The sequence below is a fragment of the Enhydra lutris genome, unplaced genomic scaffold, assembly GCF_002288905.1.
Source record: "Enhydra lutris kenyoni isolate GAN:26980312 unplaced genomic scaffold, ASM228890v2 scaffoldscaffold10, whole genome shotgun sequence".
NCBI classification, from domain to species: Eukaryota; Metazoa; Chordata; class Mammalia; order Carnivora; family Mustelidae; genus Enhydra; species Enhydra lutris.
Window position 1 is genome coordinate 6,127,125 of NW_019154094.1, and position 256,005 is coordinate 6,383,129.

General features: G+C 43.0%; 2 protein-coding genes across 5 annotated transcripts; both read right to left on the reverse strand.

Moving 5' to 3' along the window:
* Positions 1-45,494: 45,494 nt before the first annotated feature.
* Positions 45,495-58,157, reverse strand: LOC111143826 (chondroitin sulfate proteoglycan 5). Of its 3 annotated transcripts, XM_022497750.1 has the most exons (6): positions 58,055-58,157; positions 56,280-57,393; positions 53,369-53,557; positions 51,394-51,530; positions 47,466-47,488; positions 45,909-46,070 (listed from the first exon to the last, which is right to left on the reverse strand). In XM_022497750.1, exons 1-6 carry the CDS (start codon positions 58,155-58,157, stop codon positions 45,909-45,911), a joined length of 1,728 nt encoding a protein of 575 aa, XP_022353458.1. The 3 variants fall into 3 exon arrangements, with proteins under 3 accessions (XP_022353459.1, XP_022353458.1, XP_022353460.1); XM_022497751.1 differs by lacking the exon at positions 47,466-47,488 and having other exon boundaries at positions 45,495-46,070; positions 51,455-51,530; XM_022497752.1 differs by lacking the exons at positions 47,466-47,488; positions 51,394-51,530 and having other exon boundaries at positions 46,019-46,070.
* Positions 58,158-65,718: 7,561 nt separating this feature from the next.
* LOC111143825 (SWI/SNF related, matrix associated, actin dependent regulator of chromatin subfamily c member 1) lies at positions 65,719-237,948 on the reverse strand. 2 transcript variants are annotated; one of them, XM_022497748.1, is made up of 28 exons: positions 237,737-237,948; positions 228,835-228,954; positions 210,943-211,028; positions 201,263-201,344; positions 199,885-199,977; positions 196,406-196,475; positions 184,695-184,764; positions 178,823-178,898; positions 173,940-174,065; positions 171,434-171,555; positions 167,310-167,434; positions 163,137-163,196; positions 161,776-161,813; positions 157,618-157,739; positions 152,896-152,967; positions 150,629-150,742; positions 149,855-150,008; positions 149,265-149,378; positions 143,296-143,355; positions 138,010-138,268; positions 136,517-136,678; positions 114,984-115,039; positions 112,455-112,569; positions 111,192-111,346; positions 94,486-94,620; positions 83,503-83,764; positions 69,027-69,203; positions 65,719-66,764 (listed from the first exon to the last, which is right to left on the reverse strand). In XM_022497748.1, exons 1-28 carry the CDS (start codon positions 237,932-237,934, stop codon positions 66,661-66,663), a joined length of 3,327 nt encoding a protein of 1,108 aa, XP_022353456.1. In that variant the 5' UTR covers positions 237,935-237,948; the 3' UTR covers positions 65,719-66,660. The 2 variants fall into 2 exon arrangements, with proteins under 2 accessions (XP_022353456.1, XP_022353457.1); XM_022497749.1 differs by lacking the exon at positions 65,719-66,764 and adding an exon at positions 66,799-67,325.
* Positions 237,949-256,005: the final 18,057 nt, after the last annotated feature.

Below are 256,005 nucleotides of genomic sequence, written 5' to 3' on the forward strand. Positions count from 1 at the left end.
CCTTCTTCCCTTCCTTCCTTCCTTCCTTCCTTCCTTCCTTCCTCCCTTCCATTTGTTCGTTCTTTTCAATAGACTCCATGCCCAGCATGGAGCCCAACGCTGGGCTTGAATTCAGGACCCTGAGATCAAGACCCGAGCTGAGATCAAGAGCTGGATGCCTGGGGTGCCTGGGTGGTTCGGTTGGTTAACCGTCTGCCTTCAACTCAAGTCATGGTCCCAGGGTCCTGGGATTGAGCTCAGCGGGGAACCTGCTTCTCCCTTTCCTTCTCCATGTGTGCTCTCTCACTCTCTCTCAAATGAGTAAGTAAAATTGAAAAAAAAAAAAAAAAGAGCTGGATGCCTAACCTCTGAGCCACCCAGGCGCCCCTCTATTCCTTTCCTTAATGAGAATTCCTCTCTCCCGTTGTATAAACTTCGGGTCCCCAGAGAGCTGGATTTGCTCCTGGTCATAGTTTATGCACATGTTGAACAAACAATGCAAATCTGGAAAATTCAAACCGAAGGATTTGATGCAGGAAATTGGGTCCAAGGGTGTGGAAAGGACTGGAGAAATAAAAGGGAGAAGATAGATGCACCCTCTGCCCCACTTCTGTCTCTGACCACCCCTGGTAGAAAACATCACACAGTCCTGCTCCAGTTCCACTCCAAATACTGTTGCAATCACACCATAGTTTCCCTTTGCCTTCCTGTGTCTAACCTGATGAATTGTTTCTGCCAAGTGCTGCCTGGCGCTTCCAGGACCTGTGACAAGAGAGTTTTTACAGCCCCAAGTTGAAGATGAACCCGCAGGACCCACAGACCGCCCGCTAAAGCAAAAACTGGAAGTGGGCTTGGGCAATCTCCCGCACGTCCACCAGAGGGCAGCAGACACTGCCTAAAGAGGCAGGACGCCCGAGTCCCTCGCGATCCCGAAACCGCTGCAGTCCCGAGCCTTTCCAGGGTGCCCGCGGGCTGACAGTCCTTAGCTCCCCTCCCTGGAAACCTGGCGGTGGACTCTTCATGGGCTCTCCTGCTCCAGAGTCGCCCTCCCTCAGTAATGTCCTCGCCTCCCTACCCCTCCCCCGGCCATAGCGCCCCTCCTGCTCTGAGTAAGAGAGGGAGTCCTCACACACCCGCGGAGCTGGCCCAGTCCCGCCCGGACGTCCTCTCCCGCCGCTCCTTCCGTCCAGCCAGCCCGCCGTGCTTCTGGAGGCCGCAGAGGCAAGCCCACGCAGGGCCTGTGCTTCTCTGTTCCCTGTAAGTAGGGCTCATTCTCCACGCGTCTCAGCTCCTCGTCCCTGAGCTCGGCCCGTGTGTTTACGGAGCTGCACTAGGCAGACCCCCCTTTCCAGAAAGATCTGCAGGAAGAGCCATCAGGTGAGGACCTCCGGCTCTCAGATCCAGCAGGCTCCGCCTAGGCTGCACAGGGCCTCCCCCAGTGATACAGCAGGTGCTAAACGAATGGGATGAATGAATGAATGGGGAAGAGAGGGAGAAGCAGGCTCCCCGCTGAGTAGAGAGCCTGAGCTGAGGGCTTGATCCCAGGACCCTGGCGCCTATGCCTGTGGCCTAGACTTCTCACGGCTCCCCACTCGTCATTCCTCCAGCCTGCACGGCATTTTAAGATTTCCCCCTCTCGGGGCGCCTGGGTGGCTCAGTGGGTTAAGCCTCTGCCTTCGGCTCAGGTCATGGTCTCAGGGTCCTCGGATCGAGCCCCAGGTCGGGCTCTCTGTTCAGCAGGGAGCCTGCTTCCCCCTCTCTCTCTGCCTGCCTCTGTGCCTACTTGTGATCTCTCTCTGTCAAATAAATAAATAAAATCTTAAAAAAAAAAAAAAAAGATTTCCCCCTCAACCGGTCCTCACGGTCAGGCCTGGTTCAGCCCCCACTGGCCTCCTGCCCCCTCCCTCTAAGGCAGCTGCACCCCACGTCCTCCGAAGCCACACTTGGAGGGCATCAGTCCCACCTCCTGGCCAGCGTGGCTCCTGAAGTCCCCGCCTTCAGCTCTCAGCTCAGCTGTCACAGCACCTCACAGACGCTCCTCCAGCTTTGGACTCCCTCTGTGTGCTCAGCCTCTCACCCCAAGCGGTCTCACATGCCCTGGGGCCCCTCCAATTTCAAGAAGGCTCAGCAGAGGGCTCCAGGGTGCAGGCAACCTGCACTCCCCCCGATCCTCAACCAGTGAGGACAGAAACCGATGGAAAAAGGTTCCAGTCCCCTGTCCTGCAGGTGCACATTTCTGGGGAGGGGGCACTCTGCATGCTTTTCCCCCGCAGACTCCTGCCCCTAGACCACATGGCCCTGCCCAGGCTCCCCCACTTCTGTCTCTCCCTGCTCTGGGTCTCCTTCTCAGTAAGCGACCTCATCTCAGCTCAGTTTCTAGGGAAGCCCGGCGAAGAACGCTCCTCCTTCATCTTCTGCAACCTTCTAGAAAGCATATCATCCAGCTATACAAATGAGCTACAGGTCCTCTTCCCTGCCTGTGCTCTCTCTCTCACTGTCTCTGTCTCTCAAATACATAATAAAATCTTTTAAAAAAGTAAAAATAAATGAAAGACACACGTGTACACACAAAGGTTTAGAAGTAAGAATTGGTTGGTCAGCTTGAGCAGGTTCCTGACAAAGGCTGATTGGGATTATTTTCTGGTGGGACCAGCATGTTACTAAAGCGGGCCTTTTGATATATTAACAATTAAAACAAAAACAAGAACAACAACAACAAAAAACTGAGTCAGACCGTAGCACTCCTCTGCTACAAATCCCTCTATGGGTCCCCTCACGTTCTGAGAAAAGCTGGGCCCGTGCAGTGACCTGAAGGCCCAGATTACATTTCTTCTTCTTCTTTTTTTAATTAAAAAATATATTTTTATTTATTTTTTTGTCAGAGAGAGAGAGAGCAAGCACCACAGGGGGAGCGGCAGGCAGAGGGAGAAGCAGGCTCCCCACTGAGCCGGGAGCCTGATGCAGAACTCGATCCCAGAACCCTGGGCTCATGACCTGAGCCAAAAGCAGACATTCAACCAACTGAACCACCCAGGCGCCCCCCAGGTTGCATTTCTGACCTCGCCTCTCCTACCAGCCTCCCCATCACTCACTCCTCTCCACCCAATTAGCCTTCTTGGTGGTTCTTGAACACGCCAGATAGTTACCTCCAACTCTTGCTGGTTCCCTCTGCCTGGAACACGCTTCGCTCAGGAGTGTGATCTGCCTTTGCCTGCCCCTCACCTCCTTCGGGACCCCTACACAGGCTGTCTTCTGGGGCAGGTGGGAGCTCTCACACACCAGTATAGATCCTATTCTGCGTGATCTTACAACACGATGCTGACACTCCACGGGGGGGACGGGGGCGATGCCTGTGTTTCCGTCGCTTGAACCCAGATGGAGTTCTGTAATGGCCTTGACTAAAGTGATGGCAGAAGTGACCCTGATTTCCAAAGCTGGCTCCAATAAGGCAATTCCGTTTCCTCCTGGCTCTCTCCCACTCACATGCTTCTGGAGCCCTGACTGTTGGAGAGAACAGGAGGACAGACAACAGAGAGACAGAGATGGCCAGAGAGCCCCCGCCTGGGCCAGTCTGCAGCTGCCCCGGTCTCATCCAGGCCAGGCACCAGGTGTGTGAGTGAAGGAGCCCTCAAGGTGATGGTCCCAGCCCACCCACCCCCTGATGGCAACCTCATAAGACACCCCAAGTCAGAGCCACCCAGCTGAGCGGCTCTCGAATTCCTGACCCACAGAAGCCAGGAGAGGCGGTGTAGGATTCTTGTGTATAAGCCACTTGGTTTGGGGTTGGGGTTATTTTTTACGCAGCCATAGAAACTGGTGGGGCCTTCTCTAACGACCCAATTTAAAATTTCAAGCCACTCCCCTACCTCCTCACTTTGTCTCCCTTCTCTTGATTTTTCTCCCCAGGCCTTACCACTAACATGACATACGATATATTTTAATTAGTTAATGTCTCCCAAAGGCAGGGAATTTTGCCTGTTGGGTTCATGGCTGCATCACCAGGGGCTAGATCGGGGTTTTGCACATGGTAGGTGCTCAACATTTGTTAAGAGGAATGAATGACTGCACCTAGTAAAACTGCCAGCTGCGTACACAGGAAATAAAGCTGAAGTCTGGCTGTTGGTTATATCTGGGGGAGGGGGCAAAAGGGAGGACATATCAGGGGCCTTCACTATATGTGTATTTTCTGCTTAAAGGAAAAAAACAGAAGCAAACGTGACGAGATGTTTACACTTGATTAAAAAAATGTGTTTGCCACAATAGTCTCTATCTTTTCCGTGACAATTTTTTTTTTTATAAAAATAAGACTTGTACCTAAATGTTCATAACAGCTTCCTTTGTAAGAGAAAGAAGCTGGAAACAAACCAAGTGCCCATCAGCTGGTGAGTAGATAAACTGTGGGATATACTTAACAATAAGAAGAACAAAATACCATCAACACCCGAAACCATCATGCTGAGAGAAGGAAGTCTTCTCCAAAAGAGCACGTACCGCTGGATTACATTTATAAGCAATTCTAGAGCGGGCAAAACTGACCAGTGGTGGGAAGACACTGGCCTCGGTGCCTTTCTGGAGGGTAAGGCCTTCTTCCAGGCCCAGCTCGGGCCTTCCCTCACTGAGTGACCCTGGGCAAGTCACAGCCTCTCTCTGGGCCTCAGTTTCCTCCCTGTAAGTTTTAGCAGAGATTGGGGCAGGTGTCTGTTGCTTCCTCCTATGCTGATGTTCCAGGATTCTGGGATTCCCTTGCGAGCCGGGGCTGCCTCGGGGAAATCTCCTGTGCCAGCCTGTAGCCGGACATGTCCCTCGGGCTCTGGAGCTCCTGGATGGAGCTGGAGGCCAGGCACCCACCATAAGCGGGGCTGGGGCCCCCTGCACTCCTGCAGGGCACAGGGCTTGGAGGGCGAGAGACCTGGCAGGGCCCCCTTGGCTTTTGTTCCTGTCTCCAGGGCTCTGCAAGCCAATGACGATGGAGTCCTGAGAATAAAAGCCCATTGTCAAGAGTTCTGAACCCTAATACTCTTCCATGTCACCAGCGGAAAGCCGGAGCCAGGGGCAGAAGGGCCGCTCTGATTTCCCTGCCAGCCGCCCCTCGAGTCCCACACTCTGATGCCAACCCGGTCCCCACCACACAGCTCTGGCACCCTGGCCAGCAACTGTGAAGCTGAATGTAATCATCGCTCTAACAGTCTCTAATGCTGGAGCCGTCAGACTGGCCAGCCCAGGGGAGGGTGGTCCAGGGTGGCCCGGCCCAAGGGTCTGCCTCCCTCCCCTGGGGGTCCAGATGGCTCCTTGACCTTGATTGGGTTGTCACAGGGTCTCTCTGGGCTCACCTGTCCCTTCAGGAAGCACAGTCAGAGCCCCTGTCAGAGGAGTAGAGGAGCAGACACGTCCAACCAGGCAAGAAGTGCCACAGCACCGGTATGGCCACCGGCAGGTGTCTCCCACCTGCCGGACCCCAGGGAAGCTCGGCAAGATCATGCTTACTCTGAAGGGAGAGGAGGAGGCAGACAGGGCACTGGGATCAGGCTGGGAGAAGAGAAGGAGATGGTTTGGGAGGATGGCTGTCTGAGGATGTGAGGAGGGTAGCTGGAGTTCACAGCAAGGGTCGCAGGGACATAGTAAAATGTAACCCGTGCTGGAGGCCTGGGCATCTGTCATGGGGCACATATACCCCAGGAAGACAGGACTTCAGGAGGCCAGGGGACGACCTGGGCATTGGTTTTACTTAAATATTTAATTGGGGGAGGAGGGCCTGGGAGGCTCAGTGGGTTAAAACCTCTGCCTTCAGCTCAGGTCATGATCCCAGGGTCCTGGGATCGAGCCCCGAATTGGGCTCTCTGCTCAGCAGGGAGCCTGCTTCCCCCTCTCTCTCTGCCTGCCTCTCTGCCTACTTGTGATCTCTGTCTGTCAAGTAAATAAATAAAATCTTTAAAAAAAAAATTTAGTTGGGGGAGAAGAATTTAACATGTGAGCACTGCAAAAGTCAATCCTTTAAAACTGAAATCAACAGAGCCGTGTAATAAATGAAGTCCAATGCAAATGTCATGTGAATTTTAAAGATGAAAGGAAGAAACTTAAAAAAAAAATATATGTGTTTGTGAAGACACTTCAGCCTCTGCTAGTAGACCCAGGGCCCTGGGCAGGGTGGGACATGAGTTAGGTTTACACTTGGACAGACCATCGTGCCAACCAAGTCCATCGGACGAGACTCCCACCCGCAAGGCGCCACTGGGACATGGGCACGACCGCAGGCAGGTATTTCAGTGTGTCTTGGTAAGGGGAGAGTCAGGAGGCTGTGTGTGTGTCCTCTGAGTCCCGGACAAGGCAGGAGCTGTGTGCGTCCTGGGAACCTGGTCTGAAGGAAGGCCCCTCAAAGTACCGCAGGCCTGTGGGCAGGAAGGACTGGGAACCGAGTCCGCGGCAGGCAGGAGACCGCAGCAGCCCAGGAGAGGGGCTGAGGTGGGAGGGGCGATGCTCTGGGAGCGGAACCCAGTGTGGAGCTGGGGCAGTTGAGGCCTCACGCCCTGACATGCACACGTGCAGCTTCTGACCCCCAGCCTGCTCTGCCGTATTCCTTTGCTGCAGGCAATGGTGGGGAGGCGGGGAGGCTACGTGTTGGGGGCAACCCGGGACAGGAGTACAGTGAGGTCCCTCCTGAGCGGGGTGCCAGATTCAGTCTTGCCGGGTCCCAGAGGTGATCCTAAGGGAGGGCAGGGTGCTCCAGCACCAGGTGGGCGGGGTAGGGTTGGGGGGGGGTGTTCTATTTCAACATTGCCTTGGCTGTTTGGGGTCCTTTCTGGTTCCATACAAATTTTGGCCTTATTTGCTCCAGCTCTGTGAAAAATGCTGGTGGTATTTTGGTAAGGATCGCACTGAATGTGTAGATTGCTTTGGGTAGCATAAAAATTTTAACAATATTTGTTCTTCCAATCCATGGGCATAGAGTGTTTTTCCATTTCTTTGCATCTTCCTCAATTTCTTTCATGAGCGTGCTGTAGTTTTCAGAGTACAGATCCTTTCCCTCTTTGGTTGGGTTTATTCTTTGGTATCTTATGGTTCTTGGTGCAAATTCAGAAGGGATCGACTCCTTGATTTTTCCTTCTTCTGCTTCATTGTTGGTGTATAGAAATGCAACTGACTTCTGTGCATAGATTTTATATCCTGTGACTTTGCTGAGTTCCTGTGTCAGTTCTAGCAATTTTGGGGGTGGATCTTAATCCCCAAACCTGTGGCTTAGAGCTGAAAGATTCAGATAGCTATCCGAAGATTTCTCACTCTACCTAACACTTGTCATACACTTGACACCCCTGCTGGTCCGTTCAGTAACTGCTCCATCATTCCTTCACCCCCCAAGGACTCACTTCTCCTGGGCTTCTGGGGAAACATGCGAAACATGATGAGGAAGAAAACTGTTTCACCGAGAAACAAGAAAATAAACACTGCACCCTTAGATTTTTTTTAAAATGGAAATCTCAAAATAGCTTTCCCTAGAGAATTAATAAAAGCATAAAGATATTTGAATGACTATATAAGACAGTTAAGAGGTTAAAAAAAAATACTGGTCTGAAAAAAACCTTGCAGAAATATACTATTGAACATTATATGCCCCTCTCTCTGTATATTTGGTAAAAAAAAAAAAAGAAAGAAAGAAAAAAAGTCTAAGTCATATTGGGATGAGGGGCATTATTGTAATTGTGTACTTGAGAATAATGTGACTTAGTGAAGGCTTTTTTTTTTTTTTCCTTTCCTCTTAAAGTAGGCTCTGAGCCCAATGTGGGGCTCGAACTCATGATCTTGATTTCAAAAGTCACATGCTTTTCCCATTGAGCCAGCCAGGCATCCCAGTTAAGGGGTTTTCTTAAGAAAAAAATGCACAGTTAAAAAAAAAAAAAAGCACAGTTGTGGCAAATTAATAAACATCAAAAGAAGTGGGGCAGGGAGAAAGATCGGTCTGGCCCTATGCTCCCATCCTCGATGACTAACTTCGCGGAGCTTCCGGTAGCTCCTTTTGAAGAACAGAGTAATGCCTACGTGTATCTGAGTGTTGTCACAAGAATTAAATGAAGTAATGCTCTTTGGGCACCTTGCCTGGTACCTGACCTGAGGGTAGCTAGTATTGAGTTTACGAATCACAACTCAGTAAAGCGTAAGGAATCGAGGGTTACGGCAACCTGCCGTCCACGGCCCTACTGACGGCTGGACAAGGCAGCCAGCACCCTGGAAGTGGAGCTCGTGTGGGAGCTTCACCGTTCCCGGAGTGCCGTTCACGCTCCCCGTTCGCCACCACCCCCGACCCCCAGCCATCGTCAGCTGGCCTTCAGCGCCACTAACCCTACACCGTGGGACCCCCCCAGAGACAGAGAGGGACTGACCCCAGGGGAGAAAGCCAGGCTCCGGGGCTCCAGGCTGCGCGATGACCTACAAAGGGCTTGCTTGGGGTGCTGGTGGCACATTCAGCCTACATGGGTGGCAGAGACATGGGCAGTTAGCGCATCTGTATCTCTGGAGGACAGAACTGTGGGGCTCAAAACAAGCCGAACAAGTTAGAAACAGGAAACTTGCTTCTGACAAAGGTCAAGTCCAGGACACGGGTCCTCCAAACCAACTGAACAGATAGAGCCGTTACATCCCTCGGGACAGGAAAATGACATAAGGGAATGCATGGGTATCGGTTCGGGCTGATTGTCACTGAGGACCTCAGACCCAGGCAAGAAGGATCCTCAGGGCCAAGGTCATGCCTGCTCAGGATCCATACTATCCCCTTCCAGACCACACTCAGTACCTGGAGCCTCAGAATCTCTTGCCCAAACGGCCCCCCAGCCTGCTTCCCTGGACCTCTCCCTGAAGGATGGGGCTGCAGAAGCCAGTGGCTATGGGCAAACCTGGACCACGAGGACTCACGTGTCCTCGTGTATGTTCCTGGCATATCTTGCTTTGAAGGTGAGGCAGACCTACTGAGAAGAGGACCAGGCGGCAGGACCAGGCAGCCGGGCTGCTCCCCCAGCCCCGCCATGTTCTGGGGCAGAACTCCAAGTTTAGGAATCCTAAATGCAAGCTTAGCCTTCCAGGACATCAGGAAGGTACGGAGATCAAAGTAGAGCTTATTGAAATTCTAGCTCGAACGGTGACTTGTAAACTTGCAGACATGGATCCGCATTGGCACTCCAGCTCTGGCCCTGAGGGTGCTGGGGTGGGCCTGGAGCAAGTGTGCCCTCTGGGTTCACATCTAGAGTACAGGGACCCCTTCTGGACACACCTGGGATGTCCAGAGAACAGCACGCGGGAAACCAGGGGCCCGGAGAGCTGTCATAGGCAGGATGGCAGATGGGCTGAAGACACTCAGCTGGGAGAAGAGAAGTTGAGGAACAGCATTCGGGCTGTCCTTGGGTCCTGAAAAGACCGTCAAAGCAGAAAAGAGACTTCCTGAGTCATTTTAAGTGCTCAGTGAATGGAACGAGGCCCAGGGGGTGACTTGGGGAGGCCAGAGGGCTCAACAGGAAATGACCCGTTTAGCCGGAAGGTCGGGAAGTTGTCAGAAGAAGAAAAATGGACTGCGGTAGGAGGTCATGAGAGCCGTCTTGCTGATCCTGCAGGATTTCTGGAGGTGATTTAAGCCACAGAGAGGTGACCAGGACTTGCCGATAATTAAGCTTTTCCCTGACCTGAGTCTGGCCGATGAAAGGCACCTTGCAGGTCTCTCTCGGAGAAGGCCTCCCCTGGTCCTGCCGTCAAGTGTCTGAAAACTCTTTTCGTTTTCCAGGCAGGGCGAATGTTGAGGTACAGAGCAGGAAGTCACAGTATCTGGGTTAAATAACTTTCTCCAGGTCCAAAGGAGGACCTAGAACTGGGACTTGAACCACAGGTACCCATGTGGGCAGCCCAGCTTTACCCCACTATGCGTCACCGGGGGACCTGCCATCTTCTTCCGATGGCCGTGCTCTCGTCTGTTTCTTGTGGGTTTGGCAGGGTCTCTGGGGGCCGGGGGTGCGACAATTCTCACATAGACACATCTTCATGGATGCCGCTTGGCAGGGCCTGGGTGGCCCTAGGAGGTGAAGGGAGGTCTCTTTTCCTGTGGGAACTCATTCCACTTGCCAGCAGGGTGAGGAACGGAGCTGTGTCCCTTGGCTCTCTGGTGGTTACTCCTGGCAACCTTGCTTGGCCTTGCCTTGGCCTTGGGCAGGGACCCAGTCTACCCCAGGGCTTCTATTTCTCCATTTGTAGAACAAGGATGAACTTCGGCCTGGCTGGCCGTGGAGCCAGCCAGACCAGGAAGCGCGCTGTCCTCCTTGAGAGGGTGAGACAGCAGCCAGGGCAAAGACAAGTGAGAAGCAGGACCTGCCGCCTCCCGAGAGAAGCCCAATTAGGACAGTGAGCAGTTCCCACCAGAGTCTCTGGCCAACCCTCAAAGCCGGCCGCGTGGGCAGCCAGCCGCGGGCCGTGTGATTAATGATGGCCACTTGGGCCGCCCCCTGGGCCCGGCCTCAGGAACTTCAAATGAGCGCGTGTGGTGCCAAGGGGGAAGCCGGCCAGCTCCCCTCCCTCTGCAGGGAAGAGACGGGAAGGGGGGGGCGCGAGAGCACCCCCGTAACAAGGCAATGCCAAAGAAAGGGTCATGCTTTTGAGGCCTATTGGGACTTCTGCACAGACTCCCCCGGGGCCCCAGAAGATGGGGCATCCATCAGGGATCCAGAGATGGGTTTGCTCCACAGGCCCCGGGTAATAAACCCTGAGACGGCTCAGCCCTATTCCAGACCTGGGGCTCTGTGGCTGTGAACAAGGAGCTAGTCTACATCCGTTTACTCACACACACGCAGGAAAGCCTGCTGCCGGCCTACAGGACCCTGGAGCCACTGTTGTGAACAAGAAAGAATCTCTGCTCTCAGAAAACGATTATTCCTTCTAAGTTGGACAGAAAACAAGTCCCCACTAATGGCAAACCAGAGAGGTGACAGTGGTGATGAGCACTAAGCACTGAGTCTGGAGTCGGAGGGCGTAGGTTCAAGTCCCAGTGCTAGGTCCGCCTTCAGACCTGGAGTAAGCCATTTAACCTCTGTTCCTCAGCATTCTCCTCTGGAAAGTGGGGACAATAAAACCCTCTATCGTATGGCGTGGTTACAAGGGCTAAAAGAGTTAATGAAAGAGTTAACATTTGTAACGTACTTCAAACTGGGTATGGCAGACAGTAAATACCCCAAAATATTTGTTAAATAAAAATTAAGAATAGTGTCCAACAGTGATAAATATTATGAGGACCCTAAAGGGGTCCTCAGGCTAGTGACCCTCACGGTCTCAAGGTGGCTGCTGCAGGGCCAGGCATCACACTCAGGCACGACATATTCACTAAAGAGATCATCGTTTCCTGGCAGTAGGGAATTTCCCCCAGAATTCCTCCAGCAAACTTCCCTCATTTACCAGAGCAGCGTCACAGGCTCAAGCTTCAAACCAACCAGTGGCAAGGTGGCAGGGATCACCTTGTCTGGCTTGCCAGTCAGGAGCTACTCTGAAGCACGGGGTCTCTCAGAGGAGGCATAACGATGAAGGTTCTTAGGAACGGGATCCCACATTGTAGTGGGATAGGCAGTCAGCAAACTATGCAGTACAGCGTAGGGAAGGCCTCAAGAGCGTCCGGCTGAGCGGAGACCTGAACATGAGGAGGAGCCAAGCTTACAACCACATCGGGGAAGGCTGTCTAGGGCAAGCGTCGTAGCAGAACAGCAAGTGCTGAGGTGAAAATGAGCTTGCAATTCAAGGAAATCCGAGGAAAGAAAGGCCAGAGTGGCTAAGAAATGGACTGAACAAAGGGACACAGTGTAAAGTGATAACAATAATGTCTTTGGAAATTGCAAATATTTGGAGATAATGTTAAAATATTGACTGCAGCATGTGTATCAGGAGAGGAACAAGTGAGTTCATGTTCTAAGGCTTCCGCGTTGTCTGGGAGAAGGGTGAGAACAACACCAGTACCGGACTTTGAAGAGAAAGTAATGCGTGTTGCAATTTTGAGAGCTGTGCTATCTGACATGGTAGCTGCCAGTCACGTATGGGTGTTTAATTAGGTAAAACTAAAATACGATTTGAAATTTGGTTCCTCAGTTGTTGTTTTTTTTTAAGACTCTTTTTTTTAGTTCTTTTTTTAAAGATTTTATTTATTTATTTGACAGAGATCACAAATAGGCAGAAAGGCAGGCAGAGAGAGGCAGGAGGGAAGCAGGCTCCCCGCTGAGCAGAGAGCCCAATGCGGGGCTCCATTCCAGGACCCTGAGATCATGACCTAAGCCACCCAGGTGCCCCGTTAAGATTTTTTTTGTGTCTAAGTAATCTCCATACCTAACATGGGGCTTGAACTCACAACCCAGAGACCGAGAGTCAGGTGCTCTACCCACTGTGCCAGCCAGGTGCTCCCAGGTCCTCAGTTTTATTAAGCTGCATTTCAAACGTTCAATAGCCACTTGTAGCCAGTGGCTACTACAGGACAGCATAAATGTAGAACACTTCCAGTGAGCACAAGATGGGAAATTGGTCAGGAGTGTTCTAGAGAAGCTGCTAAATATACAGAAAAAGAGTTAATAACTTTCATACTGAGAGTGGCAAAACATGGAATGATAAAAATAACCACTTCATTTTGCAAACTGGGCAAATGATAATGAAGATAAGTTTGAAGCTCTAATTCAACACTCAGATTTTGAGAGGAGATTGTTTAAAAACATCTTGTCAGGGGTGCCTGGCTGGCTCAGTTGGTAGAGCATGTGACTCTTGCTCTCAGAGTTGTGAGTTCAAGCCCCATGTTGGGTGTAGAGTTTAAAGAAGAAAGAAAAAAATATATTTTGTTAGATATTAGAAAGAAGCATAGAGTGTTTGGATGTAAAAAAATTAAAAATTGGGAAAATCTAAAAGATGAAAAGAAGAAAAAAGAGGAACAGAGAATAAAGATAAAGTTCATAGTAAAGTGGGAGGCTTAAATTCAAGTTTATCAGTAATTGTAATTTAAGTGGACTAAATCTTTCAGTTGAAAAAGAAAATATTTCCAGCCTGGTAAAACCACCCATACGCTGTTTACAAGATAAATATCTAAAACAAAAGGATACAGGAAGGTTGAAATTGAAAAAGAAAGAAAACAAAAGAAATGGAAAAGGAAAAGAAAAGAAAAGGAAAAGGAAAAGAAAAGAAAAAAAAGAAAAGAAAAGAAAAGAAATAATCGTTCGATATAATCGATATAATCATTCTAAATCTGTATGCATACCGTAACATGGTCTTGTATTTTGCAAAACAAAATTTGATATAGCTATAAGGAGACACAGACAAACCCACTATCACATTGGAAAAATTTTAACCCATTTCTCACAATCAATAGAAAAAGCAGGCAAAAAATCATTAAGATATAGAAAATGTAAGTAACAGGGGCACCTGGGTGGCTCAGTTAACCATCTGCCTTCGGCTCAGGTCATGATCTCGGGGTCCTGGAATCGAGCTCCACGTCCGGCTCCCTGCTCAGTGGGGAGTCTGCTTCTCCCTCTGCCTTCCACTTTTCCTGCTTGGGCTCTCTCCCTCTCTGTCAAATAAAAAAATATAATCTTTAAAAAAAAAAGACTGATAATATGTATCGTTAAGCATGTGAAGAAATTGGAACCCACATAAACCGCTGGTGGAAATATAAAATGGTGCAGCCGCCTTGAAAAACAGTCTGACAGTTCATGAAAAGTTTAAACATGCAGTTACCATACGACTCAATGATTTGACTCTACTTAAGAGACATGAAAACATAGGTCCACACAAAAACCTTAGGCACGAATGTTTATAGTAGCATATTCATAATAGCCAAAAAAATGGAAAAAACCCAAATGTGCCTGTCAATTGATACATGGATAAATAAATAAATATTATGTGGTCATAAAAAGATTGAAATACTGAGACACGCTACAACATGGGGGATGCTAGAGAACAAATGGTAAGTGAAAGAAGTCGGTCACCAAAGGATCGTGCATTGTGTGATTCCATTTAGATGAAATATCCAGAATAGGCAAATCCACAGAGACAGGAAATAAATGAATGGCTGCTCGGGACAGGGGGAAGTTAAAAAAAGGGAAATAGGTGTGGAGTGTCTTTTTGGGGTAATGGATATGTTCTAAAATTGAGGTGAGTGTTCATAGCTCTGAGTTTATACTAAACACCATTGCATTGTACTCCCTAAATAGGTAAGTAGCATGGCTTATGAATTGCATTTCAGTGGAGCTCTTATAAAGAAACTAAGGAAAGAAGAGAAAGTAGAATTGTAGAAAATGTTCAGTGAAACAAAAGGCAGAAAAAGAGAGGAAGACAAAAATAAGAACAAAGAACAAAGGCTACTAACAGAAAACAATACTGAAGTAGTAAATATTAACCCATGTCTATCAGTAATCACTTTGAATGACAGTGGTCTAAATGCAGCAATTACAAGAGAATGTCAGGGGTGCCCGGGTGGCTCAGTCAGTTAAGCGTCTGCCTTCAGCTCAGGTCATGACTTTGGGGTCTTGGAATCAAGTCCCGCATCAGGCTCCCTGCTCAGTGGGGAGTCTGCTTCTGCCTCTCCCTGTGCCTGTTGCTCCCCCTGCTTGTGCTCCCTCTCTCAATCTGGCAAATAAATTGATAAAATCTTTAAAAATAATAATAAAATAGAAGAGACTTTCAGAATCGATCAAAACATAAGACCTAGGGCACCTGGGTGTCTCAGTCCATTAAATGTCTGACTCTTGGTTTCACCTTAGGTCCTGGTTTCAGGGTTGTGAGATTGAGCCCCGTCCCTTGGGCTCTGCAATCTATGTGGAGTCTGTTTGAGATTCTTTGCCCCTCTGCTCCTTCCCCTGCTCTGTCTCTTAAATAAATACATAAATAAATAAGTAAATAAAATATTGAAAAAGAACCCAATAGGACCCACATATATGTTGTGTATAAACAATCTACTTTATTTTTTTTTTAATTTTAAAAAAAGATTTTATTTATTTATTTGACAGACAGAGATCACAAGTAGACAGAGAGGCAGACAGAGAGAGAGAGGAGGAAGCAGGCTCCCCATGGAGCAGAAAGCCCAATGTGGGGCTCCATCCCAGAACCCTGGGATCATGACCTGAGCCAAAGGTAGAGGCTTTAACCCACTGAGCTACCCAGGCGCCCCAACAATCTACTTTAAATATAAAGAAACATATAGATTAAAAGTAAGTGGATGGAGAAAAATATACCATGCTAACAGTAACCAAAATAAAGCAAGTGTAGCTGTATTAATTTCAGAATCAGCAGGTTTCAAAGTATGGAAAGTTTTTATGTACAAAGTAGGTCATTACATAATGACAAAGAGATCAACTCTAAAAGGACATAAAATTATTATTTTTTAAAAAAGATTTTATTTATTTATGAGAGAGAGAGAGAGCGTATGAAAAGGGGGGAGGGGCAGAGGGAGAAGGAGAAGCAGGGACCCTGCTGAGCAGGGAGCCTAACACAGGGCTTGATCCCAGGATCCTGGGATCACGACCTGAGCCCAAGGTATACAATTAACCAACTGAGCCACCCAGGTTCTTCAACATAAAAATTCCTGTAATGTATGTATGCACCTAACAACACAGCACCAAACTGTATAAGGAAACAACTTAGAACAGCAGAATACACATTTTTTTTCCAGGTTCACATTAAAAATTCACCAAGATAGACCGCATTCTGGGCCAGAAAACATACTTTAACAAATTTAAAAGAATAGAAAGTACACAATATCTGCTCTCATACTACAATGAAATTAAATTAGAAATGAATAATTGAAAGAAAACTGGAAAACCTCAAAATACATGGAGATTAAACAATACACTTCTAAATAACACAAGTCAAAGAAGAATCTCAATAGAAATTTTAAAATATTTTAAACTAGGTGAAAATTAAAACATAAGTTACTAAAATTTAGGGGATTCAGTGAAAGTAGTGTTTAGAGGGAAATTTATATCATTGAATGCATTTATTAGAAGAGATGAATCAATCACCTAAAATCGATCATCTGGTTCCACCTTAGGAAACTAGACAAAGAAGAGCAAATTAAATCCAAAGTAAGCCCGGAGGCCTGGGTGGTTAAGCATCAGTTGGTTAAGAGTCTGCCTATGGCTCATGATCCCTGGGTCCTGGGATTGAACCCCACATCAGGCTCCCTGCTCAGCAAGGAGCCTGCTTCTCCCTCTGTCTGTTGCTCCCTCTGCTTGTGCTCTCTCTCTCTCTTTCAAATAAATAAATAAATAAAATCTTTAAAAAAAAAAAAGTTTAGGACGCCTGGGTGGCTCAGTAGGTTAAGCCTCTGCCTTCGGCTCAGGTCATGATCTCAGGGACTTGGGATAGAGCCCCACATCAGGCTCTCTGCTCAGCAGGGAGCCTGCTTCTCCCTCTCTCTTTGCCTGCCTCTCTGCCTACTTCTGCTTACTTGTGATTTCTCTCTCTGTCAAAAAAAAATTTTTTTTAAATCTTTAAAAAAATAAAATAAAAAAATAAAGAAAAAGTTTTAAAAAGTTCATTACAAGTAAGCAGAAAAAAAGAAGAATTAGAGCAGAAGTCAATGAAATTGAAAACAGGAAAACAACAGGAAAAAAAATCAGTTAAACCAAAAGCTGGATCTTTTAGAATACTGACAAAATAAATAAGCTTCTAGCAAGGCTAACTAAGAAAAAAAGGACACAAATTACTGATATTAGAAATGAAAGAGAGGACATCACTACAGATCCCATGGAAATTAAAAAGATAACAAGGGAATAATCTAGATGACAGGGAACAATTCCTTGAAAGACACAATCTGCCAAAACTCACACAAGAAGAAATAGGTGACCTGAATCAGCCAATATCTATTAAAGAAATTGAGTCAATAATCAATAACCTTCCAAAACAGAAAACACCAGGCCCAGATGTGGTCACTGGTGAATATCACCAAACACTTAAGAAAGAAATGACACAAATTCTTTACAATTTCTTTCGGAGTATAGAAACAGTGAGAATACTTCCTAGCTCATTTTATGAGGCCAGCATCGTCCTGACACCAAACCCAGATACAGCTATTACAAGGAAAGAAAACTACAGATCAAGATCTCTCATGAACATAGATACAAAAGTCCTCAATAAAAATTAGCAAATTAAATCCAACAATGTATAAAGAGAATTATATATACCATGACCAGCTGGGATTCATCCCACACATGCAAGTCTGGTTCAACATTTGAAAATCAATTAATGTAATCCATCACATCAACAGACTAAAAAAGAAAAATCATACAATCATATCAATGGATACAGAAAAAGCATTTGTCAAAATCTAATAACTATTCTTTTTATTTTTTTCTTTTTATTTATTTATTTTTAAGATTTTATTTATTTGACAGACAGAGATCACAAGTAGGCAGAGAGGCAGGCAGAGAGAGAGAGGAAGGGAAGCAGACTCCCTGCTGAGCAGAGAGCCCAATGCGGGGCTTGATCCCAGAACCCTGGGATCGTGACCTGAGCCAAAGGCAGAGGCTTTAACCCACTGAGCCACCCAGGCGCCCCCTTTTTAAATTATTTTTTTAAGATTTTATTTATTTATCTGACAGAGATCACAAGTAGGCAGAGGCAGGCAGAGAGAGAGAGGAAGGGAAGCAGACTCCCTGCAGAGCAGAGAGCCCGATGTGGGGCTCAATCCCAGGACCCCAGGATCACGACCCGAGCCGAAGGCAGAGGCTTAACCCACTGAGCCACCCAAGAGCCCCATAATAACTATTCTTTTTAAAATAATTTCTATTTTATTAAAGTTTTCGAAATATAATTGAACATTTTATAACTTAGTAAAAGAGAACTAAAATTCTCCATACCACCCTTTCATAATACCTAGTTTGTCTCTTTCTATTAACTTGTTTCAAGTTTTATTTAAGTTCCAGTTAGTTAACATTAGTGTACATTAGTATTACAATAGTGTAATATTAGTTTCAGGAGTAGAATTTAGTGATTTATCACTTATATATTACAACACCCAGTACTTAGCACAACAAAATATTCTCCTTAATACCCATAACCTGTTTAACCTATCACCCTGCGCACCTCCCCTCTAGCAGCTCTCAGTTTGTTCTCCATAGTTAAGAGTCTCTGTTTACTGGTTTGCTTCTCTCTCTTTAAAAAATTTCCCCTATGTTCATCTGTTTCATTTCTTAAATTCATGAGTGAAATCATATGGTATTTGTCTTTCTCTGACTGACTTATTCTCCAATAACTCTTCTTGATAAAAACTCTTAGTAAACTACAAAAAGAGAACTTCCACAGCTTGATAATCTACACAAACCCTACAGCTAACATCTTTTTAATGCTGAGATATTTGAAGCTTTTCCACTAAGACCAGAAACAAGACAAGGCTATCCCCTCTCACTGCTCCTTTTCAACATCATACTGGAAGTCCTTGCTAAGGCAATAAGGCAAGGAAAGGAATTCAAAGGTATACTGATTGGGGAACCTGGGTGACTCAGTTGGGTAAGCAGCTGACTCTTGGTTTTGGCTCAGGTCATGATCTCAGGGTCCTGGGATTGAGCCCCAAGTCAGGCTCTGTGCTCAGAGGGGAGTCTACTTGAGGATTCTCTCTTTCTCTCTCTCCTTCTGCCCCTCCCCCCACTTACACATGCACCCCCTCTCTCAAATAAATAAAATATTAAAAGAAAAAGATACACTGGGGCGCCTGGGTGGCTCAGTGGGTTAAAGCCTCTGCCTTTGGCTCAGGTCATGATCCCAGGGTCCTGGGATCAAACCCCACATTGGGCTCTCTGCTCGGCAGGGAGCCTGCTTCCCACCCCCCTGTCTTCCTCTCTGCCTACCTGTGATTTCTGTCTGTGAAATAAATAAAATCTTTAAAGAAAAAAAAAGATACACTGATGGAAAGGAAGATACACAACTGTCTTTGTTCGTAGATAATGTAATCACATCTGTAGAAAATCTGAAAGAATCAACAAAAAAGCTTTTGAGACTAATAAACTATAGCAAGGTTGCAGGATAAAAGGTTAATGTACAAAAGTCAATTACTTTCCTATATAGTAACAATGAGCAAGTGGAATTTGAAATTAAAAACATAATACTATTTATATTAGCACCCCCCAAAATGAAATACTTAGGTACAAATCTAACAAAATACATGATATCTATATGAGAAAAATTATAAAACTTTGATGAATAAAATCAAAGAAAAACTGAGTAAGGGGCACCTGGGTGGCTCAGTCGATTAAGCATCTGCCTTTGGCTCAGGTTGTGATCTCAGGGTCTCTGGCCTTGGGTTCCTGCTTAGTGGGGAGCCTGCCTCTTCCTCTCCTTCTGTCCTGTCTCTCTCTCAAATAAATAAATAAATAAAATCTTAAAAATAAAAGAAAGGAAAAACTGAGTAAATGGAGAGATAGTCCATGCTCATGATAGAAAGGCTCAATAGGGGCACCTGGGTGGCTCAGAGGGTTAAGCCTCTGCCTTTGGCTCAGGTTGTGATCTCAGGGTCCTGGGATTGAGACCTGCATCAGGTTCTCTGCTCAGCGGGGAGCCTGCTTCTCCCTCTCTCTATGCCTGCCTCTCTGCCTACTTGTGATCTGTCAAATAAATAAATGAAATCTTAAAAAAAAAAAAGAAAGGCTCAATATTGTCAAGATGTCAGTTTTTCCCAACTTGATTTATAGATTCAATGTAATACCACCAAGTTATTTCACAGATATTAATAAACTGATTCCAAAGTTCATACGGAGAGACAAAAGCCCCAGAATAATCAACACCATATTGCTGGAAAAGCACGAAGTTAAAGAACAGATGTTATTCAACTTCAAGAATTATCATAAAGCTACAGTAATCAAGACAGTGAGATATTGGCAAAATAACAGGTAGATCAATGGGACAGAATAGAGAACCCAAAAATAGACCCAGATAAATATAATATCTCTGACAAAGGAGCAAAGGCAATACAAGAGAACAAAGTCAACTTCTTTAACAAATGGTACTGAACCACTGGACACCCACATGCAACAAAAAAAAAAAAGAACCCAGATGCAGATCTTACATGCTTCATAAAAATTAACTCAAAATGGATCATAAACTGAAATGTAAAACAAAACTATAAAACTTCTAGAAGATGGGGCATCTGGCTGGCTGGCTCAGTTGGAAGAGTGTGTGACTCTTGGTCTCGGGGTCATGAGTTCGAGCCCCATGTTGGGTGGAGATATTACTTAAAAATAAAATCTTAAAAAAAATCTCCTAGAAGATAACATAAGTGAAAACCTAGATGACTTAGGGTATGGCGATGCATTTTTAGATACATTACTAAAGACATGATCTCTGAAGGAAATAACCCATAAGCTGGGTTTCACTGACATGGAAAACTTCTGCTCTGCAACTGACAATATCAGAAGAATTAGAAGATAAGCCACAAACTGGGAGAAATTATCTGCAAAAAAACACGAATGATAAAGGACTGTTACCAGAAATACATAAAGAGTTCTTAAAACTCAATAGTAATAGGGGTCGGGGGCTAGGAGGAGTTAAAAAAAAACAAACTCAAAAATAATTTTTAAAAACCTGATTAAAAAATGGGCCAAAAACCTTAACAGACACCTTCACCAAAGATGTACAGATGGCAAATAAGCATATGAATCGATGGCCCATGTCATGTACCATCAGGGAGAGGTGAACTGAAACAACGAGATACCAACACACATCTATTAGAATGGCCAGAATCCAAAGCACGGACAATGCCAAGAATCGACAAGGATGTGGAACACCAGGAACTCCCATACATTGCTGGTGGGAATGCAAAAATGGTCCAGCCACTTTGAAGACAGCTTGGCAGTTTCTTACAAAACTCAACATTCTTTTACCAGATGATCCAGCAATAGCACTTCTGGAGACTTACACAAAGGAGTTGAAAACTTATGTCTGCACAAAACCGTACACAAGGTTGTTTATAGCAACAGGAGGGGGGGGTGCTGGAGATTGGATCAGCCAATGGCCAGTGACTTAGTCCATCAGGATTATGTCATAAAGTCTCCATAAAAAAGAGAACAGCTTTTTGGTACTTTTTTGGAGAGCGTCCATGCTTGGGGAAGAGGAACACTTCCACATGCCACCAAGCCGGGGGCCGGGAGCTCCACTGAGGACAGAAGCACCTTTGTGTGGGACTTTGCCCAGTGTATCTCTTCATCATCTGGCTAGTGATTCATGTCCTTCATCATACCGTTTAATAAACTGGTCAACTTAAGTGTTTCCCTGAGATCTGTGAGCACCTCTAGCAAACCAGTCAAACCTAAGGAGAAGGTCGTTGGAACCTCCAATCTGTAGCCAGTAACCAAAGCACAGGTGACAGCCTGAGACTTGTGACTGATACCTGAAGTGGAGGTTGGGGGTTAGCCTCATAGGCCTGAACTCTTAACCTGTGGGATCTGATGCTATTGGCCAGTAGATTCTGTCAGAATTGAGTTGAATTCCGGGATGTCCTGCTGGTGGTTGAGAATACTTGGTGTTTTGTGGGAGCCCCTGATCCTCACATTAGAATTGGACCTGGGGTTGCCTGGGTGGCTCAGTGGGTTAAGCCTCTGCCTTCCGCTCCCGTCATTGTCACAGGGTCCTGGGATCGAGTCCTGTATCGGGCTCTCTGCTCAACGGGGAGCCTGCTTCCCCCTCTCTCTGCCTGCCTCTCTGCCTACTTGTGATCTCTCTCTCTGTCAAATAAATAAATAAATAAATAAAATCTTAAAAAAAAAAAAAAAGAATTGGGTCTGGGAACTCTAGAAGACTACCCAATACATTTTATAAGGCTGAAATAACCCTGATAGCAAACACCTAACAAAGATAGTACAGGAAAGGAAAGTTACAAGCCAATCTAACTCAGGAATCTATATGTGAAATTTCTAAAAATATATGTTAGAAAAGACAGCCTGGCAACAAATTGAAAGGTTAATGCATCCAACCAAGTTATAGTTACTCCAGAATTCCAAAATTGGTTCGACCTTTGAAAAGTCAATGTAATTTTATGTATTAAGAGGATAAAAGACAAAAATTACATGATTATCTCAATAGATGTCAAAAAGCTTTTGATAAAATTTAACATCCATTCAACGTAAAAACTCCCAGCAAAATATAAATAGAAGGAATCTTCTTTAATTTGGTAAATGATGTCTGCAAAAGGCCTATGGAAAACATTATCTTTTTAAGTATTTTATTTATTTATTTGAGAGAGACAGAGACAGAGATAAAGAGAGCATGAGCAGGGAGAGGGGCAGAAGGAGAACAGGCAGAAACCCACTGAGTGGGAAGCCTGACTCAGGACCGTCCATGTTTAATGAGTTCCATGGTGCAAATACTCCAACCCTGGCTGACACTAAGTAACCAATGTAAGATCACTGAATGCAGACAAGGAGGAGGGGTGCCTGGGTGGCTCAGTGGGTTAAGCCTCTACCTTTGGTTCCGGTCATGATCCCAGGGTCATGGGATCGAGCCCTGCATCCAGCTCTCTGCTTAGAGGGGAGCCTGCTTCCCCCCCTCTCTCTGCCTGCCTCTCTGCCTACTTGTGATCTCTCTCTCTGTCAAATAAAAAAATAAAATCTTAAAAAAAGAAAAGAGGAGGAAAGAAAATGTGCGGTAGCAGTACAGACGGTATTTCTGACATGTAGAGTCAATTGACACTAATAACCTCAAGAGCAGAGATAATAGTAAAGTGAGTAGGGAGTGATGAATTTTGAGTATTTGGGGGTTTTTTTATTACATTTGGTTTTTTTTTAAGATTTTATTTATTTAAGAGAGAAAGAGTGAGAGAGAGCATGAGAGGGGAGAAGGTCAGAAGGAGAATCAGACTCCCCCTGGAGCTGGGAGCCCGATGCGGGACTCAATCCCAGGACTCCAGGATCATGACCTGAGCCGAAGGCAGTTGCTCAACCAACTGAGCCACCCAGGTGGTCCGTTATTACACTTGTTTTTAACATAATCTATTTAATTGAAGTTTATACAGGTTAATTTTTAATAATTGCTGTATTTAACAATTGGCTCACAAAATACATGAGAAGTGAAACGCTTTCTTCAACTAGTATCAGTCACCTCTGGCATACCGCTGATTACAGACCTGGATGTGAAAGACAACACATAGTTTTTATTTAAAAATATGGAATTATTCCATAATTTTAAAAGTTTTTTTTTAAAGATTTTATTTATTTATTTGACAGAGAGATCACAAGTAGGCAGAGAGAGAGAGAGAGGGAAGCAGGCTCCCTGCTGAGCAGAGAGCCCGACTCAGGGCTCGATCCCAGGACCCCAGGGTCATGACCTGAGCCGAAGGCAAAGGCTTAACCCACTGAGCCACCCAGGCACCCTTAAAAAGTTTTTCTTAAGATTTACTTTTAAGTAATCTCTACACTTGACAGGGGGCTCGAACTCACCACCCCTGAGATCAACAGTCGCATGTTTGACCTGCTGAACCAGCCACGCACCCCAGGAAAGTGCTTTCATCATCTCAAGGAAGAGAACAATTTTTTTTCTTTCTTTTTTGGGGTTAGGTTTGTTGAGATATGTGTAGAAAAGAGTTAATATAGCCGCGCTAAGAAAGGACTGCTTACAGGGTTGGTCCGTGGCGGGCATCTCGGAGTTCCAGATTTCAGAAGGGTTCTTACCACGCGCTCCAGTAAGTGGCTCACTGTGTCTACAGGGTTTCTGCAAACAATGTGGTTTACGCTGAACACCTGCTTGACTTCTGGGAGACTGGAATCTTGGTATGTGCTAAGCAGTGGGTGCCTACATAACCAGTTCTCGGTAACAACTCTGGCCACTGAATCTCTTTGAGCATCCCTGATAGACAACGTTTCAAATCTGTTGTCACAATTCATTGCCGGAGGAATTAAGTATGTGCTCTGTTGACTCCACTGGGAAAGGATTCTTGGAAGCTTGCTCCTTGATCTCTCTAGACCTCCCTCCCCATGCCTTTGCTCTTGGCTGATTTTGCTTTGTATGCTATCACTGTCATAAATCTTAGCTATGGGTAGGACTACCTGCTGAGGCTTAGAAATCCTGCTAGTGAATCCTTATGACTGGGTGTGATCTTGGGGACTCCTGACACACGGTGTAAAATTCACCTTTTTAAGATTTTTTAAAAATTAAAAAAAATTTTTTTTATTTGACAGAGGTCACAAGGACGCAGAGAGGCAGGCAGAGACAGAGAGAGGAAGGGAAGCAGGCTCCCCGCTGAGCAGAGAGCCCGATGAGGGGCTCGATCCCAGGACCCTGGGATCATGACCTGAGCCGAAGGCAGAGGCTTTAACCCACTGAGCCACCCAGGTGCCCCTCACCTTTTTAAAATATACAGTTTGATGGGATTTAACGCATGTGCAAGTTGTGTGGCCATCAGCACAAGCAAATTACGGAACATTTCCATTGGGGTGAGTTTCCTTATTCCTGGGCGGTCAATTCTCTCCCTCTATCCTCAGATCTTAGCAGCCACTGATGTTATTTTCTGTCCCTACAGTGTTGCCTTTTCCAGAATGTAAAATAAACAGATCAAATATGTAGACTCTCTCTCTCTCTCTCTTTTTTTTTTTTTTTAAAGTGAACTCTACCCTCAGTGTGGGCTCGAACTCACAATCCTGAGATCAAGAGTCACATGCTCTACTGGTTGAGCCACCAGGTGCCCCAGGATGTAGCCTTTTGATTCTAGCTTCAACTCAGCCTGTTGTTTTTCAGATTGATCCATGCTGTGTGTATGAGTAGTTCATTGCTTTCTGTGGGCTGAAGAGTATCCCACTGTATGTCAGTTAGATAGATGTACACAGTGGGTGTACATTTTTGTTGTTTTCTAGTTTTGGTGATTGTGAATAAAGCTGCTATGTACATACATACACAGGTCTTTCTACGGACATATATTTTATTTCTGTTGAGTATCTAGGAATGCAATTCATAGGTTGTAAGTATGCTTACCTTTATAAGAAACCACCACCCTGTTTTCCAGAGTGCTTTCCCAGAAGCAATGTTTGAGAGTTCTAGTGGTTCCAACAGCCTCTCCTGCATTTGACAGTCTTTTTCATTTCATTTCATTTCATATTTTTAAAAGATTTTATTTATTTATTTGAGAGAGAGAGTGTGTGTGCAAGAGAGCACAAGTCATTGGGTGGGGGGACAAAGGGAGAGAAAGAAGCAGGCTCCCTGATAAGCAGAGAGCCAGACACAGGGGCTCGACAGGACACAGGCGCCTGGGTGGCTCAGTGGGCTAAAGCCTCTGCCTTTGGCTCAGGTCACGATCCCAGGGTCCTGGGATCAAGCACTGCATCAGGCTCTCCATTCAGCAGAGCCTGCTTCCCCTCCTCTCTCTCTGCCTGCCTCTCTGCCTACTTGTGATCTCTGTCAAATAAATAAATAAAATCTTTTAAAAATTAAAAAAAAATCTCCCTCTAAGTATTGCTTTACCTGTGCTCCCCAAATTTTGATCTGCTATGTTTTCATTTTCATTCAATTAAAAATATTTTATTTTGCTTGTGATTTTGAATGATGGGTCAAAATGTGGGGTTTAATTTTCAAATGCTTGGACCTGGGGGTTTCCAGATATCTTATTACTGATTATTAGTTTAATTCTATTTTAGTCAGGACATGCTTTGTATGATTTCAATATATTTACATTTTAAGGTTTATTTTATGGCCCAGAATATCATCTTAAAAGCTTTTTTTTCTTTTTAAAAAAAATATATATATATATTTAAGTAATCTCTACACCCAGCATTGGTCTTGAACTTACAACCTGGAGATCAAGAGTTGTATGCTCTACCAGCTGACCAGCCAGGAACCCCTATAGCCCAGAATATCATCTATCTTGACTATGATCATTATCTATGCACTATCTATGCACACTTGAAATATTGTGTATTCTGCTGTTGTGGGGAGGACTATAGAAAGGCCAATTAGATCAAGTTGATAGTGTTATTTAGGTCTTTCGTACCTTCAGTGATTTTGGTTTCCACATATTGAGGGAGGAGTGCTGAAACCTGCAACTATAAGTGGAGTTTAGTTATTTCTTCTTTGGTTTCAACCAGGTTTTGTTTTATACATTTTGAAGCTGTCATTAGGTTTATACACTTTTAAAATTGTCATGTCTTCTTGATAAACCATCTTTGTCATTATGTAATGCCCCTCTTTATCCCTGTAAAATTCCTTGTTCTGAAGTTTATTTTCTATGTTATTAATAATATACACGAAGGAAGGTGCCTGGGTGGCTCAGTGGGTTAAGCCTCTGCCTTTGGCTCGGGTCATGATCTCAGGGTCCTGGGATGGAGCCCTGCATGGGGCTCTCTGCTCAGCGGGAAGCCTGCTTCCTCCTCTCTCTCTCTCTCTCTCTACCTGCTTCTCTGCCTACTTGTGATCTCTCTCTGTCAAATAAATATATAAAATCTTTAAAAAAAATAATATACACGAAGGGACTCTTCATTTCTGGTTTTGTGGTGATCTTTTTGCTGTTTACTACTAGCATTTTTATGACTCCTTTTTTTTTTTTTTTTGTCGTATTCATGTTCCTGCTTAAATTCGCCATCTGTTTATGCACACTGCTCACCTTTTCCACCAGATCCTTTAACAGATTAGTCTCCCATAGTTCCATTACCTGGGTCATCTCTGGGTCTGGTTGTTTTGACCCCTTTATCATTTGACAGTGGCTTGCTTCTCTTTTCTTCTTTTTGTTTCTAGGAATGGAATAAATGCCAGATATTGTGTGTAAAAGAATGGTAGAGATTTAAGTAAATAGTGTTGATGCCCAAAGATGGGCATGTCTCTTTTTCTGTGGGGTTGTCCATAGAGGGACTGGGACAGTCAACTCAGTAGTACAGCTGAGTTCGAATTTTGCTTTTGCTCTAACTTCTTCAATGGCAAACAGCTGCTACCTTTTGATTCATGTGAAGCCTGGGATGCTAGAATGTTTTTCTCAGCATTTCTGAGTTCCACTTTCAGCAAGCCCTGTGTGCCTGAACCTCAGAGAAGGAGGGTCTCTTCATGCTTTTCCCATTTTGCCAGCAGCAAACTGCTGTGGCTTAATCACAGAGAGACCCATGATGGGGGCAGTTTTTCTCATTTTTCCCAGTTCAGCGGCACCCGTAGATAGATCTTGCAACTCCTGAGTCTCAGGATGGGGTTTCCTTCCTTTTTTCCCTTGACAGGTATCAGAAATGAGGCTTATAGTGGGGAAAAGGGCTTCCTGCCCCACCTGCCCGGGCAGGTGCCCAGGCAGGTGGCTTTGCTTTTACCCTCTCTCAGAGGCAGTTCATTTTTCCTGGCTGTGGGAACAGCAAGGTTTCCAGAAGCTTAAAGCTTTTGCTTTGAGTGATAGAGGAGTCTGGGAAGTGGGTGTTGTTTTGTTCCTGTGCACCACGAACTGGGGTGCTCTCGGGTCTCGTGCTTCCCGCCCCCAGTTTTTCTTGTGAGCACCTAATTGAGGTTTGTGGAAAAGAGCGTGTGAATGGCCATAGACAACCCTTGTGTCTAGAGCTTTCTGAGATTCTGAACTGTCAGACTAGCTAAACTTTGCCTTTGTGAATTCATTAACATATGGCTGTCTCCTTTCCCATTTTTATGACGCTGCCTCCCCCTCCAGGGCTCTGTGCTGTGTCTCTTGGAAGGGGCTTGTCGCCCTTTGGAATTCAATTTATCTGGCTGCCTTGTGACCTCAGCTCCCAGATGAGGCCAAGAAGTTGCGATTGTGCAGGTTATCTGACGTTTTTCTTGCTATTAAAGATGTTAGGGGTGTCTTCATGTGACTTTGAGCACCCTAGGTGGCAACAGCTCTTTGGGAAGGATTTTGTAACGGGAAAGGAGGGTTGATAAGTTTGACTACATAAAAATTAAGTTTAATGTTACTTTAACATCAGGTGTACGAAATTGCAAGCCACAGAGGATGAAAAGGTATCTGCGACACATATGACCTATAAAACAGCTCATAAATGTGATAGAATATAGTCAAATAGAAAAACGGGCTAAAGGGTTAAGCAGATGCTTCAAAAAAGTAGAAATGTAGATGACTAATAAACATATGGGGAGGGACGCAATCACCGATCACTAGAGAATGCCAATTAAAATCACAATTATATACCATTACATGCCTAAAGAATGGCTAGAATTGAAAATGTGAGAATCTCTCTCTCTCTCTTTAAAAGATTTTATTTATTTATTTGACAGAGAGAGATCACAAGTAGGCAGAGAGGCAGGGGGAAGCAGGCTCCCCGTTGAATAGAGAGCCCGATGTGGGGCTCGATCCCAGGACCCTGACATCATGACCTGAGCCGAAGGCAGAAGCTTAACCAACTGAGCCACCCAGGCGCCCCTTCTTTCTTTATTTATTATTATTATTATTTTTAGATTTTAAGTAATCTCTATTCCTAACGTGGGGCTCTAAGTGCTGATGAGGAGACGCAGCAAAAGCAACTCTCATCCGTTGTTGGTGGGAGCTGTTCATTGACTGAGCCACTTGGGACATTATCTTGGAAAGGTTGAGATAGGCTGAATCCTAGCAATTCTGCGCCTCCATACAGACCTCTGCACTGCACGCAGTGTAGGTGCAGGGGCCGACTCTGGTGACTGACACATTTCTGCCTTTGGCTTTGATAAGCCCTTGGCCAAGGTGTTGCTGAGGCTGGCTGGCCATCAGATACCTCAGGGTAACTTTGTCTATCTTCTTTGCTCCCACATACTTTGTGTAATCTCATGGTTACACACTCAGGAAGCATTATAACTTCCACGTTCAAATTGGCAGAGACCCTCACTTCCCCCAAAGCCTCTCACGTACCTGTGGGAGCCCCAGAGCTGAGGGGAGAGGCTATGCTGTCATTCTCAGCAGTGGTGGTGTTCACACAACTCACTGCTTGCTTGACCAATAAAGTGGCCCTTATGCCCCTTTCCCTTGGGTTTGGAGGGTGGGTTGGTATAGCCCCTTCCACTTCTCAGAATATGTTCACATACCTTGTATGAACATCATGACACTGGGAAGTAAACTCCATCAGGCTGGGCTTTTGGTCCATTCTGTTCTTCGCTTTATCCCTGGTGCCTAGGTAGTCCTGTGAAGAGGTAAGGATTTTTACAGATGAAGAACCTGAGGTTCCGAGAGTTCTTTTGACTCCCTCAATGAAGAGGCCTTCTAGCTCTGAGTCCAGTGTTAGGGCTGCTTTTCGGAGCCCAGACTAACCTTTCATTCCTATAAATTATATGAGAAAGGACAAGGGACTGTGTCTGTGGTGTGATGTCACACAGAGGAAAGGACACCAAAATAGAAGTTTAAAGTCTGGGTTCTTTTTTTTTTTTTTTTATTTGACAGAGAGAAAGATCACAAGTATGCAGAGAGGCAGCACGGGGGTGGGGGAGCAGGCTCCCTGCCAAGGAGAGAGCCCGATGCGGGGCTCAATCCCAGGACCCTGAGATCATGATCCGAGCTGAAGGCAGAGGCTTAACCCACCGAGCCACCCAGGTGCCCCTAAAGTCTGGGTTCTAATATTGTCACTGATGCTTTCCAGTCTTAAGACCCCAACTCCAGGCTCCGGTGAACCTGTGAGAAGAGCATGGATGTGAAATGTATTCTAAATAGAAAGGTGTGTTCATGGCTGCATCTCACCAAAAACACATATTGAAGTCCTAACTCCCACTATCTGTAAGGATGGTCTCGTGTGTAAATAGGGTCTTTGCAGCTGTAATCAAGTTGAGAGGAGGTCCTACTGGATTAGGGTGGGCCTTCAACCCAGTGACTGGAGGTCCTTATAAGAAGGTCACAGAGACACAGACACAGGCAAAGGGAAGATGGCCATGTGAAGATAGAGGCAGAAACTAGAGTGATGTAAGTATAAGCCAAAGAATGCTGGGGATTACTGGCAGCCCCCAGAAGCTGGGAAGAGATGAGGAATGATTTTTCCCGGGAGCAGTCAGAGGGAGCTTGGCCCTACTGACACCTTGAGTTTACAACGGTGGCTTTCAGCACATTTCCGTTGTTTTAGCCATTGAGCCTGGGCTCATTTGTTATGGCAGCCCCAGGACACAAACACAGGTGTGGCGTATGTGTCAAGGAAATGCCTTGTGGAGACAGATGGCTCAGCACCACATGGACACTTCTCCAAAGTGAAGTGATCCGTCAGTGCTGGAAGGCCCCCAGACAAATGAACTTTCTTCCACGATGCCTGTGTTTCCCACATTTTCGGTTTGTCCTTTCTTTAGAGAGGAGGACACAAAACGAGCTATGGAGTGGTGTGGAAAAAGCAGACAGAAGAGATCTGGGAACGTCACCTGATAGTGCTGGGGTGTCAAGAGGGACCTCTCAAGCATAGGTAATCCCTGAGGGGCAGAGCTGAGGTCCCCAGAGAGGATGCTGGCTGGGCTCATGGAGCACGGTCACTGAGAGGCACAAACGCCTTGGCAGGAAAGAGGGCCAGCACAGAGAGACATTGATATATCTGATTCTAATATGGTGGCCTCTTCATAGGGCCAAAGACTCTTGGCAACATCTGGTAATTCCATTCATTAGGCCTGCATTGTCTCCTGTTCCCCTTCTGATCTGGGTTTTCCTATCCCTCCTGCATGTGTGGTGAAGATGGGATAGAGCCAAGGGCAGTGATCTGCATCCCATAATACTGTTGTGGGAAAAACAAAACACGATACTGACAAACCCTTAGGTCTGGATGGGATTTAGAACTTACAAAGTACTTTCACATACAATCCCTCTTGATTGGGCCTCCTTGTGAAAGGAGCCAGAGGTGCCTAGCCATGAAAGACGGGTCTGTCCCCTGATTCAGAGAGTACAGGAAATCCTAAGTAAAACCATGCCAAACCCCCCCAAAGTGGATAAGCATCAGGTTAGGAAACCGTAATACACACAGGCCGTAACCCAACATCCTAATTTGCAGCCCTATCCGATAGCAAAGAGCAGACTGAGCTCACAGAAACAGCTGAATGTCGTCTGGGCAAAAGTCCCAAGATGAAAACAGAGGACTTCTGTTGTTAGGAAATGGGAGACTAGGTAAATTTAGACCAACCCTTTCACTAAGGACACCAAAAGATGTACAAATATCTGAAAAGCATCAAAGAGCTAACAAAATACTGCAGAATTACAAGGCTGACATCCCAGAGAGGACAGGAACTCAGACAGGTGAGCCCAGCATTCAGGGCCACTTCTTCCCCGGAGGCACTTACCCATTTGGAAGAGGGGGCTAGAACACTAAGTTGTGTTTCTGAATGTCTGGGGACTTGGGGGGGGGTGCTGCAGCGTTGGAGTACAGGGCCCACCAAAGGTGGAAAGCTGGTAAACCAGTGCCTGTTTGGGGCTGTGACCCCAGAGAATTGTGCCCTTAAAGGTAAGGATGAACCAAAAGCAAACCAGCTCTTGCATAGTCTGATAAGTCTACGGACTGGTTTCAGTGACCTGGGACTCTCCAACCTTGATCTGGAATAATAATAATGTGATTCCAGAATTCTAGTGCCCCTGGGCACTTGCCTCTGTCTTCTCTAAAGAAGAAATCATCCTAGGCAAAATATTTCAATAAATATAAATATTTCAATAAATAAATAATGTATTTTATAAATACCATGTCCAGCACAAAAAAAAAAAAATAATAATAATGAGGCACTTGGAAGACCGATCAGGGAGAACTAGCCAAAATTAGGCAACAGAAACACGTTCACAGGGATTCCATTTATTGGAATTATCACAGACTGAACACAAGCAAAGTTCTAGAAAACTCTTCCAGTAGTAATTCTGGCCATTTGGACTCCTAATTTTCTCTCTAATCCATCCTCATTTATTGCCTGCATTTACGATCTCCATTCTGTCTGCATTCACCGCTGTCTCCAGAGCTATCTTCTTAGAAAACAAATCTGACCTTGCCTTAGCCATGTTTCATGGTATTCAAGGCCCTTTGCAATCTGTCCTAACTTGCCCTTTCCAACCTCATCACTCAGGACCCCTCCCTCTCACAATTTCTGGTCATATGGCAAGACTTTTCCATGAATATCCTCCCTCTACCTTGAACATCCTCTCCTCCCACGTTATCCTGAAAAACGCCTCCTCATCCTTCAAAGTCCAATTTAAAGCTCTTTCCTTGAAGCCTTTCTGAATTCGAAACTCTAACTCCCAGTTTTGTAATACAATGTTGACATAATGTATTATATTTATTTTTAAAAAAGATTTATTTATTTATTTATTTGAGAGAGAGAGAGATTGTGAACATAGGGTGGGAGGGGCAGAGGGAGAGGGAGAGGATCCCAAGCCAATCCCCTGCTGAGCGTGGAACCCCATGCAGGGCTCAATCCAGGACCCTGAAATTCAGACCTGAGCTGAAACCAAGAGTGGGACGCTCAACTGACTGATCCACTGAGGTGCCCCTATAATTATTTGTTTATAATTCTGTTTCTCAAGTACATTGTTAATTTCCTGAGGTTAGGGTCTGTTTTATTTATCCAGAGTTCCTGGCATTTAGCATAATGCTTGGCTAAGTGCTCAACATCTATTTATGAAAGAAGGAAGGGTATTCTTTCTCTTTCTTTCTTTCTTCTTCTTTTTTTTTAAATATTTTATTTATTTATTTGACAGACAGAAATCACAAGTAGACAGAGAGGCAGAGAGAGAGAGAGAGGAGGAAGCAGGCCTCCTGCCGAGCAGAGAGCCCTATGTGGGGCTCGATCCCAGGACCCTGAGATCATGACCCGAGCTGAAGGCAGAGGCCTTAACCCACTGAGCCACCCAGGCGCCCCATCTTCTTCTTTTTTTAAAGTAAGCTCTATATCCCTAGTAGGGCTTGAATTCACAATCCTGAGATCAAGAGTCACATGTGCTACTGACTGGGTCAGCCAGGCACCCCTAGGAAAGGGTATTCTTTTTTTTTTTTTTTAAGATTTTATTTATTTATTTGACAGAGAGAGATCACAAATAGGCAGAGAGGCAGGCAGAAAGAGGGGGGGAAGAAAGCTCCCCGCTGAGCAGAGAGCCCGATGCAGGGCTCAATCCCAGTACTCTGAGATCAAGACCTGAGCCGAAGGCAGAGGCTTAACCCACTGAGCCACCCAGGTGTACCTAGAAAAGGGTATTCTTAATATATAAGGCACTACAGACTCATGGACTGAGTCGTGTCACCCCAAAAGTCATATGTTGAAGCCCTAACCCCTAGTGTGACTGTATCTGGAGACAGGGTCTTCCTAATCCAACAGGACTGGGGTCCTTCTCAGAAGAGGAAGAGATACCAGAGACCTCTCTCTCTCTCCACATGTGCACAGAAAAAAGGCAAACAGCAAGAAGGTGGCTGTGAGCAAGCCAGGCAGAGAGGCCCCATCAGAAACCAGCTCTGTTGCTACCTTGATCTTGGACATCCACCCAGCCTCCAAAACCATTAGAAAATAAATTTCTATTGTTGAAGCCACCTAGTCTGTGGTGTTTTTGTTACGGCAATCCAAGCCGATGCATAGAGCACCTCTGGGATTTCAAACATGTATAAATCAGAAGTTTTTTATTCTTATTTCTTATTCGTATTAAGAATTCTTATTAAGAATTCAACACAGAGGGGCGCCTGGGTGGCTCAGTGGGTTAAGCCTCTGCCTTTGGCTCAGGTCACGATCTCAGGATCCTAGGATCGAGCCCCGCATCGGGCTCTCTGCTCAGCAGGGAGCCTGCCTCCCCCCCACCACCCCGCCTGCCTCTCTGCCTGCTTGTGATCTCTCTGTCAAATAAATAAATAAAACCTCTTAAAAAAAAAAAGAATTCAACACAGACTGACAAGGATGGGTAGGGAGTGGACACAATGACTTTCAGAAAATGGCTTTTTAAAAAGTTTTATTTCAAGAACTTTGTTGTTTACTCTTATTTCAAAAAAAGGTGGATCAAAGTACAAAAAAAAAGTCAGTTGAAATAAAAGCGTAGGTTTAGAAATCACAGCGACAGAAGCAATGTACAGACAGCACAGACAAAACAACCCAATGTATGCGGTTCTGTTCAGGTTCTTTGCTTATTTTGTGTTTTCTCCCTCCTGTACAAAATACATCAAGGCATGCCATGAGACCAGAGAAAGAAAGCGTTTAACAAATGGTTACAAGAAATAGACTCTGTACAAGAGGAGGTCACGTTTCTTCCCCCACCCCCCGCCCCCCATGCCCTCTCTTCTTGCTCTGCTTCAGGTGAGGTCATTCTGAAGACAGTTCACCTCCAAGTCCGCCTGGTCACCTTTGCCACCCTCGAGCTTGGGTGACATGGAGTTCTGGATGTTAAATGACTCCTCCTCTTTCAGGCAGGACTTGAGAGCTTCCTGGATTTTGTGGGGAGCACTGGGATCATCCTGGAAGAGGGAAAAGGGTGAGGGAGGGGTGGGAAGGAGACGGCGGATAGAGGGGGTCAAAGAACCACCCCAGGCTTTGGAGAGAAGAAAGAAAGAGACTCTAAGACTCGAATGAACCGAACGGATGCCTTTGCCGCCGCTTTCTAGGAAGGTCACCCTGAAAACTACACGTCCTCTGACGGGAGGCCTGAGTGTGTGTGCCCCTTACTGGCAGGGGTTTATCTACCAAGAGATGCTAACTTGAAAGGTGTTTCCTCAATCCACGCCTGGGTGAGTCCCGCTGCCTCAACAGGCCTGTCGTCCTTCGTGTCGGATGGGACTCGCGCTGCTGGTTCACCATCCGTTCCTGACGGGCACCGAGCCCTCCTGCCTACCTGGGTGTGTGTGCTGCCCGCAGCCCTCGGACCGGCTCCGGACCCAGACCTGAATTTGCTTGTTGCCGGCTTTCAGGAAACCCACAGCGGTCCACAGTCCCCCAGTTCTGCATTCTGGGCATTCTGAGCCATGCCCTGCCTTCCCACGGCTCTCTTCCTTTGGGCCGTCCGGGCCTTACAGGCACGCCTCATTTTCTTGTGCTTCATAGACACCGAATTTTTTTTTTTTTCATACAAATTGAAGGTCGGTGGTAACCCTGGGTTGAGCAAGTCTATCGGCTTCGTTTTCCAACACCGTTTGCTCATTTCCTGTCTCTGTGTCACACTTTGGTGAGTCTCACAATATCTTAAACTTTTTCATTATTATTGTTTTGTGATCTGTGATCAGTCATTACAACTCGCTGGAATTCCGCTCAGATGATGGTTAGCATTCTTTAGCAAGAACGTGGTTTTAAATGAAGGTATGTACACTGTTTTGTTGGCCACTTACTACACTATAGTATGGTGTAAACCTGACTTCTGTATGCACCACAAAACAACAACTTTCCTTTTATTTGCTTAATTTTGCTATTTATTTGTTGTGGTGGCCTGGAATGGAACCCACCATATCTCGGAGATGGGCCTGTACACCCATGGGATTGGCGGGCCTCAGCTCTTTCTCAGGCACCCCAGATAGCTACTGTGAGTGCTTGGAGGTCTGCTGATCACAGGCACAGGTGGTGAGAAGGGTAGGGAATGTTGCTCTCTGACCAGCTAGCTCAGACTTTTCTGACTTTAACCACTTCTGAAATCGAAGGGAATCATCATGCTTTGGGAGCAGGACCTACTCCGTACAACTGTGGTGAGTTCTTACCCATACTGACTGCTACCGAGTTTGACCCATTATGGCACTGGGTCGGGGTAGTGACTGGTTGGAAAGAAAGCAGAGAAAGTCTCCAGGCTCACACAGGACACTATAGGTATTCAAAAGGACTGTGTGCATACAAAAATCACTGTCGCCTCTCCCTGTCCCCAGCCTCACTTGGCACTTTTCCAGAAGACTATCTTCAACCGAGCAGTATAGTAGAGTTTCAAAGACCTCAGGAATGATTTCCAGACCACAGGGGAACACATGTTCCCCATTCCCAATGCCACAAGGGCCAGAAGCAATGAACTTCATACGGTATTGAGGCAGATTTTAGGCCCTTGGCATTTTCTATTATTGCTGGGAGAGATTTAGAAAAAAAACTTCAATGACCCACATACAGATGTAGTGAGATGGAAAGATCTCCTTGCTATGTTCAGTATGTATATGCACTCATACACACACACACACACACACACACACACACACACACACACACACACACACCGCTGAGCAGAGAGCCCGATGAGGGGCTCGATCCCAGGACCCTGGGATCATGACCTGAGCCGAAGGCAGAGGCTTTAACCCACTGAGCCACCCAGGTGCCCCTCACCTTTTTAAAATATACAGTTTGATGGGATTTAACGCATGTGCAAGTTGTGTGGCCATCAGCACAAGCAAATTACGGAACATTTCCATTGGGGTGAGTTTCCTTATTCCTGGGCGGTCAATTCTCTCCCTCTATCCTCAGATCTTAGCAGCCACTGATGTTATTTTCTGTCCCTACAGTGTTGCCTTTTCCAGAATGTAAAATAAACAGATCAAATATGTAGACTCTCTCTCTCTCTTTTTTTTTTTTTTTAAAGTGAACTCTACCCTCAGTGTGGGCTCGAACTCACAATCCTGAGATCAAGAGTCACATGCTCTACTGGTTGAGCCACCAGGTGCCCCAGGATGTAGCCTTTTGATTCTAGCTTCAACTCAGCCTGTTGTTTTTCAGATTGATCCATGCTGTGTGTATGAGTAGTTCATTGCTTTCTGTGGGCTGAAGAGTATCCCACTGTATGTCAGTTAGATAGATGTACACAGTGGGTGTACATTTTTGTTGTTTTCTAGTTTTGGTGATTGTGAATAAAGCTGCTATGTACATACATACACAGGTCTTTCTACGGACATATATTTTATTTCTGTTGAGTATCTAGGAATGCAATTCATAGGTTGTAAGTATGCTTACCTTTATAAGAAACCACCACCCTGTTTTCCAGAGTGCTTTCCCAGAAGCAATGTTTGAGAGTTCTAGTGGTTCCAACAGCCTCTCCTGCATTTGACAGTCTTTTTCATTTCATTTCATTTCATATTTTTAAAAGATTTTATTTATTTATTTGAGAGAGAGAGTGTGTGTGCAAGAGAGCACAAGTCATTGGGTGGGGGGACAAAGGGAGAGAAAGAAGCAGGCTCCCTGATAAGCAGAGAGCCAGACACAGGGGCTCGACAGGACACAGGCGCCTGGGTGGCTCAGTGGGCTAAAGCCTCTGCCTTTGGCTCAGGTCACGATCCCAGGGTCCTGGGATCAAGCACTGCATCAGGCTCTCCATTCAGCAGAGCCTGCTTCCCCTCCTCTCTCTCTGCCTGCCTCTCTGCCTACTTGTGATCTCTGTCAAATAAATAAATAAAATCTTTTAAAAATTAAAAAAAAATCTCCCTCTAAGTATTGCTTTACCTGTGCTCCCCAAATTTTGATCTGCTATGTTTTCATTTTCATTCAATTAAAAATATTTTATTTTGCTTGTGATTTTGAATGATGGGTCAAAATGTGGGGTTTAATTTTCAAATGCTTGGACCTGGGGGTTTCCAGATATCTTATTACTGATTATTAGTTTAATTCTATTTTAGTCAGGACATGCTTTGTATGATTTCAATATATTTACATTTTAAGGTTTATTTTATGGCCCAGAATATCATCTTAAAAGCTTTTTTTTCTTTTTAAAAAAAAATATATATATATTTAAGTAATCTCTACACCCAGCATTGGTCTTGAACTTACAACCTGGAGATCAAGAGTTGTATGCTCTACCAGCTGACCAGCCAGGAACCCCTATAGCCCAGAATATCATCTATCTTGACTATGATCATTATCTATGCACTATCTATGCACACTTGAAATATTGTGTATTCTGCTGTTGTGGGGAGGACTATAGAAAGGCCAATTAGATCAAGTTGATAGTGTTATTTAGGTCTTTCGTACCTTCAGTGATTTTGGTTTCCACATATTGAGGGAGGAGTGCTGAAACCTGCAACTATAAGTGGAGTTTAGTTATTTCTTCTTTGGTTTCAACCAGGTTTTGTTTTATACATTTTGAAGCTGTCATTAGGTTTATACACTTTTAAAATTGTCATGTCTTCTTGATAAACCATCTTTGTCATTATGTAATGCCCCTCTTTATCCCTGTAAAATTCCTTGTTCTGAAGTTTATTTTCTATGTTATTAATAATATACACGAAGGAAGGTGCCTGGGTGGCTCAGTGGGTTAAGCCTCTGCCTTTGGCTCGGGTCATGATCTCAGGGTCCTGGGATGGAGCCCTGCATGGGGCTCTCTGCTCAGCGGGAAGCCTGCTTCCTCCTCTCTCTCTCTCTCTCTCTACCTGCTTCTCTGCCTACTTGTGATCTCTCTCTGTCAAATAAATATATAAAATCTTTAAAAAAAATAATATACACGAAGGGACTCTTCATTTCTGGTTTTGTGGTGATCTTTTTGCTGTTTACTACTAGCATTTTTATGACTCCTTTTTTTTTTTTTTTTGTCGTATTCATGTTCCTGCTTAAATTCGCCATCTGTTTATGCACACTGCTCACCTTTTCCACCAGATCCTTTAACAGATTAGTCTCCCATAGTTCCATTACCTGGGTCATCTCTGGGTCTGGTTGTTTTGACCCCTTTATCATTTGACAGTGGCTTGCTTCTCTTTTCTTCTTTTTGTTTCTAGGAATGGAATAAATGCCAGATATTGTGTGTAAAAGAATGGTAGAGATTTAAGTAAATAGTGTTGATGCCCAAAGATGGGCATGTCTCTTTTTCTGTGGGGTTGTCCATAGAGGGACTGGGACAGTCAACTCAGTAGTACAGCTGAGTTCGAATTTTGCTTTTGCTCTAACTTCTTCAATGGCAAACAGCTGCTACCTTTTGATTCATGTGAAGCCTGGGATGCTAGAATGTTTTTCTCAGCATTTCTGAGTTCCACTTTCAGCAAGCCCTGTGTGCCTGAACCTCAGAGAAGGAGGGTCTCTTCATGCTTTTCCCATTTTGCCAGCAGCAAACTGCTGTGGCTTAATCACAGAGAGACCCATGATGGGGGCAGTTTTTCTCATTTTTCCCAGTTCAGCGGCACCCGTAGATAGATCTTGCAACTCCTGAGTCTCAGGATGGGGTTTCCTTCCTTTTTTCCCTTGACAGGTATCAGAAATGAGGCTTATAGTGGGGAAAAGGGCTTCCTGCCCCACCTGCCCGGGCAGGTGCCCAGGCAGGTGGCTTTGCTTTTACCCTCTCTCAGAGGCAGTTCATTTTTCCTGGCTGTGGGAACAGCAAGGTTTCCAGAAGCTTAAAGCTTTTGCTTTGAGTGATAGAGGAGTCTGGGAAGTGGGTGTTGTTTTGTTCCTGTGCACCACGAACTGGGGTGCTCTCGGGTCTCGTGCTTCCCGCCCCCAGTTTTTCTTGTGAGCACCTAATTGAGGTTTGTGGAAAAGAGCGTGTGAATGGCCATAGACAACCCTTGTGTCTAGAGCTTTCTGAGATTCTGAACTGTCAGACTAGCTAAACTTTGCCTTTGTGAATTCATTAACATATGGCTGTCTCCTTTCCCATTTTTATGACGCTGCCTCCCCCTCCAGGGCTCTGTGCTGTGTCTCTTGGAAGGGGCTTGTCGCCCTTTGGAATTCAATTTATCTGGCTGCCTTGTGACCTCAGCTCCCAGATGAGGCCAAGAAGTTGCGATTGTGCAGGTTATCTGACGTTTTTCTTGCTATTAAAGATGTTAGGGGTGTCTTCATGTGACTTTGAGCACCCTAGGTGGCAACAGCTCTTTGGGAAGGATTTTGTAACGGGAAAGGAGGGTTGATAAGTTTGACTACATAAAAATTAAGTTTAATGTTACTTTAACATCAGGTGTACGAAATTGCAAGCCACAGAGGATGAAAAGGTATCTGCGACACATATGACCTATAAAACAGCTCATAAATGTGATAGAATATAGTCAAATAGAAAAACGGGCTAAAGGGTTAAGCAGATGCTTCAAAAAAGTAGAAATGTAGATGACTAATAAACATATGGGGAGGGACGCAATCACCGATCACTAGAGAATGCCAATTAAAATCACAATTATATACCATTACATGCCTAAAGAATGGCTAGAATTGAAAATGTGAGAATCTCTCTCTCTCTCTTTAAAAGATTTTATTTATTTATTTGACAGAGAGAGATCACAAGTAGGCAGAGAGGCAGGGGGAAGCAGGCTCCCCGTTGAATAGAGAGCCCGATGTGGGGCTCGATCCCAGGACCCTGACATCATGACCTGAGCCGAAGGCAGAAGCTTAACCAACTGAGCCACCCAGGCGCCCCTTCTTTCTTTCTTTATTATTATTATTATTTTTAGATTTTAAGTAATCTCTATTCCTAACGTGGGGCTCTAAGTGCTGATGAGGAGACGCAGCAAAAGCAACTCTCATCCGTTGTTGGTGGGAGCTGTTCATTGACTGAGCCACTTGGGACATTATCTTGGAAAGGTTGAGATAGGCTGAATCCTAGCAATTCTGCGCCTCCATACAGACCTCTGCACTGCACGCAGTGTAGGTGCAGGGGCCGACTCTGGTGACTGACACATTTCTGCCTTTGGCTTTGATAAGCCCTTGGCCAAGGTGTTGCTGAGGCTGGCTGGCCATCAGATACCTCAGGGTAACTTTGTCTATCTTCTTTGCTCCCACATACTTTGTGTAATCTCATGGTTACACACTCAGGAAGCATTATAACTTCCACGTTCAAATTGGCAGAGACCCTCACTTCCCCCAAAGCCTCTCACGTACCTGTGGGAGCCCCAGAGCTGAGGGGAGAGGCTATGCTGTCATTCTCAGCAGTGGTGGTGTTCACACAACTCACTGCTTGCTTGACCAATAAAGTGGCCCTTATGCCCCTTTCCCTTGGGTTTGGAGGGTGGGTTGGTATAGCCCCTTCCACTTCTCAGAATATGTTCACATACCTTGTATGAACATCATGACACTGGGAAGTAAACTCCATCAGGCTGGGCTTTTGGTCCATTCTGTTCTTCGCTTTATCCCTGGTGCCTAGGTAGTCCTGTGAAGAGGTAAGGATTTTTACAGATGAAGAACCTGAGGTTCCGAGAGTTCTTTTGACTCCCTCAATGAAGAGGCCTTCTAGCTCTGAGTCCAGTGTTAGGGCTGCTTTTCGGAGCCCAGACTAACCTTTCATTCCTATAAATTATATGAGAAAGGACAAGGGACTGTGTCTGTGGTGTGATGTCACACAGAGGAAAGGACACCAAAATAGAAGTTTAAAGTCTGGGTTCTTTTTTTTTTTTTTTTATTTGACAGAGAGAAAGATCACAAGTATGCAGAGAGGCAGCACGGGGGTGGGGGAGCAGGCTCCCTGCCAAGGAGAGAGCCCGATGCGGGGCTCAATCCCAGGACCCTGAGATCATGATCCGAGCTGAAGGCAGAGGCTTAACCCACCGAGCCACCCAGGTGCCCCTAAAGTCTGGGTTCTAATATTGTCACTGATGCTTTCCAGTCTTAAGACCCCAACTCCAGGCTCCGGTGAACCTGTGAGAAGAGCATGGATGTGAAATGTATTCTAAATAGAAAGGTGTGTTCATGGCTGCATCTCACCAAAAACACATATTGAAGTCCTAACTCCCACTATCTGTAAGGATGGTCTCGTGTGTAAATAGGGTCTTTGCAGCTGTAATCAAGTTGAGAGGAGGTCCTACTGGATTAGGGTGGGCCTTCAACCCAGTGACTGGAGGTCCTTATAAGAAGGTCACAGAGACACAGACACAGGCAAAGGGAAGATGGCCATGTGAAGATAGAGGCAGAAACTAGAGTGATGTAAGTATAAGCCAAAGAATGCTGGGGATTACTGGCAGCCCCCAGAAGCTGGGAAGAGATGAGGAATGATTTTTCCCGGGAGCAGTCAGAGGGAGCTTGGCCCTACTGACACCTTGAGTTTACAACGGTGGCTTTCAGCACATTTCCGTTGTTTTAGCCATTGAGCCTGGGCTCATTTGTTATGGCAGCCCCAGGACACAAACACAGGTGTGGCGTATGTGTCAAGGAAATGCCTTGTGGAGACAGATGGCTCAGCACCACATGGACACTTCTCCAAAGTGAAGTGATCCGTCAGTGCTGGAAGGCCCCCAGACAAATGAACTTTCTTCCACGATGCCTGTGTTTCCCACATTTTCGGTTTGTCCTTTCTTTAGAGAGGAGGACAGAAAACGAGCTATGGAGTGGTGTGGAAAAAGCAGACAGAAGAGATCTGGGAACGTCACCTGATAGTGCTGGGGTGTCAAGAGGGACCTCTCAAGCATAGGTAATCCCTGAGGGGCAGAGCTGAGGTCCCCAGAGAGGATGCTGGCTGGGCTCATGGAGCACGGTCACTGAGAGGCACAAACGCCTTGGCAGGAAAGAGGGCCAGCACAGAGAGACATTGATATATCTGATTCTAATATGGTGGCCTCTTCATAGGGCCAAAGACTCTTGGCAACATCTGGTAATTCCATTCATTAGGCCTGCATTGTCTCCTGTTCCCCTTCTGATCTGGGTTTTCCTATCCCTCCTGCATGTGTGGTGAAGATGGGATAGAGCCAAGGGCAGTGATCTGCATCCCATAATACTGTTGTGGGAAAAACAAAACACGATACTGACAAACCCTTAGGTCTGGATGGGATTTAGAACTTACAAAGTACTTTCACATACAATCCCTCTTGATTGGGCCTCCTTGTGAAAGGAGCCAGAGGTGCCTAGCCATGAAAGACGGGTCTGTCCCCTGATTCAGAGAGTACAGGAAATCCTAAGTAAAACCATGCCAAACCCCCCCAAAGTGGATAAGCATCAGGTTAGGAAACCGTAATACACACAGGCCGTAACCCAACATCCTAATTTGCAGCCCTATCCGATAGCAAAGAGCAGACTGAGCTCACAGAAACAGCTGAATGTCGTCTGGGCAAAAGTCCCAAGATGAAAACAGAGGACTTCTGTTGTTAGGAAATGGGAGACTAGGTAAATTTAGACCAACCCTTTCACTAAGGACACCAAAAGATGTACAAATATCTGAAAAGCATCAAAGAGCTAACAAAATACTGCAGAATTACAAGGCTGACATCCCAGAGAGGACAGGAACTCAGACAGGTGAGCCCAGCATTCAGGGCCACTTCTTCCCCGGAGGCACTTACCCATTTGGAAGAGGGGGCTAGAACACTAAGTTGTGTTTCTGAATGTCTGGGGACTTGGGGGGGGGTGCTGCAGCGTTGGAGTACAGGGCCCACCAAAGGTGGAAAGCTGGTAAACCAGTGCCTGTTTGGGGCTGTGACCCCAGAGAATTGTGCCCTTAAAGGTAAGGATGAACCAAAAGCAAACCAGCTCTTGCATAGTCTGATAAGTCTACGGACTGGTTTCAGTGACCTGGGACTCTCCAACCTTGATCTGGAATAATAATAATGTGATTCCAGAATTCTAGTGCCCCTGGGCACTTGCCTCTGTCTTCTCTAAAGAAGAAATCATCCTAGGCAAAATATTTCAATAAATATAAATATTTCAATAAATAAATAATGTATTTTATAAATACCATGTCCAGCACAAAAAAAAAAAAATAATAATAATGAGGCACTTGGAAGACCGATCAGGGAGAACTAGCCAAAATTAGGCAACAGAAACACGTTCACAGGGATTCCATTTATTGGAATTATCACAGACTGAACACAAGCAAAGTTCTAGAAAACTCTTCCAGTAGTAATTCTGGCCATTTGGACTCCTAATTTTCTCTCTAATCCATCCTCATTTATTGCCTGCATTTACGATCTCCATTCTGTCTGCATTCACCGCTGTCTCCAGAGCTATCTTCTTAGAAAACAAATCTGACCTTGCCTTAGCCATGTTTCATGGTATTCAAGGCCCTTTGCAATCTGTCCTAACTTGCCCTTTCCAACCTCATCACTCAGGACCCCTCCCTCTCACAATTTCTGGTCATATGGCAAGACTTTTCCATGAATATCCTCCCTCTACCTTGAACATCCTCTCCTCCCACGTTATCCTGAAAAACGCCTCCTCATCCTTCAAAGTCCAATTTAAAGCTCTTTCCTTGAAGCCTTTCTGAATTCGAAACTCTAACTCCCAGTTTTGTAATACAATGTTGACATAATGTATTATATTTATTTTTAAAAAAGATTTATTTATTTATTTATTTGAGAGAGAGAGAGATTGTGAACATAGGGTGGGAGGGGCAGAGGGAGAGGGAGAGGATCCCAAGCCAATCCCCTGCTGAGCGTGGAACCCCATGCAGGGCTCAATCCAGGACCCTGAAATTCAGACCTGAGCTGAAACCAAGAGTGGGACGCTCAACTGACTGATCCACTGAGGTGCCCCTATAATTATTTGTTTATAATTCTGTTTCTCAAGTACATTGTTAATTTCCTGAGGTTAGGGTCTGTTTTATTTATCCAGAGTTCCTGGCATTTAGCATAATGCTTGGCTAAGTGCTCAACATCTATTTATGAAAGAAGGAAGGGTATTCTTTCTCTTTCTTTCTTTCTTCTTCTTTTTTTTTAAATATTTTATTTATTTATTTGACAGACAGAAATCACAAGTAGACAGAGAGGCAGAGAGAGAGAGAGAGGAGGAAGCAGGCCTCCTGCCGAGCAGAGAGCCCTATGTGGGGCTCGATCCCAGGACCCTGAGATCATGACCCGAGCTGAAGGCAGAGGCCTTAACCCACTGAGCCACCCAGGCGCCCCATCTTCTTCTTTTTTTAAAGTAAGCTCTATATCCCTAGTAGGGCTTGAATTCACAATCCTGAGATCAAGAGTCACATGTGCTACTGACTGGGTCAGCCAGGCACCCCTAGGAAAGGGTATTCTTTTTTTTTTTTTTTTAAGATTTTATTTATTTATTTGACAGAGAGAGATCACAAATAGGCAGAGAGGCAGGCAGAAAGAGGGGGGGAAGAAAGCTCCCCGCTGAGCAGAGAGCCCGATGCAGGGCTCAATCCCAGTACTCTGAGATCAAGACCTGAGCCGAAGGCAGAGGCTTAACCCACTGAGCCACCCAGGTGTACCTAGAAAAGGGTATTCTTAATATATAAGGCACTACAGACTCATGGACTGAGTCGTGTCACCCCAAAAGTCATATGTTGAAGCCCTAACCCCTAGTGTGACTGTATCTGGAGACAGGGTCTTCCTAATCCAACAGGACTGGGGTCCTTCTCAGAAGAGGAAGAGATACCAGAGACCTCTCTCTCTCTCCACATGTGCACAGAAAAAAGGCAAACAGCAAGAAGGTGGCTGTGAGCAAGCCAGGCAGAGAGGCCCCATCAGAAACCAGCTCTGTTGCTACCTTGATCTTGGACATCCACCCAGCCTCCAAAACCATTAGAAAATAAATTTCTATTGTTGAAGCCACCTAGTCTGTGGTGTTTTTGTTACGGCAATCCAAGCCGATGCATAGAGCACCTCTGGGATTTCAAACATGTATAAATCAGAAGTTTTTTATTCTTATTTCTTATTCGTATTAAGAATTCTTATTAAGAATTCAACACAGAGGGGCGCCTGGGTGGCTCAGTGGGTTAAGCCTCTGCCTTTGGCTCAGGTCACGATCTCAGGATCCTAGGATCGAGCCCCGCATCGGGCTCTCTGCTCAGCAGGGAGCCTGCCTCCCCCCCACCACCCCGCCTGCCTCTCTGCCTGCTTGTGATCTCTCTGTCAAATAAATAAATAAAACCTCTTAAAAAAAAAAAGAATTCAACACAGACTGACAAGGATGGGTAGGGAGTGGACACAATGACTTTCAGAAAATGGCTTTTTAAAAAGTTTTATTTCAAGAACTTTGTTGTTTACTCTTATTTCAAAAAAAGGTGGATCAAAGTACAAAAAAAAAGTCAGTTGAAATAAAAGCGTAGGTTTAGAAATCACAGCGACAGAAGCAATGTACAGACAGCACAGACAAAACAACCCAATGTATGCGGTTCTGTTCAGGTTCTTTGCTTATTTTGTGTTTTCTCCCTCCTGTACAAAATACATCAAGGCATGCCATGAGACCAGAGAAAGAAAGCGTTTAACAAATGGTTACAAGAAATAGACTCTGTACAAGAGGAGGTCACGTTTCTTCCCCCACCCCCCGCCCCCCATGCCCTCTCTTCTTGCTCTGCTTCAGGTGAGGTCATTCTGAAGACAGTTCACCTCCAAGTCCGCCTGGTCACCTTTGCCACCCTCGAGCTTGGGTGACATGGAGTTCTGGATGTTAAATGACTCCTCCTCTTTCAGGCAGGACTTGAGAGCTTCCTGGATTTTGTGGGGAGCACTGGGATCATCCTGGAAGAGGGAAAAGGGTGAGGGAGGGGTGGGAAGGAGACGGCGGATAGAGGGGGTCAAAGAACCACCCCAGGCTTTGGAGAGAAGAAAGAAAGAGACTCTAAGACTCGAATGAACCGAACGGATGCCTTTGCCGCCGCTTTCTAGGAAGGTCACCCTGAAAACTACACGTCCTCTGACGGGAGGCCTGAGTGTGTGTGCCCCTTACTGGCAGGGGTTTATCTACCAAGAGATGCTAACTTGAAAGGTGTTTCCTCAATCCACGCCTGGGTGAGTCCCGCTGCCTCAACAGGCCTGTCGTCCTTCGTGTCGGATGGGACTCGCGCTGCTGGTTCACCATCCGTTCCTGACGGGCACCGAGCCCTCCTGCCTACCTGGGTGTGTGTGCTGCCCGCAGCCCTCGGACCGGCTCCGGACCCAGACCTGAATTTGCTTGTTGCCGGCTTTCAGGAAACCCACAGCGGTCCACAGTCCCCCAGTTCTGCATTCTGGGCATTCTGAGCCATGCCCTGCCTTCCCACGGCTCTCTTCCTTTGGGCCGTCCGGGCCTTACAGGCACGCCTCATTTTCTTGTGCTTCATAGACACCGAATTTTTTTTTTTTTCATACAAATTGAAGGTCGGTGGTAACCCTGGGTTGAGCAAGTCTATCGGCTTCGTTTTCCAACACCGTTTGCTCATTTCCTGTCTCTGTGTCACACTTTGGTGAGTCTCACAATATCTTAAACTTTTTCATTATTATTGTTTTGTGATCTGTGATCAGTCATTACAACTCGCTGGAATTCCGCTCAGATGATGGTTAGCATTCTTTAGCAAGAACGTGGTTTTAAATGAAGGTATGTACACTGTTTTGTTGGCCACTTACTACACTATAGTATGGTGTAAACCTGACTTCTGTATGCACCACAAAACAACAACTTTCCTTTTATTTGCTTAATTTTGCTATTTATTTGTTGTGGTGGCCTGGAATGGAACCCACCATATCTCGGAGATGGGCCTGTACACCCATGGGATTGGCGGGCCTCAGCTCTTTCTCAGGCACCCCAGATAGCTACTGTGAGTGCTTGGAGGTCTGCTGATCACAGGCACAGGTGGTGAGAAGGGTAGGGAATGTTGCTCTCTGACCAGCTAGCTCAGACTTTTCTGACTTTAACCACTTCTGAAATCGAAGGGAATCATCATGCTTTGGGAGCAGGACCTACTCCGTACAACTGTGGTGAGTTCTTACCCATACTGACTGCTACCGAGTTTGACCCATTATGGCACTGGGTCGGGGTAGTGACTGGTTGGAAAGAAAGCAGAGAAAGTCTCCAGGCTCACACAGGACACTATAGGTATTCAAAAGGACTGTGTGCATACAAAAATCACTGTCGCCTCTCCCTGTCCCCAGCCTCACTTGGCACTTTTCCAGAAGACTATCTTCAACCGAGCAGTATAGTAGAGTTTCAAAGACCTCAGGAATGATTTCCAGACCACAGGGGAACACATGTTCCCCATTCCCAATGCCACAAGGGCCAGAAGCAATGAACTTCATACGGTATTGAGGCAGATTTTAGGCCCTTGGCATTTTCTATTATTGCTGGGAGAGATTTAGAAAAAAAACTTCAATGACCCACATACAGATGTAGTGAGATGGAAAGATCTCCTTGCTATGTTCAGTATGTATATGCACTCATACACACACACACACACACACACACACACACACACACACACACACACACAGGGCTGTATGGAGAGGGAAGCGGGATGAGGAAGAACTGTACTTTTCATGCCGCGTAATTCTGTGTTGTCTGGGGAGAGACAATGGGCTCGGAAGCTTGAGAGCTGTGCCTTTAAAAACCCCAGGCAGAGCAGACTTTGCATCACAGCAAATCTGGAGTAGGACAGGATGGCCCATACTTGCCAAGCCTCTTACAAAGATGGGACTCACTTTCCTGTTATTCAACACCACCTCCCTCTGACTGCCCCACCCACCGCCATCACATAGTCTTTGGGGCAAACAGGCTTCGTGTGAGGAAAAGTATATTTAGGGGGCCCCTGGGTGGCTCAGTGGGTTAAAGCCTCTGCCTTCAGCTCAGGTCATGATCCCAGGGTCCTGGGATCGAGCCCCACATCGGGCTCTCTGCTCCGCGGGGAGCCTGCTTCCTCCTCTCTCTCTCTGCCTGCCTCTCTGCCTACTTTGTGATCTCTCTGTCAAATAAATAAACAAAATAAAAAAAAAAAAAGAAAAGAAAAGTATATTTAGGGGTGCCTACAGACATGGGCATCAAAGCTGTGAGGCCATGAAGGTGGGGGCCCAAATTAAGCGTGGCTCCTGGGATCTAGACAGATGAGAAAATGGACTTCTGGGCCAACAGGTGGGATGAGTATATTCTAAAAATAAGGAACGCAGGTATCCAAACAATGCTATTAGACAAGCTAAGTACTTCCAACAAACAGGGCAGGTGAGGGAGTGTCTGAACCAAGACAGAGCTATGCTAGCCTGAGCGTCTCTCCGCCAGAACTGGATCCTAGCAAGCCTAGGGTTGCTGATTCCTCAGCAGAAGACCCATCTGCCTTTGAAGTGCCAGAAATCCCTCAGGGCAAGGGAGCTGGCCCTCTAGTTGGCCTAAGTCCTGGGAACTGCTCTGTGTTCCCTTTCCTGGCATTCCACCCCAGCCAAACGGGTATCCCTCAGGCCAGGAATGGTGTGGGTTCAGGCCTGGAGTCCCACTTTCCAGACACAAACCTCCCTCAGCAGGTGGCACGAAAGAAATAGAGCCTCAGAAGGAAGAAAGATTGAAATGGGGAGGGAGTGCAGAGAAGCACTAAGGGACACCACAGAGATGCGCCAGTAAGGAATAAACTGAAATCCTGGAAGGTCTGTGGAATCTTGGGAAGACCGTGTCATATCCGTGACATTCTATGGACAGCACGGCTGTGAGATCCACCGGGGCGGTGCGTGGCATTGGCCTGTGGATTTCAGGTGACATTAGCCACGCTGCGCTTCCCACACACTGGCCATTGGTCCTGGAGAACTCGCAGGCCTCCATAGCCCAGGCAGAGGAGAACAGGCTCTCCCTTCCCTCCTGATGCTCCTTTCAGAGGCTGGCTGTTTGGCTGCACACAGGCTCACAGGCTTAAGCAGCCACCGGTCACCTGCTGCAGAGCCCAGGTGAGGAATAGCACTGGGCGACTGCAGGTGGGGAAGGAAGCGCCCGACAAGGCTTCACTTCGAACTAAAGTGGCAACTGTCTGAACCGTCAGTGCCCACAAGGTCTTGAATTTGATCAAGTCTGACTTGTAGGCTGGATGGAGAGAATTAAGAGCTGAAGGGAGGAGATCCGGGGGTACACACCCTGCTGGATAGGAGAGTCATCCCCTCTCACACTCAGAGCTTTGGCAGAGAGAACAGGATGTCCCCTGGGGCACAAGTGGAGGGCAAGATGCCAGGCTGACACAACCTGTAAGATCCAGGAGGGGCGGGAGACCACCAGAACCTCATCTTGCCCCTCCACGGAGCGATGTCCTGAGCACTACCCCGACCGCCCCTTCTTAGGTCCTTCTCAGGTCCTTCTCAGGCAGAGTCCCCCATGGTGGACCAGCCCGTGCTCTGCTCCAGTTTTAAGCCTTGTGGTATTCTGAACTCAAGGTCAGTGGGAGCCTTACTGGACAAACGCCGTACCTTCTACAAAGTCAGGTCAGCCAAGGAAACCTCGGTATTGGCTCATACCACCGAGACCTTCAAGAGGAGCTATTTCCTTCCCCTCCCTTTTTGGGAAGAGGAAAGTTGTCTGTCTATACCTGGGATGCCAGAAGAATGTATGCATCAGAAACTTTCCTAAGGACCCTTGCTCTCTGGACAAGGAATACCCTGCCTCCAGAAACCATAGTACAGGTCTGGCGGGCTGCCCCACATGTACAGTGGAACCAGGAATCACCACACAGGTCTGGCAGGCGACCTCACACGTACAGTGGAACCAGGAACCACCATACAGGTCTGGTGGGCTGCCCCATGCATACAGCGGAACCAGAAGGCCCCGCTAGGCCATCTTTTGCCAGCATTCCACAGATGGCGACCACACGTGTACTGCCACGTGGGGCTGAACGAGGTAGGGATGGAGTGTATGGAGACGAGGGAGGCTCTTCCGGCCCTCAAGGTGCCTATCTCGAGGGCTGGTTAAAGTGCTTATCAATCTGAACGTTTATAAGACATCTGGCGTCCTGGGTTATTAGATGGTCTTGAACGTATTAGTATCTCGGTGCATACCCAGTAAAATCGTATCTGCTTCTCTACCCTTTGTATCAAAGACTTTAACAAATTATCCTAAACTAACCTCTTTCATTTCTTCTTTAAAGTCGACCCTTTTCCTCCTCCTCCACCAGGCCAAGTTCTTCCCTGGGGTTTGGTGAACAAGGTCACGTTTACTGTTATTCTCTCTTTCCCCTCCTGGGGCTACACCATCCCCACCTATCAGAGGAAAACAGTGGTCTAGTTCCGTGCCGTCCCCACAGCAGCACAAGCTGCTCTTCCGCGAGCTTCCCAGCCGCAGGTAGCTTGTGAGTCTGAGTTTTGCTCCCTTATCCGCGTATTGATGCCTTCACCGTGTGGTACGGGGCCTGTGTCACGTGCCGAAGTCCCGGGCTCGGATGTGACGTGATCTGGAGGAGCTTGGGCGGTTTCTGCTTTACTTATGAAATTTTCTCTCACAGTACCCAGTACTTTCTTTACCGGTTAGTGTGGTCCAGAAGACATACTAGAAGGCCAGGATCTTTAGAAACTGCTCGACTGGGACCTTCTCTTAAGTCTCAACTGATACTTATGAGCCCATCCTCCCAAGAACAGAATTTACCCCTAGACTTACTATGACACCAGTGCTCTGTGCCCTCCTCAGCTTTCACCAGCGTAAATATGCCTCCTTGGACAGAGTAAAGGACACTGGTCCAGCCATCCCGAAGAGCAACCGCCATTCACTTCAGTGACCACAAGGACATCCCCTCACGACGAAAACAGTCTTTCTTCTCCATACAGAGAGCAGAAAGACTCGGGGAAGGAAAAATCGGACTTCTAAAGTCTAGATAAAGCTAAAAATCCCGAGTCATCCTGGAAAAAGATCTTTGGTACCACCTATAGCTGCCTGTCAAGGAAGTGGCGCGCCATCCCTGTCCTAGCCACGTCACCACCCAAACTGGTCTCCCCACGCTCACCTCCAGAGCTGGGAGGAGCTGTCCCCAGCTCGGAAGTAGCCCAAAGACAAGAGCAGTGGCCTGGGCAGGCCTATGGATAAGGGAGAGGGTGGGAAAGACGAGTCACAGGTGACAGACAAGTCATCACGGGGAGCCAAGGTGCAGGCATGTGGAGTGGGGAAAGGAGGTACAGAGACTGTGGCAAAGTTTCCTTACGTTTGGGTGAGAGCCTTCGGCAATGGTGGAGAGGGAGAAGTTATCGTTGTGGAGCTCAGACGGGGTCCGGAATTTGCTGGTTGGGACAGAAGAGAGCAGGGAAAACGTGAGTGCGACGATCATGGCAAAGCCTGCCCAAAGCGTCGCGGGTCAAATGCTTATTTCACCAGACACCATGGACCGTAATAAGGAGTGCCGTTATTTGATGCACCGCGGAGGAAAAAAACTTCTGCCCCTTAAACCGTGACCCAGGAACTTTCTTATCACCTAGAGTTTTTATTATATACTGGAAGTGGCTCACGGAGACTTCAGATAAAGCACTGACAACGATATGAACAGCTCTGGCCAGGACCGTGACTGCCAGGCGGTTACAACCACATCGTGACTGCCATCTGGCCAACAGTGATGATAAGATGCCAGTGATTGTGAGACGCAGTCCAATTTCAGAGACGCTAATATGTGGGGGGAAATGCGTGTCTCAGAGGCAGTACACTGCAGCAGTATCTGTAGCACACGGAGGACGTGGAGCGTGAGCCCAAAAGCAAGCAAGCACGCGCCGGGAAGTGAGGGTGGCATGTTCGGAGGTAAAGGTGCCACGGGGGCCAGGCTCTGTGCAGAACACAAAGCCTGCTGATGGAGGAAGGCCTAGAACATGGTACTGTCTCTGGCCGCCACTCTTGTTTCTCCACTGCCCTGTCAGCTGCTCCTTCTCTCCCCTGGCCTCCTCAGCAGCTACCCTGGTAGGTGGTCGCAGCGTGGCCTTCTCCTCCCCCTGCCACCCAGGGTCCTGGCTGATGAGGACATGCACGGATCCGGCCCGCCTCAGCGCACAGGCACAATGGAGAGGCCCCTGCCGTGCCAGGACGGGTCGCTGAAAGGCTCCCAGCGGCCGCACGCATCTGCACAGTGCAGGAGTTCACCCAGCAAAGGAGCAACAGATGGCCTTTTGTCCTTCTCCCAGGATCCCAGGGAAAGTACTTCAGGAGCATTCTCTGGAGGGAGTCTTGGGTCAGCGGGGGAGGGGAGTCAGGGGGCAACAGGTCGAAACGGGGAGGGGCAGTTCTGCATCAACTGTCTCTCGGGCCCCCAGGAAGCTGAAACGCAACCTCCTCCTTTTGTGACTCCCGTGACACTTCAGAACATTCCTTACTTTGCTCAGGGACAGAGTGACTCTCTCACAGTGCGTAAGGCCACGGCCAAGTGTGCAAGGCCTGGACTTAGAGGGAAACACGTGTGGATCTCACATGCACACAGCAGTCACTCCTCTGCTAAGAAAGAAGCCTGAAGGAGACTCTATTCCCACCTGGCCCTGAAAATCCACCACAGAGGAAGCCTAGCCTAGGCCCTTCCACCCCCAAAATTCTACTTAGGAGAGGTCAAGAGGACTTCCCTAAATCCCTTGCACTTCTCTCTGGACCAGGCGCCGACAAGCTGGGCATGGCAATGCGCTGCCCAAGCCCTTCTCTCCAGCGTTCAGTCAGGAGGAGTCGGGCCTGGGAGACAGCAGGTCTGAGGGAGCTGGGGTTACTCCTCGCAGTCCGTGAGCGAGATCCTCACACTGGCCGCGGCCGGCAAAGAGCCAGGGAGCAGGTGCAGTCCGCTGTGGGAGGACTGAGCGCAGTAACGTATATGGGGGACCACGGCCAGGAGGGCGCTGGGTGTCTTTTCCTTAAGCGCCCTCTGTCACGGGGTGGGAGGCACTGGGGACGGTGCCGGACAGTGTGCCCCAGGGGCTCAGGTCCTGCCACAATGCCAGCAAGTTCCGTGCAGGAAGGGATCAACCTGGGAGCCTCTGGGATGGACAACACAACTAGGGAGGCACAGCAGGTGCCAGGAACCCCCGTGGCCAGATCCCCGGGTCAGATGGCCGGGGCAGCCGCAGGAGCGGGGTGGGACTGGCGGACTCAGACTCACTTGGTCCTTCGCAGCTTGGTGTTCTCCGTCTTGAGCAGATAGAGCTTCTTGGCGAAGAACACGGTCATCATGAAGAGCAGGAGCAGGACGAGGGCAGCTGAGCCGACGGCCACGCACATCACCTGGAAGTCGGTGATGATGGACTCGCAGCGCATCCCCTTGTGCCAGATGTAGTCCTGCGTATTGCACCTGGGGCAGCGACAGAGTGAGACTGAGGGGGCGGGCTGGCGGCCACGGCAAGGGCCTGGCCCCTTCGCCCCACATTCACCTCAGCAGCCTGTTCCCGTGAGGGTCTAGAGCACTGGGGTGGAGGTTCTGCGTGGCCACCCCATGCAGTGGGCAGGACAGCGCTGGGGTCCAGGACATAAATGAGACAACCAGAGTGCCGAGGGACGGAGTGAACAGGTCACTCACGTGACTGTTAAGGGACTGCGTGGAAGGCGGGTGGGAACTCTGGTTTTCTACCTCGCAGCCTCAAGGAGGACAATCATAGGATTCTCTCAGCTCCCCTGCCCTTGGCTCTGGGTGAAAAACAAGATTAATGGGACCTCTGGCTACAAAAGTAGTCAACCCACTCTACCCGGGAAAACCTCTCCTGGTGTTCTGCAGTCCCGTCTAGTTCACGAGGCTCCCCAGACGCTGAAATAGAAGGAAGTGACAGACAAGGACGAACACAAAGATGGATGTGTAGTCTCCTCCTCTCTCTGCAGCCCCCCAAATTCTGCCCCTAAAGCTTCCTGTCCTATTACCATGAGAACAGTCATGAAAGCACAGTGAGAATCAACCCTCTGGGTGGGTTTCAGTCCTTTTGTTGAGTGACTTTCTCTTGCCCTTGGGGACATTCCCAGGCTCCAACTCTTCCAATGACATTGCTGTTTCCATGGGAACCAGGCTGCTTCAAAGAGGAAAGATGTGGAAGGATATAGAGGCAGGCAAAGGAGGGAGGACATGAACCTCAGGGTGAATGACAGACAAGAGAAAGGGGTCCAGAAAAGGGGAAATTACGCCTCGCCTCAGAGAACTGACTACTCCACACCCGAAATAGTGTGCAGAGACATGACTAACAGGAAACTCTTTCTTTTCCAAAGGACGCTCTGCAGTCCTGGGAGGCTATCTGTCTGAGCGCAGTGGGCAATGAAGATCCCACTAACCCACGGTTCTAGAAAAGTTCTGCCATAGCTCTGCCCATTTCCCTGCAGTGGGTCAGGGTGACAGAGACAAAGGCGTGCTGCAGTCTGCAACGGAGGGCTCGGCAGTCTTCTGTGAGTGGAATGCAAAACAGTTTCTGAGCCACAGCAGAGCCTGGGCATGCACAGCCTGAGGAGGGATCTTTGGGAGGGAGGACCGAGTGTGCCCCTGGGAGGGAAGGTGAGCAAGGGGAACTGGTGGGGGGACTTGTGGAAAAGCCCTCTGAGGCGGGACCCACTGGAGGATCCCTGGTCAGCACAGCCAGGCAGCTTACTGAGGACAAGCTTGCTTTCTCACTCTGGAGTCCCTAGAGCTCCAGGAGCTTCTGGGAACTTTGCTAGCTCTCCAGAGGCATCCAGGGCTCTCCGTTTCATGCGGTGATGGCAAGACTACTTTGAAGGTGAAAAGCCAGGCCTCCAGCAGGATGAAAGACAATGATTTCACACAGAGATTTCAGAGCTCCCAGGGTAAATCCCACTAAGCATCACTATCATCCCACTAACCAAAGCTTGAGGAGCAAAATCACAGGGTTCCCACATACTTCTGGTAGCCCTTAGCCAACTAGCAAGGTACTGTTGCCATAATGTCTTGATGACAGTTCCTCCTTTTAGCAATGACTGGACAACTCCAATCAGAACTGTGTGGACACATTCTATATGACTGACCTTAATCATTTCATGATCGCTTATAGGAAAGAAGGAACTGGAAGTCAGCTTTAATGCCAAAGGCACAACATTCACACTTTCTATATATTATTTTTCTATCGGAACATCAAGACCTGCAGAATTTGAATTCTTCACATACCTCCAAAAAGACCAAGAAAAAGAAACATCAGGAATGACACTTAGAGAAACACCTAGATCCCAGAAATGTTCCTCCTAGGACCAACAGAAACAAGTCCCAGAGCAATCTGGGGGTCCTACCCCACTTCCAGGGTCTATAAAGGATGGAGACAAGCAAACCACCCAGATCACTGCTGACTTGGGATTCTTCCAGAATAAGCCAGTGAGCTTTTCAGCAGGTTAATGACCTTGCCACGAGGGCAGGTGTATGATGTATTCCTGATGAGGCATGGGATACTGGCTGCAGACGACGTCCTTAGAGACACTAAACTCTCAGGATCTTTAAAACATTCTGCGCTGGAGGACAAAGATCAAGTAGAAGGGGAAAAGGCACTACCAAAGTCAAGGAACCCCATATCTGCTATGCCAGGAAAGATACTCTGCCTCACTTGACCGACTTAAGTGGCTGCTCTTGGGGTCTGCTCCTCACTGTGACTCTATAAGTCCTCCCCCTACAGGTGCCCTGTGGATAGACAGAGTTCACCTCCTACCACACATGTGTCTCAGAGGGCATGCTCAGAGGCCTTCTTTCCTTCAGAGCAGGCTTATAAGCCTACTCTTTGTGCTACTGTAGCCAAAACTCTCCCATGGGACCCCTTGAGCCAGTAAAGGCTGCTTTCCAAAACCCTCAGAGTAGTCCCTTCATTTTGCCTTTATAGTTTAGTGCTTTGGTATAGGGCACACACAGGAAGTACATTTAAGAAGTAACTTCCTGTGGAAGATATTGCGTGAACATCTCTTGACCTGGGAATCCCAAGAGCCTCTTGGCTTGGCAACTCACTACCTCTTGGAAGTTGTGCCCACCTCTTTGCTGAGTAGGCCTCACATATGCCTTTCAGTTCTTTTATAAGTCCCTGTGTACCTGCCTGCCACACCCTTACCTGCAGAAGGCCCCTATGTTCTCCACCAGGTAGCACTGGCCGCCATTGTGACAGTAACTTGGGAAGAGGTCGCACACTGACCGGCAGGAGCCATTATGCCGCACAAAGCCACTGCGGCACTCGGTGCCATTCTCGCTTGGGGCCAGGTCCCTGCCTGGCTCTCCTGGGCGGGGCCTGAGGGCGATGCTGCTGCCAGGGACCATCCCCAGAGTATGCTGTGGGGGGACGGCATGCCACCGACTGGTGGGCTGGCCAGTCCCGGGCCCCAGACCAGGCTTCTCAGTGGGCACCAGAAGGTCACTTTCATCTTCCAGGTCTCCACCTCCTGCTGCATCCTTGTCATCCTCCTCTTCCTCCTCCTCTTCCTCCAAGTCATCATAGAAGGATGTAGTGGGGTAGAAGTCAGATTCATCAAAGGGGGTGAAGTCATCGTATAAGTCAAGCAGGCTCCAGGAGGGGGTCTCTCCCCCACTATCGGGGTGGTGCTCTGAGGTTCCTGGCGACCCCGGGAAGCTCTCCAGGTCGGCGCCACGGCCCTCACCATCCAATCCTTCGAAGTAGTCGATGTCAATTATATCTGACGCCGGCTGGGGCTCCAGTGTGCCCTGAACGGGGAACGTGGGCTCTGGCCCATGTGGGTCATGTGTGCTGCCTCCCAGGTTCAGCCAAACTTCTAAGGGGCTCTCCTTGGGGAGTTCGGGGCCTGGGTTCAGCTTGTCGTCAGGAGTGGGGGAGGGTGGTCCGCTGGCCTCTGTAGCCTCGGGGGTAACATGGGGCATCAATGACTGTCCCAGGGCCTCCTCAGGAGCCGGGGGCGTGGCTGGCAGGGCCTGGGTGTCGCCGCTGCCCGCCTCTGCGGTCACTCCACCCAGGCCCGGGCTGTCGGCCTCCAGCCAGGCGGTGCCGGTCACTGCAGCGGACGCCTCCAGTGCCTCCTCTGGCCCGGCCCCAGGCCCCACCACAGCCGGTTGGCCGCCAGGTGCAGTCCATGAGGTCTCATCCACCCCAGCAGCTGGTGGGCCGGCCTTCTCCCGCGTGCTGTTGGCACGCGGCTCCCACTCCAGGACGCTCTTCACCTGCTCTTCGGCCTCGACGGCGCTGCCCGCCTCACGCGCTGTGGGCGGGAGGGAGAGGGCACCACGTCAGGGCCCCGCCCCCTGCCGCGGCTCGCTCTCCCGGCCTCCCCGCCCACCCGAAGACTCCAGGACCAGGTTTCCCAAAGCCACGCCCCACCGTTTAGGCCACGCCCCCAAGGGCGCGGAACACACCCGACCCGACGTTTCCCGCTCAGGCCCCGCCCCTCAGGCGTCAGGCCCCGCCCCCGAAAGGCCCGCAGTGTAAACGGGGCGGCCCCCACCTTCGGCCCCAGGCAGAGGTTTGACCCTCAGGACTCCACCCCACCGCCAGACCCCGCCCCGAAGTCGCACCCTCAAGCCCCGCCCCACTCCAGGCCCCGCCCTGAGGTCGCATCCTCAGGGCCCCATCCCCTCCAGGTCCCGCCTCGAAGTCGCACCCTCACGCCCCGCCCACTCAGGCCCCTCCCCCAAGCCGGCACCTCTGCCCACCCACCCGGGTCGGGGCCGACCCCCACCCCTCGGCCTCCTCCAAGTACCCCACCTCCTCGCGCGCCCCTTCCACCGCCCCCGTCGCGAGCAAGGCGCTGCCCCGCCCCCTTGCCATAGCTCGCGAACTCCGCCTGTACCCGAGGCCAGCGGGACCCTGGCCCAGGGTGAGGTGCGAGAGCCACTGGGGTCCCGGTCGCAGTCGGTACCTACCCGGCGCGGCCCCGGCGGCAAGGACCAGCGTGGCCCCCAGAAGCAGCAGCAGCAGCAGCGGCGGCGGCCCCCGGCCCGGGCCCCCGCCCCCGGCTCGGCCCATGGCGCGGCGCGCCGACCGCTGTCCACGGTCTGCCCGGCTGGCTGCGCCCTCGGCTCGCCGGCCGCCGCGCCTCCCGCCCGCGCTGCGGCCGTCTCAGCCCACGGTGGGCAGCGCGAGAAGCCGCATGCCGCCGCCGCCGTCCGCCGCTGTCCCCGGCGCGCCGCGCCTCCCCGCCTCCCGCGCCGCCGCTGCCGCGCTCAGCGCCGCCCCCACCCCGCCCGCCGCGCCCGCCCCGCCGCACGTAGCTCTGACGCCTGCCCGGCTCGGTCCGCCTGCGGTGGACAGACAGACCCCCCGGCTCTGGAAGCCGAGACAAACGGACGTGGAGTAGCGCGGGTGGGTGCGGAGCACAGCGCCGCGCGTGGCGTTAGCCGACAGGTGCACGGGCGGGAGAGCTGCGGGGCGGGACAGCCCTCCCGGTGGAGGGCTGGCACGGGCTCCCCCCCACCTGCGAGGAACCCACCCGCCACGCGGCGAGCACGGAGGCGGGGGCCCAGACACCCGCAAGTTTGGGGCGGGGCTCGGGAGGGCCGCAGGGGGCGGAAGCCCGACCTCGCGCTGTGGAAATGAACCGAGTCCGGGGCGCACGGAGCCTCTCGGATTTCTGCGCCAATGCCGTGTTCGTGGCGGGGAAGGGTCTCGGGGACGTCTGCGGGTGCCCACGGGGGCGGGGCAGGCGCCGGCAGCGCCAGGCAAGGTGGCGAAGCCGACCGCCCAGGCTCTAATCGGATCAGACCTAATCCGTCCACAGCCAAAGCGCAGACCTCGCACAGCCAGGCCCTCCACAACGCATCCCAGGGGCAGGGGGCAAGACCCTTCTGAGACTACGGCTACTCCCGCCTTTCTTCTCGTCTCCTCGGGGTAGCCTGGGCAGCACCCTTTAATCCTGGCCCCTTCCTCCCAGGATCCATCACCACCACCCTCCCAACACACATGTGTCCCAGACCAGCAAACTCAAGGTCCTGGGCTGACCCAAGGAGCCAAGATCGCAGCCTAGGGACGCGCGGGCTCCAGGAGCGATGTTAGACTAGTGTGCGGGCTGACCGAAGTTCGGTGTTCAGCCAGGGACCCCTCATCCCCAGAGACATGCTTGGTGGGGAGTTGTGGCCTAGTCCTGGTAGCTTATCCCGCAAAGCAACCACCCACCTCCTGGTGTGTTATTGACCCAAATGACATTAGGGCTCACCACCTTAGATGTGACACCCATGGTATTTGAGAGACACTCCCATTTCTGTCTCTAGGGAGCCACATAGGTAACCAAGTTAGAGAATCTATCTCCTCACGTCCTAGTGCGTGTCTCTGGATGGCATTCCCTTGGTTCAAAGTGGGTTCCTTTCAGACAGTCCTGTGACAGGAGCCTCTTAGGCAGGCTGGTGTTCCCTGCCCTCCAAGTCTGCCTGGAAAACGGGCTCAGAAAGCTCTGTTCCATTACCTGTCCCTTCTGCGAAGCCTTCCCAGCCTCCCGGTGATATCGTCTGTCTACAGCAATTCCCCACTGGACTGTGGAGCACACTGAGTGCACAGGACCAGGCGCTGGGAGGTTCCGGAAGGGCGGCAGAAGCAAACATGCACCAGTGACAACCAGATACTCCCACCACAGAATGTGGGTCTGGAGCTTCCTGCAAAGGGGCTGACTTTGTGAGGTTCTTTCCATGGCTTCATGCTGCCTCTGGGGACAGTAAATACCGGTTTGGAATACAGTCTTCTCCGAACAGAGGGCCGGGCTGGGCTTTGCACTTGCTGGCTGGCCACAGAGGCACTAACGCACCCCCCAACCCCATCTCTGCTTCCCTTGTCTGTGGCTTACCTCTGTATTTTCTTTTTTGGCCTATGTACAAGTCTGTGTTCCTCTACTTGGGTCTGACTCTTGGGTGATGGTTGTGAGAGTGGAGACGTGACTACCTCCTCCTTCCCCAGGCGGGTCTGTCCGGGAATGAGGCCTCACCAATGGGGCCTTGACAGCTGGGGCATGAGGACCACTCCTGTGTTTTTCACTAGAAAGTTCTGAATGGGACCCTTCTCCCATTTCTCTGTTAAAACTCCAGCTACTCCGGTTTCTCATTTTAATATATTTTATTGAATATTTAAATATATTCTTTTAAGTTCAATTAAAAAAACAATTTTTAGGTAGGCTCCATGCCCAATGTGGGGTCTGCACTCACCACCCCTGAGATCAAGTCACATGCCCCACCCTCTCAGCTGGCCAGGCTGGCTTCAATTTAATTTTTGAATTATAACACGCACATTGTATAAAATAAAATATGAAACGTCGCCTTCCTCAATGACCTCCTTCCCTAACTTGGGGACAAATTCTTTTAACCACTTTCTTCATTTGGGATCCTAAACCAATGGTTGCCATTCACGTTCATTCTGATTCCCCCTAGACCTCCGAATGGAGCACGGCACACCAGGTTTGGAGACGCCTCGAGATGAATGGAGAAGCTCATCAGGCAATGGAGTGTGACAGGAAAAGCAGGATATGGCATCAGCTCTGTGTGACCTTGGGAGTCAGTAACCCATCTCCTTTATGAGATAGTGGTAGCCACAGTGTCCAGGGACTGCATTACTTTTTCTGGGCACAGGGGTTAGGGTGGGCTAAATAAGAGAGCTAAGACATAGGAACTACAGAGTCGAAGAAAGGGAGATTAACCCGTCTAGAGCCCACACCCATGTCCCCACATCCAAGTCTTGTGCATTTGGGCATCAAGGATGCTTTTGTGAGGCAATGGCTTCCACATGCCTCTGAGGTTCCTATTGGGTTTGGCAACCTGCCTCCAGCACCAAGGCAGGCACAAGGCCCATTGCCATGGCTACAGCCTGCCTCCTTGGGCACAGAAAGCCTCTAGCTTAACCAGGGGCTGCTGTCCAGGGCAGGAGCTGCTCCAGTTGCCATGGTTGGGGCATACTTCAGTCTGAACAGGAAGCTGCGTGGTTCCAGGTTTTAAGTCCTTAGTAGTAACTACTAACATTTCTGTGAGTTTTTAGTCTTCCTAGTACTCTGATTTGTCAAATCTTGTAACCATTTTGCACATTTGCAAACTGACACTGAGATCATGCTAATGATGTGGTAAGGCCAGGACTTGAGCCAAGATCTTGATTTCAAACCTTTTCATCCTTGCTTCTTAATTTCAAGAGGAATCAGGATGCAGAGGTCGGGCCTCACTTGGCAGAATGGAAGCCTAGTCTCTCTCCCCAACCCCTGCACCTACACCTAGGCATTTAAGAGTCAATGCTATGATTTCTTACGGGGTACGAGATGGCAATAATCCCAACTCATGTCCCAGGTCAGTCAGAAAGGGCCACCTAGTGTGGCCTCTCAGCTCTGACCATTTTTGGTGATGGGCTGCTACTGGACCTTCTTGCAGCATTACCGGGAGGAACGGGAGAGCCAAGAGTCAGGGGCCCGGGTTATGTGCGCTGACAAGCCCCTGCTCGCTGTAAGAACTCTGGATTCTCAGTTGCACAAGTACTCTCCTAGAAAGGAAGGCCTGTCCCAACCTGGAAGTGGTCATCTTGTCCAGGCAATGGGTCTGCTGCAAGATTGGAGAAGCCCCTGAATTTCATTCCCCCAAAGCCAAGTCAGCTGGGAGAGAGCTACACAGCATAAGTCAACACAGCCTGAGACATGCAGCAGCTAGGCTGGTCTGCAGAAGTCCTGCTGTCTCAACCAGCGACCTCACCAGGTGATTCTCAGGAAACCCATAGGTACTACACAGTAAGCAGACTGGAACAAGGAATGCCAGTCCATTTGGATGACTATGGGAAATCCTAAATGTCAGGGCCAAACCACCCGTTGAAATCAGCCTGTGCAAAGAAGCTATTACCTTCCAGTGGCACTGCTGCTTCCTAACTCCCTCTGGGACCATCTGGCTGTGAGGGCACCTGAGGTGGTACGTTGCCACAGGAGAGAGTGGGAGGGATTTTCTTTCCAGTCTAAGTCGTCCAAAGGTGTTGGTCACTGTACTGTGTGAAGGCACGGCTATTCTGTAGAAGTCTGCAAAGGCTGTACCCTAAGGTTCTGCAGTGGTAAGGTGGCCATTAGCAGTCACCTGACGGTTCTTTGTGGGCTTGGAAGGGCCTGGAAGGACAGCAAGGTCTGGGGACAGAAGGGAATGAAGTTGGCCCCAGTTCTCCAAGACAGGCCAGGAGCAGGAAGAGGGGATCAGACAAGTCTCTCTCCCCTTACGGTTCAACGGATTGGAAAGGGCTGGGGGGCTCGGAGAGAACTGGCTCTAATTGCTTTGAGAACCTCTGGTTAAGTTGATTCACAGGACTCTCTCCTTTTGGTCATTACTGTTTAGCTCGGTTTTAAATTCAGGGTCAAAGGTGCTTCCTAAGAAGAGAGGAGGCGGGCCTAAAAACAAGCCACCAGGAAATGAAGTCCAGGGGAGCCGTTTACAAGGACATCCAACACTGAGGGTCCTGGGCTTCCATCCCATCCCGCAAGGTGACTTCCTTAGATGGAGAACACCCATTCACAGGGGAGCAAGGAGCTTTCACCTTGTTCCCAATAAGTCCTCCTTCAAGGGACCAACTGGAGTGCAGCTATGCTCCAGGAGCAGCAGAAGAGAAAGCAGGGGCTTTACACTAATGGCCACAGGCAGAGAGGTTTGCAGAAGGAAATCTCAGGGCTGGCACTGTGTATCCAGACAAAGGGTGCTTGGATTATTCAGATGAGGTCTTCCTGGAATGAGGGGGAACCCTCAGGTTACCGCACCCAGCAGGACAGAAATCATGTAAGCACACCCAATTCACAGACCATTTACGTTATCCCCAGAAAGCTCTTGATTACACTATTTTTCTTCATGACCACTTAGCACTATCTAAAATCATCCTATTTCTTATTAATTTATGGTCTTATATCCCCCATCCCCCACCTCCCACCCCACAAGAATCTAAGTGGCCTGGAGTGCAGGAGCCTTGCCTACCTTATTCATAACTATGACTTCACTGCATGCAGGGTCCAGTGCCTGGCAAGTAAGAGGCCCTCAAATGTTTCCCAGATGAATGGAACTCATAGAATCAACTGTAAGGAACCAGAGATCTTGTTCTACCTCGCAACCTTCCTAACTAGTGGTTCCCCAAGGGTGGTCCCTTGCCCAGGTACATCAGGACCCCCTAGAAATCTGTTAAAAACATAGTATTTCAGGGGCGCCTGGGTGGCTCAGTTGGTTAAGCATCCAACTCTTGATCTTGGCTCAGGTTATGATCGCAGGGTGGTGAGATCGAGCCCCGCATGGGGTTCCGTGCTGAGTATGGAGTCTACTTAAGATTCTCTCCTTCTTCTTCTGTCCCCCACTCTCTAAAGAACAGAACAAAACATGGTGTTTCAGAACTCCAGAACTGCTCCATCAGTTTTGAGGGTGGGGCTGAGCAGCCTGTCTCTGAACAATGCTTTGGGTGATCCTGATCTGTACTGAGGTTGGAAGACTACTGTCCTTAACCACATTTGGGGGAACCACTCCACAGTAAGGATCCCAGGAACCTGTGAGAGACTGATGGATTACACATGTCCTGTTACACTTTCTAAAGAGTTCACCCTCAAGTTTATAAACCAGTCTTCGGTTAGTCTGGGTCAGGGCTTACTCTTCTTTGTCACCCTTGGGGAATACAGAACTCTGGGAGACCCCACCGGTCCTAGCACCCTGTGCTAGAGGTGAGTCCGAACAGATCCGGCAGCAAAGCACAACCTGGCCGGCACAGCTCCCCGAGGAGCCGGGTGCTAACTGCTCGCCGCAGAAGCCCCCGCTTTTGCTTCACTGGGTTCATAAATGCAGCTCGAAGGCAATGGCCCTTTCCTGTTTTCGGCACAGGGTTTGCACCTGTGGATGCTCAAAGGCTGTCCTCAAAAGTACATCAAGGTGCACGGAACCAACTGCCCTCAAGGTCTGCCTCCAGCTGGGGGCTCTCTAAACGGCATCCTGACAAACATGCTCTAGCTTGCCAAACAAAACTATTCATTCCCTTGAAGGTGCCAGGCTTTTGGCCACACCCCTTTCTTCACTTTGACCACGGAAGCAGTGGGCGAGGCACATTTAACTGTATGCTCCTTAAGCATCATCCAGGTGCTCAGTCAGGAAGCCCCACATCCCTGAACTCACTGCGGATCAGGACCAGGTGGGGCTGAATCTTTAGACTCTTCATAGGACACATGAAGAGACTGGTGTGTGAATGCAGAGAATGGGACTAGAATCCAGAAATGTTCTATTTATTCACTAAAAAAAAAGAGGGAGATGAGGTCTTCTTGATCAATTTCCTCCAATCTCCCAAAACTCCCTCCCTTCATTTTTCCAAAATAACACACTGAGAAACACGTTTGTACAAAAACCACGTATTATTCCCCCCCATCACAAAATTGGGTAGGTGTATTACAGGAACGAAACCAGATCAAAGACATGAAAAGAAAAGTCACCGCTTATAGTGAAATATAACAGTGTTAAGAATTCAGGTATTTTGTAGAATTGTTACCGGCATAGTAAAAGTATTTCCACCTGGATCTCGTAAATTTGAAAGCGATCACATTAAAGACCTGAGGTTAACAAGGGACCACAGTATGAACCAGAATTCCATTTTCCTTCTAAGACCCCAGTGGAAAAAGTATTTGGAAGGAGTTTCCTTTGGGAAAGACTGGCGGGAATTAGGGAACACCCTGGCCATTGTCAAAAGGCACTGGGATCTTTCTGGAGGCAAATGCATTGGAACTTAACTCCAGCAGGAACAAGCTCATTTCCACTCCAAGAGTCCAGAACAAACACACAAAAGGAACAAGGTCTCCTTGGTTCCAGTACTCGGATGGTGACCAGGGCCACCTGGTTAGAGGCAACACCTGAGGGTTTGAAAGGCAAATCTTAATTGTGGTTTTATTTAATATTTTGCTTTCTGATACTAAGGAAGACAGTTCTGAGGTGTTTTATAAACACCTCCCTACACCCTCTCGTATGTAAAGCTTTACAGAATATATAGAAAAGGATATCCAAAAGGTGTTCCACTTTGCATTCTAAACAATGAAACTGCCACTTAAGAATGTGACATGAAGAGGCCAGGCGCTTTGGAAATCAAGATCCACCAAACATACCCTGCCCCCATACATGGAAGGATAGAGGGGAGGGAAGAAGGACAAGAAGAGAAAACCAAGAACTCTCAAGTAATTCATCAGCAGGGGTCAAAATGGGCTCGACTTAAGGCATCTTTGTGGCTCCGCCTCTGGAATGGCATTCTGATCGTTCAGTCCAAAAGAGAACCCCAACCCCAAAGCATGATGCTCTGATGGCCAACTGCGTGCCTTGGGACCCCCAGCTTCTCCCTGACAACCCTGCGACAGATGGAATGCGAGATCTCACCAAGGGAAGCGAGAAGGGACAAGAGCCCTTGATCCTGCCCCACTTCTCCAATCCAGCCCCAAACCTGAAGTACCGCTTCACTGAGCCCCACTCACCCCGGACTGCAAGAGGTAGTTTGGGGACTTGAACCCCCAGCCATCCTAACCAAGTTCCATGAGCTAAAATGTTTAGCACTATCTAATTACTTTTTTTTTCTTTTCCTTTTTGAAGGTGTTTTTTTTTTTTTTTTTTTTTTTTTGCTTTTTTTTAAAGAGGGGAAAAAAAGAATGAGTACAAAGCAGTGACTAGTGGACTAGACTCGGTGGAGAGTCATCGCCCTAGACTCCTCAAACGCTCCTGGCTCGTCTAGGGAATGAAAGAATGCCTCCCCAAATCCCACCCCAATCCAACAAATCATCTGCATAGAAAGCCAGAACCGGTGGGCCCAGGGAAGGAGTGTGGGTCTGCTGTACTGCTGGGCGCTCCCCTACCAGGTACTAAAGGGGCCACGCAGCGGGGAGGTCCCTACGGTCCAGGAATAAAATCAGTGGGGTCCCGCCCCGTCCCCATCTCTTTGAATTCTGGTGCATCTATGTGAGGCAAAAGTCTCAGGAAACTTCACCATCAGCACCAATCTTAGCTCAGATTAGCAGAAATAAGGTCACTTATAATGCCTTTAGGTTCGTCCCCTCTGGCTATTCCCTCTGCCCATCACCATTTTTTTTTTGGTTCCTATGAACTTAGGATGCTCTCATTTAAAGCAATGACAAAAGGAAAAAAAATAATAAAACATAATGATTATAAAGCATTAGCCATGTAAGCATCAAAACCAAACACTGCAGGAGAGCACTGAGACAACAGACATAAACTTCTCATGTTGACAGGACCTGCAGAGAAAGGGTCAGTACACCCCACAGCAGGACAGGGGGACACAGGCTACCATGAGGATGACCAGGACACACTGGCCCCACAGGCTTCCCCTCGCGTGCAGGCGGAGGACCTGACACAGGAGGTGTCCGAGCATGGAGAGGGCCAGCAAGGGGGATGGGGAAATATGGGATGCGTGCTTGGGGCTGCGAGAAGAAAAATCCTAAAAGAAACCCAAGGAAGCCGAGGAACATAAGTCTCGTCATCCCCCCTGCAGCTGCTGGCGCCGGGCATGGACGCTGCCTGCCTCTTCCAGGCTAGGGGGCGGCAGAGGCTGGTGGGCCTGGAGCAGGAGGTGGAGGGACTCCGTCCGCGGGCGGTGGTGGCGGCGGCGGTGGCGGCTGCGGCGGCGGCGGGGCATCTGCAAACACATCCAAGAGGGACTCGTCATTGCTGGAAACACAAGGGCTGGGGAAAGAGCCCCTTCCAAGAAAAGTGACTTAGGAAGTGATTTTCGTTATGCAGGCAATCAACGTGGCCTTCGAGGTGCTGGTGCCACCGCAGGCCGGGCAGGTCAGGTCCCCCCCGAACACCCAAGTCTCGGCTAGTGTGCTGAGGTGTCTGCATCTGTCCCAACCTCCTCCGCGGCCCAGCCCTTCCAAGAATCACTCCAGACCTTTGCAGAACTTAATTATAGTTTCATTTTATTGCATTTTAATGGTTCTCTCTGCTAATTTTAACTTCTTCAGTTAAATGATAAAGCTCCTTCCTGGACAAGTTCTGTGTCTTCTTTTCTTTCTCTCTCAGTGCCTGGCCTAGGTGGGCACAAAACAGATTATCAATAACTTCTTGCTGATTAAGTGTCTCCACCAGGGCCAGAGAGCTTCACTCGAGGCAGCTGCTGACAAGCTGGACAGTCCTGGGAGGCCCCACAGCTCCTGAACTGCAGTCCTTGGGTTTTTGGCCAAAACTAGGTCAGGTCCTGAAGGGAACAATTAGTATGAGTGTCTGGGGCTCTTTCCTATTTCGACTTTAGCTGCTTAGCGTACAAAGGAACCCTAGAGATTATTTAATCCAGGGTTTTTTAAACCTCTTGATTTGGTCAGAAATGAAAACATAGGAAACAAATAATTCAAGTACAGCCTTGCTTACCAGTCAGTTCACCCAACCTTCCCCCCACCGCGCCCTGGCCCCAGGAGATTCCCACCAAACTGCTAAAGCTCTTCAAAGCATTTTGAAGGCCACTGACCTTCCCAGTGGAGGAAACTAAGACCTGAAGAGCGGAACCACCTTACCCAATGAGGCCTGCCTGGGACCCTAGAGCCAAGTCAGCAGCTCAGAATCCCAGAAACACTCATCTGTGGCGGGAAGTTGGGGGAGCACCTGAAACCCTCCACATTCTCAAGATGATCCCTTGAGGGCCCTTCAGGATGAAATTCTGGCCAGTGTAAAGACCAAGGATATCGTATCTGTAACTAAATGGCAAACTGGTCAGCTGTCATGGCAGACCGGCCCTGTAAGGCAGCGAGGTGCAGTGTTTTCTTGCCAAGGAAAAGAAGTATCCGCTACACTGCAATCGGTGACCAAGGACCCAAGGGGGAGGGTTTTCTACTGTCACGATCTTCACATGTGGCCAAACTGCTGTCTTTCTTCCATGCACCTACTCGGTCCTAGCCCCTAGGGGTCCAGAAACATGCCTCTGTGTAGCCTGCCTCCTGGCCCTGGGCAGTCTTCCTGAGCATTACAGTACACTCAAAGCACTTCAGAGTCTCGGGTAACCTGCAAATCTTATAGACTACTCTCTACTCACTCATTTCTTGTTTTCCCAACTAAGGCTCCTGGAGACCAGGAATTCTTGAGTCCTAGCTCTCTGTACTGTGAATAGGAGCTAATTCCTTGGCACATACATGAACTGGTAAATGAATCAGGATCACAGATGTGGCTGGGGCACCTGGCCACCACTGGCTGTATTTGGGGATCATTCTGAGATCGACAGGAGTAAAGGACAGGGCAGAGCTTCTGAAGCAACCCTCTGGAGGCCAGGATTGGGGGAGACCAGGATCTACTGGAGAAAAGCCCTGGCTTCATACACATGCCAGACACTGCCCAGCAGGACCTGTGCCTTCTCCACAGAGCCTGCTAGGACCTCCTATTCCTTCTCAACATAGCCCCTCAATACTCCTTCTTGAGTCTAAGCCGCTACTAGCAATATCCCAGAGGAGCTACAAAAGACTTGTGATTTCTGCCTTAAGCTGGTTCTTATTTTTCTTTACACCCTCTACATTTGAACGCCATATCCATAAAAGGCTCCTGTAGGAAAACCACCAGCAATTCAATACGTCTAACAAGATTCGAGCTAGAGCAGCTTAAAGATGAGTGGGTGAGGAATGTCTTTCCGGCCTCTCCACAGACCTCAGGGTCAAGAGTACAGGCCACAAAGGCTGTGGCGCACAAGGCCAAATGACCGTAAGCATCTGCACTCATCACCTGTGTACCGGCTCATCAAGGGTGCTGAAGAGCATGGGCCACACACCGATCTTCTGGAACCCACTGTCACAGGCTGCACTGTCCATGGACCTGCTAAACTATAGATAATCTAGAGAATAAAGCCTTCGTCCCTTGCCTCCAGCCCACCCAGAGAGACCCCACTATGGTGATGAAGTAGTAGTATCACGCTACTTACACATGCCATTAGGTGCCGTGAGGGGTACCCGGGGTCCTAAGATGTTTCCTGGCATTGGAGGCATACCAGGAGGGGCTGGGCCACTCCCAGCGGGGTGGATGTTGGCTGCAACGGTGGGGATCATACGGCCCGGCATGGGCTGCCCAGGGATCATGGAACCTGGACCTGGTATCTGACCTGTGGAAGGAGATTTAAAGTATGAAGGTAAGTGTACCGGGGAGAAAGGGATCAAAGCAATGCACAGGACTGCTAAATACAAAAACCTAACCCTCCGAAGCTCTGAAGTACCAACAGAGCAATAATCTATAATAATCTCTATGTCTAGATTTCTGTTTTTTGGGAGGAGGAAGGATAATGGGGCAGTCTATGGAGCGAATGGCCACTCTAAATCCTGGTACAGGTAGGTAGCCGTGAGAAGCAATTACAGGAAAAGCACCCTACAAGAAAACATTCGTTTTGGTTAGTGGGTGGACAGTGGCTTGTCCTACATCTTCCTGACGACACAAAACACCAAGCACAGGCCACAGGGGATGGAGAGGACTTTTACTGCACGTCAGCATGCAGTCCAGTCAAGACTGAGCTTCCCACAGGGGCTTCGTGGGAGGGTATGTGTGAAAGGATATTGGTCACAACTGTGAAATCAACCTTATAAAGGGATTGTGATTGGAAGTTCCAAGTCCTGTTCACAAAAACGCCTCTCCTTCTAGCCCCCACCATGAAGCACTGTGGTCGGGGGTGGGTGGGTGGGGGTGCACAGCGAGAAAAACAGACAACCCCTTCACCTCTTCCTATTGGTTTGAAATTGACGAGAGGAGACACCAGACACAGGAACAGTCAAACACCTCCTGTCTGCAGTTTCATGCTGAGCCTTCAGGACGTTTAGCGAACTTTTTCTGTAGACCCAGACAGTAAATATTTGGACCTTGCAGACCATATGGTTTCTGTCACAGCTATTCAACTTTTATCACTGTAGCATGAAGGCAGTCATAGATGACATACACGTGTCACAGATAACAAATTTGTGAGACTGTGTCCCAATAAATCTTTATTTATGGATTCTGAAATGTGAATTTTGTATAATTCTCAGGAGATATAAACACTCTCCTTTTGAGTTTCCCCCAACCATTTAAACTGTAAAAACCATTCTTGGCCTGCAGTCCATACAAAAACAGGAGGTGGGCCAGAGCTGGCCCACAGGTTGTAGTTCGCCAACCCTGCTTTAAACTCAGTGGTTTGGCTGCTGGGCTTGGTTTTAAAGAGCTACAAACAAAGGAGAATAGTTCAATGGGCACAGACCAAGGTGGAAGTGCATGCTTCTCTCTCTCGGCACATGATACTCTTTATGGAATAAGGAAAGAGAATCTATGGTGCTTTGTTTTGTTTTGAAATCTAGGGACTTCAGCATGTCTGTAAGGTCAGTTGTATGAAACTAAATACAGGTTTCTAGGCAGTTCCGAGACAGGTGGAAGTAAGAATGCTTGAGGTCCGGGCTTGTATATTTGGGAGATGGGGCTGATAGCTCCCGATCAGTTACAATGTAGACAGCAGTACTGGAGATAACCTGCTGGGAGTTCTTGGTTACTGTCTAGAAAAAGGCCTATCTTAAGAAAGACACACACAGTTTCAAGTCTCACACCATCTATTTCTAGTGTCTGTTCCCTGACCCAGGGACAGGAGGAGGCCCTCACTACTGGGGTGTCAGTGAAGAGCACTCCAGAGGTTCAAGAGTCAGGGGAAGAGGTGGTCTACTATCTTTGAGGGAATAATCTTTAGAAAGCAAAATATATCCTTATGTCTCAGAATAAAAAGGACAGCAAGTTGGGGGCTCTCAGGCCCAGCTTTCTGAGCTCTATAATGCAATCATGCAAGAGCCCGCCAGAGGAGTCCCCCAGGTCCATCCACTGGAGGACAGCTTCGTCAAACTGCTTCAGAGAGGGCAAGGGCAGGCACTGCACTCACTGCGGGGCTAACACGGCCACCCATTCTTACACCAACTGATCATCAAAGTCAAAGCTGTTGCGTGCATGGGCCACGGCACTAGGCCACATGCAGGCAGAGATGGAGAGCTATCAATCTAGGGAGGGACATGGAAATTAAAGCACTACTACCAAATATGCTGCATGGCATACATTCCACAGACGTGCAGCGTGGAAGGCACATCTGGGGAAAACCACGAAAGGAGCAGGCCAAAACCCTGAAACCGTCCAGCCAACTGAGACATACCTGTGAATGACTCGGGTTTTGGATGACGTGCAAAGGAGTGAAGGAGGGGATTAGAGACAGGACAACAGCAGACTATCCTAAGCACAAGGCCCAGCTGGAGTTATGCCATCAAGAAACAATACAAGTGTCACCCCCGCTGTTCCCGAGAGCTACCACTCACCGGCAGCACCTTCACACTTGCCACTCCCTGAGGTACGTGCATCACCTTATTAGCCGCTGCTGGCACTGCCTGAGGAACAACTGGCTCAAAAAGGTGTGTTTAAAAAAAAAAAAAAAAAAAAAAAAAAAAGTGCTCAAGTAAGAGCCACGTGACCCACGGTCTGTCTGACAGGACTCACAGCAAAAGGGCTATGGGGATGACACGCAGAATGGGGCCAGGTCTTGGTGACAGGTTTTGAAGGGAGTGTAAGGCTGACGGCCTGTGTGACAGCTTTGAGAACAGAGGAGCTCCAGAAGAGGAGCTGGAGCCTAGAGGAGAAGAAGAGAGCTTTTCAAGAGAAGCAGGGACTGCGTGAGGGCAGGCTGAGCAGACAATGGCAGGAGCTGAGGGGTGAGAGGCAGCACCCACAGGCGGCCTGGGAATAGGTGAGAGAGCAAGGCAGAGGGCAAGCGTGCAGCGGGAAGGAGAGAGAATTCAACGGGCAAAGCGCAGCAGGGACGAAGTAGGGAGGACAGGCAAGGACGCCTGCTCTGGCAACGGGAGACACGGGACAGGCCACCCACAGTGAGAGGAGCGCGCTGAGGCGGGCTGCAGGGGAGATACGCAAATCCCAAAGGCTCATGTGGGCAGCGGCCCATGGAGCCAGTCCCCTGCCACCGGTCAAGAGGCTCCCGAGTCCCTAAGTCTCTAAGAGTGATTCTCTAAAGGTATTCTGGTGGTGTAATAGGGAAGAGAGCAGATACTTTCCATTGCTGGAGACACGAGGCCCACTTTTAAACCTGGAGCTCTCATCTCCCAAATGGAGATGAAAAGAACTTTTCATGGACTCGTGGCCAATGGAAACCATGAGCTAGACCAGCCAATACAGCCTGTGCATCAGTGGGTACCAGCCACCTCCTTCTTCCAAGTTCAGTCTGGACAAGAGGCCTTGAGCAAGTGAGGAAAAATATGTTGCCAGTCCTTCTCAGCTCTCTTCAGACAACTGAAGAGAGTAAGGCACACCTTTACCAAAAAAGGCCAGAATGACTACTGGTGGATGGAAGAAGGCAGAAGGAAGGGCACAGCAGGTGAGTGCTCACAGAAGTGCTAAGGCACACAGCTGTGCAGTCCCACTGCTGCTCGCTTCAGCGGTCAGACAGAGGTCGTCTACGCTTGGACGTGAAGAGCAATTGGGGGCTGCCCCAACTCCTGGCTCACCAGTAGGGATCCCTGTCAGCAGCCACTCAGTACCATCTTCAACAGGGCAAGTATGGGGGAACTCATCAGACTGGAAAACTAAACAGCATGATCTTATTTCCATGTCATCCCAACCAAGACCAAGTGTTCTTGGGCAAGTCACTGAGGGTGCCCAGAGCCTGGGTTTCTTGAGATTATACAGAGTGAAACTAGGTGTCTGCCCCAATCTCACCCTATGGCTTTCTGTCTGACGGGGGAAACTGTTTATTTGTTTCAGTGCCTTATTATGTCACTGGCTCCTCCAACATGCTGTGAGAGCAAATATTTTCATTGTACAGAGAGAAAACAGAAGCTCAGAAAAGTTAAGGGCCTTCTGACAGTCACAGAATTTGTAAGAGGTATCAGATCCAAGTCTTCTAACTCTAAATCCAGTTCTCTTTCCACCACACTATTCTATGCCCAAATGAAATAGTTCATGCGAAAGATTTAATAGAATAGACAGCACTAAAAAAAAAAAAATCGGGGCACCGGGGTGGTGCAGTCTGTTGAGCGTCCAACTGTCAGTTTCGGCTTAGGTGGTGTCTCAGGGTCATGAGATCAAGCCCTGCGCCCGGCTCCACACTTGCGTGGAGTCTGCTTAAGATGTTCTCTCCCTCTTCCTCTGTCTCTCCTGCTGCTTGTGCTGTCAAATAAATAAATAAACCTTCCAAAAACAAAACAAAACAAAACAAAAACCCCCCTAAGGTGTATACTTCAGTTCTAGCCACCATGTTTTCTTCTTTCCTGTATCAGTTGTAAGACTGCCCTGCTTCCTGCAGTAATTTTTTATTTTCTTTATTTTTTTTTTTAAGACTTTATTTATTTGACAGACAGAGATCACAAGTAGGCAGAGAGGCAGGCAGAGAGAGAGGAGGAAGCAGGCTCCCTGCTGAGCAGAGAGCCTGATGCGGGGCTCGATCCCAGGACTCTGGGATCATGACCTGAGCTGAAGGCAGAGGCTTTAACCCACTGAGCCACCCAGGCGCCCCTCCTGCAGTAATTTTTAAAAAAATATTTGTTAGAGAGAGAGAGAGAGAGAGACACAGAGAATGTGCACGAGTAGGGAGGGAGGGGCAGTGGGACAGAATCTTCAAGCAGAGCGCCCACAATGAGTGTGGTAGCCCATGCGATGCTTGATCCCATGACCTGAGACAAAGCTAGGAGCTAGACACAACCAATTGAGCCACCCAGGCGCCCCTGCAGTGAGCAATTTTTTAATTTACCAAACATATGGTACCCTGCAGTGGGCTGGATGGTGACCCCCGCCCAACAGATATGTGGTACATATTCTAATACTCGGAACCCAGTAAACGCAACCATACTGGGAAAAAGGGTCTTTGTGGATGTGATTAAGGATCTTCAGATGAGGAGATCATCCTGGATTATCTTGGTGGAATCTAAATCCAATGACAAGTGTCCTTCTAAGAGACACATGGCTGCTGCCAGCCACCAGAAGCTGGAAGAGACAAGCAACAGACTGTCCCCTAGAACTCCGGAAGATAAGCAGGTCTGGCTAGACAATGAACTTCTAGCTCGCAGACTGAGGGAGCCCATCTGGTGTTTCAAGTCACAGAATTTGTAAAAGGAGAAGATGTAAAGGTGGAGTAACTCGCCAATGTCCTCAAGTGTAAACAGGGAGCCTGGAAGGGCCATGGGTCCTGTGGCTCCAGAGACGGTGCTTGCGACCACAGTGCCCCCTGCAGGTGAGCATCTGGAGGAGGGTCCACAGACTGTGCGCTGCAAACCGGGCTGCCACTAAACTGACAGGTCACTTCTTTGACCCACACCCGGCTCCAGAGAGGAAACAAGTCTCCAACCAGCAGCTCAGTGTGGGGGTTCCAGCAGGGAAATGAGCTATTCACGAAATAATCTGGCAAAGAGGAGAATCAGTTGCAGATCGACCCAGACCTGTGAGGTGATGCCTATGCAACAGGCACTGGGCTGAGGCTGATGGCTCTTGCTGGCAGGGCTCAGTGGTGCCATTTCCAAAGCTACCTGCTCAGCGGCAGTGGCCTGTTTACCCGTTTCCCTATATTTTTATGGCAACAAGCTGTGACAGGGCAGCCTTACGGTTTTCCAAGGCCATAAGCCCAATAGTTCCAAGGAACTTCTTTTCCTCACTATAAATCCTGAATGAAGTCTTCTGAAAACCAGTTTCCCCACCTTCCTATAGTAACAGGGCAATAAAGCCACTGGAGCACGGGTGTGAGGGAGAGGACAGTGGCTCCTTTGGAGAGGTGGCAGCAAAAAGGAAGAGCTAGAGAAAGAAAGAGATTATTTCTGCTTATCGGACTTTGCACAAACACTTCTCAGGACAGCAAGGAGCACTAAGAGTGGGCGATGTCCCTGTGCCATCCGGAGATTAGTGCTGTTACATGCTGTACGACTCACAGTGCTGGGTATCAGCACAGTGGATTTAGGGAACAGATAGCGGGGAGACCAGGATATCATCCTAAGTCAGGGCCTGCCATTTGCCAGGCAATGGCAGTTACTTTATCGAATCCTCTAGGTTGTTGGCTAGATTGCGAGACAGAAAGAACCCAGTTTCAAGGTAAGGAACAAAGTCTCAGAGGAACTGGGTAATTTGGCTCGTGAGTTCCCTAGAAGCAGAGACAGAGCTGAGGTTCAAACCCAGATCTGTCCGCCCTCGAGGCTCATTCTTTCTTCCTTAACACCTATACCACCGTGTCTTGAAGGAGCAGCTCTCTCCTTGGAAAAGCTGATTTCTAAGGATCAAATTTGAAATGGAGCAGAATTTAAAAGAGGACTGAAGAGAAGACAGAATCAATTTCTTGTAATGCAAACTCTGTCTTTTTAAATTTACATATTCCTGTGTTTTTTCTGGTGTCCGACAAAGGTCTTCCCACTTTTACAAGGATGACACTGTCTGAAGGCATTGCCATGACCTCTTACTATATATGAAGAAAGCCATGGGAGTAGCCTTACCACACAAAATGAAGGGTGTGTTTGTATGTTTTGCTATTAAAAAAAAAAAAAAAATCAGGTATTTCCCTCCCTGGTAGAAAGGGAGCTGAAAGGGAGAAAGAGATGAGACACGGCTTCAAAACAGTAGCATGAAAGCAAAAACTGGTGGGAGTTTGACCTACATACAAGCTTAAAAAAAAAACAAAAAACAAAAAACACAAAACACAGCAGGCATCTGAAGCCTGAAAAATGGAAAGGTTTGCTAAAATTAGGTTTAGCCTAGTGGAAAAATCCCTCACACTCTCTCAGGTTTATTAGATCTTTTACTAAGGCATGATGCCCGTCATGCCTAGTGCAATATTATTTAAGGATTTCTATTCTTTGGGATGGAAGAGGCAGGTGGGGAAAGAACATGAAACTAGGAAAGGGAACTTGTGAATTTCCAATCTTGGGCACATTTCATCACTCCCTTTTCTAACCGTCCACAGCACATCCCCTGGCTGAGTGCCCTGGAGAACGGAAATAACACAATCAGGGCCAAGTGAGGGGAAGCCCAGGCTCCTCCGGGAGTGCTCCTCCTGCAGTGGCTTCCGGGGGCGCCCAAGACAGACGCTCTTTGTTGAAGACTGGGCCCTCACTGTTCTCTTTGTGAGGATAACCTGCTAAGCCGGAAAGTGGCTCAGCAGCCTTGTTATCACATGATGCGAGCAGGACCAAAGGCACCGAAGATAGTAAAAACTTGGCTTTTCCCTTTTCAGTGTGGGGAGTCCAGGGAGTGGGCTGGGCAGAGATGACTGGATGGAATCCTTTCCTGAGCACGGTTTCTCACGGGTAGAAATGCAGAAGTGGGTCTAACTTGGGGGCTTAAAAGCCAAGTGACTAACGCCTTGGTTGAAATTTCCTTCAACAACCAACATGTCACTAATTTTAGTTTTGTCATTAAAACATCATCTCTACCATGTCTGAGTTCTCATCCATTCAGATCCATTCCTACTTCGGCTTTTTTAGGCACTTCCAGAAATCATTCTACTATTAACCACAAGGAAACCACAAGGGTACCTAAACCAACATGTCCTTTTCCTTCTGCTTTTCACACAGAGGCTTCCCCAAGGCAGGCGGCTCATTCCAGATCCACAAAAACTCCAAAGTGCCTAAGTGACTCTAAATGTCCAGCGGAGGGCAGAGCTTACGCTCACATTTCCTTTTGACTCAACTCACTGACGGGTTGTGTTCCTGTAAGAACAGGCTGAGGCCCTTGGGAGTGCTGACATTAAGGACCTCCAGCCATCAGAGGGGTCCTCTTGGCTCAAGGCAAGCTGCACAGTCAAGAGCACCTCAGGAAGCTGCAGCTGCGACCCAGGCCCCTCTCCTTGGTTCCCCACGTGCTGTCACAGGTACCACAGGCCAGGGCGCACTCAAAGGATGCTATGCGTGTGCTCCAGAAGCGGCTGCTACCAGGGCCGTTCACCTGTGCCATCCTCAATGGCAGTCGTACGGGCAGAACGCAGACTTGACTCTAGAAATCACTTCATAAAATCACAGTTTTCCAGTTGAAATGTAAAGATGAAATGCAGTGGCACGTACTTTATCAAGAAGAACAAAACCTAAGGGCGGTCCAAAGATGCCTGTGGCCACCTCTAGGTCTCCATTTGCTCCATTTACTCCCTATACACCAGAAACATACTAGAGATACATCCTTTGCCTTTTTGTTTGGTAGGGAACGGACCCATCTGGGACAGAGACAGGAATGAAACGAAACCTACACAAAGCCGGACTTCCCAGGTTCAGAGCAGGACCAAACAATAAGCACCGAGGAGGAGTGAGAACAGCATAAAGACAGTATTCTCTACACAAAATTCTAAGTATGTGAATGAATTAAGGAGTGGTAGAGGAGGACAGGTGTTGGTTTATACCAACCGCTCTGGGGCCCAGGCTCATGTGTTTGACAGCCCGGCAGATTTGTGACATCGAGCCACTATTGTAATGGGCTCTACCGCTAACTGATGGACAGTTTTGTGGAGGAAAGATTATGGAGGATTTATCTACATAATTATATAAACCCTAAGTAAGAGAGCTGGACAAATTAACCACCCAGTGATAAATCAGTCTTGACCTTCTCGCCACTTCCCCAACCTTGCTGGCTTTTCAGAGGCTCCTTTCCCTTTCCTTCACACACCATAAATTCTGGCCAAATACCAAAAGCTAGCCAACTGATCTGGATAATTATCCTCAGCTCCCAACACTAAGGCTGTGGCCTGCAAACCTTTCTAGGACTTAGGAAACAACAGTTGGAAGGACCAAACTCAAAATTCTTTTTTTTTTTTTTTTTTTTTAAGATTTTATTTATTTATTTATTTGACAGAGAGATCACAAGCAGGCAGAGAGGCAGGCAGAGAGAGAGGAGGAAGCAGGCTCCCTGCTGAGCAGAGAGCCCGATGCGGGACTCGATCCCAGAACTCCGAGATCATGACCAGAGCCGAAGGCAGCGGCTTAACCCACTGAGCCACCCAGGCGCCCCCAAACTCAAAATTCTTAACTGACACCTGTATTAAACAAGGGACTGAGGATGAACTTCACCCAAAACACTACCCACTTCCTCACTGGCCCAGCTTTAAAAAGGCCCCTTTAGCTGATAACAAAATATGGCGCCCTAGGCTCATCTGTTAACAACCAGCTTTTTCGGAAGTGGTGATACTAAAGCAACTTTTAACTAGTGGGTTCAATTTACTGTTGTTCTTAATTTTACTAACACACTTGATTTAACTTTACATTTGAACTCCAAAGCACCCTCACAAAAGGGGCAATTAAGAAAAATGATTACCTTGAGCTGCTAGAACTCTCACACACAGCCAGCATATAAATCCATGTGACCATTCTGGAACAATCTTGGCAGCATCTACTAATGTGAACATATGCATAGCCTATGACCCATTCTAGGAACTTTGGGGCACACACAACAGAAGCGTATACTTATTCTGCTATTGGTGGGAATGCAAGCTGGTGCAGCCACTCTGGAAAACAGCATGGGAGGTTCCTCAAAAAGTTGAAAACAGGCTACCCTACGACCCAGCAATTGCACTACTAGGGATTTACCCCAAAGATACAAATGTAGTGATCTGAAGGGGTACCTACACCCCAATGTTTATAGCAGCAATGCTCACAACAGTCCAACTGTGGGAAGAGCCCAGATGTCCATCGACAGATGAATGGATAAAGAAAATGTGGTATATATATACAATGCAATACTACTCAGCCATCCAAAAAAAGAGAAATCTTGCCATTTGCAATGACATAGATGGAACTAGAAGGTATTATGCTAAGTGCAATAAGTCAATCAGAGAAGGACAATTATATGATCTCACTCACATATGGAATTTAAGAAACAAAGAGGATCATAGGAGAAGAGAGGAAAAAACAAAACAAGACAAAATCAGAGAGGGAGACAAACTGTAAGAGACTCTTAACTCTAGGGAACAAATAGTTGTTGAAGGGGAGGTGGGTGGGGGGATGGGATAACTCGTTGAAGGACATTAAGGAGGGCACATGATGTAATCAGCATGGATGTTAAAAAAGACTGATCCATCACTGAATGCTACCTCTGAAACTAGTAATACATTATGTGTTAGTTAACTGAATTTAAATTTAAAAATACATTAAAAAATGTCTACCTATGTCTATCAAAGACATGTGCACACCCATGTTCACAGTAGTAGTTACTATGCGTAATAACCAAGCCCTGGAAACTAATCAATGTCCATCAACAGGAGAACAGACCAATACAATGAGGTAGAGCTCCACAATGGACCACATACAGCAAACAGGAGAAATAAGCTTGCGACCATTGACACCAACATGGGTGGGTACCAAGTGTTGAGTGAAAGAAACTGGACAGAAAAAAAAGTCATGTTTTAAGTCCCTCCAGATAACATTCAAAACCATCCCAACTATTCACTGCTGTTAGGAACCTGGATAGCTGTCGCCCCCAGGAGAAAAGGAGGTAGAAAGGAAGATAGTGGAGGATTCTGGGTAATGGCTGCACAGGTATCTTCTCTTTGTTAAAACTCATTGAATACTCATGATTTGTGTCTTTTTTCATACATACATTATATTTCAATAAAAAACTAAGAAAAGAGATGATCTCATCACCGATTTTAGTCTCATCATACATGCAACGATCCTTTTTTTTTTTTTTTTAAAGATTTGTTTATTTATTTGACACAGAGAGAGAGATCACAAGTAGGCAGAGAGGCAGGCAGAGAGGCAGGCAGAGAGAGCGGGGGTGTGGCAGCGGGGGGAAGCAGGCTGCCTGCTGAGCAGAGAACCCAATGCGGGGCTTGATCCCAGGACCCTAAGACTATGACCTGAGCCGAAGACAGAGGCTTAACCCTCTGAGCCACCCAGGTGCCCCAACAATCCTTTTGTTTAAAAAAATCACTGAAGAAGAGCTTATTTCTGTGAGAAAGTAATAAGAGAAAAACGCCCTATTTCTATTCTAAAGGCTATTTTAAAAAATCATTTATTTATTTGACAGAGAAAGAGAGATCACAAGTAGGCAGGGATGCAGGCAAAGAGAGAGAGGGGGAAGCAGGCTCCCCACTGAGCAGAGAGCCCAATGTAGGGCTCGATCCCAGGACCCTGAGATCATGACTTGGGCCAAAGGCAGAGGCTTAACCCACTGAGCCACTTGGTGCCCCTCTTTTTTTTTTTTTTTTAAAAGATTTTATTTATTTGTCAGAGACAGAGAGAGATCACAAGTAGGCCGAGAGGCAGGCAGAGGCAGAGGGAGAAGCAGGTTCCCCGCCGAGCAAGGAGCCCAATGTGGGACTCGATCCAGGATGCTGGGATCATGACCTGAGCTGAAGGCAGCCGCTTAACCAACTGAGCCACCCAGGCGTCCCCACTTGGTGCCCCTCTAAAGGCTATTTCTATGAACTCTCATTTCTTTGGCATGGCCTCCCTAAGAGAATAGCTGTATTTGAATCTGCTGTACGTCCCCTCTTAGTCTGGAGTCATGGCGCAGTGTGAAGTTATCACTTTGGAATCGGATGGAGACCAGTACAAATCCTGGTCCATCAGGCAGCAAGGCCACGTGGTCCCTATCACACATCGGTTCTTCAGAGGTAAAGTAAGGACAATGACAAGTGAGCAGAACAAGGTGGGTGACCGGCCTAGCCTGCAAAAACCTATCCTCACCAGGATGTAATTTAAGAATATGTAAATTTAAGGGAAAAGGCAAAAGCATCTCTCTTCCCATCTTTTACAAGCTAAATGCAGATGTTGGAGCTCCTGTGAACAATTACTACAGATTCTGATGCTTAACACCAGCCAGAACCAAGCACCAAGTAGCCATAGGGAACTTCCCCATTAAATCCCCAGTAGTTTTAGGAATAAATTTTAAAAATAAGCACTGTTTCTGAAAAATCACTTTGTGATCTTCACTCGGTTAAGCATCTGTATCTTTTGGAAGTTTAATTTTGAAGAAAATTCAATCTCATACAGAGAATTTAAGATCTGTTCAAGCAGACAGAAAGACTAAGGAAGAAAGGATCCTATGTTGTGAGGAGGGGAGACTGCTAAGATTATATCCACAAACATCACTTAGATCAAGTGGCAAGTCTGATGGTGGTTGTAAATTCCACAGCTGTAATTTTTTTTTTTTTACATATTTTATTGATTTATTTAACAAAGAGAGACAGAGAGGTCACAAGTAGACAGAGAGGCAGGCGGGGGGTGGGGGGAAACAGGCTCCCCACTGAGCAGAGAGCCTGATGTGGGGCTCGATCCCAGGACCCTGAGATCATGACCTGAGCTGAAGGCAGAGGTTTAACCCACTGAGCCACCCAGGTGCCCCCCACAGCTGTAATTTAACAGTCGTGTATGTGTGAAATGAATGCTTCCCAATCAAAATCGACCTAGCCCGTTTTGAGTAAAGCCCAGAAAAATTAATACATAAAATATGTTTTGGGTGGCGAACTGAAAGATCCATGTTGATAATACAAGTTGTCAAGATCACAATTTTCTCAGTCATGGCTTTCTCAGGCTCACATCCCTGGCTATTTCCATGAGAGTTAGAGAATTTGTCATTTGAGGCAGCCAGGCTAGCTGTTATCATCACGTTGGGACCTTCCCTGGCTTGCAAGGGTCTCCCAATATTACCTTAGTTCATTTGCACGAGCCGTGGCCAGAGAATTTGTATCCCACCCCAGGAAACACAAACTTGGGCTCTGCTAGACATCTGGCACATGACAAGAGAGTAATTATGAAACTCTTACAGGATGAGTGTTATTAGATCAATGTAATCCAGAGCACACACCCATATACATCGTTCTCTACAAAGGAAAGGAACATGGCGGGAAGAAAAGCTACAATTAAAGGTATGTTTTAGGTTTTCATGATGTTGGTGGGTAATCTTTGTTTAGGGAGGTAGTTAAGTTTGAAAGGACTGTGAGCTCAACTTTCAAGGTGGTTGAAATGTCGTGGGTAGCTGCCAGCTTAAAAGGGCTCCCATGAGCTACAGACAGGAACATCTGAGCATCAAACACAATAATGTCCATAATGGACTGAAACACATAAAATAAACAATACATAAATCCACAATACTAAACACACACACACAGGAGAGCATACACACTCCCTTCCTGGTCACCTCTGGTGAAGACAGTGGTTAGGAACCCATTATTCAGGTAACCAATAAAGAGAAAGGATGAAGCCTTTATCCAGACTTTCCTGTAAGGAACTCATTTTCAGGATGAATACATGATTGACCAAGGTCTCTTTGATTTTTGTTTTTTAAATAAAAGAATCGCTGTTAGGAAATGAATAGAAATAATGACCTGATGGAGGGAAGGTCAACTGAGATCAACTGAGACGTCTCACCATTTTGCAAGGCCTGATGAAAGAGCTCATCTAGAAGCAATTCTCAAAAGCAGAAAACCTCTGGGAAAGTCTGCTGGGGAACTCTGTAGCAGACGGATCAGCCTAATACTAGAACCACTGACCAACCTTAATGTCACCAAGAGAGACGAAAAATGTCAGCTTCCAAAAAGTGAACCTGCACCTGGTAAGGTATCCAGAGCAAGCCTCTGGTTTATGGGAGATGTGTGGGAGAGGGAGGTGGGTGAAGAACATGCAAAATGACACCATGCACCTCCTGGGCACACTCAGGCAGTCACAGGTGGATGAATGGCATTAAAAAAAAAAGAAGGGGAGGTGAACTGTTAACACATTAAGACAGATTTAAGAGACCTATCAGCAAATACAATGCGTGGACCTTATCTGAACACCAATTCAAACAAATGAAGCATCCGAGGACATTTAGCTAATGATACTAGGAATTATGGGTGTGATAACAGTAGTTCTGTTAAAGAATAAGATTTCCATTGGCTAGAGATATATCTTGAGGTCTACCTCTTGCCCCAGGGTGAGGAGGAATAAATAAAATACTGGCAATTCTGAAGCCGTGCAAGAGATATATATGGGGAGACTCTTACACTATTCGCTCTCCTTTTGCCCATGGTAGATTCGCTAACAAAAAGTGAAAAATGGTGGGGAAGTGATGGGTGTGGAAGCTGGGTCATAAGAGTTCATTGAGTTTTTATTTTTGTGTGTCTATCTTTAAAAACACCTGTAAGTTAAAAAAAAAAAAAAAAAAGAAGAAGAAGAAGAAGAAAAGCGCAGACAACCCAAGAATGAATTTTTAAGGAACTCTGGGATATACCGGCTAACTGGAGGCTGACTGACCCAAGGAAGGGCATCATACCGGGAACAGAACACACCCAGCGTTGTGTGGTGATGGCTATACAAGCAGGTCTCACTTGCCTACAATTACCTAGACGACAACAGGCATCCTAGTCATGGTCCTAGCTCCAAACTGTCACAGGTGTGGTTAGCTCCTCTGCTGCTGAGCCGCAGGGATGACTGCGACCTCACCCGCGGGCGCGGCCTGCCTCTCACCTGGCTGGGGTGGGTGAGGTGGCGGCATCTGGTGGTGCATCAGAGGGTAGGGAGGGGGCTGTTGATGAGGCATCATGCCAGGGTGCCCCGCTGCTCCAAGCGGCGCCAGGCCAGGCCCTCCTGAGTGCTGGTGTGCCTGCTGAGGGTTCTGCCCGTGCTGCTGCTGTTCCATTTGCTGTCGGGCTCGCAGTTCGGCATATTTCAGCTGCTCCATGTGGAAGTTCTGGCGTTCAGTAAGCAACTGCTGCCTCTGTTGTTCTAACTGTTAAGGAAAGGAAAGAGATGACACCAAGAGAGCTTCTCAGGAATGGATGACACATAGGACATCGACCCAATGCCCGAATTCTGTGTACCACCTCACAGGCACACAGCCACCTCGCCCCCTGCAACATTCACGGCGTTACTTCTCGAATAGCTTATTTCCATTTGGACACCTGTTACCAAGGTCAAGGTCTTTTCTATGTTATGTACAAGGTCTGCCTTTCCTGTAACCTTTACCCAGTGGGGTTCCTGTTCTCTGGGCCCACTCAGTACACATGGAATCCTGTCTGGCAGGCTTTCAGAGATGTAAAAATAGGTTTCATGACTGCCCAAGTAAAACAAACCTCCCCTCTCCTTTTAATAGTCCCTCAGCTACTAGAATTTCAAGTTCACACAACTTTCCCAGGTGTTCACTTCTGGATGTGATCCTTTGGTTACTATTTTAGAACTGACACAGAGTTAAATCCTCGGGATGAGTGGACGTGGCCCTAGCTGCAAATACACACATTTTTCTATGTGGAGCTTTGGCAGTGCCACCGCAAATCTTAGCTTTCAACTACCCAAAATTATACTGGGTGACACATTCACAGAATATTTTAGGTGACTAAATAAAGATGTGCATGAATCTTGGTTTGAAGAATATAAGTATTTCAATATTCGAGATAATCTTTCTGGGACCCAAATTAAAATAAAGAGAAATAAGCTATTCCACGTGCCAGGAAATCCAGAAACCATATGCCTGAGAATAGTTCAGAGGAGGAAGCCCACCTTAAATGCTATCAAAATTAATTTAATGCAGGCCTGGAAAAGAAAATCAACTTCACCATGAAGGAATATAAAAATCCAGATTTTGGAAATAAGAATTATAAAGATCATAAGGACCGTTATCAGATCTTTTTCTTGTCAATTATGTTCGAGCCCACCACTTCCAGCGGCAAGATCCGAGTCACTAGGAGATATTTTTAGAGCTTTTCCGTCCAAGACGGCAGACAGAAGCCACAAATGGCTCCTGTGCACTTGAAATGTGGCTAATCTGAAGTGGAATGTGTTCTAAGTACAAAACACACACCAAACTCTGAGTACTCGGCATGAAAAAAATTAATTTTTCATACTGATTACGTGTTCAAATAATATTTTGTATGTACTGAATTAAGCATTACAATTACACCTTTTTAAATGTGGTTACTTAGACAATTTTAAGTTACATATGTGGCTCACACGGTATTTCTGTTGGATAGCACTATTCCGAGGCATTAATAGATTAAAAAATGTAACATTTTAGCTTTCAGAAGCAGCCAGTTCTACAGATAAATACTATACACTATCACCAGCAAAAACTGGTTGGAAGACGCCTAAGAGTTAGCCTAGGAATATGGGTTCTCAGCAGAGGGCTGTCCGAGGAGAAGACCCTGTGGAACCAAGAGGGAAGCATACTGGTCATCAGGAGTGGCCGCTAGGGAGTGGCCATGGATGGGGTGCAGGAGGGTGCGAGAGTGACGAGAACAGGTGTGACCAAGTGAGGAGGAAGGGGAGTGGAGGCAATAGATGGTAAAGCTCAGGTCCCACGCTGGTTAGCTGGCCTGCAGGGAGTCTCCTAGGGAGAAGGAGATCTTCTGAAACAAATGACTTTGTGAGTGGCTGAGGGTCATGGCAGGGTGCTGCCATGGTCCTAACAGACTGGTCTGGGCTTTTCATTTTCTGAGGAGGGTGACCTGAAGAGGTTAAAGCCTGGCACGGTGTCCCTCCTCCTTGTTTGTATAATGAGCAGGGAATAACAAGATGTAAAAATCAAGGGAGTCCTCGGTAAGTCCAGATCTGCAAGACATTTAATCAGTGATGGAGAGGTAGACTGCGAAAAAAGGGATCTAAAAATTCTGACTACAGGTCCCAGGATTTGCTTCCTTCTAACGATTCTTTCTAGGAAACTCAGGACTTTGCTGAAGTTAGACATAAGAGGTTGCCAGAAAAGGACCTCTTATCTATGTTCTGGACAAGCCACTATTGGTCTGGATGGTTTGGCTGAAGTCACACAGTTATATAAGAACTATAATTTAGGTCAAGATCTGTTCTGTCAAGAAGCTGGAAGAGATCTTGTGTCTCTAAAGGGAAACTGTAGTCTCTGCGTTACCTGTCTCAGTGGTTTGGTTTGGTGTTTAAACCAAACCAGTCCTTCTTCGGGAGCTGACCTTACCCTCAAGTTATTAACCTCGGAAAGAGAAATTTGCCCAGTTTTCCATGTCCACAAATGTACTAACCTTAATTACCCTATTTTTCCCTGAGCTTCACTTATCATTTCAAAACACGGAAGGTAATTAAAAGAAAGTAATTAGAAGAATTAAAACAGATGAGTGATTAAACACATATATCCACATACACACATTCCTGAAAGAGAACCCAGTTTAAACTAAAACTCCAGTGTGGGCTAAAAAGGTCCTGTGGGGTGGGTGCAGTGCCCGGACAGCAGGCCACGGCGTGGCTCCGAGAGGACCACCTCTGCTCTGTAGCACACGAAGCAGAGCTTCCAGATACATCTTGGCCTCATCATGCAACAGACATTCTTCTCTTGTTGTAGATACCTTATTGCTACTGAGTTCAATCAGAGACAACGTCAACTGGCAGTTTTGAGGAGAGCTCGATGATTCTGAGCAAATTTTAAATGCATAAAACCAGTGATTCTACATCTGAGAATCTGTCCTAGAAAACTCTATGTATGTGTGTCTAAGGACTAAGTCATTAAAGTACTGTTCTATTTTTTTTTTAAGATTTTATTTCTTTATTTGAGAGAGAATGAAAGTGAGAGAGATCACAGAGAAGGAGAAGCAGACTCGCTGCTGAGTGGAGAGTCTGTTGTGGGGCTTGATCCCAGGACCCTGGGATCGTGACCTAAGCTGAAGGCAGTCACTTAACGACTGAGCCACCCAGGTGCCCCAAGTACTATTTTGATGTACACTGAGGAAAAAAAGCAAGTTGCAGCAATACTTACTAACACAATCCTAATTCAATTAAGAAAAAAAAAAACAAAAACTTTTTATTCACATATACACACATTATATATTTGGTGTCTTAGAAGACACCAAACTATTAGGTGATTATTCCTAGAAATGAAATTGAGGGTAAGAGAGACTTTTTAATTTATTCATTTCTTTCTTTATTGAAAATTATTTCATTACACATAATATTTTTGTCAAGAAACAAACCACTAGGGAGCCTGGGTGGCTCAGCTGGTTAAGCATCTGCCCTTGGCTAAGGTCATGACCCCAGGGTCCTGGAATGGAGCCCTACATCAGGCTCCCTGCTCAGCGGGGTGTCTGCTTCTCCCTCTGTCCCCTCCCCACTGCTCATGCTCATGCGCTCTCTCAAATAAAATCTTAAAAAAAAAAAAGCAAAAAAACCCACAAAAAACCCCACACTGAAAAAACAAAACAAAAAACCCAACACTAAAAGCGTGCAAGTCATATGCTATAGATAGTTTGATTTTCTCCTGTTTTCCATTTCCTAGAACTGTGGACAAAGTCCCAACAGCTAAAGCGAACCGTGTATGTACTTTCACGGACACAGAATGTTAATGAACCTGTCCATTTCCTCTCATGGCTCCGATCTGGCTCAAGGGCAGCGGGTTTCACACAAAGCTGCCTATAGCCGGGCTCTGAAGACACATCCCCCCACCGCATTCAAACTCTGCCTTCCTCTCCCCCTTCACTGCTACACTGTGTACGCATCAGAAGCTGAATCCAAGCGGAACCGGAGCACAACAGAGTACTTTTCTGCACCAAGACACCAAACGCAGACACAGCTGCGAAGTACAGCCGTGGCTCCCACAGAGCTCTCTTCCCAGCTTCACGGGCTCAGAGCAGGGAGGAGGGTGGGAAAGAGTACAAGGTGGGGGCCGCACAAGTCCACCGACACTGCCACGGGCTGAAATACCGGCTGAGACTTGAGCCTCTGATGACTTGGCCTCAGAACTAAGTAAATAATCACACACCTTCCTTTGAAATGTTAGGGGTCAGTGACCAGACATCACTTATAAAAAACCAAGTCCCAAACAGACCCATTCATTCCTTCTTACACCTGTGGAAAGCAGAAGACCACAACTATGTCCCGTGGTTTCCCTGTGTGCTTTGGGAGGTGAAAGCCACGGGGCAGCCGCACATCGTGGTGACTGGTCACTCTGTCTTATTGCCTTCTGCCTGCCACCTGAGGCCACGCATTCGCGATCCAGAACTATACCCACAACTGAGCACAGCTCTCTTCAACTCAGCTAAAACTACCCCTCACGTAATGGCACGCATCTGACAACAGGTTCCGTGACAGGACAGGCTGCATCAAAAAGCATTACCCCAAAGACACAGAACACCAAGTGCAACGTGCTTCTCCTGGGGCAGTATGAACTTCACTTCTGGCTTTTTGTTCTTTCTTGCTTCGTCTGTCCTAAAGTACAATGAACTTTGCTGAACCTACATCCCGTGTGTGATGAGATCCTGTTATCAGCAACTTGACCATTTCGTCCTGGTCCAGGCCACCATCATCTCGTGTGGGCTACTTTAACAGCCTTGCCACCAGTCTCCCCTCTCTGGGTCTTGCTGCTTTGTCACTTCCTCTCTACAACACAGCCGGCACACGGATCCCTGCGAAACTGCAAGGATTCCAGCCTCTGCATTTACTATATGGAATCCATAAAATGGGATCTGTAGTTTTCCCACACTTTAATCAGAGTAAAATGAAAAGCCTGTGGGTGGCTTACAGGACATCCATGATTAGGTCACCAAATCTCTGACTTTATCCTCTCACCTCCTCCTCATTTATGCTCCAGCCCAACCATCACTCCTAAGTTCCCAAACATGCTCCTGCCTCAGAGCCTTTTCGCTGTTTCTAGGCCTTAGAAGGATGCACCTGTGAGTTTCCCAATAAGGCCCACCCAGAGGACACCTCCGCAAAGTGCCATCTCTCCCCTTCCCCTCCTTGACTCCCTCCCCAGCCTGGAACATACAGTTGTGTATGCATGCGCAGCACAGAACATCTCCTAACACCCTTCGTGAATTATTTCAAGCTTTACCAAGGCAAAGAGTTTGGTTGGGTTTTATTCACCACTGTATCCCCACTACCATATCATGCCTAGAACAAAACAGGTGCTTAATAAGTATCTGAGGAACGAACAAATGACCTTAATCTTACATCACCTAATGCAGCAAAAGCCAACAGCTCTAGGCAGGCTGACTATTCAGTCTCCTCTGAAAGTTCTGGATTTAGGCCTTTTAAATAGCTCAGATCAGTCCCTCCTCCACTAGGAAGCTCTCCTTGATAATCTCAGCCAACCATGGCTGAGCCCCCTCAGGATCCCCCCTCCACTGGATTTCCACTGCTCCATCACCCCGCAGTATGCAGTGTCTCTACGTCTCGAGGTCTCACTCACCCTCTAACCTCCTTGAGGACTGAGCCTGGGATTCCCACAATGTCTCTCTTTACTGAATGTATTCAATTTCGACACCTAGCCAAATGGCCTGCAAAAATGCAGACAGCATTTCGCCCACCAGATCAGCTCACAGATCCATTCTCATGGGCATCAAATTTTTTTTTAGTCCAAATGGGAATGCTTTAGACAGGGCGCACGGCCCCCAGTTCTCTCCAGGTGGCTCCATTCCCCAATATAACCCACGTTTGAAACCTGTTCTCTCGACTGCTGTATGCTATCCACCTGGCATGGAAGGCTGCTCAGGCGGGCAGGCCCTCTGAGTTACGAACACAGCACCAGCTCAGCATCCTCATCCGAACTGGAGTCAATACTTCCTATCACGTTATTTCTTCGATGGGCTCTATACATTTCATAACTGCCTTCCGCCAAAACCAGCACTTCACAAGAGAGTGTAATAATGGCTTCTGAGTCTAATTACAGCTGTATGCATAGTATCTACAAAAGATTAACATTTATGACCTTTGTTCTTAATTATTACATACTTTAAGACTCAAGAGAACTGATTTTAAGTCATTAGAGAAAAAAAAGAAAGTTCCTGATTCTTTTTTTTTTTTTTTAAAGTAGGCTCTACACCCAGTGTGGAGCCCAACATGGGGCTTGAACTCACAACCCTGACATCAAGACTTGAGCTGAGATCAGAAGTCGGATGCTTAACCAACTGAGCCACCCAGATGCTCCCATATCTGATTCTTAAAAGTCTAAGAATAGATTTTGACATCTATTGCTATATAAATAAAACCAAATGCTTAATTCAAAAAAAGTATGTACTGGAGCTGGTAGGTAAAGAAGTACACCTAAAAGGGAACAGAGGCAGGGGCACCTGGGTGGCTCAGTCATTAAGCGTCTGCCTTCAGCTCAGGTCATGATCTCAGGGTCCTGGGATCGAGCCCCGTGTCGGGCTCCCTGCTCAGAGGGGAGTTTGCTTCTCCTTCTGCCTCTGCCTCTGCCCCTCCCCTCACCAGCTCATGCTCTGGTTCTCTCAACTAAAGAAATAAAATCTTTAAAACATAAAAAATAAAGTGAACTGAGGCAATGTGGTGGGCAGAAGAGCAGCAGGTGGTTAGTACAAGGCTCTGCTCGCGGCTGACTTGGACTTTCTAGTCTCAATTTTAAGTTGTAACAGAGGGATGATAAAACCTTGCATATCTCAGGGTCACCTGGGTGGCTCAGTAATTAAGCGTTTGCCTTCGGCTCAGGTCATGATCCCAGGGTCCTGGGATCAAGCCCCGCATTGGGCTCCCTGCTCAGCGGGGAGTCTGCTTCTCCCTCTCCAGCTCCCTGTGCTTGTGTTCCCTCTGTCACTGTCTCTCTCTGTCATAAATAAAATCTTCAAAACAAAAACAAAAACAAAAAACCCTTGCATATCTTAGATTCTCTTGGTTATAAGAAAATGAGAATGGTTTATTTCTTTATAAAGTGTTAGATAAAAACACTAAGCTGAACAAACAGGTTTAGCACTTGGCTCTGTCCCTTTTAGACTGTGATCGCAGGTACATAATGTATCCTAGCCAAGCTCCAGTCTCTCCATCCATAAGAGAAGTGGAACAAAGATAGGGCCTTATGTGCCCATCCAGCATCACTGCTGGATTCTTGTCCAAGGAGATTCAAAGCAATTAGTATTTTCTTGTTAATGGCTTCCTCACAGATTTTGAGGGATTAAATGAGAAAATCCATATAAAGTGGTTTAGCACAGTGACTGGTCCGATAAATGTTTATAAAGCCAACAAAGGCTTACAAATAATGAATTTTAATATATATGTGCCTAAAGAAAGGGAGGTGTGTAAATATTTACCGAACACCTACTATGTGTCAGAGGCATTGTGCCAGGCACATGCCACACTTCTGTCATTTAAGTCGCACAACAGTCCCGTGCTGAAATCACTGGTTTGGAAAGTAGCCAGGGCTTTGCCTGCCCACATGGAAGGACAGGAGAGCAGGGCCCGGCAGAGAAAAAGAGGTTATGCCATCACTGTATACAACATGAATGGGAGACATTTTGAATGTTGCAGGACTCTGGTTCTGAGAGTGAGCCTCTGAGCCGGCCTCCACACTCCCACTTCCTGGTATTTAGCCCTTCTGCCTCCCTGAACCATGTCTAAGCCCAAGCCCGGTCCCAGAACGACAGCTGGCCTGGGTGACTGAGAACACAGCAAAAGGAAGGAATGGAGACTGGGAAGTTTAGGCGACAAGCAACAGGGTGACTTCCATTCTGGGTGCTCATTCACCTTCTTTCTCTTTTTAATCACCCACCCTGGGGGAGCCCTTTCATGAATGGCACCCTGGAAAGGCTGGTGTGGCAGAAGCTTACCTCAGGGGTAAGCTGGGAGCCCTAACCCTGCTGATCCCAGGAAGCCTGCACCCTCATACAGCCCCACGCTGGAGCCACCCAGCCAGGGTGCCTGGCTCCCAGCTCCCAGAAGCCATGTGAGACCTGGTTTGCTGTTTCGGTCACTAAGGTTTAGTGTGATTTTTCCCACAGCAGTGAATAACACAGATGTGTTACTGACAGTCAGTGGCTAGGGCTCAGGACTATCCCCCATGGAGGATTTTCCTGCCCAGATGCTGACTGAGAGAAGGCAGGCTGACCACTAAAGGCTCTGAGAAGACTGACCTGATGTGGTGCAGGCGTTTCCAACATTTTTGGTTGTGCTGTTTTATTCAGAGACTAGTCCCTAAAATGTTTCATGTGCTCTGATTAGAATTTAACATAACAACAAAAAAAGATTCAAGTAAGAAAACCACAGTGCAGTTCTGTAATTAGAGGTAGTAACTGTTACAAATCCATAGCATGAGGGAAATTCTGAAGGGCCAAGAGAAGTGTAGCCATTACACTCGGCCCCTGGGTGTCTGGGACTCCGGGCGAGAACTGGGGAGGGGCGGAGGATGGCGCTGATCTTCACTGGGGGTTTCAAAGAGTGGGGGGATACGCAGGTTCAACCTCTGAAGAGAAAGTGCCTGAGAGCTGAGGAAAGAGCCCCTTGAAAATCCAGACATGTCCTGTGAGTGCCCAGAGTCCTGCTCATCTCCAGGCTCAGCCATTGGTGCTGCTTTAGGAACGACAGCAGGGTGTCTGGCTGCCAGTGGATACGACCCGATCACCACGGGAATCCACTGCATTATTACCCTGTTACACTGAGCCCACTAAAAACATCCACACATGACAAAAGGGCAGCTTATGAGGATAAGATACACACAAAGCCATTACTCAACTCTCCGGCTCAGCTGGCAGAGGAATTCTCCCTCTCTCCGTCTTCCACGTATGCCTCCTTACTGCTCTCAGAGGAGCACTGAACACACCGTGCCATCATTTGTCTACCTGTCTTCCCACTCAACTAAAGGGTGGACTTCCTGTTTCCACTTTTCTAACTTCTGACACTGATGCTGGCATACACTCATTCAACAGCCACCGAAACGAGCCCATAATGTGCCAGTTCTGTTTACAAAGACACTCGATCGATTCTGCGCTCAAAGGGGCTATACCCCGGGATGGGAGATGGACATGTGAGCCAGCAACTACAACACACAGTGTAGGTGCTCTGTCAGGCTGCCACGGCCGCAGATGGGGTGGGCAGGTCACCCAGAGGGGCAGGGCTGGGGAAAGGGGCCTTGCAGGCAGAGGAGCAGAATCACACAGGTGGCACAGAGAGCAAGGCCAGAGGGCAGCCTACATGGGGCGTGGTATGGCTAGTACCCAAAGGGCAGCTCCCAGGGAAGGAGAGGGCCAGTGGTGGGAGACACGCTTACAGGTCAGAGAACTGGGGTGGGCTGGGGAAGGGTGTGGGTAGAGAGTTACTGAAGGCCTCACTGTGCTTCAGGGCCAGGATGCCAGCCGAAGTGGCAGAGCTGGTCTCAGGACAAAATGAAAATGGGCTGTTTGTGACAGTTACTGGGCTACTGAGAAATCTGCCAGAGGATGTGACTGGATGTGACCAATAAATAGTTAAAGAAATACAAAAAGGTTCTTAAAATTAGAAGGCCTCTGGGATAATTTAATTTTAAGGTTCTACCACTTAGATACCAGTATCTCACATATAGATAAAACTCAAAATAATAAGAGAGAATAAGTCCTAACTAAATCCTCAAATTTAGTCCACTGCTTAGAAAGTTACCAATTCCCGGGGTACCTGTGTGGCTTAGCTGGTTAAGTGTCTGCCTTTGGCTTGGGTAATGATCTCGGGGTCCTGGGATCTAGCTCCACATCCGGCTCCCTGCTCAGCAGGGAATCTGTTTCTCCCTATCCTTTTGTCCCCACCCCTGCTTGTGTGCTCTCTTAAACAAATAAAATCTTAAAAAAGAAAAAAAACAGAAAAAGAAAGTAAATTATCAATCTCTCTTCTAGTCAACTCATTAAAAAATAATTCTCCAAAAATTACCTTGAATGACCAAATGTTCCCCTGCTTCTAGTTTCTTACTTTTTTTGCTTCCTTCCTCAGTTTTGGCCTTTTTCATAATTCTCTTGATCCTGTTTGGGCCATATCCTTCTCTCACAAGTGTCTGCCCCCAACCATGCTGCTTAGGAGCTCAGCAAGGGCCTAGCCCCCGCCCCCCTCCACTGTGCAGGGAAGGGGAGGAAGACTGAGAGTCCAAGGTAGACCAGAGGAGGGTTTGGTTAAGAGGGGTCATAGAAACAAGGCTCCTAACTAAAGGGGAGATTAACTCCTACTTTCTGATATTTGTGGTTTTTTGGTTTTGTTTTGTTTTTTAAAGATTTATTTATTTGACAGACAGAGATCACAAGTAGGCAGAGGGTGGGGGGGATGCAGGCTCCCTGCTGAGCAGAAAGCCCAATGTGGGGCTTGATCCCAGGACCCTAAGATCATGACCTGAGGCTGAAGGCAGAGGCTTTAACCCACTGAGCCACCCAGGCGCCCTTACTTTCTGTTATTTGTATTGAAAAGACAAGAAATCAAGAAAATCCTTGATCAGACAATGGATCTATATGAATTCTACTTTACTGGTAACAAGTAAGACAGAAAAGAAGTCTTAGATCTAACTTCTGTAGAGAGAAGAATTTTATACCATCACGCATGCATCTGGAAAGCTGAGAGGTGTAAACCTGGAATTTGAATCATTAGTTTTAGAATGAGAACAGAGTTCCTTCTGTTCATCAATGACTGAGAACCCCTTTGAAAGGGCAAAGCAAACAAGGAGAAAGGACCAACAGAGTAGGCTACCACTCATCTAACTTGTGGTTTACGGAAGGTGTCAGCACTTCCTGGTCAGAAAGCCACCAGAACTGTCCCTTTACTTACAGCCTCCTTCTCTCTGTCCATGATAGTTTCCAGCTCCTCAAAATGTCGAAGTTTGATCTCCAACTTCTTCATCTGTGTCTCAACCAGCAGGGCCACCAGAGACTTGATCTTTCTCTCCTCCACGGCAGCCAGGTGCTAAGTGTAAAAGATAATTCCAATTACTTAGGTAAACATTTGTCTAAAATAGAGCAACAAAACGCTGAAGTTGCTATTCAGAGTACGGATTATAGAATGAAGAACGGTGTCCTAGATCCCTCCTTTGTATGTCTCTACCAAACATTTACTTCAATTTAAAATAGCTTGCTGAATTTCTGGTCCTTACAGGTATAAATAACTCTTTTAAAAGGTTAAAAAAAACGAACACCCTCCCACGGTAGACTATTCCTCTCAAAAAGAGCCCACTAGGAAGGGACAGTTTAACCAGGACCCTGATGGCCAAAGAGAAGGACACAAGTAGCCTGGGGTACACCTCCCCATCTGCCACCCACTTACCTTGCACCGTCACCCCTCTATTCCATGCCTCCTCTCACTATCCTTCCCTCCTTAGCAACTGTCCAGGGACAGCTAAGCAGTGGCTTCCCCCCACACCCAACACTCAGATGTAAAGCCTCTGCTTTCTCTCCAGTGAGTGGCACTCAGTGTGGAAAGGAGAGGGTGAACAATATTCCCCACCAAGTCTGAGGACAGGATCTGGACCCAGAGAAACAAATACGGTACAGGACTAGTAGTTACTCTGGATGAATGGGCTAACTCTGGACGACGAGACCTATTCACACTTCTTGCCTACTCAGCAGAGCACAGAAGAAGGCACCATATTATACAAAGAAGATGAGGGGCCCGTATTTCACCGTGACTATCTGTATCTGGCCTGGGGTCAATCCCACCCTGGACACCATCCGAGAGCAGCACCAACAAACTCCCAACACTGTTCTGCATTCCCTTTCCTTGTATCTGCTGAATCTATGTGCTCATCTTTCTTCTACCCAAGTGAGAAGTGGCATGGAGCATCTATCTTATCGATCCCTGTTTCATAGAGAATCTAGAAGCAGTTGACATGCAGGAGGCATTTAACGTAGGCTTTGGGGAGCTAACTTAATAGACAACACTTAAATGAGAGTCTTATTTACCCTTTTACAGTTAGAAAGAGAAATGTAGTTTCCTATCATAGAGATCCATCTACAGGAAGAGGCAGAAGTCTAAGCAAAAGGTGACAACGAAGAGGTTTTATGAACGAATCTACAGCTGTTCATGAAGTGTTTGCCTCCCTAACAGCACTCTGAGCTACAGATCAATAAAAGATTAAGTAAAGATTACATGATCCTAAGCCTGCTATCATTGTACAGTGTTCCGCCATTTGTATTTCTGAGTAAGAAATGTAGCACAACAAAATATCAGAAATTTATAAATAGGCGTCACACGAGAAGCAGGTCTCCCTTCACATGTTATCACCTTAACACCAGTAGCCCCTCCTTCGGAGAAGACTCAGGTTATCAGTTCCCAGATCTATTTCTAAGAGAATAGAACCTGTAGAACTCTGATGGCTATGGCAGAAAACGGTTCTTATTATTTTGAGAATTATCCAGGAAGGGGGCGCCTGGGTGGCTCAGTGGGTTAAGCTGCTGCCTTTGGCTCAGGTCATGGTCTCGGGGTCCTGGGATCGAGCCCCGCATCAGGCTCTGCTCCGCAGGGAGCCTGCTTCCCCCTCTCTCTCTGCCTGCTGCTCTGCCTACTTGTGATCTCTCTCTCTCTGTGTCAAATAAATAAATAAAATATTAAAAAAAAAAAAAAGAGAATTATCCAGGAAGTTGGGGATATCCCCATGTACTATTACATCAACATGCCAAACTATTTCCTCTCAAAACTGAGGATCAAGAGTTTTCATAGAAAGGACCACCAAGTAACAAGAAAATAAAAGTTGAAAAAATACACAACAAGGAACCACTCTGGAAATTTAAGACCATGAAACAGAGTGAAATCCTACAAGTTTCCAGAAAGGCAAACAAATAAAACAGTAGGTTACAAATAAAAATTCAGACTCCATCAGGCTTTTCTCAAAAACAAAACTAGGTTTTTGGAAAATAATGGTAAAATACCCTCCAAATTCCAAGGGAAAAATGCATTTCAATTTAGAATTTCAAGTACAGCAACTTAAATGAAATGAATGAAGTGTGGGCACAGGATAGACGTATCTGAAATCAAGGACTCAAAAAGTTTATTTCTGGGGCTCCTGGGTGGCTTAGCTGGTTAAGCGCCTCCCTTTGGCTCAGGTCACGATCTAAGGGTCCTGGGATGGAGCCCTGAGTCAGAGTCCCTGCTCAGCAGAGAATGTGCTTCTCCCTCTGCCCTTGCCCCTCCTCCCTGGTAGTGCTTTTCTCTCTCTCTCTCAAATAAATAAAACCTTAAAAAAAAGTTTAATTCCTACACCTGCTTTTGAAGGATATGATCCAGTTAGTTTAGTGTAAAACCAGAAAAAGGCAAAGACATGAGTGAGATCCATAAGTCACAGACTTAATGTAAGAAAGAAGCCTAAGTCCACAGTGGGTCCAAAAGCGAATAGAAACGAATGAAACAAGACTGGCAAGTTGTTGATAACCAAAGCTGGTGGTGGATACACAGAGAGTCATTATACTATTCTATTTCTATATATATTCTAATAGTTCTATAGTAAAGTTTAAGAAGGAGTGGTGGGTGGGTTAATGGCTGGTGCCATGACAACTGGATATTCAAAGGCAAAAGAATGAATTTGGACCCTATCTCAGATCATGTACAAAAAATTAACTCAGTAGGTCAAAGACCTAAAGGTTAAGAGCTAACATTAAAACATTCTGAGAAAAGGAATACCTTGGTGGCTCAGCTGGTTAAGCATCTGACTCCTGGTTTCGCCTTATGTCATGATCTCAGGGTTGTGAGATTGAACCCTGTACTGGGGCTCTATGCTAAGCATGGAACCTGCTTAAGGTTCCTCCCATAGGACACACACACACACACACACACACACACATCTGAGAAGAAAAAACAGGAGTAAATCTAAATGATCTTGGGGGTGAAGTAAAAGATTTCTTAGATGTGACACCACAAGCCTAAGTGCCAAAGGGAAGATTGAGGGGTTGGACTTCAACAAAATTAAAAACATCTCTGCTTCAAAAGACCCCATCAGCAAGGTGAAAAGACAGTTCACAGACTATGAGAAAATATTTGCAAATCCTACGTGTGATGAGAGATTTGTGTCCAGTTTATAACAAAGAACTCTTGTAACTTGTGCCTGCGGATGAAGGGATACTGGTGGAGACGTGGGGGACTTCAAATACAAGCCTGTCACCATCTCAGACACTTGGGGAATTCTGAAGATGCAGAGGTTGGGACACTAAGGAATCAGGTTCAAGGAAAGACAGAAATTCCTGCAAACTCCCCTTCTGAAGTGATAAAGACTCCTTCACAACCCCACCGTAAGTTCTGCAAAGTCACAGCTAAGGATCAGGGGTGGTCCTGGAGGAAGAGGACCAAACTGCCATCTAGCTTCACCTCAACCCCCGCCCGTTCTCAGGTCTGTGAACACCACAGAGGAAGAGTGAATTGTATACACAGACGACATCACCACCTGGGTGGGGCATCTTTATGTATATATAAAATACTTTTTCCTTTTTATTCAGAGAATCTAAATTTTTATACATATCTGGCATTCAATCAAAACAGCAGATTCACAGATGGCATAGACATTGGACTTAGCAAGCAAGAACATTAAAATATGTTAAGATCACTCACTATGTGTAAGAAAATGTAGGAAAATATGGATAAGAAGAGAATTTCGATATATTTAGAATTTATACAAGAACCAATATACACCTGATTGAAATTATGATTAAAATACATGATAATTTCCACATTGAGATACCGCCTTACACCAGTTAGAATGGCCAAAATCAACAGGACAGGAAACAGCAAGTGTTGGCGAGGATGTGGAGAAAGGGGCACCCTCTTACACTGTTAGTGGGAATGCAAGTTGGTGCAGCCACTTTGGAAAACAGTGTGGAGATTCCTCAAAAAATTAAAAGTAGAGCTAGCCTATGGCCCTGCAATTGCGCTACTGGGTATTTACCCCAAAGGTACAGATGTAGTGAAAAGAAGGGCCACATGTACTCCAACGTTCATAGCAGCAATATCCATAATCGCCAAACTGTGGAAAGAACCAAGATGTCCTTCAACATTCAACAGATGAATGGATAAAGAAGATATGGTCCATATATACTATGGAGTATTATGCCTCCATCAGAAAGGATGAATACCCAACTTTTGTATCAACATAGATGGGACTGGAGATTATGCTGAGTGAAGAAAGTCAAGCAGAGAAAGTCAATTATCATATGGTTTCACTTACTTGTGGAGCATAAGGAATAACACGGAGGACAATATGAGAAGGAAAGAAAAAGTGAACTGGGGTAAACTGGAAGGGGAGACAAAGCATGAGAGACTGTGAACTCTGAGAAACAAACAAGGCTTTGGAGGGGAAGGAGGTAGGGGGATGGGTGAGCCTGGTGGAGGGTATTAAGGAGGGCACGTATTGCATGGAGCACTGGGTGTGTTGCATAAACAATGACTCTTGGAACACTGAAAAAAATAAAACTAAGATGTTAAAAAAATACATGATAACTGAAATAGTAACTCAAAGATTAGGTTTAAAAGCAGAAGATTTGTCTAATGAACTGAAAGATAGGTCAACAGAAAATATTCAAACTGTATGAGAAAAAGAATGAAAACAAAACCCTAAAACCAAGCACAAGAGACATGAGAAACAGGCAAAAAAGGCCTACCATTTCTGTAGATGGACTCACAGGAGAGGACAGAAAATGTGGCAGAAGCAACCAGAGGACACTTGAAGAACACAAGTTTGAGCTGGGAAAGTCCACTTATGGAGAAAAGGAAGTCTTTTCTCTTCCTTACAACTTTCTTAACATTTTCTTTTCTCTAGACTACTTTAAAAAGACAGTATATGATATATATAATATAAAACACGTGTGTTAACTGCTTGTTATTGTTAAGTCTTCTGGTCAACAGTAGGCTATCAGCTCAGTTTTTTGGGAAGCAAAATCACTCGCTGGTTTTCAACTGTGAGGAGGGTTGGTGCCTCTAACCTTCACGCTGTTCAAGTGTCAACTGTACTCAACAAGGTAATGGGTGACAATTTCCCAAAACAGATGAAACAGATAAACATACAGATTCAAGCTTAGCAAACCCCAAGGACAGAAAATCCAACAACAAAAATCGTATCAAGGTACACTACAGAGTACCCAAACCAAAAAGATAATCTGAAAAGTATAAAAAAAAGGGGGTGGGGGCACAGCATTTTCAATCACCTCCAAAGGCACAACAATGAGGATAACAGTTGGTTTACTAATAGCTACGGCAGATAATGGAATGGGTTTTTTTTTACATATTGAAAGAAAATAACCGCCAATCTTGAATTCTATACCTACTGAAAATATACTTTAAAAAGGAAGGTGAAATCAAGACCTTTTAAGAGAAACAACAGAGAAATCATTGCCAGTAGGCCTGCACAGAAAGAAGTTCTCAAGAGTTCTTAGAACTGGAGGAAAGTAACCTATTTCATCAAAGAAAACACTGCAGTGTAGAAATGAAGTGAGAAACAGTGGACGGGGAAAAGCACTAAAGTTCTCCAGTTACTGAAGAAGTATAAGAACACTTTGGATTAAACTGCAACAACTCAAGGATGCATCCTAAAATCACTAGAAACAACACTGAAAGCCTAACAAAAGTCTATGGAATTAACAAGATCATAGAGGAGAAAACAGAATAAAAAATACCAGACTAATTAAAATTAAGATGTTACCACTGGAGGTGAGTGGTCCACAGGATTGCTCCGTGATATCAAGTTCTGTGACTTCTGTGAACTATAGTTATTTTATTTTTTAAAAAGATTTTATTTATTTGAGAGAGAGAGAGAGCGCGAGTGCACAAGCATGGGGGAGGAACAGAGGGAGAGGGAGAATCAGACTCCCCACTAAGCAGGGAGCCCTATGTGGGGCTCCATCCCAGGACCCTGGAATCATAACCTGAGCAGAAGTCAGATGCTTAACCAACTGAGCCAGGTGCCCCAAACCATAGTTATTTTCAAACAAAAGTGGGAAGGGAAAAAAAAAAGCCTGTTCAAGGCTACACAATTATCTCATGGCAGAAAAGGGATTAAAAACCTGGTTAAAGACTCTTCAACGTGACACACACAGTCTGAGGGAGGAGAGGTACTGAACAGTGGCTGTCTAAGCAAACGTTATTTGCTACTTTATGCATTAAGTGTGGTTTCATTATGCTGAGAATTTAAACTGGAGCAGTGTTAGCCCTTGCTCAAATATACTTTTAATAATTTCCTGTGTACTCGCCTTGCTCCTTTTACACTAAGAGTTTTCTGCCACTCCAATTCCCGTGAATTACTTCTCTCCTGATGTGCCGCATCGCATGGAGGTTAATAAAAGGCAAGAAAGGGCAGGCCAGGGTGCTTACTGCCTGTACATGAATACCTTGGACATAATGGAGGTTCAGTTTCAGACCATCCAATAAAGCGGGTATCGAAACAAAAAAGCAAGTCAAATCAATTTTTTGGTTTCCCCAGTGCATAGAAAAGTTGTTTACACTACCGTGTAAAATCTATTAAGTATGCAAGAGCATTAAGCCTCAAAAAAATGTATACACCTAGGGGCGCCTGGGTGGCTCAGTGGGTTAAAGCCTTTGCCTTCGGCTCAGGTCATGATTCCAGAGTCCTGGGATCGAGCCCCGCATCAGGCTCTCTGCTCAGCGGGGAGCCTGCTTCCTCCTCTCTCTCTGCCTGCCTCTCTGTCTACTTGTGATCTCTCCTTGTCAAATGAATAAATAAAATCTTAAAAAAAAAAAAGTATATACCTCAATTAGAAAATACTTTGTGGCTAAAAAAATACTAACCACCATCTGAGCTTTCAGCAAATGTTAATCACTGATCACAAATCACTGTAAGAAATTCAATAATGAGTAAGTTTGAAATACTGCAGAAATCACCAAAATGGGATACACAGATGCAAAGTAAGCAAATACTATTGGAAAAATGGCACTGACAGACTTGGTTAACTCAGGATTGCCACTAACTTTCAATCTGTAAAAGATGGCAGAATGTGTGACACAAAATAAAACGAGCTGTGTCTGTGTGACCACCGCCTAGAAGTTAGCCTGCCCGTCTGTGACTGTTTCCGCAGCTGTGACATGGGGAAACAGCCGCACCCACATCAGGGTGGAAGTGAGGACACATACAATGTACGGACAACAGAGACCGGACTCGTACTTATGAGCTAATAACACTGCTGACCCCGGGGAGCCCATTCTGTGGGAAGACCCTCATCTACCGGCACTGGACCACTTCAGTCTGTCCTTGAAAACTTGGCATGAGGCATCACTTCCCCCGGGCAGGTTCCCTGCACCATGGCTCCCATGGCCTCCATGACAATACTCACTGTGCTGTTTTTTATCTTTTCACCTGACTTGGACTACCAAGGTCAAGGCCTAGGAAAGCCCCATGTTTCGCATGCTTGGCAATTTAAGAAAGGGAGGCAACTAGGACATGAAGTGGAGAGTAAAGAAAACAGGGAGAAGAGGCAGTCTTTATCAAAAGCCTAGAATTCAATTTTGGAAGTTTATAGTTTTCCAGGAATGAAAAAATAAAAAAAATTTTAAAAAAGAATATATTCAAATTTGTAAAAAGGAGAAATGAAATGCTCCTTGCATCTAAATGATACTAATGATTGGCTATATAGGAAATCAAAAGAGAGCTACTTAAATTTAACCTTACCCTAGAAAGAACTCTAATTCTAGCCACCAGACTGAATCAGCCATTAAGAATGCCAGGTGATGTGCAAAGATGCTTAGCCCCTAAAAGTGATTCATGCATGCTCTTTCTGGAAATAGCCTTCCATTGGGACAAATCAAAGCCAAGAGCTGCTACTGAGGACACTATCTACATGAGCCAAAGATCACCGAGGTTCACTTTTATTTTTTGATTGTGATTCTAAAAGGTACTTAGCCAATGTTGCAGGACATTCTGTACAAGACGGCAAACAATAATAATGGGGGGAAACTGTATTGTACATGAATGGACTTCTGAAGGATCTCTGGTATTAATTTTCTTTTTCTTCCCCTGTATAAGTTTTTTTTTTTTTTAAGATTTTATTTATTTTATTTTGATAGAGAGAGATCAGTAGGCAGAGAAGCAGGCAGAGAGAGTGAGGAGGAGGAGGCAGGCTCCCTGCTGAGCAGAGATCCCAATGCGGGACTCGATCCCAGGACCCTGAGATCATGACCTGAGCCGAAGGCAGAGGCTTTAACCACTGAGCCACCCAGGCGCCCCCGCCCCGTATAAGTTTTAATGGAGGGTTAGCAATAAAACAATTTTTCTGAGACCCAAAAAAAAAAAAACAAAAACAAAAAAAAAAAACTTAGAATTTAGCTGTGCTCAAGGTTAGAAAAACCACCAGAAATCTCTACAACTGAACGTGGGTGTTTTGTGGAGTGGAAATGCAAAACCCGTGGCCTTCAAACTGAAGAAACAAATCTGAGTGAAAGACTTAGGGAAAGAAAACACAAAAACCTCAATCTCTAACTTATGGCAACTTGTTTACTACTAAAGACTTATAGAACTATTCAGTCTGACCTCTACCTAAAGAAAAAATTTTAAGAGGTGTCAAAATTACCCCATATCAGAGTAAGTAAGACTGTCTGCTGGCGAGCTTGATGACATTTGGATTTTGAATGGAAACACGAAGAAAGAATTAAATGTTCCACATCAAATTTGGCTTTTTCATATTTCGGGTCTTAATAATGTTTATTTATATGTCAGTTCTGATTTTCTTTATACAATTATTAAAACCAAATCACTGCACCTTTTTCCCTGTTCCATCATGCAATCCTCACTTGTAACATGAGAAATGCAACAGTAGGTTTCTCGGAAAGTAATGGCCTGGTCCTTTGCATTGCCTCACCTTCTGAACTTTGTGACTGCATCCTAATGGATGTGGTAACAGGCCATTTCCCGATCTCTCGCATTTCTAGATCCAGGGGAAGAGCCTCTTTTTTGATTTAACTTCTGTGACTATCCTTATTTTTACTGGTACAAGCTTTTGCACCTGGGAGAAGGCAAGAACATAGTATCCTTCACAGAACAGCACACGTCCTGCTACCAAGACTCTAAGAAATTATGCTACTTTACAGATTTGGTGACATACGAGTACTGAGTCAATCCAGTAGAAGTCACAAAGGCTTATTAGGAAATTACAGGAAATTACAAAGCCTTCACAGGGCCTTGAAGTGATTAGACAAATGTTATGAAGCACTGGACAGAAGTTGCTAATGGATCCAAATACGACTTGTGTCTGCCTTAAAAAAAAAAAAAATCTGAGAAGGCAAAAGAGTTAACTCTTGAAATGCATTACTGGAGTAGGGGGGAAAACTGGGGCTTATTAAGCACTTATGACATTCTAAGACATCACGCTGTATTTTCATGCTACCTCTTTTACTTCTAATAATAACCTGCTGGAAAAGGAATTTTTATATATAGAAAGAAACTGAAGATTGGAAAAGTCAATGATCTCGCCAAGGGTCACAGTCAACTAGGAATTGAACTACATTCTGAACAGCGCCTAGAAACAAAACCGGCCAGTAAGAAAGGTGACGCAGGAAGATGAGGAGTTAACTGTATTAGACGTTTCCTTCTTTCCTCTATCCTTTATTTTTTGGTTCTTCAAAATTAGAAACTTAAGTCACAGGCATACTAAGAAAACAAAAAACAAAAACAAAAAAGGGTACTTTTTGTTTTGAGCTGGCTGTTGGGTTTTTCATTGTAAAATGTTTTGAAAACATTGTCATTAGAATGGAGAATTTTACCAGATTATGTCTCTGCATTTGTTGAACCAGGCAGACTCCCAGTCTGCAGATCTGGATTTTGGTCTTGGTTCTACAACTAGTCACCTAACTTTGGGCTTCTCATTAACTTCTGTGGGTTTGTTTCCACATCTGTGAGATGGAAGAGTTCAAGAAACTCAAAAATCACCCATGACATTACAGAGGAGACATCTTTGTTGCCAGGGATTAAATATCAAAGCAGTAATCCATCTATAACAGAACTTGTGTAAAAATCAAATACACAAAAGTAGAAGAACATTATGTAGTGCATGTGTAAGAGTTTCATTCCAATATACATTATATGGAACTGTATATAATCCCTAATTAGACCTCACTTGATACTGACTCCTTAAGGTCTATGTTTCAGCATTTTATACATGTTGTTTAGTTTATTTTTTTTTTCCTTCACAACTAACTGTATATCCTAATAGCTCAACCAAAACATGAGTTTCAAGATTAGTGGACTGTGAGTTCCCAAGAGGCAGGCACTTTCCATCCCTCTTTGGTACCAAATAAACCCACCACTGTGGTAGGGTACAGCACGTAACGGACGCTCAGATACTGGTTTAATGAATAATCAAAATACGGCACTTCTCAGCTTACAGAATGCTTTTTAAATATTTTAAAATATTCTTGTAAGAATAATCTTGTCAAGGCAGATCAGAAAGGACTTCTGATTCACACAAAAATGATAAAGGCTCAGAAAATTTATTTTAGTTGCCTCAGGTTAAGAGACAAGTAAATGGCGGAGCCAGAATTAAAAATTTAAATTTGAAACCCTATGGCCTTTCATAGTTATCTACAAATGTCTATTTAGAACTGGTATTTTAGTGGATACTTTCGCACGGAATTCTCAGAAGGGATTTATTGTAGATTAAAGATGGCCACAAAGTCACTGGCCTTCTTTCCATGGGGAAGCAGGTCTATAATCTCTCTTCTGGAATCAAGGCAGGCTGCTCTCTAATTGTCCTGCCCAAGAGAAAACAGTGGTGCCATTTTCTATCTCCCCGCTTGGGAACTTTATGTCCTGTCCCTTAGAATGCTCCTTCTGGGAGTCCTCAGCTGCCACATAAGTATGATCAACCTGCTCCAAAGACCACAGGTAGAGACTGTGAGACTGTCTGAAGAGGCAACAGGGTCCAGCCACCCTTGCCAAAGATTAGGACTGTCTCAGACCCTCCAGATGAACCTACCCATGAAGGTGAGGACCACTACAATTCAACTAATAACCCTGTGGATACCATGAGATACAGTAACATGGCTGTTTGGTTTCTTTTTTCTAACTAGTAAGTCTTGCTCTGGGAAGAGAAAGCCGGTATCTGGAAATGGGGTGCTGTTTTATCAAAAACCTTCAGTGTGGCTTTGGATCATGCAGTGGGCACAGGTTGAAAGGACCTTAAGAAAACCACTGGTGAGAGCTTTAAGACAGAGAGGGAAAGGTTACTGGAGGTTGGAGAGAAGTCATTCTTGATTATGTAACAGCACCAAAGTTGGGAAACATCGTCACTTCTAGTGATGTGGACAGTAGAAAGGATCATTAATGAACTTGTGGATCTGGCTGGAGTGATTTCCAGGCAAAATGAACATACTTTAGGTATCTTACTACAAGCGGCCAGAAAAGAAAGGAACCAAAGAAGGACCTACTCAGTTTCCAGACCATCATTATTGGAATCAGAAATCTAAAAGACAACTGAGAGCAAACAGAACAGGATTTGAAAAAAGAATGGTTTCTCATCTCTACTTGCTACCAGCAAGGATTTGAAACTAGAAAATGGCTTCAGAACAAAGATAAAATCCAGAGTACAACCAGCTGATCATGACCCCAGAGTAAATAGCTCAAGGTATGGCTGTAAGAGCTTCCGAACCGAGTGCATGGTAGGATTTTGAAGAATCGTAAGGGTATGCCTGCTTCTTAGACACTCTCTACTAGATGGGAGGACCTCCAAGTATCTTTTATTTTTTTAAAGATTTTATTTATTTATTTGGCAGACAGAGATCCCAAGTGGGCAAAAAGGCAGGCAGAGAGAGAGAGAGAGATGAGGAAGCAGGCTCCCCGCTGAGCAAAGAGCTGGATGTGGGGCTCTATCCCAGGACCCTAGGATCATGACCCGAGCTGAAGGCAGAGAGGCTTTAACCCACTGAGCCACCCAGGCGCCCCACCCCCAAGTATCTTTAAGAACATGTCTCCTATATTCTATATTACCATTAACTATACAATTTTTTTTTAAAGGATTTTATTTTATTTGTCAGAGAGAGAGAGAAAGTGTGTGCGCGCGCACAGGCACACAGAGTGGCAGGCAGAGGGAGAAGCAGGCTCCCTGCCGAGCAAGGAACCCGATGTGGGACTCGATCCCAGGACACTGGGATCATGACTTGAGCTGAAGGCAGCCGCTTAACTGACCCAGACGTCCCTATATTACCATTAACTAATGTTTTCATTAAAATTTGGGGTTTTCAATTAGCCATGATTTCCGCCCTCCCCCTCCCCAACCTATGCTTTCCTTCTGGGACTCTTACTGTAGGTCAAGAAAGCCCCCTGGCAGCAAAACTGGGCTGCTTTTTTAGTGGAAAAGGAAAATGACTCAGAAGGCAGAATCCCAAGCCCAGAGGGCCAAGTCAAAAGCTACAGAGAATAAGTCACAAAGGGCAGGACAGGACCCTGGTGAAGAAAGACCCTGGAAATGTGCACCTGACTAGATTTCAAAGTTGCTATGAACCACAAGTACACTCTTGGTGCCTCACATTTTCACCCTTCCTGAATGTGAGCAGTTTTTCTCCACGAGTCTTACCATTGTTATGTCAGTCCTCAAGCTCTTCCAACTGGGAAGACCAACATCAACATTTTGTGGTACAAACATTTGGGAAAACATTTGGGAAAAAAAAAAAAAAAACAAAAACAAAAAACATTTGGTACAAACATTTTGTGAAAATGGTGAAAGACCATTCCTAAGGAGCTTCATCTGTACCAGGACTTATTTAGAGAAGATCTCAGACTCCCAGCCTTAGCCTGTTATCATAAACATTAGACAATGGAAAGTCTATTTTTTAACCAGGAGTGCCCTTCTCTTCACATACCGGCTTTATGGAACTTAAGAATGATGAAGTCTGGGAGTGTGCCACAGGCGCAGGCTATGCAAAGAAACAACCACAAAAAGATTAATGATAACAAAGAGGTAGCCTGGTTGTAAGAGAGATGAACTTTACATAGCAAAGCACAGATTTCAGCTAGCAGACCAAGAGCAGACTCTGTTTAGTTATGTACGGATGAAAGTGAGTAGGGCTAACTGTAGGCAAAATGAGCAAATAGGCCAATTTTCCCTTCTGTCTTCTCTTCACAGTATCAAGTAAGAAGATATGGTTTCAATGATCAACGCATTTGGTGTCCATCGATTTCAGTCAATACTTAATGTGGTAAAGCCTTAGGACTATAATGTACAAGGAAAAATTACCCACCTCAAGATGAAATTTCAAGCAAAAGGGAGCAAGAGGTGTATCACTGAGGGGCGAGAGAATCTCCTGTTACTCCAGAACTAACAGCCGGTAACCATGAAGACCAATCTACTTTGGGCATTTCAAGGCACATGGGCATGGGATGGTGACAGAATCAGTCTGAAGGAAATGTCTGTGGTCTTAAGAAAATGTGATCTCTGCTATTTGAGAAGCATTGAATCCTCTTGCTGCTGAAAAAAGAAAACATATTCTAGTTTGGGGGGTTTCTGGTTTATTCCAGCAATAGTTCCGGGCTCTTCCTTTCAGCTAAACCTAAGCATCCAGATGGAAGGGAGGTAGAGCACCCAGCCAATGGCATTCCTTCTCACACCCACACACCACTCCTCAGGTGGGTCAATTCACAGCTTGTCAGTAGGTGCAACGAAGAAATGCTGCTGAAGAGTCCCGCATATGGCAAGGATGGGGAAAAGCCAGAAAGCAGGCCCACCCTCCCCGCGTGTTGTGGAGCTAGAGGCAGAACCTATAATTACCACTCCATGTCAGTGTGACAAACAATTAAAATGTATCAAGGAAAACTCTTAATAACAAAGCTGTTTATAGATACAGAAGAACAAAAAGAGAATAAGAGAAAACTTGGATTGGCTAGATAAGCTGTACTAATTACAGTCATTTCAGTGAATTCCTTACCCGTAATTCGCATGTAGCACAAAGATGATTATGTGTGCTGTGAAATGCATGGGACCCAGCTGTAAGTGGCACTCACCAGTTCATGTGTGCCAAGTCATGCATCACACGCATGTGCATCACTCACGGATCTGTGGAAGACGCAGCTGTCATGAGAATAAAGAGCTAAGTTCCCAGTTATCAAAAATAAGAGTAAGTGAGCGAAAATTCAGTGACCTGGAAAGAAAATGTTCTCTGGACTCTCCTAAACCTTGTGCAGAAAATTGAAGGACCAGGGCAACTGATTCTCCATAAAAGCAGTTTCTCTACAGTAAATCAATCCAAAGAAATCCTGGCAAGGTAGTGAGGAATGCACAATACACACACTTTTGTGCCCAAAGCTGCATGTCTTAACAGCTACGAGGCTGTGTTTTCATCCACTACGAAAACATCATGAGGCCTCTGTAAAATGTTTTATGGAGTCTACCACTTATTAGTAACTTCTCTGGCAACCGACAGTGAAGAGACACGGTGGCAGAGGAAGAAGACACAACAGGAGGGCAAGGGAAACATCTCTGTGAGAGGGAAGTGGGTCCCAAAGAGCCCAGCTGGAGATGTCACAGCAGGTTCTGTCCAGGAGAACTTGCAAGAGACAGTCCAGGTCAGGCAGCCAAGAAAGGACGCTTGAGAACGGAGAAGGGTCCTGAGCACGAAAAACTCATGAATTCCACACTAAAGACTCTGAAATTTTAGCCTGAGAGAATTAGAGAGCTTATTTAAGAAAGTATCATGTTCCTGTTTGGGTTTTTAAAGATTTTTCTGCACATTGTATGATTCCGTTTATATAAAGTCAACAAAGCAGAAAGTAATCCATGGCAGTAGGAGTCAAGCTAATAACCACTCTTGGGATGGGAGAGTAGTAACTAGAAGGGAATATGAGGAAGCTTCTGGAAGGCTAGGAATGTTATGCTGCTTGATGTGGGTGTTGTCTGTGAGCCCACAGGTGGGCTCAGTCTGTGAAAAATTCACTAGCTGTAGACATATATTCAACAGACTTATTCAAATCTAAGCTATACTTCAACAGAAAATTTTAAGAACAAAAAAGATTCCTCTGGCTGCAAACAGAGAATGGGCTAAAAGACAGAGGCAAGAGATGATGCGAGCAGCCTAAGGGAGCAGTGAAGGGACTGGGCATCACCAGGGACCCAAACGTACCAGGAAGGAGTTGGGGGCTTAGCAGCTGAGGAAAGTGAAAGAATGAGAGGAGACAGAGAGGACCCCAGGCTGTGGGTCTAAAGATTGGGGTGATGGTGTGTTGTCTCCTGATAAAGGTCACAAAGGACAGAAGCCCTCCTGGCCTCCAGCTCATTTGTGAGACAGGCCCGAGGCAGTCCTTAAGGTCCCTGGTGACAGTTGGAACAACGAGGACTCAGCTCAGAGACAAGGAGGTGCCAAAGAGTCCAACCTGGTAGAAGAAAGGGAGGCTACAAAAGCTGCTTCTGATGAAGGAGCAAAACCAAACAGATGAGAAACCACCCAGAGTGCACCTCAGCAGTCCCCAGAGGTAGGGGAAGGTAGAGGAGAGAGAACACCTAATACTGCAACCAAATCACCACGAAAATCAGGAGGCACCTTGGGAAGAGACTGGGAGGGCTGAATACGCAGGCCCTCCAGCTACTGTAACAGGAACCCGCAGCTGGGGGAGCCATCTGGATGGACTGGCAACACCCCTCCTCCTCTCGGGTGGCACCTATGCCTGACAGTGGGCACTCAACACGGAGGTCTCGTGGTCTGAACTGGGTCATCTGCGGGTCTGTTATAAATCACACATCACGGATTAAACGCTTGGAGGAATAGTCTGCAGCAGCTGAACGGTCTGTGGGTAGTAAAGACCATGAAAGACTCTCTTTACCAATGGATTAAGAACAGCTCAAGATAAAACGATTAGGTATGTTCCAGTCAATACTGCTCAAAACGTGGGAACCTACAATGGCAGGCGACTACTTCAGAGGGTAAGATGGAGAGGAGGTGAAAAGGTTTTATGAAAACTTTACTTACTCATGCCTGGAAGGCTTTAAAATGCTAAATTAACACAAAGTGGGGAAAATAACATTCTCCTTTCTTCTTAAATATGCCGTGGAGCCAATACTAGGTTATAAATAGAGAAAACCACCCCCAGAAAAGCTGGCAAATTCAAGAAGAAAAAGAGTTATTTTAGGTCCTCCCTCTCTCCTTTCAGTCTGTTAAGAGCAGGGTGAAGTATTTATACAAGGAAACAGATTTTTGTCTTAAAAATCACAAACATTTCAATCGAGCAGAAATTGGAACAACAGTCCAAGACAAGTACTGCAGGCCAGCGCGAGGGACTGTAAGTTCTGCTCCCCATCCCTGCAGGGTCCACAAGCTGAGAGCTGAGCGTGCACGGAGCAGCACAAGGAATGCCTGGAAGGCAGGCCCCCCCCCCACCTTTCAAGACCAGATCTGTGACTCGCACCCCCTCCCCCGCCCCCTCCTCCTGCCTGTAAATTCTTAACCTAGAAATGCCGGTCAAGCAGTCATCTCCCGTTGGGTGCAAGGCTCTTTGTACTAACATTCCCAGTAACTAAAAACAAGGCGACCATTCAATGCTGAAGGGAGCCTGGCAAAGGCTGTGAGTGGCAAACCTTGGCTTTGGTTGCAGCTGAGGCGAGAGCAGCTGCTGCGGCCGTGGCCACATTTCCTTCGGAAATTTCGTGTTCTACTTTCTTCTTCCCAAGATCACTTTCTCTTTCTTTACAAGTATCAGTGAGCTCCTTGTTCTCTTCAGTTTCCTTTTCTTCTGAAAGAAATCAGAAAGCTTTATTGCAGTGTGCCCAGACTCAATAAGCCACGATACTTCTCACCTCCGGCATATGACAAACTAGGACTGAGGTTACAAAGAGATCTCAGGGTCGCCGCCTTCTTTTTAAGATTTTTGCAGAATCATTGCATGCATGTAAGTGCGCCTCTATCCGAGACGGATTTTCTAAATAGTACATTTGCCTCCCCTTCATTTCTGTAAGCTCTCTATGTAGTTCCCAGAGATATAAAGGGAACTAAGCCCAAAGACCAACAAGATCAGTCACTGCGCCGCTCTGGGAGACCCTGGAGTCTGCAGAAAATCAGAAGCGGAGAACAAAGCACTTCCGCAAGCTTTCTGAGATGGGCAAGACGGATCCACCAGTCACTGACTCGGAGACCAAAATGGCAGGTCTGCACGGTAGCTTCAGCCACACTGAACAACTTGTCTGTCTACATGCTACTGACACAAGGCAGCCACTAGCATTAGCACTGGTGCCTTAGGAGCAAAATAAAACTCAAACTCTAATGCATATTTACTGTTACATTAAGAAACAAACACAAGGGGCATCTGGGTGGCTCAGTGGGTTAAAGCCTCTGCCTTCGGCTCAGGTTAGGATCCCAGGGTCCTGGGATCCAGCCCCCCATCGAGCTCTCTGCTCAGCAGGTATCCTGCTTCCCCCTCTCTCTCTGCCTGCTTCTCCGCCTACTTGGGATCTCTGTCTGTCAAACAAGTAAATAAAATCTTAAAAAAAAAAAAGAAAGAAAGAAACAAACAAACAAACACAAAATGAGTAAGGAAATATTACTTTGTAATTAAACTGCCCACACTTCTCCAGTGCTTTTTAATTTCACATAATGAAGTCTAAAAAGGGGGTACCTGGGTGGCTCAGTCAGTTAAGCATCCAACTCTTGATTTTGGCTCAGGTCATGATCTTGGGGTCATGAGATCAAGTCCCCCATCGGGCTCCACACACAGTGGGGAGTCTGCTTGAGATTCTCTCCTTCTTCCTCTACCCCTCCTTCAGCTCTCTCTCTCTCAAATAAATAAAATCTTTAAAAAAAAATAAATAAAATAAATGCAGTCTAAAGAGTTTCCTTGAAATTACCTGATTTGGTATCCTCACTAACTTCACTGTCCTGCTCCTTCTCACTGTTTTTTTCATTTTCTCCATCTTGTGCTTTGTCACCTTCATCTGTTTCATTTTCTCCTTTGTTTTCTGCCTATAAGGGGTACAAAAGAAGAGAATAGAAGAGTGAGCAAAAACAGTCCTTCTAAAGTGACATTACCTTAGAGTAACAAAAGCCTCTACTATTTTTGGCAGGAAATGAACTGGGTTCAGAAGGGTCTTAGAAGAGCTAGAAAAGAAATTAATAAATTTGAAGAAATACCTTTCACTTCCTCAATACCTGAGTGCTCACATGTCAATACAGCTCTAAACCACAGTCCCTGCCCTCTCTGTGCCCTCTGCTATAAAGCCAGGGTCACAATTTCCAAAGGTATCATGGAAATTCATGTATATTGCTTCCTGGTTAAACAGAGAATGGCTTCATAAATAAACAAATGAATTATCAAATACCTGTCCAAAAGGACCAAGAGCATTTAAACTGATTAACACAGAAGCAAGATGGAATGCTGCCAAAATAAAAAAGCTGACAAAGCCCTTTAATACAGTCATTTGCTAATGGTTTTTGGGAAGAGCCACAATAGGGCATCAGTGACTATGCTCTGGGGACTGAAAACTTCAATTCCTCCAGTCAGAATGTGGTTTAGTTTAAGGATTTTGAAATCCCTCTGACCTTGGACAAATCATGTAAACGTTGTCTATAAAATGAAGAGATTACCACTGATGTGATGAGACTGTTTAGGAACCAGATGAATTCATAAATGCATTAATGTAAAGTACAAAGCATAATATTTAGAACAGTATAAGAACTATAATTTTACTATTATCCGATCCTTATCTATATACAATTTTAAAACAACACATGCAATCCCAGCTTGTATATGTTCAGTCAAATAGTGAATGGATATTCATCGTGTACTCCTAATCTTCTCTTTTTCTCCACTGAAGTATAGTTGGCATACAAGGTTTTTATTAGGTTCAGGTGTAAAACATTAACGATTCAACAATTCGATATATTACACAATGTTATGATAAATCTAGTTACTGTCACCATACATTATTACAGTATTGGCCATATTCACTATGCTGTACTTTTCAATCCCCTGACTTATTTTATAACGGGATATTTGCACCTTAATCCTCCTTCACCTACTTTGCCCATCTCTCTAACGCCCTTCTCCTCTGGCAATTGCCAGTCTGTTCTCTGTATTTATGGGGCTGTTTCTGTTTTGTTTTTTAGATTCTACATTAAGTTAAATATTAAAAGAAGCTATCTTTCTCTCTCTGACTTATTTCACTTGGTATAGTACCCTCTAGGTCCATTCATGTTGTTGTGAATGGCAAGACTGGATTCTTTTTTATGACTGAGTAATACTATTCCTGTCGTGTGAGAGATACACACCGCTTCTCCATTATCCATTCATTTATCAGTGGACATTCATGTTGCCTCCATGTCTCGGCATTATAAATAACACTGCAGTGAATACAGGGGATGCACCTATCTTTTTGAATTAGTGTTTTCGTTTTCTTGGGATAAATACCCAGTAGCGGAATTGCTGGATCATATGGTAGTTCTACCTTTAACTTTCTAAGGAAGTTCCACAGTTTTCCAGAGTGCCTGAACCAAACTGCATTCCCATCAACAGTGCACAAGGGTTCATTCTCCCCACACTGTTGCCAACACTTGCTGTCTTTTTGTTATTAGCTTTTCTGATTGGTGTGAGGGGTCTCTCGCTGTAGTTTTGGTTTGCATTTCCCTGATGATGAATGATACCGAGCATCTTTTTATGTGTCTGCTGGCCATCTGGATGTCTTCTTTGGAAAAAATGTCTATTCAGGTCCTTTGCCCATTTTTAAATCACGTGCCTCCGATCTCGAGGACGCTGTGAGGTCCTGTTCTGCCACACTCACTGGGCATTTAGAACCTCTTTGAGTTGGAGAGTGGGTCATGAACACAGGGCACTCTGCTGACGCCTTCTGTACCCTGACGTCAGCATCCCTCCCCCACAGCCAGTGGGATCTTTGAGTCCCTCACCTCTATTTCAGTTTCAGTCTTTACAGTGCTACCTGCTCTTTAAAACCTACCTCAAATACCACCTTCTCACTAAGACTTTACTAATTATTTTCCTGCTGGCAGTTAACTCTCCTACAAAAAAATCCCTTAATATTCTATAATTCTCTTCTGGCACAAGTACAGGACCAAACCCTATAATTCAATATTCATAAAAACCACAATTTTGTACTCATTTTCCCAACTGTGCCTGAAAGGGATAAAAAAAGGAAAGGTTGGGGAGTGGGTAAGTCTTCCCTGAATGTGTTAAGTGAAAAATGTCCTCTGCTATGCTTTGTGAGACTTATACCTTAAACCAGCAAAGTCCAATGGCTGATAGAATCATTTGTAGTTCCCTGAAAGGGATCAAAGATCAAAATAAACCCAACCGTTATGCTATGAAAGGCATGCTCTCTCTGTGTCTTTTCTGTGATAGGAGAATTCAAACAGATAGACTTCACCTTTTCAGGCTGCTGACCATCAGTATCTGTTTCCATTTTGTCCTCTTCAGCCCCTTCTACAAGGAGAAGAATAAGAACAAGTAACACAATATGGAACAAAGGTAAAAGCTACCATACAGCTGTGATGTTTGAAACATGAGTATGCACGATAATGTGGACAAGTCTCACAACCGTAAGGCTGACATGAGAAGTCTAGCATAAAACACAGACTTTATGATTATATTAATTTCGAAGTTCAAAAACAGACGAAAGTAATCAATGTGTTAGAAATGAGGACAGTGATTAACCAGGGAAGGGGTGGGCAGACAAGTAGTGCGTTTTGGCAGGGGAGGGGGGGGTGGACAGGCTGAGGTGCTGGTAATGATCTGCTTCTTGATCTTGGGGCTGCTTACGTGAATGTGTTTAATTTGTGGAAATGCATGTAGCTGTGTACTGAGGGTTTTTATTGTTCTGCATGCATAAAAATAATAGCCTTAAAAAAATTTTAAGTACGAAAAAGCAAAAAAGAGCCCCAAGTAACTTATTACTATTTAACCAATGCTTAATGAGTATGTATTTTGAGTATTTCATGTACTGGAGAAATAATGCTGAGCTAGATATTCACTGAACCTCCAGGACCTCACATTCTGGCTGGGAAAGACACAAAGCAAGAAGTCCATCACGGACATGTATGTAGGAGATGCTGTGAGAAGCACAGAGGGCACGACTGTTTCAGTTGGGGAAGAATAAACGGTTACAGCCATGCAGACATGGCTGGGGTTGGAGGTGGGTAGTACAAGATAGAGAAAGACATTTCAAAGGAAGAGAGAGAAAGATTCAAGGGCATGGGGAAAATGGGAGTCCTTGGTGATGACTAGGAAGGGGGAGATGAGAGAGGAGAGATGAGAAGGAGGGACTATAATGCATGTAAGGGCCTCAGGAGGAAGACCCTGAATGTGGTACTAAGGGAGTCTTAACTATATGCTGTAGCTAGGAAGTTAATGAAGATTTTATTTTATTTTTTTTTAAAGATTTTATTTATTTATTTGACAGACAGAGATCACAAGTAGGCAGAGAGGCAAGCAGAGAGAGGGGGAAGCAGGCCCCCCGCTGAGCAGAGAGCCTGATGCGGGGCTGGATCCCAGGACTCTGGGATCATGACCTGAGCCGAAGGCGGAGGCTTTAACCCACTGAGCCACCCAGGCGCCCCATTAATGAAGATTTTAAAAACAAACAAAATACAATCAGATAAATATTTTTGGTTTTAGAATTTTATACAGAAACACATATTTCACACATAATGAGGGTTTGCTGTGGTTTTAAATAAAAACATTCAAATATCCTACAGTTTTCATTCGAATATTATCCTTTTGTAAATGACAAGACTAACAGCATTTATCCTCAATGAGAATACTTAAAAAACATACCTAAACAAACATATTTAAAACTAATTGTGTTAAAGTTATTGAATAGGAAAATCCCTCTTGCTCTAATTCTTGCAGATGGAAGCAAACCTTGCTTCCAGAATTCGGGGACATGATAGTCTGGGATATCACGAATCTCGCATTAGGTAGATTACCACCTTCCAAAAAATACCAGAAGACTACAGTGACAGGAGTGGGGCCAGAGTGTGGAAGGAGTGGAGCCAGGGTCACACCCAGACATATGTGCTTAGAGGAGCTCAGCATCAGGAAGCAGAGTCCTAGACCAGCCAGATCCAGGGCAGGAGAAGAAGCCCGGGATTCTACAGAGCCGGCCAGAGGAGGTGGCCAAATGGGATCTCAAGCCAGGGGCAACCCCTGGCTACTAAGAGAAACAGAATCCTCTGCAGTTTTTCCAATCCCAGTTGTAGCCGTCCAAGTAATGAGCTCACAAAGAGCAGAGCAAAACACCAAAACAGGAAGCCACGAACACTGAGCACAAACATTAATCGACAGTTTCAGCACTCAAGGATTACTACCAAGATGAGATCTGCCAGATCCCGAATCCAGCACAGCTGTCAATGCAACAGATCATTAAAAGAGAGAATACTAAAGATCTCTAGCCAACAAGAGCATATGAGAGATGTGCAGAGATTTTTTTTAGATCAAAAAATTTTCTAGAAATAAAGCAAAGGGAAACAGATTAAACCAGGTAAAAAGAAAAGTACAAAGCTATAAAACACCTCTAAAGAAATGATCCATACGGAGACCATGAAAATGGGAAAAATACAAAAGCATAAGAAAAGGTAAGCCAGGCAAAAGCCAATCCAAGGAATGGTGCTATTTTCACAGTACTGTTACTTAATACAGGTGTCAAGAATAGAGCACTGTTAGAAATGGAGGGTGACAATGTGATGAAGAAAAGGCTTAATTCACCAGAAAAATTTAACTTTTCGTACTTTTAGGAACCTAATAAAAGTGTCAAACTACATAATGCAAAAGCTGACAGAACGGCAGGACAGAAGTGAAAATGTGCCTCACAGTGGGGATTTGAATATACTTTACTCAATTAAGATCAACAGTGGATGTAAATGAAGCAAGCCGGTTCTATGCTCACCAGAGCATGTATTTAATTTCAACCTCACATGTTACATTTAAAAATACTGGTCACAAATTAAGTAAAGAGCAAACTTTAACAGATTTCAAAAAGTCAGTGACACACATCCCAAGGTTTCTAACCATAATGCAATGAAATTAAGTTTAAAATATACAGATAAATTTCTCTGTGCTTAGAAATGTAATTTTGGGAGTCAGTAAAAATAGCACGAAGAAGGAAATATAAAGGCTTCTTAAACTTTTATCAGAAAAACAAAAAAAGCTTGATGTTTACACACTCTATATTCTTTTTTTTTTTTTTTTTAAAGATTTTATTTATTTATTTGTCAGAGAGAGAGAGGGAGAGAGAGCAAGCACACGCAGACAGAATGGCAGGCAGAGGGAGAAGCAGGCTCCCTGATGAGCAAGGAGCCCGATGCGGGACTCGATCCCAGGACACCGGGATCATGACCTGAGCCGAAGGCAGCTGCTTAACCAACTGAGCCACCCAGGCGTCCCCACACTCTATATTCTTGAGAAGCAGAAAAAGAACAACAGAATATAGAAGGTACAGAGAAAAACATAACAAGGATAAAAATCAAAGCAATAAAAAACAAAAATACGATAGAGTTAAAACATAAAACAGACTCGATATACCCCAAACCTGGTTCTTTGAAATAATAAAGTCGATAAACTGATGTGATAGATCAAGAAAAGACAAAGAAGGCACAAATTAATTGTATAAGGACTGGAAGAAGGGTCATAACTATTAATGGGGAAAGGTCAAATTGGAAGTGACAAAGAACTCCCAAAAACCTTATGCCAGGGGTGCCTGGATGGCTAAGTGGGTTAAAGCCTCTGCCTTCGGCTCAGGTCATGGTCTCAGGGTCCTGGGATGGAGCCCTGCATTGGGCTCTCTACTCTGCAGGGAGCCTACTTCCTCCCTCTCTCTCTGTCTGCCTCTCTGCCTACTTGTGATCTGTCTGTCAAATAAATAAATAAAATCTTAAAAAAAAAAAAAAACTTATGCCAAATAGAAAAACTAAATGGACAAATTACTAGAAAATGTATTTTACCAAACAGATTCAAGAAGAAAAGAAGTCCTGAGTAGTCCCATAACAACAAAAAAAAAAATAATTTTAAAACTTAAACCAAACCACTACAGGTCCAGGTGTTTTTATTGGGGGTATTCTATAAAACTTGTAAGGAATAGAGGAACACAATCTTACTTAAACTTTTCTATAGGAAAGAAGAGAGAATACCCCCTAATTCATTCTATGAGGCCAGTATACTTTTGATTTACAAATTAGATACAGACAACAGATAAGGTACAGTAGAGCCACTAGGCTAAATCTCACTCATAATCCCAAATGAGAATCTCCTAAGCAAAAAACCTGAAAACAGAATACAGCAGTGTAGAAAAAAGGCACCACATTATGACAAATCAATACGACAGTATCAGAAAGATAATTTAACATTTATGAGTCTATAAATTTATAGATTTAATCACACCCATGAAGTATCTGATAAAACTCAGTATCTTTCAAGACAAGCTCCTGGAAAACCCAGGAAACAAGGGAAGCTCCTGAGCCCCCAAAAGACTGTTATCAATAATCCTACAACAAACGCCATCCTTCCTGCAGAGATGCTGACAATATCTCCTCCAAAATCAAGAGTAGGACACAGGTAACAGTGTTACCATGTCTCTCTCTCTCTCTCTTTTTTTTTCTTTTTAAAGATTTTATTTATTGGGGCACCTGGGTGGCTCAGTGGGTTAAGGCCTCTGCCTTCGGCTCAGGTCATGATCCCAGAGTCCTGGGATCGAGCCCTGCATCGGGCTCCCTGCTCAGCGGGAAGCCTGCTTCCCCCTCTCTCCCTGCCTGCCTCTCTGCCTACTTGTGATCTCTTTCTCTCTGTCAAATAAAAAATAAAAAAATAAAAAATAAAAATATTTAAAGATTTTATTTATTTGACAGAGATCACAAGTAGGCAGAGAGGCAGGAGGAAGCAGGCTCCCCGCCAAGCAGAGAGCCCGATGCAAGGCTCGATCCCAACACCCTGGGATCATGACCTGAGCCGAAGGCAGAGGCTTTAACCCACTGAGCCACCCAGGCACACCCTCCATGCTGCCAGAGTGGCTGTAGCCCAAAGTAGTCAACTAAGAAAATGAAGCAAGCAGTTTTGATTGTAGAGAATAGAACTGTATACCTGGAAGAATTGGCCAAAAAGTTACTAGAAATCATCTCAGGGCAAGGTGGTTAGCTACAGAATTAACATACAGAAGCAACCACTTTCCATATGTTAAAAACCAATTCTAGATAAAGACACATGAAAACAGCAAAACCTGAACTGTATTTTCAACATGATACAAAAAGTGCTAATCATAAAGGACTAATTAACTTCACTCTATTATTTTATTATTTTTAAAAATAGATTTTGTTTGTTTAAGAAAGAGAGAACGTGAGTGGTGGGAGGAGCAGGGAGAGGGAAAGAATCTCAAGCCGACTCCACGCTCAGAACAGAGCCCGATGAGGGGGTGCTCTCGATCCCACAACCCTGAGATCATGACCTGAGCCGAAATCAAGAGTCGGTCTCTTAACCGACTGAGCCACCAAGGAGCCCCAACTTCACTCTATTAATAAGATCAAGGACTTCTTTTCATTAAAAGTTGCCAAAAAGAAAGAACAAATGATCAAACAGGAGAAAACACAGGCAGCACAGCAACTAGAGCAGTGTATCAGATTTATAAAAAGCAAATCATAAAAACTATTAATTAAAAAGTGAGCAAAAGACAAAGTAGTTATGTTATAGAATGATGTGTGTATGACCAGGAAACAGAAGATACTCAAATGAGTTACAGAGGAGTGTAATTTAAAATGACAACGGAGTGGGGCCTGGGGTGGCCCAGTCCATTAAGTGTCTATCCTTGGCTCAGGCCACGATCCCAGGAGTCCTGGGATCCAGCACTATATCAGGCTCCCTGCTCTGTGGAGAGCCAGCTTCTCCCTTGCCCTCTGCCACTCCCCCTGGTTATGCTGTCTCTCAAATAAATAAATAAAATCTTTAAAAAATAAAAAAATAAAATAAAACCATAATGATATGTTACTTTACACCCGCTATATCCGCAGAGCCTAACACTAGGAAGTGTATGATTGAGTGTTATGGTCCAAGTGTCAACTGATACATACACTCACTCACTCTGGGGAAAAAACCAGAATTTCCTAAAACCCTACAACTCACAGGATTAGTCTACAACAAAGTAAGAAGTTACACAAGAATGATCAAGGTTCAACATTCAAAATATTCAATGCTCTAAATTTCCTTCACCAAAAAATTCAGCTTATGAAAAAGTAACAACCAATTTAAACAGAGGGCCGCTGAATGATGCCAACTCCTTGTCCCAGTGTGACAACCAGTCCACCAAGCACCCTTGGAGAAGCATCTCATCTCAGTAAAACCCTGCACAGAGGTGCCCTGTGAGGTACGAACAAGACTGGACATGCACGTTTGAGATGCAACAAACAGCAACAAACAGGAACAACCCAAAATGCCCATCCAGTAATGGAAGGACAGATGATTAAAGTGGATTACATCACATCACATCACAGCCTATTTCAAAGCAGTGGACATAAATGAACTGTGCCGACCTGCACACTGTACCTACACAGATATACACCGAAAACCCAAGAGTAAGGAAAACAGTCTCAGAAGTACAAATAAACCATGTTTTATAAAGTTTAAAAACAAAATTACATCTAACATATTCAGTACATCTTTCTTTGTGATAAGAGTCACTCAGAAAGCAGTCGAATGGTATTTCAAAATTTAGGATTCTCAAAAAAAGAAAAAGAAGAAAAAAAATTTAAAAAAATTTAGGATTCTCAGTGCTGGCAGTTGGGAAGTGAAAAGACAAGGGAGAGACAGAGATGCTGGTAATGCTCTAATCCTTTTTTTTTTTTTTTTTTTAAGATTATTTATTTATTTATTTATTTGACAGACAGAGATCACAGGTAGGCAGAGAGGCAGGCAGAGAGAGAGGAGGGAAGCAGGCTTCTTGCTGAGCAGAGAGCCCGATGTGGGGCTTGATCCCAGGACCCTGAGATCAGGACCTGAGCCGAAGGCAGAGGCTTTAACCCACTGAGCCACCCAGGTGCTCCGTTAATGCTCTAATTCTTAGCTCAGATGAAATACACAGCATGCATTACAACACATTAAGATATAAAAACGAAATTTGAACAAAAACCAAACACAGATGGAGTTTAAAAAGAAAAAACAACAAACCTAACTTCACAAGTTACTGTTAATTGAACGGGCCTTAGGCCACCTTTGCTAAGTCAGCTTAATTACAGAGTGAGTATTATGTGGGAGGAGTGCAGTATTTTTTTTTTTTTTTTTTAAGATAATCAGCTTTTAAATGACGACCCGCAACCTATAGTTCCACATTCTGAAGAGGTTGCGGGTCGTCATTTAAAAGCTGATAATCAGTCACATTTGATATTAAATCTTTTTATTAGCTATGAGCCCATGATGAACAGTCACATAATATTAACACCTATCCATACAATGATGGTACAGTTAAAGGGAAGAAGCCTGCGGCCAGTGCTCAGACCTTTAATGAGATGTCTATTAAGAGTTAATTAGGAGTTGTGTGTTCCTCAAGATGCCATGTGGAGGAGTATGGAAAGTGGTTTCTATCCTACAAAACATTTTTTCAAGCTGCTTTTAGACATCTTCTTGGAAAAAGGAACACAAAACAACAGCTTCTCCTTGGTCTGAATTCTGGTTGGAAGCGTAAACGCTTAAGAGGTTGCACCCCTTCCCATATGCCATGCCGTCTTGTTGACGTCTATAAACTAGACGGCTGAGAATCCTTCTCTACAAATGTGTGGTCTGACCCGTGTCTGCGGGGATAAATGAAGATGATACTAGAATGAATTTTTAAAAAGTTCCAAATTTAAGCAAGAAGGCACATAACATAAACCAGTGGGCCAATGCCAAACACACAAAGGCGGAGAAAGTACAAAATCCTTTGACACATAACTAACTGAGCTAGGAGAGGACTGCCCAGTCAGCCAGGGGAAAATACCAGCATCACGGTTCACAGTCAGACCTTATGCCAGAGAACAGGGCTCTGCGAAGGGCAGAGAATAGCTCTCCTCTCCACATCTCTGCAGGGTGCATGAGGCTTAGCTGCTGCCAGCTCTCCCCAGCAGCACAGCACTGGCCGTGAGAGCAGCCTGGGACTGAAGGAGTGTGGCTGTGTTTCAATACAACTTTACAGACACTGAGACGTCAACGTCCTATCATTTGTACGTCACAAAAGAGTACTCTTATTTTTTCCAACCATTTAAAAATGCAAAAACGACTCTCAGATACTACGGGCTAACTAAACGCAGGTGACAATCCGGATGTGGCCTAAGAACCAAAATTTCCTTGCCCCTACTCTAGAAGAAGTGGGCGAGTTCTGGATCCAGACTGTCTAGGTTCAAATTCTGCCCCTGAAGTGACTGGCCGAAGTGATCGTGGGCAAGCTACTTAGCTGACAGACACTTGGGTCTGCTTATCTACAAGAGGAGAACAATGATAGCACTCCTTCCTAAGAGCAGTGCTAATGACTAAACGAATTATTTCATGCAAACTGGCTCTGTAAGTGTTCAACGATATTAATGTTACTAGCATTAACTATGTTATTAGTTATTAACTAATGTTATTAGCATTAACTGTGTTATTAGTTATTAGGACTGCACCCTACTCCTACCTCTCTACTAACAAGAGCTCTTGCCGTGGCCCGTGGCATTGCCTCAGTGACACCAACAGAGGGCTCTCATTCTGTCCTGAACTTCCAAAGGTCCTTCCCAATCTGACAGGCCCTCTGTGACTTTCCCTCCCCATGCGACTTTTGATTTTCCTTTAAAGGGTCAGTCATGAATCACTGGCTCTTGTCCCATTCTCTTAAAATGTTACTAATGGGTCAGAGACAGCTGACCGATCTGATTGACTGGGGGTCAGCAAACTACAGCCCTGCTGCCTATTTCTGTAAATATAGTTTCATTAGAATGCAGCCACATTTGTTTGTTTAAATATGGTCTACAGCTGCTTTTGCACTACAAAGGCAGGTCTGAGTAATTATGACACAGACTGTCTGGTTTGCAGGAGCCTGAAATTTTTATCATGGCTCTTTACAGAAAATGTTTGCTGAACCTTCTGATAGTAAAGTTCATACTGTGACAATTCTGCTTATGAATACAGATACTGTGGAGGTCTGTAACTCTTAAGGTCTTAACGTTAATGCTGGGAATTGAGGGACACTGGCAAACAGGGGGTGTGACCAGAACCCCAGGAGAATGGCTACCAAGGTGGTGAGATTCTAGAGTGGCCCCACAGATCCCTAACTCATGGTTTTCATGTCCTTGTACAGTCCCCTTCCCCTGAGTGTTAGCAGCACCTGTGACGTGTTTCTTTCTTTTTTAAAAATTAATTAATTTATTTGACAGACAGAGATCACAAGCAGGCAGAGAGAGAGGGGGAGGCAGGCTCCTCGCCGAGCAGAGCCCAACACGGGGCCCGAACCCAGGACCGAGATCACGACCCGAGCCAAAGGCAGAGGCCTTAACCCACTGAGCCACCCATGCGCCCCTGTGACCGTGTATCTAACCGACAGAGTAAGGGGAAGGCGATGCAATGGTCAGTTATAGGAGGCCCCCTCTTTACTACACTCACTCTAGAAACTCCTTGCGGGCCTGATGCAGCAAGCTGCCATGGTGGGGAAGCACGGTTGGTGAGAACAGTGGGTGGTGGCCTCTGGTAGTTGAGGGTAGCTTCTGGCTAACAGCCAGCAAGGAGCTGGAGCCTTCAGTTCTACAACTAGAAATAAATAAATTCTGACGACAGGAGTGAACACGGAAGTGGATTCTTTAGTAGCTGCGAACACAACCTAGCCACCACCTTGAGTGCAGCCTCACAATATCCCCATCAGAGGGTCCCGTTAGGCCGCGCACAAACTTCTGAATCACAGAAGCAATGAGACAATAAATATATCCAGTTTCAAGTTACCAGCTTTGTGATAACGGACTATGCAGCAATAGGAGACTATCTATACACCTCCTGGACGTTTGAACGAAACTCAACCAAGGCTGAGAGGCCAATTAGCTGGCAGCCACAAGAGAACAGTATCTTCAGAGACCAGATTCAGGAAATGGTAATACCAGTCTGATTCCACTCTATTTCTTGTTCTGTCTCCCACAATGTTGCAACACTGATCCCCCAACTGACTCCAGGCCTCCGCCTCCACGTTTGCCCGGTACCCCCAAACCTACTTTAGCTGCATGTCTCTTTCACCCTTGGAGTGCTGAGCTTCTATCTCCTTCCACCCACCAGGCCAGAACACTGTCCTCCATGGGCACCACACCTTTCTCCTAGCTTTGGCAACCAAGTGCTTTTTAGTCCAGTGATAATACTGCCAGCAAAAGGAGAATGAGGAGATCTAGGAATCAACCCCTAAGAGCTGAAAGAACCAGGAAAGGCAACTTGGAGGAGAGAACGAAATGCTTGCAAAAATAAAAAAAGTGGAGTTACAAATAAGTAATGATGCTTCCGGGAAAGAACTATGATTATTTGGTGGGAACTCTTCCATTTCCTGCCCATCATCTGTAAACTGTCTGCAGGTACTTCCTAAAACAGACTGAATCCTGTTATTTCTTTTTCCTGGCGACTTCTTGATTTCCATAAGGTAAAAGCCCTTCAAAATCACCCCCTCCACACACATCTGTTTGGCTGCACTTGGTCACAGTACTTCTTGGTATTATTTCCAGAATATGCCACACATGCTTGTCCTTTTTTCCTCTTTCCTTATTGTTTAAAAGTTATTGCCTCTGTGAAGTCTTCCCTAAATGACCCAAGCATAACTGTTTCCTTCACTTGGGCCTCTACCTATATTTGTCTTTTGTCTTTCACCTCCCTCCCTCCCTTCCTTCTTTTCTACCTCCCTTTCCTACCTACCTACTTATAATGTCTCCCCACCCTAACTGAATATTCTTCAAGGACAAATGTTTAAATCAGAAATTCAGAGTGTGGTCCAGGTACCACCCCCCCCACCCCCACCAACCATGGCAGAAAGGTCCCCAAGGTCAAAACTATTTTTATAACAACACAAAAATGTTATTTGCCTTTCCACTCTCCTCTACTAAGAGTGGAGCATGGCTTTCCAGAAGCTGCATGACGCACAATGAAGTCAGCTACAGGAACATGCACCTGTGTATTGTTTTGGTTTCAAAGTTTCTGTTTTAATTTCAGATACAGTTAATATCAAAGGATATAATTCAAATAAATTAAAGCATTTTGGGTTCCTCATTATTTTTAAAAGGCATAAAGAAGGCTTGAGACCAAAAATGTTTGAGAACTGCAGGTCCAATAATTTGTGTCTTCTCAGGGAACAGAGTAAGGCCGATGGTAGGAATTCACTCAACACTTACGGGAAACAGACCATGTCATTCCCTGGAGTAGATCAGTGCTCCGTAGAGCTACCAGGATACAGTTGCAGCCTGCACCATCCGCTGTGACTCTGCTCCCATCTAGCTGTGCATCTGATCTCTCCCTGTTCTTATCTGAACTCTGGGTTGCAGCTAAGCCAGTTTATGTCCCACCCTCTGTTGCCATCTCTGTGCCTTTATTCATTGTTCTGCAGAACCGAATCCTTCCTCCAGCCTGGCTCACTGACATCCTAAACCTCCTTCCCATTGTTCAGTTCAAATCCTTTCTTTGTGAAGTCTTCCTCAGTCTAAACTTACATGTCCCTTTGTGCTAACTCTTACAGTCCTCCTTGAACAATTAATACTATGTATATCTATGCTTTACTATGGCCCTAATCCTTGAACACTGAATTATTTTTCTACACACGTGTAGCCCATCACAAAAAACAGACCCAATTAATAGAGAGTGTTGTTGTTGTGGTTGTTTTTAAGACTTAATTGTTTGTATGAGAGAGTGTGTGTAGTGAGGTGTGGAGCACGGGGAAAGGGAGAAGGAAAAAAGCAGACTCCCTGCTGACCACAGGGCTCCATCTCAGACCCTGGGATCATGACCTGAGCTGAAATCAAGAGTTGGATGCTTTACCAAGACTGAGCCACCCAGATGCCCTGAAGAGAGGGTATTACTTATGTCCTACATAGTAGCCTATAGCAAGAGATCTCCATCAAGTAAACAAAAGGCATAATTTGATAAAAGTCCCCAAAAGCATTATATAATTACATTATATAATGGAAGCCAATTTCTTCTTAGAAATACGTATCCTACCATTTAATAAATATGGGTCTTTAGCCAAGTCACTTAAATCCCAGCCAGCATTAGCTAGTTCTTAGAGGTTAAACGTCCAATTATAAGCTGCTAAGAAAAGTGACTCTATCCTTCTCTGCCTCTTGATATCTAGAAGAGCCCTTCAAACAGAATATTGGCAAAGAGGACAGAGAAGCCACTCTACGTGATGGAAGTCCCATAATCAAATACTGTTCCACTGTTTGCTTAGCTTCACCAGCCTAGCATATTTTCACACATGGTGTTCTAAAAGTGCCTGATTTTTAAAATGTTATGGAAATCCTCGTGATGAGAAGAATGAGGCTATTTATAAGCGATGACTAGTATCTTGAGGCAAGAACTAGAACAGTCACTTCTGGGTTTCCTGTTCCTAGAAAGTGACCCTTTCGACATTATTGTCAGGGTGCTCTTAATCTCCTGATGGACTAGAGACTAGTTTTTAACTTTCCTAAAAACTAGAAGTGATTAATTGGGCTCTTCTACACAGAGGGGGGCCAATGGCTCAAGATACACTCTTTGCAGCCCCATATTCCACAGGGTGTTACGGAGCTCAGTGGACAATCTACTCACTGACATAAAAGAATCTTCTCTGAACGTTCTACTTGTGATTCAACAGCCCTAGAGCATACATAGTCAACTGTAAGCAACAAGCACCGATTAACTCAATCTTTCAAATTTCTCTAAACCAAAATTAAGATACAGACAGTAAATCTACTCAGAGGCAAAAAATTAAATAAATAAAACCAATACTTGACATCAGGAAATACAAATGGGGGTTACAATAAATAAGTCTTTGACAGACCCTTGAATACGCACATACATTCCAACTCCCTGGGGGAGGAAGGGCTGCCAGCCTCAAAAGGGACCAAGATGCACTATATGCGTTAATTATATAGGAGAACGTCCTTATTCCTATAAGATGACGCATGCTGAATTATCTAGGGTGCAGACTCATGCTGTCTACAACTTACTTTGAAATAGTTCACCAAAAACAAAATAAAAATCATTTAGACTGCTAGATAGATACAGCAAAGTTGAACCTAACTGGTAGGCCCACAAAATCTCACTGCGCTATCCTTTCAGTATTTTCAGTATGTTTGACTACAAGTAAACAGGTTATCAGAAGGCTATTCTGTCAAGTCTCCAGGTCAAGTAAAGAGAAATTTACTAAAGTATTTAATAGGGCCGGCTGGGTGGTTAAGCATCTGCCTTTGGCTCAGGTTCTGGGATTGAGCCCCGCATTTGGCTGCCCGCTTCTCCCTCTCCCACTTCCCCTCCTTGTGCTCCCTCTCTGGCTGTCTCACTCTCCGTCAAATAAATAAACAAGTCTTTAAAAAAAAAGTATTTATGTGATATGGTAGAAAAATTATATTTGATATTCAAATGTATTACATAAGTTCTCTGTGAAACATCAATTTAACAACTCCTAGACAGGTGATGTTCTCATCCTAGTAGAATGAATTTTAAAAATATAGGCACTCCTGACACTCTTCTGGTCGAAGCCCCCCATTGGCTCCATCTCACCTAGAGTAAAAATTAAAACTTTACAACAGCCCATAACCCCCCCTTATCATCTCCCATAACCGCCGCTATTGTGCGGTCCAGCTACTTGTCCATGATCTCCCCTTGCTATTCCTCAACTATGCCAGGCAGCTCCCGTCTAGGGACCTGTACAGTGGTTGCTCCCAGTGCCCACAGCACTCTGACCTTAGATGTCTGATGACTCCTTCACACCTTTGCGCAAATGTCACTTTCTTGGTAAAATATTCCTTGACCTACGAAAATTGCAATTCCATACACTCACACTTATCTTCCTAATCCTACTTTAATTTTTACCGTACCACTTACCAGCCAACATACTCTTTCTACATATTTACATTTAATTTACACAATCGAAGTTTTATGTATCACGTATTTCATCTTCCCCCTTGAAAATATAACAATCCTTGCAGGCAGGGATTTTGGTATGTTTTGCTCACCAGTACCCTAGCACCTAAAACACAATGAAATGACATGGTAACAACACATTTATAGTCTTATTTATCTCTAGGAGTTAAAAGGGGAAAAAAAAAAAAAAGTCCAAGACTGACCTCCCATTCAAGAATGCTTATGCAATGCAGTGCAGGCTTGTACACTGACTCACTCTGACTAAATTCTGGCGTGGGTTTCTAAGCACTTGATCTCGTAGAGATGAATCATCTAGCTGCTCTTCCTGGTACATTTGCCTCTCCTTATGTAGCTCCTATAGATTTTCAAGAGGACCTGGGTCTCCTCCTACTGTATTTCCCGTAGGATATAAGACAGGACAGTACAATGGAGCTAAGGTCTTAAATGATCCTTGTTCAATGAATGAAAAATACAGACATACCAACACATGTTACTTCCGGCAGCAGGCTACAATAAAAAGAGGCTGAGATTTAGGACTGGATATTTAGGTTCAAAATTTAAACCAGATTCTCACAAGCCTACGTCATCTGATAAAACTTAGTTTCCTTGGTTTTATAATAAAAATGCCACTTCCTCCAAAGGATTATTAAAAAAAAAAAAAGCCCCAGTCAGAAAACCCCTATATAACGTGTCACAAAGAAATGCTGATTTCCAACAACTTCTGAAAAATGTTTAAAAAATGCAAAAGGTCTCAAATATCAGTATTTTTTCTATTCCCAGAATGGTCTCTGGCCAAACAGAAACAAAAAACCATGCAGATTTAGAGAAGTCAGTAGACACTGTTGAATGAGTAGAGTTAAAGAGGAGAAATGATAAGCCCCTTCTGAGAAGTGAGCACTCATTTCCTCAAGAATTCCTAGAAGTAACCTAAAATGAAAATAAGAGGTGTTCCAGATTTTACCAAACACTCCCCACATTCCAAACCCACAATGAAAAGTTAGAAAGGTCAGTGTGAGAAATCCAAGAGGAGTCCTGTGTTTCACAAGGAAACTTATTTTTTCCTGTATTGTCATTTTACCATTGTTAATAAATATAAGTTAATACGGACAGAATAATAAATTAAGTTTAACAATAGAAAGTTTGTGAACTCCCCATTCAAGTACAGTATCTTGATAAGGAAAATCCTGCATCATTCTATTTCAAATCAGTGACACTGTTTTGTAGTATCAAGTGTCAGTTTTAATGTAAAATCAATACCTCCTTTCTGTGAACTCCCTATCTGGAATGTGGCTCAGAAGGAAAGGAGGTACGCTGTTGCCTTCACAACACAATTTTGCTGAGCCAATTCCACCCCAAGAACCATTTGCTGTCTCCTAATTTATTCTGTCAGTCATAGCCCAACATAAATCCATTAACTATCATAGGCCAGCATTAAGTTACAATTCTATTTACAACTCATTCCCAAATAATCATATTATACTGGTATTTTCCTTTACACTTATTAAATGGTAAAAGGGCCCAAATTCTGTTGTTGCAACTAGTGAGTATCCACTGTACTTCAGAGAGGTTTTCTGATAGGCTATTTCCAGCTACTATGAATGAAGTTTACTTTCCATGCCATTCAAAGAATCATCCCCTGCCGCCTCCAGTGCTTCCTGCAGCAGTCGGATCCAAGCTTTGCACCCTGTGGAAACCATACATTCACTACTCAGTCAGAAAAAGGACCCCAGAAAGACTGAGGTCGCTAGATTTTGAGTTTGTTGAATTAGAAATGGCTACATTTGCAACCTGTTTCTTAACCCCTAATGCTCCATGGGATCACCTACCAAAATTTTAAAAACAGATTCACATATAGAAACTTGTCCCTGATTTTGCTAAGTACAGAAACTTCTTTGAATCACACTAAGAAGGTGGTGCCAACCCTTTTCAATTCCATGACCACAGGGATCCAAAAGATGCTGCAAATGAACCAAAACCACAAAAAAGTCGAGGAAAGTAAGACATTTCCCAGGCATTCAATAGGTCCAGGCTTCCCCTGCCTGAGCTAGGCACTGCCTGGTGGTGCAGAATCAGTAAAAAGCAAGAGGGATGTGGCTCGGCTTGCTAATTTGGGTATCCATCTAAGACAGTATTTCAAACCAAGAAATACTATGGATACTCTGTTAAGAACAAGTAAAAAAAAAAAGTCAATTAATTTGCTCTAAGGGCTAAGAGTAAGAGGTTTGATTAATCCGAAAATCTGTTTCCAGATATCTGCAAAATGAGACTCCTAGATTGATACTTTCACGAAGGCAGAGGGAACAAAAGGGATAGGACCTATGCAACCTCACGGAGACCATGAGATTTTACGCTTGAAGAGACCTCAGTGCTATCTACTCAGACCACTCACAACAGAGCCCCAGGAGGTCAGATGGGGTCATCTGTGGAGTCCTGCGTGGCAGTTTCACTTTCTATTTTACATACCCTTTATTCTGTAAGAACAAATCAAAGAGAAATAAAAAATGAGTGCAGTTGAAGCATAATTAATAAACTGTACACAACTGAGACAGAGATGGAATGAGGCGAGGTGACAACAAGAAACCTTTAGCTTGAGTTACTCATCAAAAATTGTTTCATAATGAAGAGAAAAAAATGAACAATGTAAGAAATGTTGGGAATACACTACTGATAATCGTGTATGAAATAGTGTCCCGTGGTGTGAAAATTAGCCTCTTTTAGCATATAGGAACACTTGCCATTTGAGAAGCCAGGTATTGCTTATGAAGCTACTTTCCTAAAATTTTACTCCTCTTTGTAATAAATTAAAGTAATCAGAATTCCTTAGCAGCAAAATGTCATCTGTCTAATATCACAAACTAGCATAACTATGAAATACACTGGAGAGAGTATCTAACCATCACTTTCATGTCACACCTGAGAGAACTCAGAGCTAATGAAGGTTAAATAGCTTTTGAAAGTGCTAGAGCTGTACAGGGCAGAACCAAAGGTACAACCCAATTCTGCAAAATCCTAAAATCCAACAAACAATATGCTGTCTATAAGACACCTATCTGAGATCCAAAGACACAAAGAGATTGAAGAGTAAATTAAGAGAAAGAAGATATTCCATGCAAACACAGTAGCCAAAAGAGAGCTGGAGTGGTATGTTAATACCAAACAGAATAGACTTACAGGCGAGAAAAAGGAAAGATGTTATATAATGATAAAAGGGCCAATTCATGAGCAAGATCAACAATTATAAATATGTATACAACTAACAAAATATACAAAGCAAAACCAGACAGAACTGAAGGAAGAAATACAGATAGTTCAATAACAACAGTTGGAAATTTCAAGACATCACTTTCAATGAAGACCAACTAGAAAGATGATAAAACAGACACCTTGAACAACACTATAAACCAGCCAGACCAAACATACACAGATAATGCCATTCAGCAACAGCAGAATGCAAAAGGAATACCCACTAGGTCAATATATTATGCAACAAAAAAAAGTCTCAATAAATTTTAAAAGATTGAAACCACACAAATTGTCTTTTCTGAATACAATGGAATGAAATTAGAAATTGGTAATGGAAGAAAATATAAAAAAATTCACTAATTTGGTGTATAAACAACACACTCTTAAAACAACCCCTGGGTTAAAGAAGAAACCAAAAGGGAGATTACGAAATACTTTGAGAAGAATGGAAACAAAAATATGTCTAAACCTACAGAATGCAGTAAAAGGAGCACTGAGAGGGAAATTTATACAGCTATAGAAGTCAATATTAATAAAGAAAAAATATCCCATCAATATCCCATCTTCCAAAGCAAGGAAATATTAAAAAGTGGAGCAAACTTTGGGGCACTTGGGTGGCTCAATTGGTTGAGCATCTAACTCTTGATTTCAGATCAGGTCATGATCTCAGGGTCATGCAATCATGCCCCATGGTGGGCTCCATGCTCAGCATGGAGTCTGCCTGAGATTCCTTCCTTCTCCTTGCCCTACCTCCGGCCCCTCCCTCCCTCTCTCTCTCTCTCTCAAATAAGTAAATCTTAAAAAAAAAAAAAAAAAAAAAAAAAAAGCAGATTTAACCAAGTAGAATGAAAGAATAAAGATTAATTACAGTGGTGATAACATAGAGAACAGAAAAACAACAGAAAGAATCACTGAAATCAAAAGCTGGTAAAATTGATGTTATCTTTAAGACTGATGAAGGGGGGAAAAAGGACCAAATTACTAAAATCAGGAATGAAAATGGGGACATTACTACCAACCTAATAGAAATAAAAAGGAATGTAAAAAGACATTATAAACTTTGTTTAAAATTTTTATTTATTTATTTATTTGACAGAGAGAGAGCACAAGTAGGCAGAACAGCAGGCACAGGGAGACGGAGAAGCAGGCTCTCTGCTGAGTAGGGAGCACAATGTGGGGTTAGATCCCAGGACCCTGGGATCATGACCTGAGCAAAAGGCAGATGCTTAACCAACTGAGCCACCCAGGCAACCCCCCTTATAAACTTTTTAAAAAAATAGCTTTACTTAGATATAATTCACACACCACACAATCAACTCATTAAAAGAGTACAACTGAATGAGTTTTAGTGTATTCCAAGATATGTGCAATCATTATCACAGTAAATTTTAAAACCTTTCTATTACCTCAAATAGAAACCCCATACCGGTTAGCTATCATCCCCCTTTGGCTGTTCCTCCTAGCCCTAGGCAAACATTAATCTACTTTCTGTCGCTATAAATCTGCCTGTTCATGATATTCCATATAGTTGGAATTAAATAATGTATTGTTTCTTCTCACCTTTTTTCCCCCCACCTATCATGTTTTCAATGATGATCCATGAGGTCACATATGTCAGTACTTCATTCCATTTTATGGTTGAGTAATACTCCACTGCAAAACCACATTCTGTTTATCCATTCAGCAGCTGATAGACATTTGAGTTGTTTCCACTTTTGGTTGTTATGATTCCGGTTTGTGTATGTGTGTGTGTGTGGGGGGCAACAAATGAGACAATGTATATGAAATAGACAAATTTCTACAAAGAGGCACACTACCAAAATAGAAAACCTAGAAAGACTAAATAGAAAACCTAAAAACCTAAATAGAAAACCAATATAGACTAAATAAACCTAAATAGGAAACAAGTAAACAGAGTAAATCAGTTCCCAGAAAACATTAAAGAAAAAAAAAATCAGGACTTAATGGCTTCCTACATGAATTCCAGCAAACATTTAAAGAAGAATGAGCATCAATAATTCTCAAAACTCTTCAAAAAAATGAAGAACAATTCTTAACTCATTCTTAGAGGTAAGTACTACCCTGATATCAAACCAGATAGAGTTACCACAAAAAATGAAAAATACTAAACAAATGCCCCTTATGAATACAGATGCAAAAATCTTCAACGAAATACTAGAAGCGAACTAAATCCGAGAAGAGTATTAGGTGGAACATTCCCATGATCGATCAAGTGGGATTTATCCTGGAACTGCAAAAGTGGTTCAACAGGCAAGAATCAATTAATACAACATATTTAAAGAAAAAAGTAAAAACAACACATGGTCATCTTAATTGATACAGAAAAAGCAGCTGGTGAACTCCAACATGTTTTCCGGATAAAAATATTCAACAAATTACGCATAGAGGGTATTTCCCTAAACTCGATAAAAGGAATCTAGGAAAATCCAATAGCTAACATCATACTTAATAATGAAATGCTTTGGGCGCCTGGGTGGCTCAGTTGGTTAAGCGACTGCCTTCAGCTCAGGTCATGATCCTGGAGTCCCAGGATCGAGTCCCGCATCAGGCTCCCAGCTCCACGGGGAGTGTGCTTCTCCCTCTGACCTTCTCCTCGCTCATGCTCTCTCTCACTGTCTCTCTCTCTCTCAAATAAATAAATAAAATATTTTTTAAAAAAATAATGAAATGCTTTCCCCTCAAGATGAGGAAAATAATTTCACTTACAAAAGCATTCAGAAGAATAAAATACAAAGGAATAAATTTAAGGAAATGTAAAACAGGTGCCAAGAGCACAACAGGCAAGACCAAAAACTTCAAAACAGTGGTTAAATTAAAGAAGATCCATAAGTGACTCTTAATCTCACAAAACAAACTGAGGGTTGATGGGAGGGGGGGTGGGGTTATGGACATTGGGGAGGTTATGTGCTATGGTGAGTGCTGTGAAGTGTATAAACCTGGCGATTCACAGACCTGTACCCCTGGGGATAAAAATATATGTTTATAAAAAATAAAATTAAAAAAAAAATTACAATTTAAAAGAAGATCTAAGTAAATGGAAAACATCCTACATTCAAGGAATGGAAGATTTTGTATTGCTGAGATGGCAATACTTGCCAAATTGAATGCAAAGGAAAACCACTTCACAAACATTCCAGTTGTGTATCCTTTAAAAGCAGGGGTGGGGAGGGACAAGTGTTGGTGAGGACATGGAGAAGTCAGAACATTCATATGTCGCTGGTGAAAACATAAAATGGTACAACCACTACAGAAAACAGCTGGCTAGTTTCTCAAAAAGCTAAACATAAAATTACCATTTGATCCAGTAATCCTACTCCTAGGTACAGACAATAAAAAAAAAAAACCTATATTCACAAAACATCCTGTACCTCAATGTTCATAGCAGCATTATCCAAAATAGTGAAAAAATGGAAACGATAAAAATATATGTGAACTGATGAATGGATAAGTAAAATGTGGTGTATCCACTGAAAGAATATTAACTCAGCACAGAAAGGAATGAAGTAGTGGTCTTATATTACAAATGGATGAACTTTGAAAACCTTATGCTAAGTGAAAGAAGTCAACACAAAAGCCCGAACACTGTATGATCCTATTTACAGGAAATGTATAAAATAGGCAAACCCATAGAGACAGAAAGCAGATTAGTGGTTACCAGGGCCAAGGAGAGAAGAAATGGGAAACACCTGCTTAACCGGTATGGAATTATCTTTTGGGGTGACCAAAGTGTTCTGGAGTTAGATACTGGGATGGATGCACAACACTGTGAATGTACTAGAAGCTACTAGACTGTATACCTGTAAGTGATTAAAACAGAGAATTTTATATGAATTTTACCTCAACTGAAAACAAAAACCAACAAATTTAAACCTAGCCAGCAACATAAAAATTAAAATAATCACAAAGTCCTGTCAGAATTCTTATGTTCACATGCTCAAAACCTAGATCTAAAAACAGGCATCACAGGGCACCTGGCTGGCTCAGTCGGTGGAACGTGTGATTCTTGATCTCAGGGTCTTGATTTTGAGCCCCAGCTGGGTGTAGAGATTACTTAACTAAAAAAATAATCTTAAAACCTGGCATCACTGGGGCACATGGGTGGCTCAGTGGGTTAAGCCTCTGCCTTCAGCTGACGTCATGATCTCAAGGTCCTGGGATCGAGCCACACATCAGGCTCTCTGCTCAGCGGGGAGCCTGCTTCCCCTTCTTTCTCTGCCTGCCTCTTTGCCTACTTGTGATCTCTGTCAAATAAATAAATAAAATCTTAAAAAACAAAAAAAAAACCAAAAAAAAACAAAAACCAACCTGGCATCAGATATTTCACAGCTGTGATGTTATTAACAGCTCTCAGACAACCTTTAAATTCTATCACCATAGAACGAAGGGATAAGAGAAAAAAATCATATACTAATCTTAAGTAACAAGTTGATACTAATCATTGTTCTCAACCTAATAGAAATAAAAAGGTATATAAACAGACGTTATAAAAATATAAGCAAATAAACCCAATTGTTTAAACAAGCTGATAGGAAAATACGACATCTATTAGTCCTGTCCTTGGGGACAGCCATAACTCACCAAGCTTCTCTGGCTCGTCAGGTCCCGTGCCCGCAATGCAGCTGCTCTCCAGGCCATAGGTGGGATCCACTTTCCCAGAGGCTCGTGCTGCTTCTTGTACTTTCTTGACATGAGCTTCGACCAATTCTAGTGGTACCTCCTCTCGGACCCGAGAAAACTCCTCTGTTCAAGAAAACAAATGGAACAGTGTGACTTGGTTTTGCACAAATATTTGCTTTAATGTAAACCACTAGGAAATCCAACACATTAGGTAGGGTCTTGCACACAGTGACCTTTCTGGGGACTCAGTCTTAATCTATCTTAGTGAAACAAGAACACCAGATGAGATGGTCACGTAGACTAATGGAATTCTATGATTCTGTGTTTTAACTTACATGTTACAGTATCTTGCTGTATAAATAGAGATTTCCAAATTTTCATCAGTAACAATCAGAATTTCTGCCCAACTTAATCTAACGCTACAGGCTAGATAGTAAGGCAAACAGCAAGTATTAAACAACCAAAAATCCAAGAAAGGGTTTTATAAGCATGAGAAAGTTCTAATTATAATAAAATCAAACAATGTTAAAAGGTTCTTTGGCTGGTTGTGTCAAAGTCCAAATAAATTAAAAAATATACCACAAAAACTCTGTTTTGCCCTCTTGATTCTTTTTTTTTTCCTTTAAAAAAATTTTTTTTAAAAGATTTTATTTATTTACTTGACAGACAGAGACCACAAGTAGGCAGAGAGGCAGGCAGAGAGAGAGAGAGGAGGAAGCAGGCTCCCTGCGGAGCAGAGAGCCCGATGTGGGGCTCGATCCCAGGATCCTGAGATCATGACCTGAGCTGAAGGCAGAGGCTTTAACCCACTGAGCCACCCAGGTGCCCCTCCTTTTTAAAATTTTATTCATTCATTTGACAGACAGAGACCACAAGTAGGTAGAGAGGCAGGCAGAGAGAGAGGAAAGGAAGCAGGCTCCCCACTAAGCAGAGAACCCAACATGGAGCTCGATCCCAGAACCCTGGGACCATGACCCGAGCTGAAGGCAGAGGCCCTAACCCACTGAGCCACCCAGGCGGCCCCTACCCCTTCGATTCTTAATAAATGGTCTTAATTTTAGAACTATTAATATATTAGGGGCACCTGAGTGGCTTAACAGGTTGGGCATCTGCCTTTGGCTTACAACACGATCTCAGAGTCCTGGGATCAAGCCCTGGGTCAGGATCCCAGCTCAACGGGGAGTCTGCTTCTCCTTCTCCCTCTCCCCACAACCACCCGTCTTGTCCATGCGCTCTCTCTCAAATAAATCTTAAAAGAAAAAATAAATAAATAAATAAATTTGCAATACTTTTAAATATAACATCAAGGGGTAATGTCTGATTTTCTGTTGTATAACTGAAATGAACATTGCAGCTGATAACACTTAAATCTAGGACAACATGTATACAAAGTAAAGTACTAAACCATGATCTGAAACGACTATGTTGGCGATGTGGTTCAGGGAAGTCCATACCCAAAGCTGCTTTTGCTGCAGCAGATGCCACACGAGGGTCCACCACAGATGCCAAAAAAGCGACAGTGCTCATGACTGGGTTTCCTGACTGACTGAAAGGGACAGGCTGGTAAGCCAGGGGACCCAGGGAAGCATCCGAATTCTCAAGGTAAGGGTCCTCAATAGGAAGCCTCAGAAAGTGGAGGATGCATTCATCCTGAGTACGACTTCCAACGTGCTCTGACACTTTGTTCCAATCATCCTTGTACATCTCCAGGGCCTGCAACAGAAAAACGCAAGGAGCTTTAGTGTCAGGTAAAAAGAAACTAATATGTGATAGTATCAGAGGTCTGTGACTGTTCTTTAGATGGGTTTTTAAAAAAATAATGAAACTGATTACACGGTACATAAGAGAACAGGTAGATCTGATGGCTCTCCTAATTATATTAAATCTCAATCAGGAAAAAAAAATAAATAAAATGCACACATACATAAAAGGAAGAGTGACCATCTTTCATTAATACACACAATTGTTTATAAAGAAAATCTGAAGAAATCTATTAAAAAATACCAAAACTAAAAGGTTTAACAAAGTCACAAGACAGATGTGGAATAGAAAAATTTAATTTTATTTCAATGAAAAGTTTTAAATTGGAAAAGAAGTATTTAAAGTATCACAAAAATGAAACACCTAGGAATAAGTATAATAAAGAATGTGTAAGTTCAACATGCTGGAAAACATGAAATACACTGAGAGAAATTAAAGACCTAAATAAAGAGCTATACCATGTTCTTCCATTAGCAGTCTCAAAATTAAGATGTCAACTCTCTCTAAACTGAGTAACAGGTTCAACAAAATCCCACGCAAACTCAAAGCCTTGTTAGAAATTAAGAAACTGGAACTAAAATTTATAAAGTGTATAAATTTCCAATTTAAAAATTCATAATTTGTCCGAGAAAAATGTTGAAACACCCCCGCCCCCAAAAAGTAAAAGCAATCTCCAAGGGGGAGAGGGACAGAATGTTATGAAGAAAATCAAAGAATTAACTGGAAAAAAGACTGTATTTGGTTGTTGATCAAAACTGCTATTCCTAGACTGTTCTCAATCGGGGGCAATTCTGCCTCCTTGGGGGACATTCAGTGATGCCTGCAGACATTTCTGGGGATGTGCTACTGGCATCGAGTGGGAAGAGGCCATGGATGCTGGTAAACACTGTACAGTTCACATAAGAGCCCCCACCACACACACAAAAAACCCCCAAAACCTATCTGGCCCAAATGTGGATTGCAGGAGGCTGAAAAATCCTGCTCTAGAGCCTGATCCGCTGATCTATATTGCGAGATGAGCTTGGGAGATGGTACTTTCCGCGTTTATGTAAGTAAATTCCTAACCCAGGGCACCAACTGCTGCCCCAGGCTTGCCTTCTTGCTGGAGTGGTAGAGGACTCCTCAAAACCCACATTAGCAAATGGTCTTACTCCTTAGAGCCCTTGAAAGACAAGGCTAATTCTGGGTTTCCCCTGGATAGCCAGTGACCTCAGGTAGTTCTAGAAGGAATCACTTGGGAAAGAAAAAAAAAAAAAAAGACCTAGATTGTAACAAAAAAGAAAAATTAATCTCTCTCCCTAGGGTTTGTGGGGCCACAAACATGTAATTGGGGCTATCTTATGTTTCTGATCATGGGCAGATTTTCTTAGGATACTCTACCATAGTCTTTTCAAACAAGCTTATTTAAAAAAAAAAAAAAAAATGTTTTCCTTTATTTTCCTCAGCTAGAGTCAAATAAGAAAGTCCAGGAAGTTTTTTCCAGCATAGAGCTAAGAAACCCTCTGACATGCAAAATTCAAGAGTCAGTGTCCAGAAAAGCATAAGGCGGAGAAAGAGAAGACCCAAGCCTGGGCACTGACGGCAGCATTATGTAACAAGAAATCGAAGACATGTTTTCAAACTGAAGGAAGGACTACGTTAGCCTTTTGTGGCTTCCTAAACTGGTGACTCATTTTCAGGTGACACACATGGAATTCCTCACACGTTTAAAAAAGAAATCTACTCAGACAAGTCCCCATTATCATTATCTTATGCAGTCTATTTTTCCCCCAAAACTAATATACAGCCTTATTATTAGCCTTCATGTCTACCAATTCAAGGTCTTTTTCTTTTTTTTAAATGATTTTATTTTTATTTATTTGACAGAGATTACAAGTAGGCAGAGAGGCAGGCAGAGAGAGAGGAGGAAACAGGCGCCCTGCTGAGCAGAGAGCCCGATGAGGGGCTCGATCCCAGGACGCTGGGATCATGACCTGAGTGGAAGGCAGAGGCTTTAACCCACTGAGTCACCCAGGTGCCCCAAGGTCTTTTTCAATCTGCAATTATTCATCCACTGTGTAGATTCCACACTGGTTAGTTGCAAAACTGAAACTAAGCCTCCAAAATCTGTAATAAGACAATGAAATGAACATAACCACAGACAATAACCCCCAGTATTCCACGCAAGAACTGTGCTTTGATGAGAAACCGTATCAAATAAGGTGTTTTTAAAATAAAAGCGGGTGGTCTAAGAATAACCTGAAGCAGTTGGGATGCTGCCTGTGTGATATATTTGTCTAATAAAATGGTGTGACTGGGGGTGGGGGGCAGAGACCTTAATGCATCTTCCAGATTTATGTATTTACTAGGAAGAAATTAACTGGCTTTGGTTATAAATCCATTATAAATCCACTTCATATTCTTAAGCTATTAATTACCCACAAATAAACTATAGAACTAGAAGGTGTTGGTGGTACACAATACTGCTGGGGAGCCTCTGTATAAGCGCAGACCACACCTGTTGATTCAACTGAATTTTTAAAAGAAACACCAACCACTGGACAGGTTCCACCTGCAGGAGAAAAAAATGCACTATTGTGTAAGGATACTGTGGTTTTCTTGGATATGTTCAGGGTAAACAGCAACCCAGCCACTGTGTCCTCATTCTGTATTTACTATTCACTATTCCTTTTTTTTTTTTTTTTAACTATTCACTATTCTCGAATGTGATAATGAATGAGTAGATGAGAATACATGAGAATGGTGGTAAAAACTCAAAAAGAAGAAATCCTTTTGAATTTTAATCCAGAGAGAGATTGATTTGAGAAAATAAGGAAAAGTAGAAGAGGGGTATAAAAAAAGAAAAGGAAGTTGTGGGTTTTTTTTTTTAAAGATTTATTTATTTGTCAGAGAGAGAGAGAGCGCGAGTGAGCACACAATCAGAGGGAGCAGAAGGCAGAGGGAGAAGCAGGCTCCCTAGATGTGGGACCCGATCCCAGGACCCTGGGATCATGACCTGAGCCAAATGCAGACGCTTAACCCACTGAGCCACCCAGGCGTCCCGAAAAGGAAGTTGCTAGTGCAATACTAGAACTTCTTAAAATTTTAACTGTTGGAACAATTCAAAAAACCAAATTAAAGTGACAGAGAACCATGAGCCGTCAGCAGGTCCAGTGTACCTCAGTGTGGGCCGAAGACCTATGGCGCACCACTCTTGCAGAGGGGCCCAGAGAGCAAAGAATTTTCCTAGTAACAATAAGACACTGCTGCCTTTTCATAACAATAACATCTGCCCGGTCGGTGCTAAAGCAGTAGTGAGTGAGCCGCCCATCCTCAGCATGAATCAAGGCAGTGGCGCTGGACTATCTTCAGAGTCGATCTAGTCTTCAGTGCCACATCCTCACGAAAGTAATCCAAATTCATTTTAAATTTATTAATTTTATGAATCCAAACATCAAAGTCGACTTGTTTCAGTGTTTGGTACTATGAAATTTGAGGTACACGAGGGAACTAAAAATCAACCATCCAAGCATAATGGCGGGCTGAAGAAAAAGGACTGAGCCACCCAGGTACCCCTATTTCTTCCTATTTTGAGTGGGAATATGAAGCTGGGGAACAAACCAGCCTTCCTGTGACCAGAAGAGAACACACTGAGACAGAACATGGACATCTTAAAGAAGGTGGAACAAAACAATAGAAAAGCTAGGAAACTAATGATATACTTGAAGAGTAAAAAGAATGTTGGGAGGGGCACCTGGGTGGCTCAGTCAGTTAAGCCTCTGCCTTTGGCTCAGGTCATGATCTCAGGGTCCTGAGATACAGCCCGAGCTTGGCTCTCTGCTCAGCCCAAAGTCGGCTTCTCCCTCTCCTCTGCCCCTCCCCACCACTTGTGCATACAACGTGTACTCTCTCTCTCAAATAAGTAAATAAAACCATTACAAGAGAGAAAAAAAAAGTTGGAACTGCCAATCTGAAGACAGTCAGTTGAACAAAAAAACCCAACATCCTTATGGTTTAAGGACATAAGGCTGCTAGATTAGATTTTCTGTTCTTTGTGGGGAAAGTGAGATTTTCTGTCCTTTGTAGGCAAAAGCATTCCCAAGAGATTAAACAGTAAACTTCCTCACTGAGTCCTAATTTAGCTCTCACATGCACATCCTACCCACAAATACTAAGTAGTGTCATAGTCTTCACTTTACCCAATGATTGTTCTAGGACAAGATAAATGGTCCTTCTTCAGAAATGGCTGATAAATATGGAACCCAAAAGTCTGTATTTCTTACCTTCCATGTAAAAATAATTGCTAAGATCTACTTGTGTATGAATTTGCAAGAATCTCCAAGACATGAAGAAATCCAAAAAGCATTCCACAAGCTGACTGGCAGATATCTTGAATTATCATTGGTTTAGTGTTCTGCTTTCAAGAACAAAATAATATTTTCAGGGACAGATGTCTTTATCTATTTCTCTGGAATCATTCTGGGAAATACAGAGGTTGTGGACTCAAATGCATGTAAGCACTGGAGAACAAATCGACAATAACCAAGGTGGGCTAAGTCTAAAGAAAACTGGGATCTGAAGAAACATTCCACTTCCAAGGAACACCTGCTACTCGAGGTGAGCCAACTACTGCTCCATGGGAATGAGGTGCCAGAATTACCACATCTTCCAATTTTGGAGGAAAGATTAGAAATCCAGACTACTTTTGCAAAACTCTAGTTATTTGTTTCATGTTGGCAAAGATTTAAAATAAACAAAATAACCCAACCTGGGCCAAAAAAACACGTATCCAGGCTTCATCTTCCCTACCGATAGCCAGTATATCACCTCAGGGTGTGAGGTGTGATATCTGACGACAGCCCAAGAAAATTCTATTAAAACTCGATACATGGTTCCAAAAACTTCAGGATTAATTCCGAAGGTGTATTTCAAATGTGAGTCACACAGACTAAGCACCCATCTCCTGTGTGCTAACAGGGCTCTGCTATTAACGTGCTTACCTCCAGGAGCAGAAGGGTCTCCTGTTCAGTCCATTCTCTTCCAGCACTGGCACCTTTACTCTAAAGAAACAAAACCGGAAATTAGGTACTCGTTTCCTCAAGGCTGATATGGAGCTCAGGAGGAGTCCCTTCTATGTAGAGGGAGCTGTTTTATGCAAACAACCAAATAAACACTTAATAAATAAAATAATAAATAAAACATTTAAAGGACCCTAAACTTCCAGCAGAAAGGCAGACCCATTTCAATGATTTCTTGCTGTCTATGAGGACTCACAGACCACTCAGACATATTACCTGTCATTTTGATATTTAAAGATAGCTTTTGAAGCTACAAAGGCTACAATATTTTAATGCATACCATGAATTGGCTATGAAATTATCCATAATACAAATATTTGGTATAACTTGAAGGAAGCACTTTTTCCAAAATTCAAAGACAAATTATACTACATATAAATTACTCTGAGGGATTCTTGATTCCAACTGCAACAAGTTCAGATTCTCAATTTTATCACCTCTTGATTAAAATAATTACCAAGTGATTCCTTAAATTTCAAATCACTCTTTCTATAAGAATCCCTTTAACTGCCAATTCACATGAACATGGGGAGAGAAGAAAGACAATTTTGTGTTACATAAAAATTAAGATTTATCAATTGATTCATACTTTGTGAGTTGGTAGGCCCTGCTCCATTCACAGACTGGCAGAGGACAGGATATGTGGTATACCTGACATTATTCTTCACCTATAAATGTTACCAATTCAAAATATACATTCTAACATATCCCTTCTCTGAAAACTCTATTTTGGGAGATTAGAATTTAACAAATCAAGAGAAAATGTCTATGGTCTGTGATTTCCTTGATTGTGATAATAAAGCTTCTCAAGTTATTTGATTCAACCTTTCTGTCTAACTGCACTAAATACTACGGGTAAAAATTAAATTACGACTTGCTAGATTTCCATGGTATTCAATACATATCATTCTGAAATTTTTACAAACAAAGGTACTAAAAATAACTAGTCCTTTAACTAGAGAATAAAGAGAACTGGAAGCATTGTAGAAGTCAAGTCTTACGCATGACGCTGAAAGGGAAAAAAATGCATAGAGCTGTCATTCCTAACACACTGTCCAGATTCCTTAAGGATTCTAATAACCAATGTTCATCTTTTAGTGAACCAACCTCAGAAGTGACCATCAATCAGATATGGAGCTCCAAGAGGACGAAAATTCATTAATACTTCGCCTAAATCCTAAAGAAGGCAAACCTGACTACAGGAAAGATCCATACAACCCCATGTGACGGCATTTACTGGGGACGTGCAGAGCGAGCCTTTCTCCACCTCCCAGCCACATGGTATAGTTTTTCCTCTTGATAAAAACTGGTTCTGGGAAGAGTGCATTATCTCAACAGGGCCCATGAGATGATTGTGGGGGTTTCTGCACAATTGTAGAAATTTTTTCTTTTGTACTTACTGGGGTAGAATGTATGTACAATAAAATACTCCCATCTATTCACATATACACCCATGCAACAATGTAACTACCACTCAAATCAACATCCAAGGGGTCTCTCCTTTAAACCTCAAGTTGAGAGCAACTCACAGACGTACACACTATTCCCAATTCTATAATCATAGGTTAGTTTTTCTTGGATATGAACTTTGTAAAACCATCAGTATGAGTTTGTGGGTCTGGCTTAATGTTATGTCAATGACATTCAACCACACTCTTTACATGGAGGAGATCAATTCTTCATTTCTGTGTTATTACATTGTTTTAATAAACCACAATTTATCCACTATATGCTTGATTAATCACTGTTTACAGTTTTTGGCTATCCTGGATAAGGCTGATAAGAACATTCATGCACATTTTTTTATATATCTATTCTTTAAAACTGATTTATCTTATTTATATAGCTAGGAGCTCAGTGACTGGGTGTGTTTCTATATATTTAGCTATAATATTGTTTCCTCTACTTTTATTTCCTGATAGAGTTTGTATAGGTTGGTATTATTTCTTCCTTAAATGTTTGGTACAGGGATGCCTGGGTGGCTCAGTCGGCTGGGCATCTTCCTTTGGCTCAGGTCATGATCCCAAGGTCCTGGGATTGAGTCCTGTGGCGGGTTCCCTGCTCAGCAGGGAGTCTGCTCCACCCTCTGCCTGCTACTCCCCCTGCTTGTGCTCTGACAAATAGATAAATTTTTACCAAAAATGTTTGGTACAAAAGCATCAATAGAATCATCTGGGCCTAGAGTTTTGTATTTAGGAAGGTGTTTCACAACATATAGATATAACAGACACAAGGCTATCCAAGTGCATTAGTTTCCTGTGGCTACTGTAATCAAATTATCACAAACCTGATGCCCTAGAATAATGAAAATTCATTCTCTCACAGCTCAGGAGGCTGGAAGTCCAAAATCAATACAACTGAGACAAAAGTCTTGATCTTAGCAGGGCCGTACTCTCTCTGGATGCTCTTGGAGAGAATTCATTCTATGCCTCTTCTGCTTTCTGGTGGCTGCTTTGAACTCCTTCGTTTGTAGCCACCTCATTTTAACTGGTGCCCTTTCCTCCTCTTTTTTTTTTTTCTTTTTTTTTTTTCAAGATTTATTTATTCATGAGACAATGACAGAAATAGGGAAGCAGAGGCAGAGGGAGAAGCAAGCTCCCCATGTAGCAGGGAGCCAGATGCAGAACTCATTCCCAGGACCCTGGGATCAAGACCTGAGCCAAACACAGACACCTAACCAATGGAGCCACCCAGATGCCCTGTCCTTTCCTCTTCTGTCTGCAAATCTCTCAGCATTCATCAAAGAACACATGTCATGGGGGCGCCTGGGTGGCTCAGTCAGTTAAGCCTCTGACTCTTGATTTCAGTTCAGGTTATGATGATCTTAGGGGGGTGGGAATGAGCCCCACATCAGGCTCCCCACTGGGCAAGAAACTTGCTTAAGATTCCCTCCCTCCAATAAATAAATAAAATCTAAAAAAAAAAATCCCTCCCCCCTTTTCTGATCTGTAATCTGTGTCTTCTCTTTTCTTCTTGATCACTCGGGTTAGAGGCTTGTCAAACTTATTCATCCTTTCAAATAACCATCTCCTTATTTCATTCGTTTTCTACGGTTTTTCTGGTTTTGGTTTCTAGATTAATTTTGTTGTGGTTAGCCAACGACATTTATATCACATGTATGAAATCATGAATCACATTTTATAGTATCACTCCTTTAAAACTGAGACCCATTCTATGGCTCAGAACTGAATATACTTTGGAGAATGTCCCCAAGAACTTTAAAAAAATGGTGTTTTCAGGCCTCCTGAGTGACTCAGTTGGTTAACCGTCTGCCTTCAGCTCAGGTCATGATCTCAGGGTCCTGGGCTCAAGCACCACATCGGGCTCTGCTCAGCAGCAAGTCTGCTTTTCCCTCTCCTTTTGCCCCTTCTTCCCCAACCCCAGCTCGTGCTCTCTCTCTCAAATAAATAAAATCTTAAAAAAAAAAAAGGAATTTGTTTTTACTGTTATTTTGCATAGAGCTTTCTACATACCAAATAGGTCATATTGGGTCACAGTCTTGGGTCTAAATCTTTTCTTACTTTCAACCTACTTGTTCTATCAATTACTGAGAATGGGTTAATGAAATTTCCAACTATAATTTTATGTCTGCCTATTGCTCCTTTCTATTCTATCAGTTTTTGCTTTACGTATTTTGAATTTTTTAAATTAACTTTACACATACTTAGGATAATTACATCCTTTTGATTAACACTTTTATCATTATGAAATGACCACGGTTTAATCCTGGTAAAATAACTTGTCCTAATGTCTACGTTTGCTAATATTAACATAATGACTCTCTTGTTCTTCTGATAGGTATTTGGAAGATAGGTCTTTTCTTATCCTTTTATTTTTATATTTCAAGTGGATTTTTTTGTAGGCAATATATGCTTGTACTTTTTTTTTATGCAATGTGACAGTTTCTGCTGCTTAATGGGAATATTACAACCACTTACACATAAGGTTACGGCTACCCCCATGGACATGTATACACCTACCATCTTGCCATATTCTACCCAGCATATCTATCCCCTGCCTTTCTCATTTTTTCCCTTTTATGGGGTAACTTTTTTTGGAGTCTTGCTGTTTTTATCTCCGTCATTAACTTATTAGTTATGGGTCTTTACATACTCTATGATTCACAATACTCATGTCTAACTTGCCACGGTGTACCTTCAAATACTACGTTACACATACTGTCTAGTAAAGAAACTATAATGCACTATACTTCCGTTTTCCCTTCCTATGCCTTGAGCCCTGTTTGCTCGTTAATATTCACATGTTGTAAACCTAAAGATACGCTCATATCATTCTTAGTCTGAAAAGTCCATTACCATTTTCTTAAACTACAAATGAGGAGAAAACCTCTTTTCACTGACACATGTGTTGACCTCTTCTGGCACTCATTCTTCTTCCACATAGATCCAGGCCTTTTCCAAAATGCTTTGCCAAAGTATTACATAGTTTAATGTGAATCAGCATTTTGATCACATTTCTATAAGATATCAGGATTTCAACTTCATATAATGGTCATTTTTCTGCCATTTTTGTCATTTCCACATGTTATGAACTCCCCAAAATAATCACTGCTTCAACAGTCTACATTCCTTTATATTTAACCACACATTCCTTCTTTTCCTGGGAATGCTTCCTTCCTAGTCACACGCATCCATCAGGGACCAGAGGTCCTCATCCTGAAAAACTCCCCTTGGTTTTCCTACACTGTGTGCTAGCGATGCCCTCACATACTTCTCGATGTCGTTGCTACCCTTTCCCTCCTAAAAGGTACTTTACTGCAAACACAACTGCAGAATTTTTAAATGAATATTATTTAAAACATTTCGGCTTCAGCATTTTAAAATGTTATTATGTTGTCCCCCTCTGGCTTCTGTCATTTCTGTTGACAAGTCAGACATCAGTTTCATGATTGTTCCTTTGAATTTAATGTGTCCTTCTCCAACCCTGCTGACCCCCTACAAAGCGGCTGTTTTTAAGACGTTAGTTTTTAAGATAAGTTTAAGTGTGATGGGCCTGAATGTGGTTTCCTATGTATCCAAACTGGATCTGTTCAGACTCATGAACTGATAACCTTTTTTAGTTTTTTAAGATTTTGTTTGTTTACTTATTTATTTATTTATTTGACAGAGAGAGAGAGAGAGAGAGAGAGAGAGAGAGAGAGATCGATCACAAGTAGGCAGAGAGAGGCAGGCAGAGAGAGATAGGGAGAAGCAGGTTCCCCACTGAGCAGAGAGCCTGATGTGGGGCTCGATCCCAGGACCCTGAGATCAATGACCTGAGCCGAAAGCAGAGGCTCAACCCACTGAGCCCCCCAGGTGCCCTGTGATATCTTTTTTTAATCAAAAATGTTTAGCCATTAAATCTTCAAATATCACTTTCGCTTCCTTCTTTCTCTTCCTACAGGTCTCTAATGATAAATATGAATTCTTTTTATAGTAGCTCATGTGTCCCTTGTGCTCTGTTCCCTTTGTCCCCCTCCCTCACCCTCATCCAATTTCTTTTTCTCTTGGTGCTTCAGTTTCAATATATCTACTTCCTGTCTGAGCTCACTAATACTGTCTTCTGTTGTGTTCAGCCTGTAGCTAAAACCATCAATGAGTTAATTTCAGGCATATTTTTCAATTATACAATATACATTTGATTCTTCCTATAGATTCCAAATATGTTGAAATTCTCCACTTTTCCTTGTTTTAACATATTAATCAGTTACTTTAAAATACCTATATTCTAACCATACAGAAAAAATGGTAAGATAAGTGATTGTTATTTTATAAAACGCCAGCAGGTTAAGTGGAATGCACACCTTCTTACAAAAAATGACACTTCTTAGAAGGACAAAGAAGAGGACATGCTGGATTGCAGCCCAGCTGTGCCTAGAAAAAAGTCCTTACCTTTGCTAAGGTTTTCTTGGAGTAAATGTCAGTACGAAGACCAAAGTTCTGCAAATCAATTGGTTTTTCCTTGTTCTTTTCAGGAAAATTTAACATCTGCTGAGCAGCAGGGACCTACGAGTCAGAAAAATGATAAATGGCTGTATTAACCTCCACAAAGTCAAGGGGATAGAAGTTTTTAAAGCACTGTTTAACAATGGCACGTAAGGAGATTTAAAAAAAAAAAAATACCAACACCTTCACCCTATACTTCCAACATTTCAACATAACTGTATAAGCAACATTTTTTACCTCTATTAAATCCCAGAGAAAACAGGTAACAAGTTTTCTTTAATATGCTCTCCCATTTCATGTGAATTATAATTTATACCTTCAACTCATGTTATTCTAACTTAAGGCTGTATAAAATATGGTTGACATACTAATCTTCTCAAGAGTATGTGTATGGATGTCCACTTTCCAAATGTTAGGAAGGGGAAAAAGTTTCATACAATCAGTGTATAGTGTAATGATGCCACCTAATATTAGTTTATTATTATAATAATTACTAATAGTGAATTATAATAATATTAGTGTAATAATTAAGTTACCTGAGGTGATCGAAGATGTAGAGGCACAAGCCCAGAGGGGGTATCAGCTAACACATTAAAATGAGGAGTAGGAGGAGGTCCCATAGCCATGGGTCGACTTTCTGGATCCACTTGGTAATTAACAAGCCCCCACTGCTCTAAAAAGGCATGAACCCTGGAAGAGTAAAGTTCTGAAAGTTAAAATCTAGAGAATGTACCCCATCTCCTTCATAACCATCATCACATTTCATTAAAAAATAAGAACAACAGAACAAGTAAATGTTCTCTGTAGGCTATGAACCATCACAAAGTTAACAGACAAGTCTGGTTTGTTATATGAGGGACAATTTCTAAACACTCAATGTTGACAGCAAAGCACCCCAAACCTAGTACAAAGCCCAGTTATTTCAATCACAGAAATAAGAGAAGAAATGTTCATGTAAGTCCACAGTGAAAGAACTCCTACACAGACCAAACTCAAGCAAGGAGATTCACATTTGATGTGTTTCTTTAGACAGATCTAGTGGACAGAGCTTATCCACTCTCCTGCTCAACTCACTCTCAATCCCTGGTCATTCTAGGATTTCATTATAAAATCAAAGATGTCAATTGTAAAATCTTAAAACGAGGAGAAAACGCCAAGGTATTAAATACATTCAACCCCTAAATAAAAGACATTTGATTAAGGTGTTTTATTAACAAAGAAAACATCAAGTGTAAGCACTCAAACATTAAACAGCAGGGCATCGGTAACCTCCTGAAGTGAAGCGTCTGAGAAAAAGTCAGGCGTTTTACCTCATCACAGCACACACGTCTCCAGTCAAGTTCCTCCGACAAGCAGTGCTGGTTAAATATTCTTGGGGGTTTAGGCGATATGTGTCAATCATAAAATTTCGATATGCCAAGTATCTAAAAAGCAGTGGCAAAATTCATAAGATGGACACACATCCTTTCAGAAATAATAACTCACAGAGCCAAAAATCATCACATTCCTCACAACCAAATCCAACAAAAAGTTAACATTCCAACCAACAGTATTGAGTACTTACAGTCATGAATGTAACCAAGGATAAGAACCCTTAAAATGCAAAACAACTATTTACTAATATTTAACAACAATAAGTAAAATGGAGTAAAATCTGATGAAGTTAATATGAAGTAACACAGGGGCACTTGGCTGGCTCAGTTGGTACAGCAAGCGACTCTTGATCTCAGGGACATGAGTTGGAGACCCACACTCGGCACAGAGTTTACACTAAAAGTAATAATAATAATAATAATAGTAGTAATAATGTGAACTAACATAAATACAAAAGTGGTCACAGGGGTATATGGATAAATCATCAGTTCCCTGAAGAATTTGCAAATGACACCTGGTTACTTAGGCTGTCTCCCTAACTACTGTGTATCCAACCATAATTCATTTAAACCTCACAACTTCTCCATAAGGTAGGGTGTACTGTCATTTCATTTATCAATGAGCAAACTTAAGCACAGATTAAAGAATGTGTCCTAGACCACAAGGCTGGTTAAGTGTGGAGCCAGAATTCAACACGGCGGGTGGGGGGAGTTGGCACTCTGGAATCTATGCTCTTAACACACAATGTGTCTTATTTCTAGATTCTTCCTACAGCCACATGTGAATCTGGTTCCAACAATGGCTATATATCCAGCTAAACGAGGACTAAAACCCATGAGGCCAAAACCAAAGCTAAGACAAAAACAGATTAAAAAAAGAAAAGAAAAACTGAAATTCTGAGTCACAGTAAATTTCACAACATACCCAAACATTTCTACAACAAAATATTTAAAACAAGAGTGTTGAGATGCTAGAGACCCAGCAAAAGTTCTTGCCACAAAAGCAAAACAAAAATCTGGCAGGTTAAGGGTAGCTACATCAGAGTAGAAAAGGTCTGCTCAAAAAAGGTCTTGTATAAGCACAGGTGGATAAACAAAGACCCAAAGGTAAATGTTTAAATTTAAGCGGACTAAACTGCTAAACTGTGCTTGTAAACAGAAGACTGTCAAGAACCGTAAGTATCTATACAAATGCTGGAATCAGTATGTTAGCTAGAAGAATATACCACGTTTAACTAGATGGAAAAACTAAAAGGGTTTCTTATGCCAACTCTCTGATTGTGGTTTTAAATGAAACCTTACAGCTTTGTCATGGAAAGGCAGGAATTATCTGACATCTAAACTTAAACTCTCAAACTATCATGGACAATCTATTACAAGAAAATACTTATTATTCAATTATCTGTATTCTAGCATGTGTTTTATGTGGAAAATTATCCTTCCCTAACAATTGAAACATGAGACATCTATTTGTGAAATCACATAAGCATAACAAACAATGAATTAATGCTATAAAGACAATATACAGAAAAGTATTTTACGATATGATAGGTGTGGATTTATTTTTAGGGGAAGGGCTTCCAGAAACATGTATTTAAGGGTCACAAGGCAAAGGGAAAAATACTTCCTAACAAGATTCTTCCATCCATGTTTTTGTATTTCCAATGTAAAAGCACAACAATGCTTATGTAATTAAGATCGATTTACAGGCAGCTGTGACATCATATTTGGCATTCTTTGAATTACTAGTCATTCATAAGGAAAATAAGATGTCACTTTCTCCTAGTTTACTGTCTCTCTTTCTCTCTACACACACACACATAATCTATTACACATAGGTACATACAAGGTGGAAACTGTTTGGGAGAAATCTGAACCCATTTTGTGAATGCCTGTTACCGAATTCAATTTTAGCTATAAGAGCTGACATGCATGCAGTTCAAGGTTGTAGGTTCAAGATGCAAAGGAAAGAAAAAAATCTAGAAAAATTTCCTTTACAACAAGGAATTCTGTGTGGCTGAGATATGAACACTGTTCTGGATGGAATAACACATTTGCAGACCTTTACACATTAGCAAAAATGAACTCAGAAGTATCCTTTTAAAAACCCCTGCCAACACATTCAAATGAACAATTTTTCTAGACACTGACCCCATTCTAAAGTAAGTAACAGTATCAAGATTACATCTTCACATTTCACTCACATTTCTGGTGTCTTGGATTTGTTTTTCCCATTGAAAAACTCAGGAAGAGCACGCCGTTCAATCACGTGAATACTGGGGAATAAAAAATAAAAAGTCCTCTTGGAAAAATGAAATCTTGAAATTTGAACTAAGTTTGTTTAATTTTCAAAGTAAAATTGATAATTCCAAAAACTAAACATTATTTTCAGAACTTAATTATCTTGGGGCACCTGGGTGGCTCAGTCATTAAGCATCTGCCTTCAGCTCAGGTCATGATCCCAGGGTCCTAGGATCGAGCCCCGCATCGGGCTCCCTGCTTCTCCCTCTCCCACTCCCCCTGTTTGTGTTTCCTCTCTCACTGTGTCTCCCTCTGTCAAATAAATAAATAAAAGTTAAAAAAAAAAAAAAAAGAACTTAATTGTCTTGTCCAAGTTCTATGTATTAACAGCAGAAAGCCTTCCCCTTCTCACCCTCAAAACTTAATTGTAGTTTTTCCATTCCCACACCCAAACTCAAAAACTTCCATCAACACATTGAAAGCTATGTATTGCATTATGTTCTTGATATAACACATCATAAGTAGATGATGAGCAACAAAATACAAAGAGTTCACTGGAAATGGCCAGACATCACAGCAGCTGGCATGGCAACAAAATGATGAAGTGAATGACCAGCCGAAAGATGATGGAATTTACCAATAAACAGTTTCTTGGGGATCTTAAGATCAATGAGCCCTTTTGTGCAGCCCTCCAAGAGTTTGGGCTGAACTGAATTTTTTTTTAAAGATTTTGGTAATCTACGGCCTTTAAAAAGATTATAGAACTGAGTTTTAATAGTGAGATAAAGGCACTGGTAATTTTATAAAGTGTTACAGGTGATAAGCACTACAGAGACCAGGTAAAAATCAGGTCTTATGCACGATACAAATGACCCAACTGTGTATTTAGTACAAAGGTTTTGACACTAATACTAATCAATGTTTTTATGATGATACTTTATAGTTCTCAGTGGCTTTCCAGATATGCAGTATGTACTGGTTATGCAGGGAAGAACAAGTCAATAATTGTGACTGTAACTACAGGCATTGTCTGGCTGGCTTAGTCAGTAGAGCCTATGACTCTTTTTTTTTTAAGATTTTACTTATTTATTTGAAAGAGAGAGACAGAGAGAAAACACGAGTAAGGGAAGCAAGAGAGGAAGAAGCAGGTTTCCCGCTGAGCAGGCAGCCCAATGCAGGGCTCGATCTCAAGACCCTGGGCTCATGAGCTGAGCCAAAGCCAGATGCTTAACCACTGAGCCACCCAGATGCCCCAAGCACGTGACTCTTGATCTCAGAGTTCTAAGTTCGATCACCCTTTTAAACACACAGTTTATTTACTTAAAAAAAAAAAAAAAAAAGCATTTATTCTTGCATCATTTGGGAACATTTAAATTGTCTGAACGGGATCTGTATTGCCAAATACTATAAATACAATGAATTAACTTGGAAAACTTCTAGGAAGATCATTTCTAAGATGAATTAGTACTATATAGTTATGTGTAACGACTTTCCAAGCTTTACTATAAAAACAGCTATAAGCAATTATATAGTTCAAGCATACCTCTTGCTGTGTTATTGTTAAAGGCTAGGAAGCCCACAAAAAACCACAATTTCTATATTCACCAAGAACAAAACACACATGAATGTTTAACCCTAAGCACTTTCTTTTTTGAATTGCTGGCAGCTGATTCCTGAGGTTCTGAGAATGAGTCAGGAAGGGGGTGCTCAGAATCAGAAAACCGAAGTTCTTCCAATTGTCCACTGCAACGGTTGACACAGTACTTGTCTTTATAAAATAGGGATGTGAGTTACACCTCCACGATCCGTAAGAGTAAGCTTTGTGACATGCAATGGTTATGATGCAAATGAGTGTTTCTGTAACCTATAAAAACCCTCCAAGTTACATACTATTATGACTGCCTTTTTTTAATTTTAGAGGAAAAGAACACTAGTTTCTCAATTGTGTCCTTTTAAACAATTCTGAATCCGAACATGTAATTACAATTGCCAACAGTAAAACTAAGACACTTCCAAATTTAAAAATCACATTGTCGGGGTGCCTGGGTGGCTCAGTGGGTTAAAGCCTCTGCCTTCGGCTCAGGTCATGATCTCAGGGTCCTGGGATCGAGCCCCGTGTCGGCCTCTCTGCTCAGCGGGGAGCCTGCTCCCCGCCCCCCGCCTACTTGTGATCTCTCTCTCTGTCAAATAAATAAATAAAATCTTTAAAAATAAATAAAAATAAAAATCACATCGTCAATGTAATGAAGATTGACCTTCAAAGAAGAGCTATATACTTATTCTGTCCTAGGTTCCATTTATTCAAAACATTTAGGAATGCCATTCAGAGCTGATCTTAAAGACATGCAGAGAAGTATCAATATTAGAGTCATATTTTGTGGTTTTTGGAAAAAAGTTAGGTATAGTTCCAAGTGAATCATCCATCCTAATCCTTTAAATTGGCTTCTAAGGATATATATATATATACATATATACACACACACATATATATACATATGTATATATATGTGTGTGTGTATATATATATATCTTTATGTCTAATGCATGTATATGTCTAAATATATGTATGTCTAAATGCATGTATAAAGACATATATATACAAAGACACACATAGATAAGATCACACTTATCCTTAAAGAATAATAATGTTTACCCCTAAATCAAATAATACATTATATGTTAATAAAAAAAAAAACTGGGGGCGCCTGGGTGGCTCAGTCGGTTAAGCGGCTGTCTTCGGCTCAGGTCGTGATCCCAGGTTCCTGGGATCAAGCCCCACATTGGGCTTCTTCCTCTCCCTGTCTGCCGCTCTGCCTACTTGTGCTCTCTCTCTGTCAAATAAATAAAATCTTAAAAAAAAAAAAAAAAAAGTGATAATGTGTAACAATCGAGAGCAAGCAGTAGATCCAGATAAGACCACAAGATTCCAAGTAAGGGCAATATCACTGGAGTTAAGTGTTCAACTTTCCAATGAAAGTACCTTAAAGGAGCTAACTATTTGGTGGGGCAGGTTCTTGTACATATATTTAAAAATAAAAAGCCTGGGCGCCTGGATGGCACAGTCGTTAACCATCTGCCTTCGGCTCAGGTCAAGATCCCTGGGTCCTGGGATTGAGCCCCGAATTTGGCTCCCCACTTGGTGGGAAGTCTGCTTCTTCCATTCCCCTGCTTGTGTTCCCTCTCTCACTGTGTCTGTCAAATAAATAAATAAAATATTTTTAAAATAAATAACAAAATAAATCTTGAAACACTGAAAAAAATTAAATTTAAAAATAATAAAGTAAAATAAAAATAAAAAGCCAAATAAAAATCAGCCTGATATGAAATAGTCACACTTTGAAAATAATCAACAAATAAGATATATAGGATTACAACAGTACTCCAGTGATGCCAAATGGTTGTGGTAAATGATAGGGAAGATGCTAAGGAAGGTGTTTTCTTGAACTTCTTTTTTGTAAAGATGTTTTACTCATCTATTTGAGAGAGAGAGAAAGAGAGACAGAGAAGGAGCAGGGGGAGGGGCAGAAGCAGATTCTCTGCTATGCAGGGAGTCCAATGTAGAACTTGATCCCAGGACTCCTGGGATCATGACCTAAGCCGAAGGCAGATGCTTAACCGACTGAATCACCCAGGTGCCCCATTCTTAAACTTTTTATATATGAAAAGCATCTTAATGTTAAAAATATTTCCTACTGGGGTGCTTGGCTGGCTCAGTCACTAAAGCTATTTGACTCTTCATCTCAGGGTTGTGAGTTCAAGCCCCACAATGGATGCAGAACTCACTTAAAAAAAAAAAAAAATCCTATTAAAATGAAGCCATAGGGGCACCTGGGTGGCTCAGTGGGTTAAAGCCTCTGCCTTTGGCTCAGGTCATGGTCCCGGGGTCCTGGGATCGAGCCCCGCATCAGGCTCTCTGCTCAGCGGGGAGCCTGCTTCCTCCTCTCTCTCTGCCTGCTTCTCTGCCTACTTGTGATCTCTGTCTGTCAAATAAATAATAAAATCTTAAAAAAAAAAAAAAAAATGAAGCCATTACTAGGTAGTAAGAGGAGGTCTTTATAAAATGTACTTCTTTAATGTGTGTTTTTTTCAGGGGCTCGAACTTACAACCTAAGATCAAGAGTCGCATGCTCCACCAACTTAGCTAGCCAGGTGCCCCTAATATTTTAAAATCATATAATGAATGTCTATATTTTAAAATTATTAAATAATAAATTATTTGTCCATCTGAATTGTAACTGATTCTAAATGAGTTAAGTCTAACCTGAAAGAATTTTACAATCCCTAAGTACAACACAACATCGTTTCCATCCCTAAACGACTCTAAAGAAAAGACTCCAAAGTGAAAATAAAATCACTTTCCATCTCCCTTCAGCCATATTTTTTTTTAAGATTTCATTTATTTATTTGACAGAGAGAGAAAGAGAGGGAGAGGACAGAGGGAGAGGGAGAAGATGACTCCCTTCAAGCAGAGAGCCCAACGTGGGACTTGATCCCAGGACCGAGATCCGAACCTGAGCAGAAGGCAGATACTTGACTGACTGAGCCACCCAGGCGCCCCCACCCTCCCCGCTTTTCTTAAGATTTCCCTTCATCCAATTTGACACTGATTATTGATACAAGGATTTGGGCAGGGAAGTTCTCCCATACCTAAGTACCATACTCACCCATGTACACGGCCCACTCACCAGTTATAATCAAACCACGACGCGTAGCTAGGAATAATAATGTGATTGGTCTGCTCCGTTACATTATCTTCTCCAGGGTCAAGTGAGCGACTCTGATCACCTTTGCTAGGATCTTCATCTTCCTACAGAAGAGAACCCAGAGTTTAGAGAAACAGAAAGCCACAGGACATAAATATTTTTCCAGCTATTTTCCAACTACTCATATTAGGGCACAAAATGAAGCTATCTAATCCAATTTCAAGTCTCAGAAAAACAAATTTCAATGAAAAGCAGCCTTTCACAGTTCTCAAAGTACCTTCATAAGATGTCCAGATGACACAGCAGACTCCTCCCTTTTACAGATGCGGTAATCAACTCGGAGAAGGCCCAAACCTTTTCCCACAGAAGCCTGCTTCTTACGTGTCCAGTTTTATCTAATCCTAGGGTCACAATTCTAAATTACTAGTTCTCAAGTTATTTATAAGAAGGTGACTCAAGGACACTAGTGAAGCACAATGGCACGCTTCCCCCTATCCCAAAGATTGATCAGTGAGTATCTGCTAGTGGCTATGTGCACCTTATCTCATTCATTCCTCACAATAACAGCAGGTATTATCACCTCTTTTACGGATGAGAAAATGATGCCCAGAACCAGTAAGTTGTAAAAAGGGTATAACTCCAGGAAACCCAGTCTGAGGGCCTACACTCTCAACCATTTTCACTACTGAAAGTCAGCTCTCATTTTTATCACATGTACAGAGGTTTTACAAATGATTCCACCCAAAAATCTGGCCTGGCTAATACAATAATTTAAAAATCATTGCTTTGGCTCAAAACCCAAGAACACTTCTTATGTAAAGAGTAGTAACAATTACTTTTAAATACTATCATGTAATACATAGTTTATATTCAAATGGTTCCAAGAAATCCCAGAAATGCCCTTTAGACATTTTTCTCCCCAAACCAGAACCTGTTCAAGGAATCCACATTATATGATACTCACATCTCTTTAGTTTCCTTTAATCCCTGCCCCCATTTGGGGGGGATGGGGGTACCCCACGACATTCAAATGTTTCAAAACTCCAGAACAAATGACTTATGCAATATCTAACAATCTCTATTTATATTACTTATCCTTCATAATTAACTTCTGATGAAACATTTTTATCAAGAATGCCACAGGAAGGGGCGCCTAGGTGGCTAAGTTGTTAAGCGCCTGCCTTCAGCTCAGGTCATGATCCTAGGGTCCTGGGATCAAGCCCTGAATCATGCTCCCTGCTCAGTGGGAGGCCTGCTTCTCCCCCTCCAACTCACCCTGCTTGTGTTCCCTCTCTCATTCTCCGTCAAATAAATAAATAAAATCTTTAAAAATAAAAACAAGAGAATACCACAGGCAGTAAGTTTTTTGACACTCAGATGTTTTCAATCTTCTACAGTTATACCATTATATCCATCGCTCTTTTATCTGTGGTGCTTTACTGTTTTTATTCTTATGAAATAATTAATAAATAATCGAAAATGTTCTGTGTTGAGTATTTATAGTGAGGATCTAGTATTACTGCCTAGAAACTTAAGACAATAATTTTCTTAAGATTAATGAATACAGAAAAAAAGTATGAAAGCCCCAAGGAAACTCTGGTTGTTACTTAAATGATTTTGAAACAATTTTGATGACAAAGGTAAGAAATGTTATTTCCCAAATCAGGGGAGCTAGTAAAAAATATGCTCATGGTTAATGAGGTTTTTTTTTATGATTTTTTATTTATTTATTTGACAGACAGAGATCACAAGTAGGCAGAGAGGCAGGCAGAGAGAGAAGGAGGAAGCAGGCTCCCTGCTGAGCAGAGAGCCCGATGCGGGGCTCAATCCCAGGACCCTGGGATCATGACCTGAGCCGAAGGCAGAGGCTTAACCCACTGAGCCACCCAGGCGCCCCGGTTAATGAGGTTTTTTTTTTTTTATTTAGAGAGAGGGAGAGAGAGTAAGCACAGGCAGACAGAATGGCAGGCAGAGGCAGAGGGAGAAGCAGGCTCCCTGATGAGCAAGGAGCCCGATGTGGGACTCGATCCCAGGACACTGGGATCATGACCTGAGCCGAAGGCAGCTGCCTAACCAACTGAGCCACCCAGGCGTCCCCGGTTAATGAGTTTTTAAGGAGTAAATATCACCAACTCAGTTAGAATATAAAAAATTTCCTTTACTCAAGGAAAACCAGGGAAAGACTGCCACTGGAATTAACAAAAGCCAGTAGTCTATGATTTAATTATCTGAGTGAGGGAACACACGCGGGATGACATTATGGGACCAGCTATTAACTGGTAACTATTTTCTTTTTTACTATTTTTTTAGTAACTCTTTTAAGATTTTATTTATTTGAGAGAGAGCAAGCGAGCATGAGAGGGGAAAAGGTCAGAGGGAGATGCAGACTCCCCATGGAGCTGGGAGCCTGATGCGGGACTCGATTCCCGGACTCAGGGATCATGACCTGAGCCGAAGGCAATCGCTTAACTAACTGAAGGCAGTTGCTTAACCAACTGAGGCACCCAGGCGCCCTTCTTTTTTCTTAAGATTTTATTTATTTATTTGACAGAGACTCCCCTAGAGTAACTATTTTCTAACCAGCTTTGGTTTTAGTTATACAACAGACCTGGCCTTGGTTTCAAGATACTCCTTGTCCCTGGCATAAAAAAAACCCTACAGGTCACAACTGTCTGGCTTATTTTAGTCTCTTCCACTGCCACACAACAGTATTTACACTAACTGATGACATCTTTTTACAAATATAACATCTGTTAATGGTTGCTAAGTAGCTCTTTAACTAAAGAAGTCTAATTTTATTTATTTGTTTTAAAGATTTTATTTATTTATTTGACAGAGAGAGAGAGAACACAAGCAGGCAGAGAGGCAGGCTGAGAGGGGGGAAGCAGGCTCCCCGCGGAGTGGAGAGCCCGACTGGGGACTCGATCCCAGGGCCCTAAGACCACGACCCAAGCCAAAGGCTGAGGCCCAACCCACTGAGCCACCCAGGCGCCCCAAGAAATCTAATTTTAAAGAAAAAAACCATAGGGATTCCTGGTTGGCTCTGTCAGTAGAGTGTGCAACTCTTGATCTTGGGGCTGTGAGTTCGGGTCCACACTGGGTACAGAGCTTACTTAAAAATAAAATCTTAAAAAAAAAAAAAAAAAAATCTTCCAGGCACTAGGGTGGCTCAGTCAGTTAAGAGTCTAACCCTTGGTTTCAGCTCAGGTCATGACCTCATGAGTCCTGAAATCAAACCCCACATTGGATCTGCGCTCACTGGGGAGTCTGCTAAGATTCTCTCCCTCTGCCCCTCCCCCTACTTGTACAACACTCTCTCTAAAGTAAACAAATCTTTAAAAACTAAAATAAAATCTTAAAAGAAAAGAATCGTAAGAATAATTTCATTAAAGAGCCTTATGGAGATGAGTTTCTCGAAAGTTTTCAGGAAAATCCTATCATAAACAGGTTCATTCCTTGAATGTATAAAAAAAACACAATAAGTGTCAATTTGGGGGATTTCTCTGATTCAATGAAAAAAGAACTACCCATTTTCAGCAAAGAGAGTTATTTCAAGGGGATTGTTATTTGAGGGATTAGGTATCAGTTACACTTAACTAATAACACAGTCAAATATGATAGTTTGAATGAACAGGCCATTTACTAAAAATCCTGCCTGAAATCCAACACTTTTCAACAACATCATTATTGTTAGTCTCTACCACAGGACTGATGGAACAGGAAGCTGCTGACTGTGAGGACTCAAAAAAGGTTATGAGTATCCTCAAGGGCTGGGGGCTGGAGATGCACCCAAAGAAATGGAAGTGAGAAAGTCAAGGCAATCAACGTAGTCCCTGCTTAACCTGTTCTGTCAGAGGACACTTGGAACACTGCAGTCAGCTCTGATTACTACCTTGCAACCAGTGGGTGACAGAACCAGAAATGATAGCATAAGAGGAACACTTCATGAGAAGATAGAAATTTCCTCTCAATAAAATTTTCAGAGTCAAGAAAGACAAATTTCAGGAGTGTGTTAAAAAAAGATCAGAAGGGCCCTCAAAACTGAACATTTCTAAGGACACTTCTAATCAGTGTTCCTACTGCTCCATGCAGAGGACCCTCAGATAGCTACTTCTCCACCAGGCCTAACTAAATCGTTACCTTTCCTCCTGCTGTGACTGTTTCTTCATCCTGTTCATCTGTAAAATCAAAATACATGATTTATTTAAAAATCAGGTCCGCTCTTTGGATTACTTGAAAACCAAGGTAATTTTAAAAACTTTAATTGTTCCATACAGAGAATAGGAAAGAAATAAAGCATTACTAGTAATGCTCTAGTAATTCAGTAAACTGAAATTGTACACAGAAGCACCAAAATGAGTAGAACTTCAAAGCATTAATAATTAAAAATTTCCAACAACAGGGAATTTGTAATTAATTACTGCTTGGGCTACTATCTTAGTCATTATCTTGTTAATAAAAGGTAAAGGACTTGATTAGGGCTCTTGCCTCCTGCGATGTGATGAAACAAAGTAATGACATTTTGGATCTCAGAGGAAACGAGTGAAGGAAATGACAAGTAAAAAAAAAGCTGTGAAAATCAGTCACTACAGACAAAGTCCTGGTAAGAGTGTTAATATATTCTGAGGACATAGGACTCTAGGACAGCACTCCTGTGCTGGCCCTGCAAAAGCATAGTAGTAAACCCAAGTATAATTTAAACATGGCAGCTGATTTCCATAGCAAAAAATACCAGTATGGATAATTGTCTATATATATGAAGGAAGGCTGCATTTGCATTATAATGGCAAAGTTAATCAACTGAGACAGAGACCACATTTACTACCTGGCCCTTTCCAGGGTAAGTCCACCAGCCTCTATTTTAGAGAATATACAAAGATCAGTAGTACATGAACAAGTAGTACTCAAACTTTCAACTGTATTTCAGAGTGCCTCTACTACAAAGGCAGACGCTTAACTGACTGAGTCACCCAGGCGCCCCTTCTTTGATCTTTTCAAGTGAAGAAAGAAACTGAGATCCATATATAACACTCAAGAACAAAGACGTTTACAACTACCTCTATTTTCTTAAACTGGAACAAGTGACTACCCTCCTCTTGTCTACCCAACAGCACATCCACGGATTATGCCTCACTTGTGAAAATGTACTCTGTGACTTGTAAATAGTTTGAGCAGATGATGTGATTCTCATCTTACACTATTTAGAAAGCTAGAAGAAATACTTTAGAAAATAAAGCATTTAAGAGACAGCACACTTTTGTTCTGAAAAGGCAAAATCAAATCAGTAAGAATGGAAAAAATGGATCACAGGAAATTAAATTTCCTGATATGGCAGCCAACGAAATGACAATGGTGCTGAGGGAGCCATGGTCAACATCTATACTGGACAAAAAGGTAGCAATTGGAAACGACATCTCTCAGGAAAGAAAGAATTATCAAAGAAACTGAATCTTCAAGAGAAAAAAAAACCACAAAAGTGTATAGACTACTTTGGTTTTTACCTAGATCTGCGACAGTTCCTCCTTTAACAGGTGTGTTTTCACTGTCTTTCTTTGGGTTCACTGGAAAGAAAAAAAAAAATCATGTTTTAGTGGGAAAGGTCCACTTTTTTAAAAGAAGAAAATAGAATAAAAGAGGACTGAAAACCACAGGAATCTCACAGCAAATCCGCAATCATCCAGTGTTCACCTTCATGAAAAACCCAAGCCCAACAGAGAAGGATTAACAATTACTTTAACAGACTGCATTCTGTAATTAATTTCCTAAGCACCGATATTTTTCCATGACAAAAAGTACACAACACAAAAATATATAGGTCAAAACCTGAAAAGAACCTTTCAATCCTTTCCCCAAAAGTATTTTTTATTACATTTTCTGTGCATTTATTGATTCCGATTTTTGTGCCATTCACTTAAATAAATTGAGGGAGAACTATTAATACCTTTTCTATATCTATGTAGACTTCAAAACATATTTGAGGGTTTTAAATCTTATAGATATGTTACCCATACTGCGCTCTTCCTTAGCACTCTATTTTTCTCATTCAATAGTGGGCCTGTATGACCTTTCCATGCTACGTATTTTTAGTTAATTTATATCTTTTATTTTTTTTAAGATTTTATTTATGTATTTGAGAGAGAATGAGGGGGGGAGGGTCAGAGGGAGAAGCAGACCCCCTGCTGAGCAGGGAGCCCGATGCAGGAATCCATCAGGGACTTAGGATCATGATCTGAGCTGAAGGCAGTTGCTCAGCCAAATGAGTGACCCAGGCGCCCAATCTCTTTCATTTTCAATAATCCACGGTGTCCAAAGGTGGGTCATAAGGTAACTAGTGCTATATTAATGGAAACTTATTTTATTTGCAATTTTTTACTGCAGTGTAATCCACATTCACTTACTTAAAATGAGAGGTCTGAAATTAAAATTTGCTACTCAATGTACACATTTTAAAACTGAACAAATACAACCAAATTGTGTTAAGTGCTTTTATCAATTTATACTACCACTGATAGCATTTGAGACAACGTACTTTCTCAAAACTTGCTTTCTAAGTTTTGAAAATCTAATGGATGAAAAATATTCCTTTAATAATTTATGTATCATTGGTTAAATAAGATTGAGCATCTTTTCACACATTTATTGGCCCCAAAATTTGATAAAACTACCAGTACAAAATAGTCTGCCCCTTACTCTATAGCGTGTAAGAATCTTTTTTTTTTTTTTTAAAGATTTTATTTATTTATTTGACAGAGATCACAAGTAGGCAGAGAGGCAGACAGAGAGAGAAGGGGATGCCAGCTCCCTGCCAAGCAGAGAGCCTGACATGGGGCTCAATCCCAGGACCCTGAGATCATGACCTGAGCCGAAGGCAGAGGCTCTAATTCACCAAGCCACACAGGCACCCCAGGGTGTAAGAATCTTTATACCAATTTACAGTTCTAATTCTCTGTTAAACGGCTAAGGAATATTTCCCCCAACGTTAACACTTGCTTAAAGTACATTAGTATTTGGAAGTTTACTTTTACATTTAATTTGACAATTTAATCAACCTGAAGCTTTAATTTTTATTTATGATACAAAGAACAGAACTAAATTTTTGCCAGAGTATTTGTAGAACAGTTTGGTCTTTTCACACAAATCAGTACTGTCAAATTCATAATAAATTAATAAACAAACATGGATCTACAGTTGAACCAAACTTTCTACTCCACTGATGAATTCAGCCATTCCTGTGTCCAAATTATATTAAATCCATTATTATAGCTTTTACTTTCAGTTAGTTATCTGTTAGAGGACTACAACCACCTTCGTAGCTCGTTTACTTAAAATAAATATCTGGGGAGGCACCTGGGTGGCTCAGTCGGAAAAGCATGCAACTCCTGATCTCAGGGTTGTGAGTTCGAGTCCCACACTGGGTATAGAGATTATTTAAATAAACTTTAAATAAATAAATAAATAAGTAAAAATATCTGGAGGCACTTGGCTGGCTCAGTCAGTAGAGCATATGATTCTTGATTGTGGGTTTTAAGTTCAAGCCCCACACTGGGTACAGAGATTACTTAATAAAATCTTTAAAAAGAGAGAGAGAGAGAGAGAGAGAGAGAGAGATGACTGTGTGGCTCAGTCAGCTAAGCATCTGACTCTTGTGATCAAGACACCCATCGGGCTCTGCACTTAGCACAGAGTCTGCTGAAGAGTCTTCTCTCTCCCTTATCCCTCTGCCCCCAACAACACTTGCACTTTCACCTTCTAAAACAAACAAATAAATCTTTAAAAAGAAAAAAAAAAAAAAAAAACCTGAATGATGTATATTATAATCCCTACAGCAACCACTAAGAAAAAAGAGGTAAAAATCAAATAGAGAATATGAAAATCTACATAACAGAACACAGAACAGTGGTTGCCAGGATATAGGAGGAAGGAGGTAATCTACACTAACCCCCAGTAAGTATGGGGTTTCTTTTCAGGGGGATGGAAATGTTCTAGAATTAAGAGGTGGTGATTGTACAACATAATGAATACACTGAAAAAAAACCACTGGAGTGACTAAAATATACTTTAACTGGTGAATTTTATGCTATGTGAAGAATATCTCAATTAGAAGTAGGCTATATAAAAAAGGAAGTCATAGAAGTTCCAAAATAAGAGAAAAGCAAGGGCGCCTGGGTGGGTCAGTTGGTTAGGCATCTGCCTTCAGCTCAGACCATAATCCCGGGGTCCTGAGATAAAGCCCTGTGTCAGGCTACCTGCTCAGCAGAGAGTCTGCTTCTCCCTCTCCCTCTGCCCTTCCCCACTCCGATTCAGGCAGTTTCGCTCTCAAATAAATAAATAAAATATTAAAAAAAAAAAAAGGAAGAAGAAGAAAAGCAAACACAGAAGCCAGAATAGAACAGCAAAAGTAGTGGATTAAAAGAAAAGAAGGGAGGAGATACAAGAGGCACAAACAGAAAAAAAAAATCATAATGGCAGACTTAAGCCCAACCACATCAATAGTTCTGTTATACCTCAGTGGACCACATACTCCAACTAAAAAAAAAAAATGTGTATTGGGGTGGGGGGGCAAATCTCAACAATATGCTGTTTAAAATCGACATGCTTTACATAATCAAAGTGAAAGTAACAGGAGGCAAGAGAAATGGAAGTCGGAAATCTAACGTGTAGGAACAAAGCTTGTGTAATTTACAAAACTACTCTACCGGAGTCCAGTGCAGTGGAGACTAATAAAAAAAAAACTAGAAATAAAGAAAAGGGTGTGGTGTGATGAGGATTTATTATCATCAGAGAAACCTGGCCTTTAAGACAAGCACTACTGTGGCCCATAGACACACATGACATAAGAGTCAATTCATCAGGACATGATGATCCTAAGTGCATATGCCCTTAAAGAGCAGAACTTCAAAGCACAGGAAGAAAATACATAAAGAAAAAATATTCACAGGAATCAGGGAAAAAAATAAACAAATCCACAAATATAGTTAAAAGGGTCTAACATTCTCCTCCCAATAACTGATTTAAATAGGTTAAAAAGTACACAGATAATACACCACCTTCTCATCTGTATATTGATTCTATTGGGATTTAAAAACCATTTATTTCAAGGGTGCTTGGATGGCTCAGTCGTTAAGCATCTGCCTTCAGCTCAGATCAGGATCCTAGGGTCCTGGGATCGAGCCCCGCATCAGGCTCCCTGCTCGGCAGGAAGCCTGCCTCTCCCTCTCCCACTCCCCCTGCTTCTGTTCCCCCTCTCAGTATTTTTCTGTCAAATAAATAAATAAAGATCTTAAAGAAAATAATAAAATATTTATTTCAAAGCATTACTCAATTTAGAGAATGTTTCTTTCTTTCCCTCCTTCTCTCCCTCCCTCTCTCTCTCTTTCTGAGTAGGCTCTATGCCCACTGTGGGGCTTGAATCACAACCCTGAGATCAAGCATCACCTGCTCAACTATCTGTCCCAGCAAGGAGCCCCATAAGAGAACTTTTTGGTCACAGTGTTTTTCTCAATAAGCAGCAAAAGGACACAAAAAGACTGTGAAAGAGGTAATTTCATAAACATTTTCAACTTTGAAAATTGGGAACTAGTGGCAGAGAGCAAGAAATTATTCATCCCATGGCACTGCTATGAGTGATTAAATCTCATCTAATACTCTCATAGTCCAGGCAGAAGAATACAAACCATTTTTTGGAAGCACCACTTCCTCTATGTTGGGTACCGGTGTTGGGTCTTCCATGTCCTTGGTAAGATCTTCTTGCTCATCTTCTTCTTTCTGACTTCTGCGCTTCCCATAAAGACTAGCTTGGCTAAAGCATATAATGTATAAAAATATAAATAAGGTGACTATAGCTACTCACAGCAGACATTTCAGAGGCTTTACCCTCATTGTTAGAATCTATGTTCAGAATTGCTTTAAAGGACAAATAGAAATCAAATCAATTAGGTACATTCCCAAATTACATCTAGCCAGCCAGAAGGAAAATAAAAGTTATTAGGAGTAAGAAATTGGCCCAGAAATCCTACTATACAAACTGCAGACAGCATCCTAAAGGGGGCTTAAATTATGTAATAAAAGAACATCTGCTAAGGAAATATGGCACATATTTTATCTCACATCAACATTCACTTACGTAAGAAATTTTTGCAAAGATATGTACAACCGTATTCTCGGCTCTTTTATATCATCCAAATATTAAGAACTACAAAGTAAAATCACTTAGGATGGTACCAATTCTGTTTGTGTGTGTGTAAAAATTGCCATTGCTCTTTCCTTCATTTAATTTAAAAACTAACACATTCCAGAAAGCAGATTAGGGTTCAAACAAGAATGGAAGGACTCCTTACCTTGAGGAATTATGGAAATTATCAACTATCTCATACAATATGATGTGCCAGAAACAAATAGGGTACCAAGAAAATAAGACTTAAGATCGAAGGTGACAGTTAAGCTAAACATTGGAAACAATTCACCAAAAAGTAGACAATGTTCCAGGATAATGAGTACAGGCATAAAGGCTTAAGAAAAGAGATAACCTGTTCTGGGAAGAAACAGTCAAAAAGCAAATAAGTGAGGAGTAGAGAAAGAGCTGACAAAAAAATATAGCGGGCTAGCCCGAGTCCTCATGCTGCTGAGTGATTAAGCAGAGTTCTCTTCTATGATGGACCAGATACTGGCATAGGTCAGAACCAGGTACACAGGTAAAAATATTTTTAAAATTTTGAATAAAAACTGCATAACAATTTTTCAAAAGCCTGTGAATCAAAAGGTGTTAGGGAGACAAAAATACCTAAAAAAGGAAGAAAAATGCAGGGAAGGTCAATAAAACATGAGTTAGGAAAACAAAGGTCAATGTTTTCTCATTAAAGGAAACTTAACAGGAAATTTTAATGACTCATTAGAAGAGAAACGTATTCAATTCAAGGATACGCATATATCTATTTCAGGAAATTCAATTTCATATGTTTTATACTCAGAGTAGGGGGTAAGTGCCATCACTGTTAGCCTCCTGGACATCACATCTGGTTTGGGGGCCACTAGTGTCCAGGCACTGGATCTCAGCCCCTACGTGGGAAGAAGGGTGCACTGATTTCAGGCCCAGGAACACCTGGAAAAGTTGTATGGCTTTCTTCACAGAGATATCAAGAAGCTCTGAATTCTCTCCACATCAACTGTAAGACTCAGATTAGAGATTTAAGAAATAAGGTTACTATCTGGGCGCCTGGGTGGCTCAGTGGGTTAAAGCCTCTGCCTTCAGCTCAGGTCATGATCCCAGGGATCTGGGAACGAGCCCCACATCAGGCTCTCTGCTCAGTAAGGAGTCTGCTTCCCCTCCTCTCTTCTCTGCCTGCCTCTCTGCCTACTTGTGATCTCTGTCTGTCAAATAAATAAATAAAATCTTAAAAAAAAAAAAAGAAAGAAAGAAGGTTACTCTCACTAATCGCTAAAGAAAAATCTATTTTTGTGGTTTTTTTCTACCATAATACATTGACTTGACAAAATAACAACATCCTTTTAGGACTATGACTGGCTCATTAATATAATCTATAAAACTTAAGAGTTTTTTAACTTCCCTAACAGCTTTTTTACACAGTACACAATGCTTCAGATAACCCTACCCTTCAAGAAATTAACATGATTCTAGGGTGCCTGGGTGGCTCAGTAGGTTAAGCCTCTGCTTTTGGCTCGGGTTGTGATCTCGGGGTCTGGGATCGAGCCCCGCGTCTGGCTCTCTGCTCGGCAGGAGGCCTGTTCCCCAGCCTACTTGTGATCTCTGTCAAATAAATAAAATCTTTAAAAGAAAAGAGGGGCGCCTGGGTGGCTCAGTGGGTTAAGCCTCTGCCTTTGGCTCAGGTCATGATCTTAGGGTCCTGGGATCGAGCCCCGCATCGAGCTCTCTGCTCAGCAGGGAGCATGCTTGCCCCTCTCTCTTAAAAAGCGAAAAAAGAAATAACATGATTCTGATGAATAACAGACCTATACCCCTGAGACAAATAATACATTATATGTTAATTTTAAAAATTTAAAAAAAAAAAGAAAGAACATGATTCGAGGCATGTTCTGGGTATAAAAAACACTAATCTGGCTATAGGAAAAATTCAATAAAAGGAAGCTAAAGGAGAGAAGATGACAAGTAAATCTCTACAGTCAACAGCCAAAAATTTAACAAATTTCCAGTTGCAGGAAAAGAAGAAATTTTGCATCTGTCATTTTCTAAGACTAAACTTAACCTCTTTGAAATTAAATTATAAAAAAATTCTGGGCAAGACAACCTAAGCAAGTCAGGAATTAAGTATCTATTTAATATATAATAATAAATGTTAAGTATTCTTGCCATTTATTAAGTACCTACTTCTGGCCAGACACTGTAAGGCAGGTCTCGAGTCTCACTCGATCCCCACAACAACCTATTCACCAGAAATCAGAATCCCCGCTCAAGTAAGAGTCACTAACGCAAAAGTGTGAGGCCCTGAACAAGGCACTCTGCTAACATGCAACAGGACAGGTTCATTTCCTCTACAAGTCATTCTGATCCCAAATGGGACCGGTGGTAAAATCAGAGAAAGAGACACTAACTATGGTGAATTTAATTTCTTAAATTCCTTACCAGCCACACTGCTCAACACATAATTAGAGAAAGGACTGGATTCAGGGTGCCTGAATATCAGATGGCCAACTCAGAAAGGAGATGAAGAAAAGGGAAGGAAAAATAGCGGAAGAGAAAAGAAGGATGAAGGGCCAAATAATCCATCCACCCTCAGACCTTGCTGAAGATGATGGAACATAGCTGAAAGGATATAGTCACGGGAGGCCGAGAGTCCAGTTTAGAATCTTGACTCCAAGGAAAAATCTCTATGTGACCTTGCAAGAGTTTCCTCCTTATTCTGAACCTCAATCTCTATTTCTTAAAATAAAGATGCTTATGATACTTCAAAGATCCCTTTCAGTTTTAAGATTCTGTACATGGTTTCCACTCTCACTAAGCTGGAGCCAAAATTCCAATCCAGAAGGCAAAGATTCATCCCCTTCCCATGGCTAGGCCAGAGAGAGAAAAAATAGTTTCTCTCAGAACTTGACCATGGAATTGGAGTGGATATATTTTAAATATAGATGAGATATCACAGTATGTTTATGTGGAACACAGAGTTAAATGTGTGTGTGGGGGGGGTATTATTCAGCCATAAAAAAAGAAAGGAATTCTGCTACTTGGGACAACATAGAAAGACCTTGAGGCCATTTTGCTAGGTGGAATAACAGAGAAAAATGTAAGATCTCTTTTATGTGGAATCCAAAAAAGAAAACAAAATGAAAAACACAAATTCACAGACAAAGGGAACACACTGGTGGCTGCCAAAGGTAGGCACTGGGGGAGAACAGAAAAGTTGGTGTAAGGTGTAAACTTCCAGTTATAAAATAAATAAACCCTAGAGGTGTAATACAACATGGTGCCTACAGGTAACACAGGATCGTGCATTTGAAACTTGCTAGGAGAGCAGATCTTAGAAGGTCTCATCACAAGAAAAAAATCATAACTGTGTGGTGCTGGATATAACCAGATTTATTGTGATTATTTCACTATTCATATCTACTTAAAAAAAGATTGTATGCACGGTGCCTTAGGATAAATACAGCAGAAGATGGGCCATCAGATAACATCTGACAAGACAAGCTACCAGAGCAAAGACATCTACCAAGTCAACGGAAGACAACTAACTTCCTTTCAGCGAAACTTCTGGTATAAATGTAAAAATCTGGAATGCCCTCTGCAGTTTGTTTTAATGCCTCTGAATCATGCTGCAGTTCTTACCCTTTCTTTCCACTCTTCTTCCGGGATTCTGCGGGTGTAGGAGGCGGAGGGGAAGGCGAATGTTTCCTCTTTCGAGCATTAGCTGATGCTTTCCTATCTCTCCTCTCTGGACTTCTGACTGGCTAGGAAGAAGTAAATGGAAATAAATATCAGCCAGCTTTTCTGACTCCTCAGTTTCTACAAACCCTTGTCCAAAGATGAGCTTCACAAAGATAATACCAGAGCATCCTAGACCACCAGCAGTCAAGATTCTCTGACCTTCCATGTGATGTACCACCAATGGAAATATCAGAACCATCCCACCGGTATTCAAACTGTGCTACAAAACAGACAACTAAAAACCATTCCTGTTCACCTTCTGCTTCCAGATGGGAAAAGCATTTTCAACAACTACTAGAAAATACAAAACATATGCTATTTAATTACTGAAATACAAATAATGACTTAGCGAGCTTGGAAAAGTGCATCAGAAACGAGTCCTGACACATCAGTAAAAGGGACAGGAGAAAACTTTAGGACACAAAAGATGTTAAACAGGATTGCAATTTATGACTTAAAAGTCAATCTTAATAGAAGCACAAATATCCCTATTTGCAGATGGCATGATCTTTTATAAAGATAACCCTAAAGGGGACGCCTGGGTGGCTCAGTTGGTTAAGCAGCTGCCTTCGGCTCAGGTCACGATCCCAGCATCCTGGGATCGAGTCCCACATCGGGCTCCTTGCTTGGCAGGGAGCCTGCTTCTCCCTCTGCCTCTGCCTGCCATTATGTCTGCCTGTGCTCGCTCTCTCTTCCCTCTCTCTCTCTGATAAATAAAAAAAAAAAAAAAAGATAACCCTAAGGAATCTGCCAAAAAACTAGCAGAGCTAATGAGTTCAGCAGTTGCAGGATACACACTGAAATATGAAAGTCAACCTGTAGATGATAATTATGGATTTAATAAAATAGACAATAAAGAATTAACACCTAAAATGATCCAAAGTATTGTACCAGAGGTGCCAAAATAAAAAAAAATCAGAGATTAAAACATTAATTAAACATTCATCATCTCTGGTACCCTCATACTCCTTACAACTGTTTCTTTTCAGAAGCTCGGTGGCATAAAATTGGAAATATGAGTCATCTTACATGCCTATACACGAAGTTTTAAAGAAAATCTAAACTGTTCACACTGTACAGTAAGTCTGAAGTTAAACTTTTAAAAAGGGGTATTAAATGCATTTTTATAGAATCGTCCTAAAAATAAGTGAATAATACAAAAGCCATCTAAATCTGAACAGAGATGGCTATGGAAAGGCCTCTGTAATAATGTGATAGAGAAGTTAGAATATGCCTAATGACAAAAAAGATTGGTTGGCACTGCATTAAAGGAAAGCAAATATGTAAGCATATGGGGGTGGCGCTGAATAAAAAATAAACTTCAAGTCCAATTCCACAGCAAATAAGGACCAATTAAAAATAAAAGGATATGAAAAAGACCCAGTTTTAAAATAATTTTCTTAAAAATAAATAACATACATTGTGTATCCAAGAGTTTTAGTTTAAAAAGTCTCAGGGCTGAAAACAAAGAAGAAAGAATGGTATGGGGTGCCTGGGTGCCTCAGTGGGTTAAAGCCTCTGCCTTTGGCTCAGGTCATGATCTCAGGGTCCTGGGATCAAGCCCCGCATCGGGCTCGCTGCTCAGCGAGTATTTCAGGAGCCTGCTTCCCCCCCCAACCCTGACTACTTGTGATCTCTTGTCTGTCAAATAAATAAATAAAATCTTAAAAAAAAAAAAAAAAAGGTACATTCTAAGTGAATAGTTAAAAGTATTTCTGTCTCAGAAATTTTTCGAAGAACTACAATACAAAGCAAAAAGCAAAAACCTGATGTGTTACCAGTGAAAGGGAAGAAGAATCTTTCCTAAACAGTCACCAGCCAACACCAACACATCTAAGCCTTCTTCTCAGACTCCTTTCCCTCTGGGTGACACACCTACCTTTGCCGGCTGTGGCTTCTCAGGAACTATGTTAAAATTTCTGGTGGTTGGGCTTCTTAAAGGATTAAAGAGTAATAAATGCCACATCATCCCACCTTTAAAAAGGGCTGAACTCTCCCTTTGAGGCCTATACAATGTACTAACTACTGTGTGTACAGTAACAAAGCTATTAAAAAATATTAAGACAAAATTAGTTTTCCCTTGAAAAGCCAACAACTAAATTAAATTACCCCATAATAAATATTTGGCTCACAAAATTAAAATCAGACCTGGAAAACAAAATCACCTATATCGATGCCACACTGCATATGCCATTTTAAATCCTGATGACCCTCTAAGATCGTCAGGCCCCTTCTTTGGGAATGCCAGCCCCTGAGATGGCTATATGGCCATTTGGTAACTTTTACATATACCTCACGAGTGATACACCTTGGACTGTATGTCAGAGCTTATTTGTGAAGATCTGACAACACTGAGGCCCAGAAAGAAGAAACATCAAGTGAAGAAAAATGATGCCAAACCAAATACCTCTTCATTCTTTGTTGAAATTCGCTGACGAAAGCTCACGGGCTTCCTGTTCTCATCCACCTCATAATCTTCCTCATTCATCCATTCATTGAAAACATCAGTGTCCAAAATCCATTTCGCATGAACCTAAAACCACATTCAATCATGTGTATCCATATAAATAGCAAACCATTACAGTTTTTAAAAGTGTTCAAAATTAAAGGAGCTGATTTATTATTCTCAAATTAAAGCCTCAATTGCATAAAAGTTTAAAACCATGACACTAAGGGTGCCTGAATAGCAATTAGTTGCTTAAACTTCAGACTCTTGGTTTCGGCTCAGGTCATGATCTCGGGGTCCTAGAATCAAGTCCTACATCAGGCTCCGGAGCTCAGTGCAGAGTCTACTTGTCATGCCCTGACCCCACCCCCTCCCCACCCCTTGTCACTTGTTCTCGAGCACGCAAGTACTCTCTCACTCTCTCTTGTTCTCGAGCACGCAAGTACTCTCTCACTCTCTAACAAATAAATAAATAAAATCTAAAAAAATATATATTAAAAACCCAACCATGAGACTATTAAAGTCCTGTAAATGTCAACTTAACCATTTCTAATTTTTATTCCATGTTACTGCATATAGTAAGAAAGCATCATCGGTTTTTGCAAAGACTTTTTATAAAAGTTTTTATAACTAAGACCCTTAAATTTGATAATCCTATCATTTGTTTTTATTTCAGCTTTATCTAGGTATATAACTGTAAAATAAAGTTCTAAGATATTCAAAGTCTACATCATGATTATTTGATATTGAGAAAGGATCCTCCCATCTAGTTAATTGGCACATCCATCACCATACCTACTTAAGTGTGAGAACATTTAAGTTCTGTTCTCTTAGCAAATTCCAATTATACAATGCAGTGTCATCAACTCTAATCACCATGTTTCACATTAGATCTTCAGACAATTCCCCCAACTGCAAGTTGGTGCCTTTTTACCAACTTCTTACTTCTCCTAGCCCTCCTCACTGGCAACCGTTTCTCTACCGATTTCTAGGCTTTTTTTCTTAAAGATTCCATATAAAAGCAGTATCATGCAGGATTTATCCTTCTCCATTTGGCTTATTTCACTAATCATTTCATCTTTATCCTGATGAAAACCACTGAAAAAACATTCAACAGCAATAGGCCACTCAAAGCAATAGGCCTAGTCCATTGTTCTAGGCAGGAAGAATGTCTCCCTTTACGCATTCAACAAAATTCGAAGGAATGATGAACAAGGACATTTACACAGACCTATCATCAGACCTATCACCTCACCCTGTCAAGTACGCAGGTGCTCTGCAGAAACCTTTCAGGGATAGCAACGGTTGGGGAGTGAAAAATTGAGAGTCAGATTCAGGATTCTTCTAAGCCCTTTACATGGCAACTTCTCTTGCTTTTTTGTTAATGTTTCTGAGTAGGAATTTTAAAAAATGATGGGTTCTCTGAATGTTGTATATAGATGTAGATATAGATATTGAAACCACAGACCTAGCCTACATATTCCTATTATCCAACAGAATTTCTCAAAGGCCGTACACTAGAACTTAGGACTAGACAATCCTTTCCTGCATAGATAAATAGGAAACAATTTCAGCACCAATATAATTAAGGATTAAGTTACTGGCCACTGAAAAATTAGAACTCCATAAACCCACATTGGTTAACAGAGGAATAAAAAAATTAAATGAGAGGAAACGAAGGACTCTTGCTTATACAACTCTGAAAGCCAACTTGTAATTGTGGAGGCAAGACTGGAATGGAAAATTATCACTGTGCAATCATCAAAGAAAAGATTGGTTCAGGCAAGAATTTCAAGTGGATGCTAAATCTGGGAAACGGATAGAGGATTTTGATGAGAAGCAGGATATCTGTATGGCCTAAAAGAATCTCTTACAGATTGCTTATAAATTACAAGTGGGAAAAAAAAAAAGGAACTATATAGTAGAGCCAAGAGAACACACCATAACTGGGTACCAGCATCACCAACAAGCAGCAGATGGACACAACATGCTTCCCACTATGACGCCCTGAGGACGACACAACATCACTTATGCAATATTCTGACTAGAATACATAATCTGATTTAACCATGAAAAAAGATCACAATTCCAAATGAAAAACATCCCTTTCAAATTCAAAAATGTCAAGAGGCAAGGAAGTGCTGGGTAACATTTCAGATTAAGGGAAACTAAAGAGACAGGACATTTGAATACAACAGCTGCTATTCAACAGTATTCTGTAATAGAAAAAATGCTACGAAAAACATTAATGGGTCTTGTGGCAAAACTGGAATACAGATAGTAGTTTAGCATATTGGGTCAATGTTAAATTTTACTGAAGTTGGTAACTGCAAAGTGCTTATGAACGAGACTCCCTTATTCTTAGGAAACAGAAACTTATGTTTTAGACTAAAGACCATAGTATAGGGACGCCTGGGTGGCTCAGTTGGTTAAGCAGCTGCCTTCAGCTCAGGTCATGATCCCAGCGTCCTGGGATCGAGTCCCACATCGGGCTCGGCGGAGAGCCTGTTTCTCCCTCTGCCTCTGCCTGCCATTCTGTCTGCCTGTGCTCGCTCTCTCTCCCTCTCTCTCTGACAAATAAATATATAAAATCTTTAAAAAAAAAATTATAGACTAAAGACCATAGTATATACATCTTTATCTTAAAAGGTTAAGAATAGGGACGCCTGGGTTGGTCAAGTTGGTTAAGCAGCTGCCTTCAGCTCAGGTCATGATTCCAGCATCCTGGGATCGAGTCCCACATCGGGCTCCTTGCTCATCAGGGAGCCTGCTTCTCCCTCTGCCTGCCATTCTGTCTGCCTGTGCTTGCTCTCTCTCCCTCTCTCTCTCTGACAAATAATTAAATAAAATCTTTAAAAAAAAAAAAAAGGTTAAGAATAAAAATTGTAAATATATAAACACATGGAATAAAAGTGATAAATCAAAATGGGAGTAAAATGTAAACAACAGGAAAATCTGGATAAAGGGTATACAGGTGTGCCACTTACTATTCTGATTCCTGCAAGTTAAGTTTGAAATTATTTCCAAATAAAAAAGGTTTCAAAAAAGTCTAATTTTTGTTAATTCCATTTTCCTCATATGAAATTTGAAGCTTGAAGCTAAGTCTTTCTGAAGGTCACAGAATTCAAAATAGGGTGAATCAGGTCTCACATCTAATATTTTGATTCAATTTAAGTGCTCAGTATACTATATAAAGCAGTCAATAAAAACTATGTATAATTACCACTGCTCATGGAAAGGATGAGAGCTCCCTGCGGAAATACTGAATCCAGGACTAGGATATAGAATTACAAAAAGACTTTGGAACATCTCTTTGTCCCAAAAATAGGAAGTATGCAAAAATGAATCAAGTAATACCAAAAGGTCACAGGAGACAACTTAAAGGAGTTCTCACTGGCCAAAAGGCGGACAATTCATCAGAAAGAAGAATGGCGATCGTGTCACTCCTCCACAGCGCAACACACAGATACTACAGTCACATGTCGAGGGAGAAAGGAAAGCTCATTCCCACTGCAAAATGTCAATTACAGATGGAATGGATAGAGTGAGGAAACAACTAGTAATAACTAATTTAGCCAGGAAGAAATTATTAATGGGTGAGCAAACTTTGGGACACAAATTTAATGAAGAAAAGGATATTCATATAATCTCAAAATATTTCTTTGTAATGTATTTTTAATTTCAATGAGAAAAATGGTAATGCTACAATGGGAAAACCAGGCAGACAGTACCTTAACAAACATCAGCCATAATGGGAAAAATTGAAATACATGCCTTCTGATATGAGGCACTGAGAAATAATTACTCAAAATCACTTAAGCAGTTTTGCAGCCTAAGTGCATAGTTTAAATATAATAATTAGGAAATATTCACACAAACTCAAATTCAAAGACATTCTAAAGGGGCCCCCCTTTAGGGGCTCAGTAGGTTAAGCATCTGCCTTCAGTTCAGGTCATGATCCCAGGATCCTGGGATCGAGTCCCTCATTGGGTTCCCTACTCCGCGGAGAGCCTTTTTCTCTCTCCCTCTCTGTCTGCCGCTCCCCACTGGTGCTCGCTCTCTAACAGATCAATAAAATATTTTAAATAAAAATTCCTTTACCAAAAAAAAAAGGCATTTCTAAAACAAACATCAAAATCTAACCTATACCTTTCAAAAATGCCAGAATCACAGAAGAAAAAGAAAGGCTGAAAGTTCCACATTAGGGTAGACTAAACAGATATGACAACTAAATGCAGTGTGTGCTTCTGAAACAGATCCTGACCAGGGAAGAGACTTAATATCAAACTTACATCACTGGGACAATTGGTGTAAATGGAATACGGGCTCTGTATCAGGTATTAATATTGTTTCAAGAATAAAATCCTGAAATTATTAACAACAGGGGAACCTGGAAGAAGAGTATAAAGTCGCACTTTGTTTTATATTGTTCTGGCAACTTTCAGAATTATTTCCACGTTAAAAGTCGAAAAATCAGAGTTGACGCATGGACTCTTACCACTGTAATAGAAATGACTACTGAGGGCTATTTCATCATAAGAGGTACGCAGGCACGGCTTCCAGCCTTCCTCAGTGACACCACCGATGTTCCACTGCACTCCTCCTGCTCCTCTCTCAACCACCTAAACCACAATGTAACTGGATTCTGGGATCTCCTCAAACTCCACTGCAAACATTTCTGCTAAGACCTAGATAATGAGTTCTCTGTGGTCATGGACAGCTTAAAAGGATGACAAGAAAAGAAGATCCTTATTCTGTATTTCTTAAAGCACTGTTGTAGGAAAAAGCTGAGAAAAACTACTATGTTATATAAGAATAAATTTTTTTTTAAAAGGATTTCTCACCTTCCACGGCTTTTCTGGAATTGGTGGATCTTCAATTTCCGCATCAACATCATTACTATGGACCCAAGTATCATAGCTGCAAAGGAAATGAAAAAAGGAAAAACAGGTTAGAAGCCAAATTCATTCACTAAAAAGACCTTTTATAAAAAGGTAAAGCTATATTTTAAAAATACTTTTAGGATCAAGAAATAGCAGTATCTCACATACTTTTGTCTCTGTCACTCTGACAAGAAAACTCTTCTGTAGAGGTCTATAGTGATCCCGACACTGTTAAGTCCAAAGTTCAAGCCTCAGTGTGCAGAATTTTAATGAGGAGATGGCTCTCTCCTCAGAGCATTTCCCTCACTTGGCCTCCAAGATAGCACTATCATCTGCTGTTTCTTCTAACCACCAGCCTTTCCCCAGCCTGCATGGCCAGTTTCTCGTCTTCTCCCAAACCTCTTCAACACTGGAAGGCCCCAGGTTTGGTATGCAAACAATCCTCTTGTCTACTCATTCTCTTGATCTCATGCAGCTTCAAATATATACTCATCTGTCCTCTTCTCTGAATGCTGGACTCAGGCAACCAAATGCCAAATCCATATTTCCCCCTACATGTTCAAAAAGGCTTTCAAAACTAACACTCAAAATTCAACAAGCAATTCCATCCTTATCCCAAAAATACACCCTAGCCAATCATACCCATCTCAGTAAATGCCAACTCCGTCTTTCCAAAAATGGAGAATTTGTTCTGGCCAAAATCTCTGGAGACATCCCTGACTTCACTCTCAATCACATCCTACAATCCAACCATTAACGCCTTCTACAGTTTATTCCATCTTCAAAATATACCCAGAATCTACTTCTCACCCTTCTAGTTATACCCAAAGTCCAAGTCCATTTATCACAAAGCAACCAAAGTGATCCTTTTGTTTGCTTTGTTTTTCAAGATTTTATTTATTTGACAGAGAGAGAGACACAACGAGAGAGAGAGAGAGAGCACAAGCAGGGGGAGCAGCAGGCAGAGGGAGAAGCAGGCTTCCCAGCTGAGCAGGGAGCCCAATCCTGGGCTTGATCTCAGGACCCTGGGATCATGACCTGAGCTGAAGGCAGACACTTAATGACTGAGCCACCCAGGCGCCCCTAAAGTGATCCTTTTGAAAAGCAAGTCTGTCCATATTATGATTATTTAAAACCTTCCAACAACTCCCACCTCACTCAAAGAGCCAGAATCCTTATAGTGGATTGCCAAGGCCTCACGAGCTAGTCCTATGACTGCCACTCCGACCCCATCTCCTAATCCTCTCCCCTCACTTACGTTTCAGTCGAGCTACATGGGTTTCACGGCATTCTTAAAAAATGCCACAAAGTGGCCACTTCAAGCCCTTTATAGAGATTCTTTGCTACCCAGATATTATATGGCCCACCCTTCATATATTCACACCTCTTTGCTCAAAGGTTCTCTCTTTGCACCCCCCACCCCTAGCTCCTCCACAATTTTGAGGTAAGCATGACATTACCTACCAAACTGAAACTCTGTCAATGCTACTATACTGGCCAATAAATTATTGAAGAAGCAAGGAATACCTAAGTTAAATATAAGTATGGTAACAAGCACTGGCTCCCTGCAGCCACTACTCAGAAGTCAGTTCAAAAGCATTTGGAACAAGCACAGCTCTATATGTCTATTAATAGCACTCTGGTAAGTTTTCTAGGAACACTTAAAACATGAGCTGGAGAAAAAAAGATCCTTTGCTAAGTTATAAATTGTATCAGGTAAAGGTAACAATGGTGAGCGAGCAACTGAAAACTTTACATTCTCTAAAATTCTTGAGAACAAAATGTCACAGAAGTAGAAGTGAGGGCCGAACTCCCCCTCACCCCGGGTTTCACATTCTGCACTTCATTTACTCGCAGTCAAATGTGGTTGAAAGCAGATGGTCCTCCTTCTGACCACAGAAGCCCTAATGCAACATCACAGGGCCCGCACCACTCACCTCGCTTCATCACCACACAGGCATTTTATCATCTCACGTCATCACAAGAAGGGTGAGTACAGTACAATAAAGTATTTTAAGAGAGAGACCACATTCACCATAACTTCTCTTAAACTATAATGTTGCAACTGTTCTATTTTATTATTAGTTATTGCTGTTCATCTTACTGTGCCTAATTAATAAATTTTATCACAGATATGTAGGTATAGGAAAAAATATAGTACACATAGGGTTCAGTACTATCCGTGGTTTCAGGCATACACTGGGGGTCTTTAAAATGAATCCCTCATAGATGAAGGGTGTGTGGGGTCTGCTATATAGTTATTAAAGAATGTGAACAAGGCCTTGAGAAGACAAGACTCAAACCAGCCCCTGTATCTTTTCTGCAACATAAAGAAAAGCTTAGCAAACAGGCTAACGTGTTTTTACTGTGTTATTTTAAAATTTATTTCAACTGTATACTTATGAAGCTAGTCATTATAAATCTGAGTTTCCATCTAAATGTTTCAAAGGGCAAACTCATTTCCTTTAAGAGTTTCTATAATATGGGACGCCTGGGTGGCTCAGTTGGTTAAGCAGCTGCCTTCAGCTCAGGTCATGATCCCAGCGTCCTGGGATCGAGTCCCACATCGGGCTCATTGTTCTGTGGGGAGCCTGTTTCTCCCTCTGCCTCTGCCTGCCACTCTGTCTGCCTGTGCTCGCTCTCTCTCTCTCTTTCTGACAAATAAACAAATAAAATCTAAAAAAAAAAAAAAAGTTTCTATAATATTGTAAGGTTTGCTTAATAGTGCCAAGGACTGAGGCGCCTGGGTGGCTCAGTGGGTTAAGCCTCTGCCTTCGGCTCAGGTCATGATCTCAGGGTCCTGGGATCGAGCGCCACGTTGGGCTCTCTGCTCAGCGGGGAGCCTGCTTCTCCCCCTCTCTCTGCCTACCTCTCTGCCTACTTGTGATCTCTCTCTCTGTGTCAAATAAATAAATAAAAAACATTAAAAAAAAATAGTGCCAAGGACTACTTGAAGCCTCAAGACTAGAGATGTTTTATAGGAAGCACTCATTTAAATATTATTTTAAAATCTGTTAGTTCATTTAAAGTAATCAACTATAGGGGTGCCTTGGTGGCTCAGTCCTTAAGCGTCTGCCTTTGGCTTGGGTCATGACCCCAGGGTCCTGGGATCGAGCCCAGCATTGGGCTCCCTGCTTAGCAGGAAGCCTGCTTCTCCCTCTCCCAGAACTCCAGCTTATGTTCCCTCTCTTGCTGTGTCTCTGTCAAATAAATAAATAAAATCTTTAAAAACAAAACAAAACAAAAAATAAAAATAAAAAAATAACCAATTACGGCAAGCTGATTCAATTCTAATTAACTCAACCTGTATGAAAACTGTGCATATAATCTTAAAATTCTGAACATATCTAAAGACACAGTTTCTTCTTTAAAAAATATCTTGGTATTATGCTACATGAAATAATCAGAGAAAGACAATTATCATATGATCTCACTTATATGTGGAATTTAAGAAACAAAACAGAGGATCACGGGGGAAGAGAAGAAAAAATAAAACAAGAAAATCAGGGAGGGAGACAAACCGTAAGAGACTTTTAATCACAGGAACAAACTGAGGGTTGCTGGAGAGTAGGGAGCTGGGGGCATGGGGTAACTGGGTGATAGACATTAATGAAGGCATGTAATGTAATGAGCACTGGATATTATGTAAGACTGATGAATCACTGAACTCTACCTCAGAAAACAATAATATATGTTAATTAACTGAATTTTAATTTAAAAAAAAATCTTTACAGGGGTGCCTGGGTAGCCCAGTTGGTTAAGCCTCTGACTCTTGGTTTCAGCTCAGGTCACAATTTCAGGTTATGAACTCTAGCCCCGTGTCAGGCTCTGTACTCACTGTGGAGTCTGCTTGAGATTATCCTCGTCTGTCCCTCCCCTGACTCTTTTTCTCTCTCTCTCTCTTGCTCATATAAATAAATAAACCTTTAAAAAAATGTAAATCCTTGGGTGCCTGGGTCACACAGTCGGTTAAGTGTCTGCCTTCGGCTCAGATCATGATCCCAGGGTCCTGGGATCAAGCTCCACATTGGGCTCTCTGCTCAGCAGGGACCCTGCTTCTTCCCCTCCCTCTGCCTGCTTATGCACTCTCTCTCTCTCTCTGTGTCAAATAAATAAATAAAATCTTTCAAAAGATAGAGAAATAAATAAATAAATGTCTTTGCAAGTGAAATAAAGTTACTCAAATAGACTAACTTAAAAAGAGCACACACCGGACATTATGGTTCATCATTAGATGGCAAACACACATCTACACCCTCCATAAGCTGAAACAGACTCTGAGCAACTCCAGATCCAACTACCAATTTAAAGGAAATACAAGAATGGAAAAACATGTTCAAATATACCACAGTGATGTCATTAAAAAAAAGAAGAAGAAGAAGAAGGGGCGCCTGAGTGGCTCAGTGGGTTGAGCCTCTGCCTTTGGCTTGGGTCATGATCTCAGGGTCCTGGGATCAGGCTCTCTGCTCAGTGGGGAGCCTGTTTCCCTCTCTCTCTGCCTGTTGCTCTGCCTACTTGCGATCTCTCTCTGTGTCAAATAAATAAATAAAATCTTTTAAAAAGAAGAAGAAGAAGAAGAAGAAGAAGAAGAAGAAGAAGAAGAAGAAAAACCCACATTGTGGTAAACTCTACAGGACAAAGACCCTGGTTTCTTAAATAATACAATGCATGTGGTCAGGTGGGTAGGGAAGACAGAGAACCCAGACACTGAAATCAATTAATCACAAAATGTGGTTGAATTCTACTTCCAACAAATATCAATCTATAAATTAGTCATATGCATCACTTATATGACAACACTGACTAGCTAGATGATATAAAGAAATTTTGTTTTTAGATTTGACAATGATATTACCCTTACTAATTTTTTTTAAAGATTTTATTTATTTATTTGACAGAGATCGCAAGTAGGCAGAGAGGCAGGCAGAGAGAGAGGAGGAAGCAGGCTCCCTACCAAGCACACAGCCCAATGTGGGACTCGATCCCTGGACCCTGCAATCAGGATCTGAGCTGAAGGCAGAGGCTTAACCTACTGAGCCACCCAGGCATCCCATACCCTTACCATTTTTTAAAAGAGGCCTTGTTTTTTAGAAATTCGCATTGAAATATTTATTATTAAAATGTTATGTTTGGGATTTGCTTCCAATAATATGAGAAGGCTAAAAGTGGATAGAGGTTTAGGTGAAAGAAGACTGATCTGACATGGTCAGAATCTTCCCCACAGCTCCACTGTAGGTTTAAAAAGATGAAATTCACGGAAGGTTACCCATATTTGTAAGTGTCTTACGTAGGCATAGTATCAATTTTAAAAGTACCAACATTTTCACTAACACCTAGTTCGTATTTGTAATATTCTTTATCTATACTTAGAGAATGAAACACAGTACAAGTTATGATTATCTCAAAGTAATAACAACAATAGGGAAATAAATTTCTGCCAAGAAGAAAAATTCTGTTTTAGACATAAAATAATTCATTCTTAATAGTATGGCATGAAGATTTTTTGAAGAAACAAAATGAAACAGTCATAAAATACTAGAGAGACAAATTCCTTTCTTGAAGGAAACAAATCTAGATTAGCAGGCAAATATATTGAAGGGGTGTTTTGCCAAATGCAGCAAACGTATCAGTTTATTAAGATAAATAAAGCCTTGGGACTTTGAATTGAATTCCATAACTTCATTAAGAAAAATCAGTAGGACTCAAAAAAGTGAAATCAAACACTGAAGCAAACAAAGTTGTCACTATTCAGAATATGAAACTATACATAAATAACTCTGACTTACACTAAAAAAAAAAAATCTTTAGAGATCTCAGGACATGTCTACATTACCTGTCTGGGTAAAACCCCCAATGCACTAACACCTGCTTATCTTTTCTCATCACCGGTCTCAACCATTCTTCTGAAAGGGAAAAAGAAAACACTTTAGTTAAGCTAACAAAATAAATCAATAAACTATTATTTAGACTTAATTTCTACTTAGAATTTTTCTTCTGCTTGTAAGCCCCCCAAAACATTTTCTCACAAATGAACATTTTACCTATCTTATTAAGGGAAAGTTTTCCACCCATGTACTCAGAATTCCTGAAGTGTAGGCCCATTATTCATTACTCTTGGCAGATCCAATTGTCCACTGTGGTAAAATATTCCCTTCCCACCACCCACCTGTTTGTCTACAATTCTATCCAAATCATAATCACTATATTCTTTACTACCACATTTCCAAGTAAATTCTCTGCTCCCTTTTTCTGTTAGGCTTTGGAATTACTATACATTTTTCAAGATTTAAGTCACGCTTCATATCCTTGATGAGAGTTTTACCATATACTATTTCTCCTTTAAATTCAATTTCTCTGGTATCTTAGAGCACTTCACAGACTGCTACTTCAAGCTTTTACTGTTTTCCTTATTTTTTAATGGCATCCTACCTGTAGATTTAGCCCTGCCAACAATAGTGTAAGCAGTATAATCATATCAGATATTTTTATTTTGAATTTCCTTACCAAAGATAGATATAAATTTACACAAATTTATAGGACAATCCTTATTGATCTGAATCATAGTTGTATTATATCTACATTTTAGTAGATATAATATATCTACTAAATATATAATATATAAACACCTCTTGTTAGGAGGTGTTTCTTTAGTAGTCTAAATTTAGCTTAGCAAACTTGTCTCTAGTGCGCAGAGGAAATTAATAAAGTAAGCCCCTTGAAACCCAAGAAACAGCAAAATAGAAAAACTTAAGCAAAACCGGCTAAGTAAAAGTGGCTTTTCATTGCCAATTTCAACAAGAAATCACCCCAGCTTCACTAACTAAAGGCATAAAAGCCCACATGCTTATGTTTTGCTTTGGTATTTAAGTTTTATTTGAAGTAGTCTCCACATCCAGAGTGAGGCTCAAACTTACCACCCAGAGATCAAGAGTTGTGTACTCTGACTGAGCAGCCAGATGCCCCCAGCCTGTGTTCTTTTTCTTTTTTCTTTTTTTTTTTTTAAGATTTTATTTATCTATTTGACAGACAGAGATCACAAGTAGGCAGAGGGTGGCGGGGAGCAGGTTCCCCGCTGAGCAGAGAGCCCGATGTGGGGCTCAATCCCAGGACCCTGAAAATATGGCCTAAGCCAAAGGCAGAGGCTTAACCCACTGAGCCACCCAGGCGCCCTCACTATGTTCTTTTTCAAGCATCCAACTGCTCACCTTAATATCTTGAGAGAAAGTGAACAGGAAGAAATCAAGCCTGGGTCCTTAACCTGATATCCCAAAATGGCCAAGGAAAGGAGGAGGAGCAAGATGGCAGAGGAATAGGAGACCTAAATTTTGTCTGGTCCCAGGAATTCAGCTAGATGGTTATCAAACTATTCTGAACACCTACAAACAGAAGACCGAAGAAAATAATAGCAGCAATTCTATGAACAGAAAAGAGACCACTTCTGGAAGGTAGGATGTGTGAAGTGAATCCAAGATGATATCTGGGAAGACAGACCATGGCAGGGGTGGAGCGCGAGGACGGGGGACAGGGAAAGGATGGGACCCTCCGTTAGCTGGCTCCCGGCAAGTGACAGCAGTGGAGCACAACTCTTAGAAGTCGGCTCCACTGATGCCATTTCAGTGGCTAAGCAGGGGGGTGGGGGTGGAATCCTCACTGGGACCGTGTGGTCTCAGGTCCCTCGGGGGTCACAGAAAGACCAGGGGTGCCTGAATTGTGGCAGAGCTCCCAGGTATCAGAGCAGGGAAGCCAGCTGCAAAGACAGAGCCAAGGAGGGGGCTCTAAGCTCAGGGTTGCCATAAACCATGATCCACAGCACAGTCAGGCCACATCTCTTCAAGCAGGGACCCAACAAGGGGCAGATCCAGGGAGACCCACCCAACCTCCACCAGGAGAAGCGGCACGGGAGCACACTGCAGTAATTTGCTGGGTTTGAAGACTCCAAATGGCGTGCGTCAGACAGAAATGCTCTGTGATAGGCTAGGTGGGCACGGAGCACCACCAAGGACCAGGGAGACAGGAATGACTGAATGCTCTTCTCTGAGGGCTCACTGAGGAGAGGGCCCCTGAGTTTTCAGGATCTCTGGGGCCAGAGTTGGGAGGTCAGCATTTTCATTCTCGTCCTCCAAAGCTGTACAGGAAGATTTCAGGAAACAAAAGCTACCAAAAGCAAACCCGAACAGATTATTTAGCCTGGACGCCATCAAGGGCAGTGCAATTCCACCTCAGGCAAAGACATTGGAGAATCACTGCGACAGACCCCTCCGCCAGAAGATCAGCAAGAACATCCAGGCAAGACCAAGTTTACCAATCAAAGAGAACAGCAAAACTCCAGCACTAGGGGAATACAGCACATGGAATTCATGGCTTTTTTCCCCATGATTCTTTAGTATTTCAAAGTTAAATTTTTTTTAATTTTCTTTTTTTCTATTTCTATCTTTTTTGAATTTTCTTCTTTCCTTTTTCAACCAACATCTTATCAATTCCTGTTTAAAAATATTTTTAAATTTTCATCTGTATAGTCATATTCCATCCTTCATCATATTTACCCTTATTTTTGTATATATATTTTCCTTTCTTTAAAATTTTGGGAGGCAAAAAACACCCAAAATCTAGTGTGGGCTCTGTTCTATTCACCAGTCTGATCATATTCTCCGCCCCCCCCAGGTCTCTTCTGATTTGTTTGATGTATATTTTTCTGGGGCTGTTGTTACCCTTTTAGCATTTTGTTCTCATTCATCTATTCTCCTCTGGACAAAATGACAAAATGGAAAAACAAACCTCAAAAGAACAAGAGGCAGTACCAACTGCCAGGGACCTAATCAACACGACTTAGTAAGTTACCAGAACTAGAGTTCAGAATGACAATTGTAAAGATACTAACTGGGCTTGCAAAAAAGCATAGAAGATACTAGAGAATCCCATTCTGGAGAAAGAAAAGAACTAAAATCCAACCAAGTGAAAATCAAAAAGGCTATTAATGAGGTGCAATAAAAAATGGAGGCTCTAACGGCTACGATAAATGAGGCAGAAGAATTGGTGATACAGAAGACCAAAGGATGGAGAATAAAGAAGCTGAAAAAAAGAAATAAAAACTACTTGATCATGAGGGGAGAATTCCAGAGGTAAGTGATGCCATAAGATGAAATATTAGAATAATTGGGATCCCAAAAGAAGAAGAAAGAGAGGGACAGAAGGTATACTGGAGCAAATTATAGCAGAGAACTTCCCTAATTTGGGGAAAGAAACAGGCATCAAATTCCAGAAGGCTCAGAGAACCCCCTAAAAAATCAATAAAAAGAGGACAACACCCCATCGTCTAACAGTAAAACTTACAAGTCTCAGAAAAAAGAAAATCCTGAAAGCAGCTCGGGACAAGAGATCTATAGAAACATTAGACTGGCAACAGACATATCCAGAGACCTGGCTGGCCAGAAAGGACTGACATGAAATATTCAGAGCACTAAATTAAGAAAAGAAATGTACCTAAGAATACTATATCCAGGGGCGCCTGGGTGGCTCAGTGGGTTAAAGCCTCTGCCTTCAGCTCAGGTCATGATCCCAGGGTCCTGGGATTGAGCCCCGCATCGGGCTCTTTGCTCAGCAGGGAGCCTGCTTCCTCCTCTCTCTCTGCCTGCCTCTCTGCCTACTTGTAAACTCTGTCAAATAAAAAAATAAAAAATAAAAAAAATCTTTAAAAAAAAAAAAAGAATACTATATCCAGCTAGGTTGTCACTGAAAATAGAAGGAGAGAATAAAAAGCTTCCAGAACAAACAAAAACTAAAAGAATTTGTGAACACCAAAACACCCTACAGGAAATATTGAAAGGGGTCCTCTAAGCAAAGTGAGAGCCTAAAAGTAACACAGACCAGAAAGGAACAGAAACAATATACAGTAACAGTCACCTTATAGGCAATACAATGGCACTAAATTCATATCTTTCAATAGTTACCCTGAATTAAATGGGCTAAATGCCCCAGTCAAAAGACACAGAATATCAGATTAGATTAAAAAAACAAACAAACAAAACGACCCACTGATCTGCTGTCTTTAAGAGACTCATTTTAGACCCAAAGACACATCCAGATTTAAGGTGAGGGTGTGGAAAATGATTTATAATGCTAATGGACACCAAAAGAAAGCTGGGGTGGCAATCCTTGTATCAGACAAATTAGATTTTAAACCAAAAACTCTAATAAGAGATGAGGAAAGACTATATAGTACTTAAAGGGCCTATCCAACAAGAATTTCTAACAATTTTAAATATATATGCCCCTAACATGGGAGCAGCCAGTTATATAAGCCAATTAACAACAAAATCAAAGAAACACATCGACAATAATACAGTAATAGTAGGGGACTTTAACATGCCCTCACTGAAATGGACAGACCATCTAAGGAAAAGATCAACAAGAAAGAAAAGGCTTTAAATGACACATTGGACCAGAATAACATCACAGATATACTCAGAACATTCCATCCCAAAGCAACAGAATACGCCTTCTTCTCTGGTGCACACAGAACATTCTCCAGAATAGATCATATCCTGGGTCACAAATCAGGTCTCAACCAGTACCAAAAGATTAGGATCATTTCCTGCACATTTTCAGACCACAATGCTTCAAAATAGCCAAGGAAAAAGTGAAGAGGACGCCTGGGGTCTTTCATAACTCACTACATAGCAACAAACAAAATATACTGACTCTTAACTAGTAAGAACTGCCTTTTAGAATACTAAATCTATCTTCAAAGGCTGTGCAGCTTTAGAAAGTAAAGAAAAAAGAATACCCATTTTTTTTACAGCTGATTTTGATAGAAAGAGCCTGTGGCAATGACTGCCTTTGGAAATCTTCCAAGTAGCAGAAATAACTAAAGGTTAGAGATGCAAATCTACATTATTCCCATAGATAATCATATGCTACACAGAACTGATAAAACCACAACAGTTTTATGAGTAAAAATTAGTCCAAACTGAGAATATATGTATTAACTGTTACAATTTAACAATAAAGACATAGTCTAACTAAAATACAAGCACAGAGGGGCACCTGGGTAGCTCAGTTAGTTGAGCATCTGATTCTTGGATATTGGCTCATATCATTATCTCAGGGTCACGGGATCAGGTCCCATATCAGGCTCCACGCTCAAAGGGAGTCTGTTAGAGATTCTCTCTCTCCTTTCCCCCACCCCCAACACACACACACACACACACACACACACACGGCATTAATTATAAGTAAGTGTTCATAAACTTACAAATGACTAAACAAAAGGTAATATATCCAAACAAGGTAATGTTATTTGGCCATCAAGGGAATAATGTACATGATGTAACACTGGCAAAGTAACATCACAGTAGGCCCCAGAACTTGCTGCACCACAGAGATACTGACTTAACACTAATACACCACCTAAAAAGTCTTCATGAGCACTCTAGGAGCCAATTAAGGAGTTGCAGTACTTCAGGCAACCTCCAAGTCGACAACAGCTGCATTTTAACAGTAAGAAAAGCCATTTCCTATCAACCCTATCAACCCCAAGAGCAATTCTCCCAAGCCAGTAGAGCCCAGCAGGATCAGGAGGGAGAGCTCCTTCTCCTTTGGGGTGAAAAGAGAAGTGTGAATGTGCATCCAATATTCCAAATTATTGGGGGCCTGGGAAGCTGCCTGCCTCACCTGACTCAGAGCACTGATGGAACGGACATATTTTGGATGTGTGGTGGTCAATGAGAACAAACAAAATCTAAGTGACTTACTGAAGTACCAGAAAACCAGTAATGCCACAGACAGAAGCTGGGTCAACTGGGTGTGATCAGGAGAAAGCACCCAAATGCCAACTTCTCCCCTGGTAGGGAGAAAGAAGAAGAGTAGAACATACATCCTATGTTCTGGCTTTTCTCTCTCTCTTTTTTTTAATTATTATTATTATTATTATTATTTTAATTTATTTGACAGAGATCACAAGTAGGGAGAGAGGCAGGCAGAGAAACATGAAAAATCTCAAATAAACAGCTTGACTTTACACCTCGAGGAATAGAAAAAGAAGAATAAATGAAGCCCAAAGTTAGTAGAAGGCAGGAAGTATCCAAAATCAGAGCAGAGGGCAACCCCTTCGGGTCCCCTTCCTCCTTAGGAGCTTTGTACTATCACTTTGCTATCACTCAATGAACCTTACTTTGGTGCCAAAAAACAAAAAACAAAAACAAACAAAAATCAGAGCAGAAATAAATAAAACAGAGACTAAAAGACAATAGAAAAAAATCAGTAAAACCAAGAGTTGGTCACTTGAAAAAATTAAACAAAACTGGGGTGCCTGGTGGCTCCATGGGTTGAGTATCTGCCTTCAGCGCAGACCATTATCTCCAGGTCCTAGGATCAAGCCCTGTATCGGGTTCCCTGCTCAGCACGGAGCCTGCTTCTCCCTCCACCTCTGGTGCTCCCCCTGTTTCTGTGCTCGCTCGCTCTCTCTCTCTGACAAATAAATAAAATCTTTTAAAAAATAAAAAATAAAACTGACTTGTCATGGAAAAAAAAGAAAGGGCACAAATCAATAAAATCAGAAATGAAAGAGATGTTAAAACTGATACTACAGAAATAAAAACGACTGGGGTGCCTGAGTGGCTCAGTGCGTTAAGCCTCTGCCTTCGGCTCAGGTCATGATCTCAAGATCCTGGGATCGAGCCCTGCATTGGGCTCTCTGCTTGGCAGGGAGCCTGCTTCCCACCCCCGCCCCCGCCTGCCTCTCTGCCTACTTGTGATCTCTCTCTCTATCAAATAAATAAAATCTTAAATAAATAAATAAATAAATGAACTTCAATTTCTCTTTATAAAAAAAGGAAACAAAAATGATTGTGAGAAACTACTACAAGCCATTAAGCACCAACAAACTGTACAATCTAGAACAGATAAATTCCTAGAAACATAAAACCATCTAAGAGTGAATCATGAAAAAATAGAGAATCTGAACAGACTGATTACTAGTAAAGAGATTTAATCCGTAACTAAAAAACCCCCTACAAACAGAAGTCCCAGACCAAATGGCTTCACTAATGAATTCTATCAAATATTCCAAGAAGATTTAATACCAATCCTTTCAAACTCTTCCAAAAAATAAGAGGAAGGAACACTTCCAAACTTATTTTACAAGGCCAACATTATCCAGATACCAAAACCAGACAAGGGTGCCAAGAAAAAAAAAATTACAGACCAATATCCCTGATCAACATAGATGCAAAAATCCTCAAGCAAATATTATCAAGCCAAATTCAACAATACATTAAAGAGATCACACATCACAGCAACTGGGATTTATTCCAGGGATGCAAGGATGGTTCAATACCAGCAATTCAATCTAGAGTAATATACCATATTAACAAAATGAAGGACAAAAAAATCCTATGATCACCTCAACAGATATAGAAAAAAAAAATTTGACAAAGTTCAACATCCACTTACGAATAAAAATTCTTGATAGGGAGCGGGATAGAGGGAACATACCTCAACATAATAAAGGCGATATATGACAAGACCAACAGCTAACATCATACTCAATGGTGAAAAGCTTAAAGTTTTTCCCCTAACCTCAGAAACAAGATCAGGATACCCACTTTCACCATTTTTATTCAACACAGTATTGAAGTCCTAGCCACAGCAATTAGGCAAGAAAAGGAAATAAAAGGCATCCAAATTGGAGAAGAAGTGAAACGATCACCATTTGCAGAATTCATACTACTATATTTAGAAAATCCTAAAGACTATACCAAATAACTCTTAGAATAAATGAATTCAGTAAAGTTGACAGAATATGAAATTGATACACAGAAATTAAAATAGTGGTTTTAGAGAAATTCAATGCACTACAAAAGAACACATTAAACAATTAAACAAGGAAAATGATGCATGAACAATAACAGAATATCAACAACATGACAGAAACTATAAAAAAGAATCAAACAAAAATTCTGAGTTAGGGGTGCCTGGTGGCTCAGTCTTTAACCGTCTGCCTTCGGCTCAGGTCATGATCCCAGAGTCCCGGGATCAAGCCCACATCAGGCTCCTTGCTCAGCGGGGAGGCTGCTTCTCACTCTCCCACGCCCCCAGCTTGTGTTCCCTCTCCCGCTGTGTCTCTGTCAAATAAATAAAAATAAAATCTTAAAAAAAAAAAAAATTCTGGAGTTAAAGAAAAGAGTATCTGAATTGAAAATTCCACTAGAGGATACAACATTAGATTGGACCTACCGGAAGAAAGATCTGAAAACTCAAAGATGGAATATTTGAAATTCTCAAGTCAAATGAACTACAAGAATAAAGATAAGGAAACATAAGGGACATATCCACTCATCTAAATAAATGTTCTGAGTTAAAATGTAGATTCCTCTTCTGATAAGTATCCCAATTTTTCAAAAATTTTCATTTATTTTCATCTCTAAGGAAATATTCTTTCTGCTAAAACCAGTAATTCAACCCATATTCCTAAACCAATCCTTCTATCCCTTCTAGGTTTCAACTCTATTATTATGCGCTTCAGTTTACTTTTGTTCTGCCCCAGAAATAAACTATAAAGCCAAATCTTGAAAGATAAAGGCCGGCCACCTGCTAGGTGGCATCCTCTACTTTCTTTTCCCTGTCACACATTCTAAGAAATTGGTGACCTTCCACCAACTCTACAGCTTACTCTCACTGGCAAGTTACCAAAACTTCATTCTCAAAGGTTACCAATTATTTCCTTACTGACAAATCCAAAACCCTTGTCTCAGGCCTCACTTTTATTTCTTTGTTGGACAGTTCCATTGTCAACCTCCTGTATTTTAAAATGCTTTCCTTATATTCCCATGACTTTTAAGATACGGACCATCCTTGGCTTGCCATCAAATTTCCTATCCTCTCCTAATAAATGTATTTATCTCATCCAATGACACAATTTTCCCTCACTCAGCAATTTAACTCAGAGTGTCCCAAAGGTCTTGCTCTCTGACCAGTCTCCTTAGATCATACACTCCAGAAATCAGCTCCCAGGAAATTTTCCTAATACAGCCACAGTTGCACATTTCTCTCCACCAAAATCATCAATATTATCTACCCTCACCCTCATCCACTTAATAAAACAAAACTCTACGCTACACTCTACACTAGCGCTTTGTCCTCTCACCTACCTACTCTTCTCTCCCATTACACTGAGATATACAGCCAAACTTTGCCATTTCCTTTCCCTCAAAGTTCGTAATTTATTACCTCTATGCTTTCGCTTAACAAGAACAACAATAACAACTCCCTTCTAGCATCTCACCCAAATCTCACCAAGAGATTAAGGCCAATTAAATACCACCTTTTATTTTAAATCTTGACTAATCCTCATTAAAGTATGTATACTGCCTTTTTAAGGGTTTCATGATACGGCTTCTAATGTGTTTGTGGCTAGTACTGTTATCATCTGCACACTTACCTGAAAACAAGTACTTGTAAGGAGCCCAGCACAAGGCTTTGCGGAGAGTCAACATTTACCTGACAGTTATTCTAAAGGTAAATTGTACAGTGTGCCAAATCATGTCTTATATTTCAAAAACAGCCTCCAAATGCTATCTCCTAACAGCTGCTTTGACTACTGATAATACCAAGCAAGCATCATCAATACACAGTGAACTAGGTTTTATTAAAATAGAAAAATAAAACTAGCAACACTAAGGAATCACTAAATAGCCAGATATAACAATTACAGTTAAAATCTTTTGTAAAATACAATTTTTCTCAAAAAGCTCACATGCTGAAACACTTATTAGAGAAACAGAGCTCGCAACAAAGTATTCTAACTAATTCTAAAGTATTCTAACATCATAGCTATCCACCACCCCCACCTAGTGGACACCAGTTGCTATTACCTAACAGGAAAAAGGCTGAGAAACAACCAGTTAAACACTGAAGGCAGGGTGAAGTTTCTCACTTTTAAAAGCGTAATAATCACAGAGCTGTGATTTTGACTATAACAAATAAAATAAAACTTTTACCTATCAAACTAATGATGAAAAAACCTAAATGTAACAGCTAAAGCTGTAAAACTCTTAGAAGAGTTGGGTTGTAAAACTTGATGACTCTGGATGAGGCAATGGTTTCTTAGATTTGCCACCATGCACAAGCAATCAAGCAACCTCACCTATCAATTATTTTCAACATCTGTAGGATTCGTACAATGTCCCTCTCCCATTCCTGACATTATTTGTTCTTTCTTTTTCTCCTGCTTATTTGCAGCACGATTTGAATAGCCTTACTGATCTTTCCTGAGAACCATTTCTTTTTTTTTTTTTTTTTAATTTTATTTATTTATTTGACAGAGAGAGAGATCACGAGTAGGCGGGTGGCGGGAGGGGAGGAGTAGGCTCTCCGCTGAGCAGAGAGCCCAATGTGGGGCTCAATCCCAGGACCTTGAGATTATGACCTGAGCCGAAGGCAGAGGCTTAACCCACTGAGCCACCCAGGCCGCCCCTCCTGAGAACCATTTCTAACACTGCTGAGCACTTTGCTCCTATATATTTTCCACATCATTAATTTCTACCCTTAATTATTTCCTTCTTTCCTTAGGTTTAATTTGCTGTTCTTTTTCCCATCTCTTGAGAAAGATGTGTGAATCACTGATTTTTCAGTCTTTCTTCTTTCCTAACATACACTTTAAAGATATAAATTTTCCTCTGGGCAGAGCTTCAGCTGTATCCAACAAAATTGAACATTCTTGTACTTTTTCAATAATTTCATAATTATTTAGTTACAAAGATTTTCTATTTCCATTGTAATTTCTTCTTTGACCCATAGATTACTTGGCAATATACTTCTTAATTTTCAAACATACAGGGACTGTCTGGTAATCTTGTTGTCACTGACTTCCAGCATAAATGCACTGGTCAGAAAAAATACTCAGCATGGGGTAATTAGCAACTCAAATCTGATATAACTTAGCTTCTTATACAGATGTCCTAAAGGGATATGTTAACCAGAAGACTTGATCCCTTATAGAAGACCTATTTCTCAAATTAATCTGGTTAATTTATTAATTCATATTTTCTTTCTCAACAAATCAGTTTCCATAGCCCTATCGAACTCTGGCCACTGAGAAAATCAACCTGCAGGATAGAAAAGCTGAAGTTCAGAATCTGAACCATTATAAATTCACCAAACTAAAATATTGCTGAGGGGCCCCATTCAGACAGCCAGTAAGCCCATCTTCCCCAGAAATGTTCTTTCATTTTGCAAGGTCTTTTAATTTTCAGAACACAAACGACACAGCAAACATTAACAAAGTTAATACATAAGGCACACCTAAACTTAACACCCAGATAATAACAAAGAAAGATATAAAAAGTCCAATGATCAGAAAGTTGGATATCAAAGAATTAGTTTGCTTAGACCAATTCAGCAAAAAAATAGAAAACTACATTTAAATAATCTGTGCAAGTTATTTAATACTTAAAAGTCTCTTTTTCAAAAAGCTAGTAATATTGCTTAAATCTCTGATAAAACTTAAAACCTAGTGAAGTAGGAGTTCATAACCAGAAATTAACTTACCATCCTCTTGTGAGGAAGGATATGGATAAATGTGGTGGGAAGCTTTTGACTTCTCATCAGTAAAAGTCCCCTGGAAAGCAAATGAACAATATAAGGGGAAAGCACATGGCAAACAGACTATGCAATGCCAGATGCAAACTGCCTAAGAATCATAAAGGCATTACTTTATTTATTATGTTATACATATATACACACACACACACACACATATATATCAAGACTATAATATTTTTATTTTTAGTCAAAGAAAACAATTATTAACAAGAACAAATAAAAACATGTAAATTTTCTATAGACACAGTTTATATTGTTGTATAGAAAAATAATGCAAGTACTTCTTACCTAATTCTCTGTGTATCTCTCTAGGAAACCTTGTCTGTAGTATGAGTCTTTCTAAATCTAAAAGTTACTCCAAAATCATCAGAATTATCTGAATAATGCAAGACTATGACCATGAGCCATAACTTACGGTTATATACATATAAGATGGACATTTCACTTGGCTCTAACATGTATGTACACTACTGTTTTTTAAATCAATGTTAGAATAGTGGATGACATAAATACTAAGGTTAAGGTCTAGCTAGGCCTACTATGCAGCTACCTGTATGCAGCTAGACTACTGCATACAATCTAGAATATGACCTGGAAGCCTTTTTTTTTTTTTTTTTAAGATTTTATTTACTTCTTTATTTGAGACAGGGAGAACGCACAAGATGAGGGAGGGAAAGGGGCAATTGGACTCTGTGCTGAGTGTAGAGCTCAACACAGGGCTCAATCCCAAGATCCCAAGATCATGACCCAAGCCCAAATCAAGAGTCAGGCACTTGACCAACTGAGCCACCAAAGCACCCCTACTTGGAAGCTATTTAGATATAAAAGTGTTCATTCCAGAGATCATAAGAATGAGGACAAGTCTTTGTGTATGTGTCTTAAAATCAGGTATAAGCAGCATTTTAATGTATTTCCTGAATTTTATCTTTGACAGTGAGTATTTACTAATTATTACAATCAGAAAAACACAATGCTATTTCTAACTGAAGAGAAATTCTAAAATTCTAAAATCTAGGACTAAGATGAATTAGTTACAATAAAGCAAGGCATTCTCAATCATTACAAGTATTTGGGCACACTTCTGAACAACCACAAAAGACGCTGAAAAAGGGATGTCAGAGGAGCACAATGTCTGTGATTTTGGCCTCTGGAGTCCGTTAGGCCTGGATTTGAACTTCAGCTCTACCATTTACGACTTGGGTGATGTAAGTATCTAAGTGTTTTTTGTGCTTCAGTGTCTTCTGTGAAATCGGGTGGTAATAATACCTATTTCACAAGAATTGTAACAATTTAGCAATGAGGTAATGATAGGGACAGGTACACTCTAAGTACTCAAACACTGGAGTTATTAATGCATTTTAAATGTTTGAGGAAAGGCCTAATCATCAGTATTCAATAATATCATTAGCTTACTGTCTCTTCCCTAAGAGCCTATGAAACCAGGAAGATCCTTATGTCCCTTTAGAGGTTATTCCTAGAATACAATCGCTAAGCCAGGCCTTTAAGAAAAATGGGAACTAAATGTTCAGTATCAATTGTGGAAAATATATAAGCTTTTTCCAGGATTAACATGGTTGCAATAAGAGTAGGTAATTTCAGCTTGAAGGTAATACCCAGCAGGTTAATTTGTTCTGTCTCTGCCTTCTAACATTCTAGATATAATTCAACTACACTTGACAGCCACTCCAGTAAGCAGTCCCGAAGAGAAAAGACAGAAGTGACTGGTTCAAAGTCAAAATCCTGGTGGGACGAGGAAGTGGACTTGAGACTGCCTAACTCGACAGCACAATTATCTCATTTTTCTCTTTGGTAGGGATGTTTCATGTAAGACAACACTACTAAATCTCCAAATGTAAACGGTATTAGAAATCTTTGCTTTAGGAACTTGAACGATATTTACTGATTACTGAAACATAACACAACTGGCAATCTCTCCTGCAGAAGAAAAAATAAAGGTATCTCAGGAGGTTTCTCAACTAATCCTAAGGATTAGTAAAACTTTGTCACTCAAATGATGTTGTTTCAGAAAATTATCTTCTACCTGGGTCTCCTCAGCTAGTTCACCATGATACGGGGTTGCTTATAGTTCAGCCACATGTAGCCACAAACCTACATGCGGTAAATACCCAAAGTCTCCGCCTAAAATGAAGTTAGAGGGGGGAGGGAAAGACATCCGAAGATAGCACTGGCACATGTGAATCAAGAGAATATAAGCTTATCGGGAAAACAGAATTTTCCAGTCCACAAATGTAAATACAATACATACCAATGGGATGGCAGGGGTGAGGAAAGATAGGTTTACTTGAAATAATATTCAATCTCCTCTTACCAACAACTGTGTCATCAACTTCTACTTTGACTTTGTGGTTAGAGTAATATAGATCACATGGTCTCTTTAAATTACATAAACCCAGGGGCACCTGGATGGCTCAGTTCATTAGGCATCCAACTCTTGATTTTAGCTAAGGTCATGATCTCAGGGTCTTATCGGGTCTATACTCAGCAGGGAGTCTGCCCGCGATTCTCTCTCCCTCCCTCTCTGCCCCTGCAGCCCGCATTCACTCATGCACTTGTTCTCTCTCTCTCAAAGAAATAAATCTAGGGGTGCCTGGGTGGCTTAGGGGTGCCTGGGTGGCTCAGTCAGTTAAGTGTCTGCCTTCAGCTCAGGTCATGATCTCGGGGTCCTGGGATCAAGTCCCACATCAGGCTCCATGCTCAGCAGGGAATCTGCTTCTCCCTCTCACTCTGCTGCTCACCCATACTCATGCTCGTTCTCTCCTCTCCTCTTTCAAATAAACAAAATCTTTAAAAATAATTTTTTAAAATAAAATTAAATAAATCTTTAAAAAAAATAAATTACATAAGCATATTTCACAATAGAACTCAATGACTCCATACCAATGATTATTAAATGCTAATTTTGGATACATATGTGCATCAAATCACTATATTGTACACCTTAAACTTACAGAGTGTTAGGTGTCAATTATATCTCAACAAAGCTAAGGGGGAAGAAAAATGCTTCTAGGATAAGAACTGGAGGTGAGGGACGCCTGGGTGGCTCAGTTGGTTAAGCAGCTGCCTTCGGCTCAGGTCATGATCCCAGCGTCCTGGGATCGAGTCCCACATCGGGCTCCTTGCTCGTCAGGGAGCCTGCTTCTCCCTCTGCCTCTGCCTGCCATTCTGTCTGCCTGTGCTCGCTCTCTCCCTCTCTCTCTCTGACAAATAAATAAATAAAATCTTAAAAAAAAAAAAAAAAAAAAAAAAGAACTGGAGGTGAGTGGAGAGAAAAAACTTGGTACTGTAAGAACCCAAAAAGAGAGAACTTTCATTTAATGCAGATAAATACAGAAAATAAGAGACATTATTATTGAAATTTATAAGCTTACTACTATACAATTTTCTGAAGTGATCATGTTTATTACCTGATGTCGTTTGATAATATCCTTCAATTTGTTAGCCAACTTCAGATCAATGTCTGGAATGAGGTAGATGTTGGGTCTGGTCAGACAATTGTTCTAAGGAAGAAAAAACAGATTTTGAAATTCTCTTGGTTTTGAAATGATGTCACATTATTAATGAATTACCCTAATGGCCAAAGTTGACATTAAAAGCCATAGTGTTTAAAATGGGAAGATGTTTTTTAGTATAGACTGCAGAGGTCTCATTTCAATATAAAACCTAGGTGTTCAGAATGCCACTTAATGTCATCCTCAGATTCCTTCTCTGCAGCTAAGTACACCTGGGCAAAAAATGTTCAGAATCACAACCTAAAGAAATTCCTTGTATTTTTCATTAAGGTACCACACTCACATATTGATACTTCTATAGCCAATCTTACCTGAATTGACCTTAATAGTCCAAATCTAACGTAGTGTTTCCATCGACACATTTTATTGGATGGGGAGGGGAGAGGATCCCAGGGGAATGCCCATTTTGGCTCATTATATAAGTTACTTATAGCTCCTCTTCCCATTTCTAAACTTACAAATAGCAATGATTAAAACATGCATATTAACTCCTCAAATCATCATTAAAAAAAAAATGAGTGAACCAACCACAAAAATTGTTTCTCTAGCTAGCAGTTCATGAGACAAATTTCAGGCATCAAGTTAATGATAATACCTACCTGAATCTCTGCCAGCTGCCTCTCCCCAAGAAGGCTAATTCAGTAATCATTAAAAATTACCAATCAATAAAAATACTAGAAAGAAAAGAAGAATACTAAGTGTTCTCTCTTCCAGATTATACCTAGTTAGGGAAGTAAGATCTGTATTTATGGTACAACCCTGAAACAAATCTTTAAAAAAAAAAAAAAAAAAAAAAAAAAGACTATATAAATGAGTAACCAGTAGATTGAGAGTGTTTATATTAAATATGAAAGAGATTCAAATAACGGATTAAGTGAAATAAAAAAAGAAAATATCAGAGCATCTGGGTGGCTCAGTTAATCATCTGACTCTTAATTTTGGCTCAGGTCATAAGATCGAGCCCTGTAAGATTCTCTGTTAAGATTCTCTCCCTATCCCTCTGCCCCTTCCTCTCACCCTCTCTCTCTCTATAAGTATCAAAATAAAGGAAATATCATAGATTATTTCACAAGACGTTTAGGATCAATATTCTACAAATGACAAGTTTTAGTCATACTTTATAGCACTAATTCCTCAAAACCCTTAAAAGTAACAGACCAGATTTCAGAAAATCTTTCTTCCTTTGATCTTTTGGCAGTCCAATAAAGCCAATTTTAGAATTGAAAGTATATTAAAGGGAAAACATTTTTAATAATTAAACTTTCTGAGTTACCTGCACCAATGTTTTCTCAATGTTCATAAACATTTCAACATTCCGATCCATTCGGGATGGATTCTGTAGATCAAACCTACGCCTAAAGAGAAGAAAATCATTAGTTAATTTGTGAAAACTTAGTGTTAGCACTCAACACAAATGAACTGTAAAGACGTGGAAATTAAAATAGAGCTCTAGGGACGCCTGGGTGGCTCAGTTGGTCGGACGACTGCTTTCGGCTCAGGTCATGATCCCAGAGTCCCAGGATCGAGTCCCGCATCGGGCTCCCAGCTCCACGGGGAGTCTGCTTCTCCCTCTGACCTTCTCCTCGCTCATGCTCTCTCTCACTGCCTCTCTCTCAAATAAATAAATAAAATATTAAAAAAAATAAAATAAAAATAAAAAATAAAAAATAAAATAAAATAGAGCTCTACAAAACATATGAGGGTATTTTCTCAGTGTAAGAAAACAGTGTCAAAATCTTCATAAAACGTTAAATATTATGACATTAAGGTCCACTCCAGTCAAAATGAAGAACCCCGGGGGCGCCTGGGTGGCTCAGTGGGTTAAAGCCTCTGCCTTCGGCTCAGGTCATGATCCCAGGGTCCTAGAATCAAGCCCCGCATCTGGCTCTCTGCTCCTCGGGGAGCCTGCTACCCCCACCCCCACCGCCTGCTTCTCTGCCTACTTGTGATCTCTGTCTGTCAAATAAATAAATAAAATCTTAAAAAAAAAAAAAATGAAGAACACATTCCATGAAGTATCCTGTTTTTCTTAAGTCTAAGATATTTTACATCATCTAGAAAAGGAGTCCACACATCCAAAGGCAGTGAACTATTACACAGTTCTTCAGGTATAAGGAAAATTTATCTAGTTTCTATATGCTTAAAAGTCATTTGCTCAAATTCATCAGTGTCTGTGCTCTCCTTGGGCCTACTATTGTCCTAAATCTGGTAAATTCATCTATTTACCTTTTCTTGCTCCCCAATGTTTTTTTATGTAAGTATCCAAGCATAACATTCTAATGTTGTCAGTCTAATCTCACCCACTTCCATATGATTTAATCTTAAAAAATTTGAATGCTTCTTTCACCATATCTTTTATTCAACACTTACTTTGATTTTGCCCCATTTTAATTCCAGGCAAAGTATAGCTCAGTAATAGAGAGTGTGGGCTGTGGAGTCAAGCTGTTCTGGGTTCTAATCCTGACCCCATTTTTATTTATGTAGTCTGGAGTGATTTACTAATCCAAGGATCAATTTCTTCGTGAACAATGGCCCATTACAGGTTTTTGTGAAGGTCAAATGAGATATATATGTTAAGGGCTTAAGACCGTGTCTTTTTACGGTCTGTTTAGCCTGTAAGTGATCAGTAATTGTTAACTATGGTTATAACACTTTGTTTTGGTTTTGGGTTTTTTTTTTTTTAAAGATTTATTCATTTTGAGAAAGAGAGCACGGGGAGGGGCAGAGTGAGAGGGAAAGAGCGAAAGAACTCTCCAACAGATTCCCCACTGAGTGCAGAGCTTGACATAGGGCTCAGGCCCAGGACCCTGAGATCATGACCTGAGCCAAAATCAAGAGTCAGCTGCTTAACCAACTGAGCCACCAAGGTGCCCCTATGGTTATGTTTTTAAATCATTACTACTATGTGCTAGCTAGGATTAGGCAGTCTGAATGCAGAGCTCATGCTCTACCTCTCAGGTTAACCCGTTTTATTTAACCAGGAGATGCACCCCACACTTCCAACCGTTCTTCCAAACTCTGCAGCCTTTCCTGTATGTCACTACTGTGGGCTTGATACTATCGCCTCCAGAGTCTGCCACAAGCCACGTTCCCTATGAAGCTATTCCTGTCTTCTGCCATGCTCCTAATACATCCTGTGCACATTGCTGTTAAAGCCCCACAAAAGAATCATGTTGTTGCTAAGACAGCTCATTAGATGCCTTGAGGGCAAAGACCAGGTTTGTTTAAAACTATTCTATACAGCCCTAGTTGCCAGCAGAATGTGTGGCTTTAGGGACACCTGGGTGGCTCAGCCAGTTAAACATCCAACCCTTGATTTCAGCTCATGTCATGAGCTCAAGGACATGAGATTGAGCTCTGTGTCAAGCTCTGTTCTAAGCATGGAGCCTGCTTAAGATTCTTCTTTCTCCCACCCTCTCCCTCTGCCCCTCCTCACATCTATCTTTAAAAAAAAAAAAAAAAAAAAAGTGTGGCTTTATAAAGCACACCACTCAGGAAATTAATATTTATTTTGACTAAGCTCCAATTTGGAAATTAAGGAAAGCGTCCACTAAGCCACAGAAATAAGTAATTTGGAAAGGAACTAGTTATAGCTTAAAAAATGGTCTTTACATGTTGGGGCACCTGGGTGGCTCAGTTGTTGAGCATCTGCCTTCGGCCCAGGTCATGATCCCAGTGTCCTGGGATCGAGCCCCATATCAGGCTCCCTGCTTGGCAGGGAGTCTGCTTCTCCCTCTCCCTCTGCATATATGCCCTCTCTGTCTCTCTCTCTCTCTCTGATAAATAAAATCTTAAAAAAAAAAAAATGGCCTTTACATGTAAGAGGGACCTTTGTCCCAAGTCAATTAAATCAATATCTTGATTTAATCTTGGTACACAGAACTTAATCCTTAAGTCCCATTTTTTGGTTGTTTAGTATCTTCCTTTCCTAACTTCTGAGGAAGGAGTAGGTCAGAAATGCCAAGAAATTTGCAACAACAGAATAACACATGACTGACTGACACAACCCTATTAGAGCAAAGGGTCTTCCACTGGTTCTTTCAGCACAACACAGGGAGAGAAACGTGAGTGTCTCCCCTTTTTAAAGAAGAGGTCAGTCTTTCACAGGCTTCTGATAACGAACTATATCCAGAAATGTCTTACTTCAGAATTGCTTGTATAAGCCTTTACTCATATTATTCACAGAGGAAACTGCTTCCTTAGTAAATGATTCAGATGAGGCTGAAAGGAATTATCACTCTCAGAAATCGGAGAAATAGTTTGAAAGTACTCATTAAACAAATTAAAATAAGGTTGCCTGGATTTACCTGCAAACGAAGATTAAGAGCTAAATGATTCTGGTAAACAGAAAAAGAAAATTAAGAATTTACTCTGCCTTTCTAATTACTGGTGAGTTAAATTTCTCAGTATTCCAGCTAATAAATGAAGTAGGAATGACAGAGTAACAGTCTTTTACAACAAATTACCTAAAAAACAGTAAGCACTTAAATCTATGTATTAGAATACCTACTTTCTAATTTTTTCAAAATTTAAATGCCACAGCTTGGTGAAGCTGTAATGATAGCATGATTCGAGGCACTGAACGTCAACAACTGTCTATTACAAGCAGAAACAACCAGATACTGTATGCCTCCATGCCTCCAGAGGGAAGAACACAACACCGTCTATTAAGCACTACTGACCCCCGCCCCAAAAAAAGGCTGAATCAGACTAAGCATCTAGCTCTAACTCCACTTTACGAGAAATTTAGAAGACTATGTTAAACGATATCCTACGGAACATATTAGCAAAATCTAGAACACAGAAGTCTACAAGAAAACTTACTTTTGTAAAAAAATAACTGGCGAGGGTAAGAGGGGGAAGAGAGACCAGGAGGAAAACTATTAATTTTCTTTTTATTTTTTAAGGGGGGAGAGAGGCAAGGAGAAAGGGAGAGAGAATCCAAAGCAGGCTCCATGATCTCATAACCCTGAGATCATGACTTGAGCCAAAATCAAGAGCTGGAATCTTAACCTATTAACCCACCCGGGTGCCCCAATTTCCTGAAAGAGACACATCAACCACATGTCATGTATGAATCTTCTTTGAATACTTATTAATATAAATTAATAAAAAATACGTTAATATAAAAATATGAATTAACATAAAAACCATCCATGAAATAATCAGGGAAGCTTGAACACTAAGCGGGTATTTAATAACACTGAAAAATTATTGATAATTTTCTTAGTTGTGACAATGGCACTGTTATAATGCTTTATAAAAAATCCTATTCCAGGACGCCTGGGTGGCTCAGTGGGTTAAGCCGCTGCCTTCGGCTCAGGTCATGATCTCAGGGTCCTGGGATCGAGTCCCGCATCGGGTTCTCTGCTCGGCAGAGATCCTGCTTCCCTCTCTCTCTCTGCCTGCCTCTCCATCTACTTGTGATCTCTCTCTGTCAAATAAATAAATAAAATCTTTAAAAAAAAAAAAAAATCCTATTCCAGGGCGCCTGGGAGGCTCAGTGGGTTAAAGCCTCTGCTTTCGGCTCAGGTCATGATCCCAGGGTCCTGGGATCGAGGCCCGCATCGGGCTCTCTGCTCAGCAGAGAGCCTGTTTCCCTTGCTCTCGCTCTCTCTGCCTGCCTCTCTGCCTACTTGTGATCTCTGTCTGTCAAATAAATAAATAAAGTCTTTAAAAAAAAAAAAAAATCCTATTCCAGGGCGCCTTGCTGGCTCAATCAGTCAGGTGCCTGACTCTGTCTGGATCTCAGCTCAGGTCTTGACTCAGAGTCATGTGTTCAAGCCCCAAGTTGAGCTCCACACCTGGCATGCAGCCTGCATATAATAAATAAATAAATGAAAGAATGAATGTATACAAAGACCTAAGCTCTTTAGCCGCACCTGGCTGGCTCGGTCGGTAGAGCATGCAACTCTTGATCTCAGAACCCCATCCTGGGCACAGAGATTACCTAAAAAAAAAAATCCCATGAGGCGCCTAGATGGCTCAGTTGGTTAAATGTTCAACTACTGATTTCAGCTCAGATCATGATCTCAGGGTTGTAAAGATCAAACCCTGCATCCCTTAGAATTCTCTATCTCTCCCCCTCTTCCCCTCAAAATCCCCCGCAAAATCCTATGCTTTTAAAAAAAATCCTATGCTTTTAGAAACAAACAGTGAATATTTACAAATGAAATTACATAAAATTGAAGGTGCATGAAGGTAAATGGCAGTTCATTATATTATTCTCTCTTTTATAGTTTCTATTTTCCATAATAAACTAAAATGGTTTGCCAATGATTTAATAACACAACAGAATAAAGCTTTTTCCTGATTCAACAATATGCTATGTAAGCAAAAAAAGTATTTAAAATATACAGATATTGTGAAAAACTGAAACGGGGCACCTGGGTGGCTCAGTCGGTTAAGCGTCTGACTCTTGGTTTCAGCTGAGGTGGTGATCTCAGGGTCAGGAAAGCAAGGGTCAGGTTCTGCCTGAGGGTGGGTCTCTCCCTCTCCTTTTGTCCCTCCCCCACTCGTGCTCTTAATTAATTAATTAATTAATTTAAAAATCTTGAAAAAGAAAAACTGAAATAAACTCAAGTAAATATAGTATAACCTCTAGTTGAAAGATTTAATCTCTTATTTTGAAATTACCAAGAGTATTTAAATTTTACTTTATACAATATAGAAAATTGCTCAAACCCACACATAAGGGAAATGCAAATTAAAACTACAATTATAAAGCCTTTTGAATCTTAATGCAGAGAACTAGAAGAGACAACACATGGAACATGTAATTCTCTGGCTTTTAAAACGTTTGGTCATTTAAGATGTAAATATGAGCACTTCATTGACGGCTTACTAATTAATAATGAGTCTTCTGCTTTGTTTCCCTCCGGCAATCTGCCAGGCAATGTCTCGTGGCAGCCTTTCAATCAAAGGCAATACTGTCTGTCAAAAGGGCCCTCATTAGCTTTATTGCTCCAATTCTGTGCCTCTTGCTTATCGTTATGGATGTTCTCTCCTCATCCTCAGCCTCAGATAGAAAATATACTTAAATAAAAATAATCAACAAAGGATCCTGGAGAATGAGTTTAATTCCTTGGAAAGTGGTGTGAAGGCCTTCAGGAGCAAACTTGGAAAGGAAAAGACAAAAATGCACTGAGCTGGGAGCATGGCAAAAAACAGACAACGGTATAGCAGAACAGTTTTGTGGGAAGTTGGCCTCAAGCATAAGGGGGCTTATAATAATGGCAAGCTACAAAACCATGGAGACCAGCAACAGAAGGATGGTCCTGTATGCCATACTCCAAAAGGGGGGCAAATACCCTACAGATAAAACAGCCTGAAAACAGGTAGGCATATATGCAGGGAGGGAGGTCTACTACGTAGAAGCAGACAACAAATCATATCCTGCTAGGAATGTGACTCTGGGGATAATTAAGGTGGTCTGGATTCTTGCTATATTATTTTTTAAAAATTTAAAAGCTAGATGGCCGTTTTAAAATATGCTATAAAAAGGATAATTCTTCAGCCTGGGTGGCTCAGTGGGTTAAACCTCTGCCTTCCGCTTGGGTCCTGGTCTCAGGGTCCTGGGATCGAGCCCCGCATTGGGCTCTCTGCTCAGCAGGGAGCCTGCTTCCCCCACCCCCTTTCTGCCTACTTGTGATCTCTGTGTGTCAAATAAATAAATAAAATCTTAAAAAAAAAAAAAAAAAGATCTAAACCATGTCTGTGCTAGAATGACAGCCTCACTACCCAGCATTTCTCAAAGTAAGGCCTGACAACCATTTACAGTACTTTTTGAAAATACAGATTTTTAGTTTTCATACTACACTTAATAGTTAACAACGTATGTCCATGAAGCCCAGTAATCTATATTTTTAAAAGTATTTCAAGTGGGGGCATCTGGGTGATCCAGATCAGTTAAGGGCCTGCCTTCAACTCAGGTCATAATCCCAGGATCCTGGGATGGAGTCCCACAACGGGCTCCCTGCTCCTTCCTCTTCCCTCTGCCATCCCCCACCCTCCCCACTTGGGCTCACTGGCTATCTCTCTGTCAAATAAATAAATAAGATCCTTAAAAAAAAAAAAAAAAAAGTATTCCAAGAGATTCAAGTGATCCTAAAGTTTGAAAGCCATTACCCGAGACTTATTGTGGTAATATCTAAAAAATGAAAATCAGAAGGAGACTTCGAAGGCAGGGAATAAAAGTAGAAAGAAAAGTAGGTCTGAGCATATCTGCAAGAAATAAATGTTGGCAGCAAATTGTGTCACAGGTAAAAATAAAAGGCCACTTCTCACATTAAGACAAATCCTGAACTTTGTTAACTAAGCCTAGGTTCACCACTGTCAACCAAAACTAATAAAACACAAAATATTTTCAATCAATCATCTCTTTAAAAGGCATGAAACAGGATTACAATGCACAGTAATCTGTACAGAACTGTAAGAATAAACAGGATTCTAATCACTCTGCAGGAGGACACTGACATTTATTGAGTTGAGTTTGGCTGTATTTAATCTCTACTTCAGGAAATGTTATCAGATTTCCATAGGATGTCAAAATCCCCCGGTTTGGTATCCCTCAGTAATATACAACTATATATAACGTTAGCCCAAAGTTTTCTCCTTTAACATAAACCTACAAATAAGGCACTCACTTCTGACTATTTAGAGACATGCAGAAAGATCACATTCAAACACTATGGAATCTTAATCTGTATTGTCTGTTCAGTGTTCCCACTTAACCTCATAAGTGATCAGCCAGCTTGACATCACTGAAAGCCGAAAGAAAGCAGGAAGTAAGAAAGAACCAAACAGAAACAAGAGAAAAAGAAAACATTTGGCCATTAGAAGGAAATGAGCAAACTTTGGAGATAGACTGTGAGGTTAACTGGAGAACACAAACGAGGTTCACAGGGGTATGCTGGGCCTGGGCAAAGCTGGAGGCACTGTCAAGATAACAGGCCACTATTCAGACTTTCAAATGGGTGGGTGGTCACTAAAATATGCACGGTCAGACTGTAAGTGATCCACTCCCTGCAAGCATGTAAGTCTGGGGGAGGGGTGAGTGTGCACGACAACTAAGTGTCTAATTACACCAGAAAGGGGAGGATTCTGGTACAGTGAGTAAAAGACTTGGAAAAATTCTTTTTTTTTTCTCTAAGATTTTATTTATTTGACAGAGATAGAGAGATCACAAGCAGAGAGGCAGGCAGAAATAGAGGGAGAAGCAGGCTCCCCGCTGAGCAGAGAGCCAATGTGAGACTTGATCCCAAGACCCTAGGACCATGACCTGAGCCAAAGGCAGATGCTTAACCCACTAAGCCACCCAGGTGCCCCAAGACTTGGAAAAATTCTTACTCCTCACTCCTCTTAAAGTCTTCAACTTTAACCTTTATTTCTTTCTTGGCCTCCCTTTTAATTTAAAGACATCTTACTTTACGTATCCTTCTAAACTCTTTCACCTAAAAATATTCCATTGCACTGGTGCGTGTTCCAGAACAAGCAAGTTCCAGAAGAGGTGACTTAGAAGTCATCTCACTTTGAGACTGTCCTCGAGTACACCTCGGGATTTAGGACACAAAATGAACAAGAAAATAAGAGAGTCCCATGTGGGAATCTAGAGCTAACAATAGGGTGCGAATCATATCCGAGAGTAGTTAGACATGCTGTCAATCCTAGCTCACGGAACACCCTGTAAGAGTCCCAACACCACAGCCAGAAGCAGAGGTGCAAAACAGCAGCCACATCTGGTGACAACATTCTTGTGCTCATTGCATCAATTATCCGCTATCTATTAAGCACACACCCACACATAAAAAGTTCAGCAAATACACAAAGTCTGTATCACTTGCTATTCACTGTAAATAAATCATTTACTTACAAACTTGTCCTATTTATCAATGTAAGCACTTACTTGCCTTTTCCAGCCATATTTTTTTCTTTTTTTTTCCAGCCATATTTTTTTTTTAAAGATTTTTAATTTATTTATTTGACAGACGGAGATCACAAGTAGGCAGAGAGGCAAGCAGAGAGAGAGAGAGAGAGAGGAGGAAGCAGGCTCCCCGCCGAGCAGAGAGCCCGATGCGGGGCTCGATCCCAGGACCCCGGGATCACAACCCGAGCTGAAGGCAGAGGCTTCAACCCACTGAGCCACCCAGGCGCCCCTTTCCAGCCATATTTTAAACTACCCAAATTACGTGCGCATTCTCCTAGAAAGATGCTAAGACTGCACTTCACATAAACACAACTAAAACCTCAAAACGACTTCAAGTCAATTCCCCCCAGCACCCCCTTCAACCCCCTGCCTGTGAAGGGACTCCCCGCCCTCCCTGAACTTTGGAACCATTACCATGAAACCCTCACTAGTCTCAGCAGCTGAAGGTCCCACACAGAGGTGGCAGAAACCCCAGAGCTCAAGAGATAAAGCACCAAGAGAGACAGGGTGAGAAAAGGGAAAGAGGAGAGTGAAGAGAAAATGCAACATTCCAAGAACAGCAGCAATGACTCTATCCTAGCTGCACCACTGCCGGAGGAATGGTCTGCACTCCTGAGCTGGGTTCCTCTCGTCTGTGTCCCGAGGACAGCACACTAGACATCTCTCATTCTGAAGGCCTGGCTCACGAAAACACTTAAACTGCTGTTTTTTAGCACAACGTTAAGTTCACAATACCCATTTATATATTTCACAGTGAGCCAACCTTCTAATTTGCTAAGAATACACACTCATCTATTATCTAGATACAACTATTGAGAAGTAATTTGCCTAATAAATGGAAAAATTGTTCAAGATTTCTCCTGGATGTAGGTACAAAGTAAACCAGAAAACCAAACAAAGCTTCCACTTTGCACATTAATTATAATGTGCTTTTAGAATTCTCTAACACTATACAAAGAAGGCAGACGACTTAACATTAAATAATTTAAATATCACATCAAGACAAACAAATAAACAAGAAAACTTACCATCCCTGTTCATTTTTATACTTGTAAGCAGCCCCAAGAATGTGACACAAGGTGCCTCCAGCTTTGAAATCCATGAAACATTTTGCCTAAAAATGACAGAAGTTACACATGAGAAAAATAAAAGTTCTGACAAAATTAGTCATGTCTGAATTCAAAGTTTTATAAACTCAAAAGTTATAAACTGGTAGCTTAACCTCATTATATACTTTCTGGAACCAAATAAGATATAAGGAAATTTTTTCCAAAAGCGAATTAAAAATTCTTTTAATTCAATTATTACTCTTTTAGTAAACAGTCTCTTAAAAACAAGATATACAAAAGAAAAATCAAAATGTTTCAGCAGGAAACACCAATGGACAGAAAATATTGATACACTACAAACCCCACTGATAAATATAAAATATGATTTTTAAAATGTATAAAATCCCAGTAAAACATAATTTCCAACCATATGATTTTCCTGTAGAATAAGAAATATTGGTATACATTAGACTTTGTTCCCAAATTAGGTCCCTCACTTAAATTATGCAAAAATTACAACTGAACTCTTGTGATAATATTTTAATGACCATGAAACACAGTGTTAATTGTATGTAAAATTATAGCTAAAATCTGTGCAATAATTTGAAAGAGATGTGCACTTTGTGGATTATAAAAGTAATGATCAAATAAATCAAATGCTGAATGACTTCTACACTATGGAAGTAAAAGTTTCATATAAACTGATCATCAAATATGCTAATAAGATGAAAGTATCAGAAATACAGCATGCACAAGATGGGATCAGGAGGGAGACAAACCATAAGAAACTCTTAATCTCACAAAACAAACTGAGGGTTGCTGGGGGATGGGAGGGTAGGGAGAGGGTGGTTGGGTGATGGACACTGTGAAGAGTATGTGATATGGTGAGTGCTGTGAAATGTGCAAGCCTGATGATTCACAGACCTGTATCCCTGGGGCAAATAATATATTACATGTTAATAAAAATAATTTTAAAAATAAATAAATAAAAGAAATAAACCCCTCCAAAAAAGAAATACAGCATGCATTTTTTTTTCCTTCAAAATGATTCTTACAAAATAATATAATGAAAAGAACTCCATGATGTCAAATATAAGAAGGCAAAAAACAGAACAGTGGTTGCTAGGGGTTGGGGAGAGAGTGAAGAGTTATGGTTCAATGAGTATAGAGTTACAATCTGGGAAAATGACAAAGTTCTGGAGATGGATGGTAGTAACAGTTGGACAACAATGTGAATAATGCCACTGAACTATACACTTAAAGTTATTAAAATATTTTACTATAATGAAAAAATAAAAAACATTTTAAAAAATAAAAAATACTTAGAAAATCATTAAGATGAGCTCTTCCAAGTCATTCTGGTTTTCCTGTTGCTTTTTAAATACATAGGTCTGAGTTCCTAATTTCTTGCCAACACTATTCCCAGTACACCCCAAATGCTGCATTACATATTCCTAAGCAAATACATCCAGGTGCAATTCTTACCATTGACAACATGTTATTTATCTAGGAAAATGAACAAGTTATTAAAATCTTCTAGTGTTGGCATCTTAAATTAGAATAATGTGCTGGAAGGTATCTACAAGAGCAGAATGAAACAGTTCTGAGCCTTCCCTGAACCTGTAGAGGCTGGGCTGAAATGTTCTCTCCAACCACACAGGCATATCACTACTATGCACATGCAAACCACTCAGCGTTAATACTAAAATGACTGGTTTATACATTTATCTCTAATATGAATTCCTTGAGGACAGGAACAATGTCCTATTCAAATCTTTAACATCAGTATTCAACAGAGTGCCTGACAATGTAGGTAATCCATAAAACTTTTTCAATAGTTCAAGTATACTAAAATAATTTAAAAACTCATAGCTCAAAAAACCACCAAAAAAACACTCCTAAGTGTCAAAAAAAAAAAAAAAATCATAGCCATGCTACATATTGATCAGACCAGAACAATAAAACACTTATACACGTAATTGAAAATTAAGGCCAATTTCTGGACAGGTAATAAATTTGAGAAATTAAAATATCAGATATATGCTTAAGACAGACAAATTAACTTCTATCAACCACTACAGGAACAAGTGTTAAGTGAAGTAGAAAATGAGACTTCCAATTTTCCAGAGGTATCACCTGAATAAAGAGAAAGAAAAAGGGAAACCCAGGAACCTGGCAAGGGCACCAGTTCCAGTAATGAAGGGCAAAAAAGAAAACATTAAGTCCATAAAGATGTGACAGGAAAAAACCAAAAAGCGACACTCACCACACATCAAGGATTCTTAGAGCCTGCATGGGAATAGATTTGGGACTCTGGTCCTAAGGATAAGCTCAGTATCAAAATCACCCGGATAAAAAAGTAGTCAATCAGAATCCGGGGGCGGCAAGTTGGAGGCAGAGACAAGAGACTTCGCAGGGTCACCCATGGGGTCCTGACTGCATCCCTTCACCCAACCCTCAGCCCAATCACCCCCACCCGAAGAGGCCCTACCCTAACTGACACTGGATGTAATTCGAATACAAAAACTCATGTACTTAGACGTTCTCCGAAGGAACAGTATGGACTGTTCATTGTAAATTCCTCTTGATTAGTACTGAAAAACTTAAAGAATAAAAGGGCAAGAGGTTTCCAAAACTTGAGCTTTCCAGAGCCAGCAAGATGCTGCTTTGCCTGAGTTATCTCAGTAGCTACACACCCCAATCAGAGTCTGGGGATCAAGGACAGCTCTAACAGGCTGCTTCTATTCCCAGCTGTGTGACTACACTGCTTTTGATAAGCTGTTCTATCTCTGGTTAACTCTTTGGAAAATTAATCTCATCTTATTCTGGATGTACGTAAGTGGTCTCATCCTACCTATTTATAACCCACCTAAAATTCTGCTGAGCTGATGAAACCCAGAAAAAAGACAGAACTAACCACAATATATAAAAGTGCTTAAAATTTGTACCATAGTGTCCTTATTTATTTCTCTGGCTTATTTATTAATGGCAATTCATCTTAATTGGAAAAAAGGAGGAGGATGTATACCTGTGTAGATAGAACATACACATCTATAATGCTGTGTTCTGGTCTATTAGTCAATATGATGGTGCAATAAAGTAAGTATGAGAAAGTGAATAAAGGAACAGAAACTGGGAATGTCCAAGACATCAAGAAAGTTCACAGAAAATCACAATGTCATCTTCACACCTTGAAAAGCTGTGGGGAAAAAAGGCACGTTGCTTAGACTCCAGAACCTTTTTACCTCACAAAAAATGACAATCAAATATTCCACACATTTCTCTGTGTACTTTAACTGCTTTGGAGTTCAGATAGTGCTTTCTAGAAATTTTTCCCAATGTTATTAATAAGAGAAACTGTAACAGTCTTATAATTAGCACCCCTAATCATAGCTAATTATTGCTGCAGTACTCTTATTCTTGGGGAGAACAAAAAGTATTATCATTGCCACCAATTACAGAGAATTTAAATTTACCCTGAGGCACTATATATACATCACTGACAACTTGCCATTTATCTGAAAATGCACAAGTCGTGGCAATTTTGTAGTATTGGCATCTTAGATGAAAATAACGCACCTCGTTTACTCCTCACAACTATCCTACAAAGTTGACTCTCTTTATCCCATTTTACCGATGAAAATTGTTCCTGCCTTCACCAATATGACAGGCTGAATAACCAGAAAACCCTACCACTTCAAATGCATGCTGGACAAACTATAACTGACTGTATTTATTTATTTATTTAAAGATTTTATTTGTTTGAGAGAGAGACAGTGAGAGACAGCATGAGCGAGGAGAAGGTCAGAGGGAGACGCAGACTCCCCATGGATCTAGGAGCCTGATGCAGGACTCGATCCCGGGACTCCAGGATCATGACCTGAGCTGATGGCAGTCGCTTAACCAACTGAGCCACCCAGGCACCCACAGACTTTATTTTAAATGTACAACTGGATCTCTAGGAAGAAATCAAACCCCTAGATGCAAAAATCAAAGAAGACAAAAAATCAAACTAAAAGTCAAAGTGTTAATCTTCTGAGGCATAAAAAAGAAATACCACGCTAGGGTGACAGGGGGTGGGGGATGATGAGACTAAACAAGCAAGTAATGACAACGTTGGTAAGATAAAGGCCAGGGTTTCCCCATCAAGGCAGGCAGGACAGGGGGAAAAAAGACTACAGACCTAAGAGAGGGAGGACATCAGAACTAAGGCAATCACCAGCCATACACACAGGGACAGCCAGGACTATCAACACGCTCACTGCACAGAGGAGGGAAAGGATGAGCTAGAAAAAAAATACCTGCCAGCAAAGAAGGTAACAAGCTTCCATCTCAAGATAATTTGAGTTTGGAACTTAACTAACCACTCAGGAACCCCATGACAATTTAACATAATAATTGGTCCTAAATTTATCAGGTCCTCTGGACTGCCTTAAAAAGCAAATTCTCACCCCAGGCCAATAGGACTTCCAGGTAAAATTCCACTGAAGGAAGTGCTGACATTCCAAAACTCAAATACACAGAAATCTTAATTACATTTTTATTCCCTGAAGTCAAGAGAAAAAAAGAAAAATCCAAAACGTCCTAGAATTTTGCATGATCTTAGCAGAACAATACTATTCTCAGGCACAGAGCATAAAATACCCAAAGTTGGAGGAATCATCACATTCACTGAATTCTAACAGTTTTCTAATGTATCTTTGCCAAAGAACTCTTTCAGGAGCAGAAAGCCCAGAAAGAAGTCTATCAGGAAAAACTGTTCAAAGTGAGAAACTTGAAAGCAACAGATTCCTCTTGGACCTCCCCATTTATTCCTCTGTTCCCTCAGTCCCTCAGGTGCTCTGCAAGGAACAATTACAAAACCAATAATCAGGTCCAATCCCTTTTTCTGATAATTATAGGCCTCTTCTTATCAATTTCCTTCTCCCTAAAACTTACTTACCACACAGCATGGTTTACTAAATCAAATGAAGGAAACCAACTGCCAAAGTTCTCAGGCCTATATTCTTTCCATTACACCAGACTGACCAAGTTCATGAGAATCTCTGCCATGAAGTCAATCAGACTTACTGGATAGAAATTCCGAAGTGTCCGAGAGAGAGAGCCTATGGACTGTGACTCATCTAAAATGTCCCAAAATTATACTACCCAACCTCATTTGTAGAAATGGCTCTGACAGTAAATTTTACCTTCAAAGTATTTACATGTATTCCAAAGTTATATATTAAAATGTATTAAGTTCCTCTGACAGCTTGAAAATAAATTCCAAAAAATGTAATGCACATCCCTGAAAATTAGTGTATCCATCTCAATGTACCTCCTTTTGAGAAGTAGTAATTTTACCAAGTTTTCTGATCATTGCTTTAAAATGTCAGCACTGCTTTACATTTTTGTAGGTATTTTAAGAAAAGATCAATTTCGCGAAGTAAATATTGTTCAGTTCTCCAGCTAACTTCAATAACAGCCTTTCACTCTTCCTATCTTTGAGACAGTCACCAACATCCCAACAAAGTCATGTCAATAAATACATACTAAACACTTGCAGTGAGTAGGAGTAAAGCAAATCTTAGCAATAGTTAATTGATAAAATTTGGCTTCAATTCAAAGGACATTACAACATTTTGTTAGTCCTCAGGTTTACATAAAATACACTGTTCTCAGATATGAGTTGAGCTGAAACAGAAGATCCAGCTAGCTCTTTGGGACCTTCCTTAAGAGCTGGAGGCGATGGCAAACTAGTATAATAAATGTTCAAACAACATGTCTACCTTATATCTACATTTTCACTTTAACCAAGAAAACTGCTAGAACAAGCTAGCAATCTATTTTTCATGTTAAGTACTAAATACCACTTCTAATTTCTCAAAGAGCTTTTACTATCCCATATCTTGTCTCCCACAGTTACATCATAGTGTCAGTAGAGCAAGAAACACTTTCCCAGTAGTAGTACAGGTGAAAGTACCTTCCCCCAGGGTGAGAGGGCTAGGACATAGCTATTTAACTCCTAAGCCCAGGGTTCTTTCATAACACCTGGTTCCAGAAACTGATCTGAGGCAATTCCATATGTTACATCATTTCAATTTAAGAAATGAATGAGCTTTATTATGGCAAAATCAACAGCTTTTAAACTTTCTCAAGACTTCTGATTCAAGTCAGATTAAAGAGACCTATACTTTATCTCTGATCTCTAAAACCTAAAATGAGGCTTAAAAAAATCATTACAGGAAATATACTGGGCTAAGTATCCAGAATTGTCTAGCTGACAACTAAAAATGCTGATACAATACACAAAACATCTTCTAACAAAAGTAAAAAAAAAAAAAATAGGAAATCTCTGAAAGATAACTTGCTGACCATGAAAAATAACAGCACAGAAACATCAATGACAGTACTGACAAAGAATATAGTCTTTACAAAAGCATTTCGGAAAATTCCACAAACAAATGTCTGCAGCATTCATCAAGCAACAACAGCAATCCTTGGACATGGGAGAGAATCTATCTACCAGAGTTATTTGCACATTAAAACACACAAACTGCCCTGTTTTTAACAAAAAAATTACAGAGCATACAAAAAAGAAATAGGGAGGTATGGGCCATTCAGAGGGGGAAAAAATTGATAGAAACCATCCTAGAGGAAAGAAAAAGGAATGAAGAAAAATGAACACAGTATAAGGGACCAATGGGACAGCACCAAATTTACCAATATACATATTATGCGACTCCCAAAAGAGAGAAAAGAACATCAAATATCTGAAAAAAATTATGGCTAAACCATGCCAATTTTATGAAGAATGTGAATTTATATATCCAGGAAATTCAACAACCTCCAAGCTGGATAAAATCAGAGATCCACACCAAGACACCTTATATTCAAACTGTCAAAAAACAAAGGATCTAAAAAGCAGGGAGAGAGATGCAACTCGTCATATACAAGGAACTCTAAATAACATTAACACCCAATTTCTATTCAGAAACCACGAAGGCCAGAAGGTAATGAAAAGATAAAGGCAAAGTGCTGAAAGAAAAAATAACTTGTCAATCAAAGTTTGAATCCTGCAAAACTGCCCTTCACAAATGAAAGAGATGGGGTGCCTGGCTGGCTCACATGGTTAAGAGTGCAACTCTTGGGGTGCCTGGGTGGCTCAGTGGGTTAAAGCCTCTGCCTTCGGCCCAGGTCATGATCCCAGAGTCCTGGGATCGAGCCCCACGTTGGGCTCTCTGTTCGGCAGGGGGCCTGCTTCCCCCTCTCTCTCTGCCTGCCTCTCCGCCTACTTGTGATCTCTGTCTGTAAAATAAATAAATAAAATCTTAAAAAAAAAAAAAAAAAGAGAGAGAGAATGCAACTCTTGTCCTTGGGGTTGTGAGTTTGAGCCCCACGCTGAGTGTAGAGATTACTTAAAAATAAATCTTTAAGGGGCACCTAGGTGGCTCAGTGGGTTAAGCATTTGCCTTCAGCTCAGGTCATGATCTTGGGGTTGGGGGGGTTTCCTGGGATTGAGCCCCACATCAGGCTCCCTGCTTGGAGAGGAGCCTGTTTCTTTCTCCCTCTTCCTCTGCACCGCCCCAATCGTGTGTGCACATGCTCTCTCCCCCTCTCAAATAAATAAAATCTTTAAAATAAAAGAAAATCTAAAAATTAAAGTAAAATCTTTAAAAAAATAAAATGAGGGGCGCCTGGGTGGCTCAGTGGGTTGGGCCGCTGCCTTCGGCTCGGGTCATGATCTCAGGGTCCTGGGGTCGAGCCCCGCATCGGGCTCTCTGCTCGGCAAGGAGCCTGCTTCTTCCTCTCTCTCTGCCTGCCTCTCTGCCTGCTTGTGATCTCTGTCTGTCAAATAAATAAATTAAAAAATAATAATAATAAAAAAAATAATAAAAAAAATAAAATGAGAAAGAGATGAAAAGATGCTCCACATCATTTGTAATCAGGGAAATGCAAATTAGAATGAGATACCATAATAGAATAGTCAAAACCCAGAACACTGACAACACCAAATTCTGGTAAGAAATGCAATATTATTCAGTGCTAAGAAAAATGGGCTAACAAGCAATTAAAAGACACAGAGTACCTTCAATGGCATAATACTAAGTGAAAGTAGACAACCTAAAAAGACTACATACTACATATTCCAATTATATGCCCTCAGGAAAAGGCAAAACTATGGACAGTAAAAGGATCTATAGTTGTCAGAGGTTAGTACGGGCGGAAGGAATGAATAGGAGGAGCATAAAGGACTTTCAGGACAGTGAAACTATCCTGTGTCATACTATAATGGTGGATCTATGTCATTATACATCTGTCAAAACCTGTAGAATGGGGGCGCCTAGGTGTCGCAGTGGGTTAAGCCTCTGCCTTTGGCTCAGGTCATGATCTCAGGGTCCTAGGATCAAGACCCACATCGGGCTCTCTGCTCAGCTGGAGGCCTGATTCCCCTCCCCCTTTGCCTGCCTCTCTGCCTACTTGTGATCTCTCTCTCTCTGTGTCAAATAAATAAAATTTCTTCAAAAATCCAAATTACCAAAGCTGACACAATAAAGAGAATCTGAACCCTGTATCTGTTGAGAAAATCGAAGTAGCAAATTAAGGTCCATTATACATAAAAATGATAACGTATCATGATTAAGTAGGGTTTACCCTGGAATACCAGATTGATGAACTGAAAAATGAGTGAATGAAGCTCATCATATCAATAGAATATAAGAAAAACTTCTTGATCATCTCAGAAAATGCAGAAAAAGCACATGATAAAATCCAACAGTCATGTGCATTAAAAGCTCTTAGCTAACTAGGCATACTAGGGAACTTCCACAATCTGAATTAAGATCACATATGAAAAACTTACAGCTACTATCATATTTAATAGTGCAAAACTTGTTTTCCATTAACAAGAATAAGGTTAGAATTCCTGTCTTAAACATTTCTTTTTTAGTGATCTCTACACCTTATGTGGGGCTCACACTCACAACTCCTAAATCAAGAGCCACATGCTCTACCAACTGAGCCAGCCAGGAGCCCCCTGTCTTAACCATTTCTATATGATGTTGAGTCAGAAGCGCTACCCAGTAAAATGGGGCAAGAAAAAGAAATTAAAAGCATAAAGATTGGGGAGGGGAACTTGTCATAAAGTTACAGTACTCAAAAACATGGTATTAACGAAAACATGTACATTTCAATCAATAGCAAAAACCACCCAGATACACACTCACACATCTGGTCAACTAATTTTCAGTTAAAGTGCTAAGAGAATTCAAAGAAGAAAAAATATCTTTACAACAAATGGTAGCTCTAAAACTACTGGATATGGGGCACCTGCATGGCTCACAGGGTTAAGTTTCTGCCTTCGGCTAGGGTCATGATCCCAGAGTCCAGGTATCATGGACCAGGCCCCACATAGGGAGCAGAGAGCCTACTTCTCCCTCTTTCTCTGCCTGTGCCTCTCTCTCTCTCTCTGTCAAATAAATAAAATCTTTAAAAATAAAAATAGGGGCGCCTGGGTGGCTCAGTGGGTTAAGCCGCTGCCTTTGGCTCGGGTCATGGTCTCAGGGTCCTGGGATCGAGCCCCATATCGGTCTCTCTGCTCGGCGGGGAGCCTGCTTCCTCCTCTCTCTCTGCCTGCCTCTCTACCTGCTTGTGATCTCTCTCTGTCAAATAAATAAATAAAAAATCTTTAAAAAAAAATAAATAAAATAAAAATAAAAATAATAAAATAAAATAACTCGATATCCATACTGAAAAGAGAACATGAGCCCTTACTATACATAAAAATTAACCCCAAACACATAAAACCTAGAATTATAAAATTTCTAGAAGAAAATACAGGAAACAGTCTGTGACTCTGGGGTATGCAAAGGTTTCCCTGAACAAATAAAGCACAAATCACAGAAATCAATAAATTGGACTCCATCAAAATTCAAAACATTTGTTCTTGGGAAGACGATAAGAAAACAAAAAGTCAAATCCCAAACTGGGAGAAAATATTTGCAACAGATATGTTATAAAGGACCTAAATGCAAAATACATAAAGAATTTTTTTAATTAAAAAAAAACACACACACACACACAACAAAACTGTGCGGAGAAGAATTAACAGAGCAGGCCTGAGAGGACTATCCTCAGAAAGGCCTGCTTGCCAACTGGCCCTTGGCTAACATCTGGGAATCTGCCCTTAAAAGTATTCCTAGTCAACTGGTTCAAAAAGCGTGGTTCCCTGAGCCTAGACTATTTGCACAAACAATGTGGTGGTTTATGATGAATACCTGCTTTCCTTTGGGGGAGTCTGGAAGTTTAAGTATGTGCTAGACAAAAGGTACCAGCACCCAATAAAATCCTTGGGTGTGAGACTCTAACAGACATCCCTGGGCAGAAATAGTGCCTATCTGCTACTCCATCTTCAATGCTGGGGAAGAAGGCACTTTATGTGATGCCTCACATAAGGAAGAGAGCATACAGAAACCGGCAGTATAGATTCCTTCAGGCTACACCTGTGTCTTTTCCCCTTGTGACTAGGCTTCACATCCCTACCATACTGCTGTAACAAATCTTAGTTATAAGTACATGAGGCCCCGAGCTGGCTCAGCTGGAAAAGTATGAGACTCTTGATCTCAGGGTTAGGAGTTCCAGCCCAGCTTGGGCGCAGAGATTACCCAAACAAATTTTTTAAAATCTGAATGTGGGGTGGTCATGGGAACCAAATTAAAAAACAGTCTCAATAAGCAACTCACAAAGGAAGAAACACAAACGGTCAATAAGCACATGAAAAGATGTTTAACATCAGCAGTCATCACGAAAATGCAAATTAAAAGTATGAGATTTCACTACATACCTATCAAAATGGATAAAATTATGAAGACTAGTCATACCAACTGCTGACAAGAGTGCAAAGGAACTGGAACTCTCATACACTACACTGCTAGATGGTATGTAAAATGATACAACCACTTCAGAAAACAGTTTGGCAGTTTCTTCTAAAGTTAAACGTTACCAACCCCATGACCCCAACATTCCATTCCTGGGTTATTTACCTAGGAGAAATGAAAACACGTCACAAAAAGACTTGTACATTAAGAGTGACAGCAGCTTTACTTAGAAAGCTGGCAGCAACCCAAATTCCCATCAAACAGTAAAAGGATAAATGAATTGTGGTTTATCCATACAATGGAATACTAATCAACAGTAAAAACGAAAAATAATACAGAGAACAATAGATGATGCACATCTCAAAGTGTGTTATGATGAGTGAAAGAACAGAAACAAAAATGTATCCTGTGTGACTCTATGTATATCAATTTCATGAAGCTGTAAATAAACCTGTAGCCTCAATGGTTGCCAGGGAACCGGGGCGGGAGATGGATTACAAAGAAAATTTGGGGATGATGGAAATGTTCATTACTTTGAAATCTTGAACTCAAATTTTAAATACATACCACTTATAAGGCATCCATCAGTCATGAGTAAAATTAGAGGGAGAAACATTATGGGAAAAGAAAGGGAAATGGGGGGAAAAAAGCAAAAAGGCGGGGGGGGGACAGGCATAAATAAATAAATAAATAAATAAATAAATAAATAAAAAAAACATCACCCAAACAAATCAGGAATACAATGCCAGCAAACTAAGGTTTCTACTTGGGACTCCACATGGTATGGATGGAACTACAGGCCTGCCATTAACACTAGTCCTATAGTTTTCTGGGGCCCTAATCAACACCTGGCCCAGCATGCCCTCTGCCTGGTATCCAGGTCCAGGCCCTAGAAACCCATACCCTGCAGTCCACTGAGCTCTAACCAGTAATGCCAGATCATCTGGACCACTGCCCTTGCAGATGAATTACAAGGGCAAGAGTTTTTTGGACTTATCCTTTTATTGACAGTAATTTGCACTATCTATAGCTACATGGCTGAATAGTTCAGCAGGACTATCTCCCTCATTTTGGCTCAACTTTTCTTTTCATGGTTACGAATACTTCCTCCATGGCTCACAACAGATACTTAAAATTCCATTCCCATAAAATTCAAAGACAAGCAAAACTACACTATTCTCTTTAGCGATTCATACAAACACAGTGATACATATAAAGAAAAGCAAAATGAAACTAAATCATTGCTCCACAAAGTAAATGTCCCCATCATCTCATTTAAATGGCCACTTAGGGACGCCTGGGTGGCTCAGTTGGTTAAGCAGCTGCCTTCGGCTCAGGTCATGATCCCAGCGTCCTGGGATCGAGTCCCGCATCGGGCTCCTTGCTCGTCAGGGAACCTGCTTCTCCCTCTGCCTCTGCCTGCCATTCTGTCTACCTGTGCTCGCTCTCTCCCTCTCTCTCTCTGACAAATAAATAAATAAAATCTTAAAAAAAAAAATAAATAAATAAATAAATAAATGGCCACTTATATTGCACTTTCATCAGACAGAGGTCTAAGATACAAACCTAAAGGACTAACTTCCAATACATATAAAACACTTAGAATCTTCTTTCTTGTCCCATGTTCCCAAAGATAGTCTCTCCACTCTGAAATTCATGGATGTTGGCAGGCTATATTGTTGCAAATGAAAGATTAATTTTTTTTTAAAGATTTTATTTATTTGTCAGAGAGCAGAAGCACCGAGAGCTGCAGGCAGAACAGGCGGAGGGAGAAGCAGGCTCCCTGCTGAGCAAGGAGTCCGATGATCAGGACCCTGGGATCACCACCTGAACCCAAGGCAGACACTTAACTGACTGAACCACCCAGGCATCCGAAAGGATTAATTTTTTTTAGTGTAATGATAAGTGGAAATTTTGAACATCTCATGAATGTACTTATAATCTTCCACTACTTCAGGCTCTGACTTGACCTTCTAGTAGTCTTCCAGATCTTAGAGCCTTGTTTATAAACGTAGCTGCTTATGCTCTATTTTAAAAGGCAGAACACAAATCTGACTCTACCCTATCATTACAACGATGTTAAGCACTGAGCCTTGAAGAGATTATAGAAAAACAAGAATTTTTACTTGTGGTGGAGGTAGAACCACTTTTTTCTTCTGTTTCAATTCATGTTACATTTGCCTATGCAACATATTATTTTTTAAGTAGGCTCCATGTCCAACGTGGGGCTAGAACTTACAACCCTGAGCCCAAGAGTGGCATGCTCTACTGATTGAGCCGATCAGGTGTCCCTGCCTATACAACATATTTTTCATCTTATAAACCCTTAAATTTCCCCTAAATCCTAGCTTCTCAATTTAGCATTAGATAGAACATACCCTACACTGAGCCAGCTGTTTAATATCCGGTGTAACTTAGAAAGTCGGCATATAAAGTTCCACTCTGATTTAAAAAAAAAAAAAAATCAGTCCAAATAGTGAACTCTTATACCAGTACTGTTTATTCAGAAAGAAAAAAAAAAGTTTAAGGTTAAACAGCTGACATGTTTTACTATAACATTCTTTGCTTCATTAACTATCTTTCTCATCCACTTTTGCTTGACACCATTACACATTATACCAATCCCTTTCATTTGGGAAAATGTTAAACACTATTTTAAGAGGAAGAAAAGAACATCTGGTCCCACTGGCACTAAGCCATGAATTATTTTTATTTATGACTTTTGCCTGAAAATATTCCTTCCTAATCTTTAAAATCTGGAAAAAAATAATGCTTTCATTTGCAAGAGTTTAATATCTCATAAATAAAGCCTCCTATACATACTATTTTTTAAGACCATTCATACAATCTTAATTAGAAATACCAATATAATGTGAATCACGTAACAGAAAATACTTCATGTAATGTTATCTGTAGATTATATTCTAAATAGTAATGTTATACTTGATAAAGCACAATCCATATGTATTATGTTACAGTGTTGGGGTTTTTTTTTTAAGATTTTATTTATTTATTTGACAGAGGGAGAGTGAGCATGGGCAGGGTGAGGGGCAGAGAGAGAGAGAGGGAGAAGACTTCCTGCTGAGCAAGGAGCCTGATGTGTGGCTGGATCCCAGGACTCTGGGATCATGACCTGAGTCGAAGGCAGATGCTTAACCGACTAAGCCACCCAGGTGCCCGTTACAGTGTTTTAAATGATACCTTTAACCAGTTCTTAATTAAATAATTCTAATCTGACTCATTATATACAGGAATAAGAAAGTAAACTCATGTAACTGGAGGTAAAGGAATATGGAGCTTTCAAATGAGTCAGAAAAAAAGTACAGAGGAAAAAGTGATAGAGCAAACGTAGTAAAATGTTAACAATCAGGGACTCTGAATGAAGGGAAAATGAAAGTTCTTTGCATTATTCTTGCAAAATTTTTACTTTGAATTAATATGAAACTTAAAGTTACTCAAAAAACCTCAATTAGTCACACAGCTCAGAAAATGAAGTTACATTCATCATCCAGCTGAATAATTCCCATTAGAACAAAACGAGCATGTACTTCCAATATCTAAAAATTTATTCATAAATTATATACAGGTACTTACCACACTGCTAATATATTATACATATATAACAAATCATATATTCAAAAGTAGGTTTTTTTAAATTTTTTTTTAAAGTAGATCTTTTTTTTTAGGATTTTTTTTTATTTATTTGACAGAGAGAGAGGGAAGCAGGCTCCTTGCTGAGCAGAGAGCCGGATTCGGGGCTCAATCCCAGGACCCTGAGACATGACCTGAGCTGAAGGCAGAGGCTTAACCCACTGAGCCACCCAGGTGCCCCAAAAGTAGGTATTTTAAAAGGAGAAAGTTAAAAAGCAAATCCAAAGAGAAGAAAAGATCTTGCTCCACAACTGAATTCATCCCGTACCCAGTAACTCCCAGTAACTCTCCTCTTCTAATTCAACCTGTACTCTAAACTCCAGCTTTCACTTCCCACAAGATTTCTAAACCTGAAGAACCAATCGGAGAACCAACGCTAACAAAGTTAGACTAAACTGAGTACCTTTCCCCAGAAACCTGCTTTTACTCTGGCTTTCCCCTTCATGCGAAAGGTGTCTGATTGCTCAAGGTAGCAAAGTCTTTCTCTTTCCAGCCCCTGTATTGCCCCCCCGCAAGAATATTACCACGTTCTGCCCCCTTGAATTCTGAGTTCCTTCCATCCTCTTTAAATCCACTGCTTCAGACGCCTGGGTGGCTCAGTGGGTTAAAGCCTCTGCCTTCAGCTCGGGTCATGATCCCAGGGTCCTGGGATCAAGCCTCGCAGCGGGCTCCCTGGTCAGCAGGGAGCCTGCTTCCCCCTCTTTCTCTGCCTGCCTCTCTGCCTACTTGTGATATCTCTCTCTGTCAAATAAATAAATAAAATCTTTAAAAAAAATAAAAATTTTTAAAAAATCCACTGCTTCTAGGACACCTGGGGGGCTCCGCTGGTTGAGTGTCTGCCTTTAGCTCAGATCATGGTCCCAGATCGAGCCCTCAATCAGGCTCCCTGCTCAGTGGGGAGTCTGCTTCTCCCTCTGCCTGCTGTTCTCCCTGCTTGTGTTCTCTTGCTCTTGCTCTCTCGCAAATAAATAATCTTTAAAAAATAAGCAAGTCAACAAATCCAGTTTCCTCCACATGGTATCATCACAGTGGATTATTAGAGCAGTTTCTTCATGGAGAGTTTTCAAAGCCTCCAATCTCAACAGCTTCCAACCCATTCTTCACACTGAAGCCTGTGGGATTATTCTACAACCCAAAATCAACTAACCCACCCACTACTCTCTCCCTTATTGTGGTTCCCCAACACTCAGGAGATAAAGGCCACACATCTAGGACAGTAAACTTGGCCCATTACGACTGATTCTAGCCCATTTCTCTGCCTAGTTGTCCTCAGCTCTCATCTTACTGAAGAGTCACAACTACCTTCAAGTATCACATTTTCTCAGGCCTTAACGCTTTTACACGTTGCTATCACTGCCTAGAAATCCCATCCTTCAGCATTTCCCTGAAGAACTCAGACTCAACTTTCAAGTCTCGAATCCAAATGCCCTTTCCCCTGGAAGACATTTCCTGAGATCATCAGAAAACTCAAAGGTTCTATTCCTTCAGCTCACTACAGTGTGTGCCCCCTCAGGACAAGCAATACACTGTACTGCTCTTTAAATTCTCAGAATTTGATAAGCAACCAAACACTTAATACTAGCTGAGCTCGTATCAGTTGCAGGGGGCGGGGGGAGTACTTTTTAACAAACCTCAGGGATAACCAGATAATCTAAGAAAAAAGATAAAACTAGATCCATTGCCCACACTGAATACCAAGATAAATTCTAAATAGATCGGAATTAAGTATAAAAAATGAAGCCACATAAGAACTAGAACACCTCACTAAATTCCTTCCACACCTACGAGTGAAGAAAGCTTCCCGATTCAAAAACCACAATTCTATGGGTGCCTGGCTGGCTCCATCAGTGCAGTGTGTGACTCTTGATCTCAGGGTGTAAGTTCCAGCCCCACTCTAGGGGTGGAGATTACAAAACAAAAACAAAAGAAAACGAAAAAATACAATCCTGTATCTGACTAAATAAAAATAAAATGTCTAGGTAGCAAAAATGCCATAAGCAAACTAAACACATTTACTGCAAGAGCAGTAAAAAATATACATTATCTTCTGGGCGCCTGGATGGCTCAGTCGTTAAGCATCAGCCTTCAGCATCAATCTTCAGCTCAGGTCATAATTCCAATGTCCTGGGATCGAGCCCCGCCCATTGGCTCCCTTCTCAGCAGGAAGCCTGCTTCTCCCACTCCCCCTGCTTCTGTTCCCTCTCTCGCTGTCTCTCTCTGTCAAATAAATAAATAAAATCTTAAAAAAAAAAAAAAAAAAAAACTAAGTAAGCTCTTGAATTAAAAAAAAAAAAAATACACATACACACACCAACACTATCTCCTATTCTGAATCATACCTGAGAGAGCAATGAGTTGTTAAAAAATTTAGTGATGAAATAAGAACACCCAAGTCAGCAACTTCTACTTCTAAGATTTAAAAAAAAAGGTCTGCCTCTAAATTCAGTGGAGGCAGCAAACATTAGACTGGAAATTGCAAAAACCCAAATCAGAGAATTAGAAGACAAAAATTATGAGAAAAGCTACAAGTTATTCCTAGAAATCTAATGTTTATACAGAGTTCAAAAATATAAATGAAGGAATATGGGATGGGAGAGAAGACAAAATGAATATTCCCTGAGTTAAAGAAATATAAATGAGTCTTTGGATCGTGACTTATAACTAGTCATATTTCTGAATTTCAAAGATCAGTATTTCAAAGATCAGTATAAACAAGGGGAAATCAAGTTATCAGATTTTTCTCTACAAAATCAAATGTAAAGGAAAAAACAAAACCAGGGGCACCTGGCTGGCTCATTTGGTAGACACGCAACTCTTGATCTCCAGGTCGTGAGTTCAAGCCCCACCCTGGGTGTAGAGATCACTAAAAATAAACAAACTTAAAAAGGAAAGGAACAAAACCTACATATTTCAAAAGGAAGAAAGGCATAACCCAGTATTTCTACACCAAACTATCCAAGTATCAACTGCAAGGACAACAGAAGTATATTTTCACACAAGCTCAGAAAATCTTACCAACAGAAGATAAAAATTCCACAAAAAAGTATCCTAGCCACAAGAACTGAACCAGGAGAAAGAATGGAGAAGACCTGGTAGAAAAGAGACTACAAGGAAACTACGACATAGTAAAATGTTCACAGTTAAGTCTATAAATAGTTATTGTGATGTCTCATGCAGATGTTTAATGTCTCCTGAAAGTGACACTGCCTACACTGAAAAAGTAATAATAATCTATCGTGAAAATTCCACTAAGGCTCTTTGTTTATTCTACAGGATAGCAGCAGTAAAGAAAAGAACTGTAGGCTGCACTTGAGGGCACAGACACTGAAGCTTCCCCAGTGTTATTCCAAGTTGATGTACTTACCGGGAGTTTGGTGAAGGCCGGATTGGTAACATGCTTCCCAAAGGCATCTTCCTGGAACTGAAGAAGCTGCACCACCAGCCCAGCCAGCGTTTTGTTGGTAGGAGCATCCGCGTGAACATACTGCAAGATAAAGATGAGGACTCAAAAACTGGGACAGTTGTGTGGAAGAGAACCGTAGCTTACTTCCTATTACCTACTAAGCACTGGCCAGGTGACAGATTTGCAGAGGTCTGAACCTTGGTCTCTGAGTAAAAAGAGCTTACAAAAATAAATACTGGGAGCAGTGGGAAGGGAAAGATAACTGATCTCTTTACTTAACAGGTCTGAAGGAAAGAAACCATGCCCAAGCAATGAACCCAAGTCATCTCATGTACACCCAGACCTAAAGTTGATGGTGAGATCTTGAACCTCAAACTTGAGTCTGATACTATCATCAGATGAGACCTGTTAGCAAATGTATTTTCTAAGAGGGAGGATAACTTGTGGCAGAGAGCAGACTGTACTGTTTTTAAAACAGGCCAACAAATTTCTTTGATACTCCTCTCATCAAGAAGTAGGGTATATGCTCTTCCTTTGCTGAATCAAGACCATCCTTAATGATTAACTTGTAACCATCAGAATGCAGTGGGGAGATCAGGAGTGATGCTGTGGGACCTCTGAGGGTAAGTCAAAAGCTTCCAAGTAGTCCCCTGGGAAGAGTCACCTCTGGAATCCTGAACTACCATGAAGTCCAACTACCTGAAGGCCACCATACTTTGAGGAACCCCAGACTACAGGGAGAAGCCTCTTGGAGATACTATGGCCAGAAGCCCCAGCTGATGTCCCAGAAGACTGACAGTACAACCACCAGACACATGAGAAATAATGGTTCCAGATGATTCCGCCTCCAGCTGTCAAGTTATCCGCAATCATCAAATCTTCCCAGTTGAAACCCTAGACACGGTTCTCAGAGACAACTGTCCCCATTGTACCCTTCCAAATTCCTGACACACAGAAACTCTGAGCATAATAAAATGGTTGTTTTATGCCAAGAAGTTCTGAATATAATAAAATGGTTGTTTTAATGTGCACTTAAAAATGGTTGGGACAGTAAATTCTGTTACCTTTTTTACTACAATAAAAAAAATTTTTAGGGGCCCCTGGGTAGCTCAGTCAGTTAAGTATCTGCCTTCAGCTCAGGTCATTAATCCCAGAGCACTGGGACTGAGCCCCACACCGGGCTCCCTGCTCCATGGGGAGCCTGCTTCTCCCTCACCTCCTCGCTGTGCTCTCTCTCTCTATCTGTCACTATCTCTGTTGCTATCTCTCAAATAAATAAATTAAATCCTAAAAAAATTTTTTTTAAATAAATATATTCGAAAAGTTACCCACATTAATGTCAACAATGTCCAAAGGCCAAACCAGTGGCAGAGAACAAGCTAGTTCCACAACAAAGAAAGATAACAGGTAACATAACACGGAAAGCATAAACTAGCAACTTAAACTAAATACCAAAGTTTAATTATGAAACGTTCAGCATCACTTTGGAAAGCCAACGCAGTCAATAAATTTTTTTTAAGCCTCCAATTTTAAGCAGGAAAAACATCTAAAGACCTCCTTGAAATTCAAAAGATAACAAAAGATAGCAAAATGAATTTTTCTTCCTGGGACAAACCTCATTCCCTTTATCATCCAACATTTCAAGATTAACGTGGTAGAGGTTTCTATTACAAAAAATAATTTGTAAGTGATTTATACATGGCAAAATGATTATCAGCTGCACATTCTACTCTTATTAGACTGAACGGCTCTCAATCTGTAATAGTGCCAAGCAAAGATAAAGCATGATATAAAAAGGCAATTCTTCTTAAAGCTTAGTATCCTCCCAAATTTTACTTATTCAGGTATATAAGCTTTCCACTCTCAATGAAACAGCCAGCACGCAGTTCACTTTGCTAAAGACTGATATTTTGTTGGAATGCTGTATATTACAAGACCAAATGCTGGTAAAATCCAGCCCACTGCCTGCTTCTCTGTGGACCAAAAGCTAAGAGCAGTTTTTAGATTTTTTAATGACTGGAAGGAAATTTTATTTTATTTCATTTTTTTAAAGATTTATTTCAGAGAGAGGGAGAGAGCATGCGCAGAAGAGGCATAGGGAGAGAGAGAATCTCAAGCAGACTTTGAGCTGAACAGGAAGCCCAACACAAGGTCGGATCTTACCACCCTGAGAATATGACCTGAGCTGAAACCAAGAGTCAGACACTTAACCAACTGCAATACCCAGGCACCCCTAGAAAGAAATTTTAAATAATATTTTGGGGCACCTGGGTGGCTCAGTCGATTGAGAATCTGCCTTTGGGGCGCCTGGGTGGCTCAGTGGGTTAAGCCGCTGCCTTCGGCTCAGGTCGTGATCTCGGGGTCCTGGGATCGAGTCCCACATCGGGCTCTCTGCTCGGCAGGAAGCCTGCTTCCCTCTCTCTCTGCCTGCCTCTCCGTCTACTTGTGATCTCTCTCTGTCAAATAAATAAATAACATCTTTAAAAAAAAAAAAAAAAAAGAGAATCTGCCTTTGGCTCAGGTTGTGATCTCAAGGTCCTCAGATCAAGCCCATGTTGGGCTCTCCGCGCAGAGGGGAGTCCACTTCTCCCTCTCTCTCTACCCCCGACTTGTGCTTTGTCTCTCTCTCTCTAATAAGCAAAAAAAATCTTTAAAATAAAAAGAGTAATATTTCATGACACATATTACATGAAATTCAAATTTCAGTGTCCATAAATGAAGTTTTATCAAAACACAGCACACTTATTCACTACACATTGTCTACGGCTGCTTTCATATAACAGCAGTCAAGCAGTTAGAATTGAGATGGCATGACCTAAAAAGCCTAAAATGTTTACTCTCCTACCCTTTATAGAAAAAATCTGCCTATTCCTGTTCTAGACATTCCTTTTTCATCCTTATAAAGTTTTCTTTTATATTATGGGTGTTCCATGAAAACACATTTTCATAAGGTCACAAAGTTAAACACCTATGCCACACCACCAGTCAAAAAATGGAAACAAACTTCATACAATTAAGCATGTTAAGATACCAATTCTGTTGGCCTAAAATAATGTTTTCCAAACTTTAGACCCACTCGGAGTTTCAAATTCCATAGGTCAGGCCCAAGAATTTGTATTTCTAAGAAGTTCTCGGTGACACAACTGGCGTGGGAACCCACTTCAAGAACTACTAAACTGGGGCACCTGGGGGGCTCAGTCAGTTAAGCATCTGCCTTTGACTCAGGTCATGATCCCGGAGTCCTGGGATCAAGCCCCGAATAAGGATCCCTGCTAGCAGGGAGTCTGCTTCTCCTCTGCCCCTCACCCAGCTTGTGCTCTCTCTCACATTCTCTCTTTCAAATAAACAAAATATTTAAAAAAAAAAAAAAGAAGAAGAAGAAGCACTAAACTTTTTTTAAAAAGTCTGTTTCAGGTATTACTATACATCTTAAAGAATATACTTTATTATAATTTAAAACTTAAAGGGGAGCCTGGGTGGCTCAATCAGTCAAGCTTCTGACTTAGGCTCAGGTCATGAGCTCAGGGTCCTGGCATCCAGCCCCGAGGCAGTACGCTTCTCTCTCTCCCTCTGCCCTCCCCCTGACTCCATGTTCTCTCTCTCTCAAATAAGTAAATCTTTTTTAAAATTTAAAAATAGAAGTTAAAAACCAGTTAAACAATTTTTAAATGTTGAAAACTACTTAAAACTCCCCTTTCCTGTAATATACTGCCTACTGCCAATTCCCACAAAAACTATCAAGTTTCCTTTTTAAGGACTACACACTCTAAAGTGACAATTCAGTATCTGTTTTTTTCCAACTTACTCAACATAGTAAATCCTTAATAAGGAATACTCGATTAGTAAATAATTCATAGCACCCACACAACAGAATCTTTAATAAACTCTTCAAACGTATCCTACAGAACTGACAAAATATGGAGTATATATCTTCAAGGTAACTTTATTTTTATAAGAATAGGTTTCTCAAAGGGGTCATATAATGTACTGCAATTTTCTGTACAAAGTGACATGAAAAATTAATGAGTCTAACTTTTTATTTTTCAGATACCTGTAGATAACTGAACAAGGTCAAATCCTAAAACTGAAAAACATACCATTGTGGAGGAAGGTTGTTCAGCAAAAACCAAATCAACCCTTTAGGAAAAACTAAGTTTAGCAACTGCTATACACATAGCTTCATATATATTCAGATTTCACTACTATGCAAGTTTCCTCTGATGTATTATCATTCAGAATACAAAAACATGTAAAAGTTTTCATGTAGACAACTTTATAATTTCAAAATAAAGATGGCCAGGTTCAAAGTTCAATCAAAATTATTACCTTAGCTATTTTTAAACCCATTTTTTTTAGATTTTATTTTTATTTTATTCATGAGACACACAGAGAGAAAGGCAGAGGGAGAAGCAGACTGCCTCGGGGCTGGATGCCAGGACCCTGGATTCATGACTTAGCAGAAGGTAGACGCTTAACCAACTGAGCCACCCAGGTGCCCCCAATTTTTTAGTTATAAAATATTCAACCCTGGTTAGATACTTTCTCCAAATCACCCACAAAAGTTACCAAACATGAAAAAGTTTGGTAATTTTTTAATTTTTAATTCATAAATGAACTGTCACATTAATATATTAAATCATACCTCACAACCACTCAAAAGGCAGCCAATGAATGACCATAAGGTCTTTAAATCAACTTTTTTTTTTTTAAGATTTTATTTATTTGACAGAGAGAGAGACAGAAAGGGAACACAAGTAGGGGAAGTGGAAGAAGGAGAAGCAGGCTCCCTGCCGAGCAGGGCTAGATCAAGCAGGGCTTGATCCCAGGACTCTGGGATCATGGCCTGAGCCGAAGGCCGCTGCTTAAACAACTGATCCACCAGGTGCCTCTTTAAATCAACTTCTAAACATCTCAAAATATTAACATTCTCTTTAACCAATAAGAATAAAGCAAGCTGACCATGGCATATACACAAAAGTATCATTACCACCTCAAATTTAACATAACCCCATCTTCAACAACTATCGCATTATGGAAGTCAATCTTACTCTCAATTTACATACGGAAAATTAAAACAGAAATCAAGTTATCTGCTCAAGGACATCAGCAATTAGCAGCCAACAGTATGGAACGCACAAGTTCCAAAGTGTAATGCTCATTCACTATCCTATAGGAACATAATAGAGCTCATTTCCAACGGCTTCAAAAAACATTACCTAAAACATAAAGATTCTTGACAGCTTTCAAAATACTGAAATCTGATTAACAAAAAAAATTAATGACTATAGATTATTTCAGTCATAAACATTTTATCTTTTGATCAAAAAAAAAAGTTCAACAGCATGTTTTACTTAAGACAACCAAAAATTTTTAGTCTCAAGTATTTTAAGAAGGGTTGAAAGATTTTTAAAAAGTAAAAGAAAAGAAAGGTAGGAAGATAAGTTTAGAAAGTTTTATCAATATATCTGCTTCACGCTATCTATGGCATGAATGAAATATCAAGTTTAACAACTTGTCCCTAAACAAACCTACTGCAGTAAATGCCCCATAAAACAAACAAAAAAACCTGTCTTTAACTGTTAAATACTTTATGTGAAGTGTACTGAAACGCATTCCTTTAGAAATCAAGTCTACTTTAGTAACCAACCTTAGATTGAAATCATCCTGACATCTTAAGTCTTATTTCGAGAATAAACCAAACCAGGAAGAAATTTACCTGGGAACTTAACGGTTTACAGATATCCTTCACCTCCAAAGTATCTGAGTTGAAACCATGTAAGACCAGTAAGGCTTTATCGTTTGAAAACCACTCAGAGAGAAGGGAGGTGAGGGAAATTGGAAGGGGAGGTGAACCATGAGAGACTATGGACTCTGAAAAACAATCTGAGGGTTTTGAAGGTGGGGGGAGGTTGGGGGAACCGGGGGGGTGGGGTGGGAGGTTGGGGGAACCAGGTGGTGGGTATCAGAGAGGGCACGGATTGCATGGAGCACTGGGTGTGGTGCAAAAACAATGAATACTGTTACACTGAAAATTAAAAAAAAATAATTTAAAAAAAAAAAGAAAGAAAACCACTCAGAAACCATTGACAGAAATACAGCTTTCATCTTCACCAAAGTTAGAATGAAAGACATGTAGCCAATAATACAAAGGCCGCTCAGGCAGGAGATGAACAAGCTTCTGCCCTGTGGCTGGACTTAAAATGCAACCTCAAGCCAAATGCCCTGTGCTTCTACTCACCTACTTTTTTCCCTCTCCAGGAGTCACCTCCTCTGGACTTCTTTAGCCTAGTTGAAGCTCATCCTAATCAAAAAGTACTCCCTCTTCCTTCTGTGCTCCTAAGCCAGATTTAGCAACAAAGCTTAAATGACTAGGTTCCTAGACTAATCTGTTCATTCACTGAACAAACAAGTACTGAGCACCTACTAAGGACACAGAGAAAATAAAAATATAAGGAGGTTCTCTTTTAACTTGAAACCACATGAGTTTTACAAGTGTCCATGTCTATCTACCAATACATTTTCCGTTACCTTCCACTACATTCCTTGATGAGGGGGATTATGTGTAGCAAAAAGAACCGGGGCTCTGGAGCCAGGCAGACCTTCACTGAATTCCAAATCTGCCACTCCTAGTTGTAATCTTAGAGCTCTAAGTCACTCACATCTGGAGTCTCAGGTTCTACTCATGTGTAAAATGAAATAAATATGTATTAACCACGATGGTTGTAAGGATTTGAGTAATGGTTTAAGTGCCCAGATACAGTTAGATGCCCGGTTGTCCATGGAATGCATGAATAAACCCATTAATAAAAATGGGACTACCAATGTCATGCTTCATTCAGTTGCTGAGATTTATCAATGTGAAAATGTAGTATTAAATGCAAAAGAAAAGTTTAATTAAAACCCATCAATGTGTACACTGAGTGGAAATATACTGTGTCCTGGATAGTACTTTCACTACTCCAACACCACTCTCTAAGGCTGACAGGTTTCTGGCTATCAGGCATAAGGAATATACAATTCTCAATTTCAGGAGCCCCAAGAAATACACTCTGGCCTTATGAAACCCTGATATCTAACTTTTACTTTACCTTTAAGGCCTGAAGAATACTGAGCCACCATCTGCCCAATGGCCTCAACACTCTGGGACACATTCCTCAGTCTGCCCCAGAACCACTTCTTCACCCACCAAGCAAACCCATTCCAACAAAACTGGGCCCAACAGATGCACACAGAGTTTGGAGAGGTAAAAATTACTATTATTTCTCCTTCTCCTTCCTCTTCCTTGATATCCAAAGGAATATTTCTCATTTCTGCTAAAACTACATTGATAAACTAATGTTATATGTCAATTATACCTCAATAAAGAAATCCAGACTGAGGGAGGAGGAAGGCTACATTAAGGTACACTGAATTTAAAACCCAAAGCATTGGCTTAAGGGCACATGATAAAAATAATACTTTCATAATATAAATATTCAATTCCTTTAGCCACTTCTAGAAGCTCTGCTGCCTACAAAAAAAAAAAAAAAAAAGTGACCAATTTATCACTGTATAAGGGAGAGCAATATTGTCTACTTAAATGCAGATGAGAAAAACTGGCAATCCCAAATGTGACTGCAAAATTTCAGGGCGAAAAAAGTCAAAGCAAATAAAAATATATATCGTCTCTCACTTCCTAAAACTTCAGGAAGAAAGTCACTTCTGAAAGCACTGCAGTGTAACGTCAAAGGAACCCAAGATCCTGTCCCTATCAACCTCCAAAACCTGACAGACTCCATTGCGCCGCGGAACTCAAATGACTAGGTTTCTAGACTACCTCGTCTTTCCATTCACTGAACAAGTATTTACTAAGCAACTACTGAGGGCGAGGCTATGAGTACCAACCATGTTGGGGGTAGGGGACAATGCAGTGACGAGGCCTGACAAGGTCCTTGCCCCAGTGCTATGGTTCTCAATGGGCGAAGTATGGCAATAGAAAGGTATGTTCGGAAATCTGGGGCAGAAGAGGTATTTTGGGCAGTCTGCTCATTACACCTTCCAAGGGAATCATTCCTATGTATCTACAAGGGGAGTTAAAAAACACTCGTTATAAATAAAAGGTTAAGTCACAACTTTCAATACTACTGATTCAGCGGAACTTACGTCCCCAAAGTAGGAGAAACAGCTAGATGAAAAGAATAATCTCACAAAATGGTACAAGACAAATAAAGGTAATACGAAGTGCGGCAGTCAAGTATTAATGGGGTTCTCAGGGAAGGCCTCCCTGAGAAACACAGTAGGTACAAGTACGTTAACTCTTGTACTCACACTGCACGGAACTACAAGTACAATAAACACTGTCATTTTTTTTTAAACATCAGTGCTCATCAATACAATCACCCATTATATTGGCCTGCTGTTACTAACTTCCGAGTACAATGTCTAGTCATTCTTTACCAAACCAACAACAGGCAGCAGAACCTGAGCTACCTCACTTGACTTGAAACAAAACTTGAACCTGCCCTCACAACCCTGGCTCGGACAGTTTGTAAGAATCATTGTTCACACACCCAGTGCCGCTAACAAAAGAGATTCACGCCCTCCGGGTTGCTGAGCTCGAGATGCTCCTGCACGCCGGGGCGAGCTGGGGCTCTGGCCCGCGGTGCGGGGACTCCCAGAGGCCTGGCCCCGGGGGCCCGGTGCAGCCCCTGGCGCGCGGGCGCAGAGAGCGGACGGCGGGGGCGTGGCGGGCCCGGCGCCTGCCTTTGTTGTCCCTCGTGGCGCGCGGGGGGGGGGGAGGGGCGGCCCGAGGCCCGCGAGGCCAGTAGCTGCGCCCGGCTCCCGTCGCGTGGCCTCCCCGGCCCCCACGGGCGCGCGAACCCACCTTCTTGTAGTGCTTGCCCAGCCAGACCCGCACCGAATCCAGCTGGGACACCGTCTCCGGGCTCTCCCAAAACTTGCTGGCCGGGCCACCGTCCTTCCGCCGATAAACGGCCAGGCCCGCGGCCGCCGCCGCGCCTCCCGCGCCCGCGGCGCCCGCCGCAGCCCCCAGCCCGCCGCCGCCGCCTGCCGCCGCGGCCATAGTCGCCGTCCGTCGTCCCCACCGCCCAGACAGCCCCGGCCCTCGCGGCGATCCCCGTTCGCACCCGCGCGCGCGCGCGCAGCCGCCGCCACCGCCTCCCGGCCCCGCCCAGCCAACCCCCTTCCGGCGCGGAGGGCCGGCCCCGCCCCTTCTCGGGACCCGGCCCTTAACCGAAGAGGGCACGCGCGCACGCATGCGCAGCACCGGAGCCCGGCGGGCTGGAGACAAACAGTTGCTCCCGCCTCTTCCGCCCGTCGAGGCACGCTGCGCACCTTCTTCGCTACTCACCCCGGACCTGCGGGTTGTGCTGTAGCCAAGTTCCTGCATCCCGTGAACCACTGCACAGAGGTTCTGTGTCATCCCCTGGCAGCGCCGGAGAGGAAAGACCTGGCGTGAGAAGGTCGGAGGGGGAAGCCCGTTTACGGTGTCGAGTGCTGCCCGAGAAACCCCCAGGCGGGGCGGGAATCTGCGTTTGCTTCTCCCCCCTGGCCTCAGACTTAGCGCACGGAGTGGCCGCGTAGCCTTTGTAAGCGTCCACCTGGCACCACCACTCGGCGCTGCTTGGGCAGCACACACCTTCCTCCTCCTAGTGGCTGCAGCCACGCCGGCTCTTTCCTACCTCGGGGCCCTTCACCAGCTGGTTCCTGAGACCTGGACAGGTTTTACCCTATGACTGTGGTGGCTTAGGCGCTTTCAAATTCATAGCTTAAGGGTGCTTTAGAAAAAACGATCTCTGACGGTACGTATTGACCAGCTGATCACATTCACCGGACGTTATGTAGCACTCACCACGATCTGGTATTTTTCTTATTTGTCCACATCCATTACATGAGAACCTAACCGTGACTTGTTTACAGGTGTACTCTCAGTGCTGGGAACAGAGCCTGTTATCTAATAGATATTCCATAAATATTTGATGAATGAGTGAATGAATGACCTACGGAGGAGCAGAAAGATTTTAAATTATTAACGAAGTTTGATTGGCCAATATGGCGTTATAAACATGATATTATGTAACACCAGAACAGCAGGTGACTAATTGCTTGTGAGAAAGTCTGGTGAGGCTTCAAGACCAACTTTTAAGGATGAATAGAATGTGATGGGGAGGAAATGCCATCTCAGATACACAAAAACAACTGGATCAAAGGCGTGAAAGCAAGCTGGGTGAAACCTTTGAGCCCATGGTGTGGAAGCAGAGATGTTACTTGGTTGTGGCAGTGAATTTTGACTTCATCCTGTAAACACTGGGAAACCCTTGAACAGAGAGAATGAATTAAGGCAGAGAGTGGTTAAGTAAGTAACTGGCTAGCAGGAATTATGAACCCAAGCCTCAGACCCTGGAGTACTAATGGGCCCCCCACCTTCCTAAGTACACATTTCTTTCTTCCTTTCTTTCCTTCTTTGCTTCTTTCTTTCTTTCAAGATTTATTTATTTATTTGAGAGAAAGAGGCAGGGGAGGGGCTCAGGAAGAGGGAAAGAGTCTTAAGCAGCATCCATGCCGAGCTCGTAGCCAGATGCAGGGCTAGATCTCATAACCCTGAGATCAGGATCTGAGCCAAAACCAAGTGTCTGACACCTAACTGTGCCACTAAGCACCCCAACTGTGTGTTCTATTAACAGCTTGTGAATAGAGCAGAGAAAATGCTCTGGAGAAGTTCAGCAAACTATTTCATTTGCCTGGAGCCATAAAGAAGGAAGTTAGTTCTTCCAGGGCAGTGGTATTCCAACTTTTTTGCTTCTGCCTTCTACTCAAGTTGTGATCCAAGGGTCCTGGAATTGAGCCCCAAATCTGGCTCCTTCCTCAGCAGAGAGCCTGCTTCTCCCTCTCCCTCTCCCCCCTCCCACCCAACTCGTTGTCTCTCTCTTTCACTATCTCAAATAAATAAAATATTTTAAAAATTAAAAAGTTTTTAATTTGGGGCGCATGGTGGCTCAGTGGGTTAAGCCTCTGCCTTCAGCTTGGGTCATGATCTCAGGTCCTGGGATCGAGGCCCAAGTTGGGCTCTCTGCTCAGCAGGGAGCCTGCTTCCCCCTCTCTCTCTCTCTGCCTACTTGTGACCTCTCTCTGTGTCAAAGAAATAAATAAAATCTTTTAAAATAAATAAAAATTTAAAAAGGTTTTTATTTTGAAATAATCTCAAACTTACAAAAAAGTTACAAATACAATACAAAGAGTTTTATCTTTTCCTGAAGCATATAAGAGTATGTTGCTGACATGATGCCCCATCAGTATCAAAAACGTTAATGTATATTTCCCACAGACAAGCATATTGTTACATAATCCCAATACAACCATCAACACAAGGAAATTAACATACCATCCTCAGACCCCATTTGTTTTTCTTTTTGCCCCTATGAACTTTGTTACAGCAGTTTCCAGTTCAGAATCAAGCATCCCATTAGATCAGGTTTCAAGTCTCTTTCAATCTGAAACAGTTCTTCAGTCTTTAACTTTCACAACATTGAAAATGCTGAAGATTCCAAGCCTGTTATTTTATAGAATATCCCTCAATTTGAGTTTGAGTTTTTCATGCTGTGTTCTTTTCACTGCGTATAAATGCACATGATTTCATGACTTCTATAACTTTGATGAGTTGATTAAGAGTATCTGGCAGGCTTCTCTACTGTGAAGTTATTTTTTTTAAGGATTTTATTTATTTTTGAGAGGGAGGGAGAAAGGGAGAGCATGAGTTGGGGCAGAGAGGCAGAGGGAGAAGCAGACTCCCCACCGAGCAGGGAGCCTGATGACAGACTGGATCCCAGAACCCTAGGACCATGACCTGAACCGAAGGCAGATCCTTAACAGACTAAGCCACCCAAGGCAACCTACTGTGAAGTTATTTTTTTGCCTTTGTAATTAATTAGTATTTACTGGAGAGAGATTTTGAAGGTGTGTAAATACCACATTCTTCATCAAATTTCCCACCTTTATCAGACAAAGTGAAATGGCTGAAAATTTGACTAAGTACAGATTGTAACTCTAACAATAAGAAATATGGCTACCATTATCCTTACTATATTTACTTTATCAGTTCACGTACATGTAACCATTTTCCATGCTGGGCTACCCGCCTGTATAGGTACCGCCTATCCTTGGCTCCTACAGTCACATGCTAAGCCACCCTAATATGCTTATCTACCTTTCTGACACCACCTACAGGCTTTACAACTGAATTATTTGAGAAGAGATGGAAAGGGAATAGGAAAAGTAAGAAGACGTCACTCTTGGGGTGCCTAGGTGGCTCAGGAGGTTGAGCGTCTGTCTGCCTTTGGCTCATGTCACAATCCCAGGGTCCTGGGATCGAGCCTCACATCAGGCTCCTGGCTCAGCATGGAGTTTACTTCTTCCACTCCCTCTCCCTCTGCTTGCACACTCTCTTTCTTTCAAATAAATAAATAATTTTTTTAAAAATCACCCTTAAACCTAATGAAGTCTAAATATGTGATAATTTGGTGGTCATATTATAATAAAGATAGTCCTCTCTGCACAGGAGTGTAATACCCTGAAGATGACTGCAAGCAGAAACCATGCAAAGCAACCTTAATTATCAATGAGGAAAATCACAATTAATCCATGGCCTTTAAACTTTTTTTTTAAAGATTTTATTTATTTGACAGAGGGAACACAAGCCCAGGGAGTGGGAGAGGGAGAAGCAGGGTCCCCGTTGAGCAGGGAGCCCAAAGCTGCCCTCCATCCCAGAACCCTGGGATCACGACTCGAGCCAAAGGCAGAGGCTCAACAACTGAGCCACCCAGGTGCCCTGCCTTTAACCTTTTTTTTATCAAAACATGAAAAACCCTATCAGTTATAAATGTATAAGGAAATAGATACAGTTAATTAAATTTATTTAGTACAATCTGAAACATCAGAGATATTGGGGTGCCTGGTTGGCTCAGTCAGAAAAGCACATAGCTCTTGATCTCAGGGTGTAGAGTTCAAGACCCACATCGGATGTGGAGATTACTAAAGATAAATAAAAAAATAACAATAAACCAGAAATATTAAGATTTAAAGTGTTTGGGGAGCCTGGGTGGCTCCGTTGGTTAAGTGTCTGCCTTCATCTCAAGTCATGAGGTCCTGGAATAGAGGACCCCATCGGGCTCCCTGGTTGGCGGGGAGCCTGCTTCTCCCTCTCCCTTGGCCCTTCCTCCTTCTTATGTGCCCTCTCTGTCTCTCTTTCACTCTCTTTCAGATAAATAAATAGAATCTTAAAAAAAATAAATTATAAAAAAAAAGAAGTGTTCTACTTTTTGATGAAAAACTTAACCACGAGCTGTTTGAACTTCTCATATAAGTTATGAGCAAGCATTTTTTTTTCAGTGTTTTGTCAAATTCTCATACCCCTCTCTAAGCTTGGATCAGCATCCAACATTTTGTACTTTGCCCTTTTAATGTGAAGCTTTTGCCAAGTATCAACTCCTCTGAGATGTCTTCATTTTTTCCTTCAAATCGCTTTCCTCCTTTGTATGGATAAATTTGGCATAAAAAAGTTCCTCAAGAGTCTCTGGAAGAGCTTCAGGGTCAATATTCCCAAGGTCAGCTCTTTCTTCTGTAATGCTATTTATATTTGATTTGAATTTCACGTCATATCAATAGAATAAAAAAGAAAATCACACAGTCAACTCAGTGAAGCAGAAACAAACATTTGACAAAGTCCAGTACCCTCTCCTGATAAAAACACTCAACAAATTTGAAGTAGAAGGAAATTCCTCAACCTGCTAAAGAGTATCAGTGAAAAGCTAACAATAGCATCATACTTAATAGTGAAAGGCTGAGTAGCTTTTCTCCCAACATCAAGGACAACGAAGATATCTGCTCTTATCACTTCAACATTAAAGTTCTAACCAGGACAAATAGGCAAAAAACAAAACAAAACCCAAAAAACAAAAAACATGCAGACTAGAAAGTAAGAAGTAAAGCTATCTCTATGTGCAGAGGACATGAACTTTATATGGAAAAACTCCTAAGCAGTCCACTAAAAAATTTTAAAAATGAAAACTAATTAATGAGTTCAGCAAGGTTGGAAGATATAAGATCAGTATACAAAAATCAATTGTATTTCTATACACTTGAAATAAATTATCTTAAAATGAAATTTAAAAGAATTACATTCACAATGATATCAAAAAGGAAATTTGGGATACATTTTATTATTTTTTTTTTTGGACTGCAATTTTAAAAGTGTAAAACTAGGGGCTCCTGGGTGGCTCAGTGGGTTAAAGCCTCTGCTTTCGGCTCAGGTCACGATCTCAGGGTCCTGGAATCGAGCCCCGAATCGGGCTCTCTGCTTGACGGGGAGCCTTGTTCCCTCTCTCTCTCTCTGCCTGCTTCTCAGGTCAGGACCCTGGGATCATGACCTGAGCCGAAGGCAGAGGCTTTAACCCACTGAGCCACCCAGGTGCCCCAAGACTTAACATTTTTTTTTAAGATTTTATTTATTTATTTGAGAGAGAGAGAGAGAGAGCATGAGAGGGGAAAAGGTCAGAGGAAGAAACAGACTCCCCATGGAGCTGGGAGCCCAATGCAGGACTTGATCCCGGAACTCCAGGATCGTGACCTGAGCCTAAGGCAGTCACTTAACCAACTGAGCCACCCAGGCACCCCAAGACTTAACATTTTTAAGATGACAAAACTCAAACTCATCTATACATTCAATATAATTGCTATCAGAATCCCAACTGACTTCTTTTAAGAAACTGATAAGCAGATTAAGGACACCTGGCTGGCTCAGTCCATAGAGCATGTGACTTTTTTTTTTTTCAACATGTGACTCTTGATCTCAGAGCTCAGTCCCCACATTGGGTGTGGAGCCTACTTAAAAAATAAAAATTAAAAAAAGAAATTGACACGCAGATTCTAAAATGTATATGGAGGAGCACCTGGATGGCTCAGTCAGTTAGACATCCTACTCTTGATTTCGGCTCAGGCCGAAATCTCAGGATCGTCAAATCCATCCTCGAGGCAGGCTCCATGCTTAGTGCAGAGTTTGCTCAAGATTCTCTCCCTCTCCCTCTACCCCTCCCAGCTTGCATGTGCACTCTCTCTCTCACTCAAATAAATAAAATCTTTAAAAATAAATAAAACAGGGGTACCTGGGTGGCTCAGCGGGTTAAGCTCTGCCTTCGGCCCAGGTCATGATCTCAGGGTCCTGGGACCGAGACCCGCATTGGGCTCTCTGCTCAGCAGGGAGCCTGCTTCCCCCTCTCTCTCTGCCTGCCTCTCTGCCTACTTGTGATCTCTCTCTCTGCCAAATAAATAAATAAAATCTTTAAATAAATAAATAAATAAATAAATAAATAAAGGATATATGGAATTGCAAAAGACCCAGAATAGCTAAAAAAAAAAAAGAAAAGAAAATCCTCAAAAGAACAAAGTAGAAGGACTCACACTTCTTATTTCAAAACTGAACTACAAAGCAATGGTAATCAGCACATCTGTGCTATTGACAAGGATAGACATACAGGTCAGTGGGATAGAACTGAGAAGCCAGAGATAAACCCACACAACCATGGTCAACTAATTTTGGACAAGGCTGTCAGGATCATCCAATGTAGAAAGAATAGTCTTTTCAGGACACCTGGGTGGCTCAGTTGGTTAAGTAACTGCCTTTAGCTGAGGTTATGATCCTGGAGTCCCAGGATCTAGTCCTGCATCGGGCTCCCAGCTTGGTGGGGAGTCTGCCTCTCTCTGTCCCTCGCCCCTCTCATGCTCTCTCTCTCTCTCTCATTCTCTTTTTCGCAAATAAGTAAATAAAATCTTAAAAAAAGAGAGAGAGAATAGTCTTTTCAACAAATAGTGCTGAGAAAACTGGATAGCTACATGCAAAACAATGAAATTGTGTCCTTACCTCACTCTAGATCAAAAGTTAACTCACAATGAGTCAAAGAACTTAATGTAAGAGCTACAACTACAAAACTCTTAGGAGAAAATATGAGGGCAAACCTTCATGACCTTGATTTGGCAAAGATTTCTTAGAAAAAAGCATGAACAACAGAAGAAAAAATAAATTGGACTTTATCAAATTAAAAACTTTTGAGGTGGGGTGCCTGGCTGCTTTAGTCTGTAGATACAACTCTTGATCTTGGAGTTGTTTAGTTTGAGCCCCACTTTGGGCATAGAGCCCAGTTAAAAACAATAATAATAATAAATAAAAAATAAAAAACTTTTGAGGTAAAGAGGATTAAGAGGTAGAAACTTCCAGTTATAAAATAAATAAGTCACAGGGATTAAAAATACAGCATAGGGAATACAGTCAATAATATTGTAATAGCATTGTATGGTAATAGATTTTAATTATACTTATTGTGGAATATAGTGTAATGTATAGAATTGTCAAATCAGGAGCACCTGGGTGGCTCAGTTGGTTAAAGCAGCTGCCTTTGGCTCAGATCGCCATCCCAGCCAGAGTCCTGGGATCGAACCCCACGTTGGGCTCCCTGCTCATTGGGAAGCCTGCTTCTCCTTCTCCCTCTACCTCTGTCTGCCGCTACCCCTGCTTGTGCCCTCTTTCTCTGTCAATAAATGAAATCTTTTTTTAAAAGATTTTATTTATTTATTTGACAGAGAGAAATCATAAGTAAGCAGAGAGGCAGGTAGAGAGAGAGGGGGAAGCAGCCTCCCCACTGAGCAGAGAGCCCAATGCGGGACTCAGTCCCAGGACCCTGAGATTGTGACCCAAGCCAAAGGCAGAGGCTTAACCCACTGAGTCACCCAATAAATTTTTTAAAAATTTATTGTTCTATAGGTGAAAAGTGAATTAAGTTTCTTCAATTTTGAGGGAAAAAAAGTAACGGAAACTGCATGATTGTTTATCAGTCCTTAAAGTCATTAGCTCAATCAATTTCTTGGAAGGATACTAAGAAGGCTTTTCTACAATGCATGAAAGACTAGGGTTTGGCAAACATTTTTTCTAAAGGGTCAGGAAGCAAACATTTTAGGATTGCAGGCCTTAGTTCCCTGTCATAACAACTTAACCCTGCCATTGTATTGTAGACAATATGTAAATAAATGAACATGGCTGTGTTCCAATGACATATTATTTACAAAAATAGGTGGTAGGCAGAGTTTTTATTTCAGATACTGAAAAAGTTCAGGAATGGATAGTGGTGGTGGTTATACAACACTATGAATATATACTTAATAAATGCCACTGAATTGTGTACTGAAAAATGATTAAAATTGCAAATAGTTATATTTTACCACCAACAAAACAAAGCAAAACATGGAAGACAGGCCAAATTGGACCTTGTGGCCATAGTGTGTTGATCCCTCACAAAGACTGTTACATCTGTTCCTTTGACTTAGAAGCATCTTATTTAACTCAGTTTACTCATATCTGCCTGAGAAAATCACACTACTGTTAACTTCATTAAACTTATACAATATTTTTGGTAAAACACTTTTATCACAAAATTTAGATGGATTTTCATCTAGACCTTAAAACCACACATTTAAGCTCATTCAAGTTATGGAAAATGTTTGCTGTGTAACCTAAATTGACAAAACCAGTCCTTGTCAAGCCAATTAGCAAAACCTTTATTTTTGTCAGAAAAAAGCCTGACATCCCTTTTTTTTTAAAGATTTTATTTATTTATTTGACAGAGAGAGAGAGAGAGAGAGAGATCACAAGTAGGCAGAGAGGCAGGCAGAGAGAGAAGGGGAAGCAGGCTCCCTGCCGAGCAAAGAGCCTGATGCAGGGCTCAGTCCCAGGACCCTGAGATCATGACCTGAGTTGAAGACAGAGGTTTAACCCACTGAACCAGCCAGGCAACCCCTGACATGTTTTTTAATTTAAATAAATATATTAATACTTATGTCGAGGAATAATCTAAAAGCTACTGAGGAATAAATTATGTAACACATTCTATGGGGTGATTGTTAAAAGCAGTCTGGTCAATATTAAAAGGATTTAGTTCTAAAACCATTTTCATAAATTATAAAAACAAGATAATATACTGATTGATTAGTCACTAATCAAAAACCTCCCAACAAAGAAAAGCCCTGGAACTGATGGTAAATTCTAGCAATCATTAAAGCAGAACTAATATCAACCCTCCTCAAACTTTTTCAAAAAATTGGACAGGAGGGAACACTTCCAAACTCATGAGTCTAGCATTACCTTGATACTAAAGCCAGACAGAGACACCACAAGAAAATAAAGCCACACAAGAATGAACTATTGGGACTTCATCAAGATCAGAAGTTTTTGCACAGCAAAGGAAACAGTCAACAAAACCAAAAGACAACTGACAGAATGGGAGAAGATATTCGCAAATGACATATCATATGATGGAAATACTCAATAAAGTATGGAGAGAAGAAAACCACCTCAACATTATAAAAGCCATTTAAGAAAAACCCACAGTGAACTCATACTCAATGGTAAATGACTGAAAGCTTTTCCTCTAAGATCAAGAACAGTGCAGGGATGCCTGCTTTCAGCACTTCTATTCAACACAGTGCGAGAGGTTCTAGCCAGAGCAATTAGGCAAAAAAAAGAAATAAAATAAAAATCATCCAGATTGGAAAAGAAGACGTAAATTATCTGTTTGCAAATGATGTGATCTCATGCATAGAAAGACCTAAAGATTCCACAATAAAACTTGTTATAACTAATAAATGATTTGGGGGGCGCCTGGGTGGCTCAGTGGGTTAAGCCTCTGCCTTCGGCTCAGGTCATGATCTCAGGGTCCTGGGATCAAGCCCTGCATTGGGCTTTCTGCTCAGCGGGGAGCCTGCTTCCTCCTCTCTCTCTCTCTCTCTCTCTCTCTCTGCCTACTTGTGATCTCTATCTGTCAAATAAATAAATAAAATCTTAAAAAAAAAAGAATAATAAATGATTTTGGCAAAGTGGCAGCGTGTAATGTCAAGACACAAAAATCAGTTGCGGGGCACCGGGGTGGCTCAGCTGGTTAGGCAGCCGCCTTCAGCTCAGGTCATGAGCCCAGAGTCCCGATGGAGTCCCACATCAGGATCTCAGCTCCATGGGGAGCCTGCTTCTCCCTCTCCCACTCCCCTTGCTTGTGTTCCCTCTCTTGCTGTCTCTCCCTGTCTGACAAATAAATAAATAAAATCTTTAAAATTAATTAACTAATTAATTAATTAATTAAAATAAAATGTCAGTACTGCTGAAAGCATTCTACAGATCCAATGCAATCCTTACTAAAATTTCAATGTTGAGGGCGCCTGGTAGGCTCAGTTGGCTAAGTGTCCACTTCTTGATTTTGGCTCAGGTCGTGATCTCAGGTTTGTGGGATCAAACCCTTCATTGGGTTCTGTGCTCAGTGCAGAGTCTGCGAGGGATTCTCTCCCTCTTCCTGTGCCCCTCCCCTGCCTCTTTCTCTCTGGAATAAATAAATAAATCTTTTTATTATTATTGTTCTTTAAAGATTTTATTTATTTACTTAACAGAGAGAGACAGGGGACACAAGCAGGGGGAATGGGAGAGGGAGAACCAAGTTTCCCCACTGAACAGGGAGACCAACTCGGGGCTTGATATTAGGACCCTGGGATCATGACCTGAGCTGAAGGCAGATGCTTAACAACTGAGCCACCCAGGCGCCCCTAAATAAATAAATCTTAAAAATAATAAAATAATGGGGCACCTGGGTGGCTCAGTGGGTTAAAGCCTCTGCCTTTGGCTCAGGTCATGATCCCAGGGTCCTGGAATCGAGCCCTGCGTCGGGCTCTCTGCTCAGCAGGGAGCCTGCTTCCTCCTCTCTCTCTGCCTGCCTCTCTGCCTACTTGTGATCTGTCTGTCAAATAAATAAAATAAAATCTTTTAAAAAAAATAGAATAAGACACATAGAGGATAGACAGGTCCTAACATATATTTGATTAATTAGATTCCCAGAAGAACAGAAAGACCATATAACAGAGGTAAAATTTGATGACTGATAATAATGGCTGATAATATTCCAATACTTCATTTCCACTATGTTGTACCCCTGAAACTAATATACTACTTCATGGTAACTCACTGAAATTAAACACTGGAAGTAAATAAATAAATAATAAATTAACTAATGAATTAATTAACAGTAAATGTTAAAAAAGAAATACAAAAAATTTATTTTATTTCCAGCAATGATCCTAAGAGTTAAGAAGACCAAAAGCTGGGCGCCTGGGTGGTTCAGTTGGTTAAGCGACTGCTTTCAACTCAGGTCATGATCCTGGAGTCTGGGGGATCGAGTCCCACATCAGGCTCCTTGCTTGGCAAAGTTTCTGCTTCTCCTGCTGAGCTTTCTCCACTTATGCTTTCTCTCATTCTCTCTCTCTCTCTCAAATAAATAAACAAAATCTTAAAAAAGAAAAAGACCAAGAGCCCCAAGAAGGGAAAGAAGAAGAAGAAAGCCACACCTAAACACATCATAGTGAAACCTTTGGTTGACTCCATTTCCTCTGGGGTGATGGGCCATGATGTTACTTCTTCTTGAAAAGTGCACTGCTTAGGGCGCCTGTGTGGCTCAGTCAGTTAAGCATCTGCCTTCAGCTCAGGTCATGATCCCAGGGTCTTGGGATCAAGACCCGCATCAGGATTCCTGCTCATCGGGGAGCCTGCTTCCCCCTCTCCCTCTGTACCCCCCGCCCCCTGCTTGTGTTCCCTCTCTTGCTGTCTCTCTCTGTCAAATAAATAAGTAAAATCTTCAAAAAAGAAAAGAAAAGTCCGCTGCTCAGCATGAACAGACGAAAAGGAACTAATGCCCCCTGATCACACAGGTGCTGAAGGCACTGAGTTCAACGCCACTCAACACTCTCGACTACGGTTTTCACTGTCTGCTTTATGACTGAGCCATAGTAAGTTGGACATTCTTCTCCTGTGCTAAATTACTATCAGAGAATATTTAAAATCCACAGAGGCCTTCATATGTGTTAGACACTGTTCTAGGTCGTTGGAATAAAGCAGTGAGCAAAATGGATCAGAATCCCTGCCCTTATGGAGCAAGCCAGTGGAGGGCTGGCCAGTGCCCTGGGGTGACGATCTCAGCGCTGGCAGATCGGGCCTGCCATGGTCCTAGGCCCTAACCCAAATCCTAGGTTGGGTTTTCAGGCTTCCGTCTCCAAGGGCTAGTCCCCCAAGCCCTCCAGTTTGGGGGCCCCGGAGCCACACCCCAGGAGTCTGCCTGCCACCCAGATGGAAACTATGGCCCAAACCCTGTGAGAAATCCCTCTATGAGCCAGGCTCCCTCGACGACAATGATTCCTGCTACTCAGACTCCTGGGGTGCCCACCCTGTGCTGGCAGGTTGGGCCTGCCATGACCCTAGGCCCTGGCCTTAACCCTTGGTTGGGTTTTTAGGCTTCTGTCCCCAGGGGCCTGTCCCCGGAGCCCTCCAGATTAGGGAACCCTGAGCCATACCCCAGGACTCCGCCTGCCACCCAGGAGGAATCCATGCCATTCGGAGCTGCGCAAAACCATCAGAGTAGAAGAAACCTGCATGACCCCCCTGTGGCCACCCCCACTTTCGGTGCTCCACCAGGCTGCAAAAACACTGAGGCTGACCCTATGTTGGACCCCTCCTTCAACTCTGCCCATGGAATGCTCCCCTTTGCGGGGGCCCACAGGGGAGCGCATGGGCCCAGCCCATGATCCTGGATGGCCACCACACGCACCTAGCGAGATGATCACCACACGCACCTAGCAAGAAAGCACTCTAGACTGCGGTTGTCAGTGCTACTCAGTCCCCTGAGGTGACCACCTTGGCACTGGCAGATCAGGCCTGCCATGCCTCTAGGCCCTAGGCCTAACCCTTGGGTGGGTTTGCGGGCTTCTGTCCCCAGGGATCTCTCCCCCGAACCCTCCAGATTGGGAACCCCTGAGCCACATCCCAGGACTCCATCTACCACCCAGGAGGAAACCGTGCCATTTGGAGCTGCGCAAAACCCTCAGAGCAGGAGAAACCTGCATGACCCTATGAGGCCACCCCCACCTTCGGCGCCCACCAGGGCACAAACACAGAGGCTGACACTCAGCCTGACCTGCTCCCTCACCTCTATCCCTGGAAAGCTCCCCTGCATGGGGGCCATTGGTGGAGCCATGGGCCCAGCCTGTGTTCCTGGATGGCCATGACACGCACCTAGCGAGAAAGTGCTGTAGACCACAGAGGACAGCACAGCCCGTATCACCACCCAATGCTGGCCAATTCTCATGAGCTTTCTGCCGAAACTGATATCGATTTGAGACAAAAGCTCATGAGAATTGGCTGGAAAACCCCTGGCGCAATTGCTTCTAGCGGCGTGGGCCCGCAGGGCTGCTCCCTGGGCCTGACCCGGGGTCCCGAGTGGTCGAGGCCCGAACCCTGCGAGAAAGCCCTCTACAAGCCAGGCATACCCGAGGCAATGCCTCTCCCTATGCAGCCCCCTGTGGTGCCTGCCCCGCGCTGGTAGATTGGTCCTGCCAAGCCCCTGGACCCTGACCCTAATCCTTGGTTGGGTTTTCAGGCTACCATCCCCAGTGGCCTGTCCCTGGAGCTCCCAAAATTGGGGACCCCTGAGCCACACCCCAGGACTCCTCCTGCCACCCAGGAGGAAACTGTGCCTTTTGGAGCTGCCTGAAACCCTCAGAGCAGGAGAAATCTGCATGTCCCCCGCCTTGAGGCCACCAGAACATTCACGCCTCAATGGGCCACAAACACGGAAGCTGATGCTCAGCTGGACCCCCTCCATCAACTCAGCCCCTGGAAAGCTCCCCTGGGAGTGGGAACTCTAGGGAGCCGAGAGGTCACTGCCCGTGTTCCTGGATGGCCATTACACGCACCTAGCGAGAAACCACCCTAGAGCAGGGGCACCAGGCCCAAATCACCACCTAATGCCAGCCAATTCTCACAAGCTTTCTGCCCAAATCAATATCCATTTAGGCAGAAAGCTCGTGAGAATTGGCTGGAAGACCCCCGCCAAACTCGCTTCCTGTGGCTCGGACCCACAGGTCTGCCGCGTGGGCCTGGCCCTGGGTCCTGAGTGGACGTGGCCGGAACCCTGAGAAAAAGCCTTCTACAAGTCAGGCGTACACGAGGCCAACACATTCTGCACTTAGCCACGTAGTCCCCAGTGCTGACAGATCCCTGAGGCAACAAATGGCACGATTTCCTCCTGGTTCAGGGGTCCCCGATCTGGAGGGCTTGAGGGACAGACCCCTGGGGATGGAAGCCTGAAAACCCAGCTGTGGGTTAGGGTCTAGGAGCGTGGCAGGACTGATCCGCTACTGGCCGGGCAGGCACCATGGGGGGCTGCATAGCGAGAGGCGTTGCCTTGGGTACGCCTGGCTCATAGAAGGATTTCACGCAGGGTTCATGCCGTGACCACTTGGGACCCCGGGCCAGGTCCAGGTGGCGGTGAAGTGGGCCAGCACTGCCGGAATCCAGTTTGCTGGGGGTTTTCCAGCCAATTCTCATGAGCTTTCTGCCCAAATCTACATCAATTTGGGCAGAAAGCTCATGACAATTGGTCAGCGTTGAGCAGCGATTTGGGCCGTGCTTGCTCCCACGGTCTAGAGCGCTTTCTTGCTAGGGCCCAGAAACACAGGCTGGGCCCACGTGGCTCCCCCAAGGGCCCGCGCATAGGAGAGCTTTCCAGGGGCAGAGTCGAGGGAAGGGGTCTGGCTGGACATCAGCCTCTATGTTTGCGGCCTGGTGGAGCACCGAAGGCATGGGTGGCCTTGGGGGGGCATGAAGTTTTCTCTTTCTCTGAGGGTTTCTATCAGCTCTGAATGGCATGGTTTCCTCCTGGGCGGCAGGCAGTCTCTTGGGGTTTGGTTCTGGGGTCCCCATTCTGGAAGGCTCAGGGAACAACCCCTGGGGATGGAAGCCTGAAAATCCAACCAAAGGTTATAGCGAGGGCCTAGAGGCATAGCAGGCCTGACCCGGTAGAGCTGGGGTGGGCACCCCAGTGGTTGACTAGCGGGAGGCCTTGGCCTTGCGTGTGCCTGGCTTGTAGATGGCTTTCTTGCAGATTTCCAGCCATAACCACTCGGGACCCCAGGCTAGGACCAGGCGATGGCCCTGCGGGACCACACCACCAGATGCGAGTTCATCAGGGGTTTTCCGGCTAATTCCCATGAGCTTTCTGCCCAAATCGATATAGATTTGGGTAGGAAGCTCCTGAGAATTGGCCGGCCTTGGGTGGCAATTCGGGCCACGCTGGCACCTGTGGTCTAAAACGCTTTCTCTATAGGTGCATTTCTCGACCATCTGGAACATGCAGAGGGCTGACGCACAGGGGGGATTTTCAGAGGCAGAGTTAAGGGAGGGGTTCCGGCTGAACATCAGCCAATGTGTTTGTAGCCCAGTTCGGCTCCAAATGTGGGGGTGGCCTTGGGTTGGTCATGCAGGTTGGTCATGCTGGTCTGAGGGTTCTGCACAGCTCTGAACGGCATGGTTTCCTCCTGGGTGGCAGGCAGAGTTGCGGTGTGGCTCAGAGGTCCCCAATCTGGAGGAACAGCGCCAGTGTGGCTTTAGTCCTGTGGAGGTGTTGTGAGCTGCATTAGGAGTCTTTGGAAGGTGCGGCAGTGCCAGTTCACGCCACTGGAGGGAGTGGTGAGCTGTGGTGCCAGAGTCCCTGGAAGGCATGGTAATGCTGCTTGCCACCGCTGGAGGCAGTGGCGAGCTGCAGTGGGAAACAGGCAGGAAGAGGAGTCCGTACAGCCTGTTAGCTCTGAGGGCTGTGGTGAGGTGCTGGATGAGGGACGCTGAAACTGAGGCGCTGCCGCTTGCTTTTACAAGAGGGAGTGGTGAGCTGTATAGTCTCTGTTTCTCCAGGCTCAAGAGTGCTGGTAACAACCCCTGGAGCCGGGCCCCCACTCAGCATTGGGTCCCGTTGCCCCAGGTTTGCTGGTAATGTGCTGTCAGGATGGTTCAGGAGGGTCCTCCCGGTGCGGGTCTGGAGCCGGGGGGTACCTAACCCGACTCATGGTGCATTTGGAACCAAGGAGTTGAGTGTTTGTTTGGGAGAGTATATTTGCTTCTCCAAAAGGACAAGGGCATGGGTCAGCATCAGACAGAAGTTAATTACCAGTTAAGAAACAAGCATGTGTCTCTCCTTCTCCCAGGAATCGGAGCAGGTGTGCAGGTTTCAGGTGGGAGTGCCTGCTTATCCCCACCTGACAACCCTTCTTCACTCTGGCTCCACGAGACCTGAAGGTTGGAAATCAGCATCTGAGTCAGTCATGCAGCTTGTCCCAGGACATCAGCGTTCAGAGAGAACAGCAGGCCCATTGGGCGCAATGTCACATCCATGCCAGGATGGCAGGTAAAGCTTCTCTTCCACCCCAAACCTCCTGGGCTCTTCTCTAGTCTCCACTGGAGCCACAGAGTCCCACTGAAGCAGCTGTCAGCCATCTAGAGCGGGTGCCAGAGTTCCTGAGTTTCCCTGCAGGGAGCTCCTGGCAGGGGATTCCATCTTCTCTATTTATTTCTGGCTTACAAAGGTATTTGGAACAGCTCTTTCTTAGGCAATCCCTTGGATTCGAAAGGGAAGATGAGATGGACTCGGTGATTGTTTTGAACATAGAATGTGTTCCTTCATCTAACAGTGTTTATTCCATTGGGCCTAGGCTGTGGTGGAATGGCCAGCATCTGGAGTTAAGTGGCTCTTTGTAGGCAGATAGAGGCTTGGATGATGTCTTGTCCTTTGTCCAAGGTGATGTATTCTAATGGATTCGTTTTTTCATCCAAAGAGTTCCAATGGGGGAAGAGGGAAAATGCAGAAAAATTCAAAGTGATTCCAAGGAGCCTTGGACGATTGAAAAGGGAAGCTTGACTTTCTGCTTTCACTCAATGGACCACTAGATAGTTGGGCATGCCATATTTTCTCTGCAGTTTCATGGGTAGTGAAGTCAGAAGGAGAGTCTTTGGGAATTGCCCTGGATAGAGGCATTCTGGTGGCTTCAACCTGGGGTGAATTTCTGTGGCTGCTTGCCCAACGCTGGGTGAGTCATGTTATCCCACAGGTTTTCCGTTTTCTCCTTAGGAAACTGCTGGCCAGGAATGTTCTGCTTACAGGGGAACCCTCCTGCACTGTTGGTGGGCATGGGGGCAGTTGCAGCCACTCTGGGAAAGAGTCTGGTGGTTCCTCCAAAAGCTAAAAACTGAACCCTAGGATCCAGCCATTGCCCTCCCCAAAGGGCACAAAAATGCACATTCAATGGGGTACAAGTACCATGATATTTACAGAGGGATTATCAACCATATTGAAACTCTGGAGGGAGTCCCAATGTCCATTCACTGAGGAGTGATTTTATGTATGTGTGTGTATATATATATATATATACACACACACACACACACACACACACATATGTGTATATATGTATATATGTGTATAGATACAGATATATCTGTATACAGACCCAACCTCAGAGCACAAACGGAGGGGTGCTAGAGGGCAGGGGTGTTGGGGAAGGGTGAAATGGGTGACGGCTATGAGGGAGGGCACTTGCTGTGATGAGCTCTGGGTGTTCTGTGCAGGTGACGAATCACGAAATCCTACCCCTGAATCAAAGGGATTACCACGGCACGGGAACGAATTGGAATTGACGTCAATGAAGGAAAGAAGACCATGTTTCACTTCATGAAGAATGAGGTAAAAATGGAGTGATTTTTGCTCTCCTGTTCTGTAGATGATCATTTTCCAACACACTGTGGCAGGATTCACTAGTTTCTGATTGCATAAGGAGCCCTCAGAAAGCTGCCAGGAACAATTCAGATCTCAGACCATGTACATGTTCCACTGCTAGGTTCCTTCCAGTTTGCCCAGGTACAAGGGTACATGGAGAGCAATATGGCAGAAGAGGAAAGGAGGTGTTAAGCATCCAGGAGGTAGCCTTCTCCCTTCCTCATGAAAGCCTTGGGTCAGTGTAAATTTAGAAGGAGGGGAGATCCCAGAGCTTTGTGACAGACAGGGGAGTTCCAGGTCTACCTAGGGCTGCCAGGGGTCCCTGAGGAGAGCTGACTAGGGATGTGGCAGGCTGAACTGCTGGTGCTGAGGTGGGTTCCCCGAGGGGCTGAGACGAGGATGGGGGTCAGCCGGCACAGGCTCTGGGTGTGTAGCTGGGGAGCTGCAGAACGTGGGGGAGTCC

Bases quoted from the DNA above. Each gene is read 5' to 3' on its own strand.
- LOC111143825 (XM_022497748.1), bottom strand. From the start codon at position 237,934: ATGGCCGCGGCGGCAGGCGGCGGCGGCGGGCTGGGGGCTGCGGCGGGC. The intron at 211,029-228,834 runs GTAAGTACATCA...TGTCATTTTTAG, and splicing joins CGGCCTTCACCAAACTCCCG to GCAAAATGTTTCATGGATTT. The intron at 143,356-149,264 runs GTAAGGACTTTT...TTGTTTCTTTAG, and splicing joins CCAAGAAAACCTTAGCAAAG to AGTAAAGGTGCCAGTGCTGG.
- LOC111143826 (XM_022497750.1), bottom strand. From the start codon at position 58,157: ATGGGCCGAGCCGGGGGCGGGGGCCCGGGCCGGGGGCCGCCGCCGCTG. The intron at 51,531-53,368 runs GTGAGTCTGAGT...TGTCCCAACCAG, and splicing joins ACCAAGCTGCGAAGGACCAA to CAAATTCCGGACCCCGTCTG. The intron at 47,489-51,393 runs GCTCCCCGTGAT...GCTCGGTTGAAG, and splicing joins CTCCACATGCCTGCACCTTG to ATAGTCTTCTGGAAAAGTGC.